The 281,382-nt window shown below is 41.5% G+C and overlaps 13 protein-coding genes across 19 annotated transcripts; 7 read left to right on the top strand and 6 right to left on the bottom strand.

Annotated features, from left to right (window-relative positions):
* Positions 1-104,745: 104,745 nt before the first annotated feature.
* On the top strand, positions 104,746-110,513 carry LOC310993823 (CCN family member 1-like). The gene is made up of 6 exons (XM_083982302.1): positions 104,746-105,005; positions 105,900-106,113; positions 106,854-107,101; positions 107,620-107,764; positions 108,051-108,232; positions 109,180-110,513. The coding sequence occupies exons 1-6, from the start codon at positions 104,952-104,954 to the stop codon at positions 109,483-109,485; spliced, it is 1,149 nt and encodes a 382-aa protein (XP_083838428.1). The 5' UTR covers positions 104,746-104,951; the 3' UTR covers positions 109,486-110,513.
* Positions 110,514-110,776: 263 nt separating this feature from the next.
* On the bottom strand, positions 110,777-117,495 carry LOC310993813 (ATP-dependent RNA helicase DDX39A-like). The gene is made up of 10 exons (XM_083982292.1): positions 117,410-117,495; positions 116,339-116,546; positions 116,050-116,177; positions 115,147-115,423; positions 114,654-114,772; positions 112,884-113,015; positions 112,560-112,669; positions 112,087-112,231; positions 111,575-111,722; positions 110,777-111,045 (listed from the first exon to the last, which is right to left on the bottom strand). Exons 2-10 carry the CDS (start codon positions 116,544-116,546, stop codon positions 111,029-111,031), a joined length of 1,284 nt encoding a protein of 427 aa, XP_083838418.1. The 5' UTR covers positions 117,410-117,495; the 3' UTR covers positions 110,777-111,028.
* Positions 117,496-119,568: 2,073 nt separating this feature from the next.
* evi5l (ecotropic viral integration site 5 like) lies at positions 119,569-151,098 on the top strand (the record flags this gene model as incomplete). Its single annotated transcript, XM_083980260.1, has 20 exons — positions 119,569-119,653; positions 131,667-132,056; positions 134,438-134,627; positions 135,488-135,712; positions 136,728-136,802; positions 137,101-137,226; positions 137,390-137,533; positions 137,645-137,734; positions 139,358-139,455; positions 139,803-139,863; positions 140,028-140,081; positions 140,636-140,668; positions 141,839-141,979; positions 144,604-144,720; positions 145,576-145,716; positions 145,837-146,013; positions 146,441-146,587; positions 146,767-146,862; positions 147,162-147,257; positions 150,781-151,098. The coding sequence occupies exons 2-20, from the start codon at positions 131,815-131,817 to the stop codon at positions 151,096-151,098; spliced, it is 2,571 nt and encodes an 856-aa protein (XP_083836386.1). The 5' UTR covers positions 119,569-119,653; positions 131,667-131,814.
* Positions 151,099-156,779: 5,681 nt separating this feature from the next.
* On the top strand, positions 156,780-162,009 carry LOC310992252 (uncharacterized protein; the record flags this gene model as incomplete). Its single annotated transcript, XM_083980271.1, has 6 exons — positions 156,780-156,946; positions 160,104-160,409; positions 160,514-160,758; positions 161,165-161,290; positions 161,402-161,567; positions 161,831-162,009. Exons 2-6 carry the CDS (start codon positions 160,145-160,147, stop codon positions 162,007-162,009), a joined length of 981 nt encoding a protein of 326 aa, XP_083836397.1. The 5' UTR covers positions 156,780-156,946; positions 160,104-160,144.
* Positions 162,010-167,240: 5,231 nt separating this feature from the next.
* Positions 167,241-169,072, bottom strand: LOC310991654 (lysozyme g-like). The gene is made up of 5 exons (XM_083979487.1): positions 168,940-169,072; positions 168,628-168,753; positions 167,800-168,020; positions 167,561-167,711; positions 167,241-167,486 (listed from the first exon to the last, which is right to left on the bottom strand). The coding sequence occupies exons 1-5, from the start codon at positions 168,941-168,943 to the stop codon at positions 167,341-167,343; spliced, it is 648 nt and encodes a 215-aa protein (XP_083835613.1). The 5' UTR covers positions 168,944-169,072; the 3' UTR covers positions 167,241-167,340.
* Positions 169,073-169,541: 469 nt separating this feature from the next.
* On the bottom strand, positions 169,542-171,069 carry LOC310991675 (lysozyme g-like). Its single transcript, XM_083979535.1, has 5 exons — positions 170,980-171,069; positions 170,703-170,771; positions 170,363-170,559; positions 170,117-170,267; positions 169,542-170,027 (listed from the first exon to the last, which is right to left on the bottom strand). Exons 1-5 carry the CDS (start codon positions 170,981-170,983, stop codon positions 169,897-169,899), a joined length of 552 nt encoding a protein of 183 aa, XP_083835661.1. The 5' UTR covers positions 170,984-171,069; the 3' UTR covers positions 169,542-169,896.
* A 1,468-nt stretch (positions 171,070-172,537) lies between these two features.
* On the bottom strand, positions 172,538-175,473 carry LOC310991648 (lysozyme g-like). Its single transcript, XM_083979475.1, has 6 exons — positions 174,992-175,473; positions 173,717-173,746; positions 173,548-173,625; positions 173,214-173,428; positions 172,980-173,130; positions 172,538-172,898 (listed from the first exon to the last, which is right to left on the bottom strand). Exons 1-6 carry the CDS (start codon positions 175,242-175,244, stop codon positions 172,762-172,764), a joined length of 864 nt encoding a protein of 287 aa, XP_083835601.1. The 5' UTR covers positions 175,245-175,473; the 3' UTR covers positions 172,538-172,761.
* Positions 175,474-176,005: 532 nt separating this feature from the next.
* On the bottom strand, positions 176,006-179,701 carry LOC310991643 (N-acetylmuramoyl-L-alanine amidase-like). The gene is made up of 4 exons (XM_083979459.1): positions 179,404-179,701; positions 177,974-178,834; positions 176,869-177,079; positions 176,006-176,667 (listed from the first exon to the last, which is right to left on the bottom strand). Exons 1-4 carry the CDS (start codon positions 179,672-179,674, stop codon positions 176,364-176,366), a joined length of 1,647 nt encoding a protein of 548 aa, XP_083835585.1. The 5' UTR covers positions 179,675-179,701; the 3' UTR covers positions 176,006-176,363.
* Positions 179,680-183,289, top strand: trappc5 (trafficking protein particle complex subunit 5). Of its 3 annotated transcripts, none has more exons than XM_083979502.1 (3): positions 179,680-179,798; positions 181,326-181,609; positions 182,523-183,289. In XM_083979502.1, exons 2-3 carry the CDS (start codon positions 181,340-181,342, stop codon positions 182,817-182,819), a joined length of 567 nt encoding a protein of 188 aa, XP_083835628.1. In that variant the 5' UTR covers positions 179,680-179,798; positions 181,326-181,339; the 3' UTR covers positions 182,820-183,289. The 3 variants fall into 3 exon arrangements, with proteins under 3 accessions (XP_083835628.1, XP_083835627.1, XP_083835626.1); XM_083979501.1 differs by lacking the exon at positions 179,680-179,798 and adding an exon at positions 181,065-181,090; XM_083979500.1 differs by lacking the exon at positions 179,680-179,798 and adding an exon at positions 181,093-181,117.
* Positions 183,290-184,164: 875 nt separating this feature from the next.
* Positions 184,165-202,754, top strand: mcoln1a (mucolipin TRP cation channel 1a). Its single transcript, XM_083972373.1, has 14 exons — positions 184,165-184,308; positions 191,913-192,193; positions 192,862-193,026; positions 195,799-195,955; positions 198,090-198,171; positions 198,651-198,747; positions 199,107-199,206; positions 199,464-199,570; positions 199,794-199,943; positions 200,457-200,558; positions 200,710-200,832; positions 201,598-201,804; positions 201,933-202,063; positions 202,496-202,754. The coding sequence occupies exons 1-14, from the start codon at positions 184,278-184,280 to the stop codon at positions 202,530-202,532; spliced, it is 1,770 nt and encodes a 589-aa protein (XP_083828499.1). The 5' UTR covers positions 184,165-184,277; the 3' UTR covers positions 202,533-202,754.
* A 2,510-nt stretch (positions 202,755-205,264) lies between these two features.
* On the bottom strand, positions 205,265-207,202 carry cUnh19orf67 (chromosome Un C19orf67 homolog; the record flags this gene model as incomplete). The annotated part of the gene is made up of 7 exons (XM_083983166.1): positions 205,265-205,391; positions 205,540-205,692; positions 205,892-206,044; positions 206,205-206,305; positions 206,503-206,647; positions 206,731-206,893; positions 207,082-207,202. The coding sequence occupies 7 exons, from the start codon at positions 207,200-207,202 to the stop codon at positions 205,265-205,267; spliced, it is 963 nt and encodes a 320-aa protein (XP_083839292.1).
* Positions 207,203-209,293: 2,091 nt separating this feature from the next.
* On the top strand, positions 209,294-258,812 carry pkn1a (protein kinase N1a). 3 transcript variants are annotated; one of them, XM_083979918.1, is made up of 23 exons: positions 209,294-210,229; positions 237,756-237,950; positions 240,096-240,201; positions 241,824-241,972; positions 242,569-242,689; positions 246,082-246,227; positions 246,992-247,205; positions 248,258-248,452; positions 249,075-249,184; positions 249,318-249,461; positions 249,791-249,866; positions 250,445-250,580; positions 250,871-250,997; positions 251,690-251,769; positions 252,245-252,320; positions 252,590-252,681; positions 252,969-253,145; positions 253,754-253,816; positions 254,190-254,266; positions 254,373-254,515; positions 255,649-255,756; positions 255,938-256,018; positions 256,494-258,812. In XM_083979918.1, exons 1-23 carry the CDS (start codon positions 210,209-210,211, stop codon positions 256,695-256,697), a joined length of 2,841 nt encoding a protein of 946 aa, XP_083836044.1. In that variant the 5' UTR covers positions 209,294-210,208; the 3' UTR covers positions 256,698-258,812. The 3 variants fall into 3 exon arrangements, with proteins under 3 accessions (XP_083836044.1, XP_083836045.1, XP_083836043.1); XM_083979919.1 differs by lacking the exon at positions 209,294-210,229 and adding an exon at positions 236,825-236,959 and having other exon boundaries at positions 250,871-250,955; XM_083979917.1 differs by lacking the exon at positions 209,294-210,229 and adding an exon at positions 236,825-236,959.
* Positions 258,813-260,140: 1,328 nt separating this feature from the next.
* On the top strand, positions 260,141-271,435 carry map2k7 (mitogen-activated protein kinase kinase 7). Of its 3 annotated transcripts, XM_083981804.1 has the most exons (12): positions 260,141-260,324; positions 262,500-262,547; positions 265,621-265,765; positions 266,237-266,303; positions 267,595-267,708; positions 268,952-269,071; positions 269,183-269,290; positions 270,209-270,388; positions 270,575-270,655; positions 270,809-270,951; positions 271,036-271,081; positions 271,195-271,435. In XM_083981804.1, the coding sequence occupies exons 1-12, from the start codon at positions 260,201-260,203 to the stop codon at positions 271,336-271,338; spliced, it is 1,320 nt and encodes a 439-aa protein (XP_083837930.1). In that variant the 5' UTR covers positions 260,141-260,200; the 3' UTR covers positions 271,339-271,435. The 3 variants fall into 3 exon arrangements, with proteins under 3 accessions (XP_083837930.1, XP_083837931.1, XP_083837929.1); XM_083981805.1 differs by lacking the exon at positions 262,500-262,547 and having other exon boundaries at positions 260,159-260,324; XM_083981803.1 differs by lacking the exon at positions 262,500-262,547 and having other exon boundaries at positions 260,159-260,387.
* Positions 271,436-281,382: the final 9,947 nt, after the last annotated feature.

Raw genomic sequence — 281,382 nt, 5'->3', positions numbered from 1 at the left:
AGTTGCCAGGCCTATTGTGGTCGACAGTAGATGTTAAAGCAGCTGTTACACTGTTAACAGCCTGGAGACATATAGCACCAAGACTTCCTAGAACAGGGTAGCAATGATACCAAGTCTCATTACAACAAGGAAGTTTACTCCACTGATGGGTAAAGGCCGGGTTCAACTCCCCCCAAGCCAATTATTGTTCACATTAACCCCCTGACTACAGGATAACAGTTTCTACACAGTGTGATACATTTAATTTTTGGAACTGCATTTCGCCAAAAAAAATAAAAAATGGCTTGGGAGTTGAAAATGTGCACTTGTGACTGCAGAGAAACTCTGTATCAGGACTATAGTGTCATTCTATGACAGAGTCCTCAAATATTTTGGCTTGGAGAAAGCAACCTTCCGGTCAATATCCAATCTCCTCTCTGCACTCGGACAAAGGATGATGGACAGCGGGGTTATCTCCCTCGTTTTTCCTCCCTCCTCCAATGACGGACAGAGTCATTTATCAGACTGAACCCCAAGTCTGAGGCAACATCGGTCAATGCAATCATCTCTGGTCACAAAGAGAAAGGAGGACAGAGGACAAAGATAAAGGGTACAAGATTATTTTTCAATAAATAAGCCTTCAGAGATCTCAGTTGGATTTTTAAAGAGTCTTCTGGGCTTTTGTTCGGGAAAAAAAATCATAAAATAAAAAAATCTGAACAGATCAAAGTCTTGACGTGGGTTTTATATTGCATTGGGTCTTCACTCCATTCTTGGCCATCTTTCTAAGTTGGAGGGTTAAGGGGGTTTCGTCTCCTCTTGCACTTGCCTGCATCTGCACTTGGATTTCTATCTCTCCATCCAGCTGTAGAGAGGGAGGTTTGATCTTTCTCACAGGGGGACGACGTGCAGCACAGGTCCAAAGCTGTTGAGGAGAGTCAGTCAAGGAGAAAGCGCCAGAGAGGGTAGGATGAAATAATAGATATGGAAAATCATTTTTTTCAGTGATGTCTAAAACTGAAATTACTCTAGAGGCTGGCCAGTAGCATTCTGGGAAATGCATGAAATCACTAGGGAAGCTAAAAAGTAAAAGTATTCAGAAACTTTGAATTTTACATTATGTTATTATGGAGCTGCTGGAGGATGTGAGGATTTAAACTTGATAACAGTGTACTCACTGTACACTGTACTCTTATTTTGTAGATTTGTTCCAAAAAACCTTTGAATGCAGTAGTTTAAGTCTGAGAGCTGCAGCTACTTTGTCAAGAATACAACAGAAATGCTGGTGTATCTGTTTACAGTGCAGCCAAACAATCATCGTTTTCCACTCAACAGCAGTGCATGGTGGAAAGAGGTCCCTCTGCTTTGTGTTTTCCTAAAGTATATTATTTTATTTATGATCACAGCCAGAGCTATACTCCAAAAATAGTTTGTGCCCTGTCACTGCTTCACCATAAAAAAAATACCTTGTGTTTTTCCAACTGAACTCTCTATGTAAAGTGGCAGCAGCAGGAACTGTTGCTGGATTAGACACATGGATCTTTCCCTGAGTTCCTGGTTTGTAGGGAGTGCATTTGAACTCAGCATGACAATGGTGGACTCCTGTTGGTCCAGTCGGTTACTAAATGTAAATACACTGAATGGCTACTGCTGGAGCATCAACACTGGGGTTTGATTTCAAGAAAGATTTCAACATAGTGTTGACAGTTGTGACAGTTGTAACTTGATATCCCCCTGGGCGGATGATATGATCTACGGCTCCTTAAACCCAGAGCTGCATCAGATGAAGCATCTGATATAAAAACCAACCAACTGTGCAGATGGTGTTCTGCTGTGGTGACAACAGATGACAAGCACCACCCCTGTGGTCCTGACACACCATATTTCCACATTGGCCTCCAAACTAAAGTTTCTTTGAGACAGTCAGACGTCCTAGTTTGTCAAGGTCAGTCCTCCGTGTCCAGGTGTCCCACATCTCTGACAACTCTGTCCTGTTTTTCATGTTCCAGACACCTTCAACTACATTGTATTCTTCCAAGTGAGACATGTTCTTTCACTTTTAGAAAAGGCATTTTATGGTTATTTTTGTTATTTATGTGCATTGTCATGTTTCATCATGTTTCAGTGCACCAGACCTTGGGTCAAATTACCAGCAAGAGTGGCCTGTTTAGAATAAAAATGTAGTTTCAGTTCAGTATTTGTGAAGTTGTTTTCGACAAATTCATTCGAGTAAAAACAGTTCCTAATTTTTGTTATGTTATGCTTCTACATCAGCGACAGCCAGCGACAGAGGCGTTTTTTCCTCCCACTCCTGTACACACAATACGACTGCCAGCCAGTGATTTGTTTGCTTTTGTTGTTTTTAATCAAGCCAGGTCAGATTAAACACAGCAATAGTGAAGGGCATCCTCATGATCAATACACAGCCTCTTGATTACCTAAAAAATGCTTATCCAATAAATGATGACCCTATGTGTCATAAAGCGCATGTGTCTGTGTGATAGTGTTAGAGAAACTGAGCTGTTCTTGGTCTGAATCCATGTGATTAAAGCAAAATTCAATGAATAATAAATACCAGGCGTGAATGCAAAAATAAATTAATCAAATCCTCCTTGACCTGCACTACCATGGGGAGTAACAAAGTGTCACCCCACTCACCAGCTCACTGTGATTTCAATTCAACACCCAAAGCAACTCAAACTGCAATTAATAATCTTCATCCCCATAATTCATCTGTCTACTTGAGTAAAGCTTTCACATAATCATAAGGAAGGAAGCAGTTAGTGCTTCATACAGATAAACAGTTCTTTCTCTTCATAGACGTGGCGCATGAGAGGAGGCTGCAGCCGCTGGAAACGTTCAGGTATCTTTATCTATTAGTAAAATGTGTGGTGATGATCATTCATTCATTTTTCATATAAATCGGTTTTAATTCTTCTTCCTATGTCACCGTGAGGCAACAAAAGGTGTGGTGGTGTTTAGGGAATTAAGATATTCTGATGAAAGAGTAGGTCAACATTTTGGGGAGATAAACTGAAGGTCTCAGTTTGTCTGATAAGTCAGAGCCAGAAAAACAATCACCTCAGCGTTGTAGTAAACTTTACTTGGCCCAGTGCAGTCGCAGCTTAAAGTGAAGATGCTAAGTGCACAATGAACAGGTATATAAGTCCTGTTAATTCTCTTATTTAACAAGCACATTTTGCATTTTTTCCTAAGGTTAGAAATAGATTGCAGTCACAGTCAAACATAAAAATACAAAAACAGATAACACCGGTTCTCAGGACTGAACAGTAGAAACAGAGGTCTCCATGGAAAAAATAAAATACTGTTACCACACCTTTACTTCACTGTATGAACCTCGCTCTTACAGTACAGTACTGTATAGTATATAACTGATGCACATGAGCTAAATATAAACATAACTCATAGGAGATGTTCGTAGTCATAGTTTAGTTTTTGCATGTGTGTGTGAGGCGCCGTATACTGTGGACTGCTGAAGCCTGAGAATACTTTTTATGACATCTGATATTAATTCTTAGCATATAAACTCAGCATTGTGTGTGTGTGTGTGTGAGTTTCTTTCCACTCTCAGGGTGACTTTCAGACTTTATACACATGGCTGCCTAGTAACCAGATGGGAAATTTGGAAACAGCAGCATTTCCTCTTTGTCGGGACCCCCCATCATAAAATCTCTTGACATGCCTCTGAAGGACACAGACGATGTGTGCGTGTGTGTGTGTGTGAAGACGCGGCACAGCGTGAGCCTAAGTAGCTGTTAAAATACCTTCAGGCTACGATCCATGCTGAATGTTTTTTTTTTTGTTTCCACTATTCATTTTGAGTGAGGGCTCCATCCAGACAGAATAACTTAGACCACACCACTTCAGCAAGTAAAGCAAAAGCAACAAATAGAGCACAACAATCTTATAAGTGAATTTAAATGTCAGTGCCAGACACTTAATTAGTTTGTGTTTGTTTTCTGCTTTTGATGCAGATGGCAAAAAGACATTTCTCTGCCTCTTCTCACCAAAGAGGATTATTATTGTGCCACAAGACCTCACAGGCTAAAGAATATTGAACACCAGGATCAATCATCAGTGTTATTGTGGAATAGTAATTTGAAGTACCGTATCTCAGTGTAAAGGCTGGTGGAAATGTTTTGGCATGAACCCACAGTTGGAAACATTTACACAGAGAATGGCTGATCACTGAGGCAGATTCCTAATCAAACCTCCTTCACTGGAAACTGCTTGTCTGCCTTCTGTTTAAAGAAGGCCCATGTTTGACTAAGACTCTCACTAAACATTCATTTAGATGCTGATTTTTCATTCTCCAGCAGAGAGGAGTGCACATGCACATTTTAATTTCCACTCTCTTTGTTTGTATCGGGCTCCACGGTCATGATTATATTTCACATGCACGGTTGTGAACTGTGTGTTCTTGTGTGTACAGCTCATGACAATGATTCAGTGGTCCTGCATCTGATCTTAAAAGATGCATATTAATATTTTGAATTAATATTGGTGAAGTGGACCAGAGCTAAAGGAGAGCTTCACACTGGTAGGTTTGCAGCAAGCAAGATTTTGTGCAGTGTGCACACTCAACTGAAATAACAAGTGGATTAACCCTTAGAACTCAGGCGGCACGGATCCGTGCCGGTAGCGCACCCTTGATAAATTGCCGTGGGAAAAGCACACAACTCATTATATTGACATCATGGGGGTGTGTGTTTATAGGTAACATCTTCAGGCTTTACAAAATGCATTTTTTTGTCTTTTTATGTGATGTTGAGTCAAAGTTATGATTATTTTTATATCGCACTTTTTTTTAAAAACCGGAAGTAGCGATACTCGCCCGAACTCGCAAAGTAGATCGTTTTTATTTTATTTTTGTTCACAAAAACAATGGTTTGAGCCAAGTGAACTTTGAACTGTGACGTATTTGACGTTATTGTTATTGACGACGTAATTTCGACCCGCGAAAATACGAAACAATAGCAAGAGGACCCGCGGAAAATCATTAGAGGAAAAGAGAGCGGCAAATGGGGAAAACGAAAAAAACGACAGGATTGAACGGTATGAATGGATTTGAACCATGGATCAACATCGGACTATGAATATACATCAGGCGTGTGTGTACTAATTTGGGCTGGAAGAAGATGAGAATGAGCAGAAAGAGAGTCGCCATCTGCGGGCGAGGAGTCGACTCGTCCTCCGACCGGAGACGCTGACGTGACGACGGCGGAGGAGACGAGCAGCCACGGCAGCCACCCGCTGCCTCTCCTCTAAGTAAGTTTGTTTTTGTTTTGAACCTCGTATGGTCTCTCGGAATTTGATCATAGAAAGCCATGAATGTAAATATGTTTTTCCTCGTGTCAATACAATTATATAGAGCCAGTGGCCAGTTTAGGGCCAGCTTATGGCCAGCTGTGGGCGCATTGAGCCCCCAGCTGGAAAATGTGAAGGAGGGACAGGGCAACACAGAACCCGTGTGTGTGTGTGTGTGTGTGTGTGTGTGTGTGTGTGTGTGTGTGTGTGTGTGTGTGTGTGTGTGTGTGTGTGTGTGTGTGCGTGCGTGTGCGTGTGCTTGTGCATGTTTATCTCTGCAGTAAATTGCAAACTAAAACATGATTTGGAGCCTAAATTAATCATATTCTTGAATGCATATTGTGATATTTATCTCTGTGGTGAAATGAAAATAATGGTGATATTTTTCGCACAGTAAATTGATAACAAAATGTGGGTGTCTAAAGTTCTTCATGTTCTTGATTGTACTATGCATGTTGTACAGTAATACTAATTCATAAAATTATGTTTATGTAACTGCAGTGCTGCAACTGGGACCAAGGCATGATGCTTAGAGCTTGCAGCCATCAGGAACCAATGGAGACTGGCCCACAAGGACATCGTGGAACTGGTGAAACAACTATGTGGAGTTGAAAAAGACAGGTATTCCTGTAAAAAGATAAAGCAGCCATGCTCCAGCTGCATGTGCTGCCGAGTTCAACAGCTCCAACAGGGCCATAGTGGGACACAGGTCCACAGTGGGACACAGGTCCATAGTGGGAGACAGTAGTGTACACAAAAAGTGATGTGTAACACCACTCCCTGGAAGCTCAGTCTTGTGACACTCGCCTCTCTCTATTGCTAGACAGGAACTGTTTTGCTGAGTGGCATGCATAGGCTGGCATGAAGTTGTGTCTTGATATTGTTTGTAATACAGTTCTCCATGTTTCCTGTTGTCAGAATAAGTATTTTCAAGCCCTTAAGAATGTTTGATCTCTGTGTTTATGTTTGTGAGAGCACTTTAAATGAAAAAAAGTCATTCGGATTTCAAATATTTCAGATTTTCTGTCTCAGGTTTGTGTATACAGTTGGTTTAAAATATAACATTTTAATTTAATAACATTTGAATGTGACACCCCCTTTGCCTGTCCTGAACAGGAGCTTTTAAATTTTTTTTTAAGTGGCAAGCATGGGCAGATTTTTGAGAGACTTTGGTAGAATGGCATGCCTTGACATAAAATTCCGCCTGGAAATTGAATGAGTTATTTATGGTTTTTATGGTTTTTAGACAGTGTTATAATATATTTGTTCAAGTTTTTATTGTCAGTATAATTTTTTTTACAATTTCAAGCTTTCAAAAATGTTTGATCTCTGTTTTTGTGTATGTGATAGAATGTTAAATAAAAAAAAATCAAATCGATTTTAAAAATTTTGAGTACTTTTTCCTTAGGTGTGTTTATATAATTGGTGAAAATGAAAAAATAATTATATCATCAGATTGCATAGGTTGTACTGAAAAAAATGATATAAGACACTCTGTCCTGCACATTCTTATAGCCCCTGTATATACATTTTAACATAGTAATGTAAAAAAGCACATAGAATGCTCTGAGTTCTAAGGGTTAATGTTTTTAAATATTTGGGGAAAAAATTATAATTGGCAACCATTCTGATCATTGTGTTGGTTCCAGCTCCTCCATTATGAGGATTGTGCTGCTGCTATTCTTTGTTTAAACAGAATATCTTGATTAATTGTAATGTTTTGGCCATTATTCACTACTTTCTGACATCTTATAAACACACAGCAATTAATTAATCAAGGAAACAAACGGCAGATTAATCAGTAATGAAAATAATATGTTCTTATGAAAACATACAGTGTATCTGTGTAAAAGTAGCAATACAAACAACAATATGATAAAATGAAAATACCATTACACAAGTATTTAAATCAAATGACTGATCAGCTTAATGTACTGAAAGTATCAAAAGTCATGTGTTGGTTATGGAGGCACAATGGCCCCCGGCATCTTAATGAATCACTGCGTTATTATAATTGAGACCCTAATCAGCATAATAGTGTATATAGCTGGCTGAAGTTGAACTAAATGTTTAACAGTTGTGCAGTTTCATGTAAGGCAACTCGTATTTACCAAAAAAAAAATAACTAACAGAGCACCAGTAATATTAACTATTTTGTTCTTCTGTGGATTTTCTTGGCATCTACAGCAGGTAACTTGCATCATTTTAAGATTAATCACCAGTGAAAACAAACATTAATTGTGGTCCTAATCTGTTTTGTATGTAAAATCTTAACTTCTAGATTATCTGAAGTGCAGCGTAAATGAGTAAGTGTACTTCTGTGGGTTTTCTGTTTTTCCCACTCCACATGCTCCTCTGTCTTATTTTTGTTTGTGTCTGTTTTCAGCCTGTGTGGGTGACTGTATCAACAAAGCAGAATTAATGAGCTTATTATCAGTCCTATTTGGTCTGTCAGCTGCTAAGGAATTTGAATTAGAACCACATCTAAGCATGTTATTTATGCTGTTTAAACAATAATTAATCAGTACAGGAACAGATTGATGTACACAGCTGAATAATTACTAAACCATTGACAATAATAAATATAAAACTCAAAGGAAACATGTTTGTCAGGACCTGCCATTCATCAGCTCAAGATTGACAGATGTGTGGATGTGTCGTCATAGTAGCCTGCACACACACAACGTGGTCCAATGACCTGCACACATGTTAAAAGCAAACACACACACATATTGCTCAGAGGAATGCCCGCAGTCCTTTAAATATTCACCACCTACCCTTTCTGCCCTTATAGCCTCTTTGATCATAACAAGAATTTTAATGCACGCACACACACACACACACACACACAATTATAACCCAAATCCAGCCCCCCACCCTCTCCTGTTTGTTTGTGTTTTGTCTCTAAGAGATCTCAGAGGCCCAATTTGCCCACCAGACCTTTGGCACAACAGTCTTGCTGACACACACTTTGTTTGTTTGTTTGTTTGTTTGTTTGTGCACTGAAACTGCTACAGTTCAGTACGTGTGGCCCTAATTACCACATCCCCCGGTTTGTACCTCAACACACTGCGCTGCCCCATTCAGCTCCCGATTATACAGCAGAGTGTGTGTTCGTGTGTGCAGTTGTGTGTGATTTTGTTTATACACACATGCATGATTATGTGTGTGCTGCCGCATTGATGCCTTGAAGGAAGCGAGGGCACTTTGGCTGACGTACGTGCGCTTGTAAGTGCAAGCTCGCCTACAGATGTGGAGACAAACACTCATCTCTTTGTAGCACTTTCTCGTGCTTCCTGGTGCGACACTTTAATGAATCCAGCATCTTTTTGAAGTGGAGGAGGAGGAGGATGCATCCAGCGCCTTTTGTCATGTGGTCAGATCCCCGCTGGGCTTTTCACATCAAGGTGGAGTGGGCCTGTTTTCTGTGCACCTCAGATGTGCTACTATCTCAAGCCTCTCCCTCTGGAAAGATAGAAAAGCTCCCCTGCTGTGCCAATAGTGAAGATTATCAAGGTTCAAACCTGGGAATCCATAGTGATGAAGCACCAGTGTGGGTTTTTATAAAGGTTTATAAGCAAAGGGTTGACAGCAATTGAGAAGAATGGGAAGATTTAAATATGTGTGAATAAATCACTCTCTGACACAATAAGATGCAGATGTGATTCACATTTGCTTTGTAATAGTAATAGTAGTCCAGACCAACCAGGTGAGTGGGAGACTTATTTTATTTTATTTAACCTTTATTTACCCAGGCAAGCAAATTAAATTCTTATTTTCAAGTGCAGCCTGAAAGAGCTAGAAGGGAAGGGGGAGGGGAGTGCTAGACAGACAGAAGAGAGGGAAGTTGAAGGAAGAAGAGAAAAAAAGGAGAAAGTGATGGGGGGGGGGGGGGGGGGGGGGGGTGTGGTTATAAAATGATAGAGAGGGGGAAGGAGAAGGAGTTGAGGATGTACAAGGAAGAGAGAGAGAGATGGAAGAGGAAGGAGGAGAAGAAAGAAGATTGGATCCACAAAAAGATCAGTATCCATGTCAATAATGTGTAGGTGATGGGCTGACGAGCCTTGACGTGAGCCTGAATAAATAAAGTCTTTCTCCACCCCCCACCCCTCCAACCCTGTCTCTCTCTCCCTCAGCAGAAGACTGTGGCTCAAAGTGGTTTGTAACAATAAGTTGTGCAACACTTTTAGAGTAACCTGAGTGTGCTCGGTTGTTTATTCGCACGCATTTCTTCCATCTTTGTTCTCCTGCCCACGCTCCCCACGGTAACTCTCCACTACTAATCCCACCTCAGGCCACATTTCTTCTCCACCTGCAGTGTGCACTCCTCTTTCTAAGTCTACTGTCATCCCTACGTGCCTGTGTCTGTCGTTGTTCCCTCCAACATCTTTCATAGCTGGTGTATAGGTGAGGCCAGCTAAAACTGATAAGGAACCCCTCGGGGAGATGCAGTAATGAGGTAGAAAACTGGTGTGTGAGAGAGAGAGAGTGAGAGTGAAAATGAAGAGAGTCTCATCCAAAATGAAGAGTTTCAGTAATGGTTGTCACAACACAATAAAACACATGCAATGATATAGCAGTAAATAAAATGCTTGTAGAATATAACCCTCTTGTGGTGCTCCACAGGAACTCACCACAACAATGTCACAATTTTATGTAGGGGAGAGTGGGGTAAGATGAGCCAGTGGGTAAGTTGACCCACCCCTTGTTTCTAGGAAACTATAGGAAAAAGTTAGCATGTGACCAAATATTTGGGAGGCAGGCATCATTTCATGGAGTCTGTGAAGATTAGAACCACGTGAGTAAAGTGGTTTAACATTTATGACCAAAAAAAATCATTTTTCACTCTCGAGAGTGAATTTTGTCGTAAGTATATCATAAGTTTTATGAGAATTGTGTTTAGACCAAAAGAGATGATTGCAAATGTGTTTTATACATGGGTTGTGGTATCTATGAGCTACAACATGAGGTAGTAAACCTAGATGAAACTGCACCATTTTAGCTGTGAGAGCAATAAACCCAAGCTAAGGTAGCTGTGGGGTAAGTTGATCCATTTGGCCAGGGGTAAGTTGAGCCACCTATCCTATACACTTAATGAATGTATTTTGGCTGTATATGTCCAAATGATTAAATCAAGATTCTGTATGTTTGTGATTACAGTAAGTATGTTCCTATAAACAGGAAAAGTTGTTTATAGTGTGCCAAACTTTACTTTCAAAGAAAAATATCTGGGATTCTTCCCAAGATGCCACATAATTGCAAAACTCCCCAAATCTCAATGAGTTGGTGGCTCAGCAGGAAGTCCCTGCAGTTTGTGTTCACCTGTAGCCTGGACAGATATTAAGTAAAGGGGGAGGTAGGAGATGGATGGAAGGAAAGAAGGGGGGGTTGATCAATTTACCCCACTCCTATGGTCAACTTAACCCATTCATGGGGTAAGTTGAGTCACAAGACCACTTTTTTTGAACATGCTATATTTTAAAAACAGTTATATTTACACTCATTCTGTTAATTTGTAGGGATCCTGAATACAAAAAGTGGCTCAACTTACCCCACTCTCCCCTACAGTTGCTTTTTATTTTCCTCAAAAGTCAATATGTAGAGTTTGAATTTTTCCTCTTTTTTTACCCCAATGTTTGAATTGATGATGGCAACTGGCTGTCAGGAGACAGACGTAGCTCTCCTCAGAAGTGTCTTTCTGCTGGAAGATCCTTAGGTGTTCCCATGTCAGATAAGGTACAGGCCCTCCAGCATGTTCATGTTCTGTCCCATGGACCAGCTGGACATGCTCTGCACTCCCTGTAATGGAGCCACGAAGGAGTTATCTTTATCAGATGCCTGAACCAGCTCAATTGGTTCTTTTAGAAGTTCCCACTGGGTGTCTGAGCTCTTTACCTTATCTCTAAGGACACACTACCAACTCATGGTCACACATTGGGTGGAACACGGATAGCTGTGGGCACCATGGACCGATAGTTGTATGAACAGGATCCAGAAATACTGAAGGAGGCAATCCATCATTTTCAGGCAGAAACCATGACCATCCATCCATGCCAGAGGTCTCAGTCCAAATACGCCAACAGAGCTACATCATCTGCAGAAAACTGAGAAGTGATTCTGAGGAGCCCAAAATTCTCCATCCCAGCTGCACCTTTAGATTCTGTCAATGAAGATTGCCAGTTAGTTTTAGCCTCAATTGTGTGTAAAAAAAAAAAAAACTATAACTAACTAAAGCTAAAACTAAAACTAATAAACACCAACGTTTTTCCTCACACAAACCTTCTCAGCAGCCAGTAGCACTGATGCATCACTCTCTATTTGTCATGACACTGCCTGAGTAAAGGTCTGCCTGAGTCTTATTAAAGGTGCCCTCTGAGGTTGACAAGCAGTAAAATAAATACATTTCAGAATACAACGAAGGCCAATTGAGTCATGAGTGAAGATTTAAGAAGAATCATTTGCTAATTGTCTCTTTCCTCTTATCTTGTTTCAAGCAAAAAATGATTCATTTCAAAGAAAAAAGACAGCAAAGTAGAGCGGGAATGATGAAAGATGGCGAGGAAGCGAAGAGCTGGTAGTCAGGCTGGCCTCGAGCTTCCCTCTGCCCACTGTGGGTGCTCAGCAGGCAGGCTGAGGAGATGAGGAGGCCCCTTTGAAAAGGAATGGAGAGAGCATCTTTTAACATTCATCCAACGCTTCCTCTCTGATGTCTGAATCAACCTTGAACACCCGGGCCGTCACTTCACACACCGACCAGATCACATAATAAGAAAGCAAAAAAAGCAAGACAGCAAGCAAGAGAGACTCAAAGACAGTGAGTGGCAATTACCTGAAGGGAGCTATCGTATCAGAAGAAGTGAGATGTTTATGCAGGCGACCAGAAAATTTCCTAGTAAACGAAGACCATATGTTGAGTTATAGTGATCAAACTTAAGCTTGCAGGGTGGACGTGAACCTGTGTTTGATGTCAGCCAGGATTCCTCATAGTGCCCGATACACCACATACTGCATGTCCTCCAGTGTACAGTAGGGTCTGTGGTTTGAATGTGACTCTAAATACGAACTGCATATTTTTTAATAGAGATTATGCTCTTGAATCATAAACTCTGATTCCTCCGCCTTGCTTTTTGCACACTCACTTTCTCAAATGTCTTTGCTTGCTCATCACATCAAATATAGCCCACAAGCTGTGATGCACATCACTGATGAGGTCAACAGAGCCCATTGAGTCTGATCTTGTGTCCTGTTAATGGCAACTTTCTCCATTTTATTGCTTTTTCATTCTAGCACCAGCACTCCAAACACCATGATATACAGAAACCCATTTAGGTAATGCAAATGAGTAATTGTGTCATTTAATCCCGCTTTTCTGTTGGCTATTATAGTATTGAATTTGTCCCTTTTGCCTTTTCACTGCTTTAATGTTTCAGTCACTGGACAGGAAAGGCTCTGAAAACCTATGTTACATCTACAGATATACTGTATACAGTCAACTCCTCTACTAAGCTTTATGGGCCTTTTTCACAGCAGTCATGACATGTTGCGAAGGGAAAAGCACAGGCTTTATTACAGTAATGACATTCACAATGTCTCTGTTCATGTCAAGTGTCCCAGAAAGTCATGATAGTGTGAAAATGAGTCAGCATGTACAATACCAGAACCTTGAAAATGAAGTATCTAAATGAAATTGAACCAACCGTAATTCTGTGATTTGCACCTGCTGTGACATGTCAAAGTCTCTTCTGTTGGGGGAAAAGCTTTTTTCACATCCTCTTGACTTCCTAGCGTTAGGGAACATGGGTTAGACAAATTATATGCTCCTGTAAAATCTCTTATTCTCTCCTATACAGAGGTGACCTCAAATAAGCTCAGTTGACCTGAATAGATTTGTAATCAACATGGGCGTCACCAGACCTATTTTACTGGGGCATAAGCCCCAGTATAAATGAGCTGTGCCCCAGTATAGTAAATGTCATAGCTGGTACACTTGAAGAATAAGCAAAGTCAGTTCAGACCATAGGCGCCAATCCTGTGGGTGCTCGAGCACCCATTGAACAGGTTGAGCACCCATAGGGGCAGGGCTTTATTTGACTCACCGATTGGAACCGGTACCGATTTGATTGGATCCCGGATCTCCTCTATCAAAATCTGTAAACAAACTGCGAAATAAACTGATATCAAATTTTATTTGTGCTCTGTCTGTGTTTTATTTCTCTATTGATGGATGCATTTTAATCTGAGAAAAAAGAAAACGGGGAAAAAAGCGATTGGCAGACGTCAATTATCAAGTTACGCAATGATGCAACCAAATAAGGAGGGAAACAGGAAAAAAATAAAACAAAAGGGCACTACTAAAGGACATAGAAATGCTAAGAGTAAGAGTAAGTAAGAATAGGAGGCCATGGGTTCTATGAGTGGTTTGTGGCTGTTTTTGTAAGGTGAGCACGTGTTTTTTATTGCTATTTTCAGCTGTCAGTCAAAACAAATGAGACTAGGTCATGCCTATAGGCTTTAGAAAGGTGTAGTATACTGCCAGTCACTTAAAATAGACACATAAGTGTCATGAAAACACTATTAAATTTAACAATTGCACTAACCCTATCCTTGAATTAAAAAAAAAAAAAAGTACAGAATTTTTTTTTTTGGAATTGACATGTTTGACCCCAGGGATGCATATTTCACTCCAAGTTGAAAACCAAAATTACAGCTGTGATCTTTATAAAGCTTTTTGTTGTGGCATTTTTCTATCAACTTAATTACAGTACCTTCCATAACTGTATTTCCCTAATTAGCTGGCAGATGTATTTGTTTGAATGGTAACATCGCTCTGTGAAGACGTTTGAACATCAACACACGAACTGAAGCCAAGATGGATGTGAATCACCTTCCCACGGTCAGTGACAGTGATGAATGTTGCCTAATAACAACACACACACAATCAAACACTGCAAAATGACTTGATGAGTGGAGTTTGTCTCAGCCCGGCAGCACCTCTTCTTCACACCACTGCTGCATAACCTCGTCATAGTCCATATTGTGATTAAAATCACAGATGCTGAACACATACACACCTACAGCTTTGTTGCTGTTATGAAAACTGAAAAAACGTACACATGTGCATGCTCCAGAAGGCCTCAAAGGAGTTGATTTTAAGTTGACTGAACTTGTAAATGAATTCCTTACCTAGAAGCCACCCCTCCTGCACCCTGCCAGCGTGGAGCCTGATGCCAACCTCGCTGTTTGATAGGGTCAACGTTAGACAGTCACATTCATGCATCTATTTGCATGGTGCTGAAAGAGAAATGTTTTCTATTAAAGCAGAAGTGAGTGATCCGGTCGTTTTCGCCAATGCTGCGTTCCAGGTAGGCTTTTGAAATCGTAAATTACAGCTTCAAGTCACAACTTACGACTTTGTAGCGTTCCAGGCAACCCACTCGTGTTTTTCCGACCTGTTTTACCGGTGAAAGTCACTATAACGGCCACTCGTAACTTCCGACCGGTGAACTCGTACCAGATCGAACTGGTACCACTTCACGGTCGGAAAAATACGAGTTTCCTTGAACGCACCATAACAGTCCTCGTCGCTACGTCACCACATTCACGGCGTTCCTTGGCTGCACACACAGCCCTGCATGCCGTTCTCTCTCCTCATTGGATAAAAACTGTAGGATACGATAAATGTTTTCTCTTCGGCTCAGAGCAGAGCAGAGTGACTGACAGACCCGTGTTTCAGTCCAAACACTCTATGTAAGTGATTGCTGTCGGAAGATATAACTATTTAAGACTTATATTAACACAAATATATCACTCACTTCTGCTTTAATACTGGCATATGAAACTTAATGAAACTCTGATGGCACCTTTAACGTTTGGGCAGTGGATTGCTCTGATTGCTTCAGAGAAACCACCTCTCACGTGTTCTTTAAAGCTGGCCTGGTCAACCAGAACTTAAAACGTAGAATAAACCTGACTGACATATGGATGATCCCGTCCCATACAGCTGGCGTGTCATGGCTCAAGGACAACTGACACAATCCTGCCCTGACTGCCTGTCTAAAATGTCCCTGTTGCCAGGTAACCCAGTTGGTAGCGCTGCGATGTGCGACGTGTCCCTCTCCAAAGCTGGACACAACTCAGCACACACAGTTACAGGTCGATTGCCCTTAGAAATTTGAAACAGCTAATAAGCCATGTGGACAAAATACATGTTCTCTACTCATTCTGCTGCTGTATGTAGGCTACTATACGACATCCTAAACCAAGCCTATTTTCTAGGGCTTTTCTCGAAAATTGCATATCCATAATAAAACAAGTAGCCTATATCTCTGCAACCACAAGATCTATTTTTTGGTGTCATAATAAAAGGAAAAAATTGAGAAATTGCTGAGATGTGTAAATTTCAGTATACTATGTGTTACTGGCGAAGAGTAGCTGAATGAAGATGACACACAGCAAAAATTAAATACATTTAATGTTCGCCTAAAAAAAATCATATTTTGGATGAGTGTCCTTCAGAATGATGCTACTAAAGCTCAAAACCTCTCTCAAATGATTGTACAATGTATGCACATTATCTCTGGCCTATATAATTAAATGAGGCTATACCCAGTTGGTGTGATTGACAGTACTGGCAGCCAATCAGAATTCTTCTCATGAGCCAATCAGAATCAGCAGAATCCTGAAATGCGTGACGTGCAGGCTGTTGTGTGCGCGCTTCCGTCTGGACCGATTAAGATGTAACACCGGTCAAAGTTCAACTGGAAATATTGTGGATTTACCCATAAAACAAACTTTTCACGGCAAAACAGCAAAGGTAAGAGGAAATTTACAACCATGTTTTGGCCAAGCAGTGTCTGTGTTTGCTCGACTTTGCTCGTTGTTGGCTTCTCTCTCTGACATGCTTGTGTAGCTTCTGTGTAGCCGCGGGTGCAAGGCCTATCTTTCCAATCTTTGTAGCCGACTCTTTTGCGGTAGCTGATGTGTTTTGCATAATGTACAGTAGTATACGAGCCAGAAATGTGGCGACTGGGTCCACACAGAGGTGCTTCATGAAGTTTAGTTGTTTATTTGAGTAGTGTTTGGGTCATAAAAACATGTTTTTTACAGGCTGTAGGCCAACTTCTGCTGTTTAATTTGACAATAGAATATGACTATTCTTTCATAATTAGTGCAGTGGTGGCACTGTGGTTGTTCTGCATGTCTTCAAGTTGCCCATACGGGGGACTTTGGTTTTCAGTTCAAAATGTTATTGTTATCAGGGGATGTCTTGTTCCATGGTGCACATAATGCCCATGTATTTGTTTGTCTACTTCCTGCTGCAGTCTTGATACATTGGGGAAAATAAGTATTTAATACCTTGCTGATTTTTGCCCTTATTTAATTTGATCAAATGTAAATTAATTTATAACTTTTATATGATGATATTATTTCTTATTATTTCTTTTTGTTGATATTTTTTGTCTCTGTTAAAATAAGCTTACCATAGACTACTGATTTCTTTGTGATGGAGCAAACTTACAAAATCAGCAGGGGATCAAATATTTATTTCCCCACTGCACCCACACAAGTTTTGTCAAACCTTCACTTTGTAAATATTACATTACCACATACACAAAGAAAAAAAACTGTGATCCATCCATTAAGTTCAAGGTAAATATTTAATTACAACACATGAGTAGAGGCAACATTATTTAACAGTTTTAAAGTTTTTTGTTTAAAACAAAAGAAGTAGATAAGTGTGGGATGGTTGGGGGCTCAATCATGCCATGTGGCCAAATAGTGACATCATCTTAAGCCTAGCTACTGTACAGTAGATTGTGATGGATAAAGACTGGTCTAAAACACACAGGGCTCTAATTTCGTGAACTAGGTGCAGGCGGAGCGGATCAGGCCTGCGCCTCGCCTTCGCTTCGCCAACGGGGAGTGGTCAGGAGCAGATTGCGATTTTCCTTCGAAACGCAGCGGAGCGCATCCTGCCTACTTCCCTCCCACCGGCGCAAATGGCATAGAGGGAGGAGAGAAGGCGTGGAGTGGGTTTGACACAGCCGAGTCAGATCTTCACCAATCAAATGAGCTCCTCTCCTCGCCTTTAAATCCGCCGCGCGCGCAAGGCGGGCGTTTGATTTCACCGTGGAAGAGAAGATTTGAATCAGCACCTACAGATTGCAGCATAGGTATTCAGAACATCTATATCGATTGTCCCGTCACACTGATGACAGATCAAAGGCTGCACAGATGAAAGATGAGGATGGATTACTGCTGTGTTGACACTACATGATTATCTGCTATATTTATGTATTTACTTATTGATTTATTGAGCCGCATCGTCACTCGACCATAACAAATAAAACTGAAAACAAATAAACTATCATCTCTCACAGCAAACCACAATCAGCCTGGCATCATAGTGAGCAGATATTCACATCTCCCCTCTCAGGTAAATTCTAAAGAAAAAAGAAAAAGAGAGACGTTACGCACAGCTGTTTGTTTATGTTGTGATCTGTGCACACGTGTTTAAATATAGGTTACTAAATATTTGTGTCTTTATTAATGGAAAAGGGGTGTGTGTGTGTTTTTTTTTTGTTTTTTTTACTGGGCAACAGCTCTCAATCTGTCAGAGCAAGTGAGACGGGAGGAAACTGATGTTCTGGTCCGGTCCAAGCTGGCAGTGTCCGGTCGCGCGAACAGACCTCACGGGCTGATGATGCAAAAGTAGTCTGGGAGGGAGGAGGTTATGATGTTATCCAGGTCTATCTATCTATCTATCTATCTATCTATCTATCTATCTGTGGTTTGCTGTGAGAGATGATAGTTTATTTGTTTTCAGTTTTATTTGTTATGGTCGCGTGACGATGCGGCGCTGGCCCCTAATAAATCAATAAGTAAATAAATAAATAAATAGCTGATAATCTGCAACGGCACAGTGTGTAGTGTCAACACCTGCTCTTGGGACATCCACGGCTGTCTCAGTCCCTCCCTGGTTTCATCTGTGTTAATTCAGTCAGGCTGAGTTTCCATTACGCAAGCCTTTGATCTGCCATCAGTGTGACGGGACAATCTATATAGATATAGGTGTATGTGCTGATTCAGATACAATAAATAGGGGTTATTGTGATGATTATTATTATTATTATTATTATTATTAATTGCATTTAAATGTGCCTGGAACTGTGGAAATCTGCCTGTGAGGTCTTGGTGACGTGTACGCACTGCGCGCTGGGCAGTCAAATTGCCACTGCCTGGCTGCGCTTCGCCTTGCGCTGAGATTAGACCAGGTTGGAGCTGGCGAGCTTTCGGCGCACTCTCCGCGCGGTCTATCGGCAACAAATTGTCACTGCGCCACGGCGAATCTGTCGACACCTCCCCCTGCTGCGCGACCACTCCCATCTCAGCGCACAGCAGTCTGCCAATTTACCGAATCCGCTGCGCACCTTGTTGCACTGGACGAAGATACTACTTCACCAGCTGCGTCAGGGCTCGCCTCGCTGCGCCACCCTGAGTTGCGCCAAGAAATTAGGGCCCACAGTGTTGGTGTCCTATGAATCAAAGCACCGGAGGCGTCATGCGAGTGCCTATTTTGGGCACTTGTAAGAATCACTTCAGAGGAGTGGAGAAAATCACTGACTTCAGTAGACATGACAGGAAAAGTAGGTTTACCAAGACAAATAAATAAATAAATAAAGCATTAAGTCAATCACTGGAATGTGGTGAACGTGACATAGGAGGATTTACAGGAGGAATTTTTAGAGCTATGAAACATCTCAGAAAATAAGTGTAAAAACCTCAAGTGATTCTTCAACTTGTTCCAACTGAGGGCGCAGTTTGAAGATGTTCCTCTTCTTAATGAAATTTCACATGAGCTCAAAGCATGTTTGTGACCTATTTTGAGTATAGACCTCTTTATAACACTGCAGAAAGACATGTTTCATGTCTTGTTTCCATGTTTGGCGTATACTGCTCAAAAAATGGCCATGTGTTTTAAATAAAGCTGAGATTGTTATTACGGTAATCAGGCTGTGGCTACTGTATGTGACACTCTCGCTCCCTCTCGCTCCCTCTCTCTGTCTCGGTGTGTGTGTGGTATTTTATTATTCACACATGGACCTTGGGGACTCTTCTAAAGCGGAAAGGCGCTTTGATCAGCCCAAGGCAACATGGAGAAAGAAATAGTGGATTATAGATACAGTCGGACTGGAAAAACACATTCGCACTAGACACTACCAGCAGCCTTGGTTTGCCGTGGTCTATTATCAGAAACAGGACAGCTCGATCTCTTTGATTCCTGCTCTCTCTCTCTCTGTGACTCTCTCTCTCTTAGTGTACATATCCTTCCATGCACATTTTAAATCCAACATGGAAATAAAAGCACGGCCATGTAAACCTCAAGAGACGTGTGACAGACTTTGAAGATTGTGTTGACAGGATGAGACACAAATAGCCCAGCTATACATCTCTACATGACAGTACAGGTGGATACGAGGAGATTGCTTGGAGGCAGCAAACTGCCACCTGGGACAGAGGAAGCCAATATGAATGAGAGCCTAATATATTTACCTACCATACACCAAATAGCCTCTGGAGCATTTACTCTAAGTACAGTATGTGCTGGAGAATAATAAGATTTTCTCAAAGAGTAGCTGGGTAAAATACTCTTTGAATGGATAATTGGGGAACCTGTGTTCTGTTGAAATTCAATCTGTTGTTTATCATTTATGAGTTTTACTTTTGTTATAATAAATGGCACAAGTTAAGTCCTTTTTTATTAGTTTTGTCTCGAGAGTCGATCCCTCTCCTGGCTGACTGAAACATTAAACACCATTTTGGAGTAAGATCTTGTTAGGCTTTCCTGTTCTCGTGACTGTTTTTGTTAGAGAAAAATAAACACAGCATATTGAAAACCTCACAGCATTGATTGCATTGTACAAAATCACATCCTTTATTAAATCCCAAAAGGAGACGACAACTTTTATGTATTTATTACTGGACATAGGGGACCAGTAGAATTGCTGGAGATAAAACAAATGTTAATGAACAGTACGTGTCAGAATTGCTCATGTCAACATAATGAAAGTTCCCCAGTGATTTTTTTGGAGACACTTTGTAGTTAAGTTGCAGTTCTGTTGCTTGTTATTTCTGAGTTATCGATGGCCGAAATGCAAAATTTCCGAATTGTGGATTTCACTTAAAATGATGAGAACAGGGAAGGATCCTCCTATTTAGTCTGTTTGCAAGATAACCCTGCCCTTAATTGTGACAGAAAAGTCACCTAACCAAAACCTCCTATCAGGTTTGCTGGGAAAATTTTGAAGCGCAAAACCTCCTATCTGCCACAGCAGCAGCCCTAGCTGGAATTTGGGATGTCTGTGTTGTGTAGACCTGTCTAAATTTCTGTCAGATTGTAATAATCCATTGTTTTCTAAATAAGACGTGTCTTCCAACCGTACTAGTGAAGTATTTGATAGTATCTTTGTCACGTTAATGATAAGAATAGTCTGAATCATGCAGGATAGCATATTAGCACCCAGTGGTGAAACTTTGAGCACATCAAAAGGGTGAGTTTATCCAAGGGCGTAATCACTGTATAGGCATTGGGGGGGTCCAAATGACGAATAAGATCCGGAGTTTCACACAGGATTTTATGAGACTGTGGGGGGGGGCTGTTGCGTTTATTGGCAGACCAGCGCAACATGTCACTGACAGAGATGAGAGATGGTGAAAAACGCAACAATAATACCTAGCCTAATTTTTTTTTTCCTGAGAACCTGTGGCAGACCCAAACGAGTTAATTTATGGAAAATACTGAGATCCCTTCCTCAGAATTTTCTAAAGCATTTCCCACAATCTAGGATATTAATTTATGAAAATTAGCTATTTTAGAACATAGTTTTGAGGACTCTGTCCCTCTCTCTGCTCTATTCTGCTTAGTAGTTTTATTTAGGCTACTGCTGACATATAGGACCAGGTTAAAAAAAAAAAAAGTTGTCTTGCTGTTTTTAGACGATATTCCTGTGTCTTATGCTGCGTTCACATGGAGTCCGGCAACGGCAGACGGTAAACGGCAAATGCCGCTGGACGGAACGGTAAAAACAAACAAACTGTCGGACGGCACAGCACAACGGCAAGACGCGTCACCATGTTGCTATGGCAACGTCAACATACTCGTACTCACACGTCACATTCGGTTGAGTTTGCTGTTGCCATGCACAGTATTTTTTGCCGTGCTCCCCCAAGTTTTACCGTCGTCCTCTCGTCCACTAACATGGAGTCCGGCATGCCGTGCCGTTTCCCGGACTCCATGTGAACGCAGCTTTACCTGGTCTTCTGCATCAACGTCTCTGTCTGGCCTCTCCCTACAGCAGGTCTCTCCCTGTCTGTCTGAGCTGCCTGCAGTGTCACCAGATAATCATTAGTATTTTAATTTGATCCATGTGTGACAGTTGAGGTTCCTGTCACTATGCCTCCAATTGATCATGTGCCCTGGCTACTTGGCCAAGGGGATGTCCCTTTGGGTGACTGGCAAGCGCGCATGACTATTACCCAGGAGGTGTGGGTTCAATCCCCGCCCGGGCCCTCTTCACCTTGCCACATTCTGGCGTTGTCGGCAGGATCCATGTAGTACTAGTGGTGGGTCCATGGATTCCTAATGTGTGGCAGCCTGCGCGGAAGCACGAGGACGTGCTTGTGAAAAGAGGGGGAGAGATGTGACAGTTGAGGTTCCTGTCACTATGCCTCCAATTGATCATGTGCCCTGGCTACTTGGCCAAGGGGATGTCCCTTTGGGTGACTGGCAAGCGCGCATGACTATTACCCGGGAGGTGTGGGTTCAATCCCCGCCCGGGCCCTCTTCACCTTGCCACACATGAAATGTTCTGCTTTTACTGCTAATGTTATTTTCTTTAACACAGCCGAGCCTATATTTAAATTTAACACATTACACACACGCAGACACACACGGCACACCGGAGCGATCGAGCGAGAGAGGCGCACACACAGATGACAGGAGTGTTCAGGATCCCTGTTTAAAAGTTTCCCCCATCAGAATCTAGCCAGACTTTGGATCATATTTAGCCCATTTTCTGACAAGCTATCATGCCATGGTTGGTAGGACCAGAAGATTCCCCGTGTCTCCTGGTTTCATATGATATCTGTATCTTCACTCTCGCTTTAAAACTGGCCCCCATCAGCTGAAACTCTTTACTTTTGCTTCATTTAAGCAATCATCCAAACATCCAGCACATACGCACACACACTCACTCACAAACACATACATACCATTCACAACTTTTATTTTGTAAAAAAAAAAGACACGGTATTGCAGCTGAGAACATCAGTTTGCAGAGAAAAAGTAAGGGTTCAGGAAGTGGTTGTTGCTGTCTTTGAAAAGATTCGTTTCTCAGTACTTGTGCCTGTCGAATGAATAAAAACATTGATAAAAAAAAAGACCCAAAATGATATAAAGTAGACTAATTAGACCTTGTTTGTATTCTTCTTAGACCCATTAGGAGGCTACCACATACTTGACCATCAGGACAAAAATGTTCTGTGGTTTTCAGCCTTCTTTATTTAGCCTATCGTTTACAGCTGAGAACATCAGGTAGGCTACTGTATTGTTCCGTCTCCATTAAATAAAGTGCAGTGAAAAAGTTTTTGCCCCCTTCCGGATTTCTTACTTTCTTGCAGATTTGTCACACTTAAATGTGTGTGTGTGTGTGTGTGGGGGGGGGGGGGGGGGGGATTAGGCTACTTTTTCAAATAGGACCAGGTAAGTTTGGGTAGCTTTTTCCCACCTTAGTAAATGAAATCATCATTTAAAAACAGCATTTTATATTTACTTGGGTCATCTTTGGCTAATATTAAAAGTTGTTTGATGATCTTAAACAAGAGTGATAAATATGCAAGAAGTAGGAAAAGGGAGAGGGCAAATACTTGACAGCATTGTATTGAGCCTAAGGGGTTGAAAATTAGAGCACATGACAGTAGTCAGTGGTCCTGAAATGTGTGTTTCTCTTCTTTAATACACATTCGCTGCATGGGCGCTACCAACACACAGCTGGGAGGGGGGTGGTCACACACACAGTTTTCCCTAACAAATAAATTAAACTGTAGAAAAATGGAAGATAAATCGTAAATAACAAGAGACGGATGTGTTAACAGCTGGGGTTCTTAAAAGGAGAATGTATGTCACATACTTTAAGAATATGGTGGTTACACCCTTGAGTTTATCGAAAACCTGAGGAAATAATGCTTGAAACAGCACTGCAGATGTCATAATGTCATAATTTGCATAATTAGGCATACTAAATAAGCATTATTCTGTAAATATCGTGTTTGTCAGCCTAACTATTGCTAGGTAAAAACCTCCTATCTGCATGTAGATAGGAGGTTTTGGCGTTGAGCATTTTGAACTTGTGGTTTAAGGTTGTCATGCTGCTTTGATGTGAACGTCATCATCATGATCCATTGTTAATTGTTGATCAACATTGCAAGACCATGGCAGACAGTTCAGTGTTTAAAATCTCTACATAATACAACTGTATTAGTAAGATTCTGCTTACAAAGAGATAGATTCAAGACGGCTGTCACAATTATAGATTTTCTTGGTTGGATTCACGTTTACGATTATTATGTTTTTATACATTATATAATTTTACAACACTATGAATGTGTAAAATCAAATTGCTACAGTAAAAATATAATTACAATTCTGATTATATAAGAAATATATTAAGTACCGGTATTTATTAATATAGGACCAATTATTAATGTGGAAATGTTTGAAATATTCAAGTCATTAATTGTCAACAAGGGTTAGGGTTAGGGTTTTTTTCCCCTACAAACACCCCTATATATATATATATATAGGGATTATGGCAATAGTCGAATTTGCCAAAATGGTGAGCTATTCCTTGAAATTTCTGCCAATTCAGTGTTATGTTAGGTATAGGTGCCAATTCCTGGGTGCTCTGGTGCTCAAGCATCCACTGAACAGGTTAACCTATGGGGCAGGGCTTCATTTGAATTAGTACCTATTCAACTGATTGGATGCAAAATTAATTTAATTTAGCATCCAATCATCTAACCCTTTTTCTTTTTTGCAGGAGTACATTGTAGTCACCATGTGAATGGTATTTTGTTCCGTTTGTTGTATTACTGGAGGATTTTGAATAAAATAATAAATACAGTATTCCATGCAATGTTTTGAGTTGAAAATAATGTTCATTTATATACAGCATCATAACAATATCCTCTGCCGTTAGACCCCCACATCAACTGAGGAAAAACTCCTAATATTACTTCTAGTTTATTTACATCCAGTACTCTTTGTCATTATTTAGTAATGCAATCACTAACCATTATAGAAAACTTGACCATGTTCATTTCCACTGCATAAGAAAGCAAAGACACTGAATTTCAGGAATTTCCCATTTAAGGGGATTCTGTCTCCATATGGTTCAACATTTTGGCAAATTCTCCTATCACCATAATCCCTATAGTTATAGGAGTAGGTTCATCCCCTTTAATTATCGGTGTATGTTTTGAGATCTGCGGGGCAGAGACGTGAGCTGCTCAATGAAACTACATTTTTGAAATCACTCTGCCCAGCAGCCGTGTCTGAAGATCTGGCTATACATTTGTCTTGAAAACAACTCCGTCACGTAATGTTACATGATTATTTCATTGCGTGGTGAATGTGCAGGTCACAACTTGTCCATGAGAGGTGGACAAAGATGGTTGGATTGTATATTTGATGAGTTTTGAGTTTTGCATGTCATTTGTAAGGACTTAAAGCAGAAGTGAGTGATATATTTGTGTTAATATAAGTCTTAAATAGTTATATCTTCCGACAGCAATCACTTACATAGAGTGTTTGGTCTGAATCACGGGTCTCTCAGTCCCTCTGCTCTGCTCTGAGCCGAAGAGAAAACATTTATCGTATCCTACAGTTTTTATCCAATGAGGAGAGAGAACGGCATGCAGGGCTGTGTGTGCAGCCAAGGAACGCCGTGAATGTGGTGACGTAGCGACGAGGACTGTTATGGTGCGTTCAAGGAAACTCGTATTTTTCCGACCGTGAAGTGGTACCAGTTCGATCTGGTACGAGTTCACCGGTCGGAAGTTACGAGTGGCCGTTATAGTGACTTTCACCGGTAAAACAGGTCGGAAAAACACAAGTGGCTTGCCTGGAACGCTACAAAGTCGTAAGTTGTGACTTGAAGCTGTAATTTACGATTTCAAAAGCCTGCCTGGAACGCAGCATTAGCGAAAACGACCGGATCACTCACTTCTGCTTTAAGTAAGTAAACTTAAACATTTGATAACAATTAAAGAGTTGAATATTTTAAACATTTTCCCTGAAGGATTAATAATTGGTCCCATATTAATAAATACTTGAACTATCCCTTTAAGGAATTCTGACGCTAGTATACTACAATGTAATAACTATTACATTACCTAAACTGGCCCACCTTTTTACCTGAACACAAACTTAGTTTCATTTTTAAGTAACTTTTCATAATTAACCTAATTTAGAGCATTGTTTTGTAGAACCTCTTCCAACCTGCACCAAGTGCAAAAGCTCCTATCTGCAAAATGATCCAGGAAAAGTAGGGAAAAACCTCCTATCTGCACTTTGTGAGGCACCAATACTGGTCGGTATTGTTAACATGTAATAATAGTAATATAGTCCAAAAACAGTGTATCATGCATTGGATACCATTGACAAATAGCATTCTGCAAGAAAATAGTAAGTTTTTTTTAGTTTTCTCAAAAAAGTAATTTTTGCAGATAGGAGGTTTTGCATTTCGGCCATCGTTATGCTCTGTTTAGTTACACTTGGACTCGGAGCAGCTACAGTTTCCTGACCTTTAAGGGATATAGGCTAAGAGATGGTTCAAACGTTTGGAAAATGAGCTTATTTGCATGAATTACTCTCCAACAGTTTGCCCAATCTCTGCTCTGTGCAATGCTAAAAAGAAGTGGTGCTGCAGTGTGGCTACTCTAGAAATGTGAACACCGATGTCAGCATTCATGGACAGTTTTGTCATCAGCGAACATATTGCTCTATGACAAAAAGCGGTCCGTTTAACACTGAAAGAGACTAAATCTGCTTTTTCATTATAAGAGTATCAGTCAATTCTGTGTTTTGACCCAGAGCTTTACTGCAAAGTAACCAGGTTAATAAACACATTTTCTATTCATAAACATAGCCAGTGCTTGTATTTCAATAGTTGTTGCAGCTCTGGAGTGCTAGTATAAAGGTCACATTTTATTGATTCAGTTTCTGGTTATTTGAGGTCTAACACGTGGCGGCCCTGAGCCAGTACCTAGTTCATTTTCATTTATACAACATTTATATTTTACATTCTCTTGAGGTGACCCTCATAAATGCTCCAGGCTCAGAATTATTGCAATTGATGCAAACATTAATGAAACTCATTGTAGGTGATTTCAACACAAGAGTTTAATTAGCCAGTCTATGTATTACAGCCTCAGGCTATTTATTTTTTACAGTGAATATTCCCTGTAGATCCTCAACCTCAGTGCAAAACAGGGGGAGCCAGTTGCACATTTGCATTTTTCATAAAAAAAAAGGAAAGCTTGTAATAAACAGGGTGTGTAACTATGCAATGTGACCATAATCAAACAACACAGTAGATAATTATGCCACAACATATAAGATCAAATCACACTTCACATCATCACATGCCTTATGAATCTCACATCTTGTAGTCTACAGTGGACTATAGCCTACCTTTAAACTGTATGTTTGGGAGTGCAATGCGAGTATCTGCAGTATTTCTATAAGTGCATATCTACAGTACATACACTCAGATGGCAGTTTATATTGGTACTTCCTACAGTAAACCTAACACAGTGTGTGTGTTGTGGAGTTGTTGATTCAGCTTTATTACATTAGACTGCATTGGTTTTCAGATGCACTTAATAAACTGCTAATTGAATGTATTGAATGTTGAAGGATTCATAAATCATGAGCCGCTGCTAACGTGAATTTTTATTCAGTTTGTCTGTACCAATGTGGGTTTTTTTTTATTAATTAAGCCAACTTAAGCAGAAATAATTCAAATTTTCTCTGCACCATGCCACAGAGTGAGGAAATAGATTATGATATTTCAAACACTTTAAACATAACCCATGGTAGAAATTCACAAACCAAAAACTAAATGAGAACATAGATATTTCAAGGCTCCCTCTCATAAGCCTCCCTCCATCCTTCCCATGAACCAGAAAATAAGAATTGCTTGTTCCCAGTTTGAAACGTTATTAGTTTTTGCATGGTGCACGTTAGCAGCCCTCTGTTCCAAGCTTGTACATTGACAGGATTGGAAGATGTTTTGTTTTCTCTCACTCCTCCATTCTGTCTAAAATTGCAGTTTGTAAACTCCAGGTGATAGTCTGAACTCCAGCAGTGCAACCAATGATCTACCTGAAAACAAGCATGGATTCAACGAAGCTCCACTCAGAGTGTGCTGACTGATTTGGAGGCTTGCAGAAGACTTCTGTATGGTCTCTATGTAGACTGTAGGCTGGCATGTCATGGATGATTTAAAGCTGAGGATCAAAACTTTAGCTTTGGTCTCTGCATTTTTAATCAGAGACTTGATGTGCACAGTGACTTTCTGACTTTATCCTCAATGGAGACACCAGCACTGACATCGTCTCCAGTGATTTGAATGAAAGTTTTAGTAAGATTCAGAATAGAAAGAAAACTTAATTCACCTGAAGCAACTGTCACAGGGAGTGTGAGAAACAATCAGGAGAAATATACTCACATCTACAATATTTTCCCTCCAGACATTATCCAGTAGTATCTCAGCGAGACATCAGAGTGGAGTCGCCTGACCTGCGGGGTCACTGCTCCAACATCGTCCATTCTTCGCTCTAACCTTTGACAGTATCCAATTCCACTCTCAGTGTTTTTTGTCTATATCTATCTATATGACAAGCTCTTTGAGAGTAGGGAAACTCCGCTCTGAAGCACTTCCTGATATCTCGCTTTGCTTGTATCTTTACTGTTACAGATAATTCCTCACCCCTTTAAAGTGTCTCTGCGTTTTGGTTGACATCCCCTGGGCTCGACAGGCTTTGGTCACTGTGTTGATTTGGAATAAAGTATATCAAACAGTGACACAGAGAAGGCCATGTTTCCATTTCCAGGCAGATGCTTCTTGTTAACCCAATGCTTTGTAGCAGCTTCTCTTTGGGCACAGAAAGCATCTCTCTCTTTCCTCCCCCATCTTAATGAATAGCTGACACTTCCATGTTTATGAAAAGGCTTGTATCTGTCAGATTCCCCACATGCTTCTATCAAATAGCCTTGGATACAGGTTTGGCTCAAACCATAGACTGTGTATAAGGCCCCGTCCAGACGAATACGCGGCTTCACTGAATCCGATCTTTTTCTTTTTCTTAAAAATCTCCGTAAACACGGCATCGTTTTCAGAAATATCTGCGTCCACACGGATCCAGTGAAAACGACCCAAAACGCTGTAGTACGTACTCCAGGCGTGTGTGTGGCGCTGTAGCGCTGCCACATACAAACACTTAAGACAGAGAAGAAGACGGGAAGTCCCCGCTGAAATTCAATAGAAGAAGAAGTCCCCCGCTGTATTTAAACTCAAACATGGGATTAAATGTTGACAGGGAGTCATGTCAGAGTAAATATGACCATCAGTGATACAGACGCGATTCAGCCGCAGCGTCTGAGCGACTCGACGGTAGTCGGCCGTTGTTGTTACGTCCATAGACTGTGTAGCTGCTGTAGCGGTGTGTGTGTGTGATACAGTCTATCTATGGTCTCAGGTTACAGGTAGAGAGGTGGGGGGTATGACATCATCGTTTCAGAAAAAATCCGTATTGGCCGTCCAGACGAAAACGCTGGGGCGGCGTTTTCAAATTTTCCCACTCTGGGACCCGTTTTAAAATACCGTACGCCATATCCATGTGGACGCAAGGCCGATCCGATAAAGTATTTTTCCGGATTCGAAAAAAACGGATTCGTGTGGACGGGGCCTAAGGCTCAAACCCATGAAAGCCGATATGCCACCTGGACACTGTGAACATTACAACAAACTGAATGGCATGCACAGCCTTGACATTTGACTCACTGAGCTGATGACATACAACTGGATTTCCTCAGTGATTCCACGACTGAAGGAGGGTCTGGCGAGCGAGACTACCACGACTGCACTTAGTAGCCTACCATTGCTCATAAATGCTAATAGTACTGTGGCTACAAAGGAAAAATGTTGTATTTACTGTAAATCTATAAGTTCAACTTTGATGTGGTGTGATGAAGGAATATTAATCAGTTAGTGTCAAAGAAATTCTGTAAAAAAGATGGATGTGAGTGAGTGACAGAGAGAGACATTTGTAGTTAAAAAAAAAAAGATGTCACTGCAGCTGTGGTCTTGACTGGTCTTGAGAAAAACCTCTGAATCCAGGGCGATCAAGATAAGACTTGGTAAAAACAAGACCAAGACCATGAAAATGTGGTCTCAAGACTGGTCTTGCACATTTGCACATAATGACTTACCCCACCATGGTGACATTTATAGCACATGGGATTTAAAGGAAAGCCAACTTCTGTTTGCCGAATTTGGGTTTTGACCAGTGTTGTGGAAAAACAATATTGGGATACCGTTCCTCCCTAAGAGACAAAGCCAACCACCCGAGACAATTCATTTTCTATCACATTATCCTTCACATTCACTCGCGCTCTGCTCCCAGCCCTTTGCTGTCTCTGGAGGTTTCTGAGACAGAGACAGGAAATAATCACAAGTCTGCAGACTTGATACCACACAAGAAACATTGAACACCAGATTCCTTATATATGCACCCACCTGATCTTTTCAGAATGGTGGCAGTAATCCCAATGAGTATTTTCTCTCTGACAAAGTTTTCTGCTTTACTACACAGTCTTTGAAATGCTTGGCACCGTCTCCTTGTTTTCTCATTTGCCTGAGGACTGTCATTCCCTCTGGACATAGCACACTGACAACAGCTTGCTTCTTTAACTTTTTTCATTTGATGCTGCAACCAGTCTATTTTCACTTGTCAATTCTTTTCTTAATTTTATAACAGCATTTCCTTACCTTGAATAACTTGATACCTTCTACTGTGGGATTATTTCTCCTCAATCATTTTTGAAATCCTGAGCAAATAGTTGCAAGCAGCATTATTTACATTATAATTTACGTTATTTTGTCTCATCTTGTTTCGGTCAACGTAAATGAAGAGACATTTTAGCAGAGTATTTATTTTATAAACCACATTTAGTCTCGTTTTTATTTGTCAACAATATATATTTCATTATAGTTATCGTCACATGACCACCATTTTTGTTGCGTCTCGTTTCATTTTCGTCATAAAGGTTCGTTTACAACAAAAGCAACACTACAAACTTTTCCTGCATTTTATTGAAAGTTAGTTCTATAGTGGAGTGGAGTTCCAAACAAATTTGTGATTGCCGTTGGCTCTCACCAAGTCAACACACTCACACTACATCAGAGGATATTTGTAAAAGCCTCTCTCCGTGTTTCCCTGCACTGTAGCTGGGCACTTTTCATATCTGTCAAGCTCAGCGGGGGGGACAGTGCTTCAAAGCCAGGTCTCATTCACAATGAATAGCAGCAACTGCTGTTCAAGCTATTTTAATGCATTAGGTTACAATATGCCAAAGGAGGGGAAGTCAAATGTAAAAAAAAAGAAAGAAATAACAAAATAAACAGAAGGGAAATATAAGAGTACAACTGTAAATTAAGTTAAAAACTACTGTGTTGGAAGTCACAGGAAATCCGGCGGGGTGGGGATGTTTCAGTGAAATGTCTGAACCTTTCTGGCAGATGTAGAGATCATTTTTGGTGAGTGCCACAGGAATCAGAGTGTGATCTGCCATGAATGTTGACTACTAAATACCTGCCCTCTGGTTTTCCTCTGTTGCTCCAGGGGAGGTGATATTGTTGGCCAGCAGCGAAGCCAAAAAAGGTTTTAGTGCTGGAACAGCAGTGGTAACAGAACAGTCACTGAGATCTGAGGTAACATGTGACACTTCAAGGAAGCTCCCTGTGGTACAGCAACACCGTTAACAGCTAACAGCTACAATATTGGCCTTAAGGCGTATAGTTGTACCTTGCTGTCCTCACAAGATGACATTCATCCCAAACAGGGCAGCCAAAAGATTTGGCACATGGGATGTAGTACTTGAATAAAATGGCTTTATTATCGGGGATTTCAAGGTTGCCGTCAAAGAAGCAGAGCTTTATTTGAAGCAATTGAGATGTTTGCCTTTATTATCACAAATATTGGTGGAGAGACATGGACAATATTTGTTTCAAGGGACTTGGAAATGCACTAGCTAAAAAAACCCAAAGCTGCACTGTAAATGTTTTCGATTTTTAATAAATGGTCAAATACGTGAAGTTTGGAAAGAGTCACTTGTAAAGATGAACCCACAGAGACTTATTACCTGGCTGGCACTGTAGTTCCCCTGAGCTTTACAAGGATTTATTCTCCTCTTCTATAATACCACAATTTGTCCAATTGTACAATATTTGCACTCACTGTGGCATGAGCAAAACCAGCAGAGATATGGGTTTTCTTTCTTACTACTCCATTTAGGACATTTGTCCTTGTAAGTGCTCTCGTCTGTTGGTGTTGGTGCTCTGTGTCTCCCTCAAGGCTGTCACTGCTCCTCTGATCTCCGTCAAATGTCAGATTGTCCTTCAATCAGACAGAAGCGCTCTCTTTTTTTCTTCCTCTTTTTCCATTTCCCACCTACATCTGTGGATTTGTGACCATGGTGGTCAAGGCTAGAAAAACAATGTCATGCTGACAGACATATTTCCAGCTTTCAGAATACCATCCCCCAGTGACAATGGGGACATTTGGGAATGTTAGGCTGAAATCACAGGGCTTAACTTTTTATATGTAGACATGTCAGCAGTGTGAATTTAAAGCGGAACTATGCAAGTCCGGTTGCTTTTCTGCTGTTTTGGTAACCCTCTTCAGAAGTCACAATTATGAATTTCCACAATTTTTGTTCTCTTTTTTGTTTATGTTTTGAAGCAACATCTGTGTCTCTTGTCTTCACCAAACTACATTATGAATTGTTGAGCAAATTTTCTCTGTATTGTACAAAAAAGTTTGATTTATATCAATGTGTTAAACATAGATCACAGGAAATCCATGATGACAAAAAAGCAGCAGTCTAGTGTAGCCAAAAACACAAAAGCAAAAGAAAATGCTTAGACCTTAGTCATGATGTATTGGTAATATAGATAGTTCAATATACAGTAGTTCTCTTTCCTGATATATTGCAATATTAAAGAATTCAAGAATTTTCACCAGATGACTTGAATGGCTCTCAATTCTCTCAGCTCTCATTTAAATGGTCAAAGAGATACAGTATGTGTTGTTACAGTGTGTTGTGGCAACAATGGCGAGGCACTGTCAGCACAGTACATTACTTTGGCCTGTATCATCTTTTCTCTTTTCGGGTTGGGCCCTGTGATGCTGCACCAATAAAAAAAATGACAACAATTCAGTAACTTTTTAATAAGAGGTCAGTTCTGTTAACTGCCAGTTTCAGGTTGTACAAGTAATTGGAATGGCTGTCTTCACATTTGTTACCACTGAAATTGATAACTATTATCTCTCAACTGGAACAACTCTGGCTAAGCTTCTATTACACCTCATCTCTGGCACAGATTCCTCTGGTGACCTACAGCTGATGTAAACAATAAAGGCATTGTCTCACTGATAATAAGCCTGCAGTGTGACAACGACAGTGACGACAGCAGAGCAGAGACCCAAGTGAAGTTAAAGATCTAATACATCACCAAAACATAGTGAAAGAAAAGTGGTTACCCTTCTGACTTTCTAAGCTCTCTTATTCACTGACAGGCCTGTCGATAATTCACATGGCTGGGGGATCAGGAGTGTCTTGATGCTCCATAAATCTCATCGCCTGGTATAGTAATAGAGAAGATACCGGTACTGATCAAACCCAGCAACCCTCATCCACCCCTTGCAGAATATTATCAACATTTCAACATTTTGTGCAATCTATAACAGCAGAAATCTTACTAAAAGCCCAGGGAACATTACTCCAATCATGTCATCTCTCCATAGTCTCTCTGTCTCTCTCTCTCTCGCTGTCACACACACACGCACACGCTGAGCATGTGGCATCCTGTGGCTTCATCTGACCATGAGCTGTGGGCTCCATAGTGATTACAGCCACCTCCTGTGAAAAGACCTTTCAGTGCAGGCAGAGACAGGCTGATTCATCCGCTTTCAGTGAGCGAGGTAAACACAGATGTTACCGAGGCTGAATGTCCACTTAGAGCGAATCACCGAGACAGTCAGACTGATAGAGATAGGACCCAATCACCTGCCTACTGTTGACTGATTGAAGGGGAGCAGGGGAAAAGCGTGTGTGTGTGTGTCTCAGTGCAGCGATGTGACAGAATGAAATGTGTTCAGGATTGTGGTGCGCTTATGTTTTGGTGTGATGGTCGACTGGATATACGTACACATTATATTATGTACCAGATCTAAAAATAGTTTTACTGCTTATTTTCTCTTTGTAACACACAAACACACACTCACTGTACTGTATTTCACATTTACTGTAGGCTGAGCTGCGAAAAGCTTTTTAACTGCAGTGAAGCCAGATGAGAGGAAACCACTGAAGTGTGAAAAATCACTTGAGACGAAGTTTGTCCTCCATCTCTCCTCGCAGCTCTTCACCTCCTCCTCTGCTTCCTCAGGTTTTGTCCATCTGAGGTCTGGATCTCGGAGGTACAGTACAGTTACATCTACAGCACAGATGTAACTGAACAAGACATTCACAGGAAGTAGGTCAGCAACCTGACTAACTCTCTCAGTATTATCTTTTTATCTTTGAATGTCAAATGTGGACATTTTTAAACCAGTTTGTCCTCTGAGCCTTTGTTCTGTATTCAAAAGTCATCACACAGTGAAAGTCCTTACTGTATAGGCAAGTCATGCCTCTCGGCGGCCATCTTGGCAACGACTCCAGAAGCAAGAAGACCAGGGGCTCTACTTTGGTAGACTAGGTGCAGGCGAGGCGCATCTGCCCTGCGCCTCGCCTTCGCTTCGCCAACGGGGAGTGGCCAGGAGCAGATTGCGATTTTGCTTCGAGACACAGCGGAGCGCATCCCGCCTACTTCCCTCCCACCGGCGCAAATGGCATAGAGGGAGGAGAGAAGGCGTGGAGTGGGTTTGACACAGCCGAGTCAGATCTTCACCAATCAAATGAGCTCCTCTCCTCGCCTTTAAATCCGCCGCGCGCGCAAGGCGGACGTTTGATTTCACCGTGGAAGAGAAGATTTGAATCAGCACCTACAGATTACAGCATAGACAGTACATCTATTATCGATTGTCCCGTCACACTTATGACACATCAAAGGCTGCACAGATGAAAGATGAGGATGGATTACTGCTGTGTTGACACTACACGATTATCTGCTATATTTATGTATTTACTTATTGATTTATTGAGCCGCATCGTCACGCGACCATAACAAATAAAACTGAAAACAAATAAACCACAAGCAGCCTGGCATCATAGTGAGCAGATATTCACAACTCCATCTCAGGTAAATTCTAAAGAAAAAAGAAAAAGAGAGACGCTCCGTGATCTCCGTTACGCACAGCTGTTTGTTGTGATCTGTGCACACCTGTTTAAATATAGGTTACTAAATATGAGTGTCTTTATTAATGGAAAAGGGGTGTGTGTGTGTTTTTTTTTGTTTTTTTTTACTGGGCAACAGCTCTCAATCTGTCAGAGCAAGTGAGACGGGAGGAAACTGATGTTCTGGTCCGGTCCAAGCTGGCAGTGTCCGGTCGCGCGAACAGACCTCACGGGCTGATGATGCAAAAGTAGTCTGGGAGGGAGGAGGGAGGAGGAGGGAGCAGGTCTATCTATCTATCTAACCTATATTTAAACACGTGTGCACAGATCACAGCATAAACAAACAGCGCTGTGCGTAACGGAGGCATTTCAGTTTTATTTGTTATGGTCGCGTGACGATGCGGCGCTGGCCCCTAATAAATCAATAAGTAAATAAATAAATAAATAGCTGATCATCTGCAACGGCACAGTGTGTAGTGTCAACACCTGCTCTTGGGACATCCACGGCTGTCTCAGTCCCTCCCTGGTTTCATCTGTGTTAATTCAGTCAGGCTGAGTTTCCATTACGCATGCCTTTGATCTGCCATCAGTGTGACGGGACAATCTATATAGATATAGGTGTATGTGCTGATTCAGATACAATAAATAGGGGTTATTGTGATGATGATTATTATTATTATTGTTGTTAATTGCATTTAAATGTGCCTGGAAGTGTGGAAATCTGCCTGTGAGGTCTTGGTGACGTGGGCGCACTGCGCGCTGGGCAGTCAAAATACCAGTCCGCTGGCTGCGCTTCGCCTTGCGCTGAGACTAGACCAGGTTGGAGCTGGCGAGCTTTCGGCGCACTCTCCGCGCGGTCTATCTGTAACAAATTGTCACTGCGCCACGGCGAATCTGTCGACACCTCCCCCTGCTGCGCGACCACTCCCATCTCAGCGCACAGCAGTCTGCCAATTTACCGAATCCACTGCGCACCTTGTTGAACTGGAGGAAAATACCACTTCGCCAGCTGCGTCAGGGCTCGCTTCGCTGCGCCACCCTGAGTTGCGCCACTAAAATAGGGCCCCAGACCTCTATCTAAAAACATATACAAGATCGCCAGTGAAATTAGATACAAATCAAAACAAAAAGACATCGACTTTACTGCGGAATGATGTTTAAAGCTATGGTCTACGATTTGGAAGATTGGTAATTATTAACATTGTTTATACGGCGATTATGGTCCTGGAGTCCGATCTACACAATATGAATAGCAAAAAGAACCAAAAAAATCCATTCAGTCTATCAGCCGTGGGCCTGCATAGAAATTGACCAATGCTATCCAACTGTCACGGTAGGCTCGCATTGAGGAGGTTCCGAGGGGGAGGGCCATACGAGCTCGGAGGGGAGGGGTGTGTGTGTAGACCCATCGGTTCATTGTAAAACATTATTTATTGATGTAAATGTGGTGATTTCTACAGAGCCCCGAGGCACCGCGGTCCTGATTGAAGTCTGTCAGCTCATCAGATAATTGAAAATGATATTGTTATGCCCTGACAATGGGGGGAAAATGGAAAAGAAAAAAACGACATGAACACACTTAAGCATTTGTCAGGTCTACTGTGTATTCTTTGTGTGCTAGTAACACCCTTCTCTCTCAATGCGGAAGAAGACAAACAACCACACATGGGCACTTTTCCTAAACATATGTGAACTGAAGGAAAAAATGACCTTGTCACAAAATACATGCTTTTAGGTGAGAAACATTAAATATAAACATGCATTTCATGTACAGGCCACAGAGCACCTGTATGCAGGGCTCCAGACTAACTTCTTTGACCACCATCCCAAAATCGTCACTAAATAAAATTTGAACCGTCCCCCAAAAAAATTTGTATGTCCCGATTTTTTACTTTGGCTTTGTCATCTATCATTATTGCCATAAAACACTTATACGATTAGGAAAATTAAGCAATGAAGCAGCTTAGAAACTGCTCAAACAGGCGAGCTCAGACAGGCGATCGTGGGCTTTGAGAGGTTTTGTTCATTCACAAGAAGTTGTAAAAAATAGAAATAGACCCGACTTCTAATGGAGACTCGGCTTTTATTTTCTCAGACCAGTAGCCAGACCCAGTCCAGCAGGGGAGACTGGCATCTGTTTGAGACTCTGCTTTTATTCGAGAATTTACGGTAGCCTATAGCAGCAATATACTCCATGATTTAATCATATCATTACCTTAAAAACTGAAGCATGTTTATGAAGAGCAGCACGACGCAGCGCTGTTCTCCTGTGGTAACTAATTGTTGATTTCACGGGTCTATTGTCAGTCTCGTGTTGGCAGCTGATTGTATGAGTCTGCAAGAAGTTGCACACTGTAGTGACAGTGATACGATCATTAACAGTGCAAAAAAAGCAAACTCTTTGTCCCGACAGCTATAAATTATCGTCCCAAATACATATTTTTATGTCCCCAGGACGACAGGACGGTGTTAGTCTGGAGCCTGTATGGATGTGAAGGGTGCAGGTGGTCATGAAAAGGCAGTAGCTATCTCAACCATTTCTTGATCTCATATTTGTGTACAGTTATCTCTCGATTACTAGTACAGTAACTTCTTTTCTTAGCCAGGAGTCATCTTGCCCTACATTATAAGTGTATTATCATCCCTCCACAAAATGAATCCCTGAGGAAGACAGGTGCACATCTTGGGTCCTTGGAGGGACACTTCACTTCTCTTGCACTTAGCTACTCTCCCATCCTTTCTCCTTCTCTCACCAGATTAATCTCTCTGAACAGCTCCGCTGAAACGCGTCCCAGTTTGGGTGATGCACAGGCGGGGTGCTATAACTATGATCCCGCACCGTAAACTGTAGAGCACCCGTACGACGAACAATAAGGTTGGAGGAAAGACAAGCTACAGATGGGCAGAAAGAGACAAAGGACAGATGGAGAGCAGAGTTAGTCTATTCTGAACAGCGAGACTGCTGTGAGGCTCTTTGTTGCTTAATGGTGTACAACAAGCAGCAGAGTACAACGTGTTCTTATCACATCTGAAGAGGGCTAAACAGTCTGTGGAAACATCAGGTAACTGTCATGCTGCACTAATGCACGTCTCATGTGATGTGCTGGAGCGGCACAACATGTTTGTGTTGCATCGTAACAGCTGTGTTACACGGGACAGCTATGAGTGCGTTATGCTCGTAGTGACTAATGTAGCCATCAGCTGCTGAAATCAAGTCAGGATGGGGAGTGGGCTGCAGAGGTGAGGTAAACTCACACATCCAAAATTGTTGTTTCATTTTCAAACCTGCAGTCTTCAGAGCCAGCCCACACAGAGTCCAGAGACATTACCTGAGGCAGTTTGTGAGGTTTTGTGCAGCTCCCACTCCGACTACAACGGATGCATATGGTAAACACATTAGAACAACTAAATTGATAGGAGTTTCACTTTAAGATACATTTAAGTTTGTAATCCAAGTGTCTCCCTATTGTGAAAACAAATTTTGTCTGTCCCACCTCTTCTCTATTCACCTGAAGACATATTTTTCATAATTTTGCAGTGGGCGGAGACCGGCTTACATGGTAAACATAATTAATCTTTAGGAAACTGAGTAAATCCTCTGCATCTGAAATTAGTGGGGCTGGGACGTGTGTCACCAGCCCAGCCCCGGTTAACAGTACAGGATGATCAGAGACATTAAAGTCACTTATAGTGCACGATTTCACTATGCAGCTGTTTAAGCTTCACATTTTTGCATTTTGAGGAATCAAGTTTTTTAGTTTTTTTTTTAATTTACCCAAGTAGTGAAATGTTTTCCTTCTTGTGGATCCATTTACCGTCTTTCTTAATTGTGATCAACATGTACACATGTTAGCTCCAACAGGTTTATTATTCCTCTGACAGTTGAGGCATTCTTATAAAAAACATTGTGTGTGAGCTATTGTTGTTGATTCTCATAGGCTACGTTACTGATCTCGCTCTGATAGAGAGGTATGTTAATGAGAGTGAAGACAAGCAGCAACTCTCGACACACACATAATTAAACATTTACATACCCACACACACACAACTGCTCGCACACTGAAAACAACCACAGAAACATTCATACCACCAGACACGTACACGCACATTAATTATGTGATCTTATAAACACCAGACACAGTACCCCCCTCCATCTCAGTGACAGGAATTTTATTAATAAGCATAGGTGTTTGTGTTTCTGTGGGGGACGACGATGCAATTTTGCATGGCATACTGATGGTAATACAACACCGTCAGCTCTATTGTCACTCAGATGGTGTTGTGAACTCAGTCGCCGTCCCCCAATGGAAATTTGCCTTTAATTAGAACAGCAACACACTGGCACAGCAGGCTGGGTCGCGGGGGAGGGAATAGGTTTGTGTGATTGCGTGTGTGTGTGTGTCAAATAAAGTTCGACTGGCAGAGTTAGAGACAAAGAGCAAATGAGCTGAATGAGGGAGAACCTTTTTCAAGCATTGTATTCAGGAGACAAAAAACAAAGGCCACATGTGGTCTCCACCTAGATGAACATTCATATTATGCTCTGTTATCAGTGTGGCTATACCGTACATCACAGAGCACAGTGACCCAGGTCATCTGAATGTCATTTTCCTCTGTACTGGCAGGTTTTATGTCTTTTCTCTTGTTTCTGTCTTTTGTGACAATGCTGAGAGTGTTTTCCCCTCCACTGGCTCGTGCGTCAGTACTCTCATGTAACTCAGTAATGGATATGAAAGTCATGAACCCTACTCTGCTCTCTGCTAACAAACTTTTTATTCCCTGTCCTTTGTGCAAACTTCCCTGCTGCATTTACTCTAATAATCCTTTCAACCCTCTGTTTATCCACAGTTATCTTGCAGCTTAATGCGGTCTTCAGAGTGAGGTAGTGATGCTCATGCAAACTTTTTGCAAGCAAACTTCATATGCTTTCATAAACTGCTAGGCTTCAGTTTCTCTCTTTATTATAGCAGTCTGTGATAAGACATAGAAAATGGACTCTCATATGAACACCAAGTAATTAGTTTATCCTCATACTGTATGGTTTGTGAAGAAACAAATTGTCTTGCTTAAAGACAATTTGACCTCCTTTAGTTTTTTTTTCGTTTGTTTGTTTGGGTTTTTTTTTTTGCCTCCACAGAACTCAAAATTGCAGCAACTGTTTTATGAGAGGACTGAAATAAGTGAAGCCAACAGACCTTGGTGCTTTCACTGCTGAAGACCAGTCCTGGAGAGTAGTCATAGAAAGGCACTCTATACAACAAAAAATAGTGAGTTAATGTAGGTAGGCTATCGTGTTAGTTATTACCATATCGTATCTCCATTCAAAGTAGGGGTGGGCGATATGGGCATGTAATCATTTTTACAATTTTCTTGTCCCTCCATGCTGGGGCCATGACCCTGTTATTGTGTAGTGCAATGATTTCCCCTTTCTCAAGATTCAGAATTTGAAATGTTGCTGATTGTCTGTGGTTCCCCTCTGTTCTTTCTCTGTGTCCCACAAATGTGGGTGCCCATCTGTAAGAGCCTGTCAGCAAGTGCAATGGAGTTATAGAAGTTGTCCATGTACAACTTGTACCCCTTGTCCCCCAGGTTTCCTGCTTCCCCACAATATGGTTTCATCCCAAAACAGTAACCGGTTTCTAAGTGTGTGTGTTTGCAACACAACTCCATCCACACTACGGATGTGCATGGTTACCCAGGTACTCGAGTACCCGAGTAGGCAATCTGCTAGTCATCTTTTTCAGTTCTGTTCATCATAGAGTTCCCAAATTCACACATAAGGTATGTTAGAGTGTCTATTTTTGTAATTAAAAATAAATAATCAAAAAATGTCAAATTCAACGCATGGGCACAACAAAACGAACACACTCATTTTTGGCATTCAATGAGTTAAATACGAAAGGAGGCTGAAAATCACAGGACATGTCTGTTATGATGATACAAGCCAGAAATCAGATAATTTCTGATTTGCTGATATCCATTGGCTTTTACACATCCAAAAATCACTCATCCACGCACTGCATTCATCACTAAACCTGTAGATGTCCACACTATTTTGAGTATTTTCATCATGTTGTAATTATAATAGTTTTAAGTGTAACTTAGTGACCTAGTGAGCCAGTCCATGACATGGAAATAAACACACTATTTTGCTGATTTGAATCACATACAGTTAAGATTAAAGATTCCTGGTCACTGAGTTTATTCACTTTTTATGGTCTCATTACTGATCAAATGCACTTCAGTGAATGCATGCTGTTCATAAGGCCTGACATTCAGACTGGGCTGTTGCCATTAAACTACACTATACAAAAGGTTAACAGCTCAGCAGTGTATTATTTTCAACAGGAGTCTTCACATCTCTGTTGTTTCTGTGGCTTTTAATATGCATAAATCATCAAAGCCGAGCTGAAAATGGTGAGTCAGTTAACATCACCACCAAATTTGCTGCCTGTTTTGTGTGGACCTGTAGATGTACTTCTCTGTCCCACTTTCTTGCAAAACTGCATGTAAATGTAGTGATCAAACGGCTCCATGCAGTAAACAACAACAACATTAATCCAGTCACACTGACACTGTACAGATGTGTGTGTGGATTCAGGCTACATCTCCATTATGCTCTGGGTTCTTCGTGTAGCAGTATTCAGCAAACGAAGAGGCAAAACTGCAGAGTGTTAGTGCGTGTGTGCATGCGTGCGTGTGCTGAAGTTGACTCATCAGCCCGCACACAATATACTAAGCATATTAAATTCTCCATATACCTTTCTGTGTCTCTTGAGGTTCATCCGGTGTGAGAGTGATGCCCCTACTGGGAGATGAAAGCAGGGGAAGTGCTTTGTAAATGAATAACCTCTACACCCCAGTCTTCAGCCATTATTCATTAGGCAGTGTGAGTGAGTATGTGTGTGAGATAGTAAGAGACAGTTGATGTGAGTGTTTTCGTGTAAAAGTAACAGAAAAGTACAGGAAAACACAAAAGCAAGAGTATAAAAACAAGGAAAAGGAGAGAGGAAGAGGAAGGTGAAAGCTTTGTGGTGCCTGCAGTTTTCTACCAAAGTGTGTGTATAGACATGAGGGCTGATGTTCCCCCAGTGTCTGCTACGCATTAGACCCAGGCAATCACACACCATCAGGCCTATGCCCATTAACTGCCTGAATCCTAATTAGATCCATGCCTTTGCACACACACACTCTTCTCTCTAACAGACACACACACACTGTGCATACACTAATCCCTGTATGATCACATCCAGTGCTTACCAATGTGAATCGGCTCATATGGTTTATTGCTGGAACATGCAGTACAATTAGAGGAAATAGTATGTTACTGGATACCCCATGTGTGAGATGTCTCTGGATTCTTTTGTGCTTGGTTAGATGATTTCATTTTGGCTTGATGTTGTGCAGTTGTATTCTGACATGCTGGCAAATGCTCTGTTTCCTTTTGAAATGGTAGGGTTTGAAGCATTATTGTTGCTTCATGAACTACAAATAATCCCACTTACAGTTCAGTTTTCATCAGCTATCCTTGGTTGTCTTCTCTGTACACAGGCTTTTTTTCTTCTCCTTTTGAAATGCCACCTAACACAATCTATAGTAGTAGTAGTTCCCGCAAATCCACATCTTGGCTTAGCGTGGAGTCAGCCGAAGGGTTGGCACTTTACAATCAATAGCTCTACGTGTGGGGAGCAGTGAGTGGAAACTACTACAGTGTCCAGACAAACCACCCTGTCTGTCGACTCGATGTAGCATTAGCTCCTCTAGCTGGATCACAGCACTCATGGTGCTCTAGTTCAGCCAGGTTTTTGTGAGAGCGTAAACACAACAGTTCCTCACACTGGCCCTCATTTATCAAACTTGCGTACACCAAAAAAATGGGTGTACACCAAATTCACCGCAAGGATCGGCATTTATTAATCTGAGCGTGAGCGTACGGTACGCACAAATCTCACGCCAGCTCTGACCAGGTGTACGCACATTTGGAACCAGCGTAGAACATGCAGGAAGGAGTGCTGCTGTGTCAGAACGATTATTAAACCATAGTCTAATAACGCAGCGATGTGGACCACATGTTGTTGTTGTTTATATTGATAAAAAGATAAAAAGTAGCCAAAAAAGAGAAACGCTACAACCGAGTCCGTGTTGAAAATTTAACTCGACTTTTATTTTGAGCAACTGAGATGAATTAAAGGGATAGTTCAACATTTTGGCAAATTGGCCCATTGCCATAATCGTTATAGTCATAGCAGTAGGTTCATTACCTTTAATTGTAGGTGTAAGCTATTTTCAGTACGGCGGAGCGCAGCAGCTGGCTGCTCAGAGCTACGCTATGGAGGCTAATGGAATTTCTTGGTTTCCCTCATCAAACTCATCAAATTCAACATCCCAAAACTCCACAGCGCTTTTGTAGACAAGTTGTGACCTGCACAACCACCACGCTATGAGATAATGACGGAACGATACGAAACGGAGCCGTTTTCGAGGTAAATACAGGGTAAATACGGAGACTGCTTGCTGAAAAACTGTCCCTGAACGCAACGCGCATCAGCGGTTTTGTATGAATTTACCTCGAAAACGGCTCCGTTTCGTATCGTTCCGTCATTATCTCATAGCGTGGTGGTTGTGCAGCTCACAACTTGTCTACAAAAGCGCTGCGGAGTTTTGGGATTTTGTATTTGATGAGTTTGATGAGGGAAACCAAGAAATTCCCTTAGCCTCCATAGCGTAGCTCTGAGCAGCCTGCTGCTGCGCTCCGCTGTACTAAAAATAGCTTACACCTACAATTAAAGGTAACGAACCTACTGCTATGACTATAGCAATTATGGCAATTTGCCAAAATGTTGAACTATCCCTTTAAAAACCACGATGTGACAGATGCTCGTTAATCAGCTGTGTCAACAGAAACAGTCAATGACAGACAGACCTGTTACTGTAGATCACACACACAAACTTCCAACATCTCCTGCACCAGAGCATGACCGGACGGCTCCTCAGTCTCTCTCTCTGCCGGACACCAGAGAGCAGAGAGCCCTGTCCAGGTGCAGCTGATCTCGGCGGAGTGTTTTTTTTTTTTCCGTCACCGGGACCTGTCAGCGGGAGATCGGGCCGGTGTTTCACATCCCTCCATCAGCCGAACCATGCCAGCGGTGCTGATGGTCATAAAGTCGCGTTCGCAGCAGTAATATGCCTATATGATGAGGCATATTAGGGCCGTGATTCTCATCAATCACTTGTGTTTAGTAAACTGCAGGAGCATTTCATGAGGTCGCTGGGTTTCCTGACGTGACACTGATATTTACACCAGAATCTACACCAGATCCTGCGCAAGTTTGATAAATGAGGGCCACTATGTTGAGAAGCTTTCTGCAGTCAAAGCGACGATGTACAGATGTTACTGGTTCAAATTTGCGGGGTTTGTCCTGCACTGCAGGATCGCGTGATCGCGTGACTTTTCACCACAACTGTTTTCCTCTAGGTGGCAGCACCGTACTAAATACTGCTCAGACGTTTTGGGGACAATGCTGACAGCCTGATAGCCGCGATTAGGAGTGGCGCTGTTCATGATACAGAATACAAGAGGATGAAAGGAGAACTAGCTGCAGACAGTAAATAATATAGTAGCCTAGTTTTTCAATGACAAAATGTAACGACGGCAGCTACAGTAGACTATAGCCCACGTCTCACTCTCTTTTTTCGGTCATCTGTCTCGTCATCTCCAAAATGTGTTTTTAAAATGAGCCAACTACAGTACTGTGCAGTAGTGCCGCAGATTTCTCACTCCGCACCTTGTTTGAGAGTGCAGCTGGATGATTTCTTGTGAATGAACGGGTCTGTGTCACTTTGGGGCTGGGCGATAAAACATAGGATAAATAACTTTCCCTCGATAGAAGACGCGGCCGATACAAAGTGACACCGTCAGCCATGCAGCCGGCCTGGACTTTTTATTTTTAATTATGAAGGATCATCTGCGCAAGGCAAAGATGATAGCATCAACAAAACACGGCGTAACACACGCGGCTGTATGGGACAGGCTTTTATTTAATTCAGAACAAACCGCTTAGCAAAAATGGAAAATATAGTCTATAATAATTAATTGATCTGTTGTTTGGCCACTGTTTGAAAATAACCCGAATTATGAGCAAATAATCTGATCCAGAACAGCAGTCATAATCAGACTTCTTCTAAATAAACCTAAACATTAAATAACTGGGTCAGGTCGGACCATGGGGTTATTTTTTCTCTTCTTCTTCACAGGAGAAGAGGAGGCTATGTGCAAAGTACCACATTAACATCTCTATTCATATAACGCCCATCGAAACAGCTGATTTACATGTCGGCCGTTAAGGCAAGGCAAGGCAAGGCAATTTTATTTGTATAGCCCGTTTTTACAAACAGTTTGTCTCAAAGGGCTTCACATGGCATCGTAGCAACATCCTCTGTCCTTAGACCCTCACATCGACTGAGGAAAAACTCCATGGAAACCCTTTTAACAGGGAAAAACAGGAGAAACCTCAGGGTGAGCAACAGAGGAGGGATCCCTCACCCAGGACGGACAGACGTGCAATAGATGTTGTTACAGACAAGAAAACAGTTTACAGTTTGTCACAGAATGTGCGGAATATGGAAATGTTAACACATGGCGATTGGCCATTCACGCGGCTTTGTTCTTGGTTTCGGCCAATCAGCTTATAAGCACATGGCTAATTATCAGCTTTCAACCAATCGCACTGTTTTAATGTGTGTGTGTGAAAGTTATTTTCTTTAGTTCATTTTCGTTTCTTTTGGATTTTTTTTACAACAATGTATCAATATAATATTGTTTTCGTTTCATTTCGTTATAAAAATCAATCCCTTTTCTTTGAAACAATGAGATTGAGCAGCTAAAACTCAATAAACTCAACCATGGCTTGTCTTATTGTTAATCTGAACGCACATGTATAAAGGGCAGAGTCAAGGCAGCAGATAAATCACAAAACATCAACGCGTCCGTGAGCGCAGCGCACCTCCTCTTCTCCTGTGAAGAAGAAGAGAAAAAATAACCCCATGGTCCGACCTGACCCAGTTATTTAATGTTTAGGTTTATTTAGAAGAAGTCTGATTATGACTGCTGTTCTGGATCAGATTATTTGCTCATAATTCGGGTTATTTTCAAACAGTGGCCAAACAACAGATCAATTAATTATTATAGACTATATTTTCCATTTTTGCTAAGCGGTTTGTTCTGAATTAAATAAAATGATGATCCTTCATAATTAAAAATAAAAAGTCCAGGCCGGCTGCATGGCTGACGGTGTCACTTTGTATCGGCCGCGTCTTCTATCGAGGGAAAGTTATTTATCCTATGTTTTATCGCCCAGCCCCAAAGTGACACAGACCCGTTCATTCACAAGAAATCATCCAGCTGCACTCTCAAACAAGGTGCGGAGTGAGAAATCTGCGGCACTACTGCACAGTACTGTAGTTGGCTCATTTTAAAAACACATTTTGGAGATGACGAGACAGATGACCGAAAAAAGAGAGTGAGACGTGGGCTATAGTCTACTGTAGCTGCCGTCGTTACATTTTGTCATTGAAAAACTAGGCTACTATATTATTTACTGTCTGCAGCTAGTTCTCCTTTCATCCTCTTGTATTCTGTATCATGAACAGCGCCACTCCTAATCGCGGCGATATGTGATACATAATCATCAAGTCATAAAGCAAGACAGGCTTTATCATATTACAATAGTTTCTGTGATTTAGGCAGTGTATACAGTAGTTAGTTCTAGTTTAATAGCCTAGAGTTTAAGCTGTGGATTACTGCACAGATCACTGAGTCATCCGCCTGTCGTCCTCCGTTCTCACAGATGCCACCTGGCGGTTGTTTTGGCACATTGAGGCTTTTCATTAAAACCTCTTGTCTCGCCAAAGAAAAAAAATGCATGAGTCTTGTGCCGTCTCGCGTGGACCACGCGTGAAGTCCGCAAATTTGAACCAGTAACATCTGTAGTGTGCAATGCGCTTTTTTTCATGCACATCCGTGGAGCTGTGCACCGCACATACACAATCCGACGGGAACGTGCCACATTGCCTGCTCCCTCCTTGTTGTGACTCGTGAAAGTGAAACTTAAGTGAGAGTCAGGATACTACCATCCACCTCAAAGCTGCTTAGTTCCAGAGAAAGCGATACAGACCCCCTCAGGCCGTGACAGAGGTGTCATTCAACCTGTTGTAAGTCGATGTATCATCACAAAAGTTACGAAAATATTTTATGAATGTTGAAAAGTTACTTAGTGCTGGTTTAACTAGTATTGCAGTATGGACTAAGCTATCGATAATATGGACAGTAATGGTACTATGGTAAAAATGGCTTGGAAAAATGTAAGCTAGCAGACACATTTATTCTATCATTGTATTTCATTATATCACTGAACATGCTGCGATGTTACTGAGCAACATATTGCTTCACTCCCACTTTCAGGATTTGGAATTTGAAGTTGTGATTATAAACAAAGGGGACAATGATGCAGTCTGCCATTTGTTTTCATCACAGTGTGTTTGTGTGAGTGTGTCATGCATGGATGCAGATGCAGAGTGGGATGGTGAAATGATCCACTCTGTCTTGATGAGTCCAACCTGGCCTCATGGTGGCCGAGCCGGGCAGTGGCCATCTGGCCCGGCTGGCGGTGAGGGCTAATGGAGCGCAGGCTGAAGTTTTGGCTGGTGGGCCGAGTCTTCAGTTTGGATAATGACTATAGCGATGATATGGGGTGTAGATTTTAAACTTGGCTGTGAGAACATCATGCAGCAAGTATCCATTGGTGGTTGTGTAACATCTTGGACAGCTGAGAACAAATAGCACTGGGACTGGATGTGATTCTGGATGATAATGTTGATGGACCTCAAAATTAAATCAAATCTGCTGCCCAAATCTAGTAGTTATGTTGTATTGCATCCGTCCAGTTCATCTAATGGAGGAGAGGAGGTAAGTTTAACTGTTTTGAGAGCAAGCTTTTAAATTCAGTGGATAATTTATGCACAGCCAGCAGCATAGCTAGGTAAATCGGGAAATAAATTCACCAATGTTAATCAGATTCAAACAACACAGCCTCCTCATGGGTGACTGATATTTAAAAAAAGAATATGGTTAGAGGAAAGTGAGAGTTTTTCAGTGCAGTTTCAATGTGAAGCCTAGTTCCCTCCAGGTTAGGCTTGTTTGCCTCTGTGTGAGGTGATACGGAAAGCAGTTAGCAGACCTCATTTGAGGCAGGCAGGAGAAAAGGCCAGCTCAACAGAATCAGGGTCCTAATTCCCCTCTGGCATTGCTTAGGTCACTGTGGGAGGCCCTCTTATCTTCTCCTCTACTTATGTCTCTCCTTCTTGCTCCTTTAATTTACTTGGCAGTCCTTGGTGGTTTGTTGCCTCCAGATTTATTTTCATGTATAAACACATCCATTAAAGTGTAAGTGCCCACAGCCAAATGCACAAACACTTCATAGTTACATTTTCCACTTCACAACTAGAAAATAGACAAATAGAAATGAGAGTACTATAGCTATTACATAGTTTGTTCATTAGATAACACTTCATTTGTCATTTGTAAAAGTATTTAGGGTTAGTCTGTGTCTGTCCCTTATCCATTTTTTTCCCTCTGTTTTCGCTTCCCAACTGATCGGCAGGCACGGCAGCCTTCCATTCAGAAATCAACTCCCACCACCTAGCAGGACCTGAACAGCCTGCAGCACTCTTCTTCTGGGTATTGTATCTGCTAGGGCTGCAACTTCGGATTGCTAAAATCAGTAAAAAATCATTGGCAGCGATTTTCTTTATCAATTTGTTGTGTTGTGCGATTAATGTCACTTACTATGTCGTGGAGTTGTTAACTTCATGTTGAGCAAAGCGTTAAGAGTGTAGAGATGAGCCATTCATTGGCTGGTGGTGGTAAGGAATTTGGCGGTGGCCGCCACCAAATTCTCTATGCAGGAAAAACCTTCAGATATATCCATGACCCATATTTGTAATTTGATATTTCCTAGGCAACAGCTATTTTCAGGAATCTGCTAACAAAGACCAGCACAGCGCTGGCACCGACACAGCTTGAGGTTGACGATAACAAAAACTTAAAGGATAATTTTCGTTTTTTACAACCTGAACCTTATTTCTAGCATAAAATATGATCATTCTACTCACCCAGACAACTTTGGTGTCATTTGGAGTTGTTTTGAAGAAATTAGCCCCAGTGGAGCGGCGCGTATATCCGTATAATGCGAGAGCACGGGGCACGCAATGCAGCCTCTAAATAACACATTATCCGCCGCAAAACTCACTCATTTCGCCAATATTTTGTCATGATACACTAGTGCTATTCCCCTCCGAGCCCATGGTGGCATGTTATCAACATCCGGGGTCTCTAGGTTGACCTACTAACCTCTGATCTGGATGATGTCATCTCCGACCGCTGCCCGGCTCATTCTGATAATAATCATTCAGCTTCGGGATTCAGGTCCATTTTTATCTCAACCAGCCGGAGCTTTAGTGAGTCCAGGTTGAGGAGAGGAAGCCTGTGGAAGCTGAACTTCATCCAGCTGCTCATTTTGTTCTGACAAGTCAGAAACACGCAGAAACGAACGTAGCATTAGCCGTAGCAAGTTAGCCGCGCCGGGGCAGCGGTCGGAGATGACATCATCCAGATAAGACGTTAGTAGTCAACCTACAGGCGCAGCATGTTGATAACATGCCACCACGGGCTCGGAGGGGAATAGCACTAGTGTATCATGACAAAATATTGGCGAAATGAGTGAGTTTTGCGGCGGATAATATGTTATTTAGAGGCTGCATTGCGTGCCCCGTGCTCTCGCATTATACGGATATACGCGCCGCTCCACTGGGGCTAATTTCGTCAAAACAACTCCAAATGACACCAAAGTTGTCTGGGTGAGTAGAATGATCATATTTTATGCTAGAAATAAGGTCCAGGTTGTAAAAAACGAAAATTATCCTTTAAGGCATCTGAAGAATCCCTGGCACTGTTTCTGTGACTCATCCACCGCTCACCTCCCTGTGTACCCCTCTGCTATGCAAATTGCTGCTGAGCAGATGACCTTTTTAACTGGAAATAACAGGCATGAATATGGAAATGTATTTATCTGGTGACTTTGACCAACAAGTAGCGGTGCACCCACAAAGCCTGAAATTTTGATAGTGTGACCTCTGCTGTGATTGTTCTGCCTAAAGAGAAACACTGGCTGACTGCATATGTGTGGTGGTCAAGGACTGTGGTGGATACCGATCAAAGCTTGGGGCAACAGGGGGAGACTTACTGTAAAAGGATTGTTATGCTATGCCCTTGTGTGTGTCTTTGTACCCATGTGCCTGTGTGTGCAAAGTTTGTGCATGTATTTGTGCGGGCATGCAGGGATGCACTCTTGAGTGAGTGTCCATCTGTATGTGTGTAAGGTCTCTCGTCCTTGTGCATCTGTGTGTGTCAGTCTGCTGTTTATGCACCTCTGCCTCCATATTTTTGACATATGTCTACTCTGCATCTCTCTGCCCATGAATTTTCATGTCTTTATTTCAGGATCAATAGTGTGCACAGCACAGAGGGACTGTGGCTAAAATAGAATAAAATGAATTATGCAAGAATCTATATTGAAATTTAGAGGACAGATGCTTTTGAGTTTGTGTAGGAAGTCACATGAATATAGCATAAGAAATAAGCAGTATACGAATTTTACAGTACTGGGGTAGAACTGCAATAATTGAAGTGGTAAACTGGCAACGGAAGGAAATCACATGACACAAAAGCAAACTAGTTATAAATAGGACATCAGAACTGTAATATCTGTAATAAGTTGTCATATTCATACAGTATGTGTCCTCCTTTATGTCCCAGCTCTGTTGTTCCCTCGTTGGACATACCACCGCTTCTGTCAAAATTCCTTTTTCATTTATGTTTATTTTCACTACCGTCTCCAGCCAATTCCTGTCCACCCACCAGATGTCCACAGACCATAGTGCCTATTCCATTCACCTGCTCACCTGTCGTCTGTTCCCACTCACATCAGTCTCCTTGCCCATTCAAACACCTGTTGTCAGTTCCCTCCTTTTCCCACTCAGCAGCTCCATGCCAGATTGTCTGCTTATGTTCCTGCGTGGTTCCCTGCGAGCCTATAACCTGCGTCTAGTAACCTTTTGTCCACACCTGTCCTTCTGTGTGTCTTTGCTTGGGGTCCTCCCCGCTTGTGTTGCTTCCATCCTCTGTGACAAATCATACTGGTCCCTCCATCCAATCATCACAGGCAAACGCCAATTCTAAGAGCCAGAGGTCTTTTGGCAAGTGCTGAGAGTAAATAGGACTGATTAACAATGAAGCAGCACAAAGAAGATAAGACAGACGGATGGGAGCCAGACACAGAGGAGAGGTGGTAGCGGTGGGGGTGGTGTCAAGCCAGAGACCGGGCAAAGTATAATCATACTCTCCTGTCCAGTGCCAGATAGAAGTGGCTTTGAATTCTCAATGGGCTATGTGTGCACTGGTTTGTGTGAATGGAGGTGGGATTGAAAAAGATTCTGCATACACACTGGTGCAGGGATGAAATTTGCATAGAGGGGAATAGGCCGATGAATATTTTAAAACAGCAAGTCACCGACAACACAAACACTGACTGACAGCTGTGCAGAAAAACACACTCATCTAAAGTCATAAATAATCAGACACTTACAGTGCACTGACATTCAACTTAAAATTGCAACCAGCCACTCTCGTGTGTCTCTTAGTTAATCAGCCACTAGAAACTTCAGAGTAATACACAGTGGTCCCTGTGTTTCCAGAGGTCATACACCATGAACTTTTGGACTCCTTCTCAAGTTGAGCTGAATGGGAGAAAATAAAATTAACATGGCTCTTCTAGACAAGTCAAAGTATAGTCAAACACTATTGGACCAAAGGGATCTGATTCTAATGAGTTATTTCACAGGGTAGTGTTGTCACACACAATACGTGTCGTTATCATTTCCCCGACTGACGGTGATCCTCAGAGAACACGTCGTCTATACACATACGCCCAGGCCCCAGACAGATGAATGGATGATTTTAAAATAATGGTGCATATTCACAAGCTGACACACGCACCTGAAGAAGAGGAGGTCAAACTGAGCTGAGTGACTGTCGCTTGCTTGGTAACTCATCCATCCTTTTTCCTCCATTTATTATTTAGGGGCTGTGTTGCAGTGGCAGCAGCCTAAGCAGGAGGTTCAAGACATCCCTCTCTCTGGCAGCACTTTTCCATCTTCTCCTGTGGGATCCCAAGGCGTTCCCAGGCCAGATGGGATATGTAATCCTTCCAGCGGGATTTGGGTCTGCCTCAGGGTCTTCTCCCAGTTAAACAGTCTGGAAAACCTCCAAAGGGAGGCATCCTTATCAGATGCCCGAACCACCTCAGCTGGCCTTGTTTGACATTAAGGAGCAGCGACTCTTCTCTGAGCTCCCTGCAGATGTCTGAGCTCCTCACCCCATCTCTGAGGCTGAGCCCAACTACCCTATGGAGGAATCCCAGTTCATGCCTGCAGTTCTTTCTGTCACCACCCAGAGCTCATGATGATAATTAATGAAGATTGACTGTTACGTTGCCCCCACCCATTGCCGATCTCCTCATCTTACCCTCACTCATGAACAGGACTTCTTTATTTGGGGCAGCAACACACGCCAACATGGAGGAACCAGTCCTCTCCTTTCCAGCTTAGAGCCATGGCCTCAGATGTGGAGGCACTGACTCCCATCCCTGCTGCTCCAGCTGCAAACCATCCCATAAAGCTCTGGGTGTCGTATTGTGACCTGGTTGTGCCATAGAAGATAACTAAAAGTGTAAATAACATTCATAATCAAACTAATTGTAACATACCCTAAACACAGTGCCACATGATTTATCAGCTTGTTATAAACAGAGCTTTTATGAACATAAGTTTACAGTCAGTGGAAAATTGGAAATTCAGGTACATAGCGTTGCTACTAAGCTAGTTAGCTGTTGGACATACATTTTTCCACTTTTCATTTAATTTGATGCCCCTCATAGCCAGGTTCTTATCTTGCCCATAAATGAAGTTTCTGCAGTGTTATAGACAGCTTAACATGCATAGCTGTATGTTTTCATATAAACTTTTATGTATGCACACAAGCACCAGCGGAAAAACAAATATGTAATCACACAGCCGTATACCAAGAAAGCTATTAGCCTCCTATTGCCTGTCGCTCTGGAAATGTCAAGACACCATTATGTGGAGTTGTATTGTGGGGTTTGCTCAGCTCACCTTTTGGTATTTGCTTCTTTTTTTTGTCTAAGATGCCAGTGGGTCCAGTGTTATGGTAATGTTCATTTTGATAAGCCGGCACTGTGGCTTGATAGACAGGGCTTGGAACAATAGGAGCTCTGGCCCCATTGCTCTTGGCAGTAGGGCAGGGACACAAAGGAGACATAATGAGCAGAGATAGCATTGTGATGGGAGGCTGCAGATGAGAGAGACTGAAGGTATTGTGCTGTGTATGTGTGTTTGTGTGCGTGGGTAGAGAAAGAAACAGGGTGTCGGCGTAGGAGGAATCTTGTACGCTAGTTTGATTGTGTATTTGTGTGTGTGGGCATCTGTGTGTGTCAAAGTGATGGAGAGAGAGACAAGGGTCTGCCAGTCAATCATTACAGTGACAGACAAGCCTATTGTCAGGACAGTGCGTGCTGGTGTGTGTGTGTGCATGTGCGTGCTTGTGTGCGTGTTACCGAAATAGACAACGCTTCATAACAGGCTGATCAATAGTCTATTCAAGGGTAATGAAACACCAGTCAATATCACCACCCACATTCTGGCTCATAAACTGATGACAGCCTCCCTCTCCATCTCTCCCTCCCTTTCACCCCCCACCCCCCCTTCTCCATTAAAAACAAATCACTGATTTACTAATACCCCTCCTCTACTCCCAGCCAAAAATAATGTTCAAAGCATTGAATTCATTTAACCATAATTCTGAAGGTACTCTGCACTGGTGTCTTCATATAATGTATTGTGTGCTGGTGGCCCAGTATCTTCTAGTTTCTGTACATGTAGTAGTGTGAAGTTAAAAGCGTGAGTGAAGGTTAAATTTAAACTGAAGGTGCCTTTATGTTTCTTTAATACATCAGTTCATCCAGTAGCTTCAGAGTCTCAAATCTTGTGATCCAGTGTTCACACCTGCTTCACATCCTCCCTGGCTATGTTTAAACTACTCTCTTACTGTCTATTTTCATGTTTGACTCAATCGCCTTTGTCACTTTTGTTGTGACCCAATTACTGCAACACTACACCGTCTTCCTTCTTATAGTTGTTGGCAACAACTACGTATAAACACTATTTGATTTTCTGAGTGGTCGGAGGAAACAGGTGTGTGCATTCAAGATCTGTTCAATCCTTCATTCAAATATTCAACTGCAACACATTTCAATGTTCACTCTAATACTTTTCTTTGTAAGAATTCAATGAGAGCATTGATCTTCTGAGGCATCAATGAATGTCACATACTGAAAAAATACAATCAACTTAGTATTGAGAATTTCTCAGAATGTTTCTCTGCAGATAAATCAAAGGCAAGACAGAAACAGGGTCACTAAAAGCACGGTGAACGGCAACAGTGAAATAACACATCATAAATCTAAATTTGGGCAAGGGCTGTTGACACCCAAACACTAAATAAAATCCAACTGACTCCAGACAAAGATTCCTTTAAACGAAAGGTTAAGCCCTGATAGAAATCAAACCAGAGCTGCACTTATTTTTAGGTATTTGTCAATACTCTGCAGTGTTTCCGCTAGGATTTTTTAAAGCAGTGGTGGCGGCGGAAACCCTGCTCTGATTTATCTTTGGCTATTTGCCTGCTTGCTTTATAATTGTTGTCTCTTTTAGACTATAGATCTGCACGTTTATAGTTAATTGTAGGATGTTATCAATGTCATTGCCCTAGACTGAACTTGTAAAAGACCAACTAGGGACAGGAGTCAAGAACTACTCACCACTGTTGCCATGTGTACTCGCTCTTAGTGGGGATTATTGGGTCTTAGTAAGAGAAGGTCTAGACCAGGGGTCATCAACTATTGATCGAAGGGCCAGACAGACACCTTGGGGGCCTGACATTCAAATAGGCCTAGATTGAAATTAAATTCACCTTTTTGCCTAAGAATTTAGTTGTTTATATTTTATATTTTATTTTACCTGTAAGCACATCATTTTCATTTATACACATCTTTGGTGTTTGGAATAATATAAAATGAAAAATCTTGACATCAAGCAGGTTCGTGTAGCTGTGCACCGCGGATGCACGAAAAAACAACCGCGTCGCATCAAATACAAGTCGCTACGCCATCGCTTTTGAGTTGTAATCGCACATGATCGCAAAACGCATCCCCACGGCCCCCCATGCACGCACACATGGATTAACCAAGGTGGCGGCCAAAATCACCCAGGCGGCCCGCCTTTGAAGATAGGCAGGGAAAACCCTGCAGTCCCGCCGGCTCCCCAAACTTCCACGCATGGTGATTGGATGTTTACTCTGGACACGGCGTTTCCTTATCCCAGTGCAGGGGCTCACAGGCGCACACAAACAGAGACCTAGAAATAGACATGTAAACTATTAGAACTCAGCCAAATCCGGCCCGTGGGCCAGTTGATGGTCACTGGTCTAGACTTCTCCCTTTGTAAAGTGCCTTGAGATAACGTCTGTTTTGAATTGATGCATGATTTGACCTAGCTTTAAACAACAGTTTCATACTATTTTGAAAATACATGAAATTGCATTTTTCCTATGAACTAAATAAACAAAACAAAAAAATGCAACATAGTTTTGTTTATGTCAACGATAAATGTTTCAAACTGTACTAGAGACTGCAGCAGAGTAAAACATGTAATGTGGAAGCAGTGCTAATTTGGGGAATGTGCCACAAAAGGAAATTCATAACTGAACTCAGCATCATCCCTCCTGCAGCGCTGATCCACCCAGGGTGCCTCTCCCCAGCTGAGAAACACTGCTGTGCAGTAACCCAGACCTGGTTACACTGCAGGGCTGCAACTGTCTTACTGAAGCTAAAGTTTTTACCACAGCACCACAGCTCTCAGGATCAATTCAGGGCAGCTCAAAAAGGAGACATTTCACCACTATAAGCCTCATTGAATCACAGTGTGGAGCGCTAAAGATAAACATGGATCTTTGTTAAGCAGAAACTACTTTGAGGTGCAGTTTTGTAACAAATGTGATGTTGGCATGAACTTTTTATAACATGGCTGCAAATTTTCTCACAGCAGAAGAAAAAATGTTCAAGACAAACCATATAACTGGCCATCCTCATGATGTGGGAATAGATGAAAAGTACTTTTTCCATTCCTTTCTCCTCTTCATGGTAATGGATGCCATGTAGCCTACTGTATACGTGTCTTTATACATTTGCCTTTATAAATCTGATTAAACAATGGCGCAGCGGTTGTCTTGGCAACCACAGGGAGCAGGTCACTGTGGTAAAAATAGATCCCCCTGTCTGTGAAGAGGCAGCTATAGCTTCCCTTTTTCATTTACTCTGCGCCTCTTGTTAAATCATTAGCCAACCAAAGGACTAGAGGGTGAAGACTGTGTGAACAGGTGTTAACAGATCTCAGATGTGTGCGTTTAGCACATGGCAAGGTGAGGCATTTAGAAGGATGATTTGGAGCATGATTACACCATTATGCTGTTCATACACTGAGTGAAGAGAGAAATCACAGAAAGAAACACCTGTGTGATACAATACAGCGGCACAGCAATACTGCCTTGTTAGCAATGTTCATTTTTGTTGAAACTACAACTGTTTTCTTTTTGGTTTTTCAGTTTGTCTGGCACGTGAGGTTGATGTTCATCTCTTCACATTAAAATATCTACAGTACCTTGAAGCTGGGGAGACGTAGAGAAAGAGAAAAGTAAATTACGCACAGACAGAATGAGCAGAAAATGTCCCCAAAGGTTGAGATCAGTTCGTTTGAACATCCGAATACAGCCTCAAAAGGTTGGAGCCTGTTATGTGTTGTGTAACAGTGTCATGTGTCATGGATGTCTCTTGCATGAAGCTCTGCAGATAAACTTCTTTCTTACTACCTGGTAAATCTGCCACAGTGTTTTCCATTCATCACATACAACTGAGGATATATTCACATAGCTACCTCATCTTATAGAATTAAATATTTCAAATTTTGTGCTGGGTTTTTTTTGTGTTTTTTTTGTGTTTTTTTTGCTATAAGAATGGTAAATAAAACATAGACATGCTCTGAATTAATTTGCACCACACGCTTTAGACCTTGGACTTTGGATTGTAATATTTTTGATGACACTTAATTATAGTCACACAGTAGCCTACCATTTTGTCTGTGCTGTGATAACGTATCTACTCCCACTGAGCCATGTCTATGTCTTACTCTGGCTCAGTTTATCCTCACTACTGCTGTGAAGAAGATTCTTGAAAACTAACAAAAACTGATGCATCACCAGCGTCTTTGAAGGAGACAGGCACATACTGTATATCTCCACTGTCAGACCAATCTGTCCTGTCACAAATGTTCTCGAATCACAAGAGAAAAACTACTGACATTATCAAAATCACTCTTTTCAAAATGGCAGCCCAGGATGCTATATAAATACCATCATTAACGGTCTGCCAACAGGGATAACTTCACAAGCTGCACAATGTTGATTAGACCTCTCCTCCAAATTGTTTTGGTGTGTACAGACTGCCTGATTGATGGCTCTTTGACTCTCCTGTTCGCTTTATTGGACCTCTTAGGGCAGGGTAATTTACACCTTTATGGTGCTTTTAGGTAAATGGAGTCTAGTGACCTCAGTAAACTCCCAGTGTTGCTCCATCAAACTTCAATCTGAGGAGAGGCATAATCAACCAGAACAACAGAACATGTCCGTGTGCGAGTGTTAGAGCCCTGATACATAACTGGTGTATAGCACCATTTATGCCCAACTGTGACAAGGCCTGCATTCTAATTATGGCCTCAAGGCATTTACTAACAATGTCAGAGACAGACGCAGACTAAAGAGGTGTCAGACTACTGTATATTTTAGCTATGCTTGATAAACTGTGTATCTACAAAGTTGTATTTTTAAGCTTGAAAACCTTTCAAAAATGCTGGCAGCTCTGTCACAGGCGATTTAGCAACACCATTGTTTTGTCTATTTTACTGCCACTATTCAAAAACACAATTATGTTGGCATTTCTGTTACAAGATAAACATAAACATTGTTATAACGACTAAATGTAACAACCTGTCATCCCACAGACGTCCAATCAGACAGACAAAAGTGTTACTTGAGTACTTGTGTCTGCGCTGATGGACAAACAGCATGATAATTAGCGATCACATATTGGTTTTCTGATCAAACTGTACTTGTTCAAGAGTGACCTCATCTCCCAAACTCCATTTCCTTTAATCACTTGGATCGTGGCAGCAGGACCCTCTGAGAGCCAAGTGGCACTCTGCCCAAGAAGGAGGAACTAATCAAGTAAATAGAGGTTGACTTGTAATTTGTCTAGTCAAAACCCTCTTGACCTGCAATTAAGGTCCGATGGAGAGGTCAGAGCCAGAGTCTGGTGTTAGGCTGTTAAACAGCGCTATTTACTGGGGTCACTACTGGCAAGAAATTGGTTGAGGCCAGTGTTTTCAACGTGGAGCTTCAATAACAAAACATGCAGTTACTCAGTATTGTTGTTTTTGTGAGGTAGCTGTAGATTACAGTATGCAGTTTTTTTCTTTGGCAGTCTACTTCATAAGTTATCTTAAGTGGTGGAGTAATAGTTACCTGTCTAACAGTATCATTTTACTGCATATTTAGAATTGCTATGAGTGACAGTAATAGATTTATCGTGGCAGACTTCACCCAATCCCAAATATATAATAGTTACAAAATCACTGTACATATAACTACCGTATTGACAGCTGTGTTGAAAACCACACAATCGCGGTGCAGAAGACGAGAGGAGAGAAAAAAGAGCTGTGTGTGTGTGTTGTGAATGTGTAGCCTTTGTCTATGTGTGTGTTCATCTCTCTCGCGCTTTGTTTAGATTAAATAAACACAAAGGCTACAAACGCACACACATCAATTGCAGAGTTTTATTTTGAAAATTGTTTTAATTTTGAAAGTTGACCGGATTTTCTCGTGTTTCTTTGTTTGACCTCCTGCCCGGCTTGACACGATCGCTCGCGGCTCCCACACAAGACAGACCATGACGCCGAAACGATCGCTGCAGGGCGCGAGTCTGGCGCGGAGGTGCACGCCGCGGCCCGTTTGGTGTGAACGATACAATCGGCTAACATGGGCGCCAAAGGGAAACTGGCTCCGCTTTACGGCTATTCACGGCGCTTCCGTGTCTGGTGTGTCCCCGTCATCTGCATCTGATGCATCTGCATCTCTCAGGTCACTGGTGTATGTGAGTGTGAGAGAAAGAAAAGCTCTGACTTGCTTTGGCAAACGTTGTTTGGTGTCAGATACTGCTCGCTGTTAATCATTGCGCCAGCGCGTGTGGTGTCAGATTACTTGTCTCCTTTTTTTCTCTCCTGCCTTGGGCTGACTTGGTGCTCTACGCACTCCTCAAGGCAGCAATGTGCATCCTTTGCACATTTACGGAGAATGCGTCCCCTGCGCAAAATGGGGCCCCCCAATGGATCGTGGGGCCCCAGCGTGTGTTCTGTGTGTATAGGGAGGGGCAACTCTGACAGTAAGTTAAGGCATGTATAGAAATAAGTGTGTTTCATTGTGTGTAAATAAACCTTACCTTGGTACTTCGGAGTTGATAATCACCCTAGAAATGATGAGAGAAGAAATTAATTTAAACTTTAAAGCTGTAACACAAGAGGAAGTCAAATAAGGGGTGTATGAATGTGCTATATATATACCATACATAGCTTCAGATAGCCACACATCCATTTACAAAGGCCAGAGTGAGAAGAGGTATTTATGGGGCAGTGAAATGTGTTTCTTGTCTTTATTAGTGACTTTGGCACCCAATCTGGGCACCTTGTGACAGTGATGGAGCAGTCCATCTCAGCACAGAGAGGGGTAGAGGGTGTGAGGGGGGACTGACCCATATCCTGAAGAGAGAGATTCATTTTATTACAAAACTCCAGAGAAAGAAAAAGAGAGAGACTAATAATCACAGAAGGGCAAAGAGAGGGGGGTGGGGGTGGGGGTGGGTTGCTCGGGGTGCAGGGGTAGAGATTCATTTTATTACAGAACCCCACAGCACAGACCTGTCCCCATGGTGACAGATCACCACAGCAACTGCCTCTGATGTTCAGCGAGGCTCTCTGCAGGACACAGCCCACTGATTAAGTCAGTAGTAGCATACCCAGATTCACTGCCCAGCCTTCAAACTCTGATCGCACATGCACACACACATTTACACATACAACACACTCCTCTGGAGAATTTAAGTCTGCACAAAGTAGAATCACACACACAGAACAAAGTGCCCCGATACTATAGCCTACACTTTTTTACTCTGTCTCACAACCAGATATACACATGTACATTCATAGTTGTGTAGACTTTGATGTATACAGTTGGCAGAGACCGTCTTACTTGAAGATAACAGCTCCAGGGCTTCAGTAGAGGCCTGTACCACCAGACCCAGCCATGGGCACAGATGATGGAAATGATCCCACAGTGTGGCTGGCCAGAAACCAGGAGGAGGTCTCCTGCCGTGCTAAATGGTGCATGTATTTTTGCTAGGCCAGGGGGATGATGCAGCCAAGGAGACCGAATGACCCCTCCCAATTAACGAGCTGCCTTTCACACATAATAAGGAGAAAAAAACCTCCAAGTGGATGGTGTAAATATGGATGTTTTATCAACGCTGATCAAAAGCAGCATGCTTCAGTCTAGACTTCATTAGGCTCATTAGAATGTGGGCAAAGGGTTAAATTAGCAGATGCATGTGTGCACACAGTAGACTTGACCATCACAGACAGTCAGTCTTGGCACAAATGTGGTTGAAATAAACAACCATAGAGCAAAGATGAAAGTAAAGGAAAAATATATAAAGAGAATCAAATAGCATAATTGAAAAAAGGAAAACAAGAATGAAATTGATGAAGAATAGGCTATACTTTAAATGAATCAAAACTTTAAGAACGGTCACTAAATCAACCAAAACAATAACTGAAGTGTAAACAAAATAAAATCACTAAAGTGCAGCGATGGAGACTTTTGAACCCCACTGTACTGTACCCCAGTGATGGCATCTGCGTTCACTTTTTTCCCCTAGTTTTTGAAAGATATCCTAATGAACCTCATTGGACTGCTTCACCAGAGTAATGGGATTTTATGCAGTTTAGTACAGTTTTTGTTTAGAGCAGCAGGGGATTTGATCAGTGTCGGAATTCATTCTCTTTTTCATTACTCTGATTTGGCCCAGTAACCCAACAGGAGGAGAAGACACAGAGGGCTGCCAATGAGTGGAAATGACAAGAGAAGACAGGTGCAGAATACATCACAGTTCTGAGAAGGTTTACAGACATCCTACAATTTATAGATATACTGTCATACCCTATGAGACAAACAACAGCACTTTGGTCAAACATTAAAGAAAGATCATGGTTTTGGTTAAAGAGGAATAATGTAAGTTTGGTCGCTTTTCCACTGTTTTGCTAACCCTCCTCCTGGCCATGTGCATTTTTTTACAAGGAAGCCGACGAGAAAGCAATCAAAAGAGCGGTAGTTTAACATTATATATCATATACTGTACGATGTTACAACGTGTATATTTGTGTAGTTTTATCTGTCATAAACAAGAGATTATGGGTCAGGGGGCGCGTTTGTGTCACGTTGCACAGAGATGAGAGCTGGGACCCCCCTGATATATATCATTATCTGCGATGATTATTCGACTAATGGCCCAAAATGACGACTATTGGTCGACCAAGAACATCTTTGGTCGGAGGCAGCCCTATATTATCTACAGTGAATGTGTTGGTGTGTTCAGTCCTTCAGTGTCCTACATGGTAGTGATGTTGAGATGACTGCACACCTTAATGCTTTATTGACATAGAACCAACAAGACAACCAGATTTATTTTAGGCTTTGAAAATGGAGATACATCACCACCCACATGATAAGGACATGGTGTTGGGGTTCTGCGTCTCTTGCGACACTTTTCAAATGATTTTAGCTTTTTTTAGTATGTAACATTAATTGAAGTACAGTGCCCCCCAGATATTAAAGCGTAAAGATGACAGAGGTTTTCTGGAGCTCAGCTGCAAAGTTCAATGAGGAAAAGAGACAGTCAATATCATCCCTGTAGCCTCCATGGTATTTATCATCCCCTTTCTTTTCCCTTTTCCTCTTTGGCACAAATAAAACTAACATGGTACTGGCCATCTGCTCCTCCAGTGTGAATTTATTTTTTCCTCTTTGTACTCATTCTCAGTAAATGTCTGGGGGAAACAGGACACCCAATGAGGTCCTAAATGTTACTGGGAGGTTGCAGACTTCAAGGGAGATGGACTAGTCCAGTTAAGTTCTGACATCCTGGGAATCTCTGGGGGCCTCCTCCCTGATTATCCCCTTCTCGTTTTCTATCTTTGTTGGTACAGTTGAGCCAACACGTCCATCCACTATGGAATTAAATGTTAGTCTTTTAAAGGGGACAGTTAACAGCTTTTTGCTTGAGGCAAAAGATTTCATAAACCTGTGGCCTGCTGACTTCATAAAGGATTGTTCAGGATGGACGTCCAGCAATTAGCCAGATAAATAAAGCTACATTTATTTGTTAAGATGAAGTTGAAAAAACAGTAAAGACAAAAATTATTAATTTGCCTGGTCAGTGGTTGGTGATGTTTGGCTACATCTGATCGTCTAATCACATAATGTGAACTTTCATTGTTGTGTTTTGTTTCTGTGTCACTACTATCATCAGCCTCATTTACAGGCAGGCAGTTATTTTTATTGAAAATATATTTTAATAGCCAACTGTGGAATTAATAAGTTAATTGCTCCTCCATTTGTCAATAATAATGTTATGTGATAATATGCAGCTTAAAAAGAAAGACCTAGATCAAGGAGGTGTAGAACATAAGGAAAAAAAAAAGTTATTCACAGATCTCATGTGACATCACACAGCGGTCGCAGCACCATCTTTAGGACCAACTTGCAACAGACCGTCTATCTGTCGCGCCGTGGATAGTGACAATAGTCTCACAAAAAGAGTGGATTAACTTTTTTTGTTTTGATTCTAGTTTAAATCAGTTTTACATATTAGAGGACTACCATATTCACACACAAGGTACTTGAGAGTGTCTATTATCATAGTCTGTAAAATAAATAATAATACGATCGTCAAAGGTTGCCAATGTTCAGGCATGCAGCGACAAGAAAACTCGTCACAGGTCGCGAAAGAGTTAACCACACATTTATCCAGCAGCACAAAGCATTTCATGTCATATCAAATAAGAGTAAGAAGACTTCAGTTTCTTTTCTGCCTTATTTACTGTACTACACACCCAATTCTTCCCTATTTATATGCAGTAACTGTCTCTACTGTGGACTTCAAACACCCAGTGCAGGCAGCATGAATCTAAGTTGAACTAACAGTGTGTTTTGTAAGCAGGATGACACTCACTATCAGCTTAGCCATTAGAGGTAAGAGATGTGTCATGATGTAATTCAAGGACAACAGGGGTCAGATCGGCCAACGGCAAAATGCCGTCTGAAGTTATTCTGAGGAAAACTACAACAGGGAATGACATGAAAGCAGATGTTTATCACAGGCGCCTTACTTAAAGGCTTACTGCACTGTATTCTTATTCCCATGGACTCAAAAGTGAAATATCCTCTCTTGTTATCATGAAAAATAGATTTTCTCCATGTTAAATGTTACATAGCTCCCTATTTTTTTAAAGTCTTTTAAGTTAAACGTGAATTACATTTACAAGGTCCTTTCTTATTATTGTACTCGATAAATAAACAAATAACATGTGTCTTGATGATCAAGTAGATAAGACACACTCTACATACTGTAAGGGATAATGAAGAGTTCAAGAGTTTGTGGTGTACCACAACCATTTTAGTTTAGGCTTAAAATTTGTACATAAATTGGGGCGTGGCTACGTTGAGTGACAGGTTCACAGACCGGCAGTTAGCTGGTTGTTTCGAGTTCAGTGGGCGGGTTCTCAGCCGCATCTCGACTGCATCTCCTCCAAATATGGGAAGTACACTCCAAATAAAATCCAAGATGGCGCAGTTCAAATGCCCATAGTAGGATCACAAAACAAACTCCCCCAAACCAATGGGTGACGTCACGGGTGCTATATGTCCATGCTTTATACAGTCTATGGTCTGCACATATTTTTCTCAGATTTTTTCCTATGGTCGCACTCGGGGACCTAGAGCTGACCGGAATTCTCCTTTAAGCGTGGACAGAAATGTTCTGTTGCACATGTAACCACACCCGACAGTGATAAGGTTACTAGATATAAGTGAGACATTCAACTGCTAGTGAAACAGGATTTCAAGTGTCCTTTAATGAAGAATTAATGAAGACAAAACTTTTTAGAAATAAAACCTGAATTTAAATACTAGAAAACCTTCGGATAACAGAAAAAAATTCCAATGCAGATTTCAATGCCAATATCTGCATATGGTTAATATTGTGAAGTGTATAGTAATGGAAAATTAAATGCAGTTCAGGTACAGTCAGCATTGGGCAACACTTGAATAGAGTTGGGAAACTATTGTGGTTAAAATTAAAAGGCTGTTACACTCTTTATCAGTTAGTTAGTTTCTGTAATTCTGATAATAAGCTGCATTTCCAGTACTGCTATTCTGCGTATACAGTATATTTAAATAGCAATTTAAATATGTGTAGTTTGAGTAGTTTTGAAGGGCAGCCAAGGTCCTCTGTTCCTAGGCCTACTGCATGGTTTGTCTTTGCAGTGTGTGCATCCTGAGAAAAAGTCTTGTGCTGTGTTTGCCAAACACACACCCACAACACACAGGCTTATAAACACATCTTGGTCACCCCTCAGAGGACAAAGTCATTACAGTTTATTCCACTATGAAACATGTCCTTCCAGTGAAGGCTCTGTATGACCTGTCCCACAATAAATACTCCAGCTACCCTCTCGACTGCAATTCTCCTCCTAACCTTCTTCCAATCTAGATTATGGCTCAAGGATATAGTGCCAGCTAATACACTGAAATGGTGCGTATATCAGCACTTTATTAAGAATACCATACTAATGCTGGGTGGAGTCTCCCTCTGCTCTGCACTGCTTTGCAAGAGATTGTTGTGTGTGAAAATCCCAGGAGGTTCAGAAATCAGCCCGTCTGGCACGAGCAATCATGCCACAGTCGAATTCACCAAGGTCACATCAACCCCCACCCAGCCTACTCTGATGTTTGGTTTGCACATTAAGTGAAGCCCATGAGCTGCATCTGCATGGTCTTATGCATTGCACTGCTGCAACATGAGCATCTGATTGGATAATTAGATTAGATGAAGCAGGTGTTCCTAATAAAGCGCCCAGTGAGTGTATACTCCCTTTAGAAATCAAATCACATTTGATACTGGCTGCAGTTCCTTCTTTTTAAATGTGTCCAAACATAAACACAAAGTGGAAGAAAGAAGTGAAACTTTAAAGTGATGGAGGTATATTGGTTCAGAGAGAGACAGAGGCTATCAAGGGAAATTTATTTAGGCTTCAGGCTGGAGCTGTTGCTGGTGTAAAGGCTTTATTGGTATTTGGTGTTTGGTGGATGTTAAGCCCTCTGCATATTGAGAAACTTCTTTCTTTAGGTAGAGGATCAAGCAACAAAATGGAATTTTAATATAAAACTAGACAGTCACATTGTATGGCATTAATTATTAGAATATATATTTGTGTGTGTATGTATATACACACACAATATATATGTGTGTGTGTGTGTGTGTGTGTGTGTGTGTGTGTGTGTGTGTGTGTGTGTGTATACATACATACTGTGTATATACTGTGTGTATATGTAACGGAGGTCCGCAGGTATAGCCACAGTCACAAGGTACCAGGAGAAATGATGATGTGTGGCGGTTAGCGGTACTGAAGTTAAACTCACTCGCCCATTAAGAAAAGACGTGTTAAACCCACTTACAGTACCAAGTGGTCATTGATGGCAAACCGGTTAGCATCGTCGCTCAGGGCAGGCCAGCCAACATTGCTCACATACAGTATATATATTATCTTGGGAAAGAGTAAAAATGTAACAATGCATAGAATAAGCTGGAAAGCAATCTAAGTTATCTGAGTTGGAATAGACTAATTGTACAAACATTCAAACATGATTTAGAGTAATAATATACATGCTTGGAGGTGAAAAAAGACACATTATTTTACCATTAGTAATACTGTTGAATTGATGCTTTTGATGTATTTTTTTATAGATAGAAGCTGGAGGCAAGGGAAGTTTATTTCTTCACATTAGGGCTAAAGCAGTCGTAAATATGAGTACAGGCATTGTGTCAAAGGCATGAGTCTTGTACCCCATTAAAACAACTCAAACAAACAACATAATAAATATACCCTATAAAACTTACTAAATAAAGTGAGAGGGGTTTGTGTGCACATGTGCACTGAATGTAAAACACACCTGCTAAAAAGGTTTTAGTGCATCACTGTATATAAGGTGGAGGTACAAGAGGGATCTACAGCAGAACAGCGCAACACTCATAGATGTAATCTATACAAAAGTGCAAAGGTCTTATTGGTTTGAAAATTAAGATAGTGCTTCAAGGTTGTGTACGTAGCAGGTATAAATAGGGTCTTACCAAGGACCTCCTGTGAGAAATTCTTCAGTTTTGTCATCATGCCATCACCGGCAGACCCAAGAGGTTTGTTTATGATATGTTTGGCAGCAAGGAGACATTTGAATATCTGTTGCATCTGAGAAAGACACTGCAAACACACCCCAGGGTTTTTGATTTTTTGGAATCTCTTCTCCTTGTCTTGTCATTGTTGTCATCTTATTGTCTTCTGTTTTCCATCATCCAAGACTGTTTCAATATCTCTAACTTCCTCTTTATTTGCCATTTTATTCTCCCTCTCTCTGAGCTTTTTCCCTCTCTGTTTTCTCTATTTTCTCTTCAGCTAAAGTAGACACACAAATAGGGTCACTTTATCTTCTTTTCACAGATGCACACACCTTTCACTTCCTTGCGCTCCTTAAATGTCTTTTTGGCGTCACACACAGCAAGTACACACACATGGACAATCAGCCTCTTCAGCCCCCTTATGTTCAGCCTAAGTCAGTCTCCAGGAGGCTGACCTGTCCGTTTCAGCCAAGGTCGGCATACTGACATGATGGAGAGCCTGGTTGAAAACATTTAGCCAGCTTCATTACTCCCCTTCATGGGCCCCGTGTGTGTGTGTGCATGTGTGTGTACTATGAAGTGATTAACAGGAGCAGGGCTACCAGAGCAGGACAGAATAGAGGGTGGGAGAGCACAAAAGAAAATGGAGCAGAGTGGAGAAAACAGAGGCTATGTGTGCCTATATCCACCTACTGAAAATATCAGTAAATAAATACCATCAACAAATTGAGCCAAGGAATAAAAATGTTGGACAGTGTCATGTTGACCTGCATATTTCAGTCTTTCATCACCTGGATGAGAGGTACTGAAAATGATTCAGAGATTCTGTGAGGTGAAAGCATCTTGTATCTGTCAGTGGTCTAAAAAACACCAGGAAACTAATTATTGTAGTTTGGCAGCTGATTTGGCTCACATATCAACACAGTCAGCAGTTGGAGCTGCAGCAGTAGCTGTGACATACAGCTCATGGAGGCAATTATGGTACTTTAAAAATCCCTTAGAGCCTGATTGCTACAATTTTGTGTTGAAATCACACTTCTTCTTGGAGTCCCAACTCAGTCAAGTCTTAACGCTCAGGCGTGATTCACATATTTTCAGATTCAGTGAAAAAAAAAAGATTGGCTTCCCAAGGATACAATTATTTCTGATGTCTATTCAACAAACATCCAAAAATCTACTTCGAAAAAATGTCTTCTCTATCAAAATAATCAAAGTAAAAGAAGTGTATGAACTGTTGTCTGTACATCCATGAGCGCTGCAAACAGGAACTGCTTATGTCTAATTTGACATACTTTTGATGCTGCCAATTTGCCAAAGTGCAAAACAATTTTAGTGAAATCACCATACAATTTCACACAGAAAATTCAAGCTCTCCAGATGATGAATAAGGATAACTTAAGGGATCAGCTGATAAAGTAAAGAATAATTTGAACAGAAATTAGTTTTTCATGAACAGCTGCTCCTTTTTATGAAGATGGGAGAAGCAAAAGAAAGTCAAGGTTGTTAGATGGTTGGCAGCAGCAGCTCAGTAACAACCCCAATTATTCTTCACTCAGCTTTTTCTCCAAGCTGCAACATCCACTCACCTTTACCCTCAATCAACAGCCTCCCACTCCTGCTCGGATTCCAGTGAAAAGATGGACTGAATCTGATGTCTGCTACGGCCATCACTGTCCTCTGAATCAGCCGTCCCTTCGGCATGCTGGACACACCAGCCTGTTATAACCAGGCTGACTGACACCAGAAACTAAACTAAAAGAGAAATACACCACAAGAAAGCAGACCTTGGTTTTATTGATTGATTGATTGATTTTATTAACTGTTGTTACTTCATCTAACCATTCTGTTTTCCAGTGTCTATTAAAAATTATAACCTTATGGGCCACTAGTGTGGATAGGTCAGACCCGCACCCGGGAATTATTCTGATCCCCTCGCAAGATTAATGACAAACCAGATGCATTTACTGATGAAGCGTATTGCTTTTATTGTGGAAATGTCTTTGTAACATGAGTGTGCCTGTCAAACTTGGTTGATGTGAGTGATATTTGAGGTTGCTGAGCCTCAGATGACTGATACATGTCCAGAGCAGGCTGCATGGGCATTTTCATTGTCACCTGCTGTTACAGATGAGCTCTAAAAAGCTTGAAGAGCTTTTAAATTTTAAAGCCATGGTCTGCAAGAGGCCGGTTGTAAATTGTATACTTAGTTTACAAAGAACATGTAACTGTGTTGAAAGACGACAACTTGAGGCATCAGTTTGAGATCAAGCATGTCGAGAAAGACAAAAAAGATTGTCAGAAGATGAGAAGGTGAGGATCACGCAGGTGTTGTTGTCTTCTCTACAAAAGGAGCAAGTAAAGGCTGAAGAATAAAAGCAATTGCACAGTGGTAATAGTAAGGTACAGGGTGGCAAACATTTGTGTGGCCCCTGAAACAATCTACAGTAAGTTTCTAAGGTGGCCCCCTATGTAAAATACCCATCACTGACTAGAGGGCAACAAACAGTGCATGCTCCCTGAAATGTAGAGCAAACAGTGGGTTTTATGCACGCATTGTCCAGTTATACTCTGACTAAGGTGTATACATGACGGAGAAAATCGAATTCCAATCGCATTATCTGGGTGTCTTAATCGGAGACATGCACTTCAGTTATCCAGTTATAGTCGGATTAAGGCAATAATTTGTTTTTTTCAAGTGTCATGTAAACGTACTGACTGTGCCTGTCTTAACTCCAGCCATGAGTGGTGCTGCTCTCTGTGTCCCAGCAATGAACTTTAATCAGTCAATACATTTTTTTCCTGGTCTCGATTCAAATTCAGGAATAACTGTCAGAACTATTCATTTATTCAGACTTTGTCGTCCATCTGTGTTTGTTCATGCATGTGCAGTGCAGGGTTGGTGTGAACCACACATTAGATGTAGGCTATGTAGAGGGAACATCTCCAGTTCCTTTTCCGCCTTCACCTTGTATCTAATGATAAGATGAAACCATAATGCCACAGCCTCCCAGAAGACGTGTGTTTTTTCCAGTTCACACAAAAGCTTCAAGATACCATGAGTCAATGTTGTACTTTAGTTGTGGTGTGAATACAGTTTTGATTTTTCCTCTGATGCTCCTAGTCTGGAAAAGCTGACACACAGAATGATAACTGGAGGATAAAAAAGGAAAAAGTGTCAGTGGGTGACAATTAATTTTTTTTTTTTTTTTAGATCACTCACATCTTTTCTCATACTTAATCTTCATGTCTCTTTAGTTCAAAGATTTTTTCAGTTTTCCTGTCTCAGTACATTTCTGTGTGGTTGGCTGTCTAATTCCCTCACACCATAAAACCTTGTGCAGCTTATTACATTAGCTTATATAGCCCTTTCTCATTGGGTCAAGAACTGTATATATTAGCCTTTATGTTTAATGCTTTTATATATAGCGAACACCCTGTGACCTTGCAAATGAATATTTTCAAAGGTAATTACCCACATTCCCTCCAAGTGTGATTAATCATTACAAATGAGCTAGGGCGTAGGTAGGAGAGCCCTGTATTAGTCCCGTATATAATATATGTATATATATCTCAGTCCCGAGTTGGGCGTACGTGTACATTAATCAAGTAATCATCAATAATTTGTCTGTGACTCGAGCACATTAGCTCAGAGTGAGGACAGCAGGGATTTCAGCCTGGTGCCTCCAAGATGCTCTGTGTCATTGAGATGTCACACCTTTCTTAAGCTAATCACCTGTTTCACACGAAAGAGTTCAAGCACAACATGTTAATTAAGTAATTTGCATGTGATTAAGCTAGCAGGGCCTGGTGTCTTACAGTGGGTGTGGCAATAGTTACTCAGTACGTTTACATGCAGAGCTTAATCGACCTATGCTCAAAATTCGATTTTAACGTCTAGTCGGACTTCTGACCTTGTCTCAATATACATGCAACTGAGAAAATCGAATAACTGACGGGGTCCGCCCCCTCATGCGGCGTCACCTGTCGTTTCAGCGGGTTAATACGACCCCCTGTCCTGTTGACTTTTCTGTCACCTCGTAAAAAACTGAATATAAACAACTTAGTAAGCTTAATGATAAATTCTCAACTGCAGTTCCCGACCAGACGCGCCAGTCTGGGTCGGATTCGTCCAATTATATTCGGATTAAGGCAATAATTCGTTTTTTTCAAGTATCATGTAAACGTACTGACTGTCTATGAGCTGTTAATAATATTATGCAGTAGTTTTCTCTGCCTTTGTAATAGCTGATCATGTTTATTTAAAAGTGTGGCTTCATTGCATCCACGGGAAAAAAAAGTTTTGAGAAAATCTGTCTCTAGCTAAGAATATTACTGTCAGATATTGTCCCCTTCTATTAAATATGAAAGGGGGATCCCACTTTCTTGATTTTGTATTTAAAAGAGGGGAGACAATATCTGACAGTCATATCCTCAGCTATAAAGATACTCCCTCCCTGTCCCTCTGTATAGAGTAAATATTATCATAGAATACGGCAGTCAAAAAAATTATATTTTTCCATCTCTGTGAGCACATGCACAAAAAACAGGCACATCGCACCGAATGCGCACCACTATGGCGTCACTATTGGTTGTGAGTGCCCTTAATGCACATCTACATTTAAAGTAATGGGTTTGTGCGTGCAAAAGATGCTACATCTGAACAACCCCTTTCACACTGTACATCCTTCAACCAAGGCGGCACCCAAAATCATCCAGGCGCCCCACCTTTGCCTTAGATAGGCACGCAAAACGTATGTGTAAAACAAACACATCGACAGCTCTAAGCCGTTTTACACATTTTATTATTGTACCACGGCCACCATTTGACCTACAAATGCTTTTGGAAAATCAAACATGCAGGGATGCAAGCGCCTCGCTTTTCAGCGATGTCAGCTTGAAAGACTTGTGCAATTCCTATTGATCCAAGGACTTTTTGGGAGGGGGTTTGGGATGCACTCCGGCTCATAAACAGCCTGTCACGTCCCTTGACAATGGAGCATACTAAGAGTGACTCATGAACAGCCAATCATCTAACAGACAGTCCCACGTATGCTCCCTGACTGGCTCATTGAAAAACGTTATCATATCCCTGGACACTACGAGTAACAGACAACCAGACAATCATATACCAGCTGTGTAGTTCAGTTGCAGCACTTCAAGGTTCAACATGACAACATTACAGTCTCTTGCAAAAAAGATAAATGGGAAACGTATCCGAATTACTCAGAAATTAAACCTAAGCCTAATGTTGCAAAGTATAAGCTTGTCTTACCAGTCTGTAATATGTTTGATTTGAAGTTTCTGCTATGTGGATTACAGCTGAATAAATCAATATCAAATTAAAATGCATGAACATTGTTGATGTATAGAATATATTGATATATAGATGTTTGACAGGAATACACATATCACATAAACTTCACATTACTTATTATCTTTTCCCTAAGCCAGCTCGAGCTTTTTCACTGCAGCTGCTGTATTAGATTTTTTTTTTTTTTTTTAATGTATGTGTCTTCAGACATACACTGCCGTTAAAATTTGGTTGCAAGTGAAATAAGTGGCTCTCTTCTTACTTTCTGACTGTGAATCCTCTCATCTGTGCTCAGCCTACTGTACTACTACCTAGAGTTGATTGAACCAATACAGATTAGCTGTTCTGGCCTCTGTAGCATGGTAAATGACAAAGTACCTGGAAATTAAGATATTTGTGAGCCCCTTGCATAGTTCTTACTGTGGCCAAATGTTTACAGAAGCACAAAGTTCTTCATGTAGCCTCATAGATTTGCCCTCCAAGTGCACCAGTGTACACACCTCCAACTTCGACCTCCAGAGTGCATCAGGCAGACATGAAGCTTCACCTTATGGTTCTGGGGACTGCCAGACTCCCATTGCAGACAAACTTAATGTATAAAGCAGAACATTAAGAAAAAGTAGAAACGCAACTGGTGCCAACCCAGCTTCAAATTATGAGAACCAAAAGATTAACGGGGTAAAACAAAAAGGGGATCTATGACGGATGATATGAACAATGGCCTCTAAAGCCCAAACACTATATCATTCTGAAATGAATGGTGAAAATGATAGCTTACTTGAAATTTTGAGGCTAGGAAATCCTTAATAATGATAATTTAAGAAAAACAACAACAGCAGATATATCTGGAAATACATTTAAATGGTAACAGATCAGCTGTTATTTACTGTAGAGTAATACTGTGTCATTATGTTGTCGCTTTTATCTTTTATCTCTAATTTAGCCCATATAAATGTCGGATGGTTGTCTGACATTCGTTAGGTGTACACTTTGCAGCGGTGACAGCATGTTTTGTTTGGCGAGTGCCCTGCACTGGTATACAGCTGAGCTGCTACATGCAGGGAGACCAGTTGGAGACGAGTCATTTTCTGTCACAATGTTGTAAAGCACAGCTGTGAGCAGACCAGCATGTTGTATCGCTAGGCAGGGGACATGTATCTCATAAAGGTTTTCCAGTTATTATTTGCTGTTTTGTTTTTTTTGTGATTTGTTGTGCTCGTTAATACTATTCATGTACAAGTAATCCTTTAAAGTCTCCCTCTGTCTTACTCTGTGGCATCAGATCGAGGGTAATCACTTGCTTTGATTGGGCCTAATGATGCTCATCAGAGCTGCTAAGAAAGGTTTGGCCCCATGCGTGTTTGTGTGTGCGTGTGTAAGCCTGTTAATGAGGTGAGGCTTATCTGACCTTAAGGAAGCCTTGGGGACAGAAAAGCTAGTTGACCTTCCAATGGACCTGCAATTACACACAGTCTGACCCATCAAAAGTCACGGTGTTGCCTTAGGTTGCATTCCTGAACAAATGGTGTTTGTTGTGTTGTTTATTTGCTCGTTGTAGTCTACCATAGACAGTGATTTGGTAGATAATGCACCAAAGAGAGACATATGTTTTTAAAGTCACAAAAAATATACAAGTAGCACACATTTATACTTGCACTTGCACTACTGTTACAGCCATCCTAAAGACTGAGTAATCTCCCTAAATTTCACCGATGGTTGTGCCAAAGGATGATAATATCATACCCCTTTCCCACTGGCCAAAAACCTGTTAACAATCGGCTTTTGGTGGCAGTGGGGAAGATGTCCCGACCTGTGTCAAACGACTCGGCAAGCAACGCAAGTTAAAATTGCCTTCAATCGGCCCGGCTCTGATCGGCTTGCAGTGGGAACACCAGACCAGGGTCAACCCGCTAATTTACGTGGTGAGGTTACGTGACGCCACGTCATAACATCGCGCCAGTCGCATCTCATATCACATACCAAAACAAAGCTCTGCTCGCATTCGAGACTGGAGTTTGATCAACATGTCGCAGCACTGGCAAGACAGAAGTTTGTGAGCTTCTCATCCTGCTCTCCATTGTTTACTTCCCTGAATTCTGTCGCACTTATGATATCATCAACGTGATCCCAGCGTGATGACGTCACCAGACACGCAGCGGTGGAAGCGGAGGACAGCTTGCCAGTGGGGGGTCAGACCCAGCTCGTTTTGGTCAATGGGAAAGGATACAAATTCTGATTGTTAGCGGGTCGACCCGCGTTTAAAAAACCTGTGTATTTCTTTAAATAAAACTTTGCCAGCTCACAGCTTTCTAGCAGTTTGGCGCTCACTTTGAGGCCAGGAACAGACTGGATATGTAGCATGAGAGTGCACACACTGCCTGTGTAACACAGTTGCATCTGCATCAAGCGATTCCACCTCTTGCCTATTTCCATGCATGACTCATGTGGCCCCCAGCTGAGATAGGCCAGTAAAGTTGCAGCCAGTCGATCAAAAGGCAGATTAAAATGTGCAGCGCGAGTTAAAATGATGCACAAGATTATCAAATATGTACCATTTCAGTCCACCTTAACTCCACCCTCTGCTCTTTCTTACACTCACGTCACTGTGTTTCCTGAAAAATATTATTCAGCTTGCCATTACTGACTGTTGGAATAGCGATAAGCCTTAAGAGGAAAGCATACAGATTGTGAATCTCTCTGGGTTCTTCTGCCCTTCATGCAGTGTTTTGCCTTTGAAGGTTATTCAGCAGGCTATCAGATGGCCACTATAGAGTGTTTGTGTGTCCGTGAATATCTTTGTTTGTGTGTGTGTGTGTGTTAGGAGAGAGAGAGAGAGCATGCTGAGGTTAAGTACTATCAGAAAGTGTGGAGCCTCTTATCTCTATACTGAATAATGCAGTTGTCCCAGGGGCAAGAGAGCAGTCAAACCCCCTTCACTCTCTAAACTGACACACACACAGTCAACACTCTTATGCTGATGAATAAGCACACACATAATCAACTGTAATGAATGTATACACTCACCTGGATGCCTCACAGTTGATTATCTTTGCTGTGCCTCACTTGGGTACCAAAGAAAAAAATGGAGTAGGGAGTAAAACACGATTCTTTATCTCAGAGACGGCTGATTGTGCTCATTTCTTTTAAGGATGACCTTTCACATTAAGCTAAGTACAATTCTTCTCAGGAGACAGAAATGTGTTCAATACAATCATGATTTCATATATAAAATCCAGTTAGAATCATCAAGTTGTTGTTAACGTGCTCCACAATCTGGCAACTGTAAGAGCAGAGCAGGAGTTGAGTTGACCTTCAGGTCTGTGAGCTCAAGGCACCTAATTTGCACAATATGCTCTCATCCCATTAGACCACTGAGCCTCTGTTTTCACAGAACAACAGCACACGCATCAAACTGTAGTCAATGGTAACAATTTGATTATAGTTTCCTGTTATTTGTCCCATTAGACAAAAAGAAGCTGCTCTTAGCTCCTGTCACGTTTCATGTATGTGAAGATATGTAGCTAATATGAGGCTGTTCAAAAACTGCAGGGAAGCAGAGGAGAGCTTCCTATACTCTGAGCCTTGCCTACATTACGACAAATAAACTACTTTCAGCAAATGTATAATCATATTATCATCTGATGTTTCATTGGCGACTCTGTCAGACAATATCACTTTAATGTCACTGTTGCTCAAATACAGAGGTAATATGTCTTAACATATCATGAGACAGACTTTCCACATCTGTTAGATCAAAATTACTCATCTGATATTGTCCATATTACTGACCATTGCTCTGCTTATCACCATGTTTTCATTTCTACCAGCTGTTTCTGAGGTTCACCTACATGAGATTTACATGATTTACGATTATTTTCCAGACAGTGGGAGAACATCCCGTGTCCACTAGCCCTGGCTAGTGTGTAAATCAAGGAAAGCACAGGGAGCTCTAAAATGCCAGTAGTGCCTGTGTGATTTACTTGTTGTATTAATAGACCAAGTCAGAAAGACTTTAAACAGTGGTTTCTTCATCCAGTGCTGTATATTAATGGCACTAGTGTCAGTGGACACTTAAAACTAACAGGGCAAAAAAATGAGACAAGACCTAAAAAGAATCCAGTGTGTAGATTTTAAGGACAGTGTGGCGTATTTATATAATATTAATGGTGCTACAGTCATTGTAAAAAGTATCAACACAAGTGTGGACTATGTCGACTGATGTTTTCTTGAAAACAAACTAAAGATATATTTCATAGCACTACACATAGAAAGGTGTGCAGTTAAAGGAACTATATGTAAGAAATCTAAAGCAAATAGTCGTAAAAATCATCCTAATATGTCACAGAGACTCAGGAATAATGTTGATATAACATACTGATCTCACCGACAAGGTGACAACAATAGTACAACCAGAATATTTGCATTAAAAAAATGTTACTGTACTCAGCTTGTATCAGCACGTCTGGTCATTGAGAACCACTGAAGACCAGCAGCGTGTAGTGTGTGTTGGTTGCTGTGTCGATTACGTTCTCACTGCAAACGAACCGCTCCAGGGCTCGATTGGAAACGAGCCGAGACCACCTCTTCAAGAGATCTCGGTCTGCTTGTTTTGTTCTGCATCTGAGTGCGATTGTTGTGTTCACATATGACCAAACAAACCGATCTCTGACGTAAAACGCTCCCTGTTTCGGAACAACTGCTCCAAACAAACCAGGTGTGAATACGCCCTGAGACTAGGATCTAGGCTTTTACAGTCAATGGTTTCTGCATGTTTGCAGGACTGAGTACTAGACTGATCTCTAAAAGAAAACCCATGATCAATAATAACATTTAATACTGACATTCAAGTAAAGCAAAACCTGTGTTAGATCTGATCTGATCTTTTCTATTTCAAAAGGATAATGTGTCCTTCAGGTGGAGCAGGAATAGACAGTTGCAGCAGATGCAGTGTTGAATCAAATCACTCATGGGCTCCTCTGGCTGACATAACAGTTGTGTGAGTCACAGCAGTGAGTTCTGTAGAGCCACTTGTGTTCATTTTGAAGAGATGGCCTGAGTTGACTGAATGACCTCAGTATGAGTTCATGTTTTGTACTTATGAAAGCCTGGAAATTGATATATGCCAAATTACTGACACTAATCTAATGATGCACACCCGCACACTCATCTGGTATCTGTCTGTGTGCTGGTTGAAGCTGACCCTGACCCTTTGTCTGGCAGGCATAAAGCTAACACTTTTGATGAAAAATTGTCTCCTCGTATCTGTTATTCATACCCTGCACTCACTGCATAATTATGCACTACATTGTATCCTGATATATGTCAACAAGCACTTACAGTAAGTCTGGTCAGGAAAGCATAGACAAGGAGTGCTAAAATGAAGATATAGCATGAAAACATAACACTTTAATTACTCTCTTCTACAGCAGCTGTTGAAAATGCTGTTCAATTTTTTTTTAAAGTTCTAAAAACTCACCAAATGATACCTGCTAAAGCAGCCAGACAATTCTCTCTGAAGAGATGCGCTGGAGATGATTAAGATCATAATATGTAAGATGTTCTTCCAACCAAATGAAATTTGGCAAATGTATTTGAAATACTAAGTTTCAGCATAACTCGTGAAACTCCACTGGCGTACAGTGGATTTAGGCAGCTGCACATAAAACCAAAAGCAGTTTCTCATCAGGCTGCCAAATAATGTTAAACCAAGGCTTTTATTCATTGTTTTAACCTGTTAACAGTCATATTAACCTGAAGCAATTTCATTCAAATCCAAACTGTAATATACAATATATGAAATGCAGTGTTATTAGGCAAAATAGAACCTGGTATTAACAAATACCTGCAATGACACATTACAATCGCCTCATGTTACCATGCCCTCAGTGTCCAAAACTGTTGAGTGCACATGCAGTGCTGGTTTGGCTGAACAGACTTTGTGCTAAATATTGTATAATCTCATGACCGTGGAGAGGACCATCTTCTTCACTTTTTGGTACAGTTGCTGAGGGGGCATATGAAAATACAATATAAAAAGTTTGGCTAACTGCAGACGGTACACAGCACTGATCTTTCCTCTGTTAGTGGCCAGAGTGATCAAGACAAGCTACATAAAAGCTGCAGGTAATAACATCACGGCTGGGTCAACATTGACATCCTAACATAGTTACTGTATGGATAGGGTCAAAAAGGTGGAGACACCACCTACCAAAACAGAGGTTAACATAATCCAGATAAATATGGAGGAGAAAAGAACAATGTATAACTCATGACAAATGCAAAATGGAGTGATAATAAAAAAGAAAAGGAAATTAAATCTATGCTTTTAAACTGCATCAGCCAAGGTGTAAATAAAGTCCTGAGAGGAGGCACTGGAGCACTGCAGAGAGAAAAACACCAATTTTTCTAGGCTGCTTTCTGAGCTTACTGGGAGACATCCAGAAAGTCGACATGACTGACCTGTTGGATTGGCCTGTGTTACTGAAGTGGCCGCTGAAGGTGGATGAACAGTGACCCTCTGGTGTATAAACACTAAGCATGACCTGTCCAATACAAAATCACTGTGGCACATAAGCCTAAACTGGACTGCAAGGAGAGACTTAAGATCAGCAGCATTTGAGAGATTTCCAATCTTATATACAAAATTGTCATTGTTATTATTGTAAGAAACTGAAACATAACGGATCTGTAGCCCAGTAGCTACCACGAGGCATAGGTAGTCAACAGGTTTTTTTTGTTTGTTTCTCTTTTTGCTGCACTGACTGTACTGAATTTGTAATACAAAGAAATAATGATAATCTGTGAATTAAAATGTCGGATTAGAAACAAGTTAGGATGTTGTTCTAGTAATAATTTGGTGATAGACTTAAGTGTAGTTTTGGTTTTAGTATACTAAAAAAAAGTATTGCATTGTAAAGTATCAATGGTATAATTCAGCAGGTGATTTTTTATTGATGCTTGTGTCAGGAAGCCAGACTGTGCAGTAGGGTTTCTATTGGATTTGGAACAGGCTACATAAACACACACCAAAGGAAAGCTCTAGTCATTCCCATGAAAGGAGGGGTTTACAATCTAAGCTGCTACAAACACTTGATGACTTTACAAGAGGATAATGTCAGCAGAAAAACACTGACACAAGCACAGCAACAATGGAAACCACAGCCACTTTTTACCAGGCATCAGACAATCAAGCTGTTTCCAGATCCTATGCTGCCGACAGGTGAGCCGTAAACCTCGGCTTCTGGTTGGTGTTGGAGTTTAGCAGCTGACAAGTATATAGTACTGGAAGCATGGTGTACTGTAGACACAAATCAGCTCATGAAGTAGCACGATTGGCCTTTTTGCAAGGGTAGGCTACAGACTTGCTATTAGCCCATCAGTCAACCTGTAATGACAAATTAAAAACGTGTTTTTTGGACACTTTTACAAATCAGAATCTTCTAATTACAAAAGTATTCAGAACACGTTGCTGTGGCACACACCTGCGTGCCTTTTGAAACTCCCACAATTCATACTGCATCCCAGCATATACTGTAAAAAGCGTGAAGTCCAAGGAACTCTGCATAGACTTACACTGTAAAGGCTAGGATACAAAATCATTTCTAAAGGGGCGTTCACACCAAATGCAATAGACACGAATTGAGCGGCAACTCTACATTGAAAATCAATGTAAATGGGGTGATGACACACGATTCAGGCGGCGGCGGCACATCTGGTGCAACGAGATGCGGCAAGTTATGAAACTTGTTTTACTGTTACTGTTACTGACTGTGTTTCTCTATGAATGAAACGTTAGCATCAGTTAGCACTTGCATAGTTTCCCGGCGATTCTGGGACTTTGGGGCTCTAATTAGAAGTTGGCTGTGGGGTCAAATTGAGTGACAAACCAAGAACCCAAAACCCAATCCAACAGAAGTCTTCAGAAGTCCTCTGCTGTGATGGGATAATCTGCCATAAAGACAACCATCTCAGCAACACTCCATCAGGCTTTTATGGCAGAGTGGCTTGACAGAAGCCACTTCAAGTAAAACGCATACAGTCTGACAGCCTGCTTATAAACATGTTTACAGTTTGTCAAACACAATACTCTGAGAGCGCAAGGAAATATTAAAAAAAATATTTAAAATATTTTTAAAATATTCTCTCGTCTTATGAGACAGAAATTGAACTCCTTGAGTTCCACTCTACTCCAAGCACAATGTCTCCTCACGCTGTGTCTACAGAGAAGCATGGTGGTGGCAGCATCACGGTAGGAGGGTGTCTTCTCCACAGCTGAGACAAGGATACCAAAAGCAGCCAAGTAAAGAATTGTCCTGGAAGGAAACTTACTTCAGAGGGCATGTGACCTGAGAGTGGGTAGATGGTTCATCTTCCCACACAACAGCGGCTGCAAGCATAAAGTCAAGATAACACTGGAGTGGCTTTGGGACAAGTATCTGACTGTCCTTGAGTGAGTCAACCAAAGCCAAAGAATTACAGCTCCCAAAGAACATCAGTAAAGAAACCTGAGAATGATAGTTCACAGACGTTTCCCACCCGATCTGACAGTGCCTGAGAGGATCTGCTACAAAGAATGACAGATGATGCCCAAATCCATGTTTGAAAACATTGTAGAGACTTACCTAAGAAGAGTCTAAGCTGTAATCGCCATCACTATGAGGCTTTCGAAAATACTGACTGGATTGGATCTGAACATTTTGTAAATGAGACATCAGTTTTCGGAAATTCTGCAAAGAAAATCTACAAACATCTTTTAACTATTAACTAAATGTCAAATTGATAAGCAAAATGGCAATTTTATCCACTCAAAGATCCTATCTACAACACAATAAAAATGTACCCAAAGTGAATGGGTCTGAATATTTTCTGAAGCTACTAACCATGATTCCATCCACTTGGCAATCGAATTATCTAAATATCGATAAAAAATATAAATGCGAATAATGCCAGTTCAAGTGTTTCCACCTGAAACCTTTAAATCAAATAAAAAGCCATGCGTAATGACGTCATGTGCTGTTTTGCAATCATATTGGTGTGTCAAATTGTTTTCTTACAATTTAAGGTGTTTCCATTCATTTTTGTACTAAATCGCAAAATAGAAGGATACCGATCCTTCATCTTTAGCCAATTATCGGAGATCGGGCTGCGCACAGGCCAAGTGTGATGAGCTGCTGGAGTCGTTGCCTGGAAACCACTGAGCCATACGCACACCGGCTAATATAATTAAAGCAGAAGTAAGCGATCCGGTCGTTTTGGCTAACTTTTTGTCAGCCGATGGAGTTAGCAGCCCCCGCCCTCGTCATGGATCTATTGGTCCTCGTCCCTACGTCACCACATTCACGCGCATCCCTTGGCTGCACACACAGCCCTTCATGCCGTTCTCTCTCCTCATTGGATAAAGGTTGTAGGATACAAGGAAGTATACAAGACATTTTCTCCTCGGCTTACAGCAGAGCAGAGTGACTGACAGACCCGTGTTTTGGACCAAACACTCTATGTAAGTGATTGCTGTCGGAAGATATAACTATTTAAGACTTATATTAACACAAACATTCCGCTTACTTCTGCTTTAAATATTGTTATAGTTATAAGTTATACTAACTAACAGTTATATAGGCATGTTAAATACTACAGACACCGGAGGGACCTGTCACCTGTGGTTTGTGATCGGGAGCACTTAAAAAATAGTTCTGGGAGACTGTGACACTTCACATGAAGCTAGTCTGTCCGCCTGTACAGCTGCATACTTCTTTGGTAAGCGTTTTTGAACAGCTGGAATACGTAGAGGAATTGACATAAAAGATGATAGCATCTTACATTTATCCGGCAAAGAACTGTTTCCATCAGCATTTGTCACATTAACTTTATATCGGTCAAAAGAAAATCTGATGAGATTGACCGTATTAACTTTTTATCGATATTCATGATATTTAATCAAATGTTACTGTTTCCATAAGGCATTTTAATTCGATATTGCTTAATGTGAATAAAAATGTGTGGATGGAAACATGGTTAGTGTAATTAAATATTATTAATTCGGCTTAAGTTGTTTCTCAAGAACAAATAGAAGAAATCCATGTGTCTATATTTTTCCATGAAACAAATGACTGATCACCATATATCACTGGTAGTGAAAGCCTCCTGACCTGTATGAGCATGCAATGCACTCAAAATAATTTCTACAGTGTCACTTGACAAGTTCAAGTCAGAAAACTTGCCATCACTCTGTTGTCCCTGCTGTGTATTTTTCTGATGTGTGTGAATACAGATGCATGCTGACAGCTCCTTCTAATGATTTTCTAAGCCATTACTGTTAGCCCTTCAACGTGCTGTGTTATGTTTTTTCAGTAACCCAAGTGTGTAGATAGCTTTCTGAGAAACAGTAAATGTGGTTGCATGATGATACAAATATGAACTAAACCATTTGTTTCAGTTGTGTAGTAGCCACACGTCCATGACAACCAACCATCACAAATTTGTAGCTGCAGAGAGGCTTCACTCAGGTCAAATGCCTATGGAAACCACCAACAGAATAGTCAGAGGGCAAAGCCTGTTATTAGACCCAGCAGCTTTAGTTGTAACTGTTGACCTCTGCAGGGAGTAGCCGCTTGAGGTTAGAGAAGTGCGCTAGTGACTTTTGGTAGTTTAATCCCTGGACAGTCCTGACAGACCTGCATGGAGAAGGTGAAACAATATTTCTTATCCCTCTGTAATTAAGCTCCATGTCAAGTTTGTACAGCATAATCTCATAAAGAAGCATGTCGATAAAATACTACAGATAAATTACAGCGCTACAGACAAATAATTGAAAAGCTAAACCTATAAAATACATCTTGAGAGTGATTTTAAAAGGCCGTAATGTAGGTGTATATGTAAAGTCATCAGGTAGGTTGATCCATTATCAGCAATGAGGCGAAGACCTAACTGCTAGAGTGAAGCCTCAGTGGCCAAACAGTCAGACTGGGCTGCTTTTAACTTTGAACAGTGTATGTGTGTAACTTAGTGGATTGCAAAGGAAAGGTTTAAAAAAAAAAAAAAAATTCAGCCGGTACAGTTAAAGCAAAGCTTCCTGTCTGGATATACAGCTAGAAAATATGTTCTCTTTGTTCGGGTGAATCAACCGTTTAATATTTCATTGTTACAGTATATAGGCCCAGAAATGGTGTTGAAGTAATGGTTTGTTTGTAGGGAAGCTGTAGTTGTCAGACAAACCTGTGGTGCACTTTCTTTATTGATTCAAACATGTGAAATCAGATGGAACGTCTGCCCTCACAGAAAACTGACTGGCAGCTGCTGAGGCTGGAAATCTCTCCTCACACTGCTCCTCATCTCTGTGTCAACACCAAGCTATTACTTAGGTTTTTGTGTCCATTCACCTTTGGTCCACCTCCTACAGATCTACATTTCACAGAGCAAAAGGAGAAGAGGAGCCGCCAAGAGCCTCACCTTAGTGTATTTTTCTCTCCTCTCCCTCTGCCTGGCCAGGAAGACCCAGACATAGAGATCAAACAGTGCAGGACTAGTTCTCCCTCTTGTTTTTCTTTTCTTTTTTTTAAGTTAAGATCAAAATACAGCGCTACGTCAAACGCTACTCACCGTCATTTCATGGTGTTAAATTCTATTACACTTAGAAATATACAGAAATGTTTTTTTCATACGATTGTCATCCCAATAATCGCACATACACTCACAGTCACACTTCTTATAAATGTCTTCTCTCCCTCTCAAATTATTCATCAAACACTTTGCTCCAAGCCCATCGTCACTGTATGAACTACTTCTAAGCATCAGCTCTTCACATCAAAGGAAATCAAATGATCTATTCACAAATGTCCTCATTTCTATCATCTTTCAATTTCAGCAAAAGGAAGAGAAAAATATTGCTCATCCCATTGTGCCCATCGAGTTGTGCCATTAACCAAGGTGGCCAGCATAGCTTTTTAGTCCCACTTACTTATGCTGTTATAGCTGGTTAAAGGACTGGACCTGCCACTGCACCTGTGCTTTTATACGTCAGCATGTAATTATAAGACAGACATTTGCTCACCAAGTCCATGGAACTCTGTTGGTTGCTTTATTTATATTAATTTTATTCACTAGTAGTAAAAGAAGCCAAAATTGGATCATCATCATCAAGAGCAGCGGCATCAGTGTGTCCATCAGTTGTGTTTACTTCCTGCTGGCATTTTGTTCACCACATTGCATGAAGTGGAAAATAAAGCTCTGTGGACTAATGAGCTTATTTGTTTAGCTCTGTAGCGCCGCATTATGTAATAATGTAATAAATTTTCACCTCATGTTTAAATAACGCTGCATTTTGTATTATTCTGCCATATGTTGTAATAAAATTCTTTAACGCAATATGCAATAAACTTTGCCATATTTTGTAATAAATTGGCATATTGCACCGAATTATTAATTTTTTTTCATTTTAAAAAGTGCAACGCCTGCATTTGTTATAATCCGGTGCATTATGTTACAACTTATTACAAAATTGCGTTCAAGAATTTTATTACAAAATGTGACGGATTATTACATAATGTTGCGTTATACCATCAAGAGGTGAAAATTTATTACATTACATAATGCAGCAGCAGCGCTACAAGCTCAATCCCTAATGTGACAATAACTGTGGTGCAACACAGCTACTAAGCTATTATTGTTTCCTTGATTTTGGATTCTCTGGACCTCCATGGCCTCAAAGATAAGTACTGGTAAGACAACTTGCTGCTGGTCAACATCACAAAGTTCACTAATACTGATCTCTACGCAGAACAATTACTAGGATTAGTTTCACCCCCTTGAAGGGATCCATTAATCACTGTAATTCCACTGAAATTAACTGTTACATTAACCTCCAACAATAGGCACTGGCGGAGGTGCGACAAGCAGTGATGATTTGCAGGTATCAACACCAACCTGTCAACAAAAAAAAAATCAATGTCAATCTTTAGTTCCTTCTAAGCCAGACTTATGACACAAAGTATTCATTCATTCAAACCTTTATTTAAGCCTCAAAAATCATTGAGGTTTCCCTCATTTGCAATGATGTCGATGTACAACAACAGAAAAATACAAATCAAACAAACTTTAAGATGAAATGGAAACATTAGGAGACAATACTCAGTGCTACGTAAAGCAGGTTCACACTGAAATGACTTGAGGTGGGTTGAGAGCAATGTCTTAAAATGTCCAGGAGTAGTGAGAGTGTCAAGCATGAGTGTGTTTTGAAGATGGTTCCATGTGGTTGGTGCACAAAAACTAAAAGCAGATTTTCCTAGTTCAGAGTGAACCCGTGGGACTTGAAGTGTAAGATAGTCAGCTGATTGGGTTTGGTAAATTATAATATCTGTACATATAAGAAATAATCACAAAAGCAAATACATTGAAAATACTACCCAGGAATAAAGCCAAAATGGAGCACAATTAAAGCAATACAACCATCTGTCCATCTGTTGGCTGTATCATTTATATGTGCAGGGTCACATAAGGGACAGAGCCGACACCAGCTGACACGGTGTGAGGGTGAGGTACACCCTGGACAGGTCTATTACTAGGCTGACATATAGAGACCAACAATTCCACACACATTCACACATACAGTTAATTTATGGCGCTTTTCCACTACACAGTCACGGCACGGCTCAGTTCAGGTGCTTTTCCATTACAGCTGAATTCTTCATAGTTCCTCCATAGCAGGGGCAGGGTCGTCATATCACGGCGGTAGCCGCCGCATCGTCTCTCTCTTTTTCCGATCCTCTCATCAGCTCCAAACACACCTGTCTGCACCTCGATTACGGACCAGAGTGGTTTTCCACACAGCAGCCATTTAACTTGCATGAAAGAACACCACCAGAGAGTCACCAATTAACCTACTGTAGTAAGCATGTCTTCGGACCGTGGGAGGAAGCCAGAGAACAGGTACAGGGAGAACATGCAAACCTCACCCAGAAAGGCTCCAGGCCCAGGGAACCTTCATGCCTAGAGGCGACACTGCCAACCACTGTTGCCAACCACTGCCTATTTTGCCTCAAAACATTGTACTTTTTCTAATTGTGTGTTTTAAAAACTGGTATTATTATTCAGAAAGAGACAGAGAGAGGGTGTTCTGTTTGTTGAACTCACCGATACATCTTTGCATCTATCTCATTTTTATCTATCTACAACACAGAAAAGCTTTTTATTCATCAAGCCAGTTAAGCCGAAACATCCACTGATCACACTGCAGTGACTGCTGGTTTATCACTTTGTGACACATGTCAACTTTAGCTATGCATGACATATTGCCTTATTCTAAAACATGGAGACTGTGAATGTATTATCACTTTTGGGTTAGAAAAAGAAGGCCACACTGAGTCCTTGATACATTTTTTTTGGCCTTCAGGGTTACTGCCTCTCAAGTAGCTCAAGGTGCCCTGGTGAGTGAAATAGGCTGTTTTCCTCTGAGGCATTTCTCTGTCTTCATTTTAAATTAAACATTCCCTCTCCATCTCATAAATTCGCCTACATACCCCCACATGCACACCAGACCTCATAACTGCAGACTTGTTTGCTCTTTCTTTGATTTATTCATGCTCTTCTGCTCAATAGGTGAAAGGGGGAATAAAATAAACAACATGGCAGCTTAAGTCTCATCCCACTGCTCAGGTATCAAATTCACCGTGAAAGGGACTTAAGGTATAACACATGGTCTCAGGAACATGTTGTCTAATTTCAGAGATGATCTTATTAAAATCCAATTCATACCGTAGTCAGGAAGTAGCCTGTAATTTAAAGCCAAAGTTCAATGTATGTATAAGGATGTACCATCATCAAGACATGACCTGACTCACACAACACATGTAAACCAGACCCAACAAGATAGCTGACTAGCCAAACCAGAAGGCTGTCAGCACTTCATTTCACAATCTCCGCACAGCAACACAGGGTCCTTAGAAACAATCATGGTTGACGGACACCAACATGCCGGCTGTATTCGAAACCACATACTATGCTGCTAGTACGTACTGATTTGGCCAAAATGCAGTATGTAGTATTGTCAAGTTTCCCCCACTTGAAAGGGCAGCTTGCTTCAGAAGATTTTAACTGGACTTCACTCAATGACCAGGAATCAATTCTTTCTTTTCTTTCCTTTCTTTTGAAAAGTTGTCATGGCCAAAAGCAGGTGAAAAACCTTAAACACAAACACAAATAGATCAAGAAAAAATAATAAATCAACATAACACAAGATCAAATAATTGATTTTAACCTTAATCTTAAACTACTAGAAATTAATCTGAAGAATATGTAGAAACAAAACCCATATTTAAAGCAACCAAAATGAAATAAAGACATTATCACTCTCAATGATAATTTTAACCTTAGCAGCTTTAACCTCCTATAAACACGCAGAATCCATACTTTTAACTTTTTAACCTTTTAAAGTCTTTTAAAATACATCCATCCATCCATCCATCCATCCATCCATCCATCCATTGTCCGCCGCTTATCCGGAATCGGGTCGCGGGGGCAGCAGTCGGAGCAGGGATGCCCAGACTTCCCTCTCCCCGGACACTTCCTCCAGCTCTTCCGGGGGGACCCCAAGGCGTTCCCAGGCCAGCCGAGTGACGTAGTCACTCCAGCGTGTCCTGGGTCTTCCTCGGGGCCTCCTCCCGGTGGGACATGCCCGGAACACCTCACGAGGGAGGCGTCCAGGGGGCATCCTATACAGGTGCCCGAGCCACCTCAGCTGACTCCTCTCGATGTGGAGGAGCAGCGGCTCTACTCCGAGCTCCTCCCGGGTGACAGAGCTCCTCACCCTATCTCTAAGGGAGCGCCCCGCCACCCTGCGGAGGAAACTCATTTCGGCCGCTTGTATCCGGGACCCCGTTCTTTCGGTCATGACCCAGAGTTCATGACCATAGGTGAGGGTGGGAACGTAGATCGACCGGTAAATTGAGAGCTTTGCCTTTCGGCTCAGCTCCTTCTTCACCACGACGGACCGATACAAAGACCGCATTACTGCGGCCGCCGCACCGATCCGCCTGTCGATCTCGCGCTCCATTCTCCCATCACTCGTGAACAAGACCACAAGATACTTAAACTCCTCCACCTGAGGCAGGAACTCTCCCCCGGCCTGGAGGGTGCAAGCCACCTTTTTCCGGTCGAGAACCATGGCCTCGGACTTAGAGGTGCTGATTCTCATCCCAGCTGCTTCACACTCGGCTGCAAACCGCCCCAGTGCATGCTGAAGGTCCTGGCTCGAGGGAGCCAACAAGACCACATCATCTGCAAAAAGCAGAGCATTACATTTTTAACTCTTTTTAAACCTACATAATTTCAAATATATGACATTTTTAACATGATTTATTAATTGACATTTTCCCTGAGTTTGATACCATGATTTACTACTTTTAAATACACACATTTTAACATGAATTTAACTGCATGATCCACTAAATACTAAAATCCACATAAACAAAAGCTCACCGGCTCCTTCTTCCTTGTTTGAAACAAGCTTTTAGTCCTGCGTCACTTCTTCATGTCCATTTCCATGTCTCCACACATCCTCACACACTGCTCACCATCCTCAGAGTGCCTTCTCTGACTCCTCTGATCACTAAATCAACTTCACCTGGTGCAATCAATCAGCTCCCCTGGGCTGGGAGTCACACCCAGACCTGAAGCACCCAGGCAGAGAGGGTGTGGCCTGCAGCTCAGCTCAACAAGTAGTATGCAGTATGCAAACAAAAGCAAAATCTGCAGTATTGCGAAAAATTCCCAGATGTTGTACTGATTCGGAAAATATCTCCAGTATGCATCTGACCAGTCTACATTGTGTACTGTATCCCACAATGCTGCGCCCCTAACCGTAACCAAAGACAGTTTAGAGTAGTGAAGTATCTTTTCCGTGTACTGTAACATATAATGTAATAAAATAAAATAAAATTTAATGCAGACTGATCGGTTCATTGTAAAACATTTATTTATTGATGTAAATGTGGTGAACGTAGGCTACAGAGCCCCGAGGCAGCGCTGCTCTTCTGTCCAATACACACAGGAAGCTTCACTATTCATTCAAACAAACTAATGCGACTGCCATAATTGTTAGATTTCATCAATCAGACCAACATTTATCTCCTAAAAAGAATTTAACCATGCTGGTGGTAAACCTCTAAAAGCCTGCAGGTAAGTTAGTTAGCAAACGTTTTGTCCCCCGGGATGACGACGGAGGTTGGCCTGCCTCTGTGATGTCCTTGTCGCTGCTCACACAGGTGGAGCTTCACCACCCAAAAAACATCGGCGCAAACTTCTAAACAGCCGTCATTTGGATAAACTAACCGCACATTGGGGGAACAGTTACTTTCTCACATTAAAAAATATTAAAACTTAAGTGACGTAATATCAGGGCTACAGCAGGAAATAAAACAGCTTTCCACCTGTTTCACAGCTACCGCCTCCAGTTGCTGTGTATGGCGTGGGGGTGGTTTTCCCCCCTGGCCTCCCCTTGGCTTCTTACTGACGTCAACGAGAAGCCCAATCAGAAATCACGTTTTTTTTCTTCTCATGGTGAATTCATGGAGGAGGAGGCGAGACTGAAGTTCTTTGCCCAGAAAACATTGTCAGTGACAGGGAAGATTGAGGTATACATGCAATAACCTGAAAAAAATAGATTTTCAGGTGATGGATCCTTTAAGACACAAAACACCACGTGCTCCTCTTGTTCAACAATTCATAGTTCAATAATCAACAGGTAATAAATAAAATTAACTAGTTGTTTATTGTTGTGACCGTTACAAAGACGCTTCACTAACCTAAGCAAAGGTTAGGTGATTTTTAACACAAACAACAATACCTTAACAAACCACTTAATTTAACCCAAACAGTGGTCTTTCCTGGTAGATGATCCTTGAGCCATTTTAGTCAATTTTAGTTACGTAAAAGGTTGTCTTTGTGATTACACTAGATTCGGCTCTACTTTCAAATCCAACTATCCAAGACAATAATAATTTAGACATGATACTTGGTGATATACACTGCTGCAGGATCTGTGTTAGTTTCTACCTTCATGGCAAAGGACTAGTTTGACATTTCTGGATAAACACAATAACACAATTATTGACTATATGCCGTTGTGTAAGAAGATTAATGCCACTCTCGCACAGTTAAACAGCAAGCTGCCAATTTGTTCAGCTTAGCCTAAAGACGGGAAAGTCATTTTGCATTTAAGCTTTCAAGGTGCTGGTAGAGAGACTGATATCTTCAGACAAAAATGTTGAACTATTAAACTAAACGTAAAACTTTAGTGCCTGATCTAGAACCTAAGAGTAACATGAGAGTTACCTGAAATGAACCCCACTGTGTCTTTAACTATCAAGTCATAGCAGAGGCATAGTGCCAGAAAAATATTCAGTAACCGTGATTATCAAATAGCCACTTTAGATTTACACTTCATTTCCTCCATAATTGAAATGTGATGAGCCTCAAGCTTGTGAATCACTATCATGGTAATCTAATGTCTTCAGCTTCTCCAGAAAGCCATGTATGGCCCGTTCTCACTGTTCCTCATGGACAAACAATGCTGTGAACTTGTCAGGCAGGACGACACAGAGGAATGAGAGAATTCCAAGGGAATTCCCCAACGCGACCACGAGGGAAGCAGAGGCAAGCAGGGTAAGGAAGCTGAGAGGCGTCGTTTATCTTCATAAGACCCTCATTCTATTGGGGTCGGAGGAAGCAAAAGAGGAGGAAACAGAGAAGAGGGAAATGAAGGATGGAGAAAAGAGGGAAGAATGAGATGTGGGTTATCTATAAATGTTGCAGACCGAGATATCTGTGTTAGTCTGTCGCTGCTGAGGGAAGGTTGCACTGTAAAAAAAATTCCGTAGAATTTACGGTAAAATACTGGCAGCTGTGGTTGCCAGAATTTTACCGTAGAAAATACGGTCACAATGTATTACACATTACGGTATGCTGTTTTGGCAACCGTAAATTTCACAGTAGAGAACTGTTATTTGTTTACGGTAATTTGCTGTAAAAATAACAGTTATAATATAAATCTGTTTACGGTAAATTCTTTTATAAATAACGGATATACTGTAAACCTAATTACAGTCCATCAGTGAAAAAACACGGTAAAACCGTAAGATATAGTACGGTATTTTATTGCAAAATTCACGGTAAAATACTGGCAGCTGTGGTTGCCAGAATTTCACCGTAAAAAATACGGTACAACACATAATGGAATTACAGTTTGTTGGCGTAGATTTTACAGTCAGCAAATGCAAATGGTAAATTATAAAGGAAATAACCAATTAAAGGACAATTCCAGGCGAATTCAACTCGGGGGTGTATTTTCCTATCATTTTAGGTCTAAAAGAAGGAATCTGAAGATTATCAGTTTAATCGCTCCTGTTTTGCGGTAGTTGCGTCTGTCCCCGCATCGCCATGGCAGCAATGAATGGGAGTGGATGTAAGTTCCGCTGTTTAGGCTGTTTCCAGCCCTCAAAGCCGCAATTTTTTTCCACAGACAGCGTAAGATGGAGACTCAAACATGCACCGAGAAGTTTATTTGCTTCAAGCAAGCCGACATGTTTGTAAAACTAGATCTAATTCAAAGTCTCCCAGAGTCTCGCGCGAGCCCGAAGTTGCAGTGCTGGTGTATTCAGGTGCAGTTGGAGCTATCGTTTGTGTCATAAACACAGGAATACCAACTCTTGACTTGCTTCAAGTGTAAATTTTTTTCCACAGACAGCGTCAGGTGGCTACTCAAACATGCGCCGATAAGTTTTTTTTACTTGAAGCAAGTAAAGAATTGATATTCCTGTGTTTATGACACAAACTGTAGCTTTCCTACTGCACCTGAACACACCGAGCACGGCAACTGGGTCTCGCGCGAGACTCCGGGAGACTTTGAATTAGATCTAGTTTTACAAACATGTCGGCTTGCTTGCTTGCTTAAATAAACTTCTCGGTGCATGTTTGAGTCTCCATCTGACGCTGTCTGTGGGAAAAATTTGCGGCTTTGAGGGCTGGAAACAGCCTAAACAGCGGAACTTACATCCACTCCCATTCATCGCTGCCGTGGCGATGCGGGGACAGACGCAACTACTGCAAAACGGGAGCGATTAAACTGAAAATCTTCAGATTCCTTCTTTTAGACCTAAAATGATAGGAAAATACACCCCCGAGTTGAATTCGCCTGGAATTGTCCTTTAAGCCCATTGTAAACCAAAGTACAGACTATAATTGATAAACTTTAAGAACCTCTCTTTGCATATACACATTCTCTGTGAAAAACAGAACTTGTCCAGTATACTCACAAGGCAGTGTTGACATCTTGAAAAGACAGTGTGTGTCCATACATATGAAGAAGGATAGTCCATGATAGAAGAAATAAACATAATGAAAAAAGGAGCCACTTGCCCTGTGTTGATCAACACTAATGAGTCACTGAGTCCAGACTTGGCTGAAGAGGGCTCTTAACATATACATGGTGTTCAAGAAACTGGAACTTAAAGCATCCAGCAGTCACCAGTTCTGCTTGAAGACTCATATATTGTCCATTTGGTGTCCACTGTAGACTGGCATGATCCTCTCTGCAGCCAGAAAACAGAAACAAAGCAAAGGTTAGATTGATGCAGTGCCTGAGCATGGTGCCTACAGAGATAAATTCAGCCTTCTGTTGTTAAACTGAGCTCCAATGAGCTATACATAGAATGAAACCAGCACTCTGGAATATAGTTTTGCAGGTCATCAGGAGTATTTCATTTATTTTATTGTATTAGTGTGAAAGGTAGAAACTGTCACTTTTCAGGACTAAATGATCAGTATTTGTTTCACCCTTGTCGAATTGCAGCCTAAATCCTGAATCCTGTCCGTAATACTGATTTTTTTTTCTACTGTATGTTTGTATGAAGCTGTTGGCACCGTGCACTTGTGGGAGATTGATTGAGTGAAGTTTGAGTTGTACATTAACCATTGCTTACCTCTAATTAGCCTTGACAAGACTGGTGTTTGAGTCATTGGGTCCAGACTTGACTGAAGACAGGTGGGACAGAGTCTCATACAGACATGGTACAATGTTGAAGAAACTGGAACTTTGGGCAGGTGTTGTCATCATTCCTGCTTGAAAATTCACCAGCAGTCTTCAATCAGGTGTTTACTGTGGACTGGCATGAACCTCTCTGCAACCAGACAAAGAAAGACAACAAAGAAAACATTGTTAATGATAATGATAATTATTATTATATAGCACACTGTTGCAAAGTGCTTCCTACAGCAACAACAACAACAAACAAAACATTAATAAAAGAAGTTGGAACAGAAAAAAAATAAATGGTGAATGAAGAGTAGGTTTAAAAAATCTAATAGAAAGGCCAACCAATAAATATGATTTCAGGAGGCGCTTAAAACAGTTAACAGATTTAGCAGATCTAATAGATTGAGAAAGATTGAGGGAGAAACTGTGGAGGCTACAGCTGAAAACACACAATCCTTTGGATTTGACATTGAATCAGTGATTTTGATGGGTTTTCTTAAGGATAGTTCCGAGGATTTATCCTTAAGGAACTCCAGATAATAGGGTAGTAGACATAAATGGGAGACATAATTATTGATGTGGCCATGTAAATATTTGACAGGTATGAAGAAACAAAAACATTTAATGGCAGCACCAGTTCAGAAGCCTATCAATTTAAATGTACTCACTGAAGCCGAGTGTTGATAACGCTGAAGATGTACTGGCCATGCCACATTCCTGCAAAGTAGGCTGCCTTGCATTCTCCAGCTGCACCATGCTGAGGAGAAGGTAAAATGATTTTGTAGTGTTAAAAATGTGTACAACTAAGGATGGGATGGTTCTGTACAAATATATATGTTGAACACAAAATGAACTCATGTAACACTTCAGTAATAATGATAATGGACAGAAGTAACTACATGGATATCTGAACAAGGCAGTTTTAGGCCGGTGTATTTTCCCTCTTCCACACAAACACAGTAACACATAACTTTACCTTAACAGTAATGATGTTGGCCTCCCTTAGGAACTTCTGCACCTCCATGAGAGCAAGGCTCCTCTTCAGACCGTCTATCTCCATGTGCTAGCTTCCACATACTTTACTCTGATTAGAAAACACAAAAACTCTGGTTACTCTCAGGTCCTGTCTCTCACGCTACAGTCTCATGCTATAGTAGTCAGCGTTATTAGCGTAACGATCGACCGTTAACGTTATTAGCATAACAATCGACCGTAGCTGTATTAGCATAACGGTCGTTAGCGTTAGCCTAGCCATCGTTAGCGTTAGCCTAGCTCATGTGCTAAACGGCCAAAGTAACACAAACCATGCTCATTTTTAAATACTTACAGTTCATCTGTAGCTTTTCCACGGACAGTTGGTATCAATCCAACCTGAGAAAGTCCAGTCCGATTCACTGACACTCGTTGCTGAAGCAGTCAGACTTTTTTGCAGACTGAAGCTGGGGCATTTCCATCAAAAATAAAATTAATCCACTTTACTTATGTCGTCTTTGGCTGACCACAGAGCAGCTTGGTTGTAACCAGGTTGTAACGGCGCTCCGGCCAAAAATAACGGATCTTGGTGGCGCGCAGCAAACCAACCGTTGACCCAACAAATGGGTTACTATGGTTACTGCTGGGTCACCTGTAGGTCACCCAAGCCAGAGCTGACTCAAGCTTCTTTTTTTCCTTTTTTTTTTTTTTTTTTTTACTGTGTGTATGTTATGGAGACTACATGTTTGTACAATAGAGATGTTTGTATTATTATAGATTATATTATAAGATTATAGTATCTTATTCTTATCTTAATTCACTGTGTTTTGACAACATGTAGTTTTTCTATTGCATTAAGTGCTTCGCATCTACCCGAACAATGCCCACGTGACCACAGCCTGTCCTGATGTATTGCCCTACCATACTTTTTAACATTTTACTTTCTATAGAAATGATGGTATGATTTAATGGTTGTGTACCGTAAATTTAAACGTAAACACCAGCAAAATCTGTAATTCAGACAGAATGATACCGTCAATTTTACGTTAATTACACGCTTGTGACATTATGGTATTTTACCGTGAATTTTACAAACTTTTTGCAACATTCACAGTAAAATTCCATATTTTCTACTTAGTAAGACCGTAAAATTTAAAGTTATTTACTGTATCTTGATTTACGGTAATTCAGTGTATTTACTACAGTGATATACTATTTTTGATTTTACGGTATTTTACTGTTGCTATTTGACAGTTTTTTACCGTAATTTCTACGGACATTTTTTACAGTGTGCTTTTTGTTGTCAGCTTGTAGATGCATCTCCATGGGGATGTGGAGAAAAGGTGTGTGCATGTGAGGCATCGAAAGAGGTGATGGATGAGGAGGTAGAAAACGAAAGAAGCAACAAGAGGGGGTGGGGTGGGATGTATGGCTGGAAACAGATGGAGGCTGGGCTCAGGAGTAACAAATAGAAAACAGCTAAGGAGACCGCAATTCATTTCAGTGCATTTGCAAGTACTAGATGATGCAACTTGCTAAAAAGTAAATGTTCTCTAGTATGTTCACAATGGCAATGTTAACATGCTGATTTTTAAATAGAGGGTGCTATTTACTTGCGACATGTGAATACTTCACTTACTACTACATACTTCAAATGCCATACTATTTTGAATTCAAAGGTGAGCTCTTCCTGGGGTCATGGGTGATATTATGTTCACATGAGGGTGTATCCATCAAAAGTCTATTGTTCTCCTGAAACCGCAGCCTGTGTGCACTGCTGTGCTGTTTATTCATATCATATCTTTAAAGGTGTACAGAAAAGAAAATTGAAGTTGAGCCCACTTTGGGTCATAAAATTAATGTGATAACTCATCTTTCAGACGTTGTAGGCCAAACTTTGTGCAAAATTCTATTTTTGAGTAAATCCGGGATGAAAGTGTGTATTTTTTTTCCGCATTGGATAATGCAGGCGCACGGATTATACGTCAGCCTGTACGCGATTCACCAGCCACTGATATTGGATCCGTCGGTAACGCTTCCTTTTACGGTACGGTAATTACCAGGTAATTACCAGGTAATAAGATGTATTTACTAGGTAATAACCAGGTAATTAAATGCAATTACATTGTAATTACCAAGTACTTTCTAGGTAATTACAAGGTAATTACCCAGTATTTACAGATATTTTTCCTGACTACTACCAGGTATTTACCCAATAATTTCCTGGTAGATACACAGTAATTGTATATTGTAGATTTTAAACCCGGTAGTTAAAAAATATTTACCTGATATTTATCTGGTAAATACCAACAAGTTACCTGGTATTTACCCAATAATTACCAGGTAGATATCCTGATGTGTCTATACGTGACTTTGTTAGGGTGATAATAACTTAGATATTTACCTGGTAATTACCAGGTATTTACTCAAAATGGTCGCTACCTTACCTGGTAACTACCACTTATTTACGTGGTAGTTACCTGATATTTAATATCAGCCCTGATATTATCACCCTGATATTTACCTGATAATTATCAGGGAGGTATGGGAGGTTTTGCCAGGTACCATGTTCAAAACTACACAGGATTATAATCTACAGTTACCAGGAAAGTATATGGTAATATCATTGAAACAAACCACGCTTCCTTTTACAGTACAATTCCACCTTTCTTACATGGTAACTACTCTGTAAAACTCTGATATTTACCTGTTAATTATCAGGTAGATATGGGAGTTTTTTACCAGGTACCATGTTCAAAATTACACACCCTGATGGGGGGCAGAGGATTATAATCTACAGTTACCAGGAAAGTACATGGTAATATCATTGAAACAAACCACTTCCTTTTACAGTACAGTTCCACCTTCCTTACAGGGTAATTCACAAGGTTTTACCTGATAATGTAAATTGTAGCCTAACTACTGGGTAATTAGAAAGTAATTACTTGGTAAATAGTTGCAAGTTATACCCTCACTGTCACTACACAGGTTGACTGGTAATACATAATATATAATTCCTGGATAAATACCTGGTAGTTTTCCGTATATTTCTAGTAAATACTAGGTAACTAGTTGATATTTACCAGGTAAATATCAGGTAACTACCACGTAAATAAGTGGTAGTTACCAGGTAAGGTAGCGATCATTTTGAGTAAATACCTGGTAATTACCAGGTAAATATCTAAGTTATTATCACCCTAACAAAGTCACGTATAGACACATCAGGATATCTACCTGGTAATTATTGGGTAAATACCAGGTAACTTGTTGGTATTTACCAGATAAATATCAGGTAAATATTTTTTAACTACCGGGTTTAAAATCTACAATATACAATTACTGTGAATCTACCAGGAAATTATTGGGTAAATACCTGGTAGTAGTCAGGAAAAATATCTGTAAATACTGGGTAATTACCTTGTAATTACCTAGTAAGTACTTGGTAATTACAATGTAATTGCATTTTAATTACCTGGTTATTACCTAGTAAATACATCTTATTACCTGGTAATTACCTGGTAATTACCGTACCGTAAAAGGAAGCGTTACCGATCCGTCATCCGTCATTCAAACGTCTGAGACATGCACACACACACGGAGCTCGGGCTCGCTCCAAACTTTGAATATCCCGCCCGCTCGATAACGACCAATCAAATTCGTTTTCCTCACTCGGGTAAACTCGTGTTGCAGCTCGTGACAACTCGGCGCGACAAACAGGACAAACGGCCATTTCTGTACACCTTTAAGGGAGCCAAGAGGCTACACAGCATTTCTTGCATGGCCTGACCAGCACAGTTGGCAGCAGATCAGCCTATGTCTCCCACCGACAGGAGATGATTTGTTTTTCAGTGTAATTCTATAGATTTTCATGTAACTGGGTATTAAGTGCCATGGGCTGAAAGCCTGCAAAATGTAAAAATACATCTCTCCCCACAGCAGCTTATGCGGCACAGGCTCCCATATTTGTGCTTTTCAAATCCAATACTCCCATATGGGAAACGAAGGATCGAGCAGCTGGCCAGAGAGTAATCCCCACCTCCCAGACGAGCGGGATATTTAGGCTTACATGTCTTCAGGCCTTGCTGCTACTCTACCTGGGAAAAGCTTTTTCTTTCCCTGTCAGTCGGCTGCTGTGAGCCCCAGTGACTGCTGAGGGGTGGGGGGCAGTCTAATCAGGAGACCATGGGTGATGGGAGACAAGAGCGTGCTCCGAATAAAACCAGGTTCAAAGAGGCTGCGCTGTGAGTCAGACAGCTTCGGTAAAAGGAAATGAATTGGAAAGAATAGGGATGGGGGGGTAAAAAGGGGTGGATGAGGAGAAATGAGTATCATTTATTAGCTCCACCACCTACTCACAGTCTGTTGATAAGACTTTAATTAAAGATCAGGGTTGGTGAGCATGTGGGGGAGGAAGGATGGAAGCAAAAGAAATACATAACACTGATATAGCAGTGGGTATTGTCATGAAATAATCTGATATGGGCATGATCGTGTAATAGCTCTGTAACCAAAGAAAGGCTGGGAATTATATTCTACAGGTTTTTACTTCAAAACAAATGTCATGTATTCCTTTCTGTCTGTCTGGTCAAATGAGTGCTAAATCAGCTGGTTGTGACCGGAGTGAAAACTTGATGTCTTTCACTGACACATTTAACTCCCATCTCAGACACCAGAGGCCGTGGAGAAAGGTGAGCTGAGCTGTGGTGAGCCATCAACATCGGGTTTCATGGTGCTCTGTTGGTCTTTCACATGTCTGCACTGCCAAGTTGACTTTACAGCTCAGTACATTTGTGCTAAGCATTGGACCAAATCCTGCCCTGGAGGAATATACGTTTTTCTAAATTGTGGCGTGTGGCTCCATCTTGTGGAGGTTTGAGTAAAGCCATGTCTTCAATGTGCAACAAGTTTAAAAGTTTCAATCGAAGTTGATCGTTACTACGGAGACAAAGCAGCAGCAGTGTCTTCACACAACACAAGGATTCTATCACCGAATTAGAGAGCCGATCTAAGACAGGATTTTATCCCAGTCTCGACAGCTATAAGCACTTGGATTCTTAGAAACCAGTCTTATAGGACTAAGTTTTATGTAAAACTCATTATTTTTGCTCTAAAACTTCCAGCAGGGGGAGAAATTACTCCAAAAAACTTGTTTTTTATTCAGCTCATTGCCAGGCCTGTCTCCTCTCTCCAGAGATCCCAGTCCTGCTTTATGTAACTTTACAATACTCTGTGAGTTAACTGCACAGTTCATTAACACAGGAACCATATGTTGATGCCAGATTTAGCACAGATCCCATTACACATAATATTATATGAGTGTGTCGTGTGGCTTATGCACACAAACAAAGTCTCACTGTGGGCTTTCCCAGGCTTTTAGTCTCTGTCATGGAGAGGCAATACTCAAACTACTGTTATGTCTATTTTTTAATCAAGCGCACAAACTCGGGTGTTTTCTTTTCTGTCATCTCTCACACACATACACATACAGACACGCACACTCACACACATATAAATGAACATCCCACATGCTTAACTTTTTCCACTGTAGCTGCAGAGAAACCAGTTTAATCACCCTGTCACCACCGCTTGCACTCTTTCTTCCTCTCTTTTCTCGCAGGACATGACTTTTCTCCACAAGTCTCAATTTCATGCTCCCATTTGGATAATTGCAATGGAATTATATTATGCAACATGTATTTCTTTGTGTCTGTCTGAATGTATATGTATTTTAAAATATATGACCTTAGTATCATGTAATTTGGTTCATGTGACCTTAAAAGTGGTATGGGTTGAAATACCAGCACTCTGTTTTTGTGTGAAATACCATACTGCCAGACTGCCAAAATCCCATCGGGGCACCCCAGACCAGGCAGCGGGGCACTTGCTCACTCCTCCCCTTGAAAAAACAAACTCTCTTACCATGAAACACCTGTCACCCCCTCCTTTCTCCACATTTCTCCTCCTCCCCGCTGCCTCTGCTTCTTTCTTCTCTCCCCCTCTCACCATCCCTTCACCTACTTTTATTCACTGTTCTGTCTGCTGGTCGTTTCCTGTTTTCCTATATCAGCCCTTTCTCATAAAGCTTTGTCTCCCTTGATGTTTTTTGCATATTGTGTTGCGCCCATGTGCAGCTCTCAGGTGACAGACAGTGTGAGAGAAACAACACAGGCCTTTCAGCTTGTTACAGTCATTTGTTTTCTAGTTCTTTTCTGGTCTGCTTTGTTGTAGATTGCTATCAACAGCTCATATCAATGTGCCTCAATACTGTTGTTCCTTCAGGAGAATCATGTAGTTACATAAAGGCTGGGGTTAATTCACACTGAAGTCACCTTATTAAACATGTAAAACTTCAAACTAAATGTGTATTGTGTCCGTGAAGGTTCTCAGCTATCCAGGTCATCTTATTCTTGTGAAGTTGTAGTAAAAAAGCAACTGGACTTCTTCGTAGCAGAGAAGTCTTCTACAGTCCACAACACTCCCATTTTGTAAACATTTATTTGACAGCTTCCGTTACTTGTTACCAGAAATGTCCTTAGATATAATAATCTTGTAAAACATCATAGTTTCATCATATGTCCCTATTTTTATCATAGTAAATTAAGAGAGATCCTTTTTTAACTTTTAATGATGGACTCTTACGTATTTAGTTAGTTTAGTTTAGTTACTAGTTTCTTACTTTAATAAACTTTCTTCTCAGCATTTCAAAACAACAAGAGAAATGTTAAACTTTACTTTACTCCACTGCATTTATCTTAAAGCTCTATTTTACTTGTTACTTTTCAGTTGAAGATTTTACAGGAAAAAAACATGCTAAGCTTTTAAATAAAGTACAGTACATTGCTATAGATTACATTTTTGATTTGTAATCTCAGAAATCAGGTCACCTATTCACCTCTAAATGTATCAGTTTCATTTATTTGAATGAATGCTCAACGAAGTGATTATCTGACTTTCAACAAAAAACAAATTTTAAAGCAAAGTCCAAGTCTATAAACACCAGTTTGTGCAGCTGAACGTTTATTTTCTTTTCTTTCTCATTAATCATCTCAAAACCTTTTGTGACCCTCCGAGGGCCTGACCCCTGGGTTGGGAACCACTGCACTTAAATACAGAAGTGTAGGCCATATGAAATATATAAGGTAGCTCAACTTCGATCAGCTACAATGGTAAAAGGCTGATTATATATTGATCCATCAGTATTGACAATCTAGATGTCACAGTACTTTTACCTTTGATCTTGAAATGCATTTGCTGATAATACTTTGGTTTACTTGTAATAAGTAAAAACATCTGAATATACATTGAAACTACTGTTACTGTACTACTAAGACTTAGATGTAGTCCCCTTCCTGATTAAATTAAGAGTACATTTACCCCAACCTCTTTTAACTTCAGCTTATGAAGGAAGGTTATTCACATGTCCCGTGGAAGTGTGTAGTCTACTGAGAAAGAACATGTATAATAGTGTAATACGATAACCACAGCGCAATAGATCCTCTCTCTTCTCCTCTCAGAGTAAAGTGCTTACTTACAGTACAGTAAATTATTTTTTCTCCAGTAAAATGACAGGCCCACTTCATCACATCTCTGTCAACTGAGGCTACAATGCTTCTGATCTTTCTCGTTCAGCATAAGTGGAGACGCTGAAAACAGAAGCAGTCACAGGACTTTCAGGGCTCCCTCTGTACCATGACCACTGGTGGATTAAAATAGATGGGCCATGACTTTGTCTCCTTGGTCACACCATTAGAGCTATGACTGACAGCTTCCTGAGGTGGTTTCCTTTTTTAAATTGAGAGTCATGACTCCAGCCCACAACCTCTGATGTGTTTTTCAGTGAAACACTGTAGTCAGACAGGTAGCCACAGAACAGAGATGGATGTTGGTTGTGAAAGAGGGCTAACCAGCCAGTTGAATGTCTTTAAAGTAGGATGTATATTTAGGGAAGAAAAATAACTTGTTGAGCACAGGTGAGATAAATCAGTTGAGGTTCAAGATTTTTCAGACTTTTGTTAGATAATAGTTAGTTTTCTACTTTCTTTCCAATGGTAGGCTGATGCCACTTTCATATTTGTGTAAAATAAGAGGCTGTATCCAGGACACTGATAGCTTAGCTTATAGCACAAAAACAGGAACAAGGGTTTCTGACCAAAACATAAACCAACTTCTATAAACTTCACTACACATTATAGATAATAAACACCATACAATGACCAAAGAAATGTGGTTTAACAGGGTTGTGTGGTTAACTTTTTCCAGGCTTGGGGCAGTGACTCTTTGGAGGCAGAGCTAATTGGCTGTAGCTTCACAGTTCAGACATTAGAGCAGTAACAACCTCATGCAAAGCAATGGTTACACCTCAAAGTGACGTTCATGGAGGCTTGGTGACATGGTGATGTTCAATGATAAAGCTAGTGAGCCAATAACTCCAGCTTGGACTAGTCAGTTACATGAGACTGTGTTCACTCATGTTGTTCAACACAGCAAGCCATTTTGTTCTATAAAAACTTAATGAAGAGGGAAAATGGAGCCTGTCAAGATAATGAGCTTATTAAAAGTCTGTCAGACAACTCCCAGTTCATTCAGTTTCTTCTAAAGATATATTTGTCCCACTGTCTCCCATCTCATAACTGTCAGCAAACAACTGCTCCTTTGTGAGCATATTTTTGTGCAACGGAGGAGGTTAAATAAAAGTTAATGGTGCAACACAGCTAATAAGCGACAACAGTACAATGGCCTCTTCTGTCTTGGACTCTTGAATCTCAGTCACCTCAACGTTCACCAAAGTTGAACTCTCCAAAGGCATTGATTGATTTCATCGAAAATTTCCTCATATTAAAGTCTGGGATCAACTTTGCAAGAAATGTATTCCCAAAAAGTCAAACTACTCCTTTAAGAGATGCTTCCTCAAAGACCTTTTCACCTTTGCAATGCTTATCTATCTGTGTATTGGTTAGGTCCAAGGATTTGCTGCAATTAATAACTTAAAAGCTCTTGGCTTTTGCGAGGTAAACATGGGTTTGTCAGGACTAAAATCAGATCAGTGAGTCACAAAATTTCCAAAGGCTGCAGAAGATTTATTTAGAGGAGGAAAAGGAAAGTTGAACAGCTGGGGATGTTTGTTGTGTCTGTAATTCATATGCATCTGTCTCACCCTTGTTAGAAATGTTCATGTTGTAGCAACTGCAGTAAGACAGTGATGAGACCTGCCAAATCGCCATGGACTGTGCCGATGTACTCTCAAACTGAAGAGCATTGCTTGGCATGGGACTGTAAACACTTAACATCTGTCACATGGCACAGTCTAAATGGTGAACAAAGGAAAAGTGCATCCATCTATAGCACCAGTCAGGGAAAGAGAAAATTTGTTAATTAATTTTTATATAATCTAATCTATATCTATTTTTGTTTTAGATTCCAGTACCTACACTGTGCAATATGCAGTGGGAGGCTACCCAGTTAGTGCAAAGTTACAATAAACATAACTTTCTGCAGAACTTTTTGCTTTTTGCAGAACACATTTAAATCTGAACAGCCCATTTAGAGGAAAAAAAAGATAAACAATTAGTTAAAGCTAGAGGATAATTTTCATCTGTTTCAACATGTTGAGGGCTGCCAGAGAATCAGTCACGTTTTTAAGTCAGAAATTGAATATAGGTGTTGATCATTACCTCCTGAATGAAGTACAGAAATTTCCCAGCACATAATGACAGCTCATGTGAGAAACCATGTGAGATGTTTAGCTCTTTTTTTTTTTTTTTTTTTTTTTTTTTTAAGTCTAAGCCAAAACTTTGCAAGTATGGACATTCATGGCAGGAACTTAACTTCCAAACCTCTGCATATCGCATTTCTTTCATCAAAGGAGGTCTCTGTGTCAGGGCAGGTGTGGCTGAAAACCTGTGGTTGAAAAGGAAGACAGCGGAGGAGGAGGTGGAGGAGGCCAGCCCTCATATGAGCTGCCCTTAAAACAATAATCCTGCTTTCACCCTCAGCTGCAGCGTTCTCTCCAAGTGATCATATCCTCATCATTCCCATGTCAGCACCATGTGGTTAGGAATAATAGTCAGACACAGCCAGGACACCTGAACTCAAGATGAAGAAGAACAAAACAATCAAAACCTACCTCTGAAAACTATGGAAACAGATTGTGATGGATACCTACAAAGAGAGGTGTGTTCTCGTTCTCTTTGACAACCGCTATTATCTTATTATTTTCCTAATACACTCCACTTTAATTTTCTGTCCTGGCACCTACATTTGTCTGGAAAAACAGAAGGAATTCTCCCCCACCTCTCTTTTTTTCCCCAGAGGTGGAGCTCTTAATGTTACCATGCCGTCTGGCCCAGCTGAATATATTTACTCAGTGTTAGCAGAGTGGTGGCCACAAAGGCAGGAATGTGCCTAAGTGTGACTTGAAAGCGGCTGTTACATTTTAATTTTTAACCCATAAAATAAATACAGAGCACTCTTAAGATTTTTATGAATGGCTGTATTCATTCCAAAACACGCCCACCAATCAGCAAACTACCCCTGTGGTAAAGCCACGCCCTCTTGGAAAGTCTGGGCTGATGTGTCCGTGCTGATTGGTTTGAAGTATGGATGGGGGCATGGTCTCTTGGAGGCTCACAGTGGGTATAAAGAGTTTAGACAGAGTTTATCCCAGTAGAAAGACAAGGACCAAGGTCTGACAGGCGGCAGAGGCTCCGTGTGAAACTACTTTGATACTAACAGCCATTCAGTGGAGTGTAGCTGAAAGATACTATTTTGTATTTATTTGTATTTTTTTGCTGAAGCTTTTCACACGCTGTAATGATGGCATTTCTGATCTACCTGACTCTTCTGACAACAGCCTTCATCACACAGGTAAGGTGTTTTTCTGACAGAGGCTTATGTAGCTGTGTGTGACAAAAAATCTACACAAAGATCAAGATTAGTTTAGAGTGTTATTCAATATGGGTAGTTTAACTGTGAAGATTAATGTGATTCAGCTTCAACCTCCAGGGTATAAACAGCGCAAACATCTCTGGTGTAAACAAGACTCAAATGTATTTTTAGGGGAGCTTCCAGACATCTTTCATCCCTGAAGATGTATTCTCAGTGAAGCCAATGTCAGATTGATGGTAATTACCTCAGATTTCTGACCTCAAGGGCTTGGTCAGTGTGGTGTCAATGGGGATATCGCTCGTATTCATAAAACAGTTCCTCCAAAGCAGTTTGTCCTACCTGGTTATACGCGTGTCTACTCATGTCTGCTTTTTCAAGCACAGTGACATGTTGATTCCTACAGACTAGAGCAAGTTGGCTCCAGTGCCGAGCGATGACTCAAATCATGAGCCAGCAGTGGACTGGGTACAAACCCTGAGCTGTCTAGACACTCAGAGATGACTGGCCAGCACTGACTTGACTTAATGTAGAGGCGTACCACAACACTTTTGTCTGTGGAAGAGTTCAAAACAAGTCAAAAAACCCTGGGGATCCTAAGAGATAACACAGAATCCAAAAATAATGGTGCCAGAGCTCCACCACACACTTTGATGTTCGAAGAAAAGTTTGAAACTGGTGCACTGAGCAGATAACTCAAGATATGTGGTTGCCATACAGTTACTGTGTGAGTGTGTTTCATCCAATCAAGTGTAGCCTGTAGATGTTTTATTAGAAAGACTGTCTTTTGTTTTCTCTTTGTATCACTTGATCTTTTGGGTCTTGCCCAATGATGTGACCTTGCTCTCCGCCCCTCCCCCCTCAACATCCCTCCAGGTGACTGCTAGCTGCCCAGCAGTGTGTGAGTGCCCTGCAGACCCCCTGGTTTGCCCTCCAGGGGTGAGCGCTGTGCCAGATGGATGTGGCTGCTGCAAGGTGTGTGCTGCACAGCTCAACCAGGACTGCAGCCCCATGAGGCCTTGTGACCACCACAAAGGGTTGGAGTGTAATTACGGCAACGATGTAGCCATGGCCTGGGGCATCTGTCGAGGTGAGAGCATGGGGAACAATGTATGCTGGCAGGAATTTCAATTTCAATGTACTAATAGTGTTAACAGATTTTATGGACAATAATGCATACTTTGTGAGGTATATTGTGAATGTAATGTGTATCACATGTGCCACAGTGTACAAAGACGTCAGGATTTAGCCTCTTTTCCATTATGTCAACCCCATCACAACACTGTGATCAAGGGACGTGTGAATCTGAACAGGACAGGGGATGTTTTAATGAGTAGTTTATGTTTTATGACAGCAACAGCAGGTTTCATAGCTAAAAATACACTTCTCATCTGCACCATGCCAGTGCTGTCCCAATAACTATGTATAGCTTGTTCCATGATTAGGAGACAAGGAGTCTGACACTTCCTGTCTCCTTATTTACACGGACCTTTCAACCTTTGTGGTCCTCTGATTTGATGTGCTGTTGTGATGTTAAGTCATTGTCTTTGCTTTTGTGAAGTCAAAAGAAGCGTCCCCTTAGAAGGTCCATTATAGGTGCTGAAATGAAAAAATATGGGGAATTCTTCTTTGTGTACCCGACGTAAGCAAAGGCTCAGTGGTCCCTTTTTAAAGCACATCCTCTCCTGTACAAAGAGATGCATCGCTGAAATGCCTCACCAATGGGCTGTGCTCAGAATATCCCTGTTGCTCTCAGCCAGTTTGTCCACATCAAACTACTACTTCATTTAAAGTTTGCTTTCAGCTGAGTCATATTATGTGTTTCCCCAGCTAAATCGGAGGGGCGCACATGCGAGTACAACGGCAGGATCTACCAGAACGGTGAGAGCTTCCGTGCCGGCTGCAAACACCAGTGTGCCTGCATTGACGGTGCTGTTGGCTGCGCTCCTCTCTGTAACAACAAGCTGCCACCAGCATCACCATCCTGCCCCTACCCCCGGCTGGTCAGGATACCTGGGCAGTGCTGCTTCAGTGTGGACTGCCATAAGGGCACCTGGCGCCTCCCACCAAAGCATCAGGTGTGTTTTTGATTGAAAAGAGTGAGAGAGGGGTAACTGAAAACAGTCTCCCTTTTGTAATTTGTCACCTGCCTCTGTGACATCCTCCTGATAGAAAACAAAGGAGATTAGGATGAAAACAAGACAATTAAGTCCAACATTAACATTTTTATTTTTTCTTTATCTTATTTGAGAGGAATTATTAGAAACAAATGCAAGTCACTGAACTTGAGCTCTCTCTGTCTCTCTGCTCTTAGTGGAATAAAAACAGATTATAGGCAAAAGTTTTTGGAAAGTTTGAAAAATCATCACAAAGCTTCCTCTCTGAAGGATAAGACTGTGACAGTTTACACAGGCAAGACACATGAGGCGCTTTAAATTGTGACAAAGGTGCAGAGGAGGTACAGAGTCTCTCTTCTGGCCCTAATGTGACCCCACCCCACTGATAATCAGAGTACCATTGTGATAACACACCAAAGACAGACAGCTCAAACGAATCCTCAACACACCTCACCGTCTTGTCTTATCTCTTGTCACAGGTTCCTCCACCACAGCTGCACCTGCCCAAACCTGAGCACCATCCCACTCAGCACCGGCCTGACAACGCACTGGTTCTGGCCAATGAGCTAACAGACGTCAAATCCAGCGGCTGGGAAAGTGAACGTGGCTACAAACACCTACCCAGTAAGACACAGAGAGACTGAGCAGACGGTTTTTTGTATTTATAAAAATTGTGGTCACAGATGGGTGATTTGTTGTTCATAAGAATCGTTCCTGGTATTTTGGGGGTGCAGTTATTACAACAGCAATCACAAGAAATGATTAATGTTGTTTTCTGTTTTTCCATCCTGTGAATCATCTTGCAACCCTTCGGATTTGTCATGTGATCAGGTCGGGAACCAATGTTTTAACTGTTGTGTCTTATTTCTCTTGTCCTCCCTGCCTCCCACCCTCCTCTGTGACTCCTCAGTGTGGAACCATCTGAAGGAAAAGAAGTGTCAAGTGCAAACCACAGACTGGTCCCAGTGCTCTCGCAACTGTGGCATGGGCGTTTCTTCTCGAATCACCAACAGGAACCCGCAGTGTAAACTGGAGAGAGAGACAAGGATCTGCACCATACGGCCATGCCAAGGCCTGACCGTCCCAGCCAAGGTGAAGTAGACTGAACCTGACTTGAACTTAAGGAGAGAGAGACAGAGCATAGGTCAAACATCTTATCTCTGACACACTAAAACCTGCATGCCTTGTGATTACATAGAAATTATTTCACCTCTTATCTACCTCTGTTTGATTACATGGGAGAAAACATACCTGCTCATTTCCTCGTTTCCCTCTTTCAACCAAAGAGCAGAGGCTGAAAACGTCAAGTCTGCGCTGCAAAGAATTAAAAAAATAGATGTTCTGGCCTTGAATAAATATGCTCTCAGTGCTAAAGCCATCTTTATCCCAAGCTTAAGAATGGAGATTATCTAAGCGGTACTTTTGGGAAGCTTCACATCCATTGGGAACGGGGCAGTGCTGATTTACTCAGCGGTGTTTTGGTGGCAGGCAGGCGCCTTTTTAAATATAGTCCCCCACCCCCGGCATTCCTGCCAAGCAACTGTCCATAGCTTGGCCCCGTCTGTGTACTCAGAGTCCAGGGAAGTGGTGTGTCTATATTAATCTTCCATGTTGGACACACACTAAGAACTCTTTTCTCTGGTCTACTGAGTTTAAAAAGCTGTGGTGCTAAAACAGGTGTTAGTGTGTTTAACAGACGACATGCTAATGTTGAGTAAATGTTTAATCTTAAAATTAATCACTAAAATCTAAAAATAATCCCTCTTTCTCAATCCCTGTTTTGGCACAACAAGTTGAAGTCTGGTTCTCTTAATGTGAAACTAATGAGTGTGAGTGCAAAGCCGCTTAAATCTGCTGTTATGTAAAATGACAGGGCAGATAAAAGTCAAAGCTTATTAGTGGGGTTTTATTTTAAATGAAAATCCACATGAGTTGTTTTGGTGATTTTCATTTTTTATTTTTTTTTTATACTCAAGCCAATTACGTCGCACACTCCACACTATGACACTCATATCTTTGCTTTTCTCATCCAACCACAGACTGGGAGGAAATGCTCCCCTACCCAGAAAGCCCCAGAGCCCATCCACCTGTCCTACGCAGAATGTGTGAGCGCCCGCCGCTACCGGCCCAACTACTGCGGCACGTGTACAGACGAACGTTGCTGTTCACCACGCCGCACACGCACCGTACCTGTGACCTTTGTCTGCCCGGATGGAGAGCATTTCCAGAGGTCGGTCATGTTTATCCAGTCCTGTAAATGCAATCATGACTGCAGCCACCTCAATGAAGTGGCCCTCCCTCCACAGCACTGGATGTACGGAGACACGCACAAGTTCATAGACTAGTTCGGAGGAGTCGTGGTTATTTTTTTATTATTATAATTTCAATGTGATGAGGTCAACTTTCTCGATAAAGGAAGACGCTTCAAGACGAGGAGCCATTTTTCTTATTTGGCTCCAAGTGAGTGACGACCACAGGCACCCACCTGACAGCAGACAGGGAGGTCCGCCTCAGTTTTGTTCACAATCGTGAAGGCAACCCTTAATGTAATATGTGTGACCGGAGAGGATTGTACACTTCCCTACTCCTGTTCAAACAGATGTGGGGCCTAAAATTAGAGCCCTGAAGTGCCCCTGGACTTCCTCCACTTTGGACTGATTGCTGGTTCAGGGGTGGAATATATATTTTGAGACCCTCAGGTCAGCCTGAGAAGAGAAACACTACAAGAGCAACGAAGCACTTTGTTAAGCACTGAAATTTACTGAACTACAACTTTGGCAGCAGTGCACGAGGATCACCTTCCCCCTCAGTCAGAAGCCTCACAAACTGTGATGGTAATGGCTCAATGCCCCACAATGCATTGTAACTGCTGAGTGACATGCAGCATTTTTGTGATGCAAAATGAGGACAGACTTTTTTTTTAAGTCAAAATATATAAAATGAGCATGTAACAATCAGAGACTGCACCAGTTGCATTGGTTTTGTGACATGCTGACCTGGCAAGTCTAAATTTACAAGCAACAATGAATGACACTTTCCGTGTAAGATGGACAATTAAATGATAAGGAACGCAATCTGGAACTGAAACAAGCATCAGCAGGGACTGGACCAACGCCACCACATTTCCCTAAGACATGTTTTCTTGTTTGTGCATTTATGTGGCTTGGAAATACTTTACGTCTTACACAAACCTGTTTTTCTTGAATTCATTTTGGATCACAGTGTATTCTGTTAAGTGCATTTTCTTTATTTTGATCCAACTTTGTATTATGGTCACATTTATCCACTTCTATGGATTGAGACACCCGTGTAGCTGTCACAAGTTTTTGTTGGTACAGCCACGTGATAAAACTGGGCTACTGGGCTCAGGTTTCACGTGAGGTTTTATTTTAACTCAACTTGTTCAGTTTCAAATTATCCTACTTGGCAGCCAGTTCTGTAGTCATCAACTGTTTGGGAAAACAGTAGCCGAGTCTTCAAACTATGATGACAGCGCCCTCTGCTTGTGAGAATAATTACCTACAGTCAAAAGTGACCACACGGACTTTGTATTTTATACAATACTGTTTGTGTCATTTTATCTTTCATGTAACATCTGACATATTTTCATGTGCAAAATTAAATCCAACACCAACATGTGGTATAAAAAGTTTATTTCTTTAACCAAAACAATATATCCATGGTGTTAACAAGAAAAACACTAAAACAAGTGGCGAAGATAAAATAAAAAGAAATGCTCTGTCATCATGAACTTGCCAACAAATATGGTGGGAGGTGGACTTTGAAATAAAATGTTGAGCTTTTTAATTTTATTTTCTTGCCTCCAACAAAATACATCAAAAACAAAGGGTTCACACACACAATCTTCACTGGAAAGACACTTCAGACTCATCTGGACTGTTCAACTGCAAAGAGAAAAAGGAAAAGGTTTTAAGTTGTGGGAGATGAGATAACAATCAAACATGTTCTGCTAATTCATACATAGCCCATCAAATATAACATAATAGTTAATAGTTTTTTTTAGCTGCCGTCATGTGCTGCCCGTGTAATCACATTTTTAACAAACAAAACACTGTCTGGCGGCTCTTGAACCTGTTCTCCTGGACTGCAGCAGAGCCAGGAGGAGTGACTGTCCTGACCGAGCCAAATCTGCCAAGGAGGATCAATTTCCCCCTCTGATATGGACACTTATGACACCGACAGCCACAAGTGGGCAAAGCTACGAGGGGGTTCACTACAAACACTTAACTACCTAATCTATCTTTCTCTCTCACTTGGTAATCAAAGTAAATAATAAGCACCAGGATCTTAATAACAGTAGTAATAAGACATTCGTAAAATAAGATATTCTGCACATATCAACAACCTTTGTTGCTGTAAGGTGGGTATCTTCTGGCCAAGTGTAACATGGCTGTAAAAATTAGGATAACTTACTGTAGGAGGAAATATCAATTTCCTCTGGTAGCTCTGCGACATTGACCTCAAAGCGGTCTTGGACTTCATTGAGGGTCTTTGCATCGGTCTCATCTGACACAAAGGTGACGGCCAGACCTTTGGTTCCAAACCTGCCGGCACGGGCCACCTGAGATACAGAGGGGGAAAAAAAGTTGAAGACTGGCTCTGCTGGAAGTAAAACTGACATGTCCATGAAAAGAAAAGAAGTCTTCTGTCATGGAGAAGGGCAGAAATTTAAGTAAATTCTGATTCTTCTATTTCTAATTTCTAATAGTTTGACATTACATTTCCCTGTCGACATGTAAATACAGTCTCCACATTAAAGCCACGCCCTGTGTCCTTCAGTAGTCATCATAAACAATTAGGACTGTTGGTGCAAGATGACCACACTCTGAGTGAATCTTTTGTTTATTAAAATGAAAACACATCTGATAAAGATAACAAAAAAATGAATATATAATATAATACTGATATATATATTCTGGACTGACTCTGTGAAGGTAAGTGTCGGAATCCTCTGGCATGTCGTAGTTAAAGACGATGTTGACTCGCTCAATGTCCATGCCTCGGCCAAATAGGTTAGTCGCAACCAAGATCCGTCGTTGGAAGTCTTTAAACTGCTGATACCGGGATAACCTGGAGGAGGAACGAGCATCAAATGATGAAGTAGTAAGATAATAGTGCAAGGAGACTGAGGAAACTGGGATTGTTTTAGAGGTTGTCATTGCTCAAACGACTAGTTTTAATCCTCACAGGCTAATTCATCTTTATATTCCAGTACAGTACTGATGTCCAACACACCTTTCATGTTAGGATTGTAAGTGGTAGCTCGGAAATAAACACTAGCCCTTGTGCAATGTTGTGCTGTTTTCTACATTGTCATGCTTAAGATATTAAAGTTAGCAAAACATCTATCAAATTCAAACTGTGAACAAAACATTTGAATCATATAGAAATGATCTACCTCTCCTCCTGTGCCATGCCCCTGTGGATGGCAATAGCCGGGAAGTTCTGCTCCACCAGCAGCTGAGACAGAGCCACACAGCGATGCACTGACTTGACAAAGATCACCACCTAACAGGGACCAAAAGAAGAAGGCTGCATATTTTTACTGGGAAAAAAAGACATAGAACTGACACTGCTTCATCTTCATCTAGTGGACAAGAGACAAAACTTTTCAATTATTGAGTGTAAGACCAGGACTGCAAATCCACATTCAGAAAAAAATCCAAATACTCCATGAGTACCGAACTGATTCTGACTCATGTCAAATGATGGCGAACAGTACCTGGTTGAACTCGAGCACGTCGAGCAGGTCAAACAGCTTTCGGTTCTTCTCACTGTCCTTCAACTTGCAATAATACTGCTGTAATCCATGGAGGGTCAGCTTGGTCTCGTCGTCCACAAACACTTCCATCGGCTAGAGAACAAGAAACAGGAGATAAACATGATTCATATGCACAGACACACAACTCTACAGACCACATCGGAAATAATGAGCAGTAAACATGAAGTCTTGTGGCTGACTGGGGAGAAAAAACATGATCAGAGACGTTAGAAAACATCTACCTGAATTTCCCCATTATTCATGTTTTTTTTCTGGGCTCTACATATGACAACTCCATACAATTTCTGAACTTGCATCGCAAACTGAACTTGACACTGAATTAGAGCTGGGCCATATAGTTAGTTTGCACTTACGTTTTTAAATTGATTTGGGGGGCACGGCAACTTGCTCAGCAGCTGTCGCAAGCTGATTTTCACCGTTGATGAACTCAGGCTTTTAAATGTGTAAGTTCTCGGGCTGCTCACAGTGCCACTCAATTCTCCCTCTCAGTTGCCGCCTCTGTCTGAGATGCTGAAATAAATGAGTTGTGCTGCTGCTTTAAGTCGCCACAGACTTTTTGGCAAACTTGAGATCAGGCCAACCACTTCCAGACGACCGTGGAGTTGCTGCCTTCTTTGGGAACAATCTCCTCACCTTCATTAGCGAATGCTGCCATGTTAATATTTCACCTGTTTCTGAAAAGATCTCGCATGTTATTTTAAAATGAGGGAAGCAGTGGCAGCTGTGTACCGTGATTACACAATGAATTTGAATTTATAAAATCGAGACATCCCTCAGCTCTTTGTTGCACGGATTCAAGTTTTACAAAATGAACGGGTTCTGGTCTCATTGAACCTGTTCTCCTGGACTGCAGCAGAGCCAGGAGGAGTGACTGTCCTGACCGAGCCAAATCTGCCGAGGAGGATCACATTCCCCCTCTGATATGGACACTTATGACACCGACAGCCACAAGTGGGCAAAGCTACGAGGGGTTTCACTACAAACACTCAACTACCTAAACAATGCCATTTCTAGATTACGTTTATAAAACACAAAAAATCCTGATAATAATATTATTATAACAGCAATAATGGGACATTGATGAAACACTAGCTATAATGTTCTTATGATCAAAAGATACTGAGTTTTGCTATGTGCTAAAATAGCAACGACCTCAAAGAGTAAGATTTTGGCCTCAGGGAGACGTTGCTGGGAGCAGGTTTCTCTTCTTCAGAGAAACCATGGATTTCTCAGAAGTGGTAATGAGGGAAAGGTAATCATTGCCCTTTCACTTTCTAGGGATCAAAGGGGCAACCATGCAGTCACAAGCTTGCTTCTATAACTTTTATGCCACCACTGACCATAAGTAATGTTTGTACATGCATAAAAAGAAGGAGGAGCTATTTACGGATGCCTTACTGATCCCAGCAAACACTGAATTGACAACTTTGCAACACAGCCCAAATCATGTCTCGGGATAATGAAGCCGCTTGGGAATTATCAGTCTATCTTCGACCAATTGGGAGGTTGAATCAATATTCCTGTTGTAGAAATGCCTCTGACCATTGATGCATCAATTTACATGGGTCCCATTTTGAGATTAGATTTATATTTTCACATCTTTGAGCTCCTCTAATCTCTGCTTAAAACAAACAAAACTGTACATATAACTGAGGGAAGCATTGAAGATTCTAGTTGAAACATCACACTGAATCTCAATGATGAACTCACATCCTGCATGAACTTGCGGCAAACAGGGCGGATCTCCTTGCTTAACGTTGCACTGAACATCATAACTTGCTTCTCATGGGGTGTCAGCCTGAAGATTTCCTGGACGTCACTCCTCATGTCTGTGATAAAAAAAAATGTTTTTAATTACTTCCTACTTTGCATTTTCATCCTTTTTGTATGCAGGTAACAGAAAACAACTACAATTTTGGATTTAATCTCTATATGGAAAGCAGAAATTCCTGAAGTTGAATTTTAAGTGAGAAAATGCATGTTTCTTACATTTAACATTAGATGACAATGAGGTTATTTTATAAACAGCCAATTTTCAGATTAAATGTTTACTGTCAACTCGATAATCTGGTTTGCCAATTCAGATAACAGATGAGTAGCTGAGATACAACCATAAGGCAGATATGAAATTACAGAACAACATCTGAGTCTTCAGGAATCCCATCTCCCCCATTCGCCCCCTCCTTCTGTTCCTCTCACTCACCCAGCTGCTCCAGCATCTTATCACACTCGTCAAGCACAAAGTGTTTTATGTTCTTCACACTGAGGGTCTTGTTGCGGATGAGAGCCAGGGTACGTCCTGGAGTTCCCACAACAATGTGAGGGCAGTTCTTCTTGAGGACTTCCTCGTCCTTCTTGATGGCCATGCCACCAAAGAACACCGACACCTTGACAGTCGGCATGTACTTGGAGAAGCGCTCGTACTCTTTGCTTATTTGGAAGGCCAGTTCTCGTGTGTGGCACATCACAAGGACAGACACCTGGCAGACAGGGGGAGAGGACATTAGTTTTAATCATCTTAAGTCCTTAGTGTGTGTAGTGTGTCTTGTTGTTGTGTTTAACATGGCAAAAATGTTATCTAGTAAAATGAAAGAGTGGTAATACCTATGACAATCAAGGAAAATAGTCCTAAACTTAATCCCATACGCAGAAGCCTAATGACTTCAATTATTGTAGCCAAGCTAATGCAATCAAAGCAGGTGACAATCAATCAATCTGTTGCTGAATAAAGATAAACAGGGCGTTTCTGTCATTTGGATAACGAGCAAATAGGCTCTACCTTGTTACAGTAGGTGCCATGTCCTCTCATAAAAATGCAAATCTACGACTTAGTTCTGACAAAACAAGCCAGAATTAATCATGTGAGATGTCTTGCTGCTTGTGTCACCAATGCCCACTCATGTTTCTTATATCTGGAAGGTTTCTTAAATGAAAAAGGTTTTAGGTTGAGCTTAAAAAAATTGCAACATCCACCAGATCAAAAAAAAAAGAAAAAAAGAAATCCAAATCACAACATTGCAAACACCACTATGACAGTACACAGACAGGAAGAGGAAAGATAAAGTGTGAAAGATAACGTTATAAAAAAGCACAACAGCCAACTCACCTGACCATCCACGGGTTCAATCTGCTGCAGGGTGGCCAGCACAAACACTGCTGTCTTTCCCATACCAGACTTGGCCTGACACAGGATGTCCATGCCCAGGATAGCTTGAGGAATACACTCATGTTGAACTGTAAATAACACAAACAGTTATATTAATACAGTGGTATAATGACACAAGTTACACTATGCTGTCTATGGAGGTGTAACTCCCATTTTTTTGTGATTAGCTGTTGATTTAAAATGGGTAATATATAGAGGAGATTATTTTAACCATTAAACAGTCAGTCACCTTCTGAAGGATGCTCAAAACCACAGTCAACAATAGCGCGGAGCAGCTCTGGTTTTAGGAGAAAGTCTCTGAAGCCCGAGCTGTGGATGGACACGTAGGACCCCTTCACCTCCTTCTTGTTTGCCGGGGTCCCACTCTCTGGGACTCCTTGGGGCTCCTCATCCTCCTCATAGTCCAGAAGCTCGTTATCAACGTCGTTCTCAGCCATCTGTGTGGACAGCGTGTAATTCAGGTGGACTTGCAACTTTCATTATGTGGAATTATTATGAGCTAATGGCGTCAATATGTACTTCAATCCCCGTTCAACACTACGACTGATGTGTTATCTGATGTGTTATGAACTCACCATTTACTTACTCGAGTTAGCGGTACAGACTGTAGCTATAAACATGATGCTATAATGACCATAGACCTAAACAGCTGTCTCCAAAGTTGTCAAAGTTAGGAGTGAGGTTCAAGCATTATTCAGCTAATGTTAGCAGTAACGTTAAGTTAGGCCGCAGCCGCCGTTCATATTAAATGAATGAAACCCTGGCTCCGACATTGCCCTTGGTGAGTACAGTGTTTAAATAACAATGCTTGTGGTTGCAGGAAGCCTTGGGGCATATAACTTAAGTCTGCCTGACTCAAACCTAGGCCGATGGGTCTGTATGTAACCAGGCGGAGACAGACTCATCAACAATGAACTCTCCGCGTCCATTCAAACCGGCTAGTTAGCATTAGCAGGCTAGTCGCTAGCGTTTGAATGGGACTCACGACTCACTTTTAACTAACTTCTCACACAGCGCATCGCTACGTGTGTGGTGTTTTAGCTATTCAATAGTGAGAAAAGCAACAACAGTTATACACCACGACTACAAAACTGAAGCTAATTTGCGAACTCAAGTAAAAACTTGCTATCAAATCAAGCTAACGGTAACGTTATTGCGTCTAGCGTGCTAGCTACCAAAGTCAAAATCAACACAGCTCTAACTCCTTCGACGAAATATTTCTCTTAATTAATGAATTACCGCTAAATCCTAACATGGTGACGGGTAAGGCATGAAAAGCACAAAGGCATCGCAGAATTACCTTGCTGTGATATTTTATCTCTTGCCGACGTCTGTGTGCGTGATACAAGCGAACGAGCCCAAGTATTAAACAGCACAGTGAGCAGCAGCACACATGTATGATGTGTTCAAGAGCACCTCAGAAAACTGGAGCTAGCGAGGAGTTGTCAACCAACTGCAGATCATCGTTCGATCTTTTTGCACGACAAACAACTAACGATCTATAAAATCCGCAACACAATTATTAGGAGCCCTGTTTGTATTTTATGATCCATATCATGCCATTAATGTGCGGAACTTTAAGCTGTAGACTGTAAAATAAAAGTAATGCATGTTATTAACAGGGCTTTTAGTTTTATTGACACAAAACTTGACTTATTGACAGCACTAGAGTCAAAATATTCATGTTTTTCTATAATTCATAGTTATCCAAATAATCCTGTCTTAAATCTACAGGTGAAAAATACGCTCTTCGAAAGAGTACCTGAAGGCATCAGTCGCAGGACATCAGCGCTGTACAGAAACAAGAAGCGTCGCGTTTTCTGCAGCTGTGATTGGACAGCATCACAGAGGTAAAGAGAGAGGGTCATATTGGCCCTTGTACTTTAATATGTAAAATGAATAATGTTGTAGGTTATATCACGTTTACAGTGTGTTGCGTTATGATATAGAAAATATAATGATATATAATGTTGTCATAGGAGGGAGACATTTTGAAAATATTAAATTGTCAGTCTATGTCCTATCTTTTAATCAAATGATCATTCTCTCCGCTTTTGAAAACACTGCACAGAATCAAGTTTTATGTAGGCCTAAAATACAACTCCTTATGATGACAAACACACATTGACATACTCATATGATGTGATTCAAACAAATCCAGATGAGGTGCAACAAGATTTAACTGTAGGAGGTGAGATGCTGCAGACAGCCTGCTCACATGCTGAGATCCAGGAAGAGGAGGCTGGAAAGAAGGGGAACATGGCAGACAGAATATGACTTGGACCAAGTGGTTAATAGAGAAAGGGGTTATTATTAGCAGCACAGGAATCGAAGTTGAACAAGCAGGTTTTCTTATATTTTTCTATTTTGTTTTATCTAGGACTGAGAACTGAGATGTGTACCACCGGCAACTGAGGCTGGCAGATAGAGACAAATGTTTATGCGTTTTTTGTGAGCTTGGCATTATTGACAATGACAACTAGTTTCATTGGTCTCTTCCATTGTCCATAGGCACATGTTGCTCAGAGTCATATGTTTGAAACAAGTTAGCGGAAGAACCCTGGTTTGCTTTGGTTGTCTTCTTTGACTGACAACAATTGATTGGCCCTCAGTCCTCTGAAAGGTCAGTCCAGCAATGGTGATGCTAATCTCAGGGCCCCGCTTTGAGTTTACACAGTAAGGCCTACTTCAGACTTTATTTGTTTGTAGTCTATTAAAAATATGAATGCAGTTTAAATTACAGATTACAGATAAACAACAAAATAGATAGATAGATAATTAAATATATATAGGCCTATAAATAAATTATTAAGATTAAACGCGATTGTAGCCTACGGTTTGCTGCTATGGTTGATCAGACACAAATGCCCGGACTGACTAAAACTATTACATGAAACATTTTTGTCATATAGTGAATAATTTAGTTGTTATACACACAGTTAATGTAATACATCCATGAGCAAAACCCGTTAAAGCTGACACCGCTGTGTGACACCTGCGAGTTCCGCCTTCTCGCAGAATAAAACTCTACGCTGATTGGCTCTTTATGTTGTCCTTCAGGAGGATCCCGGAATACGGACAGACCATTGGTCCGCGGCCTGTCACTCACACCTCACACTGCACCGTGATTGGTTCCCCACACCTCGTGCTCGACAGAAGCCATTCTGTGTGATCCTACTCTCCATGATTGATGCTGCCGTTTATAGCCCACCACATCCCTGTTGAACCGCAGGCTACATCGCACGGCTGTCATGGTTATTTTAGCGGATATCTTCAGAAACATTTTCCTTTTCTAATTCAATTCACACACGCACGCGCACGCGAGTCTCCAGTGCCAAGGCGGCTCGCGAGCAGCAGCTGTGCGACGCTGCCTCCCGGTTGAACGGCGGCAGGAGGATGGCACTGCGTTGGACGGTCTCTCTGTGTTTGTCCTCAGCGGTCTATTAAGCTTCTAATTAGCTGATAATATAAGGTTGACATTTGCGACGGGCCGGTGTGGGAGCGACGACAGACGCACAGCTCTGATTATGGAAAAGGAGTCCAGGTGAGAACGTGTGTTTTAATCGCTAATTTGAGATGTTTATTTTTAAAATGTAATGTCAGTGTTGTTGCGCGGAGCCTATTGACGGGCTCGCGAGCTTATTAGTGTGTATCAATGCATGTTAAAAACTGAAAAGGCCCCCTGTAGCACAACACTACGGGTCGTGGTTGGAGCCCCATCAACAGCCGCTTCATCCGTCTGCTCCATTTCTCTCAGTGTAAAATTCCACTGTACAGCATGCCAACGGAGACACGGCCCATTCATTAGCCTATACACCGTATTTATTGGAAAGGCATAGCGTGTTGCCGTGTGCCATGTCCATGTTGCGCCCCGTTCTCGTTTTTTTAATGTCGTTACACAACCGTGTTGTCGTCGGGAGCCGGGACATTTGGTGCAGCAAAGGGGTTGATGTGTCATTTTGGCCACAGATGTTTATCCAGCCGAGCCATGAGTCGACTGCAGAGCATGTAGGCCTGTTGTTGAGGCATCCTCAAGCAGCAGCAGCAGCAGCAGCAGCAGCAGCAGCAGCGGCAGCAGGAGGAGGAGGAGGAGCAGGCCAGGTCTGACCGGGATAATGAGCCGATCATGTCCAAACAACTCAGTCAATAGGATTAGAGGCTCTGCAAGTACGAAAGTGGAGGACAAAGGATTACCGGAGTCACTTTCATCTTTCTTACATGGCTGGTTTCATCTCGAACAGCAGTGGATGGATGGTGAAGTGGTTGCTGTGTTGTGTGCACCTGTATGTGTGTGTCTGTCCAGATGTTTGTTCAGCTGGCACTGATACCTAGCTACATAACCACAAGCACTGGGCCCCCTATAGCCTACCTGTCCATTCATTTGTCACCTTGGATGAATTGTAATTCATATCAATGGTTTTTGATGCAAAATCCACTCCAGCTGTTTTTGCTGTATCCATATAATAAATGAGCGAAATCCTGTTAATCATGCTCGACTGGCTTGTCAGACAGCTTACTCTTCTAAACCCTGAACAGCAGGACTGAAACGCAGTTTAATGACTCTGTACTTTAAATCTAGGCCCAGACACGCATCATTTTACGTCCCAAGTGGGAGACAAAGCAGGGAACTGACATAGTTTTTGGGATGATGTTGAAAGATAAAGAATACTGCTGACTAGTCACTAAAATATCTCCCTCAGGCACTTCTACCTTTTTGTGGTGAGTTTGGGGGGTTATTCAAGGATAACCATATCTTATTCTGTTGATTATAATTAGGGTTTAAATGCCCCATGACAAAGTAGCTAAACAAACTACTAAGTAATGGGTTCATCAAATCTTCGACTGTGATACAGTTACAATGCCTTGAGGCTTATCTCTGAAAACCACTCACCATGCAAAAGACATCTCACTCATTTCACCGTCAAGGAAATGGGTATCTGATTTTCACATCCTGGTGACCTTGTTTTTCAGCATCTCAGCCCCGAAACTTCTGTATCTGATCCTGCATGCAATAGACTGCACACTACACATGTGACATACGAGAACAGCCCAGCTTATTGGAGCTAACCTTTTCTCTGTGCTCCTTTTCTCTCTACTGCTGCTGCTGCTGCCACATTATTCATCTGTGTGAGAGAGTGGTAAGCTAATAGGCTCTGGAAGTGTTGTCAGGATAAACAGCCTCTGAATAGTGTGTGTGTGAGAGAGTGTGTGCATGCATGTGTGTGCAGCCTCCAGCAAGAACAGGAGGAGGGATTTCATCTCACAGCTTTCCCCCTGTACTGTACAGTTTGCCTGCCTGCTGCTGTCCAGGTTTGTTAGTCGGCTGCTGTGTTTGGTGACAAACAGGAGCCACATGTACAGGTCGTAACAAGGAAGGACTGATTTCCCCCACAACTAGAGGAAGATTTGTGTTTGATGAATTGTGTGAATGAGATCTAACATCCACGCGAATAGTTAGTTAATCTGGCAAGAAAACCTGAGATGAATAATCAAAGAGGAGCATGATGACTTTTTAATAAACTGCAGTTGTAACTGCAGTTGTGTAGAGTCATTATCACATATGTTCAGCGACCGTTTGCATGAAATTCTGTTTTACAGTTTCAACACACTGTTGCCTGCGGGACTGAGAGTAATCTTTATTTTCATTGTGAATTTAATCTTCTATTCCCTCAACTAATTTGATGAAGTATAATTTCTTAAAGCACCAGGTGACATTTAAACATGTCTTATTTTTTGTCCAACTAATGGTCCAAAACCCAATATTCAGTTTATTAGAAGACCAAGAAAACTAGGAGATGTACACAGTTAATCAGCTGGAAAATGATTAATGGATAGTCTGAGTAGCTGCCAATTAATTTAATTTACAGCTCTTCTCGTAGTATCGCTCTAAGCACTATTAAGTGATCAGGTTTATGTAGATGTTTTTCCTAATGGTGCTTTAAGGTTTGTCTCCTCATTAAAGTACATGATTATGAAAACAAAATAAGGCTAAAACAGCCAAAAACTATTTACAGCGATTAATCAACAGATTATTTCACTGATGAATAAATAAAATGCCTATATAAAATCAAACAACAATCTAGTCACATTATTTATACAGATGTTGTATGCAGTCTAACAGAAAAATAGAGAAGAAAACCAGCAAATATTTACAGAGGTGGATGATTTTTCACATTTTTGCCTAAGAATAATCTATAATTTTAATGATTAATACGGTAACAAAACTGTTGCAGAGTATTTTCTTAATAATGACTTGATTGGCTCATTGCTGCAGCTCTAAACAAGTAAACATCCGAGTTGGAGGATACCGCAATTCTTTTCTTCACAAAATGTCTTGCTTGTTTTGAAGTAATAGCAACAATAACAGTGTTGTCTAATATATTCATATTATAATTGTTTAGAAGAAAATACTGTCTCTCGTCTGCCCTGGTCCCTGCTCATCTCCCCGGCTGTCTTGCTGGGGCATTGTTTTGGTGTTGGACTGGCCTGTGCACGTCGCGGCACTTCATCTTCTTTGCTGACACACGGAAACAGGGAGCAGCTTGATGACCTGGCTGCCACGGTTCAGGCTCTCTACGACTGCAGCTCCTCCACAACTCCCCTGTCTCTCTCTAGCCGGTTGTTCTGGTAGGCTGCTGCAGATTTGTGATCTGTGTAACCCTGCAGATTTTTCACTGACTGAATCGTAATCTCATTTCAAGACTGCTGTGTATTGGACTTATACCAGCATGCAAATTATGTCAAAATAATGAGCCAGAAATATACACAGGGCCATTATAAATGCTCTGCTGCCTTCCTACTTATGCACCAGTTTCAGTGGTAATTTGAACCTTCTCCAAAACGTGTCCTACATTATGTCTTTGGACGAACTGACTAGTTACCTGGAATTCTGTTATTTCTATAATGTGCTGCTTTTCTGTACAAAAGGTCAGAGCATTCAATCATCTGAGTCAAGTTATTGTTTAAAACAAGCACGAGGGAATGATTTACTACAGGACGAATCTGTGGTTTGATGAACAACACAGATGTGTTACCGAGTGAGAGTCTGTTTCGTCACACTAGGCTGTTGATGATGATTCCTTTGCACAGTGAACCTGTAACACCATGTGTCCTGATGGGACATCCGTGTCCCTGTGCTTTGAGGAGAGCAATGTGGAAGTTACAAGGTTTATACATCTCAGATGAATTAGAAACCGAAATGCACTCGAGTTGGTTTATTTACAGAGGAGGGTTTCTTTATTCTTTACAGCTGCCAGAATAAATGAGGGCTGTAAATCATTCCTTATATCTTTTTGATTTTTCTGCTTCCAAATGGAGACTGATGGAAGCCCCTACCGTGCAGCCTCTGTGAACACCTGTGCGGATCATTCCACTGACAGGACTGTTTGTTTAGTTTTCTCATTTTCTCAGGAGGTTTGAGGTAGTTATGAAATACAAAAAAACAAAACAGGCTTTGAATTTTATTTCCAAAATGGTGTTTGTGGATTTGACTGTTTCTCTCACAGCAATTTCTAAGGCAAACAACCTGTTTATAATCAGAACAGGTGAATAAACAGCAGCTCAGCTACTGAGCGGTGTTTGTGTCTGCGCTGTACGACAGGTAGCTAATGTCAGTCAGTGCTTTAGCATTACGTGAAGAAATGGCTGTGTAGCATGACACACACATAATCCAGTTTTGAGATTAGCACATTATTAGTGAATGTTGCAGTTTGTATTATCATTATTTTTTTATTTTATTTGCAAGACATCTAATAATTTGGATTAGTACCAATAACCTGGCTATTTCATGATAGAAAATATGATATGATAGTTGCCTGTACTGGAAAGTAATTGATGGGTTGTGGTAATGGCTATTTCTAGACAATTTCCTCTCACAGTGGCACTCAGGGGAACCGAATCATCTGGAGAGGGATACTAACTAAATTTAGAGCAGGAAAGCATTAGTCATACAAAGTGGTCAGTAGATTTAAGGAAAAATGTCTTGAACATTCATCAGCAATGTCACCTCAATTGCTCCGAATGTGTTTCCCCCTCCTTCAGGCTCGGTGTCACACCAAGTTCTTATTGGAGAATCCATGAAAACATCTGCGGCACGGCACGAACACAACCAAGTCTCAGTAATCTTTCCAGTACCGTTTGTGCGTGAGGGCTGTTTGGAGAACAGACTGTCATTACTGTGATGCTGATGATGCTGAGGCTGGAAGGCTCATGTTCTCTGGGTTAATAGGTAGCCGTTGCCAGTACACACAGACATTAACACGAACCACCGCAGCAGTGGTAAAGCACCCAAATCATTGACTTCAGTTTATGTTCAGATACCACAATATAAAAATACTCCATTAACTAAAAGCCCATAGGCAACAATTGCACAACTAAAGGTGCAGTACTCATAATTCAGATTGACCCCTTTCAAAGTGATATTATATTTAGCCCACTATTGGAATTGTTCAATAAATCGAGTAAAAAGTACAGTATTGCATATGGAGTAGAAATGATCATTACTTTGAGCACAGTTGGTAACAATTATTCAGTCATATTTGCTGGAACTGTCACTATATTCTGATGGTCAAACATTAAATTAGTAATTTAGGACAAAATCCAACTCCTCTGGCTCCACCTACAGCCTGTAATCGTATTTGCCGAAATCCACCGCGACCGACGATTCTCCACCAGTCAGGTAGAGGGAGCATGACTTGGTCGGAAATTTCAAGACAACACACCCTCAGGTCTCTGTTTTCATTTCTGTTTACAGAGGTTCATAAAGGTGTAGCCTATTGTCTTGAAATTTCCAACCAAGTCGCGGAGTTTAGTTTCACTTTCGTCAATTTACCAACTGGAGCTTTAAATACATTTCCCAATACTGCCACACAGATGCTGTGAGATCATTTAAAAGCTCTTATCATACACATTGATTGTGGATCTTATTTACACACCATTGCCTCCGCATTATGTGGAGTGTGTGTTTAACTTGTCAATATAACTGTGTCAGGTTTTAGCTAATGGAGTCATTTTCAATCTAGTTATAGCTTTAACAAACAACATGTGAGGGAGCTGCGAGCGGCAGTATCAGAAAACAGACCTTTACAATGAGATGCCCAGCAGCAGTCACAAGGACCGTAGGTACAGTAGAGATGAATAGAGTGTAAGTGAACAATCCACGTGTCACTAACCCAACATGAGATCATGAGTTGGTACAACAGCGAGGTTAGCAGCTACGGATTAACGAAGGGGTTGCCCTTGATGTCAGGGCTGAAAGGCCCCTGGGGCAAGACAAACACACACACACACACAGATGGAGGGGGGAGGAGAACAGAGAGGGGGTGACATGTCAGTGAGGTCGGGACTCTTATGAAAACTAGATGATTTTCCTGTTTTTCTTTTGTAAGATTCCAGTTAGTTATTTTTGTTTGTTTGTTTTTTTCCCCATGTTGGGGATGTGATTTCACAGCATAGGATGTACATTTTCTATACATCCTATCTTATTTCAGAAAAGGGAAAACATGGATACATCTCTGTTTTTGGTGAGTGTTCGGAGATCAAAGGGAGCATTTGCTATTCCTTTTTTTTTACCCTCCTTATTCTTTTTGCCCCGGGCCAACTCACTCCTTACAACTGGAGGCCCAGATGGCAACCTTGAATTTTCTAAATCATATACAATCTACACTTAGGATTGAATGTAAACAACAGATACAACATTCAAAATAATGAAGGTGTGTGTCTGTGCGCATGCGTGTGTGTGTGAAGTCAGAGGAGGGAACAATTGCTGTCTGTGAGATGAAGATGTGCTCAGACATAGACTTTGCACAATAGCGTGATTATGCACGGTGACATCAGTCAAGGAGAAACTAAACACGCGCACACAAAACTCTGCATCCATCCATCACAGTGCAGGACTCCACAGATCACACAGCCTGTGCTCATACATGGCAGCACATATGTATGAACTGGAGCACACACACGCAAAACTCTAAAAACGCTCTCAAACACAAATATAAGTGGATTATGATGACCCCTCCCTTTCTTCAACAGTCCTCTGCAGTTTCTCTCAAGTACACAATAGAGCGAGCCTGCTGCTGTCATATAAAGGGCAACAGCCAAGCTCAAAAAAATCTGGCTTGTTTTGCTTCGTCAGAGACCTTCACAGTGTCCTTCCATTTACGTGTGTGTGTGTGTGTGTGTGTGAAGGAGAGAGAGAAAATTCTCACTTTAGTACTACCACTCTCCCATAGCCCTGCATGACTCACATCTTTTACAGTGTTGGCTGACCACAGCAGCACAGCTGAACAGCCCTCTGTAGTACTGAAACCTCTCAGAAGCATTCTCTTCTTTCGTGCTCTCATCCCTTGAGAGGATTTTTTTTTTCTTAAGTGCAATAACTTTTTTACTAGCAAGTCAAGATTTGGTTTGTGCAACAACGTGTAGTGGCTGGAAACAGGATGTGCAGTTTTTAGCCACTAGCAGCTTGATTCCATGTTTGGTAATTATCTGTTGGTCAATCTGCCACTTTAAGTCCAAACTCAAGTATGTCAACATCTTTTATATGTTCTCTTTTTCCATGGGGGAAACTCTGTCAGGACACCACCAATAGGGGAGTTACTTTTACTATCAATCTTAACTCTGAAAACCACTGACTTTTGTGTGTGTGAACTGTAAATGGCACAGTGGTGCAGCAGTTGGCACTGTTGACTTATAGCAAGACAGTTCTGGGTGCACACCAGGTTGATTGGTGACTCTAAAGTGCCCGTAGGTGTGAATACGAGCATGTTGTGCATTGTTTTTCTCTATATGTCGGCCCTGTGATTGACTGGTGATCCATTCAGGTGTACCCACCCACCCCTGCCACATTTCACCTGGGATTGGCTCCAGCAGTATAATGTTGTAAACTCCTCTGTAGCATCTTCTTAAATCTCATCTTTTGCCCCGCTGCCTCATTAGTCACCTCTTGGTTTGCAACTTTATTTGGTCGTAAAATAATGTGTTTTATTGGAAGTGCTCTACATGTTTGCTAGCATTAGATTCTGCAACAGGCAAACTGTTAACGTAGTTGAGTGAGCCGTGTGACAGATCATCCCTTTTTTTTTTTACCAATGCTGATAACCGATAACTATCTGCTTCTCACAACTGATGCCAATACTGTTAACCAATAACATTTTTTATAGTTCATATACACACATGAAGTTAAGAAAGGCTAAGATGTAGTGAGTAAAGATGAATTGAACATTGTACATCTGCTTCTGGCCTAAACCAAATAATATAACTGACATCACAACAAAATCAAAAACAGTTGTGACTCTCCAAAAATCTGTTATTTTTTCAAAGCAGCTTGGGGGGCAAACAAACAAACAAAATAATGGCAATGTTGGCTAAATATGATTAGCTCTAGTACTTGGCAAAAAATGTAATTATTGGACTCAACTGTGTATTTAGGCCAATATTATTGGGCAAACAGCCAGTATCGGGCCAATAATTGGCAATTAAGAATTGAGTAAAATCCCAAATAAACGTCAAATATGTTGTATACGAGTAGTTCAACATGCTGTGTGTAATGACTGACACAAATTTTTGTATCAAACGGTGACCTCTCAAAACATCAGTTTGGCCTCCTGAAAACAGTATCTCTGAAACTCCTCAAAGGAGGATCTTCCAGTTTGACACATATTCACTAGCCTCGTAAACCAGCCTCTCGCGGAAGTTCATTTCATTTCATTCCGAGGGAGAGTCTGGCCTGAGTGGCCTCATCCCCATTCTAAGCGTTTGGACTGAAACCCTCAGAAGGCCGAGCCAATCAGCGTCGCCCGCTGTGATTGACACAGCACGTTGGCCAATCAGGGACCGACTGGTGCAAAGCCCCGTCACTACACCAACTTGCTGATTGGCTGAATGGGGTTGTCTGTCAACTAGGGATGGGCATTTCGACTAATTTACTAATCGTGTAACCGAAGCTGGTACTAATCGGGTAATCGAGTACTGTAATAAAAAATAAAATGACGTCATGTCTGACGGACAGAGCGCAGCCGGTGCATAAATGCGCTCTGTCCGTCAGACAGTCCGCATTTCTGACACACAGCGTCGTCACACACAATGTCAGGTGGATAATAAGAGTAGAGACTGGAGTTTAAGATGCACATACGAGGCAGATGTGCATCTTTATGCCGGGGAATAAATGCGCTGCATGCGCTCTGAGCGCTGAGTGCAGCGCTGAGTGCCGCGGCTGCCACGGAGGAGAAAACTTTTTTTTTCTTTTCTTTTTTAAATCATTAGCGGTGCTTATTTATTAGTCCACACTACACATGTTGGTGCCTTCGGTCCTCTCTGCCTCGCATCGTTTTAGGAAATAACAGGGAGGGAAGGTTTCAGAGTGTTTGTAAAGTGAAAGTATATTTTCTACCAGACTTGAGACCTGTCGTCTCCCTCCCGACGGCGTACGTCGCCGAGGGAGGGAGGGAGAATTATTGTAAAAGGTTTGAAAGTCCGAGGCTCGATCCAAAAACGCTTTTACACAGCAGAAAATCACGTTGCTTGATCCGAAACTGTTTAACACTACAAAAAGCCGAACCAGGGCATGATAATGTAGTCTGATCCGACACTAGATTGCGCTCTGACGTGCCGTTTTTTTTAATCCTCGGGTACCCGAGTAATAAATTCATAACCGAGTAGCAGATCTGCTACTCGAGTACTCGAGTACCCGGGTAACCGTGCACATCCCTACTGTCAACGCTACTACCAAAGATATTAAACCGTCTTTGCTACTACTCCCGCCCACCCCAAACGCTTGCAGGGGGAATGAGGCCAGACTCTCCCGAGAAATGAAATGAAATGCATTTCCGCGAGAGGCTGGTTTACGAGGCTACATATTCACTTGGATTCAGGGACAAACTGATTAGACTTTGGTGGTCAGTGGCTAAAGTTGAAGGTTATGGGGACCTTGAAAACACCTTATAGCCATTACTAGACTTGACACAGTAATTATGACAAAAATGTCACACTAATGGGTCTTATACCCACCACCCTGGATAAAGCGATGTAACATGACACCATGAGGCAGTTAGTTATTTTAGGTTGACAAGATGTTGTGAGAAAGTAATCCTGGAATTGGTTTAATTCACGTAACTCACTACTGCAAATCATTATCATTATCACAGATTTCTGCAGGGAATGTGACTGTGTGTGTAGCCTACTGTTATACATTACTGAGCAAAAACCGAGGAACTCAGCAAAAAAATGTACCCATCAGCAACAATTTAAACAGAGCAGATCTGGCTGAATGAAAATCTGATGTAGAGATTTTACCATTTTCCTGAAATCCAAAAAGCATCAGCCAGCGCGCACTCTTTTCCACAGAGAGCCGAACATTGTGTTGTTTCTCCCTTGTGTGTCTGATGGTGTAATGCTTAACAGACTGGTGAACATGTGTTTCATGCTCGCACCTTCACCTTCCGAAATGGGGGTGAAAACACCCACAGTGGTATAAAATCGTGGTCTAAATGCTGTCAGTAAGGGAGCTCACCTTATACTGTAGGCTCACTGGTAAATACTATGTGATGGACAAACGCAGATCATGACTGTGTGAGGCTCACCTCTCAGACAGATGACTTTTTGAGAAATGGGCAGACTGAAGCAATTCAGATGCCGAGGACGGACGAGGTGCTTGAGGGGAAAATCTATTCTATCACTGTATTTTAACATTAAAAGGTTGTTATTTCAAATCTGTCCTCTGACCAAGCCCTTTTGCAAATGTGATCGGTCTCATTGGCTTGTTAATGGCTCTTTTGATTGGGCTGCTCTCTGTGCATGAATGTGGCCCTTGTCTCTTCCCTATGCAGTGTTTCCCTGTTCAGACTGTTATTTTGCTCCTCTCGTCTCCTCTCCTCTCTGCTACAGGCTATGTTTTCTGCTCTCCTTGTTTTGTTGTGTATGTCTGCGTCATATGCTTCTTATTATACAAGCCAGTGAATGTCTCCCTCTGCCTTGATGGTTGATTACAGCTGAAATCAATTCTTCGCTGCATTATTTGGAGGTTTTTTGACACAAGGACACTTTGATAGGGGATGTGTTGCTCTGTTCACGGTGTTGTTCTTGTCGTTACAGCAGTACGTGTGTGTGTGTGTGTGTGTGTGTCCAGCTGCTATACAGTATGCAGCAAAACATCCAAGCTCTATGATGTTTTTGTTTTGGTGTTAGTGAAATCTTCACACTGCCCCTGCATATTTAGCTCTATATCCTAAGCATGGATGTAAAGATTGAATGATGTGTGTAAGCAAATCACAAGGCTTCAATGTCCTCTCTCACATTTGCAAGTTGAATGTTGCACCAAAGACACAGATGCCTCACTGCACATTAAACCCACAACAAACACTCAGAAACGCATAGGCTTGAACCTTGGTTTCTAAATATCTTATCAGTGCAGACAGTACGGCCCATTTTCCAATGACTGAAAAGCTGTATCCTTCCTGTGACACCACACCTGCAGCTGTCAAGTAAAAGCTGCCCTAATCCCTCTGTCCCCACTCGGTGGCTTCACCTCTTTCTAAGCTGTGTGTCCACTGCCTTATCTCTCTGAACTCCCTCCATGATTAATCAGAGTTATTAAATTAGTCTGATTTGAATACATTTTCTCCAGCATTTTGCCGTGTTTTTGTAGTGATCAGGACTCAGTCCCTTTGAAAGGCTCGGTTTTCAAGTCAGTGTTACTTGAATTCAGGTCAGTGTGACATGACAGTGGATCAGGTCATTAAGGTTAGTTCTCTCACTTTTTTATATTGGTAAAAAAAAAATTGCAGCGCAGAAGTAAAGGGTATCCCTGTAGGTCAGGGTCACATCAGCAGCATTGTTTGAGTATGAGGCATCATTGGGCAGCTGTCTGCCTTAGTGTGAACAAAAACAGCTCCCTGATGGCAGAGTGTGTCTGCAGTGACGAACCAAGATGCTCTCAGACAGAATGATGTCATCACAGTGACTAAGGGCCACTCCTTCAACGCAGCTATTTGAGCCTGGGTGCGGAGAGGCGTTATTGGCATCTTATTATGGATCGGAGCAGTATGACTGTGTCTTCAGCACAGTTAGCCAAGCATGACATCTTATGGTTTTTCCTCCACCCTAAAGTGAAGGAGTTTTGTACATGCAGAGGAAGATGAACTCTCCCTCATTTGTTCACGTTTGGTTGCTTTACACTCAGTTACCACTTTACATGGTGTATCCATATACAGCCATTGTTAAATGCTGACAGTCCAACAGCCCTGCAAATACTACTATAGGCTGTGAGCCTCCAGTCTCCCTCGGTACAAGTTGCAAGTCATTTATTTAACCATCACAATTACTCCGAAGCTGTTTAATTAAGGTAAAAATGTAGCATAGGTAAAGTAAAAATCTTGCAGAGTTCCTCTTTAAAACTACTGCAGGTGGATTGTGTACGTAACACTGTGTAACCAGAGATTTTGTGCATTTTGAGGACAGATTTCATCACATCAGCTCTGGTGATGACATGTTAAACTTAATCACTGTTCAATTATTGTGTGTTGTCAGTCATTTTCATTCAGCTTTTTCTGCACCCATGACAGGTTTGAGGCCCTCTGATCAAATTGGCTCCACGGCCAGCCAGGTAGCCAATCAGGCGACAGCAAGGCTCATTGATCAGGGAGACCTACAGTGAGACTGGAGACCCTCTTACAGCACCCGGACTGCTTCACCCATCCCATCGTCACCACCATGTCTATACCTAGCAACAGCCCAGAAAGAGAGGGCCCTGGTGGCGCTCTCCCTCAGCTAGAGTGCCCCTCCTCCCCACCCGGCATGGACCCAGACCCTCCGTCGACAGGCAGCCCCGTGCTCAGCCCAGACTCCTCTTCCCATGATGCACTGCTGTCAGCACCAGCTGCCTCTCCAGCAGACTCAGAGAACCTGAGTCCTGATGAACTGGAGCTGCTGGCCAAACTGGAAGAACAGAACAGGTGAGACCAGCTGCTCTTATTTTGAGCATCTACTGAGGTGACAACAATACAGTTTTTTACGAACTGAGCCCAGAGTTCACTTGTACAGTAGCATTGACCATTTACTAAGTTACTGTTACAGCACCCTCCAAGTTTTTCAGTAATTATCAAACAATGAGTCTTAGGATTCATGTTCTACAAAGTGGACAAAGCAATATAGTAACTGTTAAACGTATTGCTTTCTAATACAAGCTTTGGCCGGAGTTGCTGGAGCATAAATTTCCTTCAATCAAAAAATGGGGCAGGGTAGAACCATTACCATTTCTCCACTCCACTATGATGCCAAAGCATCTTGGCACATGCATGTTGTAAAGCTATGTAATCAATGTGCCCAGGGCGAATAAACCACCAAAACCTAAAATAAGAGATTTATCTGAAAACCAAAAAACCCGACAAGTCATTGAAATTTCTTTGATCAAACAAGAGCACAAACTACGAGATGTAGATGAAAGAACGGGCAAATAGGTCAAGTTAAAAATGAACTTTATGTTTGACTTGAGCTGCAGATGCTTAAGTACAAGAAATAATGAAGGTTGAAGGTAGCGTTAAAACAGCAACTAATTAATGAGATGGTCTAATGTGGGAGATAATTAGTATTTCATGATTGCAGATTTAAAAAAAAATAAAACCTCTAGGGGATATTTTAGAACTGACAGTAGTGCTACAGGTTGTCAGAAGTGTGTGGTCACATACAGAGAACATAAGCCAAATGTGTACATGCATACATAGCACAGCACTGATATTGTTTGCGTTAATGATATATGCCAAACTAAGTATGCCAAGCCAAAGGAAAAAACGTCTCTCATTCATAGCCTTTTAACGTTAATCTCTCCCATAAGAGCACATACATAGAGATCGCTATATAATTGTCAAATGGCTCTTGAGCTCATGTATTTAGTTTTAAAGCATAAGGAGACAGATTGATTGCAGGGATGTCAACTTGCAATGGGTAGCTTAAAAAGTTTATGTGGACGTTTCATACATTTCTCGCTCCTAACCATCACAAATCCAAGTAGACTGCTGCTGCTATTATCCATTTACAATCACACAGGAGGTTTTCACAGCCACCAGGATGAGTTTGATACTCAGAAGGAGCCAGGTAGAATAGGACATTATCTAGGTCTAGATCCAGACCATAGTCCACTTATTATTGAAATCTGCAATAGAGCATCTCCTCTCACATAGAGCATGCTCCATGGATGTTGCTGTATGTTCTTTGACGACGCTCATCATTTAATCAGTTCAGGATCCCTTCCCACTGGGATAATATCTGGAAACCTAATCACCTGGTTTCACAGTCACGTTTGAGACTTTCCCTTCAAGTAAAAAATGTAATCCTGCACAACAAAAAGCATCAGATTCTCCACTGAAAACCCCCCAGCAGGAGCAGGCGAGCGGCATGATATTTAAAATTCAAGAAGACACAGACACGCAAGTGTTCATCCCCCTCATCACATGTTTTAGCAGAGAGGTCAAACTGCTCGACGTAGGAGTCAAGTGACTTAAAGGGATCAGACATTTGGGGTCATAGTGGAACTAAACTTGACACCCTCGAGGGTACAGACTTTTCTCTTTAATCACATCATCTCTGCTTCCTGCCGTCATTTTGTCTCAGACTCAAAAGAATGACAAGGATTTAAAAAAAACATTTAAAGGAATAGTTCTGGGTAATTCATTTAGTTGCTTCTTTCTGTGAATAAAATGAGAAGATGCATCTCGTATTGGCTTATGTTAGCATGATGAGTGGAAATGGGAAAATATCTAGCCATCCTTTAAAAGCCAGTAATGAGCATATCCAAGCTGACCTATAGACAGACCAAATAGACTTATTGTACCGTATATTGTATTACTGTAAATACTATTACCGTATTACTGCATAAAGAAGTGGACACTACTAAAACAACAGGCTACTGTATATTTACAGACCCTTTTTCAGTGCTTTTTCTTTTATATTGTTAATGTTTGCTCAACATGAAGCTCTAGGATTCTGTGGCACTAAAGGCAAATTTATGAATTTAATGGGCTTAAATAGGTAGGTAGCTTCCTTAAAAAACTGCCAATAGCACACCCCTCTGTTTTCAGAGTCATTTTGATCAGCACCCTCTCATTCTGTAGCTTAAAAGTAACAAGCCTCGAGGCTGCTGGTGTCTCAGGGAGACAAGTCTGCCTGCCATGACTCTTAATGCTCATCTTACAGTAGCTTCTCGCTCACTCTCCAGTGCGTGTACCACTACCTTCTTGTATGACAAACACGCTGTTCTCTGTTGTCATGTGCCTTTTTGATCAGAAATAATCAGTTGTAATTTGATCGCCTCATCCTTATGGACACTGTCTTCATGCAGGTTGCTGGAGGCCGATTCCAAGTCCATGCGGTCGATGAGCGGCTCGCGGCGCAACAGCGGCTCCTCGCTGGTGTCCAGCTCCTCGGCCTCCTCCAACCTGTCACACCTGGAGGAGGACACCTGGATCCTGTGGGGCCGTATCGTCAACGAGTGGGAGGAGTGGAGACGCAAGAAGGACAAACTCCTGAAGGTGGGGATGTGACACGTAGCAGTTTACTACGAGCGAGTCATCCAATAGAATAAAAACTAGACCACTATAAGAAGGATTAGCAGTCTCCTCGTTTTATTTTTACAACTTGTTTAAAACAGAACCAGGGCACTGTGAAACCCTGATTCACTCTGCCTTTTATCCTGGGCTGGAAGGGCATTTATATTCACAGGCAGACTGGTCTGTTTTAGCTGCGTGTGTATTTGTGTGTTTCAGGAAGAGTATTTTCTGAGACCACAGGGTTTGTTTTTGTTGATGTTGCCACACAACTGAATATTTTGGAAAGAAAACTTCAACAACCTCTGAAAAGCCTGGATGTGTTGCCATGTGTCAATATGTGTTTTTAATATGACTACACCACCAATGCCTTCTGGTTGCACTGCACCACTCTGCCTCTCTCTCTTCATCCTATCTCCCCCTGCCTTTGTCTTTGTGTCTCTCTGTGTCCTCTGTGACAGAAAGAGAAAACCCAGGGGAAGAGAAGATGGATGAGAGAATGGACAGCAAAAAATAAGTCAGGGCAAAATGACATTGGCTGCAAACTATACACACAGAAAAATAACAGAGACTTTAGCTCTAAAACTTGGCTTGTGAAAAATGAGGCTAAGAATGATTGTGAAGAGTGATACATCACTGTACTGACTAATGTAAATATGAAATTATACTAAATGGCGCTTTTAAATATACAGCATCTATTCATTGTTCCATAATTGATTCCTCTTGTCTCATCCTCCTGCTCTTTGCTCGTCAGAAGATGTTTTAAATCGCATCCCTCTTTACATAAAGGAGAAAGGTATTAATCGTACATCTTTAATCTCCCTCTGTCTCTCTCTGCCCTCCAGGAGTTGATCAGGAAGGGCATCCCTCATCATTTCCGGGCCATCGTCTGGCAGCTGCTCGGCAACGCCACTGACATGCCGGTGAAGAACCAGTACTCAGAGCTGCTCAAGATGTCCTCCCCCTGCGAGAAGCTCATTCGCAGAGACATCGCTCGCACCTACCCCGAGCATGAGTTCTTCAAAGGCCAGGACAGCCTGGGACAAGAAGTCCTCTTCAATGTCATGAAGGTGAGCAGTGCAGCATTTCACATTACCTGAAATTCTCTGTTTGATATTTATTTGATGTTATAGGTGAGGCTTGTGTATTTGGTCTTTAACAGTTGGTTGTATTTGAAGCCATTTATCATGTGTTCACCGTGTGCTGATGGATGCTGAGACTTTATTGACTTCAGGTATATTTCTGATTCTCTGATAAAAACGTTATGTGGTAAACATTGAGAACATGGAGATGTTCTTACATACATCATACTTACATAAAGTATGACTCACCAAAATGCGTGAGGTCTGATAAAACTTGTTAAATGCATTTCCTTCCTCATGCAATATCTGTAAGTTGTTCTTCTAAATGTATTCAATGATGCACTGTTTACTGCCTTGTTTGTTAGTTCATAATCTTCTTCTTTACTACCCTCCATGGGACAGCATTGTATTTTGCTTGCATGGTAATGTGCATGCACAAAACAAACAATCACAATTGCATTTTAACTGAGGGTATATTAATTCTGCAATCCAGTGCTTGAAATCCCATCATGTTTGGGGTGATGTTTTCAGGTTGTTTGTCCTAATCCACAGATATTCAATATACAATTACATAAAGTGGACAAAATCTTCACATTTGAGAAACTGGAACCACCACGTGTTTGTCCATCTGAATTATTTGTGTCAGTCTGACAGGAAAAGTACCATGGAGCATTAATGAAATATAAAACCATAAAATCAAAGTGTGGTGTTCCTGAAAGTAAATCTGTAGTGAAACAAGGAAATGTGGCACTAGTTTGTTGTTGTTTTCCATCCAATCAGGCTTGTTGACTGTCAACACAGTCAGTAAACCTGCTTTTGTTTAAGCTCTTGTGTTTTTCAGCTGTGTTTCCTCTGGAAACAAAGGGACCTCTGGTGACTTGTTGATCCTTGTTGATCAGCATGAATGTTTGGTCAGGATTACCAGTGTCATATTTTCTGCCTTGTATAAATACAAAGCACTGAAAATGTAATATGAGAGTGTGTGTCTGTGTGTGTATTTCAGGCATACTCCCTGGTAGATCGAGAGGTGGGCTACTGCCAAGGCAGCGCATTCATCGTAGGCTTGCTGCTTATGCAGGTAATGATACAACGTATCAGGGAAATGATCCATAATGAGGATATTTTGCCTAAATGCTGAGTGCATTACTCCACCATGAGATTCATTATAATTTGTCCCACTAGAGTTCTCTGATTACTACAACCAAAATCGCTCGATTGCGTATGACTTGAATAACTGTGAGGCATTTAAGTTGTCCTTGGAGGCTCAGTCAGTGATCAGTGAAATGAGCCACAGTTACACATAAGCAATGTCTATAACTAATGAGGAACTTTGCTCGCCCATCTCACCCCCCCCCCCCCCCCCCCCCCCCCCCCAGATGCCAGAGGAAGAGGCGTTTTGTGTTTTTGTGCGTCTGATGCAGGAATACCGTCTGAGGGAGCTGTTCAAGCCCAGCATGGCCGAGCTGGGCCTCTGCATCTACCAGTTTGAATATCTGCTTCAGGTAAAGAGGAGACTGGGGTCTGTCAACAAGGCACTTGCAATGCGAAACTTGTCCACAGAGGGGCAGCAACTCATTCAGTTCTATCACTGAATGAGTACAACACGCCTTTTGAGTTTACTTCGGCAATTTGGGGTTTAACAATCATGCTTCTCTGTCACATCAGGAGCAACTTCCGGAGCTGAACGTCCACTTCCGGTCCCAGAGTTTTCACACATCCATGTACGCCTCATCCTGGTTTCTCACTCTTTTCCTCACTTTCCTCCCTCTGCCTGTGGCCACTCGCATCTTTGATATTTTCATGTATGAGGTAGGAAACCGTTTGAGAGCATCTTTTGACTGAGTATATTGTATTTACTAATCTGTTATTTCAGTTTACTAAGCACAAAGTAATGAAATATATGACCTGTCTTGTCTGCAGGGTCTAGAGATTATCTTCCGTGTGGGCTTGGCCATCCTACAGTACAACCAGACTGACCTCATTCAGCTGGACATGGAGGGCATGTCGCAGGTGAACAGCCACAGCTTTCTACCACTTTGTGCAGAATTTAGTTTCATGTACAGATTCAGTCATGAGTCACAGGTCGCACATTTCTTTTTGCATGCGAATGCTCTTAAAAACAAGACACGTGCTTTGATTTAAATAGGCTTCACTAACTAACAGTAATTTACAACATAAACCGGGTCACAGTTGATGATGCTATGACATGCTTGTTTATGCTACATGTAGTCAAACAGGCATGATATGGATTGTTAAGCTTGACATCTGTTACATGTTTCTTTCATGATCTTATTTATTCATATTAACACTTTTCTGAGTTAGCTACAAAGTGCTTTTCAACCAAAAAGGTTTAAAACAAATTACCTGAGCTAAATAAAAAGTGTAGAACGCCATAAATAAAAACCATCTCAAATCAACATTATAAGATCTGACAGTAACTTAAATGAGGCTGTAAAATATGTAAAAACAATAATCAGGGATAAAACAATAGAGAGAAAACATGTACTGTATCAGACATGATGAAATGCTAAAATGAGATCCCGACAAACGTATATTATGTATAATAGTATAAATATTTAATTCAATCTTCTAATCGTTTAATTTTGTCACGGCTGTGTTAATAATGCTGACAATAATATCAGACAGATTTGTGAGATACCTAATGATAAAATATTGGACCATAATTTCAAAAGGCTGGCTGTGACACACAGACAAGATATTAGTTACACTAACAGTAGATAAAACTAATACAACCTGTAATAAATCCACCTACATGAAGATTCTAATGTTTTATTGAAGCTGTTTTAAAGCACGTTGATTTTTTTAATAGTCGTTTCATGGAGGCTGTATTTTTTGGTGCAGATTAGAGTAACTCCACTGCCTCATAGTTGGTTCCTAATATTTTGTCCAACTCGTTTATATGAATTAAGGCTGACAAACCTGCTCTCAGTACAAGTCTCACAATGACCATTAAAGAAAACCAACCTTCTCTCAAACAGATTCAGTAACAACTAAACTTCATAATCATCCCAAAGGCTGATTGATTATGTTTACCAGACTGCATTAGTTTTATATAGGTGTAGCCAATACATTTTATTATTAGGCATGAAAGGAAGTCAACAAACCTCAGTATCAGTAAGTGGTAAATCTTCCTAATTAAATGTCAGATTTAGCTGTTCATTGATTGATTCTGTCCATCACGGCATCAATTAAGTGACCGATGGTTCAGCTCTAGTGTATGAAAAAAAAAAAAAAAAACCTAAGTGGTTTAAGGAAACTCATCAGTTGTTTTCATATATTTATGCCTCTTGCCAGTCCAATAGAAATGATTGTCAAAGGTGTGTCATAGCATATTTAATCATTAGATTTTGATTTAAAATTTATCAGCAGTCTGCATTTGAAATACATTGGCAGCCTGAAATGGTAACGGTGCTGTATCGCCAAAAACCAGAACAATCATTTTTCCAAAAATGCAGCAGCTGCCAACTTCTCCACAAACACAGCAGAGATACTTTGCTGCTCCTGTTCACTCCTCTAAAAAGTGTCTGCCTGCTTCTTTATGAAATATGAATGAGCGTCTTTGTCAGTCTGGAGATCTCTAATCTCGTGTCTGTCTCTCCGTGGGTCCACCAGCATTTCCAGAAGGTGATCCCCCACCAGTTTGACAGCTGCCCAGACAAGCTGATCCTCAGGGCCTACCAGGTCAAATACAACCCCAAGAGGATGAAGAAGTACGTGCACTTATTACTCAACTAACAACTAGCGTGACAGAAGATGGATGGGCTTCACGTAGCCCTGGAGGATTTGTCTTTCTGTCTTACTAAAGCTGAGGTTTTTATAGCGACGCACGCTCATATCTGGTGTCTTGATGTGTGCTTGTGTTGTTTTATTCAAGTATTGTGATGAGTGTCTGGTACAGAAAGAGGTACTCTCCAGTTCTGTCCTCTTCTGAATTTTTTTTTCTTTTTTTAAATGCGAAGCACAAGAATAAAAGGAAGAATTGTTTCTTTGTGTTTGCTTTTGTCATTACATTACGTAGAAGGTAAGACTCCATCTGTTTTTGTTTATTTTTCATCAGACTTGAGAAAGAATACACAACAATCAAGAACAAAGAAATGGAGGAACAAATTGAGATCAAGGTGTGTCTATGTTCAGAATCAGTTCAGAATCAGCCTTTATTGTCACTGTACAAGTGTATTGTGTTGTATGTGTTTGTGAGTGATGTTGTTATAAATGAACCTTTTTTAGTACAAAAATGAATAGACCATATACATTGACTGCTCCTCTGACTTTCTCTGCTCAGAGACTACGCACAGAGAACAGGCTGCTGAAGCAGAGGATTGAGACGCTGGAGAAGGTAAGAGACGATCTTTGATTTCAGCTCGTCTAGATGTTTGTGTGAATCAGTTTTATACAGAATCATCGAGATGAAACGGCCAGACCGCTCAGCAGAGGACCCTTCACCTTATAAAATACTGATACTGGCGTTGGTTCTTGTATCCCGGGGAGCCTCTTCTTGTAAGGGTGTGTGTGTTGTGTGTGTTTCTAGGTGTGGTTAGAGTATAGAATAGTGTGGATGTTTGTGATTGGTCCTCTTTGCACACAAGGTTTTTTCCCCTCTGCACCAGCGCTCTGCTATTGAAAGAAACTCTTTTTTAATCTTCTTCTCCTCCGTGCAATACTTTTTTTCTGAGTGACCTCACTGCTGCCTCTTTTCTCTTCACATTCACCTCCACACTCCTACATTTGTTTCACATTATCGGTTCCTCAATCTTTTGATCCCGTCTCTTTCTTCTCCTTGAATCTCCTCTTGTGTTTTTGTTGTGGTTCATCCTCCCGGGTGTCCGGCTGTCTTTCACTCTCTTCATCCCTTTTTTCATCCTCTTGTTCCTCTCCTCTGTTGCGCTGTAGGAGAGTGCTGCTCTGGCAGACAGACTGATACAGGTAGAGTACTGTGAACTATTTTCCCACTGATCTCGCTGTTCTCTGCCCTACTGACATCTCCCCCCTCCTTCTCCTCCTCTCCTCCTGTCTTCTTACCAATGGCCAGCCCAACGTGCATGAGAGAATATTGTTAATGTTGTGTATTGGTTCAGTCCACAAGGCCATCCTTTAATCCCTGACTGCATGTACTGTTATTTATTTATGATGGACATTTTAATGAGGTTGTATAATCCCTGCATGTGGCATGTGAAGGTTGGCTGTTACGGCTATATAAGACAATTATACTTTTTCATTATAAATACCTCTAGGTTGCTAAGGTGTCAATAAAGTATCCTGCACATTAGACGTTTTCACGATATGTTAATTTGCTCTCTTGCAGAGAGATAGAAAAATAGTACTGTTGAATATTATAAGTTTAGCTTATTTTAGCATTGTCTATAAAACAAGTGGAAATGACAAACCTGCCTCTGTCCCAACCCAAAGGTACAAACATCCACCCACCAGCACCTTTGAAGCTCATGAATTGAAATGTAATATCTGTTGAATCTGTACAAAAACCAAATAATTAAATTTACAAACAGTATTGGGGTTTTACTGGGGCAGTTATGACTACGTCTCAGCTGGCAGCAGGCCACTTTTACCACTTTTACCAGGGTAAACAAATCTTGGTACACTGAAGAAGACTACTGGCAAAATGTTTGTACCTCAACACCTGTTACATACCTACGTACATACCTGCTACATACATACCTAGCTACCTAAAGGACATTTTGCGAGTGCTGGCCCTTTAACTTCTTTCAAGCCTGTTCGAGCCGTGTATATTACCTGGGAGAGTGCTTGCTGATCCCCTTCCTTAAACAAATCATACAAACTTTTAATTATTGATCTCTAAAACGCCTGCAGATGGATGTCGTTACCTTTAAACGGACACCGGCTATCAGATATTAGACTTCTTACCTAGATCTCAGCAACTGAACTGAATAAATGTATTTTATGCATATCGTATATTAATATTGAATTATTCATTTGAAAATCTACCAAGTTCCCCTCATGCATGACAATGTTACATTCCCTTAGAACTACCCTTCTCCCCACATTGGTGTAAAGTCTGTATTTCAAAGGTTTTGAACTGTGCAGCTGATCTGGGTCCTTTTCCTGCTGCTGTTCCAGGGTCAGGTAACAAGGGCACAGGAAGCAGAGGAGAACTACGTGATCAAGCGAGAGCTGGCAGTGGTGAGGCAGCAGTGTAACACAGCCAACGAGAGCCTCGAGAAAGCGCAGGACACCATCAGAGAGCTGCAGCAACAGAAGGTAAACACCAACCAACAATCTGGACCCAAACACTGTGGTAGCGGTAGTAACAGTTGAACAGGGGATTTGCGTAACAGAGTTATCTCTCAAGGCAGAAGCAGTGAATCTGTGTAAATCACCTTGAGGTGAACATTTCAAAATATGGGCTGCTTTTGTGTTCAAAATCACACATCCTGATTCAGTTAATACCAATTTGTTAAAAGAAAAAGAAAAAAACTAAAAATGAAAGTGTTTGTAAAAAATAGAGAAAACACTGAATGACAAAACCCATTTGTCAGTCTCACTTTCTCTTCCTTAAAGCAGTAGCTGGACTTTTTTGTAAATATTTTTTTGTTTCTGGTGAGCAAATAAAATCCACTCATCTCGCCTGTTGGTAAAATGTCAGTGGAGTCAGTAGCCACTTCACCTAGCACAGCATAGTTTAGTTCAGAGCCTGGAAACAGTTGAAGACAGCGCCTCACAACTCACTCAGGTGTTTAATCCACATTTATCATAACTGTTGTTCATTTCATATGGTTCACACACAAACTGTCTCTTTGTCTAAGGTCAGATTTAGATCAGTTTGACTTGAATGAACCACTTGCAACACTGATTGTCTTAAGACTTCAGTGGAAATTTCTAAGTTTAAATGTTTGCAACACAAACCACCAAAACATAACATCCGTTTTGCAACCCAGCTACAGGGGACGTGTGTTGGCCCCAACAACAACACCACAAATTTTCTATATACAGATTATATGAAAGTTGTTTTTCTCATTGCACCGCTCCTCAGTTTTGAGCGTGTTACATGTTAAAGTTTATCAGGTTTGACTTACAGCAGCAGGATAGCTGCTATGATATGTATAATTCATATATCCCTAGCAAAGTGATAAGAAACCTGATTCACATGCAGCGCCATGGACTTGTCCGTCTGTCCCTCATTCTCATAAACATGTCCCAGGAGGCCTTGAGGGAAATTCTTAAAATTTGGCTGGAAGTATAAAATTTGGTAGTCAAAATCAGAGTCACTGCAACCTCCAAAAATACCTCTTTTCTTTATTATAACAGCATTTAACATAAATGTCTAATAGGATGAAATGATGAAGTCATGACATAGCGGCCTGCTTCATCATGTTCTGCTCATCTGGCCGTCATTCAACACCAGGAAAAGGAGACCGTGATCATATTTCCTGCAGTTTATCTGATTGGCGGCAGCATACAACCACAAGGCAGTTATTCAAGTTTTTCTTTCACTTTTGATATGTTAAGTACATTTTAATACAATCTAATATGAAATGTACCAATAAAAACTACTAAACTTTTCAGTTCAGGATTATTACTTTTACTAAAGTAGAGCATCTGACTCTCCACCACTGGGATTTGAAACATTTCTGTATGGCCGGGGAGCTGAATAATCTTCTTTGCCTCTACATGGTTTTTGCAGCTGCTACACAGTTTGACAGTGATTTTTGATGGTGTCAAAGAATATAAATCAAATCATCATATTATTTCTCATTTGTGAGGACCATATTTATTTCAGCTGATTTGCTGCACACACTTACAGCTGTTAGCAGTGACTGTAAATTAAAATTTCTTTTTTTTAAAAACCAAAACCAGCACTTTGTTGCTCTAGATAATAATAAACCCCTGTGGTCAGAACAGGTTGTCCTGATAAAGAAATCTACAATTTACCTCAGCAAATCACACTCACAAAATCCATCAGTGTATTTCTCTTTTCTTGTGTTACGCACATTCAGACAGAGCAGAGAACAAGCAAAAGTCTTTTTGTGTCTCTGATTTAATATTAAGGCTCTTAAATGTCACCCATTGTGGCTTGTGACTTTATTCCAGCTCAGATCAGCAGCACCCATCTCCCAACTAGAGTTCACACACCTCCGCACACTCACGGTTCTCTTTGATAATCAAGACTGAGATGCCCACAATGACAAATCGAGACTCTTTTACTCACGCTATGTAGTTGCCCAATTTCAACCTTTTGTATTTTGCCTCATAGGAAAGTATTTTTCCACTCAGTTACCTGTGTTTTTTTCTTCTGTTCTCACGCCTGTATCTTTGTTTTTAGTTGCACTTTGATGTGGTGGCATGAAAATGTGCAGTGGCTATATTCTGACATCATGTCTGGGGCAGCAGTGTCCCTTGATTACAAATTAACTTTGTTAATCAGCAATTTTGAAGTCGGGCCTCTCTATCGCCATGTGCAGACTGCTGACGGAACAGGAAAATCAACTATGGCAACTTTGTTTTGGCCTAAGACAAAATTAAAAGCCCTTAGCGATGTTCATTTTGCCAATCATGACTTGACAGTCCCTGACAGTGTCTGAATATTCAATTTTCTGTTAAGTTTCTCAGCGGGAAGAAAAGAAAGAGAAAGAAAAAGAGATATTAACAGCCACAACAGCTGCCTCAGAATTCACACCTATTGTGCGGTCATCCTAGCTGAGCTGAACATCTAGTCACAACAAACCCTATCAACCTGTCTGTGTGCATACAGTATGTCATTTCCATTCACCCAAACAAGGTCCAACCAAGTGAACAATATTCTCCCTAGTTAACACAAGCAGATGTCCTGCCCCACTGAGCTATGATCCAGGCTGCCTGTGTAACACCAGCCATGTTTATTGCAGTACACGGAGCAGTTTGTGACCAATCTGCAGACCCAGCTGGAGCAGTCTAGACTGAGAGAGGCCGAGCTGCTCGGAGCGCTGAAGGAGATGCAAGACAAGGTGCTGGACCTGGAGAAGGTGGGCATGCACACAGACGTCCATGTTAGTGTGAGAGAGAAAACACTGCGTGAACAATGAGCAGAGGGAGCGGTAGTGGGTTTGTGAATGTGTTAAAGATAAATAGTGAGTAAGTGTCAATCCACAGTGAAATGTGTGAGGTTTCATGCTTTCGCTTTTACTTCTTTAGGTGTTGAGACAGAACAGCTCTTCCCCATTCTGACAATGATAATTTAACTTTTATGTAAAACCGGAAGCTTGAGAAGGCAAATATGTCTCAATGTTTGTTTGATATTCTTGGAACTTTTATTGTTCTTGATAACAATATTCTTGGAACAATTATTGCATAGAGTCCTACTGACTTTGGTGATCCCCTTACTTTTTTGGTTTTGAGTGAAATGTCTCCACAACAATAGACATTCATGTCCCCTCCAGGGTGGGTTCTTACAATCCTGCTGGCCCTGTCACTCTTCCTCCAGTGCCGTAATGATAACTTTTCATTCAATCTAGTTCTTAATGACAATATTCATGCAAAATTATCATTCCTCAGCAGTACTTTGTGCTAAATAATACTGTGTTTGATCAAATGTTACCATGTGAACACACTGAACTAAGATGATGGAGCAATGTATTGTTTTGTGGGTATAATACTTCCTTAAAGGCACACTGGCAAGTTTTCGCTTTAACAAAAGTTACTGTTTGTTTACATTCAGTATAGCTCTCCTGAATGTATTGTGTGAATCCTCGAGGTTTAGCAAAGACCTGAATAATTTCAGTTCTTGACCTCTCCCATACAACAGCCACACAGAGCTGCTGGCATGGCTGCGGACAAGTCTTGCTAAACTGAGAATCTTGTGAAATGTTGTGTCCATCCAGAGGAGCAGCTGTCTGCCTGATGAGAACAACGTGGCCGCTCTGCAGGAGGAGGTGAAGCAGATGAAGCTGAGGGAGCTAGAAATGCTGCGTTCCTTCAGAGAGATGCAGGACACGGTCACTGAGCTCAACCAGCGCTGGCAGGTAACACACACACACACACACAACCTGTGCTCTGTCTTGTAAAACTCATGCATGTGGGTGTTCAAGTGGCCCCAGTGTGCGGCAGCAGGAACGTTACACCTGTTCACTCTGTTTCTGCAGCATCATATGTCCCGTGGCAGCAGCACTGGCGGTGGGGGCGGCCACTGGAAGGAGTCCCCGAAGAAGAACGCCATGAACGAGCTGCAGGACAAACTGATGACGGTCAGACTGAGGGAGGCCCAGGGCCAGGCGGAGCTCCGAGAGGTCAAACTAAAAGCCCTGCAGCTGGAGGGCCAGGTCTGACACACTGCACAACTACATACTGTCAGTCACGCATGGAGGGTGTGCACACAGTCCAGTCCTTTTCTTACATACACAGATCTATAGTGCAAAATCAGTGCCGTTTAATTTGTTTCAGACATTTTTATTAGAACAGTTTTAATGAAAGCATCAGGATCGTGCAGCAAGTATTGTTAATTATAAATACAGCATGTTTTTCTTCTCTCTGGTGCTTAAGATAATCAATAAAAAATACTGACAGATTAGGAACCGACAATAACTTTGACAGTAAGTTTAAGTGACTGGACTGACTCATTTGCCAACTGGACAAAATAAATAATTTCATGATGTCACCTTTGGATTAATGAAGTTCGCATTGATATTTTAGAGACTACAGTAAAGGTGTTTGTGGATCCCTACTCACCCTCTCACCTCTTCCCTCTAGAACCAGATCCACAGTAAGCTGATTGGTCGCAACGAGCAGGAACGCTCCGCCCTGCAGGACCGGCTCCAGATGTTGGCCAATCAGAACAAAGCTCTTCAGGCCCAACTCAATGAGATGAAAAGGAAGCAAGCCGAGTCCGACTGCAAGGTCTGGATAGGATAGGATTAATGTCTACAATAGTAGGACACGTGATTAGGTGAAGGGTTACAGCAGGACAATAGGACAGTGAACAGGGCACTGAAATCCAGTATATCACTGTCAACTTCACTGTCTTTAATTCAGTTGTTATTATCTGTCTCTTTCTGTCTTCTGACGTGCACGTGTAGAGTAAAGAGGAGGTGATGGCCGTGCGACTGAGGGAAGCAGACAGTATGGCTGCCGTGGCTGAACTAAGGCAGAAGATCGCTGAACTCGAGATACAGGTGTGTGTTAGTGATCTGCAGACCACTGCTATATTCCCACTGTTAATTTAAAACCAGAAGTACAATATATCACTACAGTATATCATCACATACAGTATAACAGAGAATATGGTAACACAGGATTGTGTGTGGGTCTTGAAATCATGGAAAGTAATTTGTTCGGACAGGTGGTGGGTGGACGATTTAGACATGCATGCGGATTTGGATGACATCAGAGCCAATCAGCACATTATAGATCTGTATATGAACTGATTTATTTAACAGAGACTTGAACTTGTGTGTGTCAATGTGTTTTTTAGAAGGAGGAAGGGCTGATCCAGGGCCAACTGAACCACTCAGACTCCAGACAGTACATCACCCAGCTCCGGGACCAGATCGCTGAGCTGAAGAATGAGGTAGGACACACACACATACTTGAAGACAAATGTGCACAAGATTTCTCACAGTTGATACTTTGGTTAAAAATAAAAAACTAAGGAGCTTACAGTGTCCCTTTGGTAAGTTTCATGTGTGTTTTCCATCTGTTTCCATCTTTAACTGTCCTTCCCGGGAATGAAATTGATCAACTAATTTGTTGATATTTTAAAAAAAAAGAAAACAGATTATCTTTAACTGCAGTTCTTCCATCTTTCAGATGCCTTAAAAACACAAAATGTAATTTTTGACTCAATAGGAACCTTTGTTCCCTAATTATCAGGCTGAATAAGGATTTTATTCCAATTTATTAATTAAGCTTTACATTGTGTTGACATTAGCTACAGTAACTTGTTCTCGTGTTTTTTAAATTTGTTTGCCAAGTGACATTTTTGTATAATGATTAAAAAAAGGAATGGGTGGCATATATAAGAAAGTCCATTACATTTCCCAATATCAATACTTAGATATTGTGCTGAGGTACAGTAACTTTCTTCTAGAGCCTTGAATGTACATTTATAGTAATCACCACTGCTTACATTATAGCGCTTTGCACAGAGGCGATAATGTCGGAAGGAATGGGAATACCCAGGTTTTGTGACATGTCCGGTGCAGATTTACATATAAGTCAGATTCAAAGCAACTTAGTTTTTGCTGCTGATGGCCTGGTCACTGTTTCAAACTTGTATAGCAGTAGAAACAGAAAAAAAACTTCTGAATGAGAACTACTTTCTTTTGAAATGTGACTGTATAAAAAATAGCCTACAGTAACACTTTACTTGAAGGTATCGTCATAAGAGTGACATGACACTGTCATGAACGTGTCATAAACATTATGTCAATGTCATAACGTTGTCATTAAGTGTCATTCGGTTAACCCTAACCCTACAAAAACCGAATGACACTTAATGACAACGTTATGACATTGACATAATGTTTATGACACGTTCATGACAGTGTCATGTCACTCTTATGACACGTTCATGTCACTCTTATGACGATACCTTCAAGTAAAGTGTAACCAAAAATACTTTGTACATCTGCTTGCTACCATTTTTCCATCACTATGAATGTGGTTAAGTAGGAATATGGCATCTCCTCTCTTTAAACCCATTTGCTAAGATGTGATTGGTCAACTGTCAATTGGCACAACATGTTTGGATCATCTACTGATGTTTCTCATGTTTTTCAAACACAAAGTGCATTGTCTATGCGCATGATTTTATTATTTAACCATTATAAAGCTGACAAACAGGGAATCTTTGTTGATTGATGCTTCAAAATGTCATCAGGCATGTCAGACGCACACAGTGTTTGAATACTATATATATTCATGCACATCGATATGCTGCAGCCTTGGTAACCGACACCACAAAAAATCTTGTCATCTACATGCAGCCTCACAACAGACACCACTTCCACCTGCCACACTCACAGTTGTGTCAGTGTCTTTCTTGTAATAAGAGCCCACTGCTCTCCCCCGGGTACTCTATTCTCATCATTTGGTTCTCAGTGAACTTTAATTCTGAAAGATGAGTGAGTTTCAAGAGAATATGCGTTCCAGTCAGATTCTTTTTTTTTTTTTTTTTTCTTTCAGTCATAGGCGGGGAACCCACAGCTGTGTGGCTTCTCTGCATAGTTGAGTGAACAACTCACTGTGGGATTGAAAACAAAAAAACTAATACATAGGGTAACTGAAATTTAGCTGACTTCCAAGTTTTAATTTCACTTGGCAGCTACTTGTGGTCTGAAAGCATTCAGTGACCTCTCATGTTTCTGAAGATTCCCACCCCGTTGTAGAGACACACAGTTCTCACCGTACATACACCACAGGGTTTGTTCATTCAGAGAGTGGCAGTGCGTGACTATGAGGGAACTGTTGCTGAAGAGTGAGGGGGTGTTAGGAGACACTGCCCTGCCCTTTACCGCTCCTCTCCCTACCTCTTTTTGCTTTTCATCAAAGCGTGGTGTTTTATAAAAGGAGACTGAAACTTGCGTGAGCACGGATGAGGAAGCAATGAACCATTTAGAAAAATCTCAGTGTAGGGCGCTGAGAGATGGCCACATGATTATGAGACATATTGACAGTCCTGATACATAGTGAGATGATCTCACACACACATTTATACTGCAGGTTATTCATTGTGTTTGATGATGATTTAGTGATTGGCATTCAGAGTGTCATTTTAGAACAGCAAAAAAACAAAAACTAGGAAATGACCCCAAAAAGCCTGGCCTGTGCTCTTTAATTCACTGTAGCTTAAAAAGCAGTCAGACAGAGTCAAAACATTTCCATTGGTTAACCACTGGTTTCCCCCCCCCCCTCCCCCCCACCCTGCAGCTCAACTGAGTGTATGATAAGGGGAAAACAAAAAACCTCTGAGATTTGTCATGAGTCACTGTGGGACACGCAAGACGAACACGTGAAAAGCATGCATGTGTCAGTAAAGTGCCAGACGAGAACAACCACCATGATCTCAGATCTGTACATGAGAAACATCATCATCCCTGTACAGTTTTGTTTTTTCTCTCCATCTAACATCACAGCGAGGTGGAAACATACTGTACATTGCTCTGATTTACATAGCTACGTAGGCCCCGCTGCCCTAATTGAACAGCCTCAAACTGGTAGGCAGAATACAGGTCAGTGGGTTTCACAATTTTTTTTCTTTACCCACCAACCTGTTAAAAACCCCCAGCACCTGACATTTAACGCTTTTGCAAAAGTTCACACAGTACACACACAGTTAATTTAGTTTCTTATTGAAAAATAGATTACATTACATAAAGATTCTTTTTGTGTTTTCTCTCCTCGAATATTGTCTTTGATCTCTTTATATGCCTCAGCCCGGGCTGAAGGAATTATGTCTCCAGGTTGTCGCTCAACTGAACGTCCATCCATCCCGTTCTCCTGAACGTGATCTCTCAGTAATGTTTTAGGGAAGGTCTTTAAATTTTTTTCTAAGGTCTTTAAATTTGCCACAAACATTCGATTAGACCTTGTTGGTCAAGTGTCACAAAACCTGTTTGAACATAATATCTCAGGGACACCTCAGGGGAATTGAGGCAAGCAACCACAATGCAGCAACTCCATGAAGTATGCATACACTAGAGGAGCCACACTGTTTCATTTGCCGACTGGGTTTCAGTTGAGACTATTCAAGTTTTCTCTTGTTTGAGTAACATTTGCTAAGAACTATAAAGCTATGGGGATGACTTGGATGAAGGGTTAGGGTTAGTGTTTTTTTGTTTTTTTCAAGATTCCTAGTTCTCTGTGCACCTTGTTAACTGGTGAAGTTGTGCCGGATACCCCACTCATCATTTTTCAAAAAAAAAAGATCATCTTTTATCACCTTTTTTTCACATATAAACGTATAAACTTTATAGAAACAACATGCTGTCAGTCTTTAAAATCTGACCCTCCCTTCATTTCAGCAGATGTACAGTAGATACAGAACCTACCTGTAGGACCCATCAAAGTGAAACCTTCTTCTCTGTGTTCAGATCAGGGAGCTGCGAGGACAGAAGGCGACCCCCAGCTCCAGGGTCACCAGCGGAGGTGTGAGCACCAACTACCAGGACCTCTGCCTCGCCAGCCCCGCCTCCGCTGAGGGAGACTACCTGAGCTCGGATGAGGACCTTCTCCCCAGCCCGCTGCCTCCCAACGCCCTCTACCCTCCCCTGTCCGGGCCGTGTCACCCATCTGCTCGCCTCGACAGCGAGGGCAGCACAGACAGCGAGGCGGAGGAGCGCATGCTGACACACCCGGACCCACAGCAGCTGTACGGCAGCATGGTGTGTGCAGAGGGTCTGGATAACTGAGACCCGGAGGGGGGGGCGCGAAGAATCCATCAGATTTCTTTGACCTAATGAGACGCTGGAGCTCTACAGGACAGGGCTGCTACTGTAAAGTGGGACTGCATTATCCAATCCAGTCCCCCTCCTCGGCTTTTCCAGTGTTTACCTTTTACTTGATGCAGACATAACGGCATTGATCGGACCTCTTTCGGTCATCACTACGTGTAGTCTCCGCCCCTGTTGATGCCTCCACCGCCTTGTTCCCCACACTGTCCATTCCCTGTCGAAAAGGTAATATAAAGCCTTCCTCCTTGTTCCTACGTGTAACCGCGCTAGAAACTGTCCATCAAAATACATATCCATCCAAACAAAAGCATATGACACACAAACAAACTGCGTCTGGACCATAGAGACTGTTTGCTGCTTGAGATCCACCATGGGACCTGAATCTGTGACCGTGACAAGGAGCGAACCGTGGGTAGGCAGACAGGAAAGAGCTCCTCCCTGTAAAATCAATAATGGAAACCTGACCCACTGTATGCTCTGTCTACCCTTATATAACTCTGCTTCCTGATTGGTTCGGAGTTAAATTCATCTTTATCCTCTCTTTCCTCTTTTTATGGCTTTCTTTAGGAAGATGCACATCCATTGTCACTGCCTTCAAGAAAAAAAAAAAAGAAAAAGAAAAAAACTCCTGTCAGCCATCCATTCACAAAAGAAAACTCAAAATGGTGATGAGGATGAGAAGCAAAGGTACAGTGTAGGAATATGTACACATCAAACTCTTGGTTTATCACAAGGTGGCATTCATAAGTGATCCATGAACACTTTAACATACTAAATGTGCGTGTTGTCTGTGTCTGTGGTTCGCAGATAACAATACAACAGCTCATGTCGAGACATATTCACCATAACCCACAAAACATGAAGGGAGATATTCAATGTTGCCAAATTGTTTGGTTTTAACTTATTTATATGTTGTAATTTATTTTGATATTTTTTTTTATTTTTTTATATATCTATATGAAACTATAGGAGCGTAGAGATACTGACAGAGGCCAAACTTTCTACCGCGTCCTTTGTGCCAACCAGTCGTTTGTTACAGGTTTACTGTGACACCGAGTGTTTCAGAGGCGGACAACGTGCTGCTATGATTTTCCAGTTTTACTTCTTCCATATTGTTCTTTCTGTTGGTTTTTCTTTTTAATCTTTGAACAGTTTCACATGATTTTCCTCCTGGAGCTCTATTTAACGTTTATCTGTGATGGGAACCATGAGGTTTTCCTCCAACACCAAACACTATCATTTTCTGTGTGTGAGTTAAAGGCTGACGTTTTGGGAACTATGTTTATTCGCTAACAGTTAACTGACCGCATCACTCGCCCGAACCATATAAGAGCCCATCTGGTTTTTACACTTCAATTTTGAAAGCAAACTGAACTGGAGCCATGAGTAGCATAGTATTAAATGCTAAAACACAGAGTAACACTGGCACAAATAAAAACAAATGACTCAGTAATGTAATTTATCTTAAAACATGACAATAGCTTACTTGAGCCAATACTGCAAAGAGTACTAAAAGAGCAAGGGATCTTCTCATTGCTTATTGATTTCATTTTATTTCTCAATTTATTTCCTTTCAAATGTAAACAAGTTAGATGTGTTAACTGATGAGCAGTTTACCCTTGTGTCTGTTAAGCTGAGCTAGCGGTCAGGCGTTACAGTGGTATAAGCCCTTTCTTCTAGGCGAATAAACTTGTTTTCAAACACGTTAGACTGTCCCATAAAGGCAAGAAGATGAATCCGGGTAACAGTGCTGGTCTGAAATCACCTGTTCATGTGCACATATCATTTAGTAAAAAAACTAAAGCTGCAGCATATGGGCCAACGGAAGTGGAGCAGTTCATCTTGTAAAGGACGCCTACAAAAAGGCTGTCGTCATGACTGGAGAGGGGGCGTATGGAAGATATTTTACATATGAAACATTAATATATTCTGTGTAGAGAAAAGGTGTAAAATGTATGGAGAGTACAAAATATTCAGAGTGACAGGAACTAACATATAGAGAGAAGATTTAAAGCTGTCAGGCTACTGACGGTGAGAAAAAGAGTGTGTATTTTCCAGACAGGGTGTCATGTGGAGCAGTGATCTCTGCTTTTTGCACTACAGTATGAGAGAGATGGTGTGGATTAATGGTGGGACCATTTCTTTTTATATTCAGTTCTTTGGAGGGAACTTCAAAGTGCTTCACTCCAAGATTAACCATCCTGACTTTGTGCTTCATTATTCCTCAGAATGATGAGAAGTTTCTGTAAGTGATCTAAAGGCCCACTTTATGCTTTATAATGCAAATAAAATAGAAAGGATGGTCAAGAGTATAATTATCATCATCTCAGAAATGAGGAAATTGGATCTTCCAGTCATGGCTATTTAAAAACCAACAGAGGATGTTGGTTTGCCCACCGTACTGTTGCAAATAACAGTTTTTTAGTGGTCATTGGTGGGTGTGGCAACCGAAATCTCTACACTAGAATCAGTTTTGATATCGTCCGACCTTATCAGTGTTGTACAAACAGTTTCAGTTCAGTCCACTCTAGTTCTTAGCATGTACAGTTCGTCAACTGGCATCAGCTCTGTTCAGTATGAGGTTTAAAGCCCTTAAACTCATCCACTTTGGGTCATAACTCGCTGAAGTGATCACTATTCTTTGCTCCGTTTTCCCAAAGTCCCAGAAAAACATCAAAAGATAATCTATATGAATAGAACCATGAAAAACATTGCATTTTAGCAGCATTTTAAGTTCGATCAGAGCTCCTCTGGCGACATCATCGTGTTGCACCCTCTTCTGCAGTTGCAGGTTTGGATCTAACTAAAGACTGAATTTATTCACTTGCGTTCTCTTTTGATTATTTTTTCTGGAAATTCACAAATGAATTGAAATCTGGTGATTGTTGACTGTTTTCTTTAAGCTTCTTGGTTAAAATATTGAAGTGACAAATCGTTATATTATTTGTTCAGCTTCACTGTAAACATATGCACAAATTGTTCCACTTCTAACCCAGATTAACCCTTCTAAAAAAAGGTGTGTTTCAGATTTAACCCTGGGACCTGTTTGATAAAATCGAGGTTGTCAATACCACAGGTTTTGCCAAATTTACCACGACTGAAATCTAAAGCAAATAATTTAAATAGTTCAGTTTGCATTTCAGTCAAAAACCACAAACTGTTTGTGGGAAGCTCTCATTCAGGACTAAGTTTCCTTTCCAAAATTAAAACTAATCTGCACTCAGATCAGTGCTCATTGTCCTTTAACACGTAAACACATCTGCACACTGCTGTTCAGTGATGGTGCTCCGTTCTCACCACTGTCTAAATTCAACTCTCTCTACTGTGATGAAACATTTTGATATGTTTGTAAATTACTTTTGAATATGGTACTAGTTGTCATCCTCAATATTATTTTTTATAATTACCATTAGTATTTTGTTTTCTCCTGCTAACAGCATTATATGAGATGATAATGATTAAACATCATAATGTGCCATAAAAGTAGGTAGATTTACACACTATGCTAAATGACTCCATGTATGTTTAACGAGGGTTTCATCAACCAAGTCAGCCACTACAGCCCTTCATTAAACAGCCATGTAATATAAAGACGATTTGTGTGGATTGAAAAAACGATCACACTGTGTTGCTCCAGATGTATCGTGTTGAACCTGGAATCGCCCACCACATGTTTTCCCTTATTCAAAGTGGAAATTACAACAACGCAGTACTAAACCATGAGAGGTTTTCCTTGCCGACCCTCCCCGTCCTGGTTAGTCTGGTGTAGGATTTCTCAGATTTACGTGCTGTATGTGACAGCTGTTTGATATCCACAGCATCATACCCAGGAACCGTGTCCACCCTCTCTCTTTCTCTCTTGCAGTTCAACTGATGTTGTTGTCAAATATATTAAATGACAGTAAAGATTATATAAATTCCAGTATGATGGGGAAAAATACATTTCAGTGTTCTGTATCCTATGAATGATACAAAATAAACTTTGACATTGCACCTTTGCAAAGGCCTGATGTTGTTGTTCATTACTGGGTGATCATTTTTACTCAGAGCTTTTAAATTGCAAATGTTTTTTCATGGATTTTGATCCTTTTTTCCGTTGGGTCCATGTTGACCAGGTGCAGGTTCCTCCAGCTCTTAAGCTCTGGTTTAACGCACGTTTTGCTAACTTGAAATTAATGTAATGAACAAGCCTCAACAAAGATGTTAAATGTTATTGTGTACTTCAATAACATGTAGGTCCTGTAAATGCCAAGTGTAACTGTCAACAATTTGTCAACATTTGTGTAAAAATATTTTTTGAGTTTAAATTTAAAATGTGATTACTTCCTCCAAGGGAGTTATGTTCTCAACTTTGTCTATCAGTTTGTCAGCTGGATTACACATTGGCTCACCAAATACATATCCACTGTTGGAAATAGTTCCTAAATAAAATACAGTATTTACTCCTGTTTAAGTAATGTTTGCCAAAAAAACCACCAATATCCATCTGTTTCAGGAAAATATTTCTTACAATCTTTACATGACACACCGGGATCAATCCACTCTGTTGACTCTTTCCATTTTGAGCATGTAAATGTTTGACACATGTAGTATATTTTTCTCAATGAAAACAAATAAAATGAAAAACTAAGAAAAAACAACTCATTCACCAGTCTCACCACCCATTCAGACTTCCCTGCTCTGCCTGCGGCACTTAGATTCAGGTCTATAGCTTCGGTTGTCAGTCCTTCATTTTTCATAAGAGTAATTCTAAAAAGTAATTTCCTGAGCCAGATGGGCACTGTAGTTTTTGGCAAACATCACTCAAACAGGAGTGAATAGTGCACTTGATGGGGACTATTTTCAGCTGCAGATGAATACATATTTGGTGAGTCAGTGAGTCTTTCACTCTACAGGATGGTGTATGTGGGAGTGACTCACAATAAAGCACAGTGCCCTTGTTCATCCGAAAGAAGGAACATGTTGACCCAGTGCACTATTGTGGTTAATTGATTTGTCTTAAGAAGTGGAGCTCCGTGGCCCAGACCAAGAGGATACATCAGGGTTTAGTTACTCAGATAAGGCTTCATAGTAGGATCATTTCATTGTTTTCTTTTCATTTAAATTCACGCAAAGAAACTGAAACTATAAACAATTAAGGGTGAAAGGGGAATGATAAAGGAGCTGCCCGTTCCACGACCTCCTCAGTTAAATTTGGTCACATTTTCTCCCGCTGTGCCTCTTTCTCATTACTGTGAATGGCAGTTTCACTGAATTCTTCAGGAAAGGAAACTGCTGTTGCACCAGCCAGCTTCTTTTTAAGGTGACCCCTATGGTCTATTTTGAAACACAACTGTGTCAACATAGTGTGTCAAAACTTTCTGGAGAATTTTCAGCACATGCTGTCCAGCCTCTTCCCCTCACATGGGCTTTATCTCTCTGATGCTATGTTAAGTTTGCACATCACTGCAAAATGTCCGCAAAGTGCACAGAAAGGTTTTAGACAACGTTTTTAAAAAGCAGATCCAGACAGGGTTCGTGCTACTGTGAGAGCGCAGTGTTTAGGTTTTAGTGTGTGAGGAAGCAGTGTGGTTAGTGTCTGCTCGGAGGTATCAAGGCTGAAACACTTCCTCGTCCTTCACTCATCACTCCGACCTGCAGAGAACAGCAACGGCTCACAGCCCGCTGCACAGCAGTCTGACCTCATGTGACACACTGACTCACTTTGTCTCCATCCAACTTCATATAGACTCATCTCAGTAAATTGATGTGAGAAGTGTGTGTGAGTTTGTGTGACACAAGGAGCACTGTGGGAATATAAAATCTGGTGAGTATCTGAATAATTATAATGTATCTTCAAAGCTCTAAAGAGCTACATTTTGGTTTGGTTAAAGCTTTTTATTATTCTTTTTTTTTCCTTTTAACATGTATCTATTGTTTGACCAATATAAATTTGATCAGTCATCGTCTGTAACGGTAAATTCACATGACAGTCACTTTCGTAATTACCGTCATGTGACTCTGTGGATCTTTTTCTCATGTCTCATTTATTGAATAATAATAATAATAATAATAATGTTTTTAATTAAAGTTATTATATTGTTTTATAGTGTTCATCAAAGTTCATAAACCCAGTTGTTTATGAGCTGTTGCTAAAGCAGCTGAAAAGTTTGCAATAAGGCCAGTCATTTTATCACAGCACCTTCAGTCTTCCAATTAGTGACATACGTCTTTCAGGAGGTTTTTCAAAAATTTTCTAAATCTTTTTATTTATTTTGCTACTGTTACATACAAAAAATGCAAAAGAGACATGGAGCAAGACATCAAGATCAGATTGATTGAGCTGCATAAGAATATGCAGCTCAGGATGTTATCAATGTAACTGATACCATCTTGTTTTCTATTATCATCTCTGAGAGAAACTATCACGATTAGAGCCCAAACAGACGACAGTGTGTCTATATGTGTGTGTTTGTGCCTGCCCAGTAACGCTTCAACTACTGTATTTGGTCTGCAAGTGTCAGTGGTTCAATGACAGAAGTTAGCACCATAACAAAATGTCATGATAACTGTTAATCAAGATGAAAAAGACACATCACACATTAGCGATTAATTAACTAGCACAGGATGATGTGTGTGTGTGTGTGTGTGTGTGTGTGTGTGTGTGTGTGTGTGTGTGTGTGTGTGTGTGTGTGTGTGTGTGTGTGTGTGTGTGTGTGTGTATCAGTGAAATCAGTGTGTGGAAATAACAAATTGAAGGTTTTGCCACTCTGCACTGAAACCCCACTGACACCTTCTTCAAACCTACGTCCAGAGCCACACTGTGATGCTGCTCATGTACTACACCTTTGTTTTGGGGTTCATATTGTGCTCCGAAATAAACAGAACAACATACAAAGTACAGAAAATAAGTGTATTTCTGTCCCTCACAGCTGATTTAGTTCATGAAAACTAACTCTTAAATCCAGTCACATCAGCTTCAATTTCTAAACAAATATACTGTCTGAATTTTCAGCTGTGCAGCGTATGTAATATACGTATGTACAAACAAACATCTAAGGTGCACATTACAATGCTGATGCCAAAGAAAAGATCATTCCAGCAATTTGTTTTGGCAAAACATACACCGTAAAATGAAATATCAATATTTTTTTAGGCAAATGATGACATATGATAAAATATTTGCGTCAAGGTAGAGCGTACTCCTACACTCATCAACATTTAAATGAGCGAGCATCAAAGCGAGAGAGCTGAATGATTTCCAAATGTTTTCCAATGGGCTGCAGCAATAAAGAGGTACTTTCTTATCAGTGTTGATCAGTTTATATTTATATGGGATTATTTCTAGAATATATGATCTGGGCAGAGGTGGGGGTGGGGGTAAATTTACTCAAGTGATGTATCAGTTCTGAGGTACTTTACTAAAGTATTTCAACTTGCTGCTATACATTTCAGAGGGAGCTCGGAGGGCAAGTGGAGTTACTCGTTATTTTCAGATAAAGGTTTTATATTTAACAGTCGTTTGCATTTTTCCTCTAAACTTGTTGGTGGTTTTGTTTTAATAACCGAATTTGAAGGTGTTGATGTATGTAGAAAGAGTAAGCAAAGGTTTGCGTAGCACTGCTTACAGGTTTATCATCTGTCCCTTTGGAGGGGGCCCATGAGCCAGGTTGGAAACAAATAACAGCTTTAAAGCTCATAATGTGTTTCGACTGGTCTCTGTGGAAATAAGTCTTCTGTTTTCCATCAGGGGACGTGGGAGTTGTGTGAGATATGTAGCTGTAAATTTGTTTTAAAAGAGAACACCACAAGTCACAGGTTTCTTAAACTTGAAGATGTTCAGTCATGTCACTTAGTGTCCTCCACTGAACTCCTCTGTAGCTTCACCTCTGCTCAAGTGTGAGCGCTGAGTCATAAAATGTGTTGCTTTTAAGTGATATAGTTGCAGCTATCATAGTTGTCACAAGTGTATCATGTGAGAAGGTCCAAATGTCAGTTTCATTCGAGCTCTGCGTGTATGTTAATGTGGAAGGGAACTATATGGGAGAGCCTGTCAGAGCAAAACCCATCTCTGCAGCCTTTAATGTCAAGCTACGCTACTGATGTGATGAAGATGATATGACCACAGGCCACCTGGAGGTTGTCGAGCAGAATTTTAAACACCTGAACCTGAAGAAAAAGATTCTTCGGTGTAATGTGAGAGAAACTGACTTTGGACTTAAATGCCAGGTGACCCTAAGGAGCTGAGAGGAGTCAGAGCGGCACAGAAAGCTCAACAAGGAAAACTTCGCCTTTGGTGCATTGTATTACTGACACAACACGACACTTATGACCAAACCAGTGGATTCAGGATGAGAGAAAAACCTGCACAGACCTAAAAGCTCACAGCTCTGTTTACAGTCTGACAGAGCTGAAGTGAATCAGCTGCTTTTGTGTAATCTTCAGGAAGCATTTTCTATGTTTTTCACTCATTATATCCATAAAGTTCACATAAATTACAGTTGATTTCTTTTTTCTTTTTTCCAAATACAACATGTAGAAAAAAGACAGGGTCAAAATAATTTCAGAAACAATGCAGTCATCAATCTCAACAGTAGTAAAATATGTACAGTGTATAACATCTGTTCAACCTGTTGTTGAACTAAGTCAAGCAGGAAATGGTGCTGCTGCCCCCTCCTGGGTAACATGAATATCTTGTGTAACATTTTGATCCATTATTTCTGGATATTTCTGCTTAAGTTACACTGTGTCAGAGCAGTTACTAAATAGGCTACTGACATTGAAGACACGTTTAAAGTATATTTTGTTAATAAATTGTACACTTATGGAACCAGAAAGATCCAGATAAGGAAAACGTGAATCCCAACAGATCCATTAGTGACAACCGGCCATGCCTACATGTGTTGTGTTGTGTAGCTGTATGTTTGAATGTCTTTATTAACACGGGTATTTGTTTTTTCATTTGTGTATTTATTTGTTTCCAGATGACTTTTTCAAGAATAGTGTAAGTCTTCCTCCTCCCTGAATGATGCCTCGTTCCTTTTTGGTGAAGCGAGGAGGGTTGTACCACCCTCGGTCCGCAGCAGGAGGTCCCAGCCCTGGATCGACCCCTGTGACACTCAACCAGCTGAAAAATAAGATGGTCCCCTGGGACGCATCTCTGGAGTGTTCCACTGCAGAGGCCCCTTATATCAACACTGTGTCCATCACATTGTTGCAGCAGGACCCTCCTGCTACAAGTCCTTCTAATGGGAGTGGGAACCTTCAGCCATTGAGTCCCAAATCTTACGGTGGGTGACAGAGCTACTTCATGTTTGTTATTCATTGATCCAACATGACATAATAAACAACATAAAAGTCGATGTTCTTCTTACTCTTCTGTGTTTCCTCTCAGACTATAGACCTGCTAAGCCCTTCACTCCTGTCAACCCAAATACCTTAAGCCCCGGGGAGAGGGGCAGCTCTGGTCCTTCCACCACAGCGATATGGTCCATCCCTCATGAGAGCTCAGGATATCCAGACAAACTGTCAGTGGGCCTGGGAGACTTCACTCTGCAGCCTCAGATCCTGAGGGAGACCAGGAGCAGTGGCAGCTCCAAGAACAGTGCTTCGAGACAAGAGTGTCCACTCTGTAGAAAAGTACGGCATCACTCCTGAACAATAGATCAACTGAATATCAAAACAACTGTGAAGGTTCATGACATGGCCCCACTTTAGGATTATTACTGCTAAACCCATTCAATACAGCTGAGCATGATGCACAAAGTCCATTTTTGACCTGGTGGTGGTGCTAAAGGAAAAGGAAAGGGTTCATTTCAGACCACCTTTGCCATTGTCCACTAAAGGGCCAAACGATTCAACATTTAAGAGTTACACAGCTTCAGGACATGTACATTTCTCTTCTTTACATTAATGTAGTTTGCCTTAAAAGATTGTTGTGCAAAGAAAGACTCGCAGGTCATCACCCTCCTTCCCCTCCACCTGATAGCTACAATTATTTTAGTGTTTTTTTCCATGTTAAAATGTATTTATTTTCTCCTTGTAGATATTTTCATGTCTGTCTAGTTTGAAGACTCACATATGCAAGAGTCATGGAAGCAGAGTGCCTCTGTCAGCAGCATACATCAAGTCCAGCAGGACAAACAGTCCACAGTCACCATACAGAGGCAAGGTCGGCATCGTATTTATTTATTTTTTATAATCAATTATTTGATTACTTTAGGTCATTTTAATGCACATATGATGTACAAGAGGAATTTGCATGCTCTTTCTTTTATTTTAGGAGAGGACATTTGGCTGTACAGTGTGTGGGAAAGTATTCAAGCGCTCCTCCACCCTCTCCACTCATCTGCTCATACATTCAGACACTCGTCCATATCCCTGCCAGTACTGTGGGAAAAGGTTCCACCAGAAGTCGGACATGAAGAAACACACCTTCATTCACACAGGTAATGCCTTTTATTCTGTTAGACATGAGTGATATGTTTTCCCAAAACATTTGAAGTCTTTCAATCGATTTTTGTATAGGCCTGACAAAAATCAGTTTGTACACTCAACTACATGGTTTTTGAATTATTTGGGGGTTTCAAAAAGCTGGTTGAACATAACAAGCTGTAGCAAGCTATACAGATATGTAACTGACTTAAAGAGGGTTATACATTTACTCATTTAAGTACTTTCCTATGTATTCACCTCTGTGTTTTTACTGTAGGGGAGAAGCCCCATGTGTGTCAGATATGTGGGAAGGCATTCAGCCAGAGCTCCAACCTCATCACCCACAGCCGCAAACACAGGGACGACCGGCCATACCGCTGCCCCCGCTGCCTCTACAGCTTCCAGCACAAGACAGACCTGCGGCAGCACCAGGAGCAGCACTGCACCTACCGCTGATTCTGAAAAAAGCTGAGTCACTGTCGTCGGCCTTTTGCGGTAGGCTAAGCAGTGGAAACACGATCAGGACAGAAAGCTACTGACTGTGTTGTCTTTATGACCAAGTCAAATCTTTTATCCAAAGCTACTACAGAGTGTTCAGTTTATAAGAAATTAGACATTTTCAGTGAAATGCTGTACATTGTGCATAATGGTTCATCTATCTTCTCTGTAATCTGTGGTCATGTGAAATCAGAGCTCCCAGGTTCATGTGCAGCTGGACGTTTCCATCTACAGCACACAGAAGTCACATTGTAGAAAATGTAGCTCTGGTGACATTACGTGATTTTATTACATCTCATGTTTTAAAAGCTTTTGAAACAAACTGCTAGAATTAATGTAATGCATCATTAGTATTGGTCAACAGCAGCTAACTACACTGTGCTATAGTCAATGGTTCCCCACATAGGGTCTGGGGCAGGGGGTCCATATGTTTGTGCATATTAAAATGCAAAAATTCCAACAACACACCCAATTGGATATTCAAAATCATGTATAAACAAAGAGAATATAGGAACAACTACAACTGCTGTGTATTCTTGTAAATAAAAGTTTGCAACTGATCACTTTATTCTTTTGATGCAAGGGGGAGGGGGGGGGGGGTGTCCTTGCTCTGAAACTCCAGTAGTTTAAACCCTCATGTCCTAAGGTTCTGTTTATTATGTTTTTTTTTTCATTACATGGCTGTTGAGATGCAATCCATTCAAATAAGAAATGATTAATGTATACTAGGGTGCATCAAAAAACACAATTCTTGAATTTTGCTAAAAGTGTTCCAATATATGTAGAAACAACACATGCAAAATATTTTTCCAATACATGATGATTTAGGGGTGCCACCGCACATCTGTTTTTGTTGGATAAAGTGGTAAACAGTGCCCATTGATCGCCATAGAGCTCTGAGGTAAAAAAGACTCCAGCTCAAGAAAATTGAGTTGATCTTTATGTTTTTGTGTTGGGTATACTCTTATTACATATTACTACCATATCTGTAGTTGTGTCTTTGTATATTTGTATTTATATATATATTTTATATGGGTATTTGGTGCCCATTACATCTGGCTAACGTTAGATAGCAACAGTTTGCTAACCACAGTCCAGCTATGTTAGCTAAGCTATTAAGCTTAACATCAACAGTATTCTAGAGTAGACAATATCATATTTAGAGTATTGATGTCTCATGTTTATTGAGAGTAGCATTGTAGTTGTTAAATTAACATTTTAAATATAGGTATATTTGCGAGCACATCTGTTAGGCTAGTGATGTAATGGTAAGTTATCATTGTAGCCGAATGATGAAGTTAGACTAGCCTACAGCTAAAATTTGAGACTTATGAAAGCCCCGAATTGCAGCGCATTATGCAGCACACAGCCTGTTCAAGGCAACGGAGAGATACGGGCTCATTCTTTTTGGTTTTGAACGCTTCATCACCCATTAGCATTAAAAAACTTAAAACGCATGTGTTCTCCACAAATCCTGCACCAAGTTCCTTTAAGACTGAAGTTTAGTTAATGTCAGCTCTTATCATTAGGCCCTGTGAGTTGCCAGTGAGTTAGCCACTAGAGAGGGTTTGTTCTTTTAAAAGGACAGTTCAACATTTTGGCAAATTGGCACATTAGGCTATATAACCTAGTCTTAGCAGTAGGTTCGTTACCTTTATATGTTGGTGCAAGCTATTTTTAGAACGGCGGAGCAGAGCCGCGAGCTGCTCAGAGCTACGCTACGGAGGCTAATGGGATTTCTTGGTTTCCCTCATCAAACTCATCAAATACACAATCCAACAACTCCAAAACGCTCTGGTGGAGAAGTTGTGAACTGCACATTCACCAAGCTATGAGATAACGTAACGTTACGAAACAGAGTTGTTTTCGAGGTAAATTCATGCAAAGCAGCTGATGCGCTTTCCCGGCAGGGGCAGTTTTCCGGCAAGCGGTCTATTTGCCTCGAAAACAACTGGTAGGCTAACGTTCCGTTATTATCTCATAGCGCGGTGAATGTGCAGGTCACAACTTGTCCATGAGAGCAATTTGGAGTTGTTGGATTGTGTATTTGATGAGTTTGATGAGGGAAACCAAGAAATCCCATGAGCCTCCGTAGCGTAGCTCTGAGTAGCTCGCGGCTCGACTTGGCCATTCTAAAAATAGCTCGCATCGACAAATAAAGGTAACGAACCTACTGCTATGACTATAGGGATTATGTCAATGGGACAATTTGCCAAAATGTTGAACTATCCCTTTAAGTGTGTCAGTATTGCCCCTTGTGTTTAACAGTAAAGTCAATTAAACTTTATATGTGTGTCCGACATCCATCGCTGCTGCACAAAACTCAGGGTAAGACCACGTAAACATGTCCCATTGACCGCCATTCATTTTGTCTATAGGGAAAATGAATGGAGAATTTTGAAAGTTGAATTCTGAGAAATGCCCAAGTTGCCCAAAGGCCAGACAAACTAATTTTACTTTGATAGCCCTATAGAACATGTTACTGTATAAAAGTTCAATGTAATCAACATTTCCTTGTCAATTTTTTGGCAATTAGATAATCGAAAAATTGCACATTTTTCGAAAATTTCACAAAACTTTGTGTGCTAGGTGGCACCCCTAAATCTCAATGGATTTCCTCAAAACTTTGCAAAAGTCATTTTTATGTTAATTGGAACAAAATGCATTGCCAGCCAAATTGATATTTTGAAATTCAAATTTCCCATTCAAATTTGATGCACCCTAATGTATACGTATATAGAAAATAATACAATGTATAGTAGCAGCTCCAACACAAATGGTCCAGTGTTTCCTCTGTATGAAAGTCCAGTTCATTGTCCCTTAATGCCCTCATATAGCATACTGTTTGCTATTTGTCCCTGGGAGTGTCCACTTGTAGAGTATGAGAGCCATGGCCAACAGAGCGGCTGCATGCTAGGGTGGGTGTGTTTATGGGTTAATTTCCCTGGCTGAAGCATTCCTTTCCTCTCTCAGACCCGGAAAACGGGACGGGAAAAAGGACCATGTGATTTACAAGAAACAGGTCCCACTGACTGTAACAGGCACAGGCTGTTGCCTGTTTATCTATATGGTAACATTCAGACACAGGGCAATTCAAAATTACAGAGACATGGAGAACACTAAAACATTACAATGGCAAAAATAACAATATACAGTATATGAAGAAATTTAAATTTATAAACAAAATATTAAGAAAGTGAAATTGAAGAAGGAAAAAATGAAATATTTTCACTTTTACTTGATTGGACATACTGTTTTGAAATGACTCCTCAGATCTGAATCAGGTGGCACAATAGCACATTTTATTTTATTGTGGCTCACAGAGATAGTCTAACAGATGAGTGATATCTCAGTTGGGGTACCTGAAATTGCCCTTGGAATAACTACCTTGTACCTTGGTGTTGTCTTGGGGGTTGACATGGACAGGATTTCTCCCAAATGAACAGTCGGGCAAATAACTGGACCCCAAGAATCACAGCCTGTCCTGCTGAACATTTTTCTCTGAAGCTCCAATAGTTTGAACCGTCATGATGTCTCAATAGAAAGAATCTGCAAAGTTTGATTATTTTTCTTCTTCACACCTGCACATAACATAGCATGAGGACCTAAGGAGACTTTACAACCCCAGCACATGCTCAGACGTGCCACATTAATGTGCATTACATTGGTTTTCTTTCCTGTTATGGATAATGAAAATTGAACACCTTTGATGTTTTTCAGTGGTCACAGCTGTATAACAATAGAGATATCCTATCGGGTCAAATGAAACAGGAAGCAATTCTCTCTAGGCCAGGGCAGGGTCATTGCTTTCGTTTTAATTATAGCACCCCAGGCCTGTGTGAAGGTAAACAACACCTATACCAACTGGTTCCCCACACTATTAGGAGTCAAGCAAGGAGATGCACTGTCTCCTACTTTATTTGCTGTGTACATTAACGATCTAGCCAAGCAAATCAAACATCTGCATTGTGGAGTAAAATGTGGAGGAGAGGAAGTTAGTATTTTATTATATGCGGATGACATTATTTTGATGGCAGAAACAGAGGTTGATTTACAAAGAATGTTGACATGTGCAAGCGATTGGTGTAAAAAGTGGAGACTCTTGATAAATGAAAAGAAAACAGAAATTATGCATTTTAAGAACCCTGTTAAGCAAACAAGTGATTTCCAATTTCATTTTGGAGAGTCAAAATTGAATTATTCAAGAAGCTACAAATATTTGGGTCTCTATTTGGATGAACATATGACTTTCATGAAGGGATCATCGCTACTGGCTGAGTCAGCAAATCGGGCACTAGGGGGTGTTATAGCTAAAATAAAGACTCTGAGGGATGTTGGGTACTCCACCTACTCCAAATTATATCAGAGTTGTGTGTGTCCAGTGTTAGATTATGTAGTAGGAGTATGGGGATTCAAACAGTACCCTAAATGTGAGGCTGTGCAAAACAGAGCCATGCGGTATTTTCTTGGCGTACATAAATTCACACCAACACTAGCCGTTATGGGAGATATGGGCTGGGAACCCAATGAGGTACGGTGGAGTGTATATATGGTGCGTTTATGGAATAGGATACTAGGATTAAATCGTAACAGGATTGCAAGAAAAATCTTTGAGTGGGACACTCTGACCAATGGGGCTTGGGATAGGGACATATATGACATCTTGCTGAGAGCTGGATATGAAGACCATTATTATAACAAAGAGAAAGTTGAGATTAACGTATTAAAATAAATTATTTTTCAACAAAGTAAAGATAGATGGGCATTAGATACTGTATGTATCATTTGTGGCATCATGTTTATACTTCTACAAGACATGGTTACATATCTTGTATTTAATTGTGAAAAAGAAGCAGACTAACAACAGAAGCAGAAGGGAAAGATGTCGGGATGTCAGTGGCTTGGTAGTGGTTTTCCTCACCACCCCACGAGCCATGAGTGAGTCCATCCAGTAGCTAACAGTTTTATGATTTATTTCAAACTAATTTTGCCATCCCACCTGGAGTGGAGCCACTTCACTAGCATGGCTAAAGACCACCGTGCCTGATCTGCATTTTCTTACAGAGGAAAGATGGGTCTGTCTCATGGCTCTTTCAGCCAAACAAAACTTAGAAGCTGTTTTTAACTTCTGCTTCTACTGTGTGTAAGTTATGAAAGTGAGAGTTCACACTAAGCCACATACACAGATATAACACTTGTCGATTCATTTTTATTTGGCAAAATTCTGATAGAAAATGTGTATTACATAGTGTTTTATTGATCATTTGAAGACTTTTTGTTGTTTCAGGTTCAGTCATCATAGCCATTCTTTATGAACCAATGAGCTCTGGCCACAACATCATTGGAGTAGTCTCCACCTGTTGTGTTTTCATCCACGTCATCTGGGTCGTCAGATCTCACCGCTCCATCCCCCATGTTGTAGGCTGCGATCCCTCCTGCAGAGACCAATCAGACATGAGAACAAACCCAAACAAAATGTGAAACAAACAAACGATTCAGTAAAACAAACCTTTGAGTTGCTCCTCTTCGCTCCAGTCTGGAAACTTTTTCTGGATACGTTTGACAAAAGAAATCAAGATCCCCGTGGCTTGGCGGAGGTGGTCCAAACTGTCCCATTCACCTTCAGGTTCATGGTTACCTCCATCCTCATCAACATCAATCTACAGATTGGGAATGAAATCCCTGTTATTGTATTGTAATGTGAGTCTCTACTAAGAGGATATGAGTAAACACAGTAGTCGTTACAACCTGCATCAGTCCAAAAGCGTTCCATCTATTTTTCCTTGGGTTCCAGTCTCCTCCACCTCCAGTGTTTTTAATTGCCTCTCCTGCTCTAGACTCTCTGGAGATGATGGCAGCAATGAGCGCTGGATGGATGTCTTTTTCCCCTGAAACTGTGTAGATTTTACACCTGTACTTTCTCATTGGCCCACTGTCATTCTCTGCCATGGCCTGTGATGCCCTGACACCTTGTAGAGAGAAATCCAACAGAAAACATCATAATCATTAACAAATGCACAAACTATGGCATTTTTATTAGTCTCAAAACTCACACACATAAACCTTGTGCACATATGTGACACAAGGGCAGAGCCCAGAATCTGAGAGCATCTCTGCTCAGTTTTTAAATGAGCTATTTGTACATTCAATGTGTAGCCTAGGCCATTAATTAAAGTCTCTTTTTTAAAATGTAAAGAATGCACACACAAAAATACATAGACACAATGTAATGACTGCTAAAGCTACAAACCAACTTACTGGCCACAAGGGTATGTAGGCTACAGTCTACAATTTAGAGAAACTTATGGACTATATGCACAGCTCCACTACTTCCTGAACTTAATGCTGCCCGTTTCCTGTCTTATATTATATAGGCCTATTATTGGACAAACTAATCCAGGTGTGTCTGACCTGGATTAATCAGTTTGTCCAATAATGTAAAGACAGGAAACAGAGGAGCAAGACGTAGTGGAGCAGTGTATAGAGCCCGTTAAACACCATATGAAGCGTGAAAACTTGGTTGTGTTTTTCCCCTTTTTTTCTATCGTGAACGTGCTCCTCTGCTGCAGTGTTTACCTGAGTATGACAGATTGTCTGCCCTCGCTGTTCTCTTTGAAGCTCCGCTGGTCTCAACCTCCTTGATGTCTCCATATTTAGAAGTAGACGAAGTAGACGAAGACGAAGTAGAAGACGAACTGCTACCTACAAATGATAAATTGATTGGATTATTTTTCCTCTACAGCACATTGACGTTACAGTAGCACTTGAACTACAGGAAAGTGAAACTGAAAATAGCCTATAGCTTACCGTTACTTTAACATCCATGCCAAATGCGTCAGCAACGGAAATGTAGCCTATGTAGGCATGACACATATGTCTATAACTCACCCATTGCTCCTGTTTCCACGAGTGAGTGAAACCGCTAAAACAGATTTTGGAGGGGTGGTTGTCCACGTTTATCCGCTCTTTCCGAAGTAGTCTACCCCATTATCCCTAGTACAGTAGATGTCAGGATTTACGCCCACCGACAAGTTACACGCCCACTCCCCCAATGACGTAATACATCAGTTATCAGAGGCGCTAAATTTACACACTTTCTTGGGGGAATAATAGGCGACATGATGTTTATTTACATGCAGTAAAGGCAAGAGACCACACTCACTACTTTTCTTGCTGCTGTTTTATTTATTTACCACCAGAAGAGGGCACACACACACACACACGCACACACTGAGGGAGTTAACCAGTGTGACGTTAAACAGCTGGCTTCCAAGAAACTTCACAGCACCTGTTGTGTGTGTGTGACATATTTGTAAACCAGGGACAGCAGGAAATAATAAGTCTTCATTAGAAACTAATTTGGGAGATTTGGGAATAATACCATAATAAATTTGTGGATTCTTAACCCTTGATGTATTATGTAATGAGCTCATAATTTGCAGACCAGAGAGCCTATTCTGCCACTAAACATAAAAAAAAAACAATCAAAAGTTACATTTCGTTTTCATTTTTTGAAGTTTATTGTCAACATTGTGGTGCATTATGATGATACAGTCTTAAATTGAGCATTGCTGATTGCTGAAGAACTCCTGAGATTATAAAGAAACAATCAAGTGGAATGAAATAATTGAAACAAAATGCACTAAATGGCTGAAAATTCAACAATCAAGAGTCAAGCTGACTCTGTACAACAGAAAAGTTCATGTCTGCTCCCTCACTGCATTTTCTCAGAGAGACAGTGGTGCAGATGACAACTGTAGCCCTAACTTTAATCTCTAATGTTCTTTTTTTTTTTTTTGACACAAGGACATGGACAATGCAGAATGCTGTGAAGACTTTCAGCTCTCAAAAACCATTTTTTTTGTACCACTGAGCTCTGGCCACGACATCATTGGAGTAGTCTCCACCAGTTGTCCGCTCATCTACATTGGTGGATGTGACGTTTCCATCCCCCATGTTGTAGGCTGCGATGCCTCCTGCAGGGACAGGCAGAAATGAGAACAAAGACAGACAAAATATGAGGAAAGTTGATGCACATAGAGTCGAGTGATTCAGTAAAACAAACCTTTCAGCTGAAGCTCTCTGTTCCAGCCTGGAAATTTACTGCGAATACGGCCAATGAAATGAACCAAGATCCCAGTGGCTTGGCGGATGTGTTCCTCGCTGTCCCAGGCACCCTTGGCTTCATGCCCACCTCCATTGGGCGTAATATCAACCTACAGAGGTGAGAGTTAAATGGGATGAAGTCATTGTACTGTAATGTGAGTGTCTATTGAGGAGAAGTGAGAAAAACAACAGTAGGTGTTTGAACCTGCATCAGTCCCCAGGCTCTACCCCCGTCTCCCCAGCCGTTGTCCAGTGCATTTCCAGCTCTGGACTCTCTGGAGATGATGCCAGCAATGAGAGCTGCATCAATTCCAGTTTCGCTTGCCACATTGTTGATTTTTGACCTGTACTTTCCCATTCTGCCTTGGTCCGTCTGTGCCATGGTGTGTGAGGCCCTCACACCTTTAAGAGAGAAATAGAATAGAAAACAGATTTTAAAAAAATCAGTGCCACAAACACCTGTTTGCCTCTCAGTGTGTAGCTATAGAAACCCCAGAGAGACAGATGGTTAAATGATTACTTTTCTACAATACTTGTGCCTTTACCTTCGTATCCCAGTCTGTCCTGCTGAGAGGTTTGCCACGACGCTCCAGTAGTAGGAATGCTGTTGATGCCTACAATTGTTTAGTTCAGGTTATTTTTCTACATATGTAGACATGAGGAAATGAGTACAAACCACAGGAGTATAATGGTTCTAGCAACTACTAAAATACAAACTGTAAGAATACTAATATGTTATGAAAAAAAATTGAGATTTGTGATAAGATGCTGTTGTTCCTACCACAAGTACATTCAACAAAGATCAACTGTAAAACAACTCACTCATTTTTCCTGTTTCTTTGTCTGATATTCTTCTTTAAGCTGAAGTGTGAGAGCTGTAGCTCTGTGCTCCTCTGTCCTCTCTCTGGTATCAGACACAGGACAGCTCCAACTATTTATACACTAACTGTAGGACTTTCGTTTTCACTTTCACTTTCATGATGATGGTTTTATCTTGCTGTCGTTCTATTTTTCCCAATGGAGAGCATTTAACAGCCCTGGTGGGTGACTCACCACTGAAGAAACCGCAGCTGAGCTAGATTAAAAGTAGCCTAATCATCTTGACTGCTTGTAAAAGGCACACGCCTCATATAGTGTAGGAAACACTGCAGCCGTATCCATTTGCTCTGCTCAGTCAGCAGCTTGTGATTGGCTGTAAACCAGGTGAAAGTATGTTGTGGGACTTGTCCAACTCCCCGAGCTTGAATTCAGACATTTTGTTGAATGTAGGTTGTGACGTTGGGTGACCCCAAATTTCAAAGTCAGTGTGTAATGCCTGCAGACACAGACAGCGAGACCTCTTCCCCGGCCTGAAGGCCTAGGAGTGCAGATAAAAGTACAGTCAGGAGGGCATAGTTCAACAAGATGGCTATAATCCATAGTCCTCTGCCAAGTCTCAGTTAGAAACACAATGTCCAAGGTTTTTGAGGTAAAAAAAAGATCATTTAAAACAAAGGCTTTATTTACAATAGATGGGCATTTCACAGCGCCATCTTAAGAGGCACAGACCCTTAGTAACAGCAGCTTGGGCCAGGGGGCGGAGGTACCACTGGCCGGAGCCATCACAGACAGCGGGACGTGGACAGGATCTTTGACGGGCCCTTTGACTTATTATTGTCTGAATGGTAAAAGACTAAAAGATCTAACTGATAAAAGATAAGAAACAGGACAGGTTATTGCTGAGTGACAAGACTATTGTAAAACATCGTAAAATAATAATGCACACTTTCACTTTCACAATATTGCACCCTTTCACTTTCAGTATGAGCTACATTTGATAAGTGTTAGACTTTGGAGTTTTTATAACTTCAAACACCTTGTTCTTTCATTTGCAGTATTGTTATGTGTTAAAGTGATGCACTGTCAGCATCAACACCAGCATTGGTGTTTGCATCTGGAAAATGTGAAATTTTAACATTAAACCTTTGCTCTTGTTCAACTGGCACAGCCCGTCAGGTCACATCAGGTCTCTGTTGTATCGCAGATCTGTATTATGCATGAAAGCTTGCTGGTCGAAGTTGATTGATCATAATCCTTGTGTTGGATGTGAATATATTTGGAGGTGATTTGAAAATATTTGAAAATATGTTACCGTCCCAGATCATACCACTCTCTCTCTTTTCTCTGTTATCGTTATCATATGCAATTAATATAATTTGCCTGGCCTTTCCTGGCTGCTTGTATGAAGAGCTTTAGAGCTTATTCTTGTTCTTCAATATGTGCATCTTCTTATTGTACAATACTCCAGAAAGTAAGTAGTGTGCAGAGTATGAGCATAGAGCCCACCTGGTCATTAAAGAAAAGCAGTAAGGATGACTGGATGGATGCAAAGAGTACAAATTAATTTATCAAATATTTAATGGTGACAATTTGCCAAAATATAAACAGACACAAAATGAGAAATGTTTAAGCCTTCGGAGGAGAATCCACAGTATCAAACTGTTTCCTGTGTTTACATGCCTTTGATTATGAAGGGACATCATGATCTAAGGGATACAGCTTGCTTTCACATTGGTTACACTACAGATGTTGTCTCATGTAGAGACCTTGTGACAACTTCAGGATTTAAAAGCCACCTTTGAGTTTGTACCACTGAGCTCGTGCAATAACATCATTGGAGTAGTCTCCATTTGTGGTTTTAGAGTCCACCTCCTCATTGGGGACGATGTTCCCATCTCCTGCATTGTAGGCTGCTATCCCTCCTGAAGAAGACAAACACAACAACAATGAGATGTATGAAAGGAGCTTTGTCACACAAACATTAGTAGTTGAGTTAAACAAACCTTTCAGCTGCTTCTCCTTGCTCCACTCAGGAAATTTATGCCTGATGCGTGTGATGAAACGAATCAGGATGTCGATGGCTTGGCAGAGGTGGTCGTCACTGTCCCATGAGCCTTTTGGAGTGTGTCCACCTCCTTTTGGGTTGACATCGATCTATGGAAATATCGGGGTTCAGATATTTGGGTCTTACATGGAGACATCACTTGAATCAAGTGAGCAAAACAATCTGTAATAACCTGCATCAGCCCAAAGGTATCATATTCTTGTCTTGTTTCATTAAAGCAACCCTTGCCCTCCGTCAGCGTCTTCCCAGCCCTGGAGGATCTGGAGATGAGGGCAGCGATGAGAGCTGGATCCACCCCTTTCTGACAAGCCACGTTTTTAATGATGGTTTTGTAGTTGTTCATTTCTATCAGATCTGTTTCTGCCATGGCGTGTGAGGCCCTCGGCCCTTTTGAAATAAAGTAAGGAAAGAACAGTAGTATGACTTCACTGAAGTTTCTCCTTATCAATTGCCTGCTATATTTATACTGAAGGTGTAGATAAGTGAGTTTGCACAGAAGGGTTTACCTGTGAAACTCAGATAGTCCTGCTTAGCTGTTTGCATCGAAGCTCCAGTAGTTTCCACCTTCATGATGTCTCCATAACCTACAAAACGTTCAGTGTATTCTATTATTTTTAATCCACACACAACAACATGAGACCTGAAGCTGTAACACATCATCCAAAAAACACTCACTTGTCAGCAATCCTTCACTTATGTCCTTGGCTGGAAATATACAAAGATGATGAATATCAGTGACATCATTCAATCAATGTAGTTATGAGCAATAAAAGCATCAGGATACAAGCACACTGGATACTGAAAATAAAAGTAAAACGGGTTAAAAGAATTATTGCTGAGTGATAAGACTGCTGTAAAACATCACACACAACTAGCTCACAGGGTTCAATATGTACAGTATATAATTTAAATATTTAAGTTTAGCTCTTTTATATAGCAGACAAGAGATTCTTTTCATACCTTGACATGCTTTGACGGTACTTCTGTCTTCATCATAAGTGTCACTAGATGTTGTTGTGACGTGTCTTATCAGTTTATGTTCTGAAGATGTTCTTATAGTACACTGTCGAAACATGTCAAGATATGACAGCAATATTTGCCATATAAGAAAGCTTAACTTAAATATCATGTATGACTCTTGAACTCATGAACTGTTACAGTTCATGTAACCTACAGTATACATCCACCCATAGGATACAATAACGCACAAAATATGAAAGGGACAAAGAAGAAAAAGTTAAATAATGGCCTTTGAAAGAAATTCAAAAAGCAGGTATCACCAAAACTGAAAGTAGCCTGTTTGTGAACGTCATAACCTTTACAGTTCATGTGTCCACTAAAACTCTGCTTGTTTCTCCAGTGCAGTATATTCATCTGTTATCATGTTTAAAGGAATTCACCTCCCTGCCTGTTCAGCTGTGATAGTATTTTCCCTCATTCTAATCATGACTACTCCTACTGATGAACAGGACAATATGAATGTGGGAGAATACTGGAATTTATGCTTATTGGTAAATGCAGGTCTCCAGATCTGTTTTTGGCAAACAAAGATTCTTTATTATTATTATGGTTTTTTGTGCGTGTCTGATGCTTACTGCATATTGGGTAATAAGTAACTGACAGCTGATCAGATGTCTTCAAACAGTTTTCAGGCAGTGTGTTCAGTAGCTACTTGTGAGCACATTGGCAGAATTAAACGATTCGCCTTCAGATGTATAAAAGTTGGCTACTATGTTTTAGAAGTAGGCTACCTCATTAAATAATCCGAGGGGGGAAAAACACATGTAGCCTAGATAACAAGTCATGTCTTGCTGCTATGTAGCTGATTACTGTCGGAATGTGATTTAGAGTGGGAGCTGAAACGGTGAAGAGTCAACAAAAAAGTTTAGCCTATATAATAAGTTGTGTGGAGGGGACCTGACGTGAGAACAAAGTGTGTTCAGTAGCTACCGAAGCTCTCTCTTTGAGCGTTGCAGCGGATCTCCCCCAGCGCCTGCAGGACCACCTCGCTTACACCGGACTCCGTGAAAACTGAGACCAGAATATTTGCCACCTTCACAGGATTTCTGTCTTCCAGCTCTGAGCATCTGACCCTCGGCTCTTCCCGTCGGTCCAGGATCGCATCGCAGAACTCCTCAAACTTCTCCTTACTCAGGTCCAGCAGCACGTCCTTTAAGGCGCGACTAACGGTCTTGGCTGACATGTTTCACTGCGCTCTGCTCCTCCTGCAGTGGCGCGACGACCGCTGTTGTATATGACAGGGTGTGCTGTCAGGATGTGCTGTCAGGATGTGGGCCGCACGCACCACTAAAACTTAAAGTAACATGGGTTCAGCTGAAATATTGGCTTCGCTTTCAGATTGTGACTATGATATGGGCTTACAGACGGAAACAATGTTCAGTTTTGGTGCCACCATGTGGTTAGAAAACACCTGACTGACAATTTCAAAAAAAAAGAAGAAAAGTTTTCCAGCTAATATTTTATGAGAGTAGGAGACCATTGATTCAGTTGCTACAGACCACTTGTCTTAGAAATACATTTGATTCCCTATCCAAATGTCGCCTTGATGCGCCACATCCTCCTCCACACCATTCAGACTCACAGCACTGCTGCCCATGTTTGATATCATTTTCCATGTCTGACAACAAGACTTAAAATCATAGTCTCATCAAATATCAATTCAACTTGTTGTAACTGTAAAAAGGTTTTCATCTAATTGCTCATTGAATGATTGGACCAAGATTATAATGGTTAGGTTTCATGAAATGATAAGATGATAATAAGGTAATAAGATAATTCATACCAAATGTGAGTGTTCTCAGATTCTCAAATCATGAATTCATTTTTGAAATATCAAATATGAGGCATGATGCATGTGAACTCTTAACCAGGTTGTTTAACACCCACTCTCTTTGTTATTTAAAACACCAAACATTCAGTTGGTTAATTTACATTATCCGCAGATGCAGGTAAGAGAAACATCTTTATTGTTACAGTCCTCTTTATTTTTCTGTTTTTGAAGATCTGCTTCCTGTAAAATCATGAGAGGAGAAATAATAATTGTGAAATCAGTTCTGGAGTTTGTTCTGGATCTAAACTTGTTTTAGTCCTATATGGTCCTTTCAGGAGGCCAAAAACCTGAATGAGCTCCTGGGTCTAACTATTTAATTGCTGCCCCATATGTGAGATCTATCAAATGAGACATTTACATTGAAATGATTGACTAGTCCACAGGATTTCCTTTTCTTAATGTGAAAATAAGAAATTAATAAAAGTACATTTACTACTATGAAGAAGCTTTAACAGTGTTTAAGAGCCCTTGTCATTCCCTGAAGTGTTCCCAGGTTCTTATTTCTGAAAAGAAGGCATCTCCAGGACAGGAGGTGTAGTTCACCACTTGTCTGTGGCCATGGATGGTGAAGTTTGCAGTCAGTCCTCCTCCATTTACTGCACATTGCACCAGACGATGGCGCAACAGGTCCATGGCATGGCGAGATGGCAGGGTGGCAGTGTAGTTACCAATGATAGACACACCATACCCAATACTATTGTGCCCCCTGGTGTGTGTACCGAGGTGGTTCCAACCTCTGCCCTCATAGATGTAGCCATCAGAGCCGACCACAAAGCTGAGAGCACAAAGCACAGTACATAATAGATGAATGCAATGTACAATAATAGATTATTGAAAAAAACGTGAGTGCCTCTCAGACTATCTTCATGTCCATTCTTAGAGCAGTGACATCATCATCTAATTACTCACTGCAAGAAAGCAGACGAACATGTGTCATCTTGTTCAATATATCCGACTGTTCCTTTATACCAGTTACCTGTATCCTATGTCACTCCAACCACGGTCTTCCTGGTGGAAACGTTGCATGGCTCTCATGTCGCGGGAGCACTTATGGAAAGACAAACATGGCGAGGACGGCTCATAGGTGTGGTGAACATACAGGTACTGGAGGGGCAGAGACAGCGGGATAGGTGTGCTCTGGTAGGGTTTTGCTCCCCACTGACAGCGAGGGATGATCTGAGGGCAGTCTGAAAAGTGGAGGAGACAAGATGCAGGTTAGGATATCGAAACTACCACCAGAGGTTTTGTGTTGTCATAGTCGATCGGCAGACTTGGCGTGCTCACTCAAAAGTGTCAAGGGATACTTAGGTGCCAGTCCAAAAAAAGTCACAGTTTGTCTGTGACTGCTGCTGTGTGATTGATATTAAAAGAAGTATTATAATTATTGGAGAGTGCTGTCGGTTTTCTGCGTGTTGTCATAGTAAACCAGTCAAGGTCAGAGTCTCAGTGACGATGGTGATGATTTGGTTGCAGACAATGTAAATCAAACAGAGAGTTTAAAGATGCAAAAATGCTTTGTCAAGAGACCGCAGACTTAATGATGGTTCTCTGCTTGACTGTTATTATCTTCAATTCTTTACAAGCTATCATTGTATCAACAATGCTGTGAAGAGAAACTAAATGCCCCTTAATGCTCCTGCTTTTCCTGACCTCCAGACCCTGATAGCATTTTTTCTACTAGATGTGAAGTAACTTTTTAAGGGATCCTCATCAGAAATATTCATTTACGGTATATAAGAAAAGGCAAAAAAAAGAAAGAAAGAAAAACACTGGTTAGTTTAATGTTATTTCATGTTTGATATTGGTTCAGAGTGGAGCAATGGTATTAAGTCACCTGACAATAATGACAATGTATTCCAAAGGAGTGAGACTAGGCCTATATCAGACATGATTCTTTAACCACACAAAGGCTAAAATAAAAAGGGAATTACTCAATTAATTGATTCTACATTGATCACAGTAGGAGCAATAATGACATTAAATCCACCAGTAGCTTAGCAGGTTCTCAAATGTGGATATAACTTGTTTTATGTAAACATGTTAACCTTGTAGTATACTTTTCTGATGACTTTATAGCTCACCCCAGTGCTTGTGCACAAATGCCCGCAATCCATCCTTCACTGCCTTCCCCACTCCAGTGTCCAGAGCAATCCATTCTGTCTTCTCCAACTTCCAGACCAATGCTAGTGTCTCCATCACTTGGCTGTGAAGATCAAGTGGCTCCAGAATGGATCTAGAGAGCTCCCTTCGCCTTGGACTAATATGGCTGGTCACAGCATCAATACCCTGCCCCTCATTCAAAGTAAAACTGTAGTATCCTTTCAAAATCTCACTGAGGGCCGGCGACTCTTCAGATGCACTGAGTTTGCTGAGGTCCGTGCCCAGTACAGCTCCATCCATGCCTCCATTAATCATAGCATCAGTGGCCAGAGTGGCAGGCCGAGAGAGCTTGAACAGCTTAGGATGGTCCACGTTGTCCCAGCACCCATTGGGCCCCATGCGATGGGATGGTGAGAAGTCCTGCAGGCTGAGGAAGGACAGGCCCAGGGTCCTGCCTATGGTGAGCGGGAAGGTTCCAGTAGGTGGCGTCCCGTCCATCTTTGCTCTCAGCCCTGACTCGATTCCTAGCAGTAAAGGTGCGAGGGCTACTGTGGTGCCATCTGGAGCGAGAATGACTCCTCTTTCCTCTCCATGGTCCGTCACAATGTGGTGGATGGCCTTGTCAAAAAAGCTGAAGGATGAAGCGTTGAGAATGGCCGTCTCTAAAACCTCAGCATCACTGAGATTATTTGATGCACCCAAGAAATGGATTGTCATTGCATCATCGTGGCCAGCGGTCCTGCGCAGGGCTCTGACCAGAGCCAGGGGACATAGACCAGGGTTGGAGTCCTCAACCTGCCTAACAGCTCGGATGAAGCTGTCCATGTTACGCAGGTGGATACCTGAAATCAACACAAACGAAGAAAGAAGTGAAGTGAGGGAGAAATACTGAAGTATTGAACTGTTAGTTACTTCAAAGGTTGCACTGGCCTTTCCTGAGAGGTATAAGCCACTTCTAAGATGCTACAATTTGTTTCACAGTAACTAAAAGAGGTCAACACCAGCTCTTTTCATACAGCTGTACAGTTACACAATTTTCATAGAGTAGCAGTGAGATGTTCCCTCTCTCTCGTTTGCTTCCTTGATTGCTGATCCTGATGGAAAATGTCCAAACGATAATAGCAAACCCAAAATTTAGCTGCTTCAAACACACAACTAAACCTAAATGTTTTTAAAACTGGACAAATTTCCATCAGTGTGTATCTTTTTAGATAATTTCAGATTATATGTATAGGGCTTTATCATTGGTGCTGTATTTTGTAGTTGAGTGATATGTCTTGGTAATATCTTTATGTGTGATCTCATCTGTAAATGTTATGAACTTGTTAATTTATATTCATATTCAATTTCCTCTTCATAAACTTTCTTCAGCTGAATCAAGTTTCACATAATTTTGAATATATGAACTTACCTGTTGGCCTGCTGCTGACAGAAAAGAAACAGAATAAAGCCAGAACAAAAATCAATGGTCCAGATAAAGTCATAGTGATGTCCCAATTGTTGCCTCCAAAAAAGTTAGCTAGACCCAGAGATGGGTTTACCCTCGACTTTACAAAAAAATTTAACACAGAGGTATGAAGGAATCTCTGCAATAATCCTTTGCATGCAGGGTTTGCAAAAACGTAAACTGAGCAGCACAGATGTGCAGAGGTGAATTTGTGTAGGTGTATTTGTGTGAGCATACGCGCATGACTCCAGTGTTGTGACCCAATGAGAGTACTCTTTGTACACTGACGGCTCCAAATATTGATCTAGCCTACAGTACGTTGAAGTGTGTCATCAGCAAAACAAAGTCTGTGCCCCCTTGTAAGTTTTTTTTTTCGTTTTATTACTGTTACATTTGTATTATGGTTAACTTATTATTATCATCGTATTGTCTCTGTCATATTGTACTCATGTTACAGCATTGCACAGAATTTTAATTCAGCCTGTCATTTGTGAAACAAGGTGAAAGATTTGTGGATTTATGGTTAATGTTTACCCTCTCATGTGATGTGTGGATCTCTTTGTGTGTTCACTCCTGTCAGGAATTATTTTTACTCACTGATGATAAGCACGGATAAACTACACATGAACTTGAAATGCAGCTTACAGACAAACAAGTTGTTCTGATTTTTTTTTTAGGGATGTTTTACCAATAGGGGTGTTGATAAACCGCAATAATGACAAAAGTAGAAGTTGGCACAAATGGGCTCCATAAATAGTCAAGTCAAGGAGATAGCTCCATAATCACTTGAGTAGCTGCAGTGGCATTTGCTTGGGGATGACAGTAGCCTACAACAGAGTAAAAAAAGGAAAAAAAAATTACAGGTGGTCATAATAACTTAATATCCCCCTCTTAGTTAGGCTATTGTATGCACTTCTTACGGGCGATTACATATAGCCTACACTTAAAAAGTTATTGTGAGACAAAAAGTCAAAACCAAAAGATATTTAGGCTATTGGATCTTTTGACTTGAAGTCTCACTGTGGGCCAAATAAAAACACCAACACTGGATTTTGACTCACTATATTAAAAAGAAAAAAAAAGAAAAAAGTAGCTACATTTTATTCAGAAAGGTGGACGTCAAAGTCTTTTTTCTTGAGGAAAGAACACATGGTTAAAGGTGTACAGAAAAGAAAATTGAATTTAAGCCCACTTTGGGTCATAAAATTAATGTGATAACTCATCTATCAGACGTTGTAGGCCAAACTTTGTGCAAAATTCTATTTTTGAGTAAATCCGGGATGAAAGTGTGTATTTTTTTTTTCGCATTGGATAATGCAGGCGCACGGATTATACGTCAGCCTGTACACGATTCACCAGCCACTGATATTGGATCCGTCATCCGTCATTCAAACGTCTGAGACACGCACACACACACGGAGCTCGGTCTCGCCCCAAGCTTTGAATATCCCGCCCGCTCGATAACGACCAATCAAATTCGTTTTCCTCACTCGGGTAAACTCGTGTTGCAGCTCGTGACAACTCGGCGCGACAAACAGGACAAACGGCCATTTCTGTACACCTTTAAGTTTTATGTAGAATCAGGGCTGTCACGTGACAAGGTGACGTTGAGAGACGGAGCAGGAAGTTACTGGAGCGACAACAAAAGCAGGTGTAGTAGGAGCATGGATGTGTGGTAGTAAGTGATTGTATGAACTAGAGTCTGTTCTTATGAACATGAAGAATATCTCTAAACTCACCTGGACAGATGTTACTGTAATGTCCTGCACGTGACTGCAGCAGTCTGCTTCGGTTAGCAGCACCCTGCTAGCCTGCTGCAGCAGCTGCTGTTTTAACCTTTTTTTTTCATTTTAATGTGACCTCTCTGTGTCTTTGCACCGCTACAGATAATAAGTACATTATGGAGACTCGCTTCACCAGAGGGAAATCCGCTATTCTGGAGCGGCCTCTGAGCCGACCCAAGACCGAGGTGAGTGTCAGCGCCTTCGCCCTGCTGTTCTCGGAGGTGGTGCAGTACTGCCAGAGCCGCGTGTACTCGGTGTCCGAGCTGCAGGCTCGACTGGCCGAGCTGGGGCAGCGGGTGGGAGGCAGCCTGCTGGACGTGCTGGTGCTGAGAGAGAAGAGCGGCAAGAGGGAGACCAAAGTCCTCAACATACTGCTGTTTATCAAGGTACGCAGCTGTGTGTCAGTGTGTCAGAGCTACAAAATAACATGTTTTTATGGTAATGGTGGTAAAGTGCTTGTGTGTGTAAAAACATTAAATGCTGGACAGATGGCCTACTTTCACTTTCAGTGTCTGACCTTAATACCACTGTGGCTGTAAAAGGGCATAAGAACAAACCAGAGAGGGAAAACACATGTGAGAGCAGAGGTCAAGAAGCAGTTAATACCTAAAGTCCTCCAAGTTAAGAATCAGATTCAGCCAAGTGTGTGTATTTACGTACAAAGCTGTAAAATGCCCATGTCTGGACAATGTGACAGTTGACAGGTCCTGTCACTAAGCCTCCAATTGATCATGCGCCCTGTTTACTTGGCCAAGGGGATGTCCCTTTGGCCAAGTGGTTAGCGCGCATGACTCTTACCCGGGAGTCTGGGGTTCGAAGCCCGTCCGGGCCTTCTTGCCACAGCAAGATGGAGAGTTTGGGGTGTGTGGGGGTGGCGGGGTTAAAAGCTGACTGACAGAGATTGATCTTCCCCTCAAAACCTAGTGGACCTGATTCAATTGGTAAAAACACAATGCTGATGTTTCACGTTTAGGCTATAACCAACAATTCTCTGATAGAGGACGGAGAGAGAGGAGCCAGCTCCAGATGTTTTCGTGTCTGTTTCTGTGGCAGCAGCTGGTGATGAGGGAAAACCCTGTATCTTGAGTCTAGGTCAAGCTATAGCATAACCAACAACCTTATCGTTATGAAGTTGTCTAAGCCTTACCCTGGCCTACCTCTTGTGTGTAGATCTGGTGCAATAAATGATGTATAATATAATAAAATGTAGCTGACTCGGCGACCAGGGAAGCCACTGTCAGAGCCTTACATTATGTTCACTCTGTGACCCCCCTCAGTCATTGGCTTTGTACTCCACAGGTTTCTGTGTGGAGAGCTTTGTTTGGCAAAGAGGCCGACAAGCTGGAGCAGGCCAACGACGATGACAAGACCTACTACATCATCGAAAAAGAGCCCCTGGTCAACACATACATCTCTGTCCCGAAGGAGAACAGCACCTTGAACTGTGCAGCGTTCACCGGAGGGATCGTGGAGGCCATCCTCACCCACAGTGGTTTCCCCGCCAAGGTCACTGTCCACTGGCACAAGGGCACCACGCTCATGATCAAGTTTGACGAGGCGGTGATCGCCAGAGACAAGGCACTGGAAGGCAGATAGTGGACAGATTGGATTGGAGATTGAGAGGGTGTGTGGGTGGAAGTATGATGCTAATTTAACTGCAGGAATGTCTCGATCACTGCAGACAGGGGTGAAAGCATGGTGGGCTGCACATTCACTTATTCAGGAGAATTTATGTATGCAAAATAAAAAGAAAGCCAGGACTACAGTTATTTAGCTTATTGGATAATGTTAAGAATTGTTTCTTGATTAATCAATTCATTGTTTGGTATGTAAATTGTCATAAAATAGGGTTACTTTTTTTTTTTTTTTTTTTTTACCTTAAAAAGTAGTTGATCCATTACAAAAATGTTGTTGATCAACTTTCTATCACTTATCTATTTACATTTCAGCACTAAGGGAAAGTATGAATCTGTTGAATGTATTGAATGTATCTGTTACTCAGACATAGTATTTATTGATTGTTGATTCCACTCCCTTGCGGTGGAAAGTAAGACTTTGCTGGTCAAATACAGGATTTAAACATGACACCAAAATGTCATTCACTTTTTTGATTGGTTTTTCTTGTGTTGCGTCAGTGTTGAGTTTTTTTTTTTTTTAATACATCACGTTATGCTGACACCAAATTTCCTAACCGGAACTGCAACTGGAAAATTAGGTATTGGGAAAGTGGGGAGGAAGGTGTGGGTCCAAGAGAGGGGAAACAAATATTTCTCACTCTGCTCCTGTTGTAGAGTAAAGCAAGGTGTTAGATAAATGCATAATAATAGTAGGCTATGAACTGAGTAGATAATTAGACTTTTAGCGACATTTGACTGATGAAATACATTACATTTCAGATACTGGACCACAGTGTAGAAAGCTATATGACCCCTGAATCATCAACCTATTTCTATACATTACCATTGGTATATAGGCTGTGCACCAGATTGGGTAAAATGTCATGTCTCAGCAGCTGCTGTCAAAAACTTAAAAGTCCTGGAAAATGTCTTTATGTAAAAACAAACTCAAACACAGTTTTGTCACAGTATAAAACACACTGAAATCTTTTTCATGAAAAGAACCCTGTATTATATTATATTATATTATATTATAGTTATGAAGTTATTTTTAATTACCCTACATAACTTGTGTATGAAGGATCTTTAGATAATCCCTCAAACCTACAGTCATCAGACTTTTTAATTATTCTGCAAATGGTAGATGAGCTGACAGAGTCATTCGTATTCTTGTTCGTATCATTTTTAAATAAAGTCGAACATTAATTATCAGATGAAGTTGACCTCTGGGACCCCTCGGCTCCTCTGCCCTGCGCTGGCTCGTGGGATCACGTGGTGTCTGTCACATGACGTGAGCGGAAGTCAGCCGCTCGCTCGGCCGCCGGAGCGGAGAGTTTCGGGACCAGCAGTCTGCTCGTAAACACACAGTAAACAGCCGGCTGCTTTGAGCTTCACCCGTATGATTGTCTTATTTATTGCCCTTTAAAACGTCGACTCCATGGCTGCGACAGGACACCAGGACTCCTCGGGTAATGTAGAGCCGACATTTAGCTCTTACGTTTAACTTGTAGCTCGGCACTCATTTGTCTTTTCACAAGAGGAGATTGTTGTTCGGCTCGTGAACAACACACAGTTCACTTGTCCGTTTTCTTGTTGTTTTTGTTGAGACTACAGTATTGTAGTCGGTGTCGACAAGTAAATTGTGATTTCCAAAGACATCCTCAGCTTCATGGCTGACTCTGTATTTTAATTTCCAGTGCGGTTTTTACTTCTCCACTTCTCTGCATAAGACAGAAACTATGGAGCACGGTCACAGAGTTGTTAAAACGTGACCTCCTTATGATTATGACGACACTAATAACAAATAATTACCAGCTGAGTAGTAAATTATTCTTCAGCCTTTTACAGTCTGTCCTCATAACGCTTCACGGAACTGAAACAATAGTCTGAATAGTCTGTCTGGTAGAAAAGGTATTATTATTTTGACACTCAATTTGTCACTGAGACATCTTTATGCAACAATGCCAAATATTTGCTGCCTCTGGGTTCTTAAGATTAGAATTTTTACTTTGCCCCTCTTTTTATGTCACTAGTAGTATCTTAGTATATCCTATTTTGTTTTCTGGAGTGTTGCTCAAACAAAACAAGAAGCGTGAAGATATATTGGTTTCATTGGACTTGTGGTGGCTTGTGAGGGGCGGCCTGGTGGTTTAGTGGTTTGGTCTGTGGAGTTCCCTGACAGCTCAAACACATGCAGGTTAGAAATCACCCATGGGTGTGACTGTGAATGGTTATTCCAGGGTGTAGCCTACCTGGTCTGTCTCACCTGGACCACCCTGCAGAGACGAAGGCTAACGAATGAATGGACTGATGATTTTTGATATCCACGACCTCCAGACAAAGTGACTGATTCTCTTTATGGCAGGCTGACATTCAGTCACATGTATAAGACTAGAATAATTGAATGACCCTTCGCTCTAAATCAGCTGACTAAACTGATTGAGGAGCTACATTACTGCATCCTCTGTGTGAAGGACTTACCCCACTCTCAGAGGCTGTGTGATTTTGTGGTCTAGAAAGAGGCTGTTGTTAAGTCTCTCGCCCATTAGGACGCCTGTGTCAGCAAATCCACCGACTGAAGCATGTCTAAATAGTCTGACTCTTTCATGCACATCGCCCCGTCATAAGCTCCTCTCATGCATGGTTGAATTTGTGGTTTTTTGTTGTTGTTGTTTTTTTGCAGGATTGCTTTTTGTAGTAGAAGTATGACTGCACTGGGTGTCCATAGTGTTGAGTTGAAGTAGGAAGCTTTTGTTTGACAAAACAAGTCCCCTTACTGACTTTTTAAGACAGTGAGATGTTGGTTAAAGCCCTGAAAAAACCTAGTAAGAAGACTTTGATTTGACATATTTTTGCACAACACTTATACTAATTTCTATGATTAGTTTTGAGCAGCTTTGAGACAGACTGAGGCCTGGAGCCTGCAGACTACGGCCTGGTTCATGTGGCATCACAGACAGGAGGTTTCAAGGATCTGTTCACCCAAGATTTGTCTCTTTTTCTCCTGGTGTCTAACTATATTTGAGATAACTGCCCCCCACATTGTAATTATTTACCATTAGAATAATATGAAACATCTTGTAAATGAGGGCGAACTCAACTGACCCTTTAAAACTGAATCCAAAGTCATGTTGTTACACATTCCTGCAAAGGAAAGATGCATTTCACAGTTATCCTCCGACCGACCAGATTATCAGCATATCATCTGTGTTTTGTCTTTGTTTGTTTGTTTTTTGTTGAAGATATTTCCTCAAAGTCGAGTAAAAGTTGGAGTTTTGGACTCTTCAGCCTGTGGGTGGCCTTTGGCTCGGGACTGCCAGACTAGATCCAGGCACTGATAACAAGTTGTTGACAGCTTTCTAGTTATCGAAAGGATTTTGATTGACAGAGAGGGAACTACATCAGTGCTCCTGCCAGCGCTCCACAGGCGGCGCTGAACCGGAAGAGCCAGATATTTTCACAGATTAATTCAGCTTGAGCGACTCAAAGTGTCAAACACGGTGGCACGGTCAGCTTGTCTGATTGCTATCGGCCGTGACGATCGACACACAAAAACTATGCGTGTACTCGGCCTCGCACCCATTGTCTGCCTGAAATGTTAAGTGGTTGGATTCATTTGACTGCTTTTCATGCTTCTCACCGAGGCACGCAACCCCTGTCAAAGCCAGGCCACCTCGTCTGCCTCCTTTTGTAGTCGAGTTAATGAAAATGCTGTCACTCTCAGCTAATTTTGTTGAAGCTGTGCACTCACACAGATGTTACTCACACCACCTTAACAGCTAGAAATTTGTACAGTTTAAAAAAAGGTGGTTAACATAGGAAGTGAACCCTATGAAAATGGGTTGGTTTTACTGAAAGAAAAAATGTAGTTATCGTAAAATCTCAGGTAACAACTTATTTCCTATGCTGAGTCATGCACAGTAAACATCTCCTTCATTGTAGCTTTACAGACTTAAGACTTAACTAAAAAACATATAAGGGTGTGAGCAGTTAAACTAAACTCTAAACTAAATCTAATCGCCTGCCTCAGTTCCAGTCTGTGGAGATGGACAGTTCATCTTGTACTGATTGAAACCTGGAAGCTGCCACAAAAATTGTACTTAAAGGAAAATGTTACACTTTTGTGGCTCCACAGGGAGTGATGTGTAAAGTAATTGGGCTAAAGACTACAAGGTTAAGACTTTTTCTTTTCTTTTTAAAAAAAAATCTGGGTGTGGCTTTGAAGAAGTCATCTGGCCGGCCTCTGTACGCTGCTCCCCATCTCTGCTCTCGGCCAGAATAACTCACCAGAATCTCTGACCAAACTGTCCCCAGACGGGTTTCATTTTGTCTCAAGTGAGCGCCAGATGTTGAAAAAGGCCAGGGGGATGAGTGAACAGGGAAAGAAGAGACAATTTCTGCATTGGTTTTGACTTTTTTCTTAAGACATCCCATCACAAGTCTGACAATGTTGTACGACTGTTGTGCCAAATCAGTGCAGTGCAACATTCTTTTATTCCATATATAGATTTTTTTTAAAGATATTTTTGTTCAGTAATCATACTCAGAATGAGCCTCTGTGTTGTCTTTCTCTATAAGAAATAACCAAATCACCAAAGATCAAAAAATGAAAGCTGTGCCCACTACCATTTATATCCATTGACTCTTAAACTCTCCAAAAAGAGTACTAAATCTGAGTGATAAATGTTTTAGAACAGACTAAGATTTGTTTACAACAGTAGTAAGCTAGTTTCATGACGCAGTATCACTACCAAACCACCTGGAGTCCATGTTAAAAAGAAAAAGAAAAAAAGAAAGTTGTTTAACCCTTTAGCAGTATCATATAAACGTGATCTGCTCCATTGCCATCAGTGTTGTGATATTTTTGGTAATGATTTGTTTATGTTTCATGTCAGGGATCGTTACCTCAGCTTTGAGGAGCGTGGGCTGAACTGATCCTCTTAGAAAATAAATCACGGGTAGAGAGATGACTCCAAATATTACAACATGTTGAACTACAGGAAAATGTGACAGTCGTTTTTTTGTCTTATTGTTTTGAGTGCAGTGATGGGTAATATTGCGTGACAATATTTGGTTGTGTGACTGTTGTGTCAGTCCCCAAAACTTTTCTGCGTCATGTTCTTCTGCTGCACTTTGGTCTTGTTTACAGTAAGTGCTGACTAATATTAAACTCAAGTGGTGTCATCCTCCTGTTTCACTTCTCATTTCCACTGGACAAACTCTCTGCCCAGCTGTGGGTTTGCTCTGCTGACTTGTCGTTGTCTGTTTGGCTTCATCCTCAGCTGTTTATCTGACCCTACCCTGCACATGTCGACTACATAATGTCACTGAAATAAGCTCCATCTAATGAACGCTAGTAAACACATGCACTAATATCTATATGTCTAAATGTCCAGTGATCAGTCATTTCTGAACTGAATGTAGAGTGAGTTAACAAACGGAGTGAGCCCGTCCTTCATTGTTCACAGCGCCAGGTCTAGCAAGTGAAAAACATGTGACAGCATGATTAACCATCTTGGTGATTTGTGGCTTTTCCTAAGATCTATGGTCAGTTCCTGCAGAGGCGTGACACATAAATCGCCTGCTCGGTTAGCTGAGTCACACTTTTCAGATTTTTTTTTCTTTTTGTTTACATGTCTACATGTCTGTCACTAACATTGACCTTTTCTCTTTAAATTGTATTAGTAATTATTTAACAGCTGTTACACACAAATTTTACATGGCACATGACATGTAAGTAGAACTCCAGGGTCTGAAACATCTTACAAAACAGAGTTTGGTTTCCTGTCTCTTTCTATGTTTCTTCTGGAGGAGTTTGAGTCAGCAGCACTGGAGCTGAAGTTAACACTGTCACTGCTATTAGCAGCAGGTCCTAGCAGCCCACTGTTGTCAGTGCTGATTATAGCATCTACATGAAACCTACATGAAGTTGAATAAGCAGGTTCTTTTAGATAATAAATCCATTTATTTTCTGCTGCTTATCGGTCCAGATCATGTTTGAATAATTAACACTGAGGTACAGAAAGAATATGATATAATGTATCATTTATTCTTCCTGTTGTTGTCCAGTCAAATTTAATTCTCACATGATCATTTAATGGGTATTAGATTGCATTTCTTATGGTGACACGTGGTTCCTCGTGAACTCTGCAGAACCACATAGAAGGGCAGCATTTTTCTTTCAAGTCAGAAGTAACTTTTATCCATCTTCCCTTCTTGGATTTCTGTTCTGCAGTGCCCAGACCACACTTCCCTTTATATATTTCCGTCTTTTTAATTTTTATGTGAAAATAATCTTGTCTTTTTTTCTGGTTTGTTGGTGCAGCCTGTTTCTCCAGTGTGAGTGTGTCACTAGTTGCTCTTTGTGCGGGACTGTAACACTTTTTATTCAATGCCATGTTACCGTCAAAACATTTGTAACCTTCATGCCGTATACTCTGCTCAGTTTCTGTTCTTACCCTGTCAGACCAGGCCAGGCCAGATTCATCAGCTCTCACCAAACCATCTCAGGAATCTGACTCTCTGCTGCACCGACGTCTGCAGCAACTAGACACACTGCACATTTCTCCCTTTCACTGTCACTGGTTCAAATACATTTCTGTGCCTCAGGGTCACAGTTCAACCACTGACTTCAGACGCTTACCCATATTCAAGGAGGAAGAGAGAATGTAGAAAGCATGACTCTTATTGAAATTCAACAAGACAAGAAGTGCAGCAGTGTTTTGAGAAATCGCAAACACTCGATAACTCACGTGTCAGACTATTTTTATGCCATTTGTAAAGCAACATTAGCACTTTCAGCTTCGGAGCGGAAAGGGTTTAATCACATGTGTGGCTGAGCTGAGCTGAGCACGTGTTCAGAGAGCCAGAGGGGATGGAGAGAAGTGAAGCCACACACGGTGAGGAACAAAGAGAAGGTGTCACAGGGAGGTGGATGCAGTGAAAGCTGAAGACAACACTCTTGAGACTCAGACACACTTGTGGTGCTGACAGGATGCTGTCGCTGCAAATCGCCTGTGTCAGTGACAAGAAGGTCAAGTTGAGTTTTGCAGGAAATGAACAGACTTGTGCTCAGCACTTTGGGAAACCAGTTCGATTCATGTGATTGGTGCTTTCCGGCTCAGCCAGTTGTTATCGACGCATCTGTTGTACTATAGCAATACACACTTTTTTAGTCATAAATTAAAATATTGACCAATGAAAAATAAAATTTTGACTTGATAAAGACAGAGATTCAGAGTTATTACAGTTCATTGATAGGGCAACGTGAGATACGTCTGACAGGATACGGTTAAACAACCATCACTGTAATCCATGGCTCCTTTTATAGCAACATACTTTTATCATGTTGAACATGAATCTTTTGAGGAAAAGAGCAAAGGTGTTTTACAGCAAATACCATGTATATAATAAGCGTGGCTGTTGTTGTTTGAAGCCATCATCCACTCACTAAATTGACCGTGACATGTGATGTCTCAGGATAAGGGTGGCTCACCACCTCAGCCTAACGGTGGAGGAGGAGCTCTGAGCCTCATCTCAGCCGCACACTTCATAGATACCAGCCCTAATGAGGCCAAACAGATAAGACTGCATCAGCCGTAGTGAGGAGAGAAGTCAGTAATGCTCAGTTTGTACCGTGTGTCACTTACTAACTGCTGAGATGTATTAGAATCAGCTACATCCTTTTTTTTTTTTTTTTTTTTTTTTTTTTTACTTCTCTTTATTTAAGTGTTCAAAGTGTACAAAAAGTGTCAAACACTGATACATAACACAACACGAGAGCTGTTTCATATTCAGAAAGACAATGGATAGAATAAATAAATACAGCAAGGATCTCATTCAAATAAGTAGAAAATGAAGAAAATTAAACAAATAGAAACAAAACAAAAATAAATAAATATTGTCATGTCAATACATAGGTGTGTAATAATCACTGTTAACAAATTCCATTAAATGTCAGGAAGTACAATAAATACCTTTTCATAGTTTTCTAAAAAAGTTGTGTTCTTCTTATTTTTAACTAAGGCTAGGGATTTATAGAGAGAATTGAATTCAATTAAAAAATGAGAAAAGGTTGGTTTGGAGGTTGCAAACTTTTGCTTATGAATAAAGTATTTGCCAAATAAAATGAAAAAATTAACTAAATACTGAAGACTCCTGTTCTTCTTATTTTCATAATAACATATAACATCTTTAAGGGAGAAGCAGTATGACATGTTTACATGGGAGAAAATATAAGAACACAAGTCTGACCAAAATTTCATTGTTACATTACATTCAAAAAACAGATGATTTAAAGTTTCTTCAGTATGGCCACAGAAAACACAGGAGCTGTCCAAATCTATAAATTTTGAAATGAGGGAGTTAACAGGATATATTTTGTGGAGGATTTTAAAATGAGTTTCTTTAACTTTGTTATGAATACAGTATTTGTGAGGCAAAAGCCAAGCTTTTTCCCAGTCTATGTCTTCTATATGAGAGCGCCAATAAAACTTTCCTCGTGGAGAAAGCCTCTTTTTACCATGAAAAAAATTTCTTATATGCTTATTGTTACAAAAAAAAAAAAAAAAGAATCAGCTACATCCTCTGATTTTCATATTCTTGGTCTACTAAGTAGACCATGTCCAATTCTGGATTTTAAGCCATTTACCAATATTGATATGAGAGTGCAAATAATCCATTAGAGTGATAGTAGCTGTTATCAGCTTTCTACTGATAATACGAATACACATTTAGCGAAGATTCTGTTGTTTCCTGGTCTTTGTGTAACTAAGATATGAGCTGAGTTAGTGTTTCTAAACGGTCTGTAATGGTGTCTGTAATCTCTGATCACCCCGCTTTTGCTCATTTCATATTTGATGTGACTATTAAATAATGAAGACATTATAGCTCATTGTATGTTAGGTGGCTATAGTCTGCCCAGATGAATAACTATGCTGACCAACGATTCACTTTTATTTATCATTTTCACCAGGATTACACTGCACAATGGAAAAACTAATTACATGAGCAAGGAGATATAAAATATATCTGAAATAAACATTCCCTCTTTTTCCTTTTCTGTCCCCTCCAGATCGAGAAGGCCTGTCCTGCTCGGTGGCTCGCTACGGCTCCACAGACAGCAGCAGCGGCGAGTATGACCATCACAGTGGCAGTCATGGCAACAACCATAGCAACCATCACTTTCCCACGGCGGGAGCAGGTCACTGGGTGGGGTCGAATCAGGAAGAGGAGGCCCTTCGCAGGAAGCTTAAATACTTCTTCATGAGTCCCTGTGATAAATACCACGCCAAGGGCCGCAAGCCTTACAAACTGATCCTGCAGCTGCTCAAGATCATCATTGTAACGGCTCAGGTACGGCACATGTTCTTTACCATGCTTCACCTTTTTCTCACCACAGCACCATTAACTGGTCCCCGACTCTTGTCATGTTTTTTTTAGAAAAGAGAAGTGACCCTGACAATGAGGACAAGGTGTCGCTATCTCACAAATATTTGTCCTTCAATGCTGTCCATCTTCCTTTTTGCTATCTGTTTCATTTACTTCATATCTTCATTTAGCAGCTTTTAAACTGGCCTTAGCCCTCATACATTGTTTTTTTTTTTTCAGCACAAACTCAGCTATAAGTCTAATTTATCATTTTGTCGATGGAAGCTACCGGGAGTTCAAAATATTATTATATAACAATTCAAGGTAGCACTGGATGACAGTTTATACATATATATAAATATAAGAAATACAAATATAACAGGGAAATTGAATCCCATCTAATTTTGTGACTTTCATACTGATGCCACCAACTAACTGAAAATAAGAATGTTTTTTCCGGTTTAAAGAAAAACAATTTCCTACAGATGAAAATGAGGCAACGTGTAAAATCCTCACATAAGCACTTTCAGCATGTCTACATGATGATTTTTGATGATTTTTTTCGGACTACCTCTTCTCCTCATGACTTGTCTGACTTTTCCCTCTGTCCCTCAGTCTTTGACCTGTCAACTTTGTTCCCCTCTCCCCTGCAGTTAGTGCTGTTTGGCCTCAGTAACCAGGTGGTGGTGACCTTCAAGGAAGAGAACACAATGACCTTCAAACACCTCTTCCTCAAAGACTATGACGAGTCCTCAGACTCTTTTGCTGTTTACACGCAGAGCGACGTCTATGACCACATCTTTTATGCCGTGGAGCAGGTAAGGCCTGAGGGAAATGGAAAGCAGTACAAACACATTACATGACATTGCATGCAGGTACAGAAAGGATTAGACGTTGAACCACTGAGCAGTTACTTACATAGTAGGGAGGTTAAGCCCAAAAAATAGGCCTTTGACTTCAAGTCATGATGCAAAGGTCCCCTTTGGCATGGAAGTACTTTAGGGTCATACAAATAAATCTATCCAAAGACACAAGTGAGATCACACTTTGTATCCAAAATAAACACGTTTTTAAAATGCCTTTTTTTAATTGAGAAAACGCATGTTAAAAGCACATTCCATTTAGAATGTCCATATAAAGTCAGGCAGATCCCTAATGCCTTCAGCTCCTGGATGAGATCTACAGCTTCTATGACAACATGGAGCTGCTTGTGTGACAGGATATTGGGTTTTATTAATGTAAAAACATTAATAAAACTATACTGATACTGATTTGTTGAATATCAGACGGAGTGCAACAAATATAGCCTACAAGTAGTTAAATAATAAGATGTAATTCATATCACAGTAGTGTCAGGAAAGACCAATTAGCCAAATATTGTGTTGGTCAAAATATAGGCCTACCTATAACTAGTTACTGCTTGTGTATGTTGATTTAAAAAAGTTGAATTTACATGTATGACCCATTCTGGGTCATATTATACGTCAACTTAAAGCAGATATCAGCTTCACGGCCGTTTCGGCTAATGCTGCGTTCAAGGCAGGCTTTTGAAACCGTAAGTTACAGCTTCAAGTCACAACTACGACTTGGTAGCGTTCCAGGTAACCCGTAGCTCGTGTTTTTACCATCCTGTTGTCTGTGAAAGTTCCCTATAACGGCCACTCGTAACTTCCGACCCGTGAACTCGTACCAGATCGAACTGGTATGACTTCACAGGAAGGAAAAACACAAAGTACGAGTTTCTTTGAACGCACCATGAGTTAGCAGCCCCCGCCCTTGTCAGGCATCAATTGGTCCTCGTGCTACGTCACCACATTCACGCGCATCCCTTGGCTGCACACACAGCCCTTCATGCCGTTCTCTCTCCTCATTGGATAACACTTGTATCCCACAAGGAAAATTTTCTCCTCGGGTTACAGCAGAGCAGAGTGACGGAGAGACTCGTGTTTAGGCTGAAATACTTCATGTAAGTGATTGCTGACGGAAAATAGGACTATTTAGGACTTATATTAACAAAAACATTCCACTGATATCTGCTTTAAGGTCAAAGGAAAAATGTTTTCAAATGTAATGATTGGTCACATTGGACCCTGTACATTATTTAAGGCTTATATAACCTGATACTGAAATCATTTTACATTGTGCTCCTAAAGTAAACTAACAAATTTTAGTGTAGAGCGCCCTTAATAAGCAATGTTCAGCTTTTATGTACATATAGGGAAGTTTAGGTTCGCAGCTCCCACATAAAGCATATGATTAGGACTGACTTATTTCACCAGCGCAGTATAGCTGGCTAAGATCCTCTCTCAGAGTAATGTTGATAAACTGGTAAGCTTCATTATTTTGGTAGATTTTTACTTTTGTGAATGCTTGTTAATGCTCATCTTATCAATCTCATGATGTTACAGTATCTTTATTTCTTATTTTAAATTAGCCATAATGGAATGTCTTGACTGGACTTTAGGCTTCCTATGTCAGTCCACCCTACAGATTGAAAGGCATTAGATCCCTGTTCATCATTCAAACTGAGAAACAATCCTGAAATATTGCAATCATGTCACAAATAAGCTGTAGATAACATCCAGGAGCTGAAAACATTGTAGTTTATATGGACATTCTAAATGGAATGTGCTTTTAACATGCGTTTTCTCAATTAAAAAAAGGCATTTTAAAAACGTGTTTATTTCGGATACAAAGTGTGATCTCACTTGTGTCTTTGGATTGATTTATTTGTATGACCCTAAGGTACTTCCATGCCAAAGGGGACCTTTGCATCATGACTTGAAGTCAAAAGTCGCTTAACCTCCCTACTAACAGTCACTCTACCTAATATGCAGCATTAATACCTTGTGTGACATGGGCTTTGGATTCTCCAATGTGGAATGATGGAAATTAAAAGGAAGCAGTAGATTGTCTTCGTAGTTCAGCTGTCTTTGTAGTTTTCTGAAGCTCAGTATTACAGTTGGATTCACAGGCAAACACAGGCAATCGATGAATGGATAAGTCAGTCGGCGTTATGTCTATCCAAAAAACCCAGAATGCAGACTACTGACTGCTAAGAAAACAAAGTTTATTAGGGGAGGTGTGGTGGAAGGGGGGATGGCTATTGAATGGGTCCAAGGGGAAGTTGAGCTGCTGGTGGGCTTGAGGGGATGTCGAGGCTGGAGGACAGACAGACAGACAGACAGATAGGTCAGGAAGTGGACAAAGGAAAAACAGGTTAGGCTGACTGGCAAAACAGTGCAGGTTTCTTGGCAGAAAGTGGATTAGATTTCCTTTCTCCACAAACCGTGTGCACAGAGTGACGCCAAAATGGGACCGCTAATTTGCCTGAATTTAGTCAAACTGTAAATTGGATGTGGCATGAGAGAGATTGTTGAATGGGGGCCCTTAAAAATGGCTAGATAATGAGTTTTTTTTAAAGTTGTTGCCAGTTGTTATTCAGTGCAACAAAAATAATGTATCAAAAGTCAGGTATCTCAAAGTCATTAGGAACATTTCTTTCATATACACACTCTATTTTTCCTCTCATTACCAGTCATGCAGCAGAATCAAAGACTTTTCTTAGTTATTCTGCTCTCCTCTTCCAGTATCTGGCATTACCAGAGACCACAGTGGGACGCTATGCATACGTCTACGATGTTGGCGTGAATGGAAGCGCACTCTCCCTCTGCCAACAGTACTACAAGAAGGGACGCATTGACCCAGCCAACGATACCTTCACTATAGACCCTCACATCACCACAGGTACATGTGCTACATGCTACTGTGCTGACTTCCACTAACACCACTAACACCAGCAGAGGGCTGTTCTTTTTCCTCTGTGAAAAACTGTTGATCTGTGAAATGCCACACATTAGTGCCACATTAGAGACCTGCAGTGGATAAGAATAGCATATTGATGTGTCACAATACAGTATGAGTTTAGTTATACCATTCATGCAAGAATTGAATAGAGTTAAATTGTCACATGACAAGCATTTGTGTCTCTGCGTGTGAACCAGAGTGGCCCATTAGGTCAAGGTCTCTGGAAACACGGGTGCACCTCACCTTTGACACTAAAACAAACATGAGAAACGGCGGTTGTGCCACAGTGACTGATCACAAGAGGACTAACTGGGTGTTTCATGCACATTTGCAAATAGTTCAAGGTCAAGAAGAGAACAATTATCCACAGAGCGTCCAGGGTGACAGTTGTTTCCTGAGGGGAAGACACAAACTTCAAAAGGGAGCGTTGAGTGTGGCTCTCCCACAAACAGCTGTGAAAGCATGAGTTTTTACTCAAAATAAAAGCTTATTTAAAAAAAAAAGAAAATTAGAAATAACTCGAAGGACAGGAAATAAACAGCTTTCAGTACCAGTTTTCATTTCTCATTCTACTGAAATTATGAGGAAGAAGTTTCACTAGAAGGAATTGTCTGCAAAATAAATAGTTTTAACCATGTTGACAGTGTTGCCCAACTGCATTACATTCCCCATGCTGAAGCTTTATCTCAGAATTGAGACTTACTAACCCCATAGTTATGGGGAAATCTGTCAGAACCGTGTACATAATTAAAAACTCTGACCTGCAGGAAGTTCACTGTGTTCCCTCAGGAGCAGTAAAATGGTACTGGGAGCCCCGCTGCCGGTAAAAAAAAAGTCAATAATCAGACATCATAGATCTCTCCGATGGTTTTATGGTGATTAAGTTTGCAATACTATGTGATCGTAATAAACCTCCATGCACATCTTCTCCTTTCCACTTTCCCCTTTCAATGTGCATTGGGACGGGAAAAGGTCCTGAGAGGTTGAATCTCACACAAGAACTTTATTTGACCGACCGGTTCGTGGCCTTCACCCTGCTGAACCTCCTCAGCCAAATAAGGTTCTGCTGTTTACTGCACATGTTGACAGAGTTTTATCCTCTTTAATACAGTGTGATTGTAGATATTTACAGTGGCAATGCAGCAGTTTTCCACTGCACCTAATCAGGTTCCTACATCTGATGTGCTATAAAATATGTAGAACCAATTATGAGAAAGCAATGTCATTATTACATGAAAAGGTCCAATCCTTTTTTTTTTATTTTAGTGCCGTCTGTGTCTGTTTATGTCACCCCCGCAGAGGTCCATGTATTTATACTGTAAACTAACCACAATGCAGGTAACTGTGAGGTGTGGACTGTGTTTTTGTGACCCACTATGTGGGGACAGAACAGTAATCATTGTTGTAATTACAGTGGATGCCCGTTTATTTATTTTTCTGCTGAGGGTGCAGAGACCATCAACAGACACCAGATGAGATTATGATCATTCAATAACACTTTAAACAATTAATGCATGTTTTATGACACAAATGAAAGTGCTCTATCCCTGTATTTTTCATGAGCTATAACCTCTCATGGTACTTGCAAACCGGTGGTGAATGGCAATACATGACTGACAAATACTCTTTTTTTTTAAAGTATATTTTTCAGCTTTTTGCCTTTATTTTATAGTGATGACAGTAGAGATAGACAGGAAAGGGGGAGGTAGAGAGAGGGGGAATGACATGCAGGAAAGGGCTGCCCAACGCGGGATTCGAACCGGGGCCACGCACCCCTCCAACTGACAAATACTCTTGATTAATATTTTTTTCCATCTACTTTTTAGCACATGACATTGCACATTTTTTTGTATTTAGAAACCAGTAGGATTAAAGAAATGTCACCACTTCCTATTTGTCAGTCAGAAAATTCTTACTTCCTCATATCAATGTGTGTTTGCAGTCAAATTTGACCCCCATTATGCGGAACTAAGATCAATAGTGAAAACCACCTCTCGGTCACATCTTTCTCCACATCATATCACACACATGTCAAATGTTTCTAACTTTTCTGCCTGTTCTCCATCATTTTCAGAGTGTGTAGGCGTGGACCCTCTGTCGGTCCCTCCAGCTCCACTCGGCAGCAGCTACAAGAACTTTACACTCAAGTTCCACAAGTAAGGCTTCATTTTTCGCATGGCTTTGTCTTCTCCTCGTTCGGCCTGCGCCGCTGAGATTATCTCTGTAATATCTGATGATGACATTCAACACTTATCTCTGCTGCACAGACACACTCAAGCATGCATACAGGGACACTGATACAAGTTTAGATACAAAAACAGACACATAGTCTGCTGTCCTGCTTCATGTCTGTCAGTCATCTTGTTGTGTGTGAATACATGAAATATCTTTAATTTGAGCAAATGTTACAGTTCCCCACTCAGCTAAACCACAATATGATAAATGAAGTTTCCATGGAAACAGACAGGATGTTTGATGCAACAACCAGTGAGATATCAAAATCATAATTTAGTGAATAGTACATATAGAGGTTGGTGAGATTCATACCATAGACACAGGCACTACAAACCAGTGTTTACATGTTACCTTGCCTGACTTCTCAGCTTTCATCTGTCTCTTTCCTTTTTTTTTCAAGGCTGATTAATGTCACCATAGAGTTCCAGTTGAAGGCGATCAATATACAGACCATCATCAACAACGAGATCCCAGACTGCTATACTTTCTTCATAACGGTGAGTACAAGTCATACAGGCAGAGACATAAGATCACTGGATCCAAAGACAGTGGATGATGGGTTGACTCCCCAGGCAGCCTTGTATAGAATATAATGTATAATATTAATGAATTGCTGAGCTTGTGAAAACTACACAGACACAATACAAGACAATTTGATCCATTTTATATCATGGGACTGAACCGAGGTTCTTGGTTGCATTATAAGAACTCCTGGTTTTATGATAACAGGGAACATTTGTTCGCGCCTATTTGATCCAAAATGTCCACTGTTACCTATTCTAATACTTTATACAATATGAAAAAAGTGCACTTTCAAAGTAAATGAATAAAAGTGTCTGCCTCTTCCTTCCACCAGATAATTCTTGACAACAAGGCTCACAGCGGCAAGGTGAAGATCTGGTTAGAAAACCGGGCTTCGATAAAGGAGTGTAAAGACCCAAGTGTCTCTGGACATGGTGAGACAACACATGAGGGGATGAGCTGGGAGTCTTGAACAGAGGAGAGAGAGCAGCATGTGATATGAGACTCATAAATGTCAGAGAAATGATGCAAGTAAAAGACACAGGTTGCAAACTTGAAAGTTGTCAAGAAACGGCAGGATATTACAACTCATAGTTAGCGTTAATGACTCATCAGGAAGTTTCTGTACATGAAATTATTTGTACACCATTTGTTAACAGGAGTTTTTTTTCTGTCTCCCTTCAAACTGCAGCTGACAGCTACTCGCGTGTAGCTTTTGATATTATCGTGGCTCTGGTGTGTGTGGTGTCACTTATGCTCTGTGGACGCTCCATACTGCGAGGCATCATCCTGCAGCAGGTAAGACCAATGAGAGGAGAACATACAACAGGAGGGGAGCTATGAGTAAATGTCAACTACTCAAGGAAGTCTAAGGAAAATCAAGCTTTAGATGGTGAGAGGGTGGAGGCAAAATCAAGGGGGAAAGTCACTGAATGTGTGATTCAGTCACTAAACCTTGTATTACATTTACCTCTAGCTCTTGGAGTTTTGCTGATCCTCTCTTTGTCTCTGTGTTTTTCAGGAGTTTGTACAGTTTTTCAAGGAAACTCTGGACCGTAAAGTGCGCTGGGCCGACCGGATGGAGTTCATTAACGGCTGGTATATCCTTCTTATTGTCAGCGACCTCCTCACCATCACTGGCACTATCATCAAAGTCGGCATTGAATCCAAGGTGTGTCCTGCTCACCCCTACAACTCACAATGACATCATCTGCTATACTGTAGCAGTTCTTTCCGTCAGCTGCTCACAGTGTAACATGCTATAAGTAAAGGATAATTCCTGAGAAAGCAACCAAACCACTTTGCTTTGTACTGGGTGCCTCTAGGCCCCTGAGACATCCAGTACAGTCATGAACCTAAAATTTAAACCACTTACACTACAGCCAAGTGCCAAAAATTCAAACTAAAAATATCAGTCATTTGAGTAACACATACAAATAAAACTGATCTATTTTAAACATCGTAACATTTAGCTTCCGGGCCTCAGAGTTTCTATCATACCTGCATGAGCCAATCACAATCCACAATTTTCACTTGTGGCGCACAGCTGTTTATTTTTCATTAAGGGGGGCTCACTCTTTCACACTTTGAAAACCCCTGCTGTAAAACATTGTAGAGCCCATTGCCATTGTGATTCATTGCTGTGTCAATTGTCAAACTGGTATCTCTTCTTTTCCCCGGTCAGAACATGTCCTCCTATGACCTCTGTGGCATACTGCTGGGAACCTCCACGCTCCTGGTGTGGGTGGGAGTCATCCGCTACCTCACATTCTTCCAGAAATACAATGTAAGTATCACTAGTACTCATCTGTGTCCTTCAACTGGCATTGTTGTAACTTGCTGCTGATTTAGTAACTGGTGAGAAGGGTGAGAAAATGTTTCTCTGCTCTCTCGCAGCCTGTGGTTTGATCTGTCCACTGTCTCTGTGCCTCACACAGATCCTGATCATCACTCTTCGAGCTGCGCTTCCCAATGTGATTCGGTTCTGCCTCTGCGTGGCCGTCATTTACCTCGGCTACTGCTTCTGTGGCTGGATCGTTCTGGGACCGTACCACGAAAAGGTGAATAAAACTGAATCCCATGTAGAAAGGAAGGTACAAGTAGTCCGATGGTGCAGAGAGTTAAATAATAAAAACTGTGCATTTTGTTATTTTATTTACTGTAGTCACATATTTCTATTTCTTTCCCGCACATGCAACTTTTTGCCGACCTCAAATCATACTCATCACCAGGTTTTGAAGAATAACTTTCATTTAAATAAATATATGATAAATTCTATGATTTATTTCAGTATGCAACAACACAATTAATGTTAATGAATAAAAAAAGAAGTGAAACAAAATATTTATAAAAACAAAAAAACAAAAAACTAGATCAAACACTGCACTCCACCACACAAATTTCAGCATGCTATCTGCTCATACATTTTTATATTTGTATTTCTATGCATACAATTTGCAAGGTTTTTCTTTGTCACAAAGATAATTTCTCCATCACTCCTCACATTTTGTTTGTACTATATGCATATTCCATGCATGGTTATTTATACTGTTTTAAAATCAGCAAATCTGTTTACTTTATAATCCTCACTCCTTTCTTATCATGTATATGATGCCTAAATGACAAAATGTGTAAGAGATGATCATCCATGTGTTTGTGGATAGTTGGGTTGAACTACACTGAACAGGGCACACTCTTGGTTTTTGTCCCTCTCTCCAACACATTTGTTTGTTGTGCTGTTTAGTGCAGTGTTGCCTATTTCAGTTTATTGTCATTTCTTGTTGTTGTCAGAGGTTTGATGGAGCGTACTGTTTTCTCTCTGTCAGTTCCGCTCCCTGTCCATGGTGTCGGAGTGTCTGTTCTCCCTCATCAACGGGGACGACATGTTTGTGACGTTTGCGGAGATGCAGGAGAGCAGCACTCTGGTGTGGCTGTTCAGCCAAGTGTACCTGTACACCTTCATCTCGCTCTTCATCTACATGGTGTTGTCACTGTTTATCGCTCTCATCACAGGAGCCTATGAGACCATTAAGGTAGGAAAAGGGGTCAACATAATCCAGGTTTATCACTTTGTTTTTTTAACTGCCAGAATGGAGTCAGAGTTACAGAAAAGGGACAATACGGGTAAAAAATAATAAGTTATTGTCACTGATTTCCACAGCACCAAACCCAAGAACCCATTCACATCACCGACCTACACGCCTTCATAGCAGAGTGTACAGATGCACCGAGCTCTGGGAAGTTCAGGGGTCTGGAGACCTCGCCGTGCTCCTTCTTCTGCTGCTGTGACAGGTGAGGAGCAGAGTGCAGGCGTGAGAGCAACAAAAAAATGCTCTCTTCGTGCAACCACAAGAAAAACAACGGATGATTGATGGACTGATTAATTATTTATCTGTACATCTGATCAGCCATCTGTGTCAGAAAAACAGTGTTGGACAGCTCTGGCTTTTGGTTTTTGAAACAAAATTAACAGAATACCACAAAAAAAGTTTTGAAAGGTTTTCACATGACAGCATCTCTTCAGTGATATTTTGAGGTAGCATGAAGATCAGGCCTGAAAAGTAATTTTTCGTATCTTGTTGTAACATAATTTGTCAACATGTTTCAAGTATATTTTAGTAAATGCCACAGTTATGTGTTTCTAAATGAGAACATGTGATTATGAGATAAAGTATCATGACTGCAGAGAATTAGTGCCACATTTTGTCCCTGTCTTTCCCTCAGGACCACGACGTACGAGGACGTCCTGCTGGTGAACTGATGCTGGTCTCACCAGCCCCCTCTGCTGACCATAGGGACACACTGCACACTCCTGATGCTCAGTGTCTCTGTACCAACATACTGTACTGTGTCTGGGTCGAAGCTCAGCTCTCATCTGAAGGAGTCACTGCCATCACCTGGACCTGCACTCTGTACAGAGGACACAATATCTCTACTGTCCTCGACTCCATGAAGGAGAAACTGAAGGCTGATCAAAGGCTGGACCTGTCCCCTGTCTGAGGAGGAAGACTCTGCAGCGTCATGGATGACTAATGCAAAGACATTTCTCTGTGCCTTGTTGCTATTTAAGTATCAGTATTTTGTATCTATTTAATAATGCACAACACTGAACCAGGGATAGGACCTGTTGCCAAGATACTAAGTGGGTACAACCGCCATGATACAGACTGGAAGTGCAAACATGGTGCTGACTGTTTTTATTTTAGTATTTCAAATCCAGTTACCTCTTGAGGACAGAGCTCTTAAAATGAGGCATTTATACATCCCACAACACACATCCACCGTCTTCTACTCATCACCTAAACCCTTTCTGAAACAGCAGAAACAACTTTCTAGTAGTCTGACTTTTTAAGACAATCAGGGAGATGACCTTTAAAATAATACTAGAAAACAGGACCACAAACAGGAAGTGGTTTCAGGTGGTGAACTGACTTGATCTGTTTGCTGCACCTACAGTATGAAGTTTCAAAGATTCTCTGTTTGCGGTTCAACTACACGGGCATCACATTGCCTTCAAATGTGGATCTCCGTTTTGTTTTTTGTTGCTGCTTTGATTGCTGTAGATTATGTTGCATTTATCTGAGTAAAGATCAATACGACGAGATGCACTCACTCAGTAATGAAGCACTCAGTGTGGTCAGCTACACGGAGGAAAGCTGCTCTCCAGAGCCATATGCATGTTTCTGTAATGATGCCAAAGTTCAGAAGGTAGAAAAATGGCCTCCTTTCTCCATCTCTTCACAACACAGATGGACGTCATCTGGCTTGTTTCGACTTTAGAGAAAAAACTTGACTTGCCTTATAAAACTGAGCAGGTTTGGAGATAACGAGGAGATATAATGAGTCAGAAACATATTTGTAGAGCTGAAATAATGTCTTCATTATTCTGTCTTGTCTTAAACTGTCCTCCAGTGACCGGATCTTTAGTCAATGCTTGAATAACTTTATTTCTCTGTGTCTATGTACATCATAAAACGCACAATACAGTAGTACAGGAGTGTGATTGGACATGTAAGTGAATTATTCTTAGGGACTAGTGTAACCAAGGCCTTAACTTTAAATGGTACTTCACGCCTGTAGATATTATCAAGTACCTCTCCTACAGTTTGAAGGTGCCATGTTTTTTTGTTTTTGTTTGTTTTTTACAGATAATATGCACTTGTACTTGTTAAATGCAAACATGAAGTCATTTACTTTGTGTCATATATGTTACCCATCAACTTATTAAACCCTCCCAGCGGGTCATCTTTGATATTAAAAGTGAGGAAGACTGTAATGTATGTTAGTCTCATGCAAGTAGCTAATGTGTCGACACTGATTCATGAAACACAGCACCAAAGGACTTTACTTTACACTGATGAGGCACCTTAAGTGTAATGAATTATGATTATTGGCTTTTTAAGATTATTTAGTGAAAATCAAGAGCTGCTTGTAATAGATCAATTTACAAATTTTAGCCTTTTCTGACAATTGTGAAAGGGTGATGCCAGATAAAGGCTATTTTTTAATTGAAGCTGGAGCTTTAACCATATCCCTAAGGTCTTGTAACGTATATCAAGAAAAGCCTAGAAGCTACTGTATGAACGGTTGTTTGCAAGTCTCTGTTGTTGTCCTCTGTCTCAGCCTTCTTAAGTAACATTTATTCACAAACTGACATCAAAGACACCATCATTCTTACCAAAGGACAGTGTTTGTGACATGCAGACGTTTCCCTTTTGAAACACTGGAGTCGGGCTCTAATGAGGTTTTAGTGATACGAGTATGATTGTGTTGATAGATGAGGTTTGATTGTGCGTCACTGTTATGTAGCTGCACATGAACTTTTTTTTATAGGTCTAGGCTTCCTCTCCACTGTCACACACCAACTACCATTACACTCTGTTTTGTCCAGTCTCTCATCAAAGCTGTGTCGTGGATGTGAAGCTGCATGCTGCATCTCCAGGTGGGACACTTACACCATTATTGTCTTTTTACTTTCTAAAAAAAAAACAGAAACGTGATTGTGTGTAATTATTTCAACATATTGTTTAATTTTTTTTAACAATACTTGAGAACTTCTATACAACACAACAAACGGTTTTAAAAATGTTAAAAACTCTTAAAACTTAAAATACTTATAAAATCCTTTTAAAGTTTACAACACTGACACACTCAGAGAATAAAGTTAGTACCAAACCTGACTCCTGAACACTTATGACGGTACACAGTTAAATAAAGGTTAAATAAAAAAATAAAAAAACAGTATAAAACTATGGTACAAGTGATGTCACTGCAGGTGTTTCTATGGCAACACCCAGACAACGAAAACAGAACATTAGAATCTCACACCAACTTCACACACGGTGCACAGAGCTGGTCCATCTTCATTTGGTGGGAGTTCAACTGGTCCCTTCTCTCTCCACAGGCCGTATGTCCAGTTTTATCTTCGAGGTAGACGTCATGTGTGCACTAACACACACACACTCGCACACTCCTCCTCCTGCAGACCCACCATCACTCTGTTGTCTGCTGCGGCAACAGCAGCTGCTGCAGGTAGTCTGTAGCACTGCAGCTGGACGGCTCGTCGCTGCCCAGGAACAACAACCTGTGATATTCGCCGTGAGGAACCTCACATGTGACCCTGAAACATGAGTTCACAGTGAGTGAATGGAGTCAGACAACATACGGAGAGAGGCCGTGTTAGACAAACTAATGAGGATCCTGGGTGCAGCTGGAATATGAGTAAAAGCAGCTACAGAGAAATGAATGAAGGATGTAAATAAGTGTACCAGTCGTAGATATCCTCTGTGACAGGGTCTGGAGTCACCTGCATCCACCGACCGATAGACCACATCCTCACCATGTCACCATGAGAGACGGCCTGGCTGTCAGCATCAGCCTTTGCATACACGTTAGGAATATCCTCATAGCACAGGAAGTAACTTAAAGGGACACAAAACAGAGCAGTGAGGTCGAGACGATATCTGAGGGTTAAAGATCAGTGAATGTGATGGGAAGGGGGTTATTAACACATCAGGGGTAACAGACTGTATTGTCCTGACTCACTACTCTGTGTCTCCAACTGTCTCCTCCTCCCTCTCCTCGCTCGCTCCACCCAGCAGCTCCTCTTCTGCCTGTTGCTGCTGCTCGTCCCAGAGCTTCTCCACGTTCCATCGCATTCGTTTGTACAGGCCAGTGTCGGCCCTGGCCAAGTACGGTGTCGGTTTACAGTAGCGAAACGCAGTCAGCCTCAGTCGGCCGAGCTGAATCTGACCGATGCAGAATGGAGACACACTGGGAGACAAAAGAGGGACAAGAGTTAGACAGTTACATTGACCGATTCATGAGGGGAATCTAGACAGTACAACGAGCAAAAGTCCCAGAAAATACCAACACCGCTGGGTGAATGGATGACTGAATGAGTGTATGTGTTTGTGTGTGTGTGTGTGTGTACCTGTTAGGCTCGGTTTCATCCAAACAGAGGAGATTGTGGCCGGCGTACGTTAACACCAGCTGCTCCAACCTGTCACACAGCTGCTGAGAGAAATCTAACAGCTGAACACACACACAGTGGGGGTTTTGAGGCTTAGTCAGGTTGTAGCAGTTAAACCATGACAGTTTCATACAGTGAACACAAATCGTGTCATTCAGCAACAGATATTTCCTGTTTTATTCCAATAAATAAATAGGGAACAGATCTCCTCATGGCTACATTGTCTTGATGAAAAGATCTGTCTATATAAAACATTTACCCTTGTGCAGGAGTCATAAGACAGGCGGCTGTGCTGGGACTCAGTGCTGCGAGCCGTGGACTCCAGGTGGTTAAAGTACGGCCGGCAGGTGTAGAGGAAACTCAGTACTGCAGCAGCAGAAGCATCTGTGTCTAACTGATCCTGCCTGCCAGAACACACAGGAAAACTTCCTAAAATGCCAGAAACAGCCAGATGAAACCAGTGCATTGTGGGTACTGGAGACCCTACCCATTCACAAGGCAGCTGTGTAAGTCATCTGCTTTGCTCATGAGGAACTGGAGCTGCAGCTGCATGGACTGGAGGCTCTCACAGTCACAGCTGCAAGCTGCAGGTTCACCACTGGGCGGCGCCAGAGCAACACTGGCCAACAAAGACAGCGGCTCATCGAGCTCTGCAAAAACAAATTGTAAACATCACTTGCAGTTTTATCTGCTTGTTTACAGATTTTTAAGTCCTTTCCCACTGCATTGATACCAAGAAAAGATGAATTCTTAACATTAGTAGCCATTAAGTTAATTAACCACCACAGGTACACACAGAGGTCACAGGACACATGTTGGGCCGTGTTGTGGTGTTTACCCTCCGGGCAGTCTGCCTGCCTCTCCCCGCTCATGTCCTCCTCAAACCGGCTCCCAAACGGTGGTTGTCCGCTCGGTGAGTTTTGCAGCTGGAGCTCAGCTTCAGCCTCGACATCAGCCATCATGCTCTCTGCTGGAGACCTGTCTGGATCTATCATGAAACCTGTTCACGATAAAACCCTTCATTCAGTCATTACTTTGAAGCTGGACGGTGCAACGTCTTAGCTGGCCGTTAGCTATTTGACGGTAACGGTAATGCTAGTGATGCTAGTAATACACCCAAGTTCAGACAAACCTCACTTAATAAGTGTAATTAGTGATCAGGCTAGGTCGATTTGTTGAATTAGAAAATAATTAGTCGACGCGATAGCTAAATATCTGACCAAGCTGAAGACTGTTGTTGTAATGTTTAAATAAAAGGCGAGGAGGCTTTACCTACAAGTAGCCTCTGAGCTGGCGGTAAAGTTAGCTTTACCTTTCTGAATGGCGGCCTGGGGTGAAAGGACAAAGGTCAATGCATCTCCTCAAGAAAAAAAAAACGATTCAAAGTTTTATTTTTATCGTTGGCGTCGACCAAAAAATCACCAAAGCTTATGTTTGTAGAAAAATAAAATCAGAAAAGGGGGGAGGGGGAGGGTTCTCAAATGTAAATGAATGTCAGATTAATTACGGAAAGCATCAGTGCTTAACCAATAACCTAATGACTGCAAATGATCTGGTTTGGTCAAAGCTCTCATTATCCTCATTGTTTATCTAATACTGTTTCATGATTATGTTAGGTCAAATAAGTAACTAACAATCACAATGGCCATCATGATATGATAATTTTGCATAATTATGCAGTTCCCTAAACTTGAAAAAAAAAGGAAGAAGATTTGTTGTTTTATATTATTGATATGTGCCGGATAGTGTATTTTACTTACTTTCAACAAATTGAATCATAAATTATTTCCTTATAGTTATGAGTGTACAGATCTTTTTCACAATGTGTATATATGTAGGACATGAAGCATATGTCTCATTGAGTGCTGGGGCTAATTGGTTCCTGCTTCCTTCTTATCTTTTTGCTGGAAAATTTCTTTTGCAAATAAGTTATGCAAATGTGCTCCATTTCAGTTTCACTATCAAATCTACTAAAGGCACTCACTTGCATCACCATGATGGTAGTGAAAAATGGAAAAGGAGTGGTTAATACATTTACTTAAGTAGACGACTTAAATACAATTTTAATCAGCTTGAACTTAAGCTTGAGTATTCTATGGACCTTTTTATAGTTGTAAAACCAATATATTTAGCCATGCTAACTGAATCAGTGTCATTGTAAAGCCCAGACTGAAAGGTCTCAACAATTAATGGACATTCACAGTGCCCGGAGAATAGCGTTGACTTTTACATTTTAATTTAAACTGTTAAATTTCTAAATATCTATCAAGTGAATTGGCAGCAAATTTTCTACAGACATAACGGGTCAGAGAGGATGAATTCTTATGACTTTAGTGATCCACCTTGGTGACCTCATCAAACCGTCTATCCACTGGCTATATTGCTTATCTGTGTAGGGTTGTGGGCTGGCTGGAGCCGATCCCACCTGGCATAAGGCAAGGGAGAGGTACATCTGGACAACTTGCCAGGGCCGACATATAGAGACAAACAAACATTCACATTTACACTGTGACTGTGCTAACCACTGAACCACTGTGCTGCTGCCCCTCCAGTGACATCATTGGGTCCAAAATTAAATCAATAGGGCTGATGCAAAGAAAGAAAAAAAAGAAATCCAACACATTATTAGATCATGATCATGTCTTGGGCAAATGCTCCTCCACTACTTTGCTGTTCACAAATTTAGTGATCACTCTTTGTTGTTTTATTATTTAACTGTAAAAAGAAAAAAAAAACACAACAAAGATGTCACTCATGTTTGGACAAATTATGTGGTGGTAGTATATTCTGATGTAGCCTGTTAGCAATACACTCATCATGTCCAAATATCTAGTGTGTACTCTTTCCACCATGTGTGTTGTCCTCATTAACTTGACATATTCAACAGTTGGTCCATTGGAAGTTCCAGTTAACAGCAACAGCTCGTGCAGCAGGTCACATGACACATCCGGGCGCGCCCCCGCCGCCCGGCCACGGACCAATGAACGGCCGGGCGTCGGGGGCGCGCAGCTGGGTCTGGTTTACAAGTGGTGTGTAGTGTGTGTGAGAGAGAGTGAGTGTGTATGCGTGTGTGTACGTGCTGTTGCCCGCTTGTAGAGATGCTGTCTGGTCCCACAACGGAGACACAGTCACACACTGCTTTTTATTTTATTTTATTTTTAGTTGAGTGAGAGCTGTCGGTTGCGGCTGCAGCTGGCGGGATGTTTAACGGACATGTTGGCTCTCCATTGTCCCCGGTTGTGACTGTGTGAGCGGTCGGTGGAGGACTGACAGCCAGGCGGCTTTTTGTGTGTGTGGCATGTGATAGAGAGAGAGACCAGAGGCTGAGGCGTGTTCATGTTTCACGGATGTTACCGGGAGGAGAAGCAGCAGCAGAGAGGGAAGAAGAAGGGTCTTTCTTTCTTTCATTTGGTGCTGCTGTCGGTGTGAGCAGGACGTGACGGAGGAGGAGCGGCGGCGGCGGCGGCTGCTGCTGGGTTTCACAGGGGCTCCTGCTAGCTGTTGAATGGCAAGCACCCGCAGAGGAAGATGGACAATGAGTCTGCAGCCAGCCAGTTTTGTTTGGAGGCTCTTACGCCAATGACTCTTGAAGAAACGGTACAAAACAGTGGACTCGTTTTTTTTTTTTTCTGAGAGTGAAGTGTGAAGTGAGGGGCTAACGCTGGTCAAACACATTGAAAAGCGCTGGGAGGATCAATTCAGGCGCGGCCAGGCGAGCCAACAATGCGGATTACCTCTTGACTGTTTGCCTTTGTGTCAATACAGACTCTTTGTATAAAAGTTGAGACAACACTCACTGGACGGACAGTCAGGTTTTCTCCAAATATCATATCATTTTTTTTTTTAAATTGTGTGTCGGAAAGGAGGAAGAAGACAGCGCGTTGACCCGAGGGACAAACACCCACATGTGCACAGGTTGTCTGTGAACCAGCCTGAACACACACAGAGAGGCAGAGGAGACGGCGATGGCGAACGACTCTATACAAGTAAGTTGATGAAGTTGCAAAGCTGCATTCATGACCTAATTTGTCTGCCATGTCTATTGGTCTGCACACTTTTCTCTCCGACAGTATCTCCTCAGATTGATCTTTCAACAAGTTGTTACCGTCACGTATCCCTGGACTAAATAACTTAGATCAGTGGCTGACAATTGTTTTTTTTGTTTGTTTTGGCTTTAAGTAAAGCAATATCTGCTTGTGACTTTCCATCACAAGACTTGAGCTGTGCAGTAATTAAGTCCAAGAATGATTTTTCCTCCTTAGATTTGAAAAAATATTTTTTAAATATTATTTTTAGATGATTTAGGCTACATGCAAAAAAAGAAAACTGACACAAGAGAATCATCAGGGAAAATAAGCACAATTTTACTCATTAGATCACATTTATCTTTAGTTATTTCACTGGAATAGACTGCAAGTTATTAGCAAAATACAAAATGACATTTCTGTACTGTGGTTATAGCGTTGTAAAGGTTGGGGAGACTCCCATGAGGCCTCTTAAAGATGTTTGTGGCCCTGGGATCTCACTGTGAAGAACCACCAAACACTCAGTTGAATTGGAAGCGGATAGTTTGCGTCTTGTTAATAATGTATGATGGGACACCTTCTGGTTTTGGAGAGATGCTCAGAGCTCCAGCTGGGCTCAGTCACCTTGTTGTAGTGAATTAGGCTACATTCGCCATGATGTGGGCCCCTGGACGTACTCTAGCTCTGTGTACTGTAACTTTGTGTGTCTTGCGTGTGGAGTTGCAGAGATAGCTGCAAGACACACTCGTGATCTTTGTTATGAAACCTAGCCTATATGCACTTAATACTCGCATCATTCCCAGCTCCCATTTGGCAATTGACTTTTATATGAAAGCAGGAAGACATCCCAGTTTGCAAACCCATGGTTTCCTGGTGTAGTATTTAGGCAGTAAGTAATTGATTTAGCTTTGCTCTCAAGAGTCACTAAGCACTCACTGACACCATCAAATGAGACATCTACATTATATTTATTTTAAAACACTTCTGACAAGAAGCCAGACAAAGGATGAGCTTAATGAACTCTGTACCTTTTAAACTCATTGAGCCATTGCTCTGTTGGGAGTATGTGACATTTAAGTCTGAGTCAGGTTTGTGTATCAGTTGACATGCAGGTGTGGGTGCTGGTACTGTCATGCAGGTGAAGACACACACCCTGTAAGAGGAACCTGCGGCTCTCTAATTGGGTGTGTGTGTGGAGGAGTCAGTGACGGTATGAAATGCTTGCTAAACACTCACCAGTATTTCTTTGCCCACCATCAACCATATTAGATACAGACTCACACAGGATTTAGAGAAGTTTTAGAAGTTTACCTGTAGTTTACTCTGCTGTCTACTGCGTTAGTGCAGTGTGTGCTCCTTTCTTCATCTTAAGTCGGTCAGGACAAAAAAAATTATACATTACCAATTATGTTGGTGACATTGAGTCGGCGTATATGGATTAAGTATTTGTCCTTAGTTCTGTTGGATGTTCAGTATTTTCAAGGTGAAATAAATAGATAATAAATCAACATCTGTTTTGAAGATGAAATTAAAATGAATTGGTATGTTGATAATGAAATCTTTATTTCTTAGGTCAGACAAAACAAGCGATGTAGTGTCATCATCAGCTTTAGCATTAGAGCTCTCTACCATCAGTGTTTTCTGAAACTGTAGGCCACACTTAATCAAACGATTATCAGATGAGTTGATGTCAAAAATAATTGCTTGTTGCTCTGCAGCATTCTTCTTCGACTCATTCTGCTGACTGCGCCTTTTATCAGATTTTTTTTCCTTCCCCCCTTTAAGTTGTGTCAGGAAGTCGTGAACCTCTGCACGTGTCAGTAATAAAATGAGCTACAGTCTGTGTTTAATTGTGCAGCATGTTATCTGACTGCTTTTAAATGCCCCAAGCTGGATTCATTTTAACCAAGTCTAATTCTAGTCCTGGTGCCTAGATGTCCCCTGGGCAGAAAGTATTACAAAAGTAAAAGTGCCTTTACACTAACTGTGTGCCAGAAACAACAAGGGTTGGAAAATGGATTTATGCTGATCAGATGCAGCTAAATTTGGCCGTGCCTCATTAGTTTGCCTGCTCCGCCAGTTTGGTAGATTTGTCAATGATTGAAAGTTGTATGATTGAACCAACCACCTAGTGAGGCTGGAGTCTGACACTGTACATCATGTACACCAATACACCACGAAGCCAGCGGGTTTAGGGGGGAGAGACCCACCAGCGATGACTTTTTACAAAGATGTTATTTTACAAATGGGGTTCTGTATCTCTAAGATGAGACATGTCAATAAAAGAAAGTGTAAATTAAAGAACCGAGAAGAGATGGAGAACGATGAAGACCTTGTTGATCTTTGTTGTCCCCGTTAGAAATAGAGACGATCCTCTCGGTAGCTGCTGGGTTGAGAACACTTGAAACCATTATACCCCTCCTTGTCCTCAGGACCTTTCGTTTAGTCCATAAACAAGAGTAAGAGATCAGTCATCACACTTCCAGTTTTATCACTGAGTTATTCTGAGTTGGGATGATATTGCCACATACTTAGTTTCAGAACGGGGATGTTTTAAAGTGTCTAGATTTGGCTTGAGACTCAGACTCATCTGGCCGGGACATGTCATGCAAAACAACATAGTCCTGTGTCCTTAACAAACAATTCACACAAATGGATTGTGTAAGATTTATTTCTATATGTTTCCATCAAGTATGTTCTCACTTCCAGACTAACATAAGATTGACTTAACTTCAGCTGACTCTTTATGCAGAAATGAGACTGCTTTTATCCTGTTGATTTTGTGGTTTGTGCATACCAATGAGTTTTCTGAGGTTATCATTACTCTACTGAAAAATTGTTTTTGGCAATGATGGACAGTTTTGGGAAAACCCCTATCTACAGTGTACCCTCCTCTTGCTCAATGTCAGCTGGGATTGGCTCCAGCCCTGCTGTTACCATCATAGGATAAGAGGTGTAGTCTGCGGATGGATGAAAACCTGTAATGCACATCCACAATTCAACTAGACATCTAGCTATCTAGTGTAGCCTATAGATCTCAAGAAGTGCTGAGGAGCAGGCTACGGAGGTGCTGTAAATTGACTTCTTTTCAATTCCACACAACAATTTTTTTTTTTTTTGCACATGTACATACTTGTAGTATTCAGCCTTCAGGCGCCACCCTTGGGAGTCGCTTTTTTCATGTATGTAGTTGCGGTCCCCAAGTAAAACATTTTGGATTTCCCCTTGAAGTTTCCATTATCGTAAAAGCATGGCAGGCGGTGGAACTGTACACCCCTCCCATGGCCTGTCATTTGTTTGTCCCCACAGGAAGACAATATTAAATAGCCCCAATAGAAGTCTGAACCCAACTGCGTCACACTTCCTCATAAAGGTTAGAGGGGAGACAGGACTGGAATGGAGGGGGGGATGTGTCACTTTACTGTACAGTATGTGGAAGAATGTGTGGTGTTTTTTTTGCCTGTGTTGTTTTGCACCGTGTATGTTCAACAGAAATTACCCGGACAACCAGGACACACTCCAGTGGTTTAACAAAATGTAGGAGAGCAAAAATTCATGTTCATGTTCACAAACTCGGATGAAACACACTGACACAAACATCCAGAGTCAGACACTCCAGGGAATGCATAGGAGTACTTCCCATAAGCCTTACCATGACGTAAGGAGACAGCTATGCACACAAGTAGTCTTTTCTCAGCGCTGCCCTGTGGCCATGTAGGCAGACAGAATCCACAATAATGCATCAAGGAACAGCCGAACAACTGGAGACTTAGCTACACTGAGCTAATACCCTCATTCGGTTTTCTGTCAGGCCTCTCAGTTTCATAAAAAACAATGTAGCCTTAAGGAGTCTCCTTGCTCCCAATCATGTGATATAATATCTCACATGAATAACTCTATATTTAGGGTTGGAACACATGATCATAACCTCATATTAGCCCTACTGACTGTACGCTGTTTTTTTGTCTGACCCTCAAGGACGTGGTTACCCAACACTGTGCATGGAGAAAATACGAGTCATTAAAACTGCCCCATTGCTTAACAACAGCAAAGTTAAGATTAGAATAATACATTAGACAGGGGCAGTTTTTGAATTCTCATTTAATCATGACCAATAACTGCTGAGGCTTTACGGTAGGAAAAGTCCATGTTACCTCCAAGTGTTGGACAACATTATGTCAATTCAGGGTTTTCACTTTCCCCTTCGATGCATATATTCATAGTACATATATTAATACCGTGGTTCTCACATTTTCCTCGACATTTCCATTTTCTAAAGAGCGAAATGCAGTTGTGCGGCGCTGTGACTCGGCCATTTGAAAGTGACTTTTGTAGTTGGATCGTGATAGGATCAGCTCAGATGTGGCTAAGGCTTTGCTATAGGGTGGAGGGTAAAGGGTAGAGGGAAGGGGAGGTCTAAAGGGCATTATGCTGATGATGAGGCTACACAGCCGCAACGGTTACAATAGCTTGTATTGTCTGACGCTAGCAGCCCAGATTGCATTCAGTTCACTGTGAGTTCATTTTCCTCATCCTGGCTGGAGTACACTAGTGACCACACCCTCACCAACCAACCAACCCTGCTGCCCACCCACAGGGTGAGTAGTAGAGTCCTGTACGTAGCGGGGTCAGTGGGGTTTGGAAGTAGATGAGTGAGCTTTTAATTTTTATGTATAAACTGGAATCTCGTGTGTATTTAAACCATAGTAGGTCCGAACCCCTGGCAGCTTTATTAGAGGACATTTCTCTCTGTGGATTTTGCTTTTTTTTTCCTTAATCTCATTCACATCTCTCCTTCACTCTGCACAAACATCCCATAATTCTCATGACCTCATAGCAATGTACCCCTGCATTCCAGCTTCAGATGGACCCCTCCCTCTCCCATCACACGCACACACACACACAGGCCAGAAACACTGAGCTCACACACTGCCATGATATCACCTATCACCCAGTGAACCCCACCAGCTTCCTGGGAGAGCTGGAGAAAGAAGATGTACAGGGGCAAGTATGTCAGGGTGGGTCACTCAGCCAAAGCATGAACGTACCAGACCTTTTTACTGCTCGTTCAGCCTGTGAGGCAGAATGGATTACAGATGCTGAAGTGACTGCATCAGCACAAGTTTGGTACCACTCCCTTTTTAGTACAGTGGTTGTTCCTCACTTTTCCTCTTGCACAGACCCGGGGCCAGAACTGCCGCTTGTCAACACCAGCAGTCCTTGCACTCTGACGTACCCTGACCCTTGACCCCCTCTCATTATGGCTGTGCCCACCAGGGCCCCTGGGCCACATACATCGATCCCAGCCCCAGCGTTCAGTGCTGCCATGCTGTTTAAACAGCCGCTCAGTTAGGTTAACTATCTCTGGAACTGCTGTGTGAACTGACAGCTCACAGTGTGTGTTGGAGAAACACAGAAAGGACCAAGTGGAACAAGTATACCCTCAAAAAACGGTGCATGTCAAACCCAACATGCCTTCAGTTTTTGCATCCAAAGGTCAAAGACATCTTAGTAGAACTAGATGAGAAGAGAGAGCATTATGCTGTAATCTCCATGACAGGTTTTCACTTTGGGGAAATGCACTGTCCCTTAATAGGACAAGATATTTGTGGACATAGAAACTGATGCAATGTTAAAGCTGTGGTGGCAAGTTTTGAAACGGCATGTCGTGATAAGGACTCAGTATCTTGTGTATCTATGCTGCATTTCAGCGTAACCGCTTTGATAGCCACTCCCTTTCCACACATTATGGTAATTCAAGCATGGCGATTTCCCCCACACCAGGGGGCCTGCTGGTAAACAGTTCATGGACAAAGCAATATCGGCCAACCTAATGGGATCAACTAGGCATGGTTCCCTAGAGCTCACGGTGCAACCAGAAAACACAAGTGCTGAAATATGTAAGCCTCATTAGGCAGTTAGGGTACTCTCCTCAGATTAAGCTTGCCCCCCATATTTGACATTAGCCTGGTTTATTTGGCATATAGTGTCAAGATATATTACTTAACATTTTATACACCACAATTTCAAGTTCAGTCTGTCAACTGATGATCTTTAGAGTAGTTTTTTATTTTGTGGGGCAAAGCCCTTGATGGGGTGGGTGCATTTTGCATCATTTTTTATGATTTAAACCACCAAAAAAAAGTGTGTGCAAAGATTATAGTGTTGTAATGATGCTCTGTAGCCTTGAGCGACCCTGTATAAAAAGATGACAGAGATGATGAGAGTTTCTTCGTGCCAAATTATGTGCTCTAAAGAATTTTCCGCCAGTTTTAGAAATTCTGTGGCCTATAATGGCTGGGGACAGGATATGGCCTAGACCCTATTTTAAATCAAAATGACAAAAATGACCAAATAATGTAGCCTATGTATTGTAAACAAAATCGCAGAACCAAGTAGCAATAATGTTTGTCAAAATAGAATTTGGATGTGGTGGAGGACGGATGCTGTGTTCATCATTGTGAGAATAGATGAAACTTGCTTATGACCGATAACAAGATGTATATCAGCATATGATGAAGTGAACACATCCAGTAACTAAAGTCATACATACTTCCTAATATCAGCTTTTTTATTATTATTCACAAGTGTTTAATGACTAACCACTAACCACATTACCCATAATTTCATTCCACAGCATTAGTTTTAAAATAAACATTTAATGGGCAGATATTAGGCAAAAATCTAAATACAAACTATTGTGTTAGAAACATCAACATTTTAAATGTTTGTGGGCACATAGAGTTCACATGCACAGACCCCTGTGGGTTGGTGACAACATCTTTTTGTTATACAGAGTCATGCAATCATGTGGATGTCATTATTTTAGCATAAATTATTTTGTGCAAATCCAGTATAGTGTGGAAATGTCTTGGCTTTACTAATTGAACAAAATAGACTGAGTAGGGTTTATTTTTTCCACAGCGTTGCTATTTCCGGCCGAGTAATGCAAATCACCCGGGCAGTGGTGTTGTCGTTGGAACAGAGGAGTGTAAACTGAGGAAGAGGCCGACAGAGGATGTTTCTGACATGAAACATGGCCGCCTGTTGGCAGCCCCGGCAGGGAAGTGGTTACAGTGCTGTCATTGCTGCTACCTGAGACGACTGATTTAAGACTGGCTCAGCGGTGCTCGTACGTGACTGTTGCTGGATGATTGGCAGCTCTATGGCCGACTGAGACCCAGGGATCTCATTGTCATGTGTTGGAGGGAAATTTGCATTCACACATTGACAGACATTGTGGTGCTGCAGCCGCTGGAGCGCCTCAGCTCAGGAGAGTTTCATGAGTCATATTGCAGTGTAGTCGACTCCACTGTAGAGACTCCTACTCCCACTGTTGTGTCAGAGGCCTCTCCAGATTTCTAAGGAAACATTCGCTGGCCTCTGTGGTGTGGCCTGACCAAACTCCCCCTGATGAATGGTTGTGGACCAGACACAGCCAGCAGTGTAACGCGATCCACCATGTTGCCCTTCTATTATCTTGCCACCCCACCCCCCCATTTTACTCTCTCTCTCTCTCTCGATATCTCTCCCTCCCTGCTGTCTAGGCTACGCACCAGCTGCTGTCTTCCTCCTCCCCCTCCTCCTCCTCCTCCACTGTCTCCTCCCGCCTTCTTCACCCCTCCCTCTTGTTTCCCATTTGGGTATGGTCAGACCTCAAGGGCTGTCCTCCACTGGGGATAATTAGAAGGAAAAGACTTTTGCTTTTAAGTGTCGTTAACCAGCCAACAGCCAAACAGACTAAACACTCGCAGGCTAAACATGGTTAACTCGCCAGATAATTTCAAATGGAGTTATTACTGTCGGCCAAGTCTGTGAATTTATATTTCTGACGATTGCTGGGCACATTTCTGCATTCAAACACATTTAATACATGTTTGAGACCATACCATTATAGTATATGGTACCATACTATAATAGGTCACTATGCAAATATTTGCTTGTATAATTTTGATACGGCCTTCTGTGGCAGCAGTGGGTCTTTGTTAAAGTTGGCGGGTGTATGTGTGTGTGTCATACAGAGAGGGCAGGACTTATCAGATATAAATAGGCTATGGGAGTTATTAAAGTCTCCCCACAAACAATCCCTCTCATTAGAAAGCGTTGGAGATCAAGTTACACTGATAACGTTTGGCCTACTGGGAAGTTCACCAGCTCGAGCTGAAAACTCATGATGGGTGGATAAAAAACTGGATGGAGCTGAAGATAACTAAACAGTTTGAATTAAATCAGTTCAAACATATAAAGATACATTTAAGAGCTTTTTGGATGGGAAAAAAAGAGTTTGAAAGGTTTTAACAAAGATAAATAAAGTTTAGGAGTCATGCCACATTAATAACCTGGGGGAGCAGTTTTTCACAAAAAGTTATGGGCATGAATGGCACTGTTTAGTCCTAAAATGATGAATTGATGAATTGACAAGTTTTTGAAAAAGAAACCTTTGTTGATAATTGATCAATGGTTTAAGTAATTTTACTTTTCCACTGCTTTTATCTACTGAATCATTACCTGCTCACCTGAAGCTCACATTTGAAATGTGAAGTTATCCTCCATAACTCGGGTCACTTCAGTTATTGAATAGTTATTTGATATGACATCTGGCTTTCATTCGGCTCATTCAGGTGTCAGGAAGCCTGAACGCAGAGTGAGTGTTGAGCAAACAGATAGCTGAGGGGGTGGGAGGGGACAGGTGTTTCCTGCTGTATTACCTGGAGGCTGAGCCGTCATAGAAACAGGTGGCAACACGATTAGGTCATTCGTTTTCTACATAGTGATTTATACACACATACACGTGCACACACCCGGCTGCTTCCACAAAGATCGTTGTCATATTTATGAAGTCTTGGATCATTAATCTGTATAAGACAGAGATGGAGCGTCCTCCTCCAAACACTACTTACCATCACTTTTCTTTTGGTTTTCTGCAAGTTTCAATGAGAGTGGACTCTTAGAGGACAATAAACTGAGCGTAGGCTGTGAAATAACATTGAGGTATGTGATTAGTGAGTGGATTGAAATGCCTTTTGCCTCCCCACTTGAACTGTTGCTTACATTAAGCTGTGGTTACTCAATCATGCCCAGACCTTTTCATTATCCCCAAATACTTTATATAACCTGACCCATCTCAACATAAACCCAAACCTCTTCTAGCTTCAGTTCATTAGCAGCTTCTCTCTAATTTATCAGGGTTAGGGATCAGATAAGATAAGGCACCTATTTTCCTGAGAATGTATCTATTTGCTATTTCAAGGAATCTGTTGCTGTCATCCACATCTTGTCGTCGTACACTTGGCTCCCAAAAGTGACTTTATCTATAAGCCAAACCTTTAAAAGTTATTGTCTGTAGCTTTGTGTAAGCCTGTGCAAAGCTGAGTGCTTTCAACAATATTAAACATAGGAAATTTGTCAGATTAATCTGCTCTAGAATGATGTAACAGGTTTATCTTAATATGAAACCAGCTGCTTGTTTACCCGAAACTGCTCTTACACAATCTAGACAACAGATGCTGCTTGCTAAGCAGGATGCAAAACATATATGAAGCGTCTTTTGAAACCTTATTATCACGAATGCTCCATTTTTAGCATATTATTTTAAAGATATGAACATCTTCTTGATTTAAAACACACATTTAACCGACCAACACATGATTCAATGAAGGAGTGCTTTGGGCCAAAGACAACTACCTTTATTGCATAAGTCCTGATCTCAAGTGACAAATGTTTCAACGACTGTAACCACATATAGTACTCAAGATTAGTCAGGTGGACTTGTTACTGCAGGTTGTGTGTACACACACATATATACACACACAGCTACAGACCTGCTACACTGGTCTCTGCTGCTGCCACACCTGAGCCCAACTGTCTTAACCATTCATGCTGTGACACACACACACACACAAAGGCAGTGAATCCCCAAGGGTGTCCTTGTAGCACATTAAAATGCACTTCCATGCTCCGTCTTTCTCTGTTATAACCACCATGTACCGCCACGCAGCCTCAGTCTCCCCTGGGTGCTGATGTACTTGTCGCCAGCTCTCTACCCACATACACACATGCTTAGTTATGCTCTTTTGCACACATCGTGGCAAACACACACAATATCTTGCAGGCTTGACTTGCTTGCAGTCAGCTGTTTGTCATGGCTTGGTTGAACCAATGAACATATGTTTAATATACTTAAATACCTAAAAATCCACCTTAATATTTGTAATCTCCTTCTGTGTTGAACAAAATAAAATTTTGGGAATGTCCTGGGTTCAACTCTTCCAAATTATAGCCACAAAATTTGTTTTCGGGTTTAATTTTATGTGTTGAATAATATGAAGTTGGGCTGTGCTAGTTATGCTAATCGCTTGAGTTGCAGATGTTACAGTCTAAGATGACCTCCGTTTTCAATGGATGTGTCCATGTGTAATTTGTTGCATGTTTTCTGTTGATAGAGTCAACAGGACAGACCTGTGAAGGTCGATGGAAGATGATGACCACGTCATTGCAACCTCCTTGGTTCACGTTCATTGGGGCCTTTGTGGCATTTCATGCCACTTTTTTTCTCTTTACCTGTTTTTGTGTTCTCTAAATTACAATGATCTTGACCAGAAATATGTGGAAATGTTGATATTTCTACCTGAACAAATTAAAGTTGATCATCACTTTGTGACATTGACCATTTAAATTGTTGATAGAGGACATGGGAACTTGGCGACGGCACTTCCCTTGACAACCACGCTGTCAACAGGCTGTATTGAACAATCAGCCAATCAGTCCTCTGTGTTGGTCCAGACAATTGATGGGTGGATTAGCGTGACATTTTATTCAGACATTCATGGTTTGTAGGGGATGAACCCTGACGGCTGTTGTTAAACATCAGTAGCTTAACATTAGCTCTGTTTTGCTCACAGAGCTGCGAGTATGAGTATGTGGACTTTAATAAGCAACTTTTGAGACCACTGATTTTGTAAATTTCAACGTCCAATCTGTGGCGTATTGATGAAATGTGCAGACAGATTTCTCGGGCAGCATGTGACACACACATAAGATACTGCAATGAGATACAGATAAAAGGCAAACACACATCCTCTGAAGATGTATATCAGACGATGTGTATCAGGACAGCTTTTCGCACGATCATGCCTCGAGCTAACTCTGTGTTTGTTAGGAAGTGTGTCTGGCCATCAGACAGCTTAGCGCGTTAATCTCCACAGCTAAACCCACTGCTTCACCAGCAGCACTCCAGCTTCTTACACACTCACTCACACTGTGTCCTGTTCTTCTATTCTGCCATTTAAACACATGCGAACCACAGCCGGCGAAATGTAGAGCGATTTAACATGCACACCAGAATTGTATCTGGACATGTGAGTTGCATTTGTTATGTGCATTCATTATTACTTTTAGTCATATACTGTAATCCCTTTTAAAAATTGCACGCCTCTGCTGCTGTACCGTACTCCACTCTGCACAATGTATTTTAAATTAACACTGAAATTTGTGTTTTCAGGTTTTCTGTGAGGGGCTGCAAATCACCAGCTATATTAATATACTATATATACAGTATATTACATTATTATTACATTTACACATTACAGCAATAGTACACATTTTTTCAAAGGGGATTAAACCCATGTTGGATGTGTTTGTTAAAACATTTGCTACCCTTCTACATAACGTCAGTAGTTTAAATCATTATTCAATTACAACTTCAACTTTTGTGAAGACTTGGAGCTCCACCAGACTGATTGGGCGCGTTATTGCCCAGATTCAGTCATATCCACTGGATACCTGACCTATTTTGATAATTGAAGAATTGTCTGGGACATCGCTCAATGGGTTATTTGATGGCTCTGGCTTCTCGGACATGAGGATTTTATACTTTTCTTTGCCTCACAGCAAACTGAATATCTGAGTTTTTAATTGTTGATGTTTTTTTTATTGTTGTTGTTGTTTTTGTTTTTTTCACGTATGTTTTTGGGGCTTTTTATTGCCTTTAATCGATAGCACAGTGGAGAGAGAGAGACAGGAAATGGGGAGGCAGAGAGGGGGAATGACATGCAGGAAAGGGCTGCCCGATGCGGGATTCGAACCGTGAGGACTGTAGCCTCAACATGGGGCGGCAGCTCTACCAAGTGAGCTAAACGCCGCCCCACTTGTTGATGTTTTATTGATAAAATGATAAATGAATGGGGTCCTCAAAAGGCTGGAAATGAAGTTGGTGTCAGTTCAGCGTTGTCTCGGACACATGTTACTGAATAAGTTCACAAGACAAAAGAAACACAGAGGAGGTACAGATTGATCTTTAAGAAAAATAAGTGATCTCACTTTGACGCTAACCACTGACCTCGTTCTTTTCCTCCTCTTTTCTTGTCTCAGGCCTTCATCCCTCCCTCTGCTCTCACTCCCCCCCCCCCCCCCCTGCCCACTGGGCCTATCGCACTAACTTCTGCTTTCCAACACATACTGTACATAGTGTGACTTGCATCGCCTCAGCACTGTGAGATGTCTGGAGGCACAAAAGACAATATTGTGATTGTGATAATGAATCGCAAGCTACAGTACATATTGGGAAGGTGATTCAAGACTTCAGAAATGCTCACAAAGATGTTTGTGTACAAGACTAAAAAAGGCTCCAGCACCTTCTCAATCTGAAAGCGATTTCACTGTGTGAGGAGTCGACTTAATGTGCAGCCCTGTATTGTGTGTGTCAGACTAGTTTACAGCCAAATGTGCTCTCAGTGAACTCTTCTCCACCCATGAACACGAGCTCTCCCTCTCTCTCTCTCTCTCTCTCTCTCTGTCTCCCCCCGTCTCTCTCTCACGCTCCTCCTTCTCCTCATGTCTTTCACGTCTGTGTGTTTGGCAGTGACTCTGGACTCTCAGCATGCTCTCACATGCTCTTTTATCCATCAGTCGCCTCCAGCTCTGTGGGTCAACCGCCCTCCCTTCCTCCTCCACCTGCTTCTTTATCACTTTTTTTTTGGCTGACCACCTCTCTTTCCCACACACCCCTGTCTTTCTCTCCCTCCCTCCCTCCCTCCTCCCATCCCTCTTGTCTCCCATCCCTCTTGTCTCTTGCTCCGACCGTCCGCCTCCTCCAGTCAGTTCGCTCTCACCGTCTCCGCTGCTCAGAGGCTTTCTTGGCCTTTGTCTGTCTCGTGAGGACGGGTGGTATCGGTCTCGATTTCTCCTCTTCCCTGCAGTCTCATTCCTCCGTCTGCTTGCAAAGAAAGAGATGAAAGAGGGGAGTGTCAGCAAGGGACCTGAAGAGGCTACAAACAGAATGGGGAAAGATTTTGCTCCCAACAAAACTGCAGCCATTGTATTGCCAGAGGAAACAACAGAGTGGGTTCAGAGAGTAGATGAACTGAGGTTTAAGCTGTTGACTAATAATATCATTTTGGAGTGTAATCATCTCAATCTAAATCATGGGACATATCTACGTAGATAACTACAATATTCAGTGTTGAAACTGGAATAATACAATAGTTTAATTATTCATTCACCTTTTAAACTTTTGCGTGCAAAGCTTGTCAAAATGGTCGAATCAAGAAAAAATAACATTATGTACAGCATTTTAATTGGAGCGATTTAGTAATCAGCTGTTTCAACAATCAGTAATTTTGTTTTTTTTTCAAGCAAAAATATCAACCATTGGTAGAGCCCAAGCCTTTCAAATTTGCTGCTCTTCCCTTTTTTAATATTGTTGAGGATATGAACTGTTTGAACAGATCAAACAAAGATCTGAATTTGCAATAAACCAATATTTACAAATATTTTCTGATATTCTTTGACAAAACCATGAACTACTAGAATTGTGGGGGAAAAAATTAAACAGAATGATCGGTATCAAGGTAAAATAAGTTTTGCTTTGCCGTCACCAATCATCTGGAGCCATGTATCCTCCCACTAATCTCATTTCCAGTTGATTCCTATGCTTCGGTAGTTGCAACGTTCATGTTTTCGCCCTGATTAAAGAAATATGTCCGTCACACAGTTGCTTTTCCTGTAACTTACAAGAAGCTAAATTATTCATGAATGTTGGGAGCAAGTGAAGGTAACAGTCCCCACTCCAACTCCCACCACTGAACTTTGATTGGTCTGTGCCCACTGTCCATGAGGTGTAGAGCGAATTGGAGATGTTGATGGAGACGGTTAACTAAAGCAGAGCACTTAACCTCACGGCACTGCGCTCCAAATGGGTCTCATCTCATCCATGTGCAATTTAATATAATGCAAATGAATGGAGATTGATTAGGTGGAGATTTGCTGCACATAGTGCAGTGAAACGACACATCCTGGTGACTTTTTCACTTTACCGCCTCTCCTCTTCTCTCCCTGCCCTTCGTTTACCTTTCCCTTCATCCCTCCCTCTTCCCTCCCCCTTTTTTCCTGCCAGGTTGGCTGTTGTCACCACTCAGGCGTCTCAGGAATGCCTCCAGATGTTTTCTTTATATGACTCACACACACACACACATGCCGCACGCACGCACACACACTTCCTTTCCTGTGCACATAGACACAGCATGAAACGTGCATTGTTTTGACTTCAGGTGGAAGTCTGTACCTAACCTTTGCACTCAAATCCCTGCAGTGAACAGATCCAGGAACAGATCAAGTCTCCATCTATTTTTCATGCTTTTCATAAGGAATTACAAAACCGAACGGACATCAGATCAGTGCTTCACAGCAGGTCAGCCATGCAGAGTTGCAGACCCATTTCCATCTCTTAACTTTTACAGTTAACACACACGCATACACACACACACACACACAGTCACACACATAGACACATGAAATACAGTGGTATCAGTGTCATTTGTGAAGCTCTGCGGGGCCGTCTTCCCGTGACGCTCATCCCGGCTGATACCCCAGACCTGTCAGAGCAATTACCCAGACATCCCATACACACACATACACACAGTACATGGAGACTTCTCACAGTAACGAGTACAGCATCAAAGAGTTGATCATCCTGTGCTAGTTAATTCATCGCTAACTTGTGATGTGTCTTTTTTTCTCATCTTGATTAACAGTTATCATGACATTTTATCATCATGCTATTAACTAACTATCGTTGAACCGCAGCTGAAGCGTTGCTGGACAAACTTGGTGCTTTTGGTTCCTTATTTTTTAGATACAAGTACACTTCTGTTATGATACATTTTTTTTAATTAAATTCAATTTTAACGCCAGAAACATTGGTACTATTTGGTACATTGTCCTCAATGTCACCTTGTGTCAGAGGTAATGCAGAATAAAAATGGCCCAATGGCTTTAGTGAGATCAGGACACACAGGCAAAATGTGTGAACATGATGCAAAGGCCTGCTGGAGTAAAAAACATCCCTCGCTGCAACTGAAACTAAAACTACTGGAGTGATGTTGTATTTTTCTGATAGATATTAATATTCTATTCCCAAACCACAGTAAGTGAGTTTTTATAAGTTTTTTTTTTTTTTTAAATAATTAGAATAATAATCTGATCACATCTGGTTTTGTCATATAATTTACCATCATTTGTTTCCACTTGACTTGTTCATGGCTGACAACACAGTCCTTTAAAGGTCCTGCATACAAGGAAGACCCACATATCGTATCTTAAATAGTTTGTCTTAAACTATTTCACATCTGTATGTCTACTCGCTCTTCTCTCTGCCTTTTAAACTAAATACAGGTTCCACCAGTCTTGTCTCCACTAGCAGGGAAGATCAGAATGACTCAGCCTGCTCGACTTCTCCAACACATTATTGTGGACGGTTTATCTGGAACTAATGGCTGCTTGCTTTTCCTCCTATTTCTGTGTTTGTGTGCCTCAGCAGATATGTACGTCACACACTCAGTAAATCCTCCCTGAATAAATAGATCTTCAAATGCGGCCACGTTGTACAAGCCAAATATTCCACTTGAGACCGGTGTGTGTTTACATTCCCACCTGGATTGATTTTTAGACTATCACTGATGGTTACATCCATGTCTCCACCTCAGTTTTTTTTTTTTTTTTCTGGATAACTCCTCACACAGTGTGCAGGCCTTTTGTGGGTGCTCGCCTGAGGCTGACTGACAGCTGTAAAGCCTCGTCGCTGACTCAGCGGGTCAGGGATTGCACAGTGATTGATATGTGCCTGGTCCTCTCACTTAGCGCTTGTGGGACAGATGGTGATTGACAGGTGACCTGATGAGGAAGAGTAGTGCAGCTGGTGTGAATATCAGCTCCTGGGTTTATTCCCAGGAGGGTGAAGTGGTAGAGTAGCTGTTTCTCTCTCTCTGTGTTTCTCTCAGGTTCGGTGATTATGGATACAGAGCCACTTCACCCTGGACAGACTGCGTTTACATTCCCACCCGAGGATGTTTGTCATTTAACATCCACCGCTGTCTCCTGCTGCGGCCTTTTTTTGATGAATTTGTCCTTTCCAGGCTCCCTGGGTTTCAGCCATTTTGTTCACACTTTTTTGTTTTTCTTACTGCTAAGATCTGCTGGGGCTGTAACTAATGGTTATGGTAATTATATACCTTTTATTATCAATTCGTCTGCCTGTCTTTAAATGTGATTGTTTTTTGTTAATGTCAGAAAATGTGGTCAAACAATGATGAATGCTAGTGACAGTGTCCCACTCAACTCAGTGAAATATAATTAGTTGTTGATAGAAATCACCATTTATTCAGAGAGGACATGAATTGATTGTCAAAATAAGGATTGATAAGTTTGTTTGAGCCAATTGACTAATGTAGTTGTGTGTCTGTTGTGCTGTTGTGGACTTTGTCATGGAGCAGATATTAGTTAAACGCAGCAGCAAAGATCCCTGAATGTAGACAGGTACGGTCCTCCGCCAGTCGGAGACGTATCTAACGAATGGGCAGAGTGAATGGTCTCGCATGGTGTTTGTTAATGCATTTCAGTTCACATTAATTTTTCAACAACCTATATTAGCAAGGAAGACCCATCTGGAAATGTGCCTCCTGCTCCTTGTAGTTTCACGGAAATCATTTTTGAAAATGATTGGATGTGTGAGGACCAGATGAGATCAGGATCCTGGGAGGTCGCAAAAGACCCAGATGTGTGTGCTAAAACGTCTTTATAGGAGTTCATCTGTGGCTTAATAAAACTGGTCTTGTTTTGGTGTGTGTGTGTGTCACTGTACACCTCACACAGGCAGCAGACACCGAGCTCTGTGTTTTTACCACGCCACTGATACTGACACACTGAGAATATCAGATAAATATTTTCACAGGATTGTTTTGCACCGGGTATTGCTCACTGCAGTCGACGTCATGCGTTTCTGTTGTAGTTTTGTTTGTGTGTGTTGCAACTGTCTAGGTGAGATTGAAGTTCTCCACCCAGGTATTGCATAACAGAAGAATGCCATGGGAAAGAGACGAGTCTTCAGTTTGAGGCAGTGAGGAGGAAGGAAAATGCATAACTATCATGTACGTATATATATGTGAACTGTTTTCCAGCTTTAAATGAAGTCAGTGGAAGCTTAGATGATAAGTTGGTTGACAGAAAAGAAAACAATGGGCAGATGGTCAACATGCCTGCTGCTTTAGTCATTTTCCTGGTAAAATTGAGGCCAATTTTTATGGTTCAGGTTCTCAAATATGAGAATTTGCTTTCAACATTTTGTTTTCAACATTTTGAGGTTTTGAAGTGAGGGTGTGGATTGAATAACGTCAATTGAAGAAGTTTTGGGGCTCTTTTGATGCAGGGTTTTTGTCACTTCCCTTCATTCATAGGGCCAATTATCAATCAGTTAATCAATAAAAAAACAAAGTAATTGCAAGGTTCATCACAAATGAAAATAATCATTAGTTTCTGGCCTTTTCAGAGTCAAGTCTTCAGATGAGCAGCAGTTTTGTCCCATTTGTACACCCTGACTAGTAATTGTGTTTGTATTGTTTGTCTATGTGCTATATGTTACGCATCAGAAAACAGGACATGACGGAGCAACGCTGGTGTTTGTTGCTCTTTAGTTCCACTTACTTTTTATAAGAGTCCATAAGTGGAAGACAAATGGGTTTGGCAGTCACATTTGAAAATTGGACGAAGCTCAAAAAATAAAGATTTCCTCCACTACTGCCAAGGTAACAGGTTCATACAGATGTGAACTGAGGGAGTGAGGTGGTGAATAGGTGGTGAAAACAATGGCTGTCAGGTTGAGCCAAGGTTTATGAATAACATACCGTTACGAATGACAGATTCACGATGCTGTAATGGAAGAAAGGGACATTCCTAAATTCAGTTCTGCCAAAAACTTAGACTTATTTTGTGTGAATTTCCTTATGAGGGTGTCGGTCGCAAAGCTAAAGGTTGAAGTTGGTGGTTGTGGTTGAAAACTAACGAGAGGCAGGCAGCTTGGGTTAGGGTTAGGGTCCTGCTTCAAACTGAACGGAGGGGAAAAGCCGTGATGAGAAGAACTGAGTAGAGCCTGTGGAGGAGATGGGAGAGTGATGGACAGGCAAAGGAGGTAGAGAGGGGAGAGAATGGGATGCAGTAAGTGAGGGAGGTGACGTACAGGTGGTGACCAGAGACCACAGGGGTTAAAGGTCAAACAGTGGCCATCTCTGCCCTCAATCCCACTGAGTGTGTTTGTATATGTGGGCGTGTTTGGCCAGGGTCAGGTCACCCTGTCCTGATGATTATACTGCACTGCTGATGGATACCATGTAGCTGAATTGATTAGTTTTGATTGACTATTGACTAGAAATGTAGAAGATGTGATGGTCCCAGCTTTAAAATGCGACGTTTTATACTTTTCTTTGTCGTATGACAGTAGAACAAAAATGTAAATGTGAAAAGGATCCACTCGCTGCCCATTGTCTCCTGTTCGTGATCTATTTTGATGAACACTTGAGTGGTGTAGTAGTTGTTAGACTTTGTAGTTGCAGTGTGGTTGCTGATTCACTGCTCTTCTGTGCCCCATTTCCATCTCCTTTCTTTCTTTCTGTGCTTATTTGTCTGCTCTGTCTGCTTCAACCCTGTGACCCGCTCAGCTGTGCCACATCCGTCTCTCTCCTCCCTCTCTTCCTGTCCCCTTGCTGCTCTCTCTTTGTTTGCTTCGTCTACGGCTCTCTCCCTCTCAGCCCCTCAATAACCACTTCTCTTTCTCTCTCTGTCTTTTTCATGAGCGTGACTGGACAAACTGGCTTTTGCTCCCGCGTGTGTGTGTGTGTTTCTACTCTACATTGTGGATAGTCCACTTGCTGTTTGCATATGAGTATTGCTGTGTTATTAAGCAAATAGATACCTACTGTTGTTGAATCTAACAAAATTATAGTGTTTCCCAGCACATTATTGTAAAGGATGAAATGAAAAATAAACCTTCCCTTAAAGGAAACGGTAAATTTTTGGTTTTTATTTCCTTCTTCCTCTAGTCCACTATTCCTGGTCATAAGGCACTAATTTAGTCCCGCTCCGTCTCTCTGCCATGCAGTCTTTCAGTCTGACAGGAGTAGACAGTGGTATTTCCCTGCAGGTTTGTCTTTTCAGTAGAATAATACAAAGTGGCCCATGTGGCAGTGGAAGACTTGTACAGGAAATGATGCGCAAGTTACTGTAAAACCATTAGAGACTTTGCAGACTCATGCTTCTGTCACACTGTTTGTGCTGCATGTGTGTTTGTGAGAGAAACCTGACATCTTGACTAAATGAACAAAACCCATGTTGTGATTGTTTTATCAGATATTGGGAGTCGTGGTTTCAGTTGGAACGGTTGTTTTTGTGTTTTCACAAAACTAAATTTGATAGTGATCATTTGGTTTTCGTTGAATCTTGTGCCCAACCAACTTGTTATCTTCATTTATGGTATGTTGTGGTGCATGTTACCTCTTTATCGAACAACAACTTCACTGATATGAAAATTGCACTTGGCAATATTACAACTTTGTTTAATATTTTTTATCAATTGTTCATTCCTAGTTTATTCACATTATGAATTCCTATGACTGTGGTCGTCTTGTGACTTTCCCTTTAGCACCCCCAGGAGGTTGTTATCAATACCTATTGGATGCATTGCGGAGAAAGATTATCTCTCTTTTGTTTGTTTGTGACCTACATTGTATTAATAATGGGCTGAAGTTAAAACTAAGTCTTGTAACTCAAATTAAATATGTGTATGTCGTATAATCTATTAATACAAGCCCAGATTCTAAGCTTAAAAAAGTGATTAACTTTCATATTAATGGATCAGGTTTAATGACATTGATTGTGTTGTTCTGCAGAATGGTGTTTTGCTTGTGCCACCTCCATCGACATTCAAGCCACACCACTGCAAAACAAACCAAGCACAGTTCATTAGCATGAGAGTCTCAAGAGTTCAACCTGTTTTTTAATGAAAATGATCTCAATTTTGTATTAAGAAACAAGCTGGTCCCTTCTCTTGGCCCGTCATCTGTTGCTATGAAAGAGACCTGTATCCACTCTGAATCACAGCAGTCTTCACTTTTTCTTTCAGTACAAAGTGCCTGCAGAACCATTTCTTCCTCCTTCTTTCTTCCTCTTCCATTATTAGCGGTGACTTTGAGAACAAGCAGAGCTCTGCTGTCTTTCATCTGTGACGACAGAACAAACATCAAGCAACAGTTGTAATGGCATTTTCACCCAGCGTCAAATCCAACAACAGCCCCTGGAGAACACAGTAAAGTGGATTTTGAGATATCTGTAGTGGAGCCCTGAGAATACATACACACCCTCTACAACAACAACAACAACACAGGGCCGAGCTCAGCGGCCGAGAGACATGTCCTCATGTTTCCCTGGAAAGTGAGAGGGGTTGTGCGTGCATGTGTGTGCGTGCGCATCAGTGTAGTGCATTCATTAAAAGTAAATATCTCTCCACCTATTTTTGTCCATGTCATGCACGCTTGCACGACCACGCCTTTCCATGACCTCTGTCTCTGTACTGAAGGGTCATTATCACTCAGTAGGAAAACTCCAGGCATTGCCCCCCCACGCCCCACACACACACACACACACAGAGACACACAAAATGCCATGTAACCCATGTTCTGTCTTGTCCTTCTCTGTCCAGCCCGAGGCTTCTCTACACTGCTCACACAGTCTCATTGAATTAAGTTCGCTTGGCGCCGTTATCTATTGAATTAGCGCGTCATTACTTCCCTGGACACCGCTGCTGAATGTTCCTCCCTGGGCTAGTTCACTAACAAGCTGCATGGGATGAGTCACTCCTGCCCGCTAGCTGTCGCCATCTTTGTAGTGTTGCACAGGGTCAACAACAACGAGAGGATGAAGTTGAGTGGTGTATCAGTTTCCACTATTTAACTGCTGAGCTCAGTTCATTAAAAAGGTTTCAGTTGAAGTAAAGTGTGTCAGTTTCACATCTTCATACGACCGGTTGAAGTGTCAGTGAGCGTCTGCCACATGGGTGAATGCAAATGTCTATGTAAATGGTGTGCGACGACGTATGGAAGTTTTTCTGTGCCATCTGAGTTTGAATATGAATTTCTAAGACTGAATTTTTTTAGCATCAAAATCAGACTTTGAATTTTAAAAACCATCAAATTTCTAGCACTGAATTTTTTTTTGCCTCTTGATTTTTTTTAAAATGTTGTAATAAATTCAGTGTAAAGAAAATCAATGTCTCAAAATATTCTGTTTTTCAAAATTCGACATGTAAAAAAAATTCAACATAAAAAAATCTGTATAAAAAAAAAATCAGTTTCTAAAAAAAATTCACCATCTCAAAAAATTCAGTGTCCAAAAATTCAACTACAAAAATTCAACATCTCAAAAAATTCAGTGTCCAAAAATTCAACTACAAAAATTCAGTGTCAAAAGAGTCAACATCCGGGTCACCAGGGAGAAGCAATCAATCCCTGTCTCAATAACGACTCATCTGGTGTTGTCTTTCTGCGCTGCATACAAAATATGTGTGTCGGGACACGATGTCAACATCTGCTGTTGTTAACACGTCTTTAACACATGCTGCGTCGGGAGTGACAGCAGACATGTTCCCACCAACTGGACAAGTGACACATCCTGAAGCGTGCTGGACTCGGTGTCGCCGAGCGATCGGCTGTGTCGTTCGGCGCAGAGATTGTGTTCACCTCCGGTTTTGTTGCTGTATGATAGTTTATTTTGTCAGTGTTTTAAATCCATAATGCAACCAGACCTGTAAAGTCAGAGTCCGTGTTGATTTGTAAGTGCTGGTAGATTTCACTGTAAAAGAACCTTTTTGTTGAATCATCTCCTTTTGTTGAGAGGACACTAGACTGCCAGGCAGCCAGAGGGTAGAGCCTGTCCCATCGTTTATTTGTTTTCTTACTACGCTTTTTACTTCATTGAGTGACCTTTGCTTGATAATGTGCTGTACATATACATTTACCTTGGCTGGCCCAGCTTGTCCATATTTAAAAGGATTTTGTCATTATTATTATCGAGCTGAAATGACATCTGGCTTGTGAATCAGGAGTCATGATTGTGGCCTGTTAAGTGTTTTTCTTCTTCTTAAACTGTGGCAGACACAGTGGCAACTTCCTGGTTCGTATCAGGATATTCTGATTCACTAGAAGCCAAATTATTAAATCATGGCTAAGGGTTCACAGCCATGTCAGTGTAAATACTCATGTGTCTCCATACCAAAAGGCTCATAATCTCAATGCTAGCCTGCTGACACTAAGCAGGTGTAGTGTTGAGCTTGTTCTGCATAGGCTAGCATGTTATGTGATTTAGTGAGTGGGGGGATGTCAGAGTTTTTACAGGTGTATGATGGGAAAGTCAGAGGATCACCAATGTTATTTGTAGGAGCCATGAATTGGGTTTTCTGTTACGTTTTGGTGTTGTTGTTTTTTTCAGTATGATTTAGTTTGTTATTAATTTAGTAGCGGGTCACGTCATTAGGCAGGGTTTAGCACTTATGTTCACCTGTCATGTGGGCTCTTTTGGCTGAAGTCGCTACATTTTGTCAACAAAAAAACAGATTCATGGCTCCTACATTGTTGCTATTCCTCCTGATGTGACATCATTTTCTGTACCATGTTTCAAGGAAGTTCATTGAGTTATTTAGACATCTCTGGTTGTGGTACATCTGTCAACATCATGGTGGCACTTGAGGAGAAGTCGGTGGTTTACCAAAGTCAGTAGGATCCATCCAGTAGTTGCTGTGATGTTTCAGTCTGGTGCATTGACAGACCAACAGCACCACAGACCCATGCTGCTGCTAACATGGCTTGGAAAAAGTAGAAAAGCAGAAAAGCACCCAATCTGGAAACACTGAACACTTGTTATGGACCTTTTAAGATTAGTAGAGAAAGTGCCTTATCTCAGTATTAGTCATGTTAATCTTAAATTAAAGGCAACTGAAAGGGAAAGGGAAAAACAACAACTCTCCGTCCATTCATGTGAGTTTATGCCAGTGTCGAGGTTAGTGTATAAATTGCTGATGAACCTTAAAACTCCACCTTTTTGATCTTGTGAGAAGTTACTATGGATCTCTGCTGGGAGTCCAAACCTGGACAAGATGTGAGTATAAGATCATAGCATGAGAACTCAAACAACCTCTGTGTTGCCTCAGTTCAGTTACACAACCAGTCCCCATCTGACATATAATCACTTGGCAGCAAGAAACACAACAATTCACAGTAATGCTGATACACTCAGACCTCAACAGCAGTTACTCCCACTGTGCCTGATGCTGTAAGAGGTAAGCAAACATTTCCCTCAGTGTTTCTTAGTGACAGCTGTGGATCACATGCACACAGGGTCCAGGAGGAGGAGATGGTGGATGGAGACGCAGAGGATTAGCGATGTCCTATTGTCCTGGTAAAGTGACGTTGTGGCTGTAGTGAGCTCGTTCTCTCCATCTTCATCACTGACTGAGGTGGCCATGATCAAGTCGAGGACTGTAGGCCTGAAAACAAATACAAGCAGCCAGTCAGAAATAAAACAACTGAATACATCTACCCTGGATGTGTGTGCACGCTGCAGTGAGTGATAGAGATAAGAACAACCGCTTCTGTTTATTTATTTTAAACATTCAAAGACTGTTCAAGACATTAATAGTGGTGTTTTCACACAGGCGGTGTTGAGGTCAGCCCAGTTGAACTCGGGGCCTGCCACAAGTTTGAGTTTTAAGTTTCATTTTAACTCTCGGGAGTCAGGTAACCATGACCACACCTCTTTTTCTGGTTAGTCGTCCGAGTTCTTGTTCACATTTTGAGGTAACACTAATTTTCATTTTTACCGGTGATGTCCCTCTGCTGACGTGCACGGCTGCAGCAGCCTGAACATTAGCACGTGTTGACATGTTGCGCCTGGCTGCTGCTCCAATGCATCTTCTTGTGCTGTGTGGATCAACCCAACCTGGTGTGGCTCTATTCCAGCCACATGATTGGTTCGGCACGGCACAACTCTCATTATCAATGGTTATTAGTATTGTCTGTCAAAACATGGACGAATGAAATCTGTCGACATTCTATCAACATTGTCTCATATATTTCTATCGAGGAAAAGTTATTTCACAATATATACGGTGTCTTTATCGTGTAATCGCCCAACCTAACCGTACACAGGTTTGTAACTTCCTTTTCTTGTGAAGGAGAGAACTGAGTAGATGAGTGAGTTTCTTCAGATTTGGCCCAAACATTAACTTGGGCTCAAGGATGAACTAATTAGAAAGATCAACATCACAAAACACATTTTTATCTATAAATTACAAATTAATACACTGATTGAGAACATGTTACACAAATGGGAAGACATGGGTTAATATCAACGTAAAAAAAAACAACACTTTTTGTCATTACATTACTATTACTGATAACTCCAAGGTTCTAGTTACATTATTGATTGGTTTGTTTGCATACCATGTTTGAATATTTTCAGCCAGCAGTAAATCAACTGAATAAAACTCTTTCAGGCCACAAGTACTAATTTATGCTCTAGTCTAGTCTGTACTCAAGTTTTTGTTTCAGGTTTCACCACAGCTACTAAAGATTTAGCAGCTTTAATTAGTTGTACAGCTCCAGTACAGAGCGACGGCTGCCACGGACTTATTGATGTCTGCTTTCTTTGTAGCCAGTAAGTTGAAGGAGTCGGCTGACCCCAAAACTCACAGAGCCAGTCTCGTTCAGTTTATCTTTTGACAGGAAGTAAACCTCCCCGACCGTCCTCGGGTGATGTCACATTTCTTTTCTGGGCTTACACACATCTACTGAGGCTCAGAGAGAGAGATGAGTCAGTGTCATGTGGACAAACCACAAAATGACTATGAAATTACAGACATAATTAGCCCACTCTTTGTGCGCTCAGATTCTTCTGCAATGACAAGAAAATATGTTCAACAACATCTCCACTGACCTGAGCTGTTTCCCCAAAGCTCAAACATCAGCATGACTTTTAGTCTGATAGGTCCAACTGGTTTCCTCTCCCTCATGTACAATAACTAGCTTCTGCATCCAGTAATTTCAAATCAATCCAGTTTAATGCTTTGTTTCGCAATTAGTTTTAATTAAAAAGCCCTGGCAGCTTAATGCACCGGAACTAAAGAAAACATCATCAAGTTGACGACACAAAGTCGTGTTTGTCGACTTGCATGTGTTTATTAGGTTTCAGTGCATTGAGCTCCACCATAAAAATGGCCTCTCATCAATGTCTTCCTGTGTTTGCTCATCTTTGGTGATATCACATGTCTATTTAATGTTTTCCTGCTGCTGTGCAGGCCTAACATCACTCCAGTGACAGCCTCAGCTGGTAGCTTAGGGGCTAGCTGCTTACCTCCTCTTGCCTTTCTTGTAGTGTAAGACTCATCCCATCTCTCTCCTCCTCCCATTTGATGCCTGTGAATGATAAAATATATGGAGGTTATTTGACGATGGATAAGAAACCCTCTGTACACTGTGAATACTGTGATGTGTATGTTCATTGTCTCTGTGGTCATTTTGGACGGATGGTGTTTGAAGCTAGCTTTAGGACACTAGCTCCTCCCACTGCTGCTTGTACAGAGATGTTATCATGTTGTCATTTTTCTGTCCCATAGACTCTTTCTATAGGCGAAGGAGAGTCACCACCACTGGGATTTGTAGATGTTGAGCCCAAAGGAAATAAGAAGTTAAGCGGGCAGCAGAAATGCATCTCAACCTTACTCCCTGGCTTTGATCCAGTGCTTCGAAAACGCATCCTTCCCTTGTTTCCGCCCTCAAGATGATATCACGACCCCAGTGAGAGCAAAATACAAAAAGAAACTGTCACAAATCCACTTCATGCCAGATCTGATTAATCAGCAAGTGCGAGCAGCAGAGGAAGACTTGACATCATGCAGGCTTAGCGCCACAGATCTGAGAATGATTTACAAAACTTTCAAGAGGGAGGATGTGTTGTGTGATCTAAAGAGTCTCCGTCCCGTTCTCTCCGTTTCGCTCTCCACTGACAGCAGCAAAATCACAGAGGAAACAGGAAAGGCCTGAGCAGCTTGGTGTTAGGACGGATATCCTCTCTCGGAGGCGTTCCCCCTCCTCCCTCACTTAACTCTCCCTCTCTTTATCTCTTTTTATCGTCCCCCTCCTCTCTCTCCCCCCCCCAAAAAAAAACCCATTTTGTTCTCGGTGTGGCATTAACTGTTTGGCTGAGCTTCGGAGTGAACCAAAGATTATTTTTTTGTGCCTTTTTGTTGTTTTCTGGTACGTCAGATCGGAGCGAATTATTATGTGTTGGCATGGCGACGAGGAGGATGATGACAGCTCCGAGGTGAAGTGTTGTTGAGTTGTTTGTTTGATTGATATGTTCCTGCAATAGTGGCTTAGTGGCTGTGGTTTCTAGTGATTAACACGCTCCCTCCTGCTGTATTCCTGATTGTGTGTCTGTCTCGTAGTTTGTCTGGACCTCGGGTTCTGTGGCGAGTTGTAGCACCGCTAGGTTTGATTTTAACAAGTACACTTGGAACTATGACTTAGACGTTGTAGTTTACTGAGGTGTGGAGAAGTTGTTTATTTAGTGAAGACCAGCGTTTCAGCTCAGCATTCGACTGGAGAGGAACTGGATCATGAGAAAAGGCTGAAAGAGGACAATGGACAACAACAGGTCATGGGACATGTTTGTAATTCACTTTTATGTTCAGTAAAGAGTTTTGGCTCCAGGAAGACTATCCTGGAAATGTCATCACTAATAGTACTGTTGAACATCAGTAATTCTAAGCTCTTGTTGTAAACAGGACTGACATTGCAGATTTGTTTTGAAATATTATAAACAGAGGCTGAACAAAATTTTTGTCATTCCTCACTGCTGCTTCTGTCTCTTTTCCCATCTTCATGCTTCCTTTTCCTGGCTTTTTCATTTTTACCCAATTTTTGCCTATTGCTTTCCACCTATGACTGTTGTCCAAAGCTCTGATTGCTGTCTTATACTGCTGCTCATCGGCTCCTCCTCTTCTTCTCAACACTTCTCGCCTCGTGTTTTTACAATGATTACGGTATTTTAATTTTGTTCATAATTATGTTGCCTAACCGCTCTCTCCTTTTGTCCCCTTCTCCTCCCACCTGTCCAGAGTGACCCAGGTGGGCTGTCGGTTCTGGAGCAGCTCGGCCTGGACCAGAACTCGGATTTCTCCGACTCCAGCGTGCAGCAGCTTCTGGACGAGCAGCGTGAAAGGATCCGCAGAGAGATCCGCAAGGAGCTGAAGATCAAGGAAGGCGCTGAGAACCTGCGCAGGGCGACGACCGACAAGAGAAATGCTCAGCAGGTCAGCCACAGTTACCGTCAGGTCTTCTTGCGGGTTCCTAGTGTTTTTTCATGTTTTTAAGACAACCATAAGTCTTAATTTAGTCGAGATGAAGTTTTAAAGAGGTTTCCCGTTGGTAATGGAAGATCTGAAGCATCAACAAGGAATGTCAAGGATTTGCCAAGAAAACAATTAACCGGGATATATGAGAATGCACCAAATAGTTATTTTCAACAGCACACTCAGGGATGGGCAGGGACTCGAGGCTTCGCCGCCCCAGACAAATCGTCAGCAACAAACAAGACGAAAACTGATAAGATCTTACAGACACTAACAGCTTAAATTAGGAAAATCATAGACTTTACGTATCACTGTAGGAAACCAGTTTAATGACTGTCGGTGGAACAGCGGCTGGTGAATCATCCAGCCTGTGAGTCCTTATCCTGTTTTGTCTTTACGTGCTGTCGGGACTTTCAGTAGGATCTGACCAGGATCTTTAAACCCTCAGAGGACCGATGTTTCGAGCAGGCTCACTGACCATATATTTTCACATGATGAGGCAGGTCATTCCCAGTTTCCCACGGCACCCTGCCTCACAATCACACACAGGTTCACACGTTTACTTCCTGGAGCGGCTCGGTACGACTGGTGGGAAGCAGCAGCAGCAGCAGCAGTGCCAGGCTCTGTCTGCTGCTTCCAGGGAGCAGGACCACTCAGGTAGCTGGAGGATTAACTGCTTTGCTCACAGACAGTTTTTAGGTAACAGAGGAATTTAAGAATTTACTTAGATTTTGTAAGCAACTTATTGTCAGAGAGTTTACTGGACACTCTGTAAGCTGGACTTGTAGTTTTAGCAGGTTTAGACCATTATACTAACTAACATATTGGGCTGGACTGCAGTAGTGGAGCCAGCGACAGTGTGTTTGAGTGAGTGAGTGAGTGATCGACTGTGACAGAGATGAGAGAGATCATCATTGGTTATCCCATTGGTTCACGGGCCTGGGGCCTTTCCTTCTGGATCTTACATGTTGTCCCCGTGTCTTTGTGGGATCTCCCCGTATTCTCTGGTTTCCTCCCGTAGCCCAGTCCACTGGTGACCCTAAATTTGCCCATACTGTATGGTTTTCCCATCGGTTGTTGCTGTTTCATAATGATTTGACACAAATTGTTTCTATTCGTAGCCTGCAGTGTTGCCAACTTCCCACTAGATTGAGGAACTAAAAATCTAGCAACTAAACTGAGTAATTAGAGGAGAGTCAGCAGTAATGCCCTCTCTCTCTCTCTCTCTCATGTCTACTCTGTTCAGTGAGCTGCAGAGCAGCGGTTTGTTACCCAGACTGAGTCTCTGCACTGGACTGAGATGAAATATAATGATATTCCATGGCTTCTAACGTTCTTTCTTTCTGAGTGATCATTTACCAAGGACATACAGCACAGTGTCTTTCTGTAACGTATGTGTTGGGTGATTTTGTCTGACGGTGTCGCTGTTATAAAATGAGGATTTTGGCAGAGCAAAGCAGCAGTTTGAAAGTTATTATGCAGCATAATGGGCCACATTTTATTCAGTGTCTCAAACCTGCTCTGATTTCTGAAAAATAGAAACATGTCAATTTCTTCATTGGGAATTGAGTTGTATTACAGTAGATGAAAGTAAATGTGAGGACAGACAGTGGGAGAGGCAGATAATGATGTCAATGAAAACAACCAATGTGGCTTATGTGGTGCAGCCATACACACCATATTGACCTTGTCTTGTTTTAGAAAGGAGGCTCTAATGTTGGCATGTATTGTTCAGTGGTGCAACACAACAGTTTACTTACTGTGGTTTGGTTAGAGTTACTTAATACAGAAAGATGCCAACATTATGTTTTATTAACTTGGAGACGTTTTCAGCAGTTACTTTCCTACTTGCCACAATTACATATATCAAGCACGCTATTAAACAAGACTAAGACAGAGAGCCGACATCAGGATGGGAAGAGTTGTTGAAAAGCTTAAAAACTGATTAAAAGTATCAAATAGATTTGCTGGTATTTCAAGAGAAATGTTGAAAGCTTAGTTTGTTCTTGTTCAAAGACAAACGCCTGACTTCTCGTGCCTCTTGCAGTATGTTCTCTCACTAAAAGAAATTGATAAAAAGGCTTCATGCTGTGTCGTTGTCTACAGGTGGACAGTCAGCTCCGGTCTTCCAGCCGCAGGCTGGACGACCTGCACGCTCAGCTGCAGGAACTGGATGCTCACATCGTGGTAAAAGGAGGAGAGGAGAATAAAGGTATGTTGTATGTCAGAGACTGTAACTCCTGCACTGCACCAGGTGCATTTTCACTCTTTGTCTCAGAGAAAGTTTCATATTCATGAGCACAACTGTTCTGTGACAATATTTAATTAATATGGGGTTTACAGTATTGTCAAACTAATTGAATTTTAAGTACCGATTTTTCAAGGAGCCAATTTAAATTCAGTAAGTTAAACAGGTTCCAAGATTAGTACACAGTGTGCATTTTGTTTGTGTTTATTTCAGGATTATACGCTATTATTAGAAAAAAAATGTATTTCTTAATGTAAGTTTATATCTTATGATACACTATGTTCTTTTCATACAAACACAGTTCATTTGATTTAATTTCTGAAGTTATTCTAAAATTTGTATTTTTATTGGTCATTTATAGCCATTAAAGCAGATATCAGTGGAATGTTTTTGTTAATATAAGTCCTAAATAGTCCTATTTTCCGTCAGCAATCACTTACATGAAGTATTTCAGCCTAAACACGAGTCTCTCCGTCACTCTGCTCTGCTGTAACCCGAGGAGAAAATTTTCCTTGTGGGATACAAGTGTTATCCAATGAGGAGAGAGAACGGCATGAAGGGCTGTGTGTGCAGCCAAGGGATGCGCGTGAATGTGGTGACGTAGCACGAGGACCAATTGATGACAAGGGCGGGGGCTGCTAACTCATGGTGCGTTCAAAGAAACTCGTACTTTGTGTTTTTCCTTCCTGTGAAGTCATACCAGTTCGATCTGGTACGAGTTCACGGGTCGGAAGTTACGAGTGGCCGTTATAGGGAACTTTCACAGACAACAGGATGGTAAAAACACGAGCTACGGGTTACCTGGAACGCTACCAAGTCGTAGTTGTGACTTGAAGCTGTAACTTACGGTTTCAAAAGCCTGCCTTGAACGCAGCATTAGCCGAAACGACCGTGAAGCTGATATCTGCTTTAAAACTAACACTGGACATTATTATTTAAGAGTTTGTGTCGGGAAATGTGCTCTGTCCCAGTGAGATTCACATATCAGGAGGAGGGAGACACAATGTATGAGAAAGGACTTGAACATTTGATGACCAAACCAGGCTAAAGCCAGGTATCAGTATCTGCAAGCAAGAAATCTCCCTCTGGTGTTCATATTTTTGCTTTTATGTATTGAAAGTGTGCGTGAAGTTATTTTATTAATGTTAAAACAACTGAGACTTTCTATGCTGTTGCTATGGAAATTGTTTACATATTTGTTAGGTTACTTAAAAATAAGTGAAATGATAAATTTAGACTCTTGATGAACAGGGGCTGCGTCTGACTGGTGGAAAAATAAGATGACCTGATGACTTGTCTTTCCGTGTTCCATCTGGGTGGGACATCATTTGGAGCAACCAGAGAAACTTTGTTGCCAGCTGTTAAATGCTGTATTGGATCTCTAATCATACAGAAAAACAACCATGACCAACTGTTTCCATGATTCAGGATTTTAATCTTATATTATTTTCTGCTGTCAGTAAATAATATTTGGCATTAAATTAAATATCCTCAAGAGAATTTTCATTTTGGAGCGCACCATGTGAACCCTCATCCTGCTCCTTTTTATATCATCTCTAACCTTTTTTTTTTCCTTCCCTCCACAGATGAGTGTCCTCAGTCCCCCGGGGCAGAGAGCCGAACGTCAGCCCACAAGGAACGCATCGCTGCCCTGGAGAGGCAGCTCAACATCGAGCTGAAAGTCAAACAGGGAGTTGAGAACATGATTCCCATCTATGCCAACGGATCCACCAAGGTACAAGGACGTCAACTCTGCCCAAACATACACATACACACACACACCTGAGTGCAGCAGCGCATCAAGACAAAGTGCAGGACTCCACTGATTAAACTGCAAGCATAATATTTTGAAGGGTACAGGATACACACATGACTCCCCTCCCCCAGCTGGCTCACCACTCACAGTGTGTGTCTGTGTTTGCGTGTGCACCTTCACAACCCACAACCTTTCAATCTGCTGACTCAGATGCTGATCTCTAAACGTATATAACCTGTGACACACAAGTAACCTTCCACTGTGCACACACAATATATCTCCCCCCCACTTCCCTTTTTTTTAATGCAGCATCTGTTTCACCTCACCACTTGACCTCTCCTTCCTTTTTGTGTTTCACTGCTGAAAGACCTTAAAGAGACATTTGAGGACCATTCAATAAATCATCAGGAGAGAAATACAAACTGTGTTTCTCATCGGAGCCTGTTTTTGTAAACCCTAAACTGTGACGGCACCACTGCTTCGTCATTGAAGAACATTTCTCTAGTATAACGATGTATGGCTTTGTCGTGGCCAATCACACGACTTGCTGATTGGCTTCACCCTGTTTTAACCAGGACAAGAAGATGCTGCAGACGGCCCAGCAGATGCTGCAGGACAGTAAAACCAAAATCGACATTATCCGCATGCAAATCCGCAAGGCCGTGCAGGCCACTGAGCACAACGACGACACACAGGGTAAGTTTAAGTGACTGGCTTAATGTGTGTATACAAAGTAATAGCTGACACTTAATGTTGTACCAGTATTGCAGAGCATACTTGTGACAAGAGTCTTGCACAATAAGGGTCTCTCACCGTGGTGGCTGGTGTATTGTGGGGATAATATTGTACCACATTTTGTGCTATAGTAAAGATTGTGGTTGTAATGTGCAACACTTAAAATCTTGACTTCAAGTTTCTCACACAGAATAAGGTGCATGGGTCACAGCTTAAAATACTTGCACTCTGACAAAATGCTGCACATGCTGTATAAACTATAAATAAAACCATGGAAGAGAGAAAAAGAGACACCAAGAAACATACACAGGAATAGTTTTTAACAGACTTGATGTTATTATTTCAGGACAGAGGATTGTTTGTTCATCTCATCTGTCAGTGTAACGTGAACTAAACTGTTTCAGCCTGTGAAAGCGGACATTTTAAACCAAAGTGTTACACTCTTGTGGTTTATGACAGTGGGCATCTGGCACTGACTGTTTTTTTTTTTTTGCTGGGTCTCTCTCGTTCGTGTTCCTTGTGTGATCTGCAGTTTTTCTTGCTCTCTGCACGTCAAAACATTTTGTTCAGAGCAGCAGCTCCACAAGAGCTGTCTGGCTGTTTTTTTTTTTTTTTTTCTTTTTACATCTCACAGCCCAGGTCTTGTGGGGAAGAAGATGAAGAGGATAGTTGGGGGTTGATACACAATGGACTGTCGTGTATGTGTGTGTCTGTGTGTGTGAATAACACAAAGCCTGTGAAATAGCCCACCTGGCACATTACCACAATCAATCAAATTCACACACTGATTGTGGACTAAAAAAAAACCAACCTTTCAACAAAAAAATGTCTTTCACACACGCATGCACACACACACACACACACACACACACACACACACACACACACACACACACACACACACACACACATGCACGCACATACACACAGCACTGTTGTGAAGCAGAGCCACACAACAGTGTCTGGGCGAATGATTGCATGTATTAAATGTGTGGAAGTGCTTTCATGTGAATGCTGTAGTGTTCATGCAATTGAACGGAGCCTGTGGTCCAAGCCTGGCAGTGATTGCTGTGGACAGTTATGGCCCCTTTATTGACCGATGGTTACAGGAGGTGGGTGGGTTGGTAAATGCAGTAGAAGGGTCCAAAAGTAAAGAACAGATTTTATAGACGACGTGTTCCCTTTGAGGCCACATACTCCTTTCTGCTCATGTCAGACTGTGGGAGCTGATGGCTCTGAGGAAAGATTGTGTCTTTTCAGGCCAAGAACAAAATGACCATTTAAATTATATTCACGGCCTTTTGAGGTCACACACTGTCACTCTTTGTTTTCCAGGTGGGAAACCTGCAGGGCTTTCAATGATCTGTGGATGGCTCTGCTGCTGTAATGTGATTTAAAAACACAGTATTACAGATCTTTATGGTCAGACTTGGGCAGCAATGATTTTGTAGTAAAAGGGAAAGCTACACATCAACGAGGACTTTGGCTTTGTGACTCCAGAGAGAACCGGGTGAAATCTGACAAATTCTCTCAGCTGATGTCACTTGAGTCAGCATTGATTGGTTGGTTGGAGCTGAAAACTACAAATTTGAAACTGGGGGGGGGGGGGGGGGGGGTTTGGAGTCAAAAAGAAGTGAGACCTGTGTAGCCTGGGACTCATCTCTGCTTGAGGCTCCAGGACAAATTTGCCATCTCCAGTTGAACTGCTGCATTGTGGGTATTGTAGGTGCAAAAGTCAAGAAAGAGCAATTTGTGGAATAAAAAAAGGACAACTCTGGTTAATCATTTTTGTCCATTTTTGCCCTTTTTCTTTTTTTTATTTCTTTTCTTTATACACAGAGTAACACAAAGCTAGAAATGTTAGTTAAAGTTGTGGCTGAACACATATGGAGTATTATACCTCTCTGTATGTTCTCCTCTGGTACTTCATGTAGCTTTAAATGGTGAACTCAACATAACCCTCTTAACCTAAATTTTCTCCTGTTTTGCCAGTGTCTCACAAAGTCTCTGGATCTTTCTTGGTTGATCTCACACTCTCCTTTAAACCACACACACTCACACACCCCCACAGGGTTGTGTGTATAGTGTACACAGACAGACAGTCTCCAGGCACCACACCCGGCCGGTGGAGGGGTCATCTAGCAGGGTCTGGGCTGCAGGCAGAACACCTTATTAGGAGATAAAAGCATCCATATCCACCTCCACTCATACCCCCCCTCTCTTTCCCTTTCTTTCCTCTGCTGTCTTATGCAACGCTCCGAACAGCTCATAAAAATCATTTTTAATCACGCCACTGTGTCCTTCGGTCCTTCCTCCTCACTAACCTGACATTTAAAAGTCAAATGAACCTTTTTTGAATGCTGTTTATCCCATTTCCTTTTCCTTATCTTGCGCCTCCTCTCTCCCTTTCCTGTATCTGTGCGCTCCACTGTGTTTGCTGCCCACTGTGAGAGGCTGCTACCGTCCCATTAAGCCACCCATTTTTCTGTAATTGTGCTTGGTGGCTGCTGTGCCGAGGTTGACCCCATAACTCCTTTTTTATGTGAGGGAGCTTGAGTATGTTTTTCCTTTTTGACTAATTGTGTCACACCTGATTTTCTAATGTTTCCAGGTCTTTTCATTTAAGGGTTGAAAGAAGCACTTGTCAATGTTTTATGCCAGGCAATTGTCTCATTTCTAAAAGGCCATTGGTCTACAGTGGAAGATTGCCGTTTGTGTTGCAGGCAGTATATGATCTCTCTATTCTTATGAAGTTATTTATATAAAGTCTAGTCTTCTGTATTTAATGTCTCTCCTGTCATTAATTGAAATTATGTGTTACAACTGCTGTTGTTGTTGTTGTTGTTGTTAATTGTTATAATAGCATCAGATCAGGGATTTTATTCTAGCATCACAAGCAACTCTATTAATATTAGCTGGCTGTCCTGTGGAGGCAATCAGGAAATGTTTTAGTAATATAAATGCACATGAGAGGGTGTCTTTTATTTCTCTGTTTGCTTTTAAGGATGGGAGATGGGAGGAGGAAACCATTTGGAGACAGAGGTTGAGCTAAAAGTTAATGTTGCTCTGTGGAGAGATATGGAGGCTACTTACCGCTCTAGGCGCTGCTAATGTTTTCTTTGCCTGACTCTTGTGTAATGCATGACATGCATTAAGGCTTTAACCTAACTTGGTATGCCTGGGGGAGTTCCCTGTAACACACCGCTGCCAAAACAAGTGACTGTAGTTTCAACATCAAACAATACAATCTAACTGAATAAAAGCTGCAATTCTGATTTTTTTTTTAAATACAAAAACTGGATTGTATAATAGCTTCAGTCCACCCATGTGATTTGTCCACTTCACCACTGCAGGTAACCAGGACCTGTGTGGAGTGGAGCTGCGTATTGAAGAGTTGAGGCATCACTACAGGGTGGAACATGCTGTCGCTGAGGGGGCCAAAAATGTGCTCCGGCTTCTGGGGGCCAGTAAAGTTCAGGACAAGAAAGCCCTGTCTGAGGTCAGACTCACACACCTCCTGCAAAGCGTTTCCTCTCACACACTTGCAGTATGCACTTCCCAGCTTGTAAGACATGAGATGTATCAGTCACAATTTATCATATTGACACATACACGTGTGAGGTAACGCATCACATCCCAACCTGCTCTTCTTCTTCTCTGCTACCTGTAGCTTTAGACAAACACACTTTAATTCTTACAACCTTGTGGTGTTTTCATCGTCATGATATTACACAGTGTAGTGTCAGTCTGTGATCAGCTTCATGGCACAAATTCATTGAAATCCGAGGTTTTCTGTGCAGTCAGATTCTTCCCAAAACATTTTCAGCTGCTACACTTTCTCTGTTCTTTCTCCTGCTGGAGAGATACAGTATCTTCAAACAGCAGCTGCATCATGACATTAAGTATTGCCCCACCACTCAAAATAACTGTATCTATGTTGGTGTTGAAAGGATTGATGATCTGTACCTGTGACCCAACATTTCCTCAACCATGTACCAATGAATCTAGCTTTTAAAATTCACTCTCATGTCTGTAGAGCAGTGAACTGAAATCCTTACTTTAGTGGCTCTCATTCTTGTTGTTGCATGGTACTGGAAGCAAACACTGGCTTATGTTTTCTACAGACACATTCAAACTTCAAAAGATTGTATCAAAGCAGTTGTTTTACTGCTGTAGTAAAATGGTAGTAGACATTGGATCGAGCGTTAATAGTGTACTCATGTAAATATATACTAAAGCTGCTCCCGTGTCAACACTGTGTAGGCGCAGTCTCGTCTCAGCGAAGCTTCTCAGCGGTTGGACCTGCTGAGGGACTCTCTGGACCACCGTCTGGCCGAGCTGCCAGAGGACCACCCCAAGGCTAATGTCATCAAAGAAGAACTGGTCCTGGCCTCCTCCCCGGCCTTCAGCTCCCGCCACGGTGCCCCATACCTCCACAACCAGTACAGCACCCTCAACAAACCCTCACCCCTCACAGGTACTTCATACAATAATAAAAGCTCTACAGGCCAAGGTCAAGCAAACCTCGTCCCACAAGACGTCATTATAGAGACACTCTGACTTAAACAGAGGATTTGTGTGTGTGCTCTTTTTTTTATACATTCTAACACCAAATATCACATGAAGCTGCGCAACAGGTACAGATGTATATTTTAGAGCAATGTATCCACCATGAAACAAAAAACGCTGTGGGAACTACGAAGAACATTGAAGCCCCTAGTTAGCATCTATATGGAGGCTTTTGATCCATCAAAGGAGCCTGGGGTGAGATGAGGTCTTCCCCTTGGCTCTTTGAAATATTTATACAAAATCTGGCCTCATGCTCATTTACCCCTTTGATCGGTTTGATCTGCCTTTTACACACAACACTATGGAGCAGAGGAACATGGCAAACGTGGCAAAGAATACAAAGAAACTCAGTAGCACATTTTATTTAACATAGCAGCCTGTAAAGGCTTAATGTGTTAGTGAATGTCACGTTTATTTATGATCTTATATACAGTGGGTACAGAAAGTATTCAGACCCCTTTAAATTTTTCACTCGCTTTTCACTTGCTAAAATCAAAAAAGTTCATTTTATTTCTCATTAATGTACACTCGGCACCCCATCTTGACCGAAAAAAACAGAAATGTAGAAATTTTAGCAAATTTATTAAAAAAGAAAAACTGAAATATCACATGGTCATAAGTATTCAGACCCTTTGCTGTGACACTCATATTTAACTCGCATGCTGTCCATTTCTTCTGATCCTCATTGAGATGGTTCTACTCCTTCATTGGAGGTCACAAAAGAATTTCTGCAGCACTCAAGGTTCCTAAGAGCACAGTGGCCTCCATAATCCTTAAATGGAAGAAAAATGAAAGTAAAATGAGAATTATTACCCATGTATATTCTGTGAACTCATATGCTCATCTGCATACAAATTAACAGTTTAGTTAGTTCACAGACATTTTTCTCATTCTGAACCTCTGCTGCTGGTGTTTTGCTCTGTAGTTGGTTCTACCTGAATAGTTTCCCTCTGTCTTCAGGTACCCTACAGGTGCAGGTGCTGGGCTGTGTGGGGTTGTTGGAGGTGGTCCCAGGTCGCAACAAAGGGACAGCTGTCACGCTGCCCTGCTACAGCCCTGGAGACACCAGGTCTTTCATGAGGGGCAGCAAGGGACTCTACGGACGGAGCGGTTCAGTCAGTGGGAAGACACCCAGCAAGACAGACGAGCTCTCATGTGAGTGTGTGTGTATGTGAGAAGAACTCTTTTCTAGTGAACACTCACTCAATGTATAGAAAATCTAGTCTAGATTTTAAAAAGAAAAGCTCTTTCGCTTTAAATCAATTTTGGATTTAAATTCACCTATTTTTTGAAAATACAGTAGTGCCCAGTGTGTACTGCCAGTGCAATGGAGCAAATCCATATCAGTCAGATAAAGATCCAGTTGCAGCCTGGCAGGTTTGTTTTTCTCTGGTGAGATGTGCAGTCGTCACTTTAGGTTGCTGACGTTACTACAAGTCTGACGAAAAGCTGCTTCTGCTCGAAACGTAACTTCTTTTTCTGTGCAAATAAATGGACTGCAAATTGGAGCCCTGCGGTGTGCGAGCCATTTTCTTTTCCTTTTCACTTTTGTATGTTTCCGGCTAAGCACCTGCCCAAAGCTTTTTTGGCACGGATGTGCGTGTGGACTTTTCTTTTTTGATTTACAAGGAAATTAATCACATTCATTAATCAGTACTTAAATTCTATTAATGTATTACAGTGTGAGCTTCCAGTAGCTGTCATCTGTGTACTGATCAGGACTGTTTGGGAATGTCACCTATGGAGGTAATACAATGTGCTGTATGTGTTTGTGCAGCTGAAGTTAGTGCGGTGCTGAAGCTGGATAACACAGTTGTGGGGCAGACGGCTTGGAGGACTGTGGGAGAACAGGCCTGGGACCAGACCTTTACCGTGGAGCTGGAAAGGGTCAGTACAGTATATTATCTACTACACACAAAGTGGCGCTTGACCAAAGTGAAACTGCTCTTTTCATCTTTCCCAAAATTGATTTCCATTTTTCTTTCTTTCTACCATGGTCTGGTGCGTGTGTGTGTCTCAGTCGAGGGAGATGGAGATCGCTGTATACTGGAAGGATTACCGCTTGCTGTGTGCTCTGAAGTACCTGAAGCTGGAGGAGTTCCTGGACAACCAGAAACACAGAGTGCAGCTGGAGCTGGAGCCTCAGGGTCTGCTGTTGGCTGAGGTACACGCCAACATACACGTACACATATACAACACACCACACACACATCTTCACGCAAACTGACACGGCCAACAAATGAGAAGACGAGGAGCCATCCACACAAGTGGACTCAGATGTCCCTGCATGCATGACACCCGTCTATGCCAGTGCTATAAATACACACAAACATATTCAAATTTGCACACACACTGACACACACAAGCTGTCTGGTGCACCTGTGCCTAAAAACTCTGCTTTGATATGTGTGTGTGTGTGTGTGTGTGTGTGTGTGTGTGTGTGGTATTTTCCATGTTTTCATCTTTCATGTTGTGTGTGTGTGTGTTTTCCAGGTGACCTTTTTTAACCCGGTCATTGAGAGAGTTCCTCGCCTCCAGAGACAAAAGAAAGTCTTTTCTAAGCAGCAAGGTGAGGAAGAGATGGATCAGACAGGAGGAAAAGACGTTGAATGGTGGAATGAAAGTGTTTCACTTTTCTCAAACAAGTCTCTTTCTACCATCAGTCCCCCGTGTCTTCATTTAGGCCACAGCACCCTCTAGTGGTGAATGATCTTGAGATTATTCAGGCAGCACTTAATCTAAACAAAGTTACAAAGTTCATCCTTTTAAACAAGATGCAAAACATAGACATTTAAAATCGTGTGAAAAGCACAAACAGCAGAATAATAAACAGGTGAAAAAATAACTCATTCAGCAACTCAGATGACTGACTTTTTGGAAGTTTTGGAATATCATCTAATCTAGAGCGTGTATTTCAGTGATCAGGGAATATTAGGAATTCACTATGAAAGTTGGCATGTTCGGTAATAACTGTTTCACTATATGACTATAATAAATAAGTGCATGCTAAAATATGAATACATTACTGTAACTGTACATTTCCACATTCGTATTCCAGGATTTCTAACTCTTTGTGTGTGATTGATTGGTGATTTGCTGTGTGACACATTTCATAGCGACTCCCAACGTGTGTTCATGCGTTTCCAGGCAAGGCGTTCCTTCGGGCTCGTCAGATGAACGTCGACATCGGCACGTGGGTGAGGCTGCTTCGAAACGCTATTCCCACCGTCAACAATTCAGGAACTTACAGTCCCAACGCACACAACCTGACGCTCGGCTCCGGGTGAGAAACACACACACTCAACCCACAGACATAGCAAGCACATGTAAATGGTGCACACACACTCAGCATCTTCATGTGCCGTTTGATAGCCGTCAGCCAGACTATGCTATCAAACAGCAGCAGTGTTCCTTGATCCTTACTCCTTGTGTTTCCTGGCAAAGAATAAAGCATGTTATGCTTTCTCTGCCGCACGTCTAACAGCCCTTCTGTGTTCTGTTTCTGTCTGTTCATTCGTCTGTCCGCATCGCCGGGTTGGCCTTGTTCGTGTGTATCTGTGTGAATTTTTCCAGGGAGATCTCAGTGGAGAAGCTGAGTCTGGACAGCGACTCTCCGATAAGAGGCGATTACAAGAGAGACACGGACACACACACTCCGGTGAGACAGACAGAGAGAGAGGAGGCCCAGGAAATTGGGGAGGTGTGTGTGTGAGGGTTTGATCTACTATAGCAAATCCACTTGGCAACAAGAAAACCATCTGTTGAATATGAAACGCAAGGCTCAAGCTTTGCAAGTACAGAAAACACCAACTGTTTTAGCCACATATCCCAGGAATAATAAATAAGATTGAATTTGTACTGTGTTGTAAATGTAACAAATGTGGCATGGATTTCTGTGACCAAAAGTCATTTGAAAACATGACATCTAACGATTTCCTTGAAGAAATTATTAACAATTATTGAGTTTACAGGTACCGTAGTCTCTGTAAAGACTGCTCAGTAAGAAAGCAGTTTGGATCTTAACTCAAGTTTTGTGAGCTCACATTGAAAAGGAAATTATTCATTACAGATAAATATGTTCACAGCATCCAGTTTAGATGGCAGGTGATTTGTGGAACGACATCCAGTAACATTCAGTCTCTATATAACATTCAAAAAACACACAGTCGGTGTGATTGTCCTTGACGGGAATCGAGTCTTCCCGTCAGGTTGTAAATACACTGCAGCAACAAAGGCCAAGTTAGAAAATGTGCTGTTTGTCCATCACGTCTAAACTGTTGCCATAAATCCTTGTCTCTTGTCTTCCATCTTGTGTCCTCTTTTCCACCTGTCTCCGCATGTCTCTCTACATTTTTTCCTTCACATCTCTTTCCTCGCATGTCCCCCCGTCAGGACCAACCGCCAGTCATCGAGCCCTTCTCCCCCCCAGACCTCATCCCAGAGTGCCCTGTCCGATCCCCGTCTGTTGGCAGGTACACGCTCGCTCCAGCAGAAACACTGAGTCCACATGATTTTATATGGCAGTATTTTGTATGATATGATCACAACAATATTGTCTGTTTAGACTGATATTGTCTGTGTGTATTCTGATTCATATTGGGCCTTTTCCACAGAAGACGTTTTGTCGATGATTTAATGAATGATGGCTTAACTCCCGTTGAGCTGACTCAGCTTCAGGGTCCTGGTGTAGTTCATGCTGACTCACAGGAGACCGGAGCCGTTGCTGCTGTTATTAGAAACCTGTGCTTTTCATAGCATTACAAGCTCAAAGTGTGTTCTCTGAAAAAGGCCTTTCCATGAGTATAACTCCACCCACTCTCACAGCTCCATTGTCTCCTGTGACAAATAAAGCTGCCATGTATTCTGAGCAGATGGTGGGATATTTATAATGAATTTTGTTTTCCACTGTAACGTATTCCTGCTGACCGTGTGCGTTCATGTCTCCAGTAAACAGAGGAAAGGTCCTCTGTCCCTCCAGGACTTCAGGCTGATTGCTGTGTTGGGCAGGGGACACTTTGGGAAGGTACAGTTTCACACAAGGGCCTTTTTTCACTTTTTTTTGTCATTAGTTGCCTGTGATCATTGAATTTTTTTTTTTTCACTTGTCCTAGATTTTTAATTGCTTCCTTTCTATTTTCTTTTTTCCAATTTTGTAACTTGTGTCATGGCTGCTGGCTTCTGTTTCTTCTCCTCATTAAACCAAGACACATGCAAAAGTGCTCACTTTCACTTTAACAGGTTTTGTACATTTATAAAAGTCAATGTTTGCTCCTCATTTCTGTGTGTCTCTAGGTGTTGTTGTCAGAGTACAAGAAGACCGGCACGATGTACGCTATCAAAGCCCTGAAGAAAGGTGATATTGTAGCTCGCGATGAAGTGGAAAGGTGTGTGTTGATATGTTTATTACTCTGTGTGCATCATCTTAGCTCCATTTATACACATCGCTGCACAGTATTATTTTCTGCTGCTGTGCTTTGAAATTGCTGGCGTCTCATCAGCCAAAATAAATATGAATTATGTGTAAATGTTTCTAATTTTTACCTCTGTTTTTCCCCTCCCTTCATTTTTCTCTTCTTCCCACATTCTTTACATCTCCACACCTCCTTCACTTTCTTCTGCCTCTTCATCTTCCCCCTCCTCCTTTCTACCTTCTCTCTCCTCCCCTCTCCAGTCTGATGTGCGAGAAACGCATCTTTGAGGTCGTGAACTTGTCCCACCATCCCTTCCTGGTCAACCTGTTTGCGTGTTTCCAGACGTCGGAGCATGTGTGTTTTGTTATGGAGTACACAGCAGGAGGCGACCTGATGATGCACATCCACACAGACGTCTTCACAGAGCCACGAGCTGTGTATGTAACTTGTAACACACAAGAAAGACTTAATGGGGACTAATAACTTGAGTTTCTTTTTCTTTTTCTTTTCTTTTTTTTTTGATGATTCTCTTATTTTATTTTTATTATTTGTGTGATATGTTTGAACACACACTTAAATATCCCACAAATTAAGGCTCTTTCACAGGTCTGTAAGGAAATGGGAAAGAAATTAAGTCACAAATCTCACAATCTCAACACCCTGAAAATGAAAATGTATCAAATCAAAGTGGCAAACTTCTTCCAGGTTCCAATTAATAAACATTTTGTGTAGTGACGCTCTGAATACTTCAATACTTAAAGGCATTTTCAGTAAACATGGCCAACGCCAAAAGCTTTTTTCTGTAGTGGTACAACCACAGAAGCAGTGCCCCTCAGCTGTGCTGCTTGTGTCCCACCCACAGCAGTAACACAACTGTGCAACAGCTGGCAAGCAGCTGGTTGTGAACCCTCAGACAGAAGCTTTGTTTTTGGTCTGTAGGCAGAGTTAGTGCCGTCTGTTATTTGGCTCGTTTTTTCTTTTCTTTTCTTCTTTTTTTTTGCCTACGATGCAGCTGTATAATAATGTTTGTTTGTTTTATCTTCAGGTTTTATTCGGCCTGTGTGGTTCTTGGACTTCAGTTTCTTCACGACCATAAGATTGTGTACAGGTGAGTGGAATGTACACAAACCTGTTTCAACACAAAATGTAAAATGGACGTTTCCAAAATAACCCAGCAATATCTTCAAATGTGTCCGGTGGAGAAGCTCATACACCAGCACAAACCTCTGTGTGTGTGTCATCTTGCACTGGATTTTCAAATCAAGTTACAGAATTTATCTGGGAAGAAGCTTCAGATGAAGAGTGGCACAGATACTTGATGCATCTCTAATAGTTAAACTGGCTGATTTCACATCTGAATTGTGTCTGTTTCCATTAAATATAAAGGCTTATTTAAATTTGTATATCTCTCATTGTGTACTTTCAGCTGTGCTCAGTGAATTGATTATAACACACTTTTTTTCACCTTCCCTCTCTTCCAGAGACCTCAAGCTTGACAACCTGCTGCTAGACACAGATGGTTATGTGAAGATCGCCGACTTTGGACTGTGTAAAGAAGGTGGATACTGATGTTACTGACAGAGGCTCACTGTATTTCTCCAGCACATGTCCCTTTTGCCTAAACCTGCCTAAAACTACTACTACCTTTATGCCCCTGTGTGTAGGAATGGGTTTTGGGGACCGAACCAGCACATTCTGTGGGACCCCAGAGTTTTTGGCCCCAGAGGTCCTAACAGATACATCCTACACCAGAGCAGTAGACTGGTGGGGACTGGGGGTCCTCATCTACGAAATGTTGGTGGGAGAGGTGAGAACTGCACAAAGATCTCACAGTCTCCATGGGAACACACATTACAAACTTGTGCGGTTAATATCACACCTATCTGATGTCACACTGCTTTCACAGCAGAGACTGTAGCTGTTCCTCTATAAATGTGAAGGATGGATTACATCACACGCAGATCTGGAAATGTTTTGAAATTACCCATAATGAGGAATTAAACAAGAAAAATAAAAGATGAGGCGTAGTGTCGACCATCTGGTCTCAGACTCGGGTCACGTAATTCATAGCTGCAGTTTCAAGTTCAAGCTTGTCAAACCTTTGTCTCTCTGCAAACCTAACACGTGAAAAACTAGAAACATACGTTTATTAACACTATATACATACGTATGTGTATATAATGTCATGATTATGATTGGATTGTCATTGTGGTACATTGCAAAAGGTCTGAACGTCTTAAAGCAGAAGTAAGCAATATTTTTGTGTTAATATAAGTCTTAAATAGTTATATCTTCCCACAGCAATCACTTACATAGAGTGTTTGGACCGAAACACGGGTCTGTCAGTCACTCTGCTCTGAGCCGAGGAGAAAACTTTTTTCGTATCCTACAAGTTTTATCCAATGAGGAGAGAGAACGGCATGCAGGGCTGTGTGTGCAGCCAAGGGATGCGCCTGAATGTGGTGACGTAGGGACGAAGACTGTTATGGTGCGTTCAAGGCAGCCCGTAACTCGTGTTTTTCCGACCTGTGAAGTCGTACCAGTTTGATCCGGTAGGAGTTCACGGGTCGGAAGTTACGAGTGGCCGTTATAGTGACTTTCACAGGTAAAACAGGTCGGAAAAACACGAGTGGGTTGCCTGGAACGCTACAAAGTCGTAAGTCGTGACTTGAAGCTGTAATTTACGGTTTCAAAAACCTGCCTGGAACTCAGCATTAACCAAAACGACCGGACCACTTACTTCTGCTTTAACTCTTAAATGCCATAATTATATTCCTGCTCGCAGAGGATTGGATGTGCAGTTATCCTTCGTTTTTATGCAGTTTATCCAAGATGTCTCTCTACATGTCACATGCCATGTTCAGTATGATTAAGACAATAATTGTGAATTTCAAACCTCTAAAATGGATTTTAAGTGTTCTCGTGTGTGTGTGTGTGTAGTCTCCGTTCCCAGGGGATGATGAGGAGGAGGTGTTTGACAGCATTGTGAATGATGAAGTCCGCTACCCACGCTTCCTCTCCACTGAGGCTATTGGCATCATGAGAAGGGTAAGAATACACTCGTAAATACACAGCACGGTGGTGGCAAACGCTGCGCTTACACGATATATGAGACATCAATCACCAACATGTCATGGCATCACACGACCGTCCGACTGTAACATCCCCGTACCATATCTTATTCCTGTGTGTGTGTGTGTGTGTGTCTGTGTGCGTGTGTCACGAGCAGCTATTAAGGAGGAACCCAGAGAGGAGATTGGGCTCTGGTGAGAAGGATGCAGAGGAGGTGAAGAAGCAGCCATTTTTCAGAGTAAGTGCACTTGTGCAATTGTGATTCAAACGGCGTCTGAGCAGTGCAGGGTTTTTTTTGGGAGGTTTTTTTTCACAGGAGAGCGTGACAAGATTTGAGAATGTGTTCAGCTTGATAATGAGCTGATGTGTTGAGGGTGTGTTGACTTTCACAGCAGCAAGCTCCGGTTGTCTCTGCTTTCATTATTTCGTCATGGCATGTTTAAAACTGAAGTGCCGACCAAAAATATCTAAAAGCAGTTGTCCATTAATCACAAGGTTGATGGTTCAGTTACTGGCTCCAAAATGTCCTTGAGCAAAACCCCTCACACTAACCCAGACAGGTGACCACAGACAGACCCTTTTATGATATATGATATGATATGATATGATATGATATGATATAATATAATATAATATAATATATGCCGAACTGAGATCAACAGACTCCTAATCCACCTTTTCACTTGTTTCTTTTTTTCTCCATCTCTCTCCAGAATGTGGATTGGGAGGCGTTGCTGCAGAGGAAGGCGCCCCCTCCTTTCGTCCCTTCCATCGGGGGCAAAGAAGACGTCAGTAACTTTGACGAGGAGTTCACCACCGAAGCTCCGACGCTCACGCCCCCACGCGAACCCCGCGTGCTCTCCCGCAAAGACCAGGACAGCTTCCGGGACTTTGACTACGTCTCTGACCTCTGCTAGTGAGCTGCGGGCTCACAGAGTCCGAGGAATGTTTAGACCATGAGGACGTCACAACGGTTTTAGTCGGAGCGGACCAACAGTCTCAACTGTCTGCTGTCTGTTTGTCTGCCATTAATTTACACTGTGAATGAATGTGGAGAGACTGAAGGAAGTCGGTCTGTGTTTGTGTGTCTGCAGGGTTTTAAAGGTCGAGGACTGAGAGAGAAATAGCTAATGGGGTTAAATGTTATATCAAGGACAAAAGGACGGACAAAAACCCCCTCTCCTATCACTGTCCAACACACCAGTGACTTGTGTGTCTTGCAAACATTAGCCCATGAAATGCCTCCTCCCATCCTCTTATGTGTCAGTGTAGTCACCTGTGCAGCTGTGAGAGGACGAGCCCTCACTATTAGTGACTGTTCGGAGGTTGCTCAGTGGCCTCTTATACCGATGCCTTACATTTGTACTTGTATCTGATCCACAGAAATATGTTTATTTTTATTTTATGACCCTTTGTATACAGCAGCAGGAAGAGCAATACGCCACCTGGAGAAATTTGCTCAACTGCTCCTTTCTTGTTTTTGTTTTGTTTTTTTAAAAAAGGATTTTTTTGTCAAAGTTAAATTAGTGTTTCTCCAGAAGTCATTCAGTCGAGCTGACTGACTGATTCTAGGGTTATCAATGGGGTACAGAACCACTGTCTTACATAGTTACATGGACTTTTTATTGGGATGCCTACTAACAACTTTTTTTTTTTTTTTTTTAATTGTGCTGCTTGAAATTTTTGGATAATTTCTGTGACAAAATCCAACAACAATTGGCGAATGAGTCATATTTGACGGCTGCCAATGCATAGTTTAGTACCCTAAAAAGGGGGGTGGGGGGGATTAATCACAGATTTATATCATAATTTGATATAAATGTGTAGCAAACACACACAACCATAAAAGCTATGTGAAAAAAAGTCTGAACACTACGACTTAAATAGGAGACTTTCCATTATAGGTTTGCAACATGTTGTCTATATGCTTGCAGAGTTTTGAGAACATTAAGTAATTTTCCTTCAAGACAGTTACATCAGGCTTTAAACTAATCAAACATTGGCTGTAGCAGTTGTTTTCGTGTCTTTTTGAAGAACTTAAGCCACCCACAGGTTAAAACCTTCCTGCTGTGGTCAATGCAGGCTTTGGTTTCCATCACAGTGATAAAATCATCTTTGTTTTAACCAAAGCTGATTGATATCTCAGTACTTTTTGAAGATGTGGGTGGCGCCACAAGCAAAACAAACCTCACTAGCCACTTTTCCACAGAAGAAAGAATTAGAGAGCTGGCTGCAGTAAGAGCAGCCTGAGATCGAAGAAAACAACTTCTCTTGGCAGTACAGTTCGAAATGAACACTATCATTAGAGAGAAACGGACTGATTAATGTTGGAAACATATGAGCCAGTGGTATAAACATCTATAGCACATAAACATTTCTGAATACAGGAGAGGTTTGTTGTGAAGCTGGATGTCCGTGTAGATTTTACTTATCTTGTGTGTGACAATACAAAACCATGTGAGAATATGAGATGACTTATTTTATAAAAAACAACAACATCAACAAAAAAAACTGAGTGAATATTCTGTCTGTTCATTGTTGTTGAGGGCATGGAAGTGCACATTCAAGCACCAGATACCAGAAAGAGAAGAAAAAGAACATGATCAATGCATTTCAGTCAAAAATACAAAACTCATAATGTATTTGTGTGTATAGTCTGTTTTTGAGTGACGGTCAGAGGTGCAGAAATAAACATTGCTACTGCATCATTTTGAATAAATAAGTCAGAATTCAAATTGGCAATTGAAGTGCTTTTGATTTAAACTCAAATCAGTATCACGTGTCAACCAATATTCATAAAAGTCATCAATTGCGGGAGAAAAGATGTCGCTTCTCCAAAGTTTTATTCAACCAACAATGTTGAGATCCAGAAATAAAAGCAGCTAATCCTCACATGAACAAGGTCAAATATGATCAAACAGCTGGCATTTCTCCCTAATAAATGATTATTAAACCTGTTTCAGATTGGTCAAAATTTAATCAAGTCAAATTTCAGAGCAACAAATCAATTTACATTTTAGGATAACATTGTGACTTCCGTGACCACTTGCTGAAGTATGACCGATTCCACTCCTGTATTTGCTCCTGAAGACGCAAGTTTCACTACTGAAGGAAACACTATCATCTGGTTCATGAAATATGCACATGTTACCTGTATGTACAGCCAAAATAAGGATACATACTCTACTGAATGTCATACTTTCAACATAGCTGTGTGTGTACAGTCGAAACAAAATAAAAACAATCCCATCTGCTAATGAAGACCTTGTGAAATAGTGAAAAGCATCACAACAAGCAAAGTCCACTCTTGGTTCTGAGGTCGGGAGTGAAATGTTGATTTCAACTTTTTGGTCAACATGGATGATAAATCCCAGTTTGAAGGAACAGTTCCTTTTTAACTTAATCATCTGTACCACTCTGATAAAATGTTATATGGTTAAAGAATCAATTACAAATGCTTTTGTATTCCAGTTGTATACTGTTTAAAACTTTTGGGGTGCCAGATTGTGTAAAAATCCTCCTCCAGCGTGACACTTTTGTCTGTTTGTCCATCTGCCATCTGGGGGGAAGACTGCAGAACATCTGAACCGATATCCTGTAGACCTGATTGTAGCACCCATAATTTATTAACAATTAATCATTTCAGGTGAAAACTTCTTCCAATGGCTCATTATAAAATAAGAAACCAAAGATTACTTGTTCTAACTTCTTACTTCTTCACAACACTTGACATTTGCTGTGTTGTCCTCTGCGCCTGGTGTACAGGTGTAGCAGCAGCAGCCGCAAGATCAATCACGTGTTATTAATGTATTATAAGTGATTTCTGAAGTATTAGCCTAGTAAAACATTATTAGGCAAGGATGCAGCCATTAATTGCACTATAACAAAGTCCTGTGGTACCTGATCAGAAAGTGCTATCTATCTAGTTTATTTGATGATGACAGTGTGATGAGGTCAAAAGTCTTACAACAAGCCAGCAAGTGAGATAGCTCAGCCATTTGCATATCAAAGGTAAAGAATACATTTTCTCAATTTACCTGGACTTTTCACAATTTTTCTTTTTAAAATAATTCCTACCCATGTAGTCTGATAAAATAATGTGTTGAATATCATTAGCTGGTAATGACTGTAATGACTTTAATATCTTGTAAGTTAATATGGTTCATGAGGACAGACGTGCAACATTGAGTGATCGCATTACCGCTGTGTGTGTGTGTGTGTGTGTGTGTGTGTGTGTGTGTGTGTGTGTGTGTGTGTGTGTGTGTGTGTGTGTGTGTGTGTGTGTGTGTGTGTGTGTGTGTGTGTGTGTGTGTGTGTGTGTGTGTGTGTGTGTGTGTGTGTCGCTGGCCCTGCCTGCCTGCCTGCCAGAGAGGGGAGTCGAGAGCTCTGCTGGGAACTACATGGTGCTCAATTTTTCAAGATGTCGTCGCTGGAACAGAGGCTGTCGCGAATCGAGGAGAAACTAAAGCAGGAAAATGAAGAAGCTCGCCGGAGAATCGACCTCAACATCGACATGAGTCCGCAGCGATCACGTCCGAGGCCGAGTGAGTGTCCACCGGGGAGGACCGGGGAGTCGGTAACGGCCAGAATAGCAGGGGGAAAGATCGGTGAGGCGGAGGGAGGGAGAGAGGGAGGCGGAGGGAGGTGTGGGTGTTAATGCTGCTCCTAGCCGCTATATGCTAACAGGCTAGCTACATAAACAAACACCGACTCGGCTTGGTCGGTAAATTACTCGTGTCACATCACTTGCTCAGTCGGTGAGACGATGTCTATAGCGAGTGAAACGGGATTTAGAAAAGCTGGGGTGCTGTCATGAGGTGTCTCGCAGGAAATCCCGTCCAGAAATCTGTTTTGATCCTGTCCTGTCAAACATGCTAGGCTAACGGGGCCCAGCGTCGGTCGGTCTGAAAATGTGATGTAGTTCACAGCCTGTTTGTGTCCGAATCACAGAGGTGCCATTTCACCCGAGCCTGCGTGTCGTTAGAAACACTCAGCAAACCGTGTATTTGCGTGTGACTCCCGCGGCTACGTCTGTTTTTTTCCCTGCTGTTTTTCTGACCGTTGACAAAAACAACGGACGCTAATTTGAACCACCAGCAGCAGCAGCTATCACATCCAACGGCAGCTAACGTTCAACAGACGTTAACCGTCGTCGTTTCCCACCAACGGTCGTGTTAACGCGTAGAAACACTGCGCTTTTCGTAACTGACCGCGGTGGTGACACGACAGCCAGCTGCTGTTCGAGCCAGCTGTGTAAAAAAACCTCTGTCCGCAGTTTTCAGTGTTTAAAAAAAAAAAAAAAATGAAAATGAAGTCAGTGTTGTGAGAAGTGGTGAAGCGGTAAACTAAAGGCTGGGCCCTTGGACCGGGGAGAGGGGAGAAATCTCAGCCCAGCAGCGGCGTTGGTCTGCTCCTAACACAGAGCCAGACACTGTGATGGAGACTGAAGCATTTTTATTATCATTATCTCAGTCATTCTCCTTTTAAAGTAACTAATAAGAATATAAATAATGACCTCTCACTGATGTACAGAGATCATTCTTTCCCTACAGGTCATCACTTCTTGTCCGGTCATATGAGGTTTGAGAGACATTGACTACAAACCTGCTTGGTGTTTTTTTTCTTTCTTTTCTGGTCTTAAATAATATTGTGAGGTTACATTTAGTCGTCTGAATGAAAGTGGGGTAAGTGTGAATGGGTTCAATGAAAGGGGTGGAGTTGTTCTGTGTTTCTCTTATAGAGTCAACAAAAAGCTATGAAAAGACCAATGCCAAGAAAAGCTAACAAGTATCATCTGTGTATGTGAGGCCTGGTGTATCTTTGTGCTCAGGTTCCCTCTAAGGAAAGCTCCTCTGGCCTGGCTTATGAAGTACAGTAAATGACAGATGTCACATCCAACCTACAATAAATACCGTTTGTCTCTCAGTGTCATAGTAAAAGTCACGAGTTATCTTCATTCAGTCACAGCGGGCAGCCGTGTCCATTCATCGCTCCCCTCTGTTTGCCATACAGAAAGCCGTCCTGATGCCTGCCATGTAGTCAGTACACATTTTAAACGTGTGAAAGAGGAGAGCGCTGATAGCCATATGGGTACTTTTGTCATAGCACTGCATCCCTATTAAAAAACACACCAGTGAGCCACATAGCTGCAGCGGGTGACCTGTGTCTTTATCGCTTGGACGCTCTTGCCTTTTTTGAGAGGAGGTGCATCATCCTGCTGCTGTAAATACTCACCATAGCACCAAACGTGTGTTAATCTGCAGTTGAAAATAGTTCCCAAGAAGTATTTTCTCCTGCTTGACTAACGCTTGCTAAAAACCACAGCGCCCCAGCTGTGTACAGGAAATCCCTGTGCCGTTTTAAGAATGAAATCGTATCTTTCTGACTCATTTTATGACTTCAATAGGCAGCCGTGGGCTTGAAGATGAGTGCCACACAGACAGGGTAGGGAAGCCAGAAAGTACTGAGAGATGCACTGTTGCTTTGTTGACTTTGGTCTTCTCATAAGATTTGCAGACAATATGAGAACCAGAAGTAACGCCAGAACTGTGATGTGTGTGTTTTGTTTTTATGTGTGAAGACTGACGTGGGGTTTTGTTTTGTTTTTTCTTCATGTGATGATGGAGCACGTAGTACGTCGTGTGTACACATGTGTGATCGTCTCAGTGGTACAGTGCAGTAATGAGCGTGTGTGTGTATATTTTCTTTCCTCTGTCTAGTCATCGTGATCCAGCTCAGTCCTGCTCCAGCCCCTTCCCAGCGTGCAGGTATCATTCAATCCATCGCTCTCTCTGCCACTCCCCTCCAAACACCTGTGTCCCCTGTTTCACCTTTCCTCCCCTCCCTCCTCATCTTCTCTCTTTTGTTTTTCATACCACCCTCACATCTGTCACAGAGCGTTATTGTCCTTTTGGAAAAAAACAAAGGCAGCTCTCCACATTCTCACAAGTTTAGTTTCCCCTTTTGTTTGGCTCCAGTAGATCCTAACAGGCTCTCAATAATACAACCTCACTTATTGTGATTACTCACACTTGTGTTTTTAACACTTTCATGAACACTTCGTTCTTTCATTCAGTGCAATTTTAAGTCTAAGAAAGAACAGACTGGAAAAGTGTTGCAAGAGAACAGTTTCCTCTTTGATGGATAGCTGTAAAGGTCAGTTTACTCTCTGCAACAAATGCAGGTACACACTGGGCTTCAGCCGGACCAACTAGATGGTATTGTAGTCAAATACAAGATGCTGTGACTTGGTATTCACATTCATTAACAAAGTAGTTTGGTTTCACAGATATTGTGGATTATAATAACATCTTAAAAGCATGTTGACTTTGTATTTCAAGCCATCTATCTCCCTGCACACACACACACCTTCGTTCTCACTCACACACTTATTCTGTATCTCACACCAGTGCCCGACAGTTTTATGACTGAATAAGAATCTCCACTGAGGGGTAAAAAGTTTAATCCGTGTTTGTGAAACCAGTCCTTGACCAGTGCTGAAATCTCAGCCCAGCAGTTATTTACACCTCCTCTCAAATCACATCCTCTCTCCATCTTTCCATCCCTTCCTCCTCTCTCTGACTGTGTGTGTGCCAGTGGCAGGGCAGTGTTGGTGTGTGCTGATGTTCACAGCGTACGTGTGCGTGCGTGCGTGCGTGCGTGCGTATGTGTGGACGTGTCAGATGATTAACCTTCGTTTCGCTGGAGGCAGAGAATCACGGTGCATGTGGCTTTTCTGCACGGCACGATGTTTTGGGTTGTGTTTTTGTTTGACACAGTCTCTAATCCAGCATCCCCACCGGTCCGTCTGCAGGAGTGCTGTAAACACTCTGGCTTCTCTCTCTCTCTCTCTCTCTGTCTCTGTCTCTGTCTGTTTTCCCTGAGTGGCGACTGAAGACTTGCCTTCCTGTCCGAGTCTGACTGGCTGACTGACTGTCCGATTTCCATCTCAGTCTGTGCTATGCAGTTTTGGCTGAATTTCTCCTCCTCTCTTTTCTCTCTCACATTAGACCGTCTGATGTTCTTTGTCTGTTATTCATCTTCTGGCATCCTCCTCCTCCTTCCTTTTTGCAGCGGCACTGTGTGAGCGGGAGGCGGTGCAGCAGTGCCTGCGAGTATCTGCGTGTTTATATGTCTCCCTCCCTCTCTCTCTCTCTCTATGCTCTGTCTGCCCGTCTATCTTCCCATCCGTCCATCTGGAGCCAGCAGAACTATGGAGATGCGATCGTGCCAAAGGCTGCCTGCGTCCTCCTTCCTCCCCACACTAACCCCTCCTCCCCCTCACTAACTGATTCTCCCTTTGCAGGCTGATCCATCCACAGGTGACTCATGGATACAAACACCCGCTGGCACTCTCAGAGGAGTTGCCAGCCTTCTACTACACAAACAATAATGATGATGATTATGACAGTTGTGTGGTCTTTGAAATGTTTTTCAAACTGGTTCTGACCATTTGGATAAGTTGCTCATGTGACATTGCTAATAATTCTCAGTAATTCGGGGTTAGAAAAACCTATTTGGTCTTCATAGCTGCAGGCTTTCTGTCAGTGCATCTGGTCTGTGCTTATACTACTTTGGATTGTTCTCTTGAAACCCTTTAACATTTCCATTTTTAAAAATCGAGCAAGTGTTTGCACGCACACCTGATATTACAAGGCCAGCAGTGTTTTGACATGTCCTCTCATGCATGATTTACACCTACGTTCATATGGGCCCAGAAGCATGTTGCATCTTCTATCTGGATTTTGGATTTCAGTGCCAGTCTGTCGTGAACTGTCAGTTTGTCAACCTAAGTCGGTATATGTGCATCGGTTAGTTAGGTGTGGCTACAGTTTATTATAACTTTGCTTTCATTGCTCTGCCTGTCACTGAAAAGATGCACAATTGGGCAACAGAGGCAAGTGGTTATAGTTTGTAAAAGGTTAGCCCAAAGAAAAGAAAATTGGAAAAGAAAAAGTGAAATTATTAGCTTAACTGTTTGATGTACACATTTCACATATTGACCTCTTGCTTCACTCACAGTTTTGTTGTGCAATGAGGGACTATTAACATTATGTGTGAGCTTACACTTTGTTTACCACTTGTTTACAACCTGTATGATCGACTAATGGCTAGAGCTGGTAATGTAAAACTAAAGTTTTAGTAAACTGTAGTTTTCCTTAAAAAAAACAACAACGACAACCTGTGGACCTCCCCACTCCCAAAGCTGTACCTCCTGAGCTGTGGGCTAACACTGTGCTGTCTCTCTCTGCCTAAGAATGGTGTTGCTTTTTGCTCTGAGATAACTGTCCTGTTTGTTTTAACATTGGGTCGGGACATCAGCGAAACAAAAACAAAGCTGTAACTTTGAGGGGAAAAAACAACAAGCTCATATGCTGGTTAAATCCTGTGCAGGGCCTAGATAGCAGCGCTGCAGTCAAAGAACTCTTTGACCTCACCAAGGCCAGTTTCTCTTGTGCTCTTGGAGTCTCATGGGAAATAATTTTCAGTCGCTACTACTCAGGATATAATAGATCGCTTTCTCTTCTCTTCTGGCCCGTGTTTTGTAACACAATCTGAAGCCCAGATTTCAGGAAGGAAATGCAAAGTCAAAGAAAACAGACAGTTGTTAAACAAAGAACGATGATGAACCAAATTATGATAATCCGGGCATCACTTCCTCTGTTTGTGCACAAGAGCTTAATATCACGAAAATAACGCCATCAGTGAATGCATGAATGAACATGGCCATCTTACACCCTCTGGCATGCTGGCCTCTGGTGTAAAACACCATTCTGCCCTCCGGTCTGTGTCTAATGTGTCATCTCCTCCCGCCCCCCCCTCACCCCAACCCCAACCCAGCGCTCCAGCTGCCACTGGCCAACGATGGAGGCAGCCGTTCGTCGTCTTCAGAGAGCTCGCCTCAGCACCACCCCTACCCCAGCCGCCCGCGACACATGCTCACCCTGCCCACGCCCCCATATGGCCTACAGAATAGTCTAGAGAAGTATGTCGACTTTCAGATACACTGATGTTGATGTGTGGATCTTTTTCTGTTGAAAATCAGACCTAAAGCGTAGAATTGAATGGATTACTGCTGTCGTGCTATTGCTAAAGGATGCTGATTAAAAAGAACATTCTGTCTTTGATAGTATATTGAATATTCAATGTCTGTTTTACTTGAAATGAATAACTTTTCAGGGAACAGCTGAGTGATAAGTAGTGTTAGCGTTTTTTATTAAACAACACAGCAACACTAACACACTGAGGACTGAGCAGTTTGAAGGATCATTTAAGGCAGCACAGGTTACACTAAATGGATCCACATGCAGAGTGTAGGTGGAAGAGATGTACAGAAACACATCCATTTGTGAGTCACAGGTCTCCCTTCTCTCCCTCTCTTTCTCTCTCTCCCTCTCATATCATCACAATGGATGTTTGTCGCTGACATTTAGTGTTGTGTGTTTTGTCTTCACAGTGCAGAGATCGACCAGAAATTGCAAGAGATCATGAAACAGACGGGTTATCTGAAGATTGACGGCCAGGTGAGATGTTCACACAGAAACGCATGTTAAGTTTCTCTAGCCCCCTTACCTGATGAACATTTTAGAGCTGAAAATCAAGTTTAGTGATCATATGACTATGGAAACTTTTAATAATGAGTGAAAACACTCAAACCAATAATGATATGTTTCATACGTTTCTTCATTACAATGAATATGGGCATTGTAGTTTATTTTGAATCGTGTGTGAGTGAGATTTGTCGATACCAGTCATTTTTGGCATGTGTTGCAGATGTTGTACATAACATCAGTCTCACACACTTTGTAAAAGTTCCACATGGTCGACATGATGACTGTGATATGCACTGGTGCACTGAACAGCAGACAGTGTTAACCACAGCTGTATTTATCCAATCTTCAGATCACATACTGTATTTTTTAATTAAAATGGGTCAATCAAGGCATCCCTCGGCTCCTACTCATAAATGTGTGTAACTCCATGTCTAAAATAGACCCTAACAAATCTTCTGTTACTGCTGTTTGAGAAATGAAAAAAAAAAACACTTCATACTTGGTACGGATTAGTTTTACATCTCCAGTAGGAACCAGGCAGCTTGAATACTGCAGTCAGTTTTCTTCTTTAGGCAACAATAGAATAAACCTTGACCTTGACAAGAAGAAAATGAAGAATCAAGCATCCACACCACTGAAGTGTCCTTGAGCAGAGCTCAGAATCTTAGCCAGAAAAACAACAGCCCTCCCTGATATTTCTTCTCATAATAAACAGGGCATAGAGGGGAAAAAAACCCTCAAAAGCCATGAAATGTATGTAGTTATGTGGACCAGGATAAAATTGAAGAGACTGACAGTGTGTTGGCCTCATGTTTTTTGTTTGTTTGTTAGTTTTTCCTGCTCTTTCAGCCTTTAGGTCCAGTATCATAATCAGAGCCGTTCAGTGTTTAGAGAAGCTTGAGAAATGAGCCGACTGATCACTGCACCCAAAATTGTTATTGCGTCCTCTCATTGGCCCTGAGGGGTTGCTGCTACATGCACTCAATGAGATGTCACTCACAGCATCTCAGTCAACAATGATTTCATTTTAATGAAGCGGGGAAATTATGCGTCTTCCCATTTTGTGCTGGTGGTCTCAGTCATGGCCCATGGAGGAGCAGCTTAATTACACACCAAAACATTTGTCACTAAACAGCCCAGAGGTGTTGACTGTTGTCTTACGCTACATAAAGTCAGAATTGGTCGCATAGAAATATCTTCCAGTTAACAGTGTGTATTAAGTCCTGTTTTGTCATGTTTGTGCTTACTCTTGCATCCACAGCGGTATCCAGCAGAAGTGACAGACCTTATCAGTGAGGGGGAGATCGGCAGTGGGACCTGTGGACAGGTCTTCAAAGTACGGTTCAAGAAGACGGGCCATGTCATCGCTGTCAAAGTAAGACCTCCCTACACTCATCTGTTTTCATTGTTCACACAACCAGCTCATTCTGTCAAGTCTTACCAGTGTAGCACAGACAGAGCTTCACACATACACCTGAAACACTATGAAAGCAGCTGATGACTCATAAATGCTACAGAAACGTATCACTCTATAATTATGAAAAGCATCAGAAAAAGAGAGAAAAATACAAGTTAATAATAATACGAGATCAGCTGAGTGATGACAACCAGTGATAGAAGCACCAAAAGTTTGTCACCACAATCAAATCAATGGCAGATGTGTATTGATGTTTGTAAGGACATTATAGATACTGTTTAATGTCAGTGAGCAGCTGAAGTCATTCAGGGATCCACAAAAACACATGAAAGGGACAAAGTGTAGACATTCACAGTTAGAAACAGGAATAATAATCTGAGTGATATAAAAGTTTCCGCTAGTTTAAAATCGGACCGAATTGGTTTATAACTCAGAATGAATTTTTTTTTTTTAAATCGGAGCGGCCGGTTGTGGCTCAGGAGGTAGAGCAGATCGCCCACTAACCAGAAGGTTGGTGGTTTGATCCTTCAGTTCACAAGTGTCCTTGGGCAAGATACTGAGCCCTGAATTGCGTCCGATGTGTCATCGGTGTGTATGAGTGTGGGACTCTGTTAGATACCATGCGCAACATAGAGGCGCTGTGTGAATGTGACGGTAGTGTAAAGTGCTCTCAGTGGTCATAGAAACTAGATAAGCGCTATTGTCCATTTACCAAGTCCATATGAGATTGGCCTGAAAAACGATGACTACGCCTGATATTTACATTCGATTACACAGTTTCATCTAAATTGTACATTGGCTGCAGTTTGAAACTCTTTCTAATAATAATTTATCCAATGGGAGTTAGTACTAGGCAATTTCAAATGCAATTTGCAGGAACCTCAAAGGCAAACTCTCAAGCAGAATACAGTAGGAAGTTGATGCTCAGCTGCGCTCTCATTTTCTGTTCTGTTACATTAAGTGTGTCTTGTTTAGCCACAAGTGGCAGTAATAACCCCACATAACAACCCTCCTATTAAAGAGTTGACTTAATTGTAGCCGTCCCAGCAGTTTAACAATTAGACGCCGTCTGTTAACCGCCGGAGTCTTTGCTTTGTGATTTCCTAATTACTTGTTACTTAATGTGGCCACACAGCATGGTGTGTGTTTCATACATTCAGATCGTGGCAAGAAGCTTAAATGTTTGTGTGTGTGTCACCAGCAAATGCGTCGGACAGGAAACAAGGACGAGAACAAGAGGATTCTGATGGACCTGGATGTGGTGCTTAAAAGTCACGACTGCCCTTACATCATCCAGTGCTACGGCGCCATAGTTACCAACGTGAGTGTCCCTAAAATACATTACTATCTGTATTCCTATTAATAATGTAGTAGGAAAGGAGTCATTTTCATAGCTGGGTGTGTGTCTGTATTTGTTTGCATATGTGTACAGACGGACGTATTTATTGCAATGGAGCTGATGGGAACATGTGCGGAGAAGCTGAAGAAGAGAATCCAGGGCCCAATCCCAGAGCGAATCCTAGGAAAGATGACAGTGGCAGTAAGTAGAAGGAACAGACTGACTGACTGATGATGTCTCCATTACTGGTCAGTGGAGTAAATCAGCCGCTCCCTGCTTGGGAAGGAGAGCTTCCAATACACTGAGGCTCACCTCCATCATGACAGAGAAACTACTTTCATTACATGTATCATTATCACTAAGGGAGTGTTGTTAATATCACTGAAATAACAGCTCAGTCTTTGTCTTTAAAGCAGATATCAGTGGAATGTTTTTGTTAATATAAGTCCTAAATAGTCCTATTTTCCGTCAGCAATCACTTACATGCAGTATTTCAGCCTAAACACGAGTCTCTCCGTCACTCTGCTCTGCTGTAACCCGAGGAGAAAATTTTCCTTGTGGGATACAAGTGTTATCCAATGAGGAGAGAGAACGGCATGAAGGGCTGTGTGTGCAGCCAAGGGATGCGCGTGAATGTGGTGACGTAGCACGAGGACCAATTGATGCCTGACAAGGGCGGGGGCTGCTAACTCATGGTGCGTTCAAAGAAACTCGTACTTTGTGTTTTTCCTTCCTGTGAAGTCATACCAGTTCGATCTGGTACGAGTTCACGGGTCGGAAGTTACGAGTGGCCGTTATAGGGAACTTTCACAGACAACAGGATGGTAAAAACACGAGCTACGGGTTACCTGGAACGCTACCAAGTCGTAGTTGTGACTTGAAGCTGTAACTTACGGTTTCAAAAGCCTGCCTTGAACGCAGCATTAGCCGAAACGGCCGTGAAGCTGATATCTGCTTTAATTTATGTGTTTGTTTGGTGATTTTGTCTGAACACATTGGAGTTACAGAATTAGGATTTGACCATAGGTCTAAAAATATTTTCATTCGTCTAGGAAGGCAAAACGTCTTCGCGTCACGTTGTTACGGTTTGGTCGCTCACTGTGCGTCTTTCTGCTCCAGATAGTGAAAGCGTTGCTGTACCTAAAAGAGAAACACGGTGTCATCCACCGGGACGTCAAACCCTCCAACATCCTCCTGGACGCTAAAGGTCAGATCAAACTGTGTGATTTCGGCATCAGCGGACGCCTCGTCGACTCCAAGGCCAAGACCCGCAGCGCCGGCTGTGCTGCCTACATGGCTGTGAGTGAGAAGTTGTATACACAACACTGACAATACTATGACAAGCTCATACACAGTCACATCCTGTCAGTCGTCTATGGATATGCATGCAGTCAGTCTTATACATCGGTGTTTACAGTATGAACAGTATGTTCATATTAACAGTTTACACATGATGCACATTAAGGATGTTCTGTATCTCTGCAGCCCGAGAGAATAGATCCTCCAGATCCCACCAAACCTGACTATGACATCCGAGCAGACGTGTGGAGCCTCGGCATCTCTCTGGTAAATCCTTAAACTTAACCTACATACATTAGGTTATACCCCAACCCTGTAAATTAGCTATTTTGTGTTAGTTATTTAATCAGTCTCCCTACAAACAAGCCAAGCAGTTATTGGCAACGACACTGGATGTTCTTGGTGTCTTGTGTCCCGTAGGTGGAGTTGGCTACGGGACAGTTTCCCTACAAGAACTGCAAGACAGACTTTGAGGTTCTGACCAAAGTGCTGCAGGAAGATCCTCCTCTGCTGCCTCTCGGCATGGGCTTCTCCCTCGACTTCCAGTCCTTCGTCAAAGACTGGTGAGATCAAATCTCAGTCTAAAACTGCTTCTTAGAAAAAAATCATTTATTGCAGCCTCACCTCATGTGCGTGTCTTTCCACAGCCTCACAAAGGATCACAGAAAAAGGCCAAAATACCACACGCTGCTGGTAAGTCACCAGCCGTGATGAGTGATGATTGCCACTATAACTTGAACTGACCCGTCCTCAGATGCATCTAAACACTCTGGATCTGTGTGTCTCTCTGTCCGTCCCTCGTCCAGGATCATAGTTTCATCCGACGCTACGAGGTGCTGGAGGTGGACGTGGCCGGTTGGTTTCAGGCGGTGATGGACCGCACCGAGTCGCCTCGCAGCAGCCAGTGTTACAGCCATCAGCACCAGCTCCACTCGCTCTTCAGTAGGTAGCCTAGCCCTCCTGGCCTTAGCTTAGCCACACGCTAGTCTAGCCTAGCTTTAGCTTCGCCAAGCCCAGACTCAGTCTGCCCTAGTCTAGCCCAGCGTCAGCAGCTAAGCCTAGCGTTACAGCCCGCCCACCTGTCCATCTGTCCACCCGAGAACCTGAAGAGGAAGGCGACGGAGAGTCGATGGATGGACAGATGGATGGAGAGATGGACTGATGGATGGATAGACGACACAGGTGGTTCTTGTCATGAAATCTGGACAGGCAGACACGGGGAGGAGGGAGCAGAAAAGAATTCACACTGTAGTTAGCGTCTTTCATTTACACACTGTTACTTCTTGTTAAACTATCACATGACACGCACTTCAGTACACAGTGTGTGTGTGTGTGTGTGTGTGTGTGTTTGTTTTAATGTGTTTCTACATTTCCACCACCTTTCACTAGTTGCTCACCTACATGTCTGTCTCCAGCATTGATCCAGACCATTGGATTAGTCAACAGAGTAGTCACTACACACTGGAACAAAGCATCTGCTACATTAGCAATCATGAACCGCTCTTGTACATAAAAGTTATGGAGGACACAGCAATTGTCCAGTGCAATTATGATTCTTCAGGTGTTTCTATTATCACACATTCTCAGGCTGTATCTATGTAAGTGTGAGTGTGAGTATGCTTTTCCCTGTGTGTGTGCGTGCACGCGTGTGTATGGATAAATATCAAGACACAGTCACTGGTTGTTTTTGTGCGCGAGATCATATTTCCTAGTCATTTATTCACCCTCACACTACATCTCTAACACATAAAGAAGAACAAATAGATCTGTTGGCTCATTTTTAACATGTAAAAAAAAAGTAGTTTAACAGTCGTAGTTTTAACCGTAGTTGTTTAACTTTGCTATGAAATATGTTTAGATTATCCATCATTGTATTTAGCCGCTGCATAATTGGAAAAACAACGATGAAAAAGAATAACAAAAAAATTAGCGTTGCATTCTAGCTTTCTAGAGAAGAGTTGAGTATGTTTTTTGTGTATTCAGAATGAGATGGACGAGAGTTTTAATGTATAAAGGGATACTAAGAGGAGGAAAGACGAGTGTCTGGCTCTTTCCAGAAGTAAGGAAGGGAAAACCAGTGAGCGTGTAAGTTTGGAGTTGGTGACGAGTTGTGCGACTGAATAACTGTAAAGAGTGCGAGGAGCGAGAGGTTGGAGGTGTAAATGGGAGCAGAGTCCTTTTTCAGTAATAAGGCAAAGAGCAGGAGTTTTTCTTGTACAAAGAATAGAAATTGAGTAGATCTTATTACCTGTGGAGCTTCTCTATACTTTACTCTCCGTTTTGCCTACCTCTTCTTCTTTGTCCACCTCTCCGTCTCCCTCTGCTGTTTAGTGTGACGTAATGCTCCACAGCGTTTCCAGACCAAAGGCTGCATGTAGGACGTTTGCTGGTGGAGGCCAGGAGATAAAGACCAGCTCCTGTCAAATGTCAGACTTTAATAAACCACACGGACGAGTACTGATAAAGCACGTTCAGGTGTTTTTAGAACCTAGAGACGGGGTTTCAAAGAACCAGCCTAGAAACCTTTACATCCGAGATGAAAAAAATGTGTCAACTACATCGATTGCGCAAGTATTGATGTCACATAGCACACAGGACATTAGCATAGACCTTTTAAAGAGACCCTAGACAGTTAATTTTTTTTTTTTTTTTTTTTTTTTTTTTGGTGAAGTTTAATGTGACAGTCTCTCGTCACATCTGCAACAACAAAGCTGCTCTTCTCCTGATGTACAGTCTGAAACAGAATAACTCCACTCACCATGTGAGAGCAAGTGGAGAGGGGGAATGAATGGCTCACCTCTAGAGTTTGTATACATCTATAGTGTTACAAGCTGACCAGTAGACCCCAGGTGATTTGATTTGGAGACCCCTGATCTAGAGCACTGTCATGATGATCAAGTGCGTGTGTCAGCAGCATGTTTAAAGCTGCAGTCTGTAGATGTACGTCATGAGTGCAGGTCTACAGAGTAGAGTCCTACTGCCTCCCATGTAACAGGGGCACAGCCAAAGCCTGCTAGACGTCCAGACTCAAACCTCCCACGCCCCCCCGTCACGCACCGAAACCAAATCACTGCTAGACACAGAGACCTGAGGAGCGGCGTTGTTTGAGACAGGAAACCGTAAAGTGTCGGAGAGCGAGCGAGAGATCCAGGATTGTTTTCAAGGTGGCAGAAAAGATGAGCCGGATTAAATGAAAGGAAAACGAGAGGAGAGGATGAAGTGAGGCGAGAAGAAAAGCGAGTATTTAGAAAGTGGGATCGGAAGTTAAAGAAAAGTCAGAGACAAACCGTTGTTGGGTGACAGGAAGTAAGAGTTTGAAAAAGAACAGAGGAAACAAGGAAGGAAAAGACATCAGCCCAAGTTTCACAGGACTGCTGAGCTCTGAGGCTAGCTGGTTATTGTAAAAAGCTTTCATGGTGTTACACCAACCTACCAATTATGATTTTAGCGTGTGAGTTAGCGTGTTGTGTTTATGATGTTGATGTTCTGTTCAAATTATGTTATTTATTACATTGTTACTGCTGCTACTTTTTATTGCTTTAGACGCTGCTGTCACTTCTTTTCCCCAAAGGACAAATACTTTATTCTTTTTCTTTTAAGCCAAATAAATAAATAAAAAATAATGCAATGTCTACACATGTTACCAAATACTGAAGAGTAAGTGTGAAGAGGGCAAAAGTAAGTGAGAGGGGGTGTGATGGATTAGAGGAGAAAGTGCAGGGAGGTCGGCGTCACAAAAAGTACTAACTCACACAAAATATAAACCCACACCTCACCTCCAAAGTAGCTCTATGTGTAATGGAAGTAGTTAATCGTTTATATCCCATCGTCACACTACCACTCTGTACAGTGAAGATATGAGTAGAGGGGCCGTCTGTCTGTCCAGATGCTTTTCGTCACATCCACATCCACATCTACTGTGTCCATCCATCCCTCCATCTGTCCACAGGTCACCTGCAAGCTTGACAACCTTGACAGTTCACACCAAAGGTGTCCACAACTCAACAAAAATACTAGAGCGTTGTTGTTGTTGTTGTTGTTATGACTATTGTTATCGACATTATAATTGATTACTCTCAGCTATGATGTATATGAAATCTCTCTATAGCTAGTGGCAGAGGGTGTGGGGGGCGGGGGTGGGGTGGGGGGGTTGGGGGCACTGTACTAAAGCAGTGCCATGCGTGTGTCATATACTGTACAGGGGGAGACTGGTGCTCTAATACATGACAAAGGCCAAGCAGTTAAAAAAAAAAGACAAAAGAAACCCAGCTGGCTCATCTCTCTGCTCAGTGGATCAGACTCACCTCTGGCCTGCGTCAGGAATCTGACTCTCTTTGGGCTCCTCGGCTTCACTCGTCCATCCTGGAGAGCTGATATCACACAGCTGGTTTTTAAATGGCTCCATGTCCACTGCGTTTAGGTTTTCAGCTAATCCAGAGAGAGGCGGAAACAGCAAAATGTAAAATAAACTTATCATAACAACTAGAATAGAATAAAAATAAGGCTTAACAACTCTTTGTTCATAATTATCTAGGTCTTTTTAGAGGCTCCTTCCCTTTAGTATTGAATGTCTGTAAATTTGGGGAAGGCACATTTTAAAAGATGGTCACAGTAGGGGTAGAGAAATCCTGACTGATCCTGCATCTTCCATGAATAATTACACTGGCAGCAGTGAACTTGTCCTGCTAAATGAATTGAACTTAACATGTAACAAAAGAGTGGAGTGGCCCTTTAAATACAGGTCAGATGAAGAGTGTAACACCGGGTTGTTGATTTGTAGCTGTCAGACTGGCGACTCCACTGGGTGATCTGTTGGCAGGTTTGGGTCTGCTCCTCTGACGTTGACCTTGCTCCGATAGCTCTGTAGGTTACCATGGTGATCTCTACCGCAGCTCAAAGCGCACGAGCTCTGTGAACGCCGAGAAAATCTGCTCCCAAAGAGAGATCATGTCGCCTTTGTGGTGCAGGGCCGCTGAGCAGAGGAGAGCCGGCCCAACTCCGTTAGCTCAGCCTTTGTTGGGTTTTTAATCCCAAAAACCAGGATTTGACCTGGACCTGATTTGAAGCCACGGTTTTTACCCTCGGCAGTGACCAGGGTTTAAAGTCCTGCTGTCGTAGACTCTCTAAATAACAGGATTCAGGGCTGATCATGCTCACACTGTTGTACATAAACCCCCGAATCTGGTGCTTATAGCGTCCTCCAGCTGTGCTGCGCAGCGCGAGGAGGAGGAGGAGGAGGAGTATCATTGGTGCCGTTTCAAATGTTAATCACTCTACGAGATGGTGCGACCCACTCCTAACCACAACGCTCACTGTTCAAACTCTCCGTTCCTGTGTCTCGGCTAAAACTTGTGTGTCCGATCACAACAAAGCTGGACCCAGTCTCCCACTGTCGAGGTTCTCTGTTGTAAAGCTGATGTTGTATTTTACGAACGCACGCACACACTCGCTGCGCCATGCTGTCAGCGTGCGTTTTCCATCCAAACACCTGACACCTGGGCGATGGTGCCACGCTTATACCTCTGTGAAACCAATCAAGTCAGGTCAGGCCAGGTGTGCATCTGAGTGTGTGTGCGTGAGATGACAAAATGTCTGATTACCGATCTACACACACACACACATTCACACAGACACACACCAAATGTACAAAGTTATCCCATCCCGCACAGCGATGCTGGCTACTGCCGATAGTGGCTTTATGTGTATATTAGCTTGCTGGGTGCGAGGCCAGCGATGTATAAATTCAGCTAGTTCCTATAGGCCCTATATAGGGTGAACCTGTGCTGTGCCTTGGCACCGAGTGTGTGCGTACGCGTGTGAGTATGTGTGCGCGCGTATGTTTTCACCCCATCTGTAAGTAAACCAAATATCATTTTCACTATGCAGTCATTCAAACTATGTCAGCTTGCTTCGATGGAAAAAAAAAAGCCTCCTGTACATACACAGATTAACGGATAAACTGGAGTTAGTGACAGTGCGTTTTCTTTTCGAGCCCCCCCCCCCCCCCTTTCCACAGCGTAAAAGAGAGAGCAAGAGATATGTTTTGAATGAGCTGACAAATATTTAAGGATTGTATTGGGGTTGGGGAGGGATGCGGGTTAGACTCGGGTTTGTAGTGTGGGGGAGATGCAGATCAATGCTGTAAAGTATATTATCAATTGCATGTTATTGTCACCGCTGTAACTGCCATTGTTTTGTTTTTTGTTTTTTTTGTTTTTCTTCCAAGACAACGGTCGGTTGGGGTGGGGATGCACAAAACTTTATCTTTATTTATGATTTGTAAACATATAGTCTGTATTTTTGTTGTTTTTGCAAAAAAAAAATGAATTTATTGTGTTCTTAGGAAAAGACACTTTTTTTGCCTTTATTGTTTTTCTTTTTAAAAGTTCTCTGTCAACTTTGCAATACATATTTTCACTTGGACCCCTTACTAGATATCTAGCAGGAGGAGGAGGAGGAGCTGTATCTTCATTAGCAGACAGTGTTTGTTAGAAAAATAATCCCGTTTCCCTTCATCCATGTGCCGTGTGTCTTTATTTTCAGTTAGCTGTGTGAGTGAGTGGAGAGTGTGTGATGTTTATTCGTCTACCAAAAGTCTTTATTGATGGTGATTATTATTATTATATTATTAGCTTTTATTTTTGTCTGTTGTTTTTTTATTATTATTATTATTATAATTACAATGATTACTGTTTTTATTATTACTATTTTTGTTGTTATTATTATTATTATTATTATTATTATTATTCAGGGCAAAGATGACACCAAATTGAACAAAGAAATAAATGGGCGATCCCAGACAGACAGAGCTGAGAGCTTCTTTCTAAAGGTTTCTTTTACTGGCGAGGTGGATCAGTTGTTTCTAACCATTACGCTGTAGTGTTTGTCCACCTTATTTATGTAGCCACATAAAGATAACCTCTGAACTTAAATAGTATTTTTATCATTATTGTCATTATTATTATTATTATAATTATTATTATTATTATTATTATATATGTTGTTTTCCTTTGATCAGATAATATGATCGATTTATTTGTTGTTACCCCAGTTTGGGTCATAAATTGTGTGCTGTTATTTTTATTCTTTCCCCCCCCCCCCCCCCTCTCGATCCCTGCCCACTGCTTTTGGAGTTCATTTCTATTTTTTTTCTGGTTTGTCTGATGCTGTAGTATTGAGCTGGTTGGTCTAATACCAGAGCTTTTTCCCCCCCTAATGCTGAGACTGAGACTGATGTTGCACTTGTGATGGGTTTTATTTTGTTTTGATGTTGTTTTGTGTTGCAGAATTGGGATTGTTGTGCAGATGGGAAAATATTGGGCGTTTTCCTTATTTTCTTTAAGTCACTGCATTTATTTTATCAATCGTGTAGATCTGTGACACAGAACAAGAAAAATATTCAACAGTGTATTTTTTTCACTGATATTTATTTATTGGTCATTTGTATGTTTCTTTTTTTTTTTTTTTTTTTTTAATGTATATTGCTTTTTTTGTGGAGGGCAAGCAGGCTCAAGGTAGTGGAGTAGTCTCTCATTGGCATTTTACCATTTTGTACAGAAAGCAAACACTAACATACAGTCTAAAAAGTAACAATCAGCTGGTTTAAATAGAAAGCTCCAGCGCAGTAAGGTGACCCGTCTCTCTTCACGGTGACGGTCAGTCTTACTGATGTCCATTATTCCCCCTCAGGCAGCCCGACACAAACACACGTCATGGTTTAAAGCCACAGCATGGTGTATTTGAACTCTAGTGCTTTGCTAATAACTCACAGTTTAAGCTTGAATTGTTTGAAACATGGATGGTTTGTAAATCAGTAAGTACTGAATGCCGGCTACAAAGCAAACTAGAATTGTTTTTTTTTTCTAAGTTTTGAGTATTTTAGCTGATGATAACTACTATGATAGTGGATTGGCTTCTTATTAACCTGCACTCCCGATTAGCCAGGTGGGACACGCCTGCTTGGAAGCATCATTGAGGTTTGATGCTTGGTTTTTCCAAACACAGATCTTGGTCTAGATTGCATGAGTTTACTAGTTTGCAGGGTGGGGGAAGGATTGTCTTCAGTCACGGCTGTTCAAAGGCTTCTTGTATGTACGACATCACTGATATTATTGTCTTGACGGTTTCAATCAACACAGCTTTACTGCCTGTATCTTTCATTTTTATCTTTTTATTTGTTTGTTTTTGTTTTGTTTTTGTTTTTGGCTGTATTTTATCCCCCCTCCCCCTCCCGAGTCTCATTTCAAACAGAATAAATGCCATTATATTGTGAATACCTCAGGATTTTTTTGGAGAAAAAAAAACAATAAAACACTTAAAAATCAAATAAATAAATAAATAAAAACTCATAAAAAATGTTGGCGTGTCATGGTCTTCCTTTCTAACGGGGTGTTTGTTTACAGTTTGTTGGTCTTATTCCTTTAGGATACCTAACTATATTTGATAAATGTATGAGCTGCAGAGCTAGCTCAACTCAAGCTGCGTCAATCCTGATCAGCTGATCAGTCAAATGCTCGCCTTAATTAGGGTGGAATATCTAAACTTCCTGCTCACCTGATCATTCCTGGCTTCTCTTCTCTTGCTCCCGCTGCCCATGAGGTTTCTCAGTCATGCTAAAATTATTATTATCTGCTTCAGTTATGCAAAATATTTGTGCTCAATAAAACATATAGAACTCAATCTGGAGTTAGCCGACTGAACTCACCGCAAAGAGAGATGTGCTGTTGCTTCATGTTGAATTCTGACCATGGATAATAAGACCTTCTTTTTTTTTAATCCAAAGCATGCATAAGGGTTGTGGTATGTTTTTTTTTTGTTTTTGCCTCACTGTGTACCTGCACAACCTTCTTTGCCAAGTGACATTATACAAAACAATTCAATAGAGCTTTGTGTGTCAAGTCTGAGACTATTCAGTATTCTCAAGTCTAGATTTCCACATGAACCAATGGTCGACCATACTGGAAAATGGGAAAATGCTGCTCAAAATATGATCACAGCCAGGTTTGTATTTTCCAGTGTTGTCCACAGGAGGGAGCACGACTCATTCACCTCTGGGTTTTTACGATGAGACTTTGTCACATCAGATCACAATCTGTTTTGATATCTGATGCTTTGTTTGAAACTGCTCGGTGGGGGCAACAGGTCACTGTGTATTAGTGAGTCTAAGTCACTGAACTCGGACCAGTCTCATCCTTCAATACCTCTTGACACTTCAGGTAAAAATGTTTTGCTCCGTCTGCTCAAGTCAGGCCGATGTGCTCAAACACGTCTGAATAAACCTCTGTACAGACGTCCTCTGACAACAGTGCTATCCCAGTCTGCCTGCTATGGTCTCGGCACTTCCCCCCTCACTGAAATTTACCACAACTACCTTCATGACATGACATGACTTGACTTGACATGACTCTGCTTTTGCTCCTAGTTTAACACTTATGCAACAACAGATTGTGCAGATTTGAGTAAAACCTCAGGCACCCTTTCTGTGGTTTTAGGGGCTGTGTCAGCATCTACACTGTGCCGAAGACACAGACCACGCTCACCTTTCACTTTAACATTATGAGGTGTGGGACTGTCTCCCTGAGCTGGAGTGAGCTGCAGGAAGCTGTGTTACATATGAAGTGGTGTAACAACAGATCATGCCCTGTGGCTGCAGAAATGAACCAACAGGACGATGGCCAGGTGAATAAACACAGGGAGAGTTGGAGAGAAATTGTCGATTCGAAGTAGATTTTCATACTTACAGATTATTAAATTAACATGGAGCATTTAAAATCTTTAAACACTGACATATATGTAGTTATAAGAGAAGCAACTGTTTCCGGTTTGTTGTAATGTGTGATGTTGAAAGTAGATTTAGGAAGTTATAGCTCTCACCAAGTGCTTTACCAAGACCTAAACTCAACAAATAAGTGTGATGGAACAATTAAAAGGCTCAAAATTATACAGTTGCAAATGAGGTTAGACTGCAGTACGCTTGCAAACAATAAAAACGTTAAACAATCAAAGCAGTTCACCTGATACATACTTCACTTATTAAAGATGGGTGTACAGGTACAATGGTAGTTGAGTGGTTGGATCAACAGGGGTCAAAGTTTGTTGCATTGATGAGTGAAGTTCAATCAAGGTTTTTACAAAAGAGTTGTTTGTATCTGGAGAAAAGAAACATGGGATGTTGTGTCTACAAGTTTATCTTTATCACCATCATGATGTCAGCTAATCTGTTACCACTCTCAAACAGTATAAAACTCTATGTACACACTTCATAAAGCTAATAGTGTGTGTATATATGTGCCCTTGTCCTATCTCATTCATGCTGCAACATGCCGCCCGCCCCCTACATTTCTATCAGCCCGTATTTGATGTGTGACAGATATGAAGTAGCAGGAGGACTGGGGCTCAGGGTAATGACAGGGTTTGAAAAGAAACTTAACACCACAGCCAAAAAAAAAAAACACGCACACAACACAACAATAGTCCACGCCTCTCTCCACCTCTCTGCTCAGCAGCCCTCTCTCTTTTCTGGAGATCCTTTTCTTTCTCTGTCTGCTCTCTCTGACCATATATGGTAGGGAATTAAACCAAAAGCTCATTGGTGGATGGGAGACAAAGTGCAGGTATACATTTCCTCTTGTTTGGGAAATGTTGCTGTGACACATTTAGTTCATGTCTTGTTTGCGTCAGTAAATATCAGTTTCTAATTAGATTTTTACAGTCAGAATACAACACTTGAGAAGAAGAAATGCTGTGTTTTTCCACTGTCACTGGACCCATTGACTTGCAACAATAAAACTATTGAAAGATGAAGATAAAGCATGTTCCAGGCAGCAGTCTCCTTTCATGTTGGTCTACCCTCTTTACATTTGTGTCCTCTCTCCACGGCCACTTATGTGGTTTTGTTTTGTCATATACCCACCATGGACACATCAGCAGTGCCACACCCCTGCTCCTGTTGCAGGTACAGACGAGGCTCCGCATTCCTACACACACACGCGACT

Source organism: Trachurus trachurus, assembly GCF_905171665.1.
Source record: "Trachurus trachurus genome assembly, chromosome: 1".
NCBI classification, from domain to species: domain Eukaryota; kingdom Metazoa; phylum Chordata; class Actinopteri; order Carangiformes; family Carangidae; genus Trachurus; species Trachurus trachurus.
Note: the sequence above shows the minus strand (reverse complement) of the source record. Positions and strands in the feature narration are given on the sequence as shown.

Excerpts from the sequence above, each read along its gene's own strand:
- LOC310993823 (XM_083982302.1), top strand. The coding sequence starts at position 104,952 with ATGATGGCATTTCTGATCTACCTGACTCTTCTGACAACAGCCTTCATC. Across the intron at positions 107,102-107,619 it reads GCCTCCCACCAAAGCATCAG|GTTCCTCCACCACAGCTGCA; the intron begins GTGTGTTTTTGA and ends CTCTTGTCACAG. Across the intron at positions 108,233-109,179 it reads GCCTGACCGTCCCAGCCAAG|ACTGGGAGGAAATGCTCCCC; the intron begins GTGAAGTAGACT and ends ATCCAACCACAG.
- LOC310993813 (XM_083982292.1), bottom strand. The coding sequence starts at position 116,546 with ATGGCTGAGAACGACGTTGATAACGAGCTTCTGGACTATGAGGAGGAT. Across the intron at positions 114,773-115,146 it reads TAAGATGCTGGAGCAGCTGG|ACATGAGGAGTGACGTCCAG; the intron begins GTGAGTGAGAGG and ends TTTTTATCACAG. Across the intron at positions 113,016-114,653 it reads GCCGCAAGTTCATGCAGGAT|CCGATGGAAGTGTTTGTGGA; the intron begins GTGAGTTCATCA and ends CTTGTTCTCTAG.
- LOC310991654 (XM_083979487.1), bottom strand. Across the intron at positions 168,021-168,627 it reads AGACAATCTGTCATACTCAG|GTGTCAGGGCATCACAGGCC; the intron begins GTAAACACTGCA and ends TCTCTCTACAAG. Across the intron at positions 167,712-167,799 it reads ACGCTTTTGGACTGATGCAG|ATTGATGTTGATGAGGATGG; the intron begins GTTGTAACGACT and ends CCCAATCTGTAG.
- LOC310991675 (XM_083979535.1), bottom strand. Across the intron at positions 170,560-170,702 it reads GGACAGACTGGGATACGAAG|GTGTGAGGGCCTCACACACC; the intron begins GTAAAGGCACAA and ends TCTCTCTTAAAG. Across the intron at positions 170,028-170,116 it reads CAGAGAGCTTCAGCTGAAAG|GAGGCATCGCAGCCTACAAC; the intron begins GTTTGTTTTACT and ends CTGTCCCTGCAG.
- LOC310991648 (XM_083979475.1), bottom strand. The coding sequence starts at position 175,244 with ATGTCAGCCAAGACCGTTAGTCGCGCCTTAAAGGACGTGCTGCTGGAC. Across the intron at positions 173,131-173,213 it reads ATACCTTTGGGCTGATGCAG|ATCGATGTCAACCCAAAAGG; the intron begins GTTATTACAGAT and ends ATATTTCCATAG. Across the intron at positions 172,899-172,979 it reads CAAGGAGAAGCAGCTGAAAG|GAGGGATAGCAGCCTACAAT; the intron begins GTTTGTTTAACT and ends TGTCTTCTTCAG.
- LOC310991643 (XM_083979459.1), bottom strand. The coding sequence starts at position 179,674 with ATGCTCACACAAATACACCTACACAAATTCACCTCTGCACATCTGTGC. Across the intron at positions 178,835-179,403 it reads TGTCAGCAGCAGGCCAACAG|GTATCCACCTGCGTAACATG; the intron begins GTAAGTTCATAT and ends TGTTGATTTCAG. Across the intron at positions 177,080-177,973 it reads ATTTGTGCACAAGCACTGGG|ACTGCCCTCAGATCATCCCT; the intron begins GTGAGCTATAAA and ends TCCACTTTTCAG.
- trappc5 (XM_083979500.1), top strand. Across the intron at positions 181,610-182,522 it reads ACATACTGCTGTTTATCAAG|GTTTCTGTGTGGAGAGCTTT; the intron begins GTACGCAGCTGT and ends TGTACTCCACAG.
- mcoln1a (XM_083972373.1), top strand. The coding sequence starts at position 184,278 with ATGGCTGCGACAGGACACCAGGACTCCTCGG. Across the intron at positions 198,172-198,650 it reads TTTACACTCAAGTTCCACAA|GCTGATTAATGTCACCATAG; the intron begins GTAAGGCTTCAT and ends TTTTTTTTCAAG. Across the intron at positions 199,944-200,456 it reads AAGTCGGCATTGAATCCAAG|AACATGTCCTCCTATGACCT; the intron begins GTGTGTCCTGCT and ends TTCCCCGGTCAG.
- pkn1a (XM_083979917.1), top strand. The coding sequence starts at position 236,918 with ATGTGTTGGCATGGCGACGAGGAGGATGATGACAGCTCCGAG. Across the intron at positions 246,228-246,991 it reads ACAAGAAAGCCCTGTCTGAG|GCGCAGTCTCGTCTCAGCGA; the intron begins GTCAGACTCACA and ends AACACTGTGTAG. Across the intron at positions 249,462-249,790 it reads AGGGTCTGCTGTTGGCTGAG|GTGACCTTTTTTAACCCGGT; the intron begins GTACACGCCAAC and ends TGTGTTTTCCAG.
- map2k7 (XM_083981803.1), top strand. The coding sequence starts at position 260,201 with ATGTCGTCGCTGGAACAGAGGCTGTCGCGAATCGAGGAGAAACTAAAG. Across the intron at positions 265,766-266,236 it reads CTACAGAATAGTCTAGAGAA|TGCAGAGATCGACCAGAAAT; the intron begins GTATGTCGACTT and ends TTGTCTTCACAG. Across the intron at positions 271,082-271,194 it reads CAAAATACCACACGCTGCTG|GATCATAGTTTCATCCGACG; the intron begins GTAAGTCACCAG and ends TCCCTCGTCCAG.